The sequence below is a fragment of the Eumetopias jubatus genome, unplaced genomic scaffold (genome assembly GCF_037043125.1).
Source record: "Eumetopias jubatus isolate StellerSeaLion01/CBP00866 unplaced genomic scaffold, mEumJub1_p1.0 scaffold_12, whole genome shotgun sequence".
Lineage (NCBI taxonomy): Eukaryota > Metazoa > Chordata > Mammalia > Carnivora > Otariidae > Eumetopias > Eumetopias jubatus.
Window position 1 is genome coordinate 106407771 of NW_028274818.1, and position 270075 is coordinate 106677845.

Below are 270075 nucleotides of genomic sequence, written 5' to 3' on the forward strand. Positions count from 1 at the left end.
TACTGCATGAAGTGCACTAACTTAACTAAGCACCTTGAATCTAGTTGAACCATTGTAACAGTTCTGTAATATTCAATTGCATATATAATATGTTTGCTTCTTTCCCTATTGGTGGACAATATAAGGGAGTCCAAAAGAAATCCAGCCCCAAAGGAATCTCTTTTTGGGGTGGCAAAAAGTGTTTTAAAATCAGATAGTGGTGATGGTGGCCCAACTCTGAGTAACAGTCATTTGTACATTTGAGAATTTTAGAATGAGTTTTGTGGTATATAGATTATAAGTTATAATCTATCTCAGTAAAGCTGTTATAAAAAACAAAGGTAGAGAGCAATGAAAGGTGACATGTGAAAAATAAATCCTGGTTGTCCCAAATACAACAGGTTGTGTGACCTGAGGCAAACTGTTTATTTGAAAGCTCTCTTTGCCTCTATGTTCTCAATTGTAAAATGGGATAATTACAGCACCTAGCCTGTAAATTTGTAATAAGGATTGAATGAGTTAATATTTGTGAAAGCACTTAGAACAGGGTGAGTGAGTGGAGTTGACACAGTTCGCAATGAATGTTAGCAATTATAATTTTATTATTATCACTATCATAAAAGCTTCTGCAACTTAAGCTGTGTTGTTTTCAATGTTCATGATAAGACATGCGGACATACACACATATATGTATCCTTGGGCACATATAGAAGTGTGGCTCAGTCGGGGGCGCCTGGGTGGCTCAGTCATTAAGCGTCTGCCTTCAGCTCAGGTCATGATCTCAGGGTCCTGGGATCGAGCCCCACATCGGGCTCCCCGCTCAGTGAGAAGCCTGCTTCTCCCTCTCCCACTCCCCCTGCTTGTGTTCCCTCTCTCGCTGTATCTCTCTCTGTCAAATAAATAAATACAATCTTAAAAAAAATAAATAAATAAGAAGTGTGGCTCAGTCGGTAAAGCGTCTGCCTTCGGCTCATGTCAAGATCCCAGGATCCTGGGATCAAGTCTGGCATCAGGCTCCCAGATTAAATAAAATCTTAAAAAAAAAAGGAGAAGTTATAAAAATAAATAAATAAAATCTGCAGGATGGGCCAGGGAAGAGATGATGTTGCCCGTCAAGTCCAAAGGCTGTCTGCTGGCAGAATCCTTCTTGCTTGGAGGAAGTCAGTCTTTTGGTTCTAGAAAGGCCTTTGACTGATTGGATGAGGTGCACTCAGGTTGTGAAGGGCCATCCACTTTACACAAAATCCACTGACTTAAATGTTAATCTCATCAAAAATCTCCTCACAGAGACATCCAAAATAATGTTTAATCAAATATCTGGCCATGGCCCAGCCAAGTTGACACACTAAATTAAACATCACAGGTCCATCCCTTATCAACCTGGCACCCATATGCATCCTATTATCCCATACATAGTCTCCAAACAGACAGTGAGAAGGTCATACTTCTGTACATGATACAACTATCCTGACCAAAACCAAAAGGGCACTATGCCTTTCCTCAGAAGAGGACAAAAACTCCTTGGGTGATGTTCACTCTTGTCGGATACCTTATAACTTAAAAACTATGACATAAACTTAACAGTACTTAAATAATATGATATAAAGTCAATGCATCTTATGTCACATGATAAGGGGATAGGAGAATGAAGAAAATAAAGATATTCGGTAGATGGATAATATGCATGCATACACTTACACATACACAGTCATAACAAAATAAGGAACAAATACAGTTACAGTTCTCGTTACTGTAATTGGTCATAAGGTTGTAACTGGTATTTATAACTAACTACCTTCTCCCACTACCCATTCCATATTCCTTTGTCCTCAGCAAGCATCTCATCTGGCCATAGTTCTTTACTTGATGGGGTAATACAAACCTCCTTTCTTTTTTTTTTTTTTTTAAAGATTTTATTTATTTGAGAGAGAGTGAGAGACAGAAGGCATGAAAGGGGTAGGGTCAGAGGGAGAAGCAGACTCCCCACTAAGTGGGGAGCCTGATGAGGGACTCGATCCCGGGACTCCAGGATCATGACCTGAGCCGAAGGCTGTGGCTTAACCAACTGAGCCACCCAGGCGCCCCACAAACCTCCTTTCTTGAAGAGTCTGGGCCATTAGGAGTCCTGCCTAGATTGGGTTGTTGTAGTTTTCCATTGACTTCAATCATAGGACATGATAACACTACGAGTCACCCTAAGGGACCTCCTGTATTCCAGATTCTTTCTTACTTCCATTGTGGAAGTAAGTCCATTTTCTCCTTGGTAGTCAAGATCAATCACCCCAGCCAGGATAGCAACTCCTTTCCTTTGCCTGTTGGTTTAGAGTCATGAGGAGCCGAAGGTGACTCTAGTATAGTCTTAACTTTTAGTACAGTTGAGTCATTGTTGTATCTGCTGGTAGAAGAAATAAGACTTTTTGGAACTCCTCTCAGATCTAAGATCTCTAAGCCAGTGGAGCATAGGATCACAGGAACAGGAAGCAAAAATGCTAGAGAGTCACTTGGGGGTAATACTGAGTAGCGCCACTCCCATTTCAACTCCTTGATTTGCAGACCCTTGGATCCTGGAAGAGGGAGAAACAGCACCATATATTTATTGGACATTGACTCAGAACATAAACAGCTCTCTGGAGAACCTTACCCCCATCCTGCAAGGTGTGGTCACCTAACTGACACTGTAACTGGGTCTTCAAATGGCCATTCCATCAAGTCAGTTGCTTCAAGAAGGTAGGAAACAGGGCGCCTGGGTGGCTCAGTTGGTTAAGCGACTGCCTTCGGCTCAGGTCATGATCCTGGAGTCCCGGGATCGAGTCCCATATCGGGCTCCCTGCTCAGCGGGGAGCCTGCTTCTCCCTCTGACCCTCTTCCCTCTTGTGCTCTCTGTCTCTCATTCTCTCTCTCTCTCAAATAAATAAAATCTTTAAAAAAAAAAAAAGAAGGTAGGAAACAGGGGCACCTGGGTGGCTCAGTTGGTTAAGCGACTGCCTTCGGCTCAGGTCATGATCTCAGGGTCCTGGGATCAAGCCCCGCATCGGGCTCCCTGCTCAGCGGGAAGCCTGCTTCTCCCTCTGACCCTCCCCCTGCTTGTGTTCCCTCTGTCGCTGTCTCTCTCTTTTTGTCAATTAAATAAATAAATAAATAAATAAATAAATAAAATCTTTAAAAAAAAAAAGAAGGTAGGAAGCATGGTAAGACAAGAGACTTCCATGAGCATGGATCAACTGCCATACTACATTTGCAGGAAAATGGGTTCTTTTATCAGAAGCAACGCTGTGTGGAAGAATACCAAGAAGTGGATAAGACATTTGGTAAGTCCACAAAGGGTAGTTTTGGCAGAATAATTGCACACAGAGAAGGAAAATCTGTACCCACAGTATCTATTTTAGTAAAAACAGCACACTGCTCCTTCCACGAGAGAAGTGGTCTAATGTAATCGACCTGCCTCCATGTAGCTGGCTGATCCCTCCAGTGAATGATGCCATACTGAGGGTTCAGTGTTGGTCTCTGGGGCTGGCAGATTGGGCAGTCAGCAGTGGCTATAGCGAGGACAGTCTTGGTGAGTGGAAGTCCATGATGCTGAGCCCATTTATGTCTCCATCCCTGCCACCATGGCCACTTTACTCATGAGCCTACTGGGTGATGACAGGAGTGGCTAAGGAAAGAGCCTGACTAGTTAGTATCCATGACTTGATTATGAAATTCTCTACTAAGATCACTCTTTGGTGAGCATTCACATAGGCTACACATATCTTCACATTTTTCACCCATCTAAGAGAGATCTATCCATACCCCTTCCCCAAACTTCCTTGTCACCAATTTTGCAGTCATATTCCTTCCAAGTCCTTGACAATCCAGCCAAAACATTGGCCACATTCCATGAATCTATATAATCACATATCTGGCCATTTCTCCTTCCAAGCAAAATGAACAATCAGATATATTGCCTGGAAGTTCTGTCACTGGGAGGATTTCCCTTCACCATTGTCCTTCAGGGATATCTCAGGAAAGGACTGTCATGCTGCAGCTGTCCACTTTCTAATGGTGACTGCCTACTGTGCAGAACCATCTGAAAACAAGACCCACATCTTCCCTGTCTCTGTACAAGCTCTGATCACAGAGAACTCCCCATGAATCCACACATGCAGGCTTGGAAAGAGAAGGTATTGTAGCAGGAGTGGGGACCATAGGCATTTGAGCCATTTCTTCATGTAATCTGTGCACTCAGGGACTGCCTGCACATGATCTCACACGTACCACTTCCATGATGGATGTGCTTCTGCACGCACCCAACTTTATGGCTTAGTGGATCAGATAACACCCAGTACATGATAAGCAGCTCAGGTTGTAGGGTAATTTGTGGCCAGTAGTTAAGCACTCAGTCTCTACTAAAGCCCAGTACCAGGCCAAAAGCTATTTCTTAAAAAAGGAAAGTAGTTATCTGAAGATGAAACCAGGATGGCCAGTTGTGTCTTGGTCTGGGTCAGCCCTTCCATTGCATTTAGAACAAAATTGAGACTCCCTGCATGGCCTACAGGGCCTTTCAAGAGCTCCTCCAGCCTTCAGTGCCAGTCTCTGCTCTATGGGATCCAGTCTATGGGATCACACTAATGAATGAACAGAAAAGTAAGACCCATGACTTAAGCATTCATGAGAGAGGGTCAGAGCAGAGGTGGAAATCGTTCTTGAGGTTTTAGCCTCTAGGGCATGGACAGAGTCATACAAGAAGTAGGACAGAAATCCCAATGACTTGACAATTGTTGACCTTTGGCTGCATAGATGGCACCCTTACCCGCCTTCTCCAACTATACTGCATGTACATTATCAATTTTCCCTCACACTGAAGCAAAAACAAACTCTCTAAAGAGATAGAACCTTCTTCATGGCAAGGACGAGAGTTCTCAAAGTTGAATAGAAGAATGCAATGGTGATATTTTGTAGGTCTCTATTGCCACATCATGCCACAGACTCTCAGTGCTTTCTTTGTGGCTAGAGTCACAAACATCTTTCAGTCTAGTCCAAATTAGAGAGCCAACTCCAGAAACCCTGGAACAAAAGTGTTGGTATTCCAGAGCAGGGCTTCCTCTTTTGGTCAGTGTATGTGTGTATCTGTGTGTATTTGTGCACCTGTGTATGTGTGTGCACAAATTTCCAACCCAGTCTCTCCTCTACCTACCCTAGTACCAAGCCCCCTAATGTGAAGCCTTCCCATCCATATCCACATGGACTTCAAAGTCAATTCTCTCAACTGCGGGTGGGGGGGGATATCAGGAACGTCAGAGGAAGCCACCATTAGCTACCCTTATTAATCATCATGTTACATATTATGGTTACCCAACAGAAGATAAGTGCTATAAACCTTAACGGTATAGGGGAACCTGGGTGGCTCAGTCGTTAAGCGTCTGCCTTCAGCTCAGGTCATGATCCCAGGGTCCTGGGATCGAGCCCTGCATCAGGCTCCCTGCTCAGTGCAGAGCCTGCTTCTCCCTCTCCCACTCCCCCTGCTTGTGTTCCCTCTCTCGCTGTGTCTCTGTCAAATAAATAAATAAAATCTTAAAAAAAAAAACAACAGGGCACCTGGGTGGCTCAGATGGTTGGACGTCTGCCTTCGGCTCAGGTCATGATCCCGGGGTCCTGGGATCGAGTCCCGCATCAGGCTCCCTGCTCCTTGGGAGCCTGCTTCTCCCTCTGCCTCTCTCTCTCTCTCTCTCTCTCTCTCTCTGTGTGTCTCTCATGAATAAATAAATAAAATATTTTAAAAAATAAAAAATAAAAAATAAAAAAAACAAACCTTAACCATATAAAGTTAATGTTATTTCCATATGTTTGGAAGTAGTAAGATGATAAGAGGTAGAAACTTGATTTTTTTATCTAGTGGGTAATTAAGAGATACCGTCTCAGTTGGATGGATAAACAAAGGGTTATTTAAGAATATTACACAAGGTAGGGCACCTGGGTGGCTCAGATGGTTAAGCATCTGCCTTGGGGGGGGGGAGCGGAGCAAGATGGCGGAGGAGTAGGAGACCTGGATTTTGTCTGGTCTCAGGAATTCAGCTGAATAGGGATCAAACCATTCTGAACACCTACGAACTCAACAGGAGATCAAAGAGGAGAGTAGCAACAACTCTCTGAACAGAAAAGCGACCACTTTCTGGAAGGTAGGACGTGCGGAGAAGTGAATCTGAGGCGATATTCGGGAGGATAGACGGCGGGGGAGGGGGCCTCCGTCGGCCGCTTCTGGCAAGTGCTAGAGCCGCGGAGCACAAAATCGGACCTTTTAGAAGTCGGCTCCGCGGAGGGACGTCGCTCCAGTGGCTAAGCGGGGGGTGGAACCCTCGCGGGACAGTGGGGTCTCAGGACCCTTGGGGTCACAGAAAGACTGGGGGAGCCTGAGTGCAGCAGAGCTCCCAGGTATGGGAGCGGGGAAGCCGGCTGCAGAGACGGAGCCGAGGCGCGGGCTCTCAGCTCGGGGTGGCTATAACCTGTGATCCGTGGCCCAGTCGGGCCACTGCTCCTCCAGCAGGGACCCAACAAGCGGCAGAGCTGGGGAGACTCCCCTTCCTCCCCCAGGAGGAGCAGCGCGGGAGCACACTGCAGGGATCTGCTGGGTTTGGAGGCTCCACATGGGGTCGGGTGCCAGAGATAGAAACGATCAGTCACAGGCTGGGTGAGCACGGAGTGCAGCCGGAGACTGGGGACATGGGAGTGACTGGCTGCTTTTCTCTGGGGGCGCACTGAGGAGCGGAGCCCCGAGTTCTTGCTTCCTCTGGGGCGGAGATTGGGAGGCCGCCATTTTCACTGTCGTCCTCCAAAGCCCTACAGGAAAGCTTGCAGGGAACAAAAGATCCTGAGAGCAAACCCGAGCAGATTGCTTAGCCCGGACCGACAAGGGTGGGGCAATTCTGCCTCCACAAAGACATTTGGGAACCATGGCAACAGGCCCCTCCCCCAGAAGATCAGCACAAACAGCCAGCAAGCCAAGACCAAGTTTACCGATCAAGGAGAACGGGAGAACTCCAGCGCTAGGGGAATACTGCACATAGAATTCATGGCTCTTTTTACCATGATTCATTAGTTTTTCAAAGTTAATTTTTTAACTGTTTTTTTTTAATTTCTCTTTTTCCCTTTTTCAACCAACATCTTATCAATCCCTTTTTTAAAAAAACATTTTTTATTTTTCATTTTTAGTCATATTTTATCCCTTCATAGTAGTTACCCTTATTTTTGACATATATATATAAGTTGTTCTCGCTTTAAAATTTTGAGATACAGTTTCTTCTAACAGATCAAAACATACCCTAAATCACTAGTGTATGGCTTTGTTCTAGTCTCCTGCCTGATCACATTCTCTCCCTTTTTTTTAAAAATCTTCTTCTTTCTTTTTTCAAACAACTTCTTATCGTATCAATTCCTTTTATAAAATCTTTTATAATTTTCATCTTTACAGTCATCTTCCATCCCTTCATTGTATCAACCCTTATTTTGTACATATATGTCTTTCTTCCTTTAAAATTTTAGGAGGCACTTTTTTCTAACAGACCAAAATACGCCCAAAATCTAGTCTGTGGCACTGATCTAGGCACTAGCCTGATCATATTTGATCATATTTGGGTTTTTTTTGTATTGTTCTGTTTTTGTTTTTAACGTTTTTCGTTTTTTTTCTTTCTTTCTTTTCTCTTTTTTCTTTCTTTCCCTTTCTTTTCCCCTGGTTTCAGGTCTTTTTTAATTGTATAGAGTATATTTGCTGGGGACGTTGTTAACCTGTTAGCATTTTGTTCTCATTCATCTATTCTCCTCTGGACAAAATAACAAGACGAAAAAAATCACCTCAGCAAAAAGAACAAGAGATAGTACCGTCAGCCAGGGACCTACTCAATACGGACATTAGTACGATGTCGGACCTAGAGTTCAGAATCATGACTTTAAAGATACTAGCTGGACTTGAAAAAAGCGTGGAAATTATTAGAGAAACCCTTTCTGGAGAAATAAAAGAACTAAAATCTAACCAAGTCGAAATCAAAAAGGCTATTGATGAGGTGCAATCAAAAATGGGGGCACTAACTGCTAGGATAAATGAGGCAGAAGAGAGAATCAGCGATATAGAAGACCAAATGATGGGAAAAAAAGAGGCTGAGAAAAAGAGAGAGAAACAACTACAGGATCACGAGGGCAGAATTCGAGAGATAAGCGATACGATAAGACAAAACAACATTAGAATAATTGGGATCCCAGAAGAAGAAGAGAGAGAGAGAGGGGCAGAAGGTATATTGGAGCAAATAATAGCAGAGAACTTCCCTAATGTGAGGAAGGAAACAGGCATCAAAATCCAGGAGGCACAGAGAACCCCTCTCAAAATCAATAAAAATAGGTCAACACCCCAACATCTAATAGTAAAACTTACGAGTCTCAGAGACAAAGAGAAAATCCTGAAAGCAGCTCAGGAGAAGAGATATGTAACCTACAATGGTAGAAACATTAGATTGGCAACAGACCTATCCACAGAGACCTGGCAGGCCAGAAAGGACTGGCATGATATCTTCAGAGCACTAAACAAGAAAAATATGCAGCCAAGAATACTATATCCAGCTAGGCTCTCATTGAAAATTGAAGGAGAGATAAAAAACTTCCAGGACAAACAAAAACTAAAGGAATTTCCAAACACGAAACCAGCCCTCCGAGAAATATTGAAAGGGGTCCTCTAAGCAAAGAGAGAGACTAAAAGCAGCACAGATCAGAAAGGAACAGAGACAATATACAGTAACAGTCACCTTACAGGCAATACAATGGCACTAAATTCATACCTTTCAATAGTTACCCTGAATGTAAATGGGCTAAATGCCCCAGTCAAAAGACACAGGCTATCAGATTGGATTAAAAAACAAGACCCATCCATATGCTGTCTGCAAGAGACTCATTTTAGACCCAAAGACACCCCCAGATTGAAAGTGAGGGGGTGGAAAACAATTTACCATGCTAATGGACACCAAAAGAAAGCTGGGGTGGCAATCCTTATATCAGAGAAATTAGATTTTAAACCAAAGACTGTAGTAAGAGATGAGGAAGGACACTATATCCTAATTAAAGGGTCTATCCAACAAGAAGATCTAACAATTGTAAATATCTATGCCCTGAACATGGGAGCAGCCAATTATATAAGGCAATTAATAACAAAAGCGAAGAAACACATTGACAGCAATACAATAATAGTGGGGGACTTTAACACCCCCCTGACTGAAATGGACAGATCATCTAAGCAAAAGATCAACAAGGAAATAAAGACTTTAAATGACACACTGGACCAAATGGACTTCACAGACATATTCAGAACATTCCATCCCAAAGCAACGGAATACACATTCTTCTCTAGTGCCCATGGAACATTCTCCAGAATTGATCACATCCTAGGTCACAAATCAGGTCTCAACGGGTACCAAAAGATTGGGATCATTCCCTGCATATTTTCAGACCACAATGCTTTGAAACTAGAACTCAATCACAAGAGGAAAGTTGGAAAGAACTCAAATGCATGGAGGCTAAAGAGCATCCTACTAAGGAATGAATGGGTCAACCAGGAAATTAAAGAAGAATTAAAAAAATTCATGGAAACCAATGAAAATGAAAACACAACTGTTCAAAATCTTTGGGATACAGCAAAGGCAGTCCTGAGAGGAAAGTATATAGCAATACAAGCCTTTCTCAAGAAACAAGAAAGGTCTCAAATACACAACCTAACCCTACACCTAAAGGAGCTGGAGAAAGAACAGCAAATAAAGACCAAACCCAGCAGGAGAAGAGAAATAATAAAGATCAGAGCAGAAATCAATGAAATAGAAACCAAAAGAACAGTAGAACAGATCAACAAAACTAAGAGCTGGTTCTCTGAAAGAATTAACAAGATTGATAAACCCCTGGCCAGACTTATCAAAAAGAAAAGAGAAATGACCCAAATCAACAAAATCATGAATGAAAGAGGAGAGATCACAACCAACACCAAAGAAATACAAACAATTATAAGAACATATTATGAGCAACTCTATGCCAGCAAATTAGATAACCTGGAAGAAATGGGTGCATTCCTAGAGATGTATCAACTACCAAAAGTGAACCAGGAAGAAATAGAAAACCTGAACAGACCTATAACCACTAAGGAAATTGAAGCAGTCATCAAAAATCTCCCAACAAACAAAAGCCCAGGGCCAGACGGCTTCCCAGGGGAATTCTATCAGACATTTAAAGAAGAATTAATACCTATTCTCCTGAAACTGTTCCAAAAAATAGAAATGGAAGGAAAACTTCCAAACTCATTTTAGGAGGCCACCATTACCTTGATCCCAAAACCAGACAAAGACCCCATCAAAAAGGAGAACTACAGACCAATATCCTTGATGAACATGGATGCAAAAATTCTCACCAAAATACTAGCCAATAGGGTCCAACAGTACATTAAAAGGATTATTCACCATGACCAAGTGGGATTTATCCCTGGGCTGCAACGCTGGTTCAACATCCGCAAATCAATCAACGTGATACAATACATTAACAAAAGAAAGAACAAGAATCATATGATCCTCTCAATAGATGCAGAAAAAGCATTTGACAAAGTACAGCATCCTTTCTTGATCAAAACTCTTCAGAGTATAGGGATAGAGGGTACATACCTCAGTATCATAAAAGCCATCTATGAACAACCTACAGCGAATATCATTCTCAATGGGGAAAAGCTGAGAGCTTTTCCCCTAAGGTCAGGAATACGACAGGGATGTCCACTATCACCACTGCTATTCAACATAGTATTAGAGGTCCTAGCCAAAGCAATCAGACAACAAAAAGAAATCAAAGGCATCCAAATCGACAAAGAGGAAGTCAAACTCTCACTCTTTGCAGATGATATGATACTGTATGTGGAAAACCCAAAAGACTCCACCCCAAAACTGCTAGAACTCATACAGGAATTCAGTAAAGTAGCAGGATATAAAATCAATGCACAGAAATCAGTGGCATTCCTATACACCAACAACAAGACAGAGGAGAGACAAATCAAGGAGTCGATCCCATTTACAATTGCACCCAAAACCATAAGATACCTAGGAATAAATTTAACCAAAGAGGCAAAGGATCTATACTCAGAAAACTATAAAATACTCATGAAAGAAATTGAAGACGACACAAAGAAATGGAAAAACGTTCCATGCTCATGGATTGGAAGAACAAACATTGTGAAGATGTCAATGCTACCTAGAGCTATCTACACATTCAATGCAATCCCCATCAAAATACTGTCAACTTTTTTCAAAGAAATGGAACAAAGAATCCTAAAATTTGTATGGAACCAGAAGAGACCCCGAATAGCCAGAGGAATATTGAAAAAGAAAAGCAAAGCTGGTGGCATCACAATTCCAGACTTCCAGCTCTATTACAAAGCTGTCATCATCAAGACAGTATGGTACTGGCACAAAAACAGACACATAGATCAATGGAACAGAATCGAGAGCCCAGAAATGGACCCTCAACTCTATGGTCAACTCATCTTTGACAAAGCAGGAAAGAATGTCCAATGGATAAAAGATAGTCTCTTCAACAAATGGTGTTGGGAAAATTGGACAGCCACATGCAGAAGAATGAAACTGGACCATTTCCTTACACCACACACAAAAATAGACTCCAAATGGGTTGAAAGACCTAAACGTGAGACAGGAGTCCATCAAAATCCTAAAGGAGAACACAGGCAGCAACCTCTTCGACCTCAGCCGCAGCAACTTCTTCCTAGAAACATCGCCAAAGGCAAGGGAAGCAAGGGCATAAATGAACTATTGGGATTTCCTCAAGATAAAAAGCTTTTGCACAGCAAAAGAAACAGTCCACAAAACCAAAAGACAACTGACAGAATGGGAAAAGGATGTGCAAAGGACATATCAGATAAAGGGCTAGTATCCAAAATCTATAAAGAACTTATCAAACTCAACACCCAAAGAACAAATAATCCAATCAAGAAATGGGCAGAAGACATGAACAGACATTTTTCCAAAGAAGACATCCAAATGGCCAACAGACACATGAAAAAGTGCTCCACATCGCTCGGCATCAGGGAAATCCAAATCAAAACCTCAGTGAGATACCACCTCACACCAGTCAAAATGGCTAAAATTAACAAGTCAGGGAACGACAGATGTTGGCGGGGATGCGGAGAAAGGGGAACCCTCCTACACTGTTGATGGGAATGCAAGCTGGTGCAGCCACTCTGGAAAACAGTATGGAGGTTCCTCAAACAGTTGAAAATAGAGCTACCATATGATCCAGCAATTGCACTACTGGGTATTTACCACAAAGATACAAATGTAGGGATCCGAAGGGGTACGTGCACCCCGATGTTTATAGCAGCAATGTCCACAATAGCCAAACTGTGGAAAGAGCCAAGATGTTCATCGACAGATGAATGGATAAAGAAGAGGTGGTATATATATACACAATGGAATATTATGCAGCCATCAAAAGGAACGAGATCTTGCCATTTCCAATGACGTGGATGGAACTGGAGGGTGTTATGCTGAGTGAAATAAGTCAATCGGAGAAAGACGTGTATCATATGATCTCACTGATATGAGGAATTCTTAATCTCAGGAAACAAACTGAGTGTTGCTGAGTGGTGGGGGGTGGGAGGGATGGGGTGGCTGGGTGATAGACATTGGGGAGGGTATGTGCTGTGGTGAGCGCTGTGATTTGTGCAAGACTGTTGAACCACAGATCTGTACTTCTGAAACAAATAATGCAAGATATGTTAAGAAGAAAGAAAAAGAAGAAGATAGCAGGAGGGGAAGAATGAAGGGGAGTAAGTCGGACGGGGAGACGAACCATGAGAGACGATGGACTCTGAAAAACAAACTGAGGGTTCTAGAGGGGAGGGGGGGTGGAGGGATGTGTTAGCCTGGTGATGGGTATTAAGGAGGGCACGTTCTGCATGGAGCACTGGGTGTTATGCACAAACAATGAATCATGGAACACTACATCAAGAACTAACGACGTAGTGTGTGGTGATTAACATAACAATAAAAAATTAAAAAAAAAAAGCATCTGCCTTCAGCTCAGGTCATGATCCCAGGGTACTGGGATCAAGTCCCACATCGGGCTCCCTGCTCCTTGGGAGCCTGCTTCTCCCTCTGCCTCTATCTCTCAGTCTCTCATGAATAAATAAATAAAATCTTAAAAAAAAAAAAAGAATATTACACAAGGTAACTAATAATGTGTTTAGTATGCAGTGTAGAGCTGTGGTTGTATATATTTTATCGTCTTCCCATCATCCATCTGATGTTAAGGAAATTGTACCAGTGTTGCATTCTCCAGTTTGTACAGTGTTCCTAATTCCTTTATTTCTACTACAGCTTTAGGCACCCTGTAGGTATCTGGTAATTATTAAGGAGAGAGTTTGGGAAATGGTCTCACACTGTGGAAGCTGGCTTTCAAGATCGCCCCCAGTGATCTCTGCTTCCTGATCTTCATACCTTTTTCATGTTCCCCCTCACACTGTACTAAGGTTGGTCTGTAAGATCATTAGCATACAGAGAATAGACGGTATGAAACTTTTAAGATTAGTTTAAAGGACACTGTGGCTTCCATCTTGCTCTCTCTCCCTCATCTCTGGCTCTGTGGGGGAAACAAGCTGCCATGTTGCACTTGGAGCAGATTCTTCATCCCCAGTAGATGGGAAGCTGCCATCTTGAGATGTCAGATGACTGCTGCCTGGGACAACTGCTTGACTGCAGCCCGATGGACTGAGCCAGAACCATGAAGCTACACTGCTCTGATTCCTGACCCTCAGAAACTGTGAGGGATGGGCGCCTGGGTGGCTTAGTTGGTTAAGCGACTGCCTTCGGCTCAGGTCATGATCCTGGAGTCCCAGGATCGAGTCCCACATCGGGCTCCCTGCTCAGCAGGGAGTCTGCTTCTCCCTCTGACCCTCTTCCCTCTCGTGCTCTCTCTCATTCTCTCTCTCTCAAATAAATAAATAAAACCTTTAAAAATAAATAAATAAATAAAAAGAAACTGTGAGGGAAAATATACGCTTTTGTGTGGCAGGTGGGCAATTCGTTACACAGCAATCATTAATATATACCCTAAACTAGATTTCAAGCATCTTACCAGGGTAAGGAATGCCCTAAGCCAACACCTCATAAAATTTCTGTTGACCTGGCTGGTTACCAAGCAAGAGTTGTGATGTCATCAGGATTAGAACCCTTTTTTTTTTAAGATTTTTTTTACTTATTTTTTAACAGAGAGAGACACAGCGAGAGAGGGAACACAAGCAGGGAGAGTGGGAGAGAGAGACACAAGCAGGGAGAGTGGGAGAGAGAGAAGCAGGTTTCCCGCCGAGCAGGGAGCCCGATGTGGGACTCGATCCCAGGACCCTGGGATCATGACCTGAGCCGAAGGCAGACACTTAACAACTGAGCCACCCAGGCGCCCTAGAACCCTAATTTATGGGGATCTTGCCAACCACTTGACAGGAAGCCCCAGAGCAAAGGGGACTTTTCAGATGAGCACGTCTATGTCTATTTTCCTCTTTCTCAAATAAAGTGAATAATCCAGGGATCTTCAAACCAAAATTGGTTCTTACATTCCTTATGTCCACTGATATATTTTAAATGGCAACTTCAAGTGGTTACTGCCAATTAGGGTGGGTTACTCCCATTTCAAACTTGGGACTTACCTCTTTCGGTTTGGGGGCCTCAACCCCAGAGCAATGTGCAAGAGATGTTTTTCGTTTTTAACAGTTTTTATATAGGGTTACAAAATTGACAGGTATAAGATATTAGCAAATCATTAATAATATTGATATGAATAGCTTTTTAAAAATTATTTATTTATTTGACAGAGAGAGACAGCGAGAGAGGGAACACAAGCAGGGGGAGTAGGAGAGGGAGAAGCAGGCTTCCCGTTGAGCAGGGAGCCTGATGCGGGACTTGATGCTGGGCTCGATCCCAGGACCCTGGGATCATGACCTGAGTCGAAGACAGATGCTTAACGACTGAGCCACCCAGTCGCCCCTGAAATGAATAGCTTTGTAAGTAAAAATCCCCATTTTATAAAGTAGGCTATAAAATATTTCAACTGAAAATATCGGGATGCATATTTGAAAAAGTGGATTATTACTTAATGCCTTTCAGTTTCCATCCAATGAGCCATGTAAGGTAGACCTAGAACAGGTTTAGGGTCGCAGTTTTTTAAGCTCCTTGAAACTTAACAGTGAAATACTGCTCTGTTCAAAATGTCTTTTAATATTCTTTTAGGAATTCTGCAGGAACACTTTTATGTTCATATTCTCATAACCCCCAATTCTTCACCCCTTAATGGTGGATTTTTATCTCCCAAGCTATTCAAATGCCATTTATAACAGAGGGGATGCTCAAAAGTATAAAAATGTAATTTGAAGCCATTTTAAAGTTATTATATAAGGAACATAAGTATGTTTTTCTGACTACATCCCCCTCCAAAACACACGAATGACAATAAAGTTCTATTTTACCATAAACCCCATAAATCCCTGTCCCTCTTCCTTCCCTAGTCACTGTTATCAATTTAGTGTACATTATTCCAATTTTTCTTCTATTCATTTACAGAGGTAAGTATGTACCACAATAAAACAGCATTGTTCTGAGGGGTTGTTTTTGCCTGAAAGAATGACCAAATACGTATTGCTCCGCAACCTGCATTTTGTTCTCCACTCCGAAATACGTCCCGGGGAACTTCCCACGTTAGTACAACAGTATTCCATACTTAAATCAGCCATTCCCCAAGCTGAAGGGGAATCAGGCGTCTCCAATATGTCAGTATCACGAACAACTTGAAAAACCACCTCTGTATCCAGTTTAACGTTTATAGGGACTTCTGCCACTACCAGCTGTGATTTTAACAGTCTTTAACCTGTATCTCAGCTCCTTTGTTAAGATTCTACTACCACCTAACCTTACGGGATCGCGCTGAGGATTAAACCCATTGACATATCTATGGCCAGCTCTTTGTAACTGCCACCCAGTAGCCTTATTTTCTTCGGTTAGGTCTGATCTTTTGGCCTTGGTTCCTGGGAGACTGGATTCTAGCAGCGGTGCGCTGAGCGTGATCTTCCGAATCAGAGCAACTCTGAGCCTGGTGGGAGTGTGTCTACCTCTGACATCCTTTATTCTCCTGCTGTAAAGTGAGATTTTCTGACGGTTGCGGCTTCTCTTTTCAATGGTTAACTCAGGTAACATCCTCCAACCCCCTACTCTTGGTCCATAAGCCCTTCCCTTTACTGGGATAGCCAACCTGGCCACTCGCCATCAGGCCTGGGGTCTGAGCCCTCCGCCCCTCGCTCCCGGGCCCCTGAGCTGTCTCCCAGCAACTCCGACCGCGCGCAGGCCACAGCCTAAGTGGACGGCCAGCCCACCACCTTCTAACTCGGAACGCACGCCTTTCTCCACAGAATCCGGAAGTAGCCCTTCGCGAAGCGGAAGACCCGCCCCGCTCGCGGGGGCGGGTCCTGCCGCAAGCTCCGCCCTTTCTCTCTCTCCCAGGTGGAGGAGCGAGTCGGTCCGGCGCAGGCGCCTTGGTGGGCTAGTCTTCGGCTGGTGGTGTGCGGTGTGTGGGTGCTGGTTCCCGCCACGTCCCGGGGGACCCCAACCTACGTCCCCGGCCTACTCTCGGCGGTCTTCGAGAAGGTGTAAAACTCCGACTGACCGTTAAGACCAATCTCGGTCTTTCTCCCCTTCCCAGAAGTAAGCAGTTTATCTGTGAGCGTCCTGATTTTTATATTGATTAGCACGCGCACACACACATATATTTATGTTGGGAATCAATATACAAAACCATATTGTAAGACGGTAAAACACACATTCCAAGTAATAATGTGAGGACATACGTGTGGGTACATATAACTATATATAAGTATACGTATATGTAAATACATAAAATATACCTTTACATATAAATACATGTGCTTATATGCGCATATTTACATGATTGTATTTATAGACACACAAACCCCAATAAATATATTTATTTATATACTGTCTCTGTAACTGCAGTCTATGTACATTTATTTATTTACTTTAAAGATTTTTTTTTTTAATTTTTAAGTAATCTCTACACCCACTGTGGGGCTCCAACTCACAATCCCGTGATCTAGAGCCACATGCTTCACCGACTGAGCCAGCCAGGTGCCTCCAATATATATAAATATATTTACATGTATATATACATTCATGTATACATATATATTTTTATGTTTATATATACATACATATATCCCCACAGAAAATACATATTATTTAGGATTTGTGTTTTTATTACCTTGCAGGATGCAACTTTACATACTGTTCTGCAACTTGCTTTTTTCTCTGGCTCCTTGAGAACCCTGCCCCTTAAAGTAGGTCCATTCTTCATTTTTTCCAGCTTTTTTCATGATGTGTCTCAAACCGCTTATCCAGAGCTGTTGGGGGAGTGGTTAGGAACCAGTAGGAAATATTTTGGGATCTCTGGCAAAGGAGGACTTTTTTTTTAAATATTTTTATTTATTTGAGAGAGAGAGAGCACATGAGACGGGGGGAGGGTCAGAGGGAGAAGACTCCCTGCGGACCAGGGAGCCCGATGTGGGACTCAATCCAGGGACTCCAGGATCATGACCTGAGCCAAAGGCAGTCGCTTAACCAACTGAGCCACCCAGGCGCCCGGCAAAGGAGGATTTGTACTGATGGGTTAACATAGTTACTTTTAACCTCCTGCCTCATTTTCCCAACTGTAAAATGGAATTTTTTTTTTAAGATTTTATTTATTTATTTGACAGAGAGGCACAGCCAGACAGGGAACACAAGCAGGGGAAGTGGCAGAGGGAGAAACAGGCTTCCTGCTGAGCAGGGAGCCCGATGCGGGGCTCGATCCAGCCCTGGGATCATGACCTGTGCCGAAGGTAGATGCTTAACGACTGAGCCATCCAGGCGCCCCTAAAATGGAATTATTAATGGTACCAAACTCCCAAGCTGGTTGTAGGTCCTCATGAATTAAGTTGTATAAATCACATAGAAGAGGTACTTACTTGGTCCTTTGTATTTTTCAGTAACTTTTTGTCCTTGTTAGTATTTTGCCTTGTTAGAGCTGATGTTTTCAACTTTGTCCATAGGAAGTTTGATTCTATCTGCCAGACATTAAAGGACATCACTCAGACCAGGGAAACTCTGAGCCCAAGGAATGGTCTCTGCTTTGGTCTTCCTTTTTTATCCAGCCTTACCTGGGATATTTTTTTGAGCTGAGGTAGCCCCGAGGCTCTCCAAACCCTGGCTCCCACATCAGCTGTTCCACCTGTGTTCCGCACTGCTTAATCCAGCCCCCATTTCACCTGGTTCTTTGCTACTCACCTTTCTCAGGTCTCCTTAACATCCCTCTCCCCTTGGGGCACCTGGGTGGCTCAGTTGTTAAGTGTCTACCTTGGGCTCAGGTCATGGTCCCAGGGTCCTGGGATCGAGCCCCACATCGGGCTCCCTGCTCAGCGGGAAGTCTGCTTCTCCCTCTCCCACTCCCCTGCTTGTGTTCCTCTCTCGCTGTGTCTCTCTCTGTCAAATAAATAAAATATTTAAAACAAACAAACAACATCCCTCTCCCCTTCTCACCTGATAGTGCAAGAACTCTTGATGTCTAATTGACTCATCATTTTTTTCTCTGACTTGTGTGCAAACTCAGAAAGAACACCCTGCAGTTAAATGTGTAAATGAATGCGTTTATTGCTCAGATGAGCACTTAAAACATTTTTAATGTCTGGAATGACTCCTCTTCATAAGTTCTTAACATGAAAGTGTAAGGTCACACTTGTGAAAAGGAACTTCACATTATTTAGTACCTACCTATTCTCAGTAGCTGCACAAAGTAGCTCCTCCTGGAGCAGACACATCAAATTTGCTGGCCAGGAATTCTAGAATGAATCTCTAAAATTTAACAGTGCTGAAATCTTTTTTATTATTGTTATCTTTTATAATTACCTCAAAGCATTTTCTTTGTTATGCTCACCAATGCATTAAGGGTGCCTTTCTGGAATCAAACATTTGCCTTCTCTAGGTTAGTTTAGATGAATAGAGTGAAAGCCAAAACAAAATCAGATCTTCGGCAAAACAAAATTTTTTTTAAAAGATTTTATTTATTTATTTGACAGAGTGACACAGCGAAAGCAGGAACGCAAGCAGGGGGAGTGGGAGAGGGAGAAGCAGACTTCCTGCTGAGCAGGGAGCCCGATGTGGGACTCGATCCCAGGACCCTGGGATCGTGACCTGAGCCGAAGGCAGACGCTTAACGGCTGAGCCACCCAGGCGCCCACAAAATTTTTATTAATAGCACTACACAAGGAATAGTAGGTAAACTCTTCTGGGAAAAATTAAAACATTTCATTTGAATCAAGTTCCATTTTACCATACTCTATCCCATCTTCTCCCTTTTGAGAATTAAGCGCTTTTCATCTTCTATTTGTCCAAATCTTGTTCTATTCATTTACATGCATAAACATGTTCCCATAGAAAGCATATAATATTTTGAATTTTAGTTTTTGGATTCTTAGTACATATTGTATGTATTGTTCTTTTTTTTTTTTTTTAAGATTTTACTTATTTGACAGAGAGAGACAGAGCGAGAGAGGGATCACAAGCAGGGGGAGTGGGAGAGGGAGAAGCAGGCTTCCCACCAAGCAGGGAGCCCGATGTGGGACTCGATCCCAGGACCCTGGGATCATGACCTGAGCCAAAGACAGATGCTTAACGACTGAGCCACCCAGGCGCCCCTGTATGTATAGTTCTAAAACTTGCTTTTTGAGTCAACGTTTGACCTCAAGAACTTTTTTATTCCTGCATTTTAAATGCTAACGTGCAGAGCTTCTATAACAGAGTTGGACACAGTTGAAGAATATTTTCAGATCTCCCAGTAAGGATGGATTTGTATCACCCACAATGCCCTCCTTCTGACTACCATTGTCAATGTCTCCACCCTGTTTATTTGCTTGGTGGAGCTTTCATGGTTTTGTTTTTAAGCCATACCCTTTTCAGTTTGGGGTACCTGTAAAATGGACATCTAAATCTTCCTTCCTCATAGTGTTTTTGAACATAATTAATGAGTTAGCTTGTGTAATTCATATAGATTGTATAGAAGACATACCTGGCATACAATATTTATCACAATAGCAGATACTATTAATATATTATTTTATGAGTGCTAATGTATTTAATATCTTATTACCCTGTAAGCAACTCTATCTAGGAGATTTCATCCCACTACAGACACTGATTAACAACATTTAGATCAGAGAAACCACTCTGGTAATAGCAAAACTTCTTTAATCCTCCTTTATTGAACTAAGCTGAGATATTTTTGAGAGAGAGTTGTGGATTTTCTACAACAGCTCCTTAAGATAATCTACACATTGGGCGCCTGGTTGGCTCAGATGGTTAAGCGTCTGCCTTTGGCTCAGGTCATGATCCCAGGGTCCTGGGATCGAGTCCCACATTGGGCTCCCTGCTCCTTGGGAGCCTGCTTCTCTCTCTCTCTCTCTCTCTCTCTCTCCCTCTGTCTCTCATGAATAAATAAATAAAATCTTTAAAAAAAAAGATAATCTACACATTGAGCTCTCTTCCCTCATTGTCTTTTATTTCAGTCTTTGCATATGCTGTCCTGTCTACCTAGAAAATCCCCCTGTCATGAGCCTCCATTTCCCAGTCTTACAGTAAATCTGTGCAGATACAGTAAATCTGTGCAGATACAGTTCAACGCTGAGGAATATATGTTCTGACACTAACTGTGAGATTATGAGCCAAGTAATTAACCTCTAATCTGTAAAATGGAAATACTAATTATACCTACTTCATAGTCTTGTTGTACAAGGTAAATGAGTTAACATATTTAAATCATATAGAAGAGATGCCTGGGGCAGAGGAACCTCTCAATGGTTCGCAAGTATTAATAACTGTTCCTAATGATAATTCTTCATCTTTGCTCCTAGGAGGCTGATCTTTCCTGCCACCACTGGCTGACATCAGCCAGGTCAGAGACTCTGACCCTGGTGGTAGCATCTCCTCATTGGTCTTTTGCCATTAGAATCTAGGCAGAAAGAGTTCTTCGGCAAGTGTATAATTTTGTATCTGCATTACTCATCAAGGTGAGTTAGACGTTATGCTTACCTTCTCTCTCGTTCTCCCTCCACCCCTGCACCTCTCCTTGAAACCTAAGAACAGAAATATTGGATAGGATATGGTAAAGTTAGTGCAACCCCAGGCGGAAACAAAAACGAGGCTGGGAAAGAAGAAATGTATTGTACTCACAGGTCCTGGGGGGGGGGGGGGCACCACATACCATGCAGGGCCACAGGGGAAGCACCAGGTCTTGGTCAGGTGGCAGAACACAGGAGTGAGAGGGGAGCATAAGCCAGAGCCTTTATTGGGGTTTCCATTCTGCTGAGAGTAAGCAGTTTAGGCCTGGCTCATTGGAATAATTCTGGCAGGCTTTGGGCTATAGGGGGTGTGTAGTTGGCTGGTACCTGGTCTTGGGATGATTTAGGGCGGAGGAAATATTGGCTTGTGTGTGATTGTTAGATAAGGAGGTGGCTGGGTCTGTATACTTGCGATTGGTTGGTTTGTACTGGTTGACCAAGCCCTTTGCTATCTCTAAGAATTGGCTAGCCCAGCCCTGGGAGGGAGAGTCTTGGCTGGCCAGAAAGCTTTTTAAGATGGCAAAACATCATAAGATATAGACAGTTTAAAAAACATGCTTAATAAATGCAAATCTGGTTCCTTCTGCCCAGAACATTCCCTTGCCCCAGCCCCACTTCACTTGACTTCCTATTACTTATCCCTCAGGTCTGTAATGAAATGTGACGTGTTGCATTTATATATAACATATTACCTCCCTCCCTTTGTTAGTTTGCTAGGGCTGCTGTAACAAATTACCACAGACTGGAAGCCTTAAACAAGAGAAATGAATCTTCTTACAGTTTTGGATGCTGAAAGTCCAAGGTCAGCATGTGAACAGGGTTGGTGCCTCTGAGGCTGTGAGGGAAGATCTGTTCCATGCCTCCCTCCTAGTTTCTAGTGATTTGCTGGCCATCACTGGTGTTCCCATGGCCTATAGAAGCATCACCCCAATCTCTGCCTTCATCTTCTTTTTTTTTTAAAGATTTTATTTATTTATTCGACAGAGAAAGACACAGCGAGAGAGGGAACACAAGCAGGGAGAGTGGGAGAGGGAGAAGCAGGCTTCCCGCGGAGCAGGTAGCCCGATGTGGGGCTCGATCCCAGGACCCTGGGATCATGACCTGAGCTGAAGGCAGACACTTAATGACTGAGCCATCCAGGCGCCCTCTGCCTTCATCTTCACATGGTGTTCACCCCGTATATGTGTCCAAATTCCCCCTTTTTAAAAGGACACACTCATTGGCTTAAGGCCCTCTTTAAGGACCTCATTTTTTTTTTAAACTTGTTTACTTCTATAAAGACCCTGTTGCCAAATAAGGTCCCATTCTCAGGTAGTGGAAGCTGGGACACCAACATATTTTGGGAGGACAAAATTCAGCCCAGAATGCTCCCCTCACAGCTCTCCCTTCACCCCCCTTTGTCAGTGCCCCCCACTCTGCACTTCCCCAGTGCTTGTAATCACCTCCCAGAGCCCTAAGTGCAATTTATTGTAGATGTTACTTTCTGAAGCCAATTCCACTTCTTTCCTCCCCAAATATGTCTCTGACTCCTCATTTTTCTTGGTATCATGCACACACTTGTATGCTCAAGGGACACACTCATTGGAAAATTGATGAGTGAATAAAAGCATGAACTATTGGTGGGGTTGGGGAGCGAGGATGGCCGGTGTGCATAGCTCTACTCCTAACTTAATGTTTATTGCCCAGAGAGCATTTACAACATTTTCACTAACTTCCAGAAGGAATCCTCTTGGGATTCATAACACTACACTCATAACTTCATTAAAAGGTATTATGTTTTTGGTTTATAAGCAATTTATTATGTTCCAGGAAGAATGCCTTTGTAATCAGTTTTATCACAGTCACAATCTAATTTGGGGACACATGATACTGGTTCAATATTGAGTTATAGCCCCAGCACTTGGCATGTCTCCCTTGGTTATATTTGATCACATTCTTCATTTAATTCCTGTAAGTTATTTCTGTTTGCTACTTATTATTTGCTATTTTGTTTCAGCTACTGCCGTGAGAATCACTGCTCATAACATGTTCTAAGTTGTTCCTGTTAATTCGTGGAGATCATTTGACTTATATACGTATCTTTTTTAATCAGCCAAACTTTTATATTCTAATCGGGTTTCTGTTGATTATATTGATTCTCTCTCTCATCTTATTTTTATTCTTGTGTTTCTACATTGGTGCAAAAAACAAGAACCATATGTAATCATTATGGTAATAACACACATTATGGTTTTGTTCCTGGATAGATGGAAGTTATTTTATTTACTTATTATTTTGCCAAGTTTTGGTTGCTCGACAGCAGGTATGGGTAGAGAGGGTTCCTAGGCAGTGTTGATGCCCCCGCATTCTGCTCCTCCAGGTGAAGAGACCCACACTGGCGCTGGTGGTCAAGGGGAACCAGCCAGATGAGATCAGCCGGATCGCACTGATTTCTAGGTTTTGCGTTCATACCACCCTTGGCCCCTTCTCAATCGGCTTCCCGATATCCTCCCCCCAGAGCTTGAGGCCAAAAGCTCTCTCAATTTTGCCCAGAACCTGGTTTTTAAGAATGGCCTGTCCACTCTCGTAGTCTACTATGACCTGCGGCTTTTTGTGGATTTTAGTCGCCAAGTCCTTCTGAGTCAACCCCTTGCTCTGCTGGCCCTGCTGGATCACCTTGCCCACCTTCAAGGTCACCCGGTGGTGGTGTAGCTCCTCAGTATCCCAGTCCAGCTTGGTCGTGGTCTTGCTGATCAAATGCTGTTTGTTCTGGCCAGCAGCCCATTTCTTGGAAGTTTCCACCTCTTCTCCTCATCCCCGAGCTGCTAAGATAGCCTGCTTGGATTTGGGGCCCTTCTTGCACAATCGTGTCCCAGTTGCTCTTGGCCATGGCAGTTGGACGGGTCCTGTTGTCCATCCAGCGACTCCGGGGCAGCTGCTGGAGACTGGGCCTCGTGTCCCGGGCTGCTTCCTGATAGAAGTTATTTTAAATCTAAGATGTTACATGGTCCTTTGTATGTTTCCCCTCCTTCATTTGAAAACTCATGCCATTATACATCACTGCTCTTTTCTCTGCTTTTGTCTTCTGACTTCCACGTCATCTCCTTATGTTCATGGGAAGGCTACAGTCCCCAACTCTGTTTTATTCATCCTTCTCTTCAACCAAAATGATCACTCTCAATTTCAACATCTGTATGGAAGACAAAACAATGCAATCACCTTGGTATATAGTTTTCACCATTTTTCCAAGAAAGGGGGGGAAATGGGATATCAGAATCACCAAGAGACTGGTGATTAGAGCTCCTCGAACTCTCTGAAGATCCCCAGTGACCCCATGTCTCATATTTTTCATGTGTAACACATATATTACGCTCAAACAAACAAAAAATCGGCATTAAAAATTCTTTTTTTTAAAGATTTTATTTATTTATTTGAGAGAGAGAGAATGAGAGATAGAGAGCTCGAGAGGGAAGAGGGTCAGAGGGAGAAGCAGACTCCCTGCTGAGCAGGGAGCCCGATATGGGACTCGATCCCGGTACTCCAGGATCATTGGCTGAGCCAAAGGCAGTCGCTTAACCAACTGAGCCACCCAGGCGCCCCATTAAAAAAATTCTTAAGAGTGATGTCAGCAAAAATGGTAGAGTAGGGATCTCCAGAGGCTGTCTATCCCTGTAACACTGAAAATCCTGGCAAAAACTGTCAGAATCAACTTTATCAAGACTCTGAAAGATAGTCAAAGGTTTACAGCCACTAAGCAAATGCTTAACCATGAGGAAGTTCACCAAAACAGGCTGGGATGCGGATTTGGCTCTTGAACTTAGCCTCACCCCATCCTTTCTCGGTGCAGCTGCAGTCTCGAAGGCATCCATCATTCCCGGTGTGCACATCTAGTCCAGAACTTCAGGAGACCTTGATCTGAAGGAATTCTGTCAGTCTGTTTTAACTTGCCTATGGGTCCCCTGAAGAACTGACACAAGAGACCTGCCTTTGTTCTTCCTAATCCAGAACTCTCTCAGGGTGGAAGGATGGCCATGGCTACCTGGAGGATGTTCCTGGCAAAGAATGAAAGCCAAATGGACAAGACTGCTGTCTGGGGCAAGAAATAACAGTTGAAATAAATAATAGACATGTTCTGGGGAGGAAAAGCTGGAGAGAAACTTTGGGGAAAAGGGCTTTGAGGGCGCCTGGGTGGCTCAGATGGTTAAGCGTCTGCCTTCAGCTCAGGTCATGATCCCAGGGTCCTGGGATCGAGTCCCACATCAGGCTCCCTGCTCCTTGGGAGCCTGCTTCTCCCTCTGCTTCTCTCTCTCTCTCTCTCTCTCTCTCTCTGTCTCTCATGAATAAATAAATAAAATCTTTAATAAAAAAAAAAAAAGAAAAAAAAAAAGAAAAGGGCTTTGAAAAACTCCCTCACATACTGGGGGACCTAGAAATCCGTGTGCATGGCCAGGGCAGGATGTATGTTCAGAAAAGACCTGGGAAAGATCATAGGCTTTCGCCGCTGGCTGGTCTTTAGACTCTGCATAAACAGAAAGTGAAGGCTAAGGCAGAGATGTAAACAGCCTGGCTAATTATTAAAGGAATGCCCCAACACAAAGCCAATCTGCAAAGAACTAGGGAGTCTTTTTCTTTTTCTTTTCTTTCCTTTTTTTTAAAACAATACTAAAAATATCCATCCAGTTTTTAACAAAAAAGTATGAATTGTGCAAAGACACAAGAAGTATGGCCCATTCCCAGGAGCAAAAAAATGAACAAAATAGGAGAAAATCTACACTCCTGTTTTACTATGTTTTTCCTTTACTCTCACATAATGACCACACTCACTTCTGACACTAGATGTGTGGAGTTTATTCCCACACCCAGCAATTCTGTGACACTACCTGGGTGTCCCACAATTTAACTCAATTCTGACACTATCAATAATGTTAGATCTTATAAGTTAAGGGCTCACTCTCATGAGACTGCCCCCCACCTCATTTTTTTTAAAGATTTAATTCATCCATTTGAGATAGTGTCTGAGAGAGAGAGAGAGAGAGAGCACAAACCAGGGGGCAGAGGGAGAGGGAGCCTGCTCCCCACTGAGCAGGGAGCCTGACAAAGGGGCAGATCCGAGGACCCCGGAATCATGACCTGAACCAAAGGCAGATGAGACTCTTTTTTTTAAGATTTTATTTATTTATTTGAGAGAGAGAGTGAGAGAGAGAGAGCACATGAGAGGGGGGAGGGTCAGAAGGAGAAGCAGACTCCCTGCTGAGCAGGGAGCCTGATGCGGGACTCAATCCAGGGACTCCAGGATCATGACCCGAGCCGAAGGCAGTCGCTTAACCAACTGAGCCACCCAGGCGCCTGGCAGATGAGGCTCTTAACTGACTGAGCCACCCAGGTGCTGACCCCCACTTCAGATACCAATGGCAATTAGTAGGTCCCCAGGTTACCCAAGACTTCTATCCAAATTGGCTACAAATCAGAGGTTCTCGTGACCCTCCCTGCCCCCAGATTCAATTATTTGTTAGAACAGCTCACAGAATTCAGGGAAACACTCACTTACACTTACCAATTTATTAAGGGATATGATAAGGGATACAGATGAACAGCCAGATGAAGAAATGCATAGAGTGAAGTCTGAGAAAGTGCAGAGCATAGGAGCTTCTGTCCCCATGGAGTTGGGGTGCATCACCCTCCTGGTACTTAAATGTGTTCACCAACCTGGAAGCTTTCTGAACCCCAAACTTTTGGGATTTTATGGAGGCTTCCTTACATAGGCATGATCAATTATTAACTTCACTTCCAGCCCCTTCCCAGGGTTCTAATCATGGGTTGGTTTTTCACATGGCCAGCTCCCATCCAGAAACTATCCAGAAGCCCACCCAGAGTCAAGTCATTAGAACAAAAGATGCTCCTACTGCTCTTATCACTTAGGAATTTACAAGGGTTTTAGGAGCCCTCTGCCAGGAATGGGGGTGGAAACTAAATATTTTTTTAAATAATAAATCAAAATATCTCAACCAGAAACTGTCCCTGAGAAAACACAGGCATTAAAGCAACTGTCTTACCTATGCTCCAAGAACTAAAGGAAACTATCAAAAAAAGCTGAAGAAAACCAGAAGGATGATGTCTTAACAAATAGGGAATATCAATAAAGAGACAGACTTTATAAAAAGGGGAGTAAATTTAAATTTTAGATCTTAAAAGTAGAATAGCTGAAATTAAAACATTTGCAGAGGGGTTCAGCAGCAGATTTGAGCAAACAAAAGAATCCACAAACGTGAAAATTGTTCTAATGAAATATTCCAATCTGAGAAGCAGAAAGAGAAAACAATGAAGAAAAATCAACAGAGACGAAGGGACCTGTGGAACACCATCAAGTGTACTAACATACCCATAATGAGAGTCCCAGAAGGAGAAAAGAGAGAGGAAAGGGGCAGGAAGACTATTAAAAAAAAAAAATTATTGAAAAATTTCCAAATCTGATAAAATACATGAATCTATATATTCAAGAAACTCAGTGAACTCAAGTAGAACGAACACATTGATACACAGCAGGACACAGGACAACAAGGACAAAAAGAATCTTGAGAACAGGGAGAGAAGCACCTTGTAACGTACAAAGGATCTTCAGCAAGATTAACAGTAGATTTCTCATCAGAAGCCAGGGAGGCAGTGGGCAATGGGGTGAATTATTTAAAGTGCTGAAAAATGGGGGCACCTGGGTGGCTGTCGTTGAGCATCTGCCTTCGGCTCGGGTCATGATCCCAGGGTCCTGGGATCGAGTCCCGCATCGGGCTCCCTGCTCGGCGGGAAGCCTGCCTCTCCCTCTCCCACTCCCCCTGCTTGTGTTCCCTCTCTTGCTGTTTCTGTCTCTGTCAAATGAATAAATAAAATCTTTAAAAAAAATAATAAAGTGCTGAAAAACAGAACGTGTCAACCAAGAATTCTATACCTGGCAAAACTATCCTTCAAGAATAAAGGAGAAATCGGGGCGCCTGGGTAGCTCAGTTAAGCGTCTGCCTTTGGCTCAGGTCATGATCCTCGGGTCCTGGGATCCAGCCACGCATCAGATTCCCTGCTCAGCAGAGAGTCTGCTTCTCCCTTTCTCTGCCCTTCCCCCCACTTGTGCTCTCTCACATAAATAAATAAAATATTTTTTAAAAAAGAATGAAGGCGAAATTAACACATTCCCAAAGAAACAAAAGCTGACAGAGACAGCTTGTTACTAGTAGAGCCTTCTGTACAAGAAATGCTAAAGGGAGTGGTACAGACTGAAATGAAAGGATACTAGATAGTAACTTGAAGCTATACAAAGAAATAAAGAACCCTGGTAAAGGTAACCACATAGGTAAATATATAAAAGCAATGATTATTGTTATTGTATGTAACTCATCCATTTTCCTATGTGATTTAAGATACAAATGCATAAAAAATATTTATAAAATCTATGTTAATGTGGGGCGCCTGGGTGGCTCAGTTGGTTAAGCGACTGCCTTCGGCTCAGGTCATGATCCCAGGCTCCTGGGATCGAGTCCCGCATCGGGCTCCCTGCTTAGCAGGGAGTCTGCTTCTCCCTCTGACCCTACCCCCTCTCATGCTCTCTCTATCTCATTCTCTCTCTCAAATAAATAAATAAAATCTTTAAAAAAAAAACCTATGTTAATGTGAAAACTATGTATACAGATATAATCTGTGACAGTAGCACTGTAAAGGGTAAAGGATGGCAATATATAGGAACAAATTTGTTGTATATTATTTTTTTTTAAAGATTTTATTTATTTATTTGAGAGAGAGAATGAGAGATAGAAAGCACGAGAAGGAAGAGAGTCAGAGGGAGAAGCAGACTCCCCGCCGAGCAGGGAGCCCGATGCGGGACTCGATCCCGGGACTCCAGGATCATGACCCGAGCCGAAGGCAGTCGCCCAACCAACTGAGCCACCCAGGTGCCCATGTTGTATATTATTAAAACTAAGTTGGTGTTATTTCAAACTGAGGTGTTACAAGTTTAAGATGTTCATTGTAGTCTTCAATGTAACCACTAAGAGCACAACTAAATATACATACATACATATATGTGTATATATATATACACACACATATATATAAAGAAATGAGAAAGGAATCAAAACAGGACACTGCAATCAAAAGAAGGCAGGAATGAAGGAATTGAGCAACAACAAAGATATGACGTCCAGAACATACATAGAAAACTGGCAGAAATTAGTTCTTCCTTACTTTAAATGTAATGGGTTGGGCGCCTGGGTGGCTCAGTTGGTTAAGTGACTGCCTTCGGCTCAGGTCATGATCCTGGAGTCCCGGGATCGAGTCCCATATTGGGCTCCCTGCTCAGCGGGGAGTCTGCTTCTCCCTCTGACCCTCTTTCCTCTTGTGCTCTCTGTCTCTCATTCTCTCTCTCTCAAATAAATAAATAACATCTTTAAAAAAATGTAATGGGTTAAACTCTCCAATTAAAAGACAGAAATCAGCAGAATGAAAAAAAAAAACAACCTAGGGGCGCCTGGGTGGCTCAGTCAGTTGGGCGTCCAGCTCTTGGTTTTGGCTCAGGTTATGATCTCATGGGGGATGAGATCAAGCCCTGAGTCAGGCTCTGTGCTCAGCAGGGAGTCTGTCTGAAGATTCTCTCCCCCTCCTCCTCCCCCAATTTGTGCCTACACGTGCTCATGCTCTCTCCCTCTCTCTGAAATAAAAATAAATAAATCTTTTAAAATAAAAATAAAAACCTCAAAAAAAAAAAAACAAAAAAAACCCCCACCCTCTATCACACACAAAGTTTGAAAGTAAAAAACAAAACAAAACAAAAAAAAACAATGGAAAAGGATATTTCATGCTAATAATAGCCAGAAGAGAGCTAATATCATATAAAGTAGACTTTATTCTTTTTTTAAGTTTATTTGTTTATTTGAGAGAGAGTGTGAGAGAGAGCACGAGAGTGGGGTGAGGGGCAGAGGGAGAAACAGACTCCCCACTAAGTGGGGAGCCTGATGTGGGGCCTGACCCTGGGACTCAGGGATCATGACCTAAGCTGAAGGCAGATGCTTAACCGACTGAGCAACCCAGGTGCCCCACAGAGTAGACTTTAAATCAAAATTGTTATAAGAGACAAAGAAGGATATTATTTATGATAAAAGGGTGAATTCATTGAGAAGATGTAATGATTATATACATACCTAACAGAGTCCCCAAATATACAAAGAAAAAGTTGACAGAAATGAATGGGGAAATAGGCAGTTCTATAATAATGGTTTGGAGACTTAAATACCTCACTTTTAATAATGAATAAAATAACTAGACAGAAGATCAGTGGGGAAATGAAGGAGGTAAACAACACTATAGGCCAGCATTCTCTGGGACAGATCATATATTAGGCCACAAAACAAGTCACAATAAATTTAAAAGAAATGGAATTACACAAAATATCTTCTCTGAGCACAATGGAATGAAACAAGAAATCTAGAAGGAAAACTAGAGAATTCATAAAGTGTGTAAATTAAACAATATTCTGTTTTTAAATATTTTTTAGAAGTTTATTTATTTATTTTTTAATAATCAGCTACATCCAACATGGGCCTTAAATTCATGGCCCCAAGCTGAAGAGTTTCATGCTTTTCCTACAGAGCCAGCCAGGTACTTTTTAAATATATATATATATATATATATATATTTTTTTTTTTTTTTGTAAACAAAACATTCTTTTTTTTTAAGATTTTATTTATTTGTCAGAAAGAGAGAGCACAAGCAGGGGGACTGGCAGGCAGAGGAAGCAGCAGGCTCCCTGCTGAACAAGGAGCCCACCGCAGGGCTCAATCCCAGCACCCTGAGATCATGACCTGAGCCAAAAGCAGACCCTTAACCCACTGAACCACACCAGCACCCCTAAATAATACATTCTTTTTTTTAAAGATTTTATTTATTTGAGAGAGAGAGAATGAGAGACAGCATGAGAGGGAGGGGTCAGAGGGAGAAGCAGACTCCCTGTTGAGCAGGGAGCCCGATGTGGGACTCGATGTTGGCCTCGATGTGGGACTCGATCCCGGGACTCCAGGATCATGACCTGAGCCAAAGGCAGTCGCTTAACCAACTGAGCCACCCAGGCGCCCCTGAATAATACATTCTTGAACAACAAATTGGTCATAGAAGAAATCACAAAATAAATTAGAAAATATTTTGAGATGAACAAAAACAAAAATAATCAAATCTTATGTGATGAAAACAGGAATTTAAAGCTATAATATATATATTTAAAAGAAAGTCTCAGATTAATAACTTACACTTTAAGGATCTAGAAAAAGAGCAAACTAAGTCCAAAGTTAGCAGAGGGAGGAAAAGACAAAGGTTAGAGTGAAAATAAATGAAATCATGAATAGAACAATAGGAAAAAATCAATAAAACCAAATTTGGTTATTCAAAAAGATTAATAAAATTGACAAAACTTTCATTAGATTGACTAAGAAAAAAAGAGAGAAGACTTAAATAAAATCATAAATGAAAATGGGGACCTTACTACTAATCTTACCAAAAAAAAGGGTTATGAGAACATACTATGAACAATTATACATCAATAAATTATATAATGTAGATGAAATGAACAAATTACTAGAAACATACAAACTCCCAAAACTGACTCCAAAAGAAATAGAAAATCTGAATTGAGTGTTTTTTATCATGAAAGTGTGTTGGATTTTGTCAAAGGCTTTTCCTACATTAATTGAGAGGATCATGTTCTATTAATGTGGTGTATAACAAATTAGAAGACTGAATCAATAATCCAAAACCTCCCCCCAAAAAAAGTCCAGGACAAGATGGCTTCACTGCTGAATTCTACAAAATATTTATGGAAGAATTATCACCAATACTTCTCAAACTCTTCCAAAAAATAGAAAAGGAGGAAGCACTTTCTATCTCACTCTATGATGCCAACATTATCTTGATACTAAAGCCAGACAAAACCATTGCAAGGAAACTGCAGACTAATATCCATTATGAAAATAAATGCAAAAATCCTCAACAAAATACTAGTAAACTGTATCCAGAAGCATGTTACAATGATTACCAATGGCATTTATCTCAAGAATGCAAGGGTGGGTCAACAAGCAGAAAATCACTCAGTGCAATACAACACATTAATAGAAGTAAGGGGGAAAATACCCCAACCTCCTGATCATCTTAATTCATATAGAAAAAACATGTGACAGGGGCGCCTGGGTGGCTCAGTCAGTTGAGCGGCTGCCTTTGGCTCAGGTCATGATCCCGGAGTCCTGGGATCGAGTCCCACATCGGGCTCCTTCCTCGGCGGGGAGCCTGCCTCTCCCTCTCCCTCTGCCTGCCACTCCACCTACTTGTGCTCTCCCTCTCTCTATCTCTGTCAAATAAATCAAAATCTTTAAAAAAAAAAGAAAAAATTTGACAAAATCTAACACTCTGTCATGATAAAAACATGCAACAGACTAGCAAAAGAAGGGAACTTCCTTAATATTATAAAGGGAATTTATTAAAAACCCACACCAAAAGCACAAACAACAAAAGAAAAAAAAAAACGTGTCTTCATTAAAATTAAAAACTTTTGTGGGGCGCCTGGGTGGCTCAGTCGGTTAAGCGACTGCCTTTGGCTCAGGTCATGATCCCAGGGTCCTGGGATCGAGCCCCGCATCGGGCTCCCAGCTCCGCAGGAAGCCTGCTTCTCCCTCTCCCACTCTCCTGCTTGTGTTCCTTCTCTCGCTTTGTCTCTCTCTGTCAAATAAATAAATAAAATCTTTAAAAAAATTAAAAACTTTTGTGCATTAAAGGACACTATCGAGAGTAAAACAACAACCCCCATGAGAGAAAATATTTCCCAATCAAATATCTGGTAAGAGTCTAGTAACCAGTATAAAGAAGTCTTTCAACTCAACAATAAAAAGGCAAATAACCCAATTTAAAAACTGGCAAACTAGTTGAATAGACATTTCTCCAAAGATTAATGGCTAATGAGCATGTGAAAAGATGCTCGACATCATCAGTCATTAGGGAAATGTAAAACCACAATGAGATATCACTTCATACTTACCAGGAAAAGGAAAAAAGAAATAACAGATGTGAACAAATTGGGACCCTCAAACATTGCAGGTGGGGATGCAAAATGGTGCAATCACTGTGGAAAATAGTATAGTGGTTTCTCAATAAGTTAAACATAGATTGACCATATGACCCGGCAATTCCACTCCTAGGCACATACTCCAAAGAAGTGAAAACAGGTATTCAAACTAAAACTTGTACATAAATGTTCATAGCTGCTCTGTTCATGATATCCAAAAGGTGGAAATAACCCAAATGTCCATCAGCAGGTGAATGGATAAATTAAATGTGGTATGTCCACACAGTGGAATATTATTCAGTCATAAAAGGGAATGAAGTACTGATATATCCTACAATGTGGATAAATCTTGAAAACATGCTATGTGAAAGAAGCCAGACGTAAGACATCTCATGGCATGTGATTCCTTCCATATAAAATACCTAGAATAGGTGAATCCATAGATACAGAAACCAGATTAATGGTTGCCAGGGGCTGGTGGGCAGAGCAAATAGGGAGTGTAGGTTTTTACCTTAGGGTAGTGGAAAAGTTCTGGAACTAGATAGTGCTGATGGTTGCAGAAGACTGTGAATGTACTTAATGCCACTAAATTGCACACTTTGAGGGGCACCTGGCTGGCTCAGTCAGTGGAGTGTGCTACTCTTGATCTCGGGGTTGTGAGTTCGAGACCCATGTTGGGTAGAGAGATTACTTAAAAAATCTTTAAAACAGTCAAAAATAAATTTTATGTTGTATTTTACCACACTTTAAAAAAAAAAGCAATGGGGGAAGCCTGGGTGGCTCAGTTGGTTAAGCAGCTGCCTTTGGCTCAGGTCATGATCCCGGGGGTCCTGGGATCCAGTCCCGCATCGGGCTCCCTGCTCAGCAGGAAGCCTTCTTCTCCCTCTGCCTGCCATTCCCCCTGCTTGTGCGCTCTCTCTGTGTCAAATAAATAAAATCTAAAAAATAAAAAATAAAAAAAGCAATGAGAAAAAAATTGTTAGATATGCTCTATAAATATAATAGTCTTCAATGGAAGGATCTCTAAGGAATTTCTGTGAAGTAAGTTATTAAATATAGAAACTCGAAATATGCTTAAAGAGTTTTGGGTTTTTATTTTTTATTTTTTTTAAAGATTTATTTATTTATTTTGAGAGAGTGAGAATGAGAGAGAGAGAGAGAGAGTACATGAGAGCGGGCAGGGTTAGAGGGAGAAGCAGGCCCCTCGCCGAGCAGGGAGCCTGATGCAGGACTCGATCCCGGGACTCCAGGATCATGACCTGAGCCGAAGGCAGCTGCTTAACCAACTGAGCCACCCAGGCGCCCCGAGTTTTGGGTTTTTAAAAAAGATTTATTTATTTGAGAGAGAGAGTGAGCAGGGGGAGGGGCAGAAGGAGGGAGAGAGAATCCTCAAGCAGACTCCCCACTGAATGTGGAGTCTGACGTGGGGTTCCATCCCAGCACCCTGAGATCATGACCTGGGCGGAAATGAAGAGCCGGACACTTAACTGACTGAACCACCCAGGGGCCCTCGAGTTTTTGTTGTTTTTTTTTTTTAATGTATGGTTCTACAGCTTGCTTTTATCACTTGATAATGTGCCTTAGAGCACTTTCCCCCAAGTAGATATAGAATAGTTTTTTCTCTGATGATTAGTATTCTACAGATCTTTATTATCCAATAGGCTAGTGGCTAGTGAGCAACCTCCTATGTGGCTCGTACCATGTGTTTAAATTATAATATTTGGGGTATATTGGATTAAATCAAGTATATTATTAAGATTAATCCCCCTTTAAAAAACCTTTTTTTAATGTGACTACTAGAAAATTTAGAAATACGTATGTGGCTCACATTATATTTTTATTGGTTAACATTACTAGAGACTGCTTATTCAGGACCCATAAGAGTTGGGTTGAAGACCAGAAAAGAATCAGGGATCCCAGACAGGGTGGGTCTGTATCATATGCAATGTATATTTGCCCCAACCCTCCTCCCTGATGTCCAGATTTTGTAATTCTTACCAGATTTCTCCACGCTCCTCATTCCAGTTGTGTATATTTCATAGTCTGTTTTAGACATTCTCCCATTTGTTTCTTTCAATATTATAAACAATTCTACAGCGAACATTCTCTAATCAGAATAACTTAGAGCTATGTGTGTGTCCAATACAGTAGCCCCATGTGGACATTTTAACTTAAATTAAACTTTGATTTGAAACCTAGTTCTTCAGGCATACCATGCCACATTCCAAGGAGTAAACAGTAGCATGTGACTAGTGCCTACTATGTTAGCACAGGACTTTTATCATCATTGCAGAAAGCTCTCCAGGACAGTGTTGGCTTAGAGCTTTAAGAAATGGATTCTGCCACTTAATAGCTGGTATGACCTTGCACAGGGTAGTTAACGTCTCTTTGCCTCTGTTAACTCAGCTTAAAATGGAAGTGCCCTATAGTACCTACCTCCTGAGGTAGTTGCAAGAACGTATGTGAATCTTCACAAGTAACGTCTGGCCCATAATAACCTGTAACTGTTAACAATCACTAATATATTCTTAAAAACTGTCGAGACTTGGGTCTGTCATCAGACATCGATTGTCATTCTTCAAAACAGAGAAACTCTGAGCCTCTTCCTTTGGCATCCTTTGCTGTGTTAACACAGCCCTAGGTTGAGAAATTTTTCTGATACAGTTCTGATCAAGTTTCCTTCAGATACTCACCAAGGTGAGTTATGTATCAAGTTCTCCTTTCCTCTCCTGACTTGCTCTCCCCATCTCTGTTTCTGTGTCTCTCCACTCTGAGTTGCCCCTACTAATTTAACCTTGCACGTTGCTCCTCAGTCTGCAGGGCTCAGTCTCAGTGAGTGAACTTCCCCATCCACTGATCTGCCCCCTCCCATTATATTTCTTCCTGCAAAATTGGCACTCATTGCTCAACTGCTTCATGTAAATATCCTAAAAGCTCACTGAAGGCAGGTACTAACACATCACTTCTCTCCCTGACTTTCAGAGTAGATGCTAGGTGGGTATTTGCTCAATGAATGTGGGAACTGTTTCAAGAGAAAGGAGCTATATGCAGTTGGAGAATATTAACGAATGGCTTTATTGCCCAGATGAATATTCAAACATCTTAGTATATGCCACAGGAGTCCTTTCAGGACTAACTGCATTGCATTTGTAACTTTATTTTAATCTTCATACTACAGGCATTTTTTTGAGTTCTGGAAAGAATTTCTTTGGGATCAGTTACAGTATACTTAAAACCTTTACAAACTGAAGTATAATCCTTCATTCAGAAAATCTTTAAAATAAATCTTTTTTAGGACCCTTGGTCATGAGTTTTGGGCCCTGTACATTTGTCAAGTTTGTTATTTATTCCTTAGTACTTTGTTTTAATTCTTGTGATTATTATTTTTCTAATTAGATATTGCTTGTATATGGATCTCAATTGGCTTTTTTATTGTGGTAAAATGTATACAAGATTTACCATTTTAACTATTTTCAAGTGTATAGTTCCATGGCATTAAGTAAATTCACATTCAATTGACTTTTTTATATTCATGTTTTAATCAGCCACTTACCTGAAAGCTCTTAATGGGTCTCATGTACTTTTGCTTTTTTTCAAATTGAGGCATACAGATGAAGATAAATTTTCTCCATTCTGATGGAAATATCTTGTGTTTTTTTTGGGGGGGGAGGGCAAACTTCCAGGACCATGTTTAATCATTGTTTAGGGTAGCATGCATTCATGTTCATGAATTGGACAGGTATGGATTTCCATTATAAATCTAGGAAGCGATATTTTTCCTTATAGTCTGAGACCAGCCAGTTAGACCTGATTAGACCTCTCAGAGTTTTTCCTTTGAAACCCCAGGCCTACTGAATCAAGTTACATGCTGAACTTTCTCCTTGCTATCAACTGTATTATCAGTGTTCATTTTTGCATATTTCCAAGGGCAACAGAGTTCTAAGGGTGACAGACTTTATTTGCTTCCAAATAGCATTTGCTCCTGAAATCCTGATATGCTTTTCCTATCCTTTATTTGCCTAGAAAAAAATTCTACTTAATCCTCAAAGATCCATTTCAAGTGTTACCACCTTCATTTTTTTTTAAGATTTTATTTATTTATTTGACAGAGAGACAGTGAGAGAGGGAACACAAGCAGGGGGAGCGGGAGAGGGAGAATCAGGCTTCCTGCAGAGCAGGGAGCCCGATGCGGGGCTCGATCCCAGGACCCTGGGATCATGACCTGAGCCGAAGGCAGTCGCTTAACCAACTAAGCCACCCAGGCGCCCCAAGCATCACCACCTTCATAAAACTTTTCCTTAATATCATCTACTGGGAGAGTTATTCCCAGTGCCTCCTAAGCTCTACCTTCTTGATTTGGAGCATTGTCATGATGTGGAATAACTAATTATGTATAACTCTCTATTCTAAACAAAATGGTTTCTGGAAAATAGATACAGTATCTCCAATGCATGGTTTATTCTGGGTTTTAAATTAATATTTTGGCAGTGCGCCTGGGTGGCTCAGTCGTTAAGCATCTGCCTTCGGCTCAGGTCATGATCCCAGGGTCCTGGGGTCGAGCCCCGCATCGGGCTCCCTGCTCCGCAGGAAGCCTGCTTCTTCCTCTCCCACTCCCCCTGCTTGTGTTCCTGCTCTCGCTATGTCTCTCTCTGTCAAATAAATAAATAAAATCTTTTAAAAAAATTAATATTTTGGCAATACATAAAGGAGTGACTTGGGATCTGTCACCTAAAAATGAACCAGGTCTAAGATTTGGTGACCCATAATCTCCAATTTCCTTCAGAGGAGACAGTGATCCTCAGAAAAATCAAATGTATCTTTTTTTAAAAGATTTTATTTATTTATTTGACACAAGGAGAGAGCGAGAGAGGGAACACAAGCAGGGCGAGAGTGGGAGAGGGAGAAGCAGGCTTCCCACTGAGCAGAGAGCTGGACATGGGGCTCGATCCCAGGACCCTGGGATCATGACCTGAGTTGAAGGCAGACGCCTAAAGACTGAGCCACCCAGGTGCCACAAATCAAATGTATCTTTCCTTGAAAACTTTTGAGCTTTAATGTCTAATGTTGGATCGGGAGGAAGGGGTGTTAATTATCCGTGAGGATAAAGTTGGCTTTGATAAATTAAACAAACCTTTCATTTCACGAGAGCCCAAAACAAGACCAAAAAACGCAACTAATAAATAAAAGCTGGAGCTGGACTTTATATCTAGTGTGTCTGTCCCCAAACAGCACTCTGTGATGACTATGTCTCAACCCAGGCTGCAGGGACAAGTCTATTGATGGTGTCATCTGAGTACTCTTACAGTGAAAGGTGGGTACTCTTTTTATTTTCTTTCTTTGTGTTCTTTTGTGGCACAACATGGTAGGTACTTCTCTCAAATATGCTTTATGACTAATCCATTTTTTTGGTGTTTATGCAATTTCTTCTTTGTTCACAGTGATTATGAGTAAAAGCTGTAAGCAGTAAAGGATCTGGTCTTGTTTGTTCTGAGGGGCTTAGAGCAAGGATTGACTGAGAGATTCTAAGTACTACTCCACTCTGTTGTGGGTGCAGAACTCTCAGGGACAGGGCGTGCAGTGGTGAAATTAACCTGGTGTGAGAGAAGTCCTTGCTAGTTATGCTCACAGTGGTTGATGGTCACCCTCCCTGACTCATCCAGTGTCTTCAGGGGCCAGAACTGGTGAATTAAATTGGCGTGCTTGGAGACCAATAGCCTTGCACCCTTTATAAGCGTAAGGTACAACATTAATATTCTCAGCCATTTCCCCCCCCACCCCCCTGCCAAGAGTTACTCTTTTGGCCAGAGAGGGCAGTTTAGGGGTTTCCATGTGGCTTTTTCTACTAGACTAACTCATACTCCGTAAGTCAGGGAACCAATGTGAGGGTTCTGTCAACCTGTAAGTATGACCATTTGGATATTACGCTTGGGAACTTGGGAAATGACCACTGTACGCCCACGGACCCAATGTATTTCTTGACCCCATAGGTTCTTACCCCCTTAGCAAAAAGGGAGCCTTTGGGGTGCTTTAGGTTCCCATCCGTCCTTATTGTCTCTATAAACCAACAGCCTGGAAATATCCAGGTATTCCTCTTTCCCAGTCTATGGTTACCCGAACAAATTAAATGGCCAGAGGTTTCTTTGGTGAAGTATTTGGAGAATCGCTATTGTGTACACGTCCATGGATCTGGCTTCTGTTTTACTGAATGGGTGTTTTGGATCTGAAAATTGGCTCAGGTGGTGAAATTGGAAAAGTGATTATGACTATATCAAATGATATATATATTTATCATATTTAGTATGTCTTTGTTGACTGCCCATCTATCGTGCCCCATGATCTGTTGGCCTCCATGGATCCCTGCAAGTCAGGGGCTCCTTCTACCAAGCTAACCCTGCCCAGGCCCACTCATGCCCGCCCACCTTGCTTCTGAGGGGTAAATGCTGCCACCCAGCCTCTGTCACTCTGGGATCCAAATGCCCCTCTGACCTACGGATGACAACCACCACTGAGTTCCTCAAAGCCGATGGTGCCCCACCCCCCATGACCTTGGGAAGCAGTGTCCTCCAGGCCTCTTCTGCTCATAGTAGAGTCAGTTCACTTCCCTGGGCCTGTTGAGCCCTTCTTCCACTATCTACCATGGAAGCCATGGTGTTGTCCTTATTTAATGTTGCTCATTTCTTTTTGTCAAATACCATCCATACAGTGTGTCAGAACCGGCCCACTCGGGGCCCTTGACGAAGTTTCGATCAAAATTGTGGGAGGGTGCCCCTATATCTATAAACTCTCCCTTATTACCCCTCCCCTCCCCTTGATCTAGCCCCTTGAGATCCATTTACAGACTTACTGAGAGTCCTGCTGGTATGTATCAGCCAGGTCCTACAGCTCCTTCAATGTATCGTTCCTCTCCTCCCTGAGTAGGGCTAACACTTGTCCATTCAGGCCCCATAATGAGACTTAACCTTAGCAACTGGTCTCACGGCCATGGGGGCTATGGGGGCAGGTCCTAAAGAATGCATTGTCTCACAGGGTTCTTGCCTCATTTGAGGCTTCTGCATTGTCTTCAGGTTGGGGGGCAGGGATGGGCCACTTCTGAAGGCCCAAAGGGTTCAGAGCAATCTTATCGCTAGTCTTGGGATTCCACCTCTTTTTTTTATCAGAGCCCTGACCTTGGTGATGGAGACTGACCTTGGCTGAGAGAAGTCAATCACTTCTAAAGTTCTGTTTCTTCAATGTGAAGCCCTGAGCCTGGTCCTCGGGATTGCCGGCCTATCCTCTGACTGCAGATGATCATTATGGCAGGGCACTAAAACGTCTCTCTGGTATTTATGCTTTGCTTTACATTGACGACTAACTGCCCGGACCCTATAATTTTCCTTCTTGAAAGCAGCAGTGGTCATCGGATTTCACAGGTCTTTCGGTGCCTATTTTCCCCGATGTTCACAAACACCAGAGAGATTGAATAAGCCAATGCATGCCCTTCTACCCGTTTCCCATCCCACTTTCCCCTAGGTGGGAGTCTTATGCAACGGCATGGAGATTAGTGCCTCCCATATCACCCGGAATCTTATCCTTAGACTCTGCTTCCTACGACCTTTCCTGGAACCCAGTCTGAAGCCAGGCGACTTAGAAGCGGGGCTTGAAACAGAATTCAGATTCCCGTGCTATATATGCACTGTGCTCTGGAGAGAAAGGGAAGGGAGGAAGAGGGCAGGGAAAGGAGTCAAGCCAGTATGTAATGGAGGACAAACTTCTCTCTGATCCCACTGGAGCTTTGGAGCATGCACTGCACCCCAAGGCTGGTCACAAGTTGAGGCAAGGCTTTTCTGAACCCCTTTGTCAGTGGGCCACTGGTGTAGGCTGTAAGGGAGTGGTAGGCATGGTTAACCTCCCCGTGAACCAGCTCCCCCTCTTCAACCAAGGACAGCTGTCAAGAGAAGGGGCAGCTGTGAGTTATTAGCAGCTAACACTCATAGCAGCTGCGGTGGGGGGGAATGGGTGCATCAGCCAGTAAAGGGGGGTCTGGTAGGGCATTTACAGCATCCACTACAGGCTTCCTAGGTGTCTGGAGGTTCTCGGAAAATCTAACTTATCACTCTTTTTTTTTTTTTAAGATTTTATTTCTTTATTCGACACACAGAGAGAGACAGCGAGAGAGGGAACACAAGCAGGGGGAGTGGGAGAGGGAGAAGCAGGCTTCCTGCTGAGCAGAGAGTCCGATGTGGGGCTCGATTCCAGGACCCTGGGATCATGACCTGAGGCGAAGGCAGCCGGTTAAAGACTGAGCCACCCAGGCGCCCTCTAATTTATCACTCTTAACACTTTTTGTTCTTTTTCTGGATTGGAAGGTGGGGCACCTGGGGTGAGTTTGCCTTCAGCATAAAGACAGTTTTGGTAAAGACAATGGGTTGAGTAATCTGTGTAGGTCACACAGTTTGTAAGAACAGAGGCAAAGTGAAATCTCCAAACAGCATTCCCTTTGGATTAAGCGCTGGTCTGGAAGAAAACCATTTTCTGGGGCAAGTTGGCTTACCATCTCAGCCAAAGACCCAGCTGTTTGAAGTCCTAATATCCTTTGTAACTTCTCCACTTACGTTGTCAGTTTACTATAAGTGGCACTGAAATTCTTTAGAGGAAAAAGCCCTCTGTTTGCTTTCAAGGCACAAAGAGGGGTGGAGGGGACTGAGTAATCCCGCCCCCAAGAGCCTGTTCTGGTGGAGAACTAAGGGATGGTTTAAACAAAACAAAACAAAACAAAACAAAACAAAACAAAACCCATCCTGGGGCGCCTGGGTGGCTCAGTCGTTAAGCATCTGCCTTCGGCCTCAGGTCATGATCCCAGGGTCCTGGGATCGAGTCCCGCATCAGGCTCCCTGCTCAGCGGGAAGCCTGCTTCTCCCTCTCCCACTCCCCCTGCTTGTGTTCCCTCTCTCGCCGTGTTTGTCAAATAAATAAAATCTTAAAAACAAAACCCCTCTTCCTACATAAGTTGCTTAGGTACTGTATTAAGAGGCGGACTGTGGGGGTACTTTGTGAATAGAATACTGAATGGAAAATGAAATTAGAAGGCAAACATCTAATGTGACTTTCAAGGGAAGCATTTTGAACTACCCCAAGACTCAGGTGAATATTAAGGATTTGGCTCTTTAATTCCTTCTCATTCTCTATTTAATCATCTCAAAGTCACTTGGGGGAAAGGCATGTAAATTACTGAGTCCATCCCTACAGCCCTTCTGATCTTGCAGATCACTTACTAGTGTTGAAAGAGCCACAAAGGTGTTATTCCATAACCATTCTTCATCAGGAAGTTGTGGTGTTAATCTCAAAAGTGAGCACTGAATCTTGGAGGTTTGGAATTCACCTTTTCCCTTTTGTTTGCCCAAAGTACTTCAATGTTGTGCTCCAAACACACAACTGATACTGTAATCAACAAGTGATTTCTTTCCATAACAGTAGTAAGTGCCACCATAAAAATATTGTGCAGTCTTGGAAGGGGGAGTAGTAAGAGTTTTTTTTAATTTTAATTTTTTTAAAGATTTTATTTATTTATTTGAAAGAATGAGAGAGAGAGAGAGAGCATGAGAGGGGAGACGGTCAGAGGGCGAAGCGGACTCCCCGCCGAGGAGGGAGCCCGATGCGGGACTCGACCTCGGGACTCCGAGATCATGACCGGAGCCGAAGGCAGTCGCTTAACCGACTGAGCCACCCACGCCCCCGAGTAGTAAGATTCTGATGGGGGATTCAAGCAGGGCTCCATGAAGAAGAGGCAGAGGTTGGGGCTTCTATAAGCAGATGTAGGAATGAGGTGTTTGTTAGGGAAAAAGTCTGTTATGGCTGGGGACACACACAAGAAGAAAGGTAAACTGAGGCTTCAGTGTCAGGTGAAGGAGTTTAGACTATTCTGTGGGCCAAAAAGAGGCTGAAGGCTCCGAGGGGAGCAACGTTCTACCTGTGTCATTGAAAGATCAAGGAAGATCAAGAAGGTTAAGAAGATCACAGAACAATAAGGGTGGAAAGGGAGTTGAGATTAGGCGGCGAGCATCAGAAGACTGAGGGAATGGGTGTGGCGAGGAGGTTGCCTCGGGGAGGGGCGGATGTGACTCGGTGTTAGGAATTATACCGCGGGAAGGGCTCAGGTCAGTGTAAGGAGAGTGCCTTGTCCTTAATCAAAGCAGAGAACCCATCAGAGAGAAACAGGGTCGTGGAGGAGGGGAGATGCAGCGATGAATTAAAACAGCTCTCGGCTCAGTCTCGCCGCGTAGACATCCAGTAAGTGGTCGGGGGTATGGATCGGGCACTGGGGAGCCAGAGCCGATCTAGTTGCCCCAAAGAGCGTGGAATGCTTGGATCTGAGGCGCAATCATGACGGGCTGGGCAGGGCCCCGTCCTCTTCGAGAGCCAGGTTTCAAACTCTCCCCTTCCTGTCGCACAGTCTATGAAGTCGGACTGCGAGCTGGCGCCCCGCTGGCTCCGGCGTCCTTAAGTGCTGGGTCGCTAGGCCGAGGGACGAGCGGCGCAGCGCGCAAGGGAGGCTCTCCGGGAGCCGTGTCCGTTTGGTCCACCGCGTCCCCGCGCAGGCCGGACGGGCGCAGCGAGGACCCGGCTCGAGGCCCGCGGCCGCCGCGCGCCCCATGGTCCGCTCCCGCCGACGGCTCGGGGGAAAGACCGCCCCGGCCCGCGCCGCGCGGCTCGGCTCCGCCAATCAGCGCGCCCCTTCCGCGGCGCCCCGGCGCTCCAGTGACGCGCGCGCCCGCCTGCGCCCGCGGCGCTTTGACGACGGCCCCTCCCGCGCTCGCCCGGCCCGTTAACTGCGCGCCGCGCCTCTTGTGCGACGGCCCCTGGGCGGCGGCGCGTGCGGGCGCGGCCCTGGCGCGCCCCCTGGCGGCCCGGCGGGGCGCTGCGGGCGCGGCGCTGACCCGGAGGCGGCGGCGGCGGTGCCCGGATGGAGGCACGTCATTGTCCCCCGCCGGGCGGCTGGGCTGTGTGCGGCGGCGGCGGCGGCGGCGGCCGAGGGGGATGGAGCGAGCGCCGAGCCGGGTCAGGTAAGCTCCCGCCTCCTTCCCGCCCGCCGCTGGCCGGCGTGGGGCCCGCGGAGCGCCCCGCTCGCCTCGGCCGCAGCTGGCCCGGCCGCCCCTGAGCCGGCGCGGCCCGCGGGGGACTGGCGCGGCCCCTCGCCCGCCGCCCCCTTCGCAGCCGCGGGCCGCCCGGGACCCCGCGGCGCCGGTGGCAGCACCGCTACTGCCGGCCGGGCCAGGCCGCTGGGGAGGGGGCGGTGGCCGGGGTGGTCGGGCGCCCAGAGAGCCGGGCTGCGCGGGGAGGCCAGACCCCCCTGGTTGCCATGGACACTGCCCTCCCACCCCCACCCGGCCCCAGCCCGCCCCCTCGGCCCCTGGGCCGGGCCCGGCGGGCCGCCCCGGGGCGGCCTGGCCCGCACGGGTCTGCCCGCGGTGGGCGTGTGCCGGCCGCCGGCCGCGGAGCCCGGCGTCCCCGGCCCGCCCGCCGCCCCCCGCCCCCCGCGTGGCTGCCACCTCCCGCCCCCAGCGGCCCTCGGAGCCCGGGGCTCGCCTCCCCACCCCCACCGCACCCCCTAGAGAGACAAACTTTCCCACCCCGGCGCCCCTCCGCGGCACGCCGGTATCCCTCGCGGGGCCGTCCACCTGGCTCCTCCGCGGAGTGTCCGAGTTCCCCACGCCGGCCGCCGGGGCGGAGCGGGCACCCTCGAGGGGGAGAGGAGGGGCCGGCCAGCCCCGGCGGCGCGTCCCCAAAAGCGTGTGCGCCTCGGTCCTGTTCTTTTTTCTTCGGGGCAGGAAGAGCCAACTTACCTGGAGGGGGTCGGGGGAGAGGGTGATCAGTTTCAGTTGTTTGAAATGAAATTTTGATGGGACAGAAGTTTTACAGTCTAGGACTTTAACCTTGTTATAATGAATGCAGTTGAGATTACTTTTGTTGAATAGCTTTTTTACATTAAGGGAGGCCTTAGAGTTTACTTGTTTATAGGAAAACATGTTGATTACTTAAAGTAAATACACTCAGATAACAGTAAAACGGGTTGAGAAACTATTCAGTTAACACCTCTTTTTGAAGGTAACAATAGTAATACGGGTTCTCATACGTTTTCGTGGCGTCTCAGAAAAGAGTGCTAAATTTTAAAGATAATTTCACTCTTTGGACTCATTCAAAGTGCACAGGGGATATGAATAATCAGTTTTACTTATTTGTTTTTATTTAAGGTCAGTTTCACTTTCTTTTCCTATCATTGAATCAAGTCTACACTGGTTTGTAAAGGTTTAAGGCTAGACGTTTTATTTACTTAAAAATAATTGAAATCAAGGCTGTTCTTTTTAAAGCTTGTGTGTTTTCCATGTAAATAGAAATGTTACAAGAACGTAGATTACATTGTTTATGAAGAAGCAGAGTGTATCAGTTTCTTTTCTACATGTATTGACATCATTACCTTTATGTGCAGTGCCACAATGTTTAAAACAGCTATATGCTTATTTTAAAATGAAAAAGAATATTGTGGTATTTGGTAGAAATATAAGGGACTGAAAATCTTAAGACTTCTGAATAAAAGATTGCACTTAAAGCAAACATTTGTGAAGTCGATTAGTCTCATTCCTCCACACACCTCCTGCCTTGATTCATGTACTCATTTTTTTCAAACACATTTTTGTAACTTTTTGTGTATCATTAGCAGATGCTGAGAGAAATTTTAACTTTTCATGGAAGTAGTTGCTTAAAAGCCCAGATATAACCATAACAATAATGTTTAGAAGCTTTACTAACAGTAAAGAACATGTAATTTATTAATCTTAGGTCCTGTACAACTTTGTTTGCCTTGTGGGAAGGGTATCTCTGTAAGCGGGTGCAATTTAGTTTGATTCTTGATGGTTTTAGGATAAGTATTCATTGGCTGAATATACAAATGAAGACAAATGGATGGTTTTGGTTTGTTTTCCCATAATTGTAATGCTATATGGTTATTGATCGAGTTGTATGCTTTCCTTAATTTTTTTTTCATTTAAGAGCCCCCCCCCCACCCCCCAAAGGCAATTGGAGCAAGTAAAATGGTTTTATTTGGTCATTTGTTAATGATTGTCCTGAAGGGATATTTATCCTGGGAAAATTGAGGTTTTTTGCTATTAAATGTTACTGTAAATGAAGCCCGATTAACCTTTCCTTGGCACTCTGTTTTGGCTTTCTTCTTCCTTCTGCTCCTTCTCTTCCTCCTCTTTTGTTTTCTTATTCTTGCTTACCTCCACTGTGTTTCATGCTGTAGACTTTATTTGGAAAACACAGCTCAAGCTTTCTTCCTGAATGAAATCCTGTATCTCAGATTCACTTAAAGTAGTTCAGTTTTTATTATTTTATTAAGATATAATCTAACATCAACTTTTTTTATTTCTGCATAAGATTCCAAAAAATTTTTAAGGTTGTGTCTTCGGGGCAGGGGGCTATAATCATGCCGTAATTTAAAATTACAAAATTGAAGCTTTTAAAAGAACCTTACTGTGAGCAGACTGTGGATCACAACATTTGTTGAAGTGGCATGAATGTTGGTATTTATTCTTTCTCTTGACTGTACTGAATATTTTTTAAAGCAAGTTTTAAAGGCTGTTCCTACTTCAAAGTAGGAATGAGATACTAAATACAAATGAGATACTGTATATAAATCACTCAGCACAAGCCAGTGCTAAAAGCAAACCCTGGTTACTTCCTATCTTCGGGATTCATTCATTTGTTGAGCACATGTGTGGCCAGCTTTCTGTGTGCCAGGTCCGGGCATATAAATACTAGTGTGATGGAGAGTAACAAGTGAATCCAGCCGTGGAGTAGGTGCTGGAGCGCTACCATAGAAATCGGCAGGGCGCTGTGGGAGCTTGCAGGAGGGGTTCAGACCCAGTCTTGGGGGAGGGTTGTTGTCAAGGAAAGTTCCCAGAGGAAATGAATTCTAAACTGACAAGTGGTAAGTGTTAACTGGCTGGAGGTGGAAGGCTGGAAGAGCGCGAGGTAAAAAAGAATAGCATGTGAATAGCCCAGAGAGTGCAGGTAGGAATGGAAGCTGGGGAGCATGGGGAGCGGTTCCTAGGCCAGGCTGTGTCAAGCCTGGGTGTTGAGATGTTGTCCCGGGGGCAGTCGGGGCAGGCCTGAGAGAAAGGTTATCTATAGAGGAGTGGCACACTCGATTTGGTTGTCAATGGGCAGTTTACATTCCTAAAGGGACCCCAGTGACTAGGTCAGTGTAGCCAGAAGGAACCCTTGCTGGGAATGTTGGGCCAGGTGCCTGGTTCCAGCTGCTGAGTAGTTTGGGTTGTAATTGCTCCATTTTTTATAGACCCTGTAGATTCTATCCAATCTCTCATATGTCCATTATGAAAATTAAGTAAATTAATCTGTGTTCAGTGATTAACACAGTGCCCCGCATATAGAAAATGCTTAATTAGTGGTAGCCCCAAGATTTAAAAATAGGATTCAGAGAGAAAATTATAATTACCCCTTTATAACATGTATTTGTGTTCAAGTTTGATGTCAGTAATGTCTTATGGTCTTCATTTAAAAAGTCATATATACCATAAAAAAAAGACACATAAAAAGTCACATATACCAAATAAATGAGCTGCTTCAGAAAAACTTTTCAAATGTAAGACTTCCTATTTTCTAAAAAAATAATATATTTCAAACAAGTCATTTTGGACTTTAAGCTCAAAATTAAAGCTAGATTTTTCTCTCCATGTAGTTGACACTTTTCCCTGATGCACTCTGTGAATTGAAAATTGAGTCAAATGTATTAGTGCATTTCATGTACTAGTTTTAAGCGATAGGGAGAAAAAAAATATATAGGTTCTTGGTAAATGTATAGAATTAGAACCTGAGGTCCCTGATTATAAACTGTAATATGAGACTTTTGGGGGCTTGGAATAGAATGACAAGATCCAATCAAATATTTCTTTGAAGGTTTTATAATTAAAAATTGTTGACATGTTCAGATGAGCACAACGCTAAAATGTTCCAAGGAAATGATTTCAAAGTTAAAAACTACTGCTGTTTTTCTATTACAGTGACTTATTTGACAGTAATTAAATATGAGTGGGATAATTTTCCAAGATCTAATGGTAGATTAAGTAGATTACTTTTCTCAATTTATAAAACAACTGCATGTGTTTTGTCTTTTGCAGAGTTGAACAATGACCATAGTTGACAAAGCTTCTGAATCTTCAGACCCATCAGCCTATCAGAATCAGCCTGGCAGCTCTGAGGCGGTCTCACCTGGAGACATGGATGCAGGTTCTGCCAGCTGGGGAGCTGTGTCTTCACTAAATGATGTTTCAAATCACACACTTTCTTTAGGACCAGTACCTGGTGCTGTAGTTTATTCAAGTTCATCTGTACCTGATAAATCAAAACCATCACCACAAAAGGATCAAGGTACTACTTTTTAAAGACAGAATCACTCCAAGAAACTCTTGTATAAATGCTGTGTGGTTGGCAGTTTTGGAGGGGGTCGTCTTTTGCGAGACCTCTTGCCACCCGAGTGGCCAGCAGTGACATTGTCTGACAGGCTTCATTTTCCTGTGCTGCTTGTTTATGATTAACATGTATCATAACAGGGTGGATTACTTTTAGTTATTATAATATTTGTAGTATCTTTTATTCTTAATTTATTGAAGGATAAACTTCATCTCGGTGAGATTTGAGGTGGGCATTTTGTTAACTTGTCAGTTACCTGTAGTTCCCTAAGTAGATGTTTGTCTTTGAAAATTTTGAAGTTTTTTTTTAAAGATTTTATTTATTTATTTGACAGAGACACAGCGAGAGAGGGAACAGAAGCAGGGGGAGTGGGAGAGGGAGAAGCAGGCTCCCTGATGAGCAGGGAGCCCGATGCGGGGCTCGATCCCAGGACCCTGGGATCATGACCCAAGCCGAAGGCAGACGTCTAATGACTGAGCCACCCAGGCGCCCTGAAGATGTTTTTAAAAAACGACTGCCTTTTGACAAATGGCTCTACCCAGCTGTGGGTTGTTTTTTTAGTTTTTGGGTTTGGGGCCAGTTAAAATTATCTGTGGTAATAAAGCTCTTTGAAAGACAGCAGATAATGTAAATGTTGCATTTGTTAAAACTGTAAATGTGGTTACATTTGTTAAAATTCATCGGGTTAAATGAGACATTGACACTTTAGTTGGTACTTCTGAAGCTTTTGGATTTGAAAGCTTTGAAATGCAAAGAAAATAGATTAGTTCCTACTCAGAATGTCATTTGGCTTAGAATAATTTGGTCCTTATATTGTTTTGCATCCTCATAGTAAATGTGATACTGTGATGTGGTGGGTAGTGTGATTTGCTGAAGGGTGTTTTGGGTGGGAGGAAAGTTTATATCACAAAATAAACAATTTAATTGAATGTTACACATAAGAGTTTAAAGACCTTCACCAGGGGCGCCTGGGTGGCTCAGTCGTTAAGCATCTGCCTTCGGCTCAGGTCATGATCCCAGGGTCCTGGAATCGAGCCCCGCATCGGGCTCCCTGCTCTGCGGGAAGCCTGCTTCTCCTTCTCCCACTCCCCCTGCTTGTGTTCCCTCTCTTGCTGTGTCTCTTTCTGTCAAATAAATAAATAAAATCTAAAAAAAAAATTAAAAAAATAAAGACCTTCACCAGCAAGACTTTCCCACAGGACTTCTTTTCACTGACTCCAACTTCCCGTTACTTGCTGGGGTTCCTTTCTCTCCCTCAGGCCTTAACTCACACTTAACTGACTGCCGTGCCCTTTTTGGAGCCCTTGTCCCATTCTCTGAAGACTCATTTCTTTTTTCCTAATTTTTGTTTCTGTTCCCGCTGAGCTGGAGCCTACCTTTGCATACTTAAACCCATTAATTTCTCTGGTAAAATAGAGAACCATCCATTAAGGCGTTCCCATCTCCAGCAGCACCAAGGAACTAGCAAACTTTTGAAAAGGTAGTCTTTTTTTTTTTTTTTTAAAGATTTTATTTATTTATTTGAGAGAGAGAGAATGAGAAATAGAGAGCATGAGAGGGAAGAGGGTCAGAGGGAGAGGCAGACTCCCTGCTGAGCAGGGAGCCCGATGCGGGACTCGATCCCGGGACTCCAGGGTCATGACCTGAGCCGAAGGCAGTCGCTTAACCAACTGAGCCACCCAGGCGCCCTGAAAAGGTAGTCTTCATGGATGATCGAACTTTCCTAAATAAGTTTCTGAGCTTTACCTGAGTTCTGTTAGCATAGTTATCATTAATAATCTGTTTATAAGTCTTGAAAATAGATAAACATCTTTTTAGGCAACATAGCGTATACTTATGATGTGGATAGTGGTGCCCAGCAGCCTGAGTTCAGAGCCAGGTTCCTTTCTGGTAAAATGAGGATGATGTCACTACCAACTCTTAGACTGAGACTGTCTGGCAGCTAAGAAGGACTCTAGAAGTACAGTGCTCATGAAGAGGACAGTGATGGTGGTGGTACTGCATAGAAGCTTCCACAGCAAATTTTTTTTTTTTAAGATTTTATTTATTTATTTGAGAGAGAGTGAATGAGAGAGACAGCACGAGAGGGAAGAGGGTCAGAGGGAGAAGCAGACCCCCTGCCGAGCAGGGAGCCCGTTGTGGGACTCGATCCAGGGACTCCAGGATCATGACCTGAGCCGAAGGCAGTCGCTTAACCAACTGAGCCACCCAGGCGCCCTTCCACAGCAAATGTTACAGAGAGTGGGCTCAGCCTGCGTTTTCTATAGATTGTGTTGAAAACTTTTTAAGTAGATATAAGAGTAGTTAGAGTGAACTCTCATGTAGTCATCAGTCAGCTTTATCAACTTATACCTTTACCATTTACTCCCCTCCCATCATTATAAAGCAAATCCAAGACTTTGTAGTTCATCTATAAATATTTTAGTTTGTATACTTAAAAAATTCTTTTCTAAAAATTTAAACATCTTTATATTAAAACTCTAGTCAACATTAAAATTTCTCTGTCGTTTTTTTAACAGCTGGTTTGTTGAAATCAACATCCAAACAAGGTCTGTACTTTGCATTTGGTGGATGTCTTTAAGTTTCTGTTAACACCCCCTTTGGTCATTGCAGTTTACTGATTGAAGAAACCAAATCTTTTCGATTTCCCACATTCTAGGATCTGTCTTTTAAAATGTCCCTTTCTTCCCTGTATTTCTGGTTAGCTGGTAAAAACCTAATCTTGATCGGATTTAGTTTGATGTGTTGCTATTTATTGAGCTTGAGAAACGTGCAAAGCCTTGTTTTTAAATATTTCTTGTTTATTTTTCTAGCCCTAGGTGATGGCATTGCTCCTCCACAAAAAGTTCTTTTCCCATCTGAGAAGATTTGTCTTAAGTGGCAACAGACTCATAGAGTTGGAGCTGGGCTCCAGAATTTGGGCAATACCTGTTTTGCCAATGCAGCGCTGCAGTGTTTGACTTACACACCACCTCTTGCCAATTACATGCTATCTCACGAACACTCCAAGACATGTAAGTGTTCTGGGTTCTGTTAACTTGTGTAGTGTTGTGCTATGCTAACCTACTTTCATTTTTTTCTCTGCAGTGGAAGTGAAGAATTCAGCCAAGAATTCTATGATCACTAGGAAATTGGTTTATTCTTTTAGAAACCATGGAGGAAGACTCTTAAGATTTGTTTTCAGGTTGCATAAAAATCATTTTGCACCTAATTTGACCTGTGAAGTTACTGAAAAAGAAACCTATTTTATCGGCATTTGGCATTTTTGAACCCCCTGCTGGCTTTCTATACACTTGCTAAAAAAATGTGACATAAATGTCTGCCACCAACAGCTTGGGGCCAAGCAGAGTTAAGAAATCCTGTCTGTCCTGGCTTCCATCCTGTATTGTAAGGCTTGATTCATTTGCAGGCTTATAAGCCTTAGTGGAGAGGAACCTCTTGTTGCGGCCTCCAGCCTCCTGAAAGTTCATACAGGACTTTCCTTTTAGTGTGTATGAACTCCCTTTTCAACCTAAAGGGCAGGGAATCAGTTAAAATATATCATGTCTTTAATAGGTGACAGCCAGCTCAGTGGTTGACTAGTGAAATTCAGAATTTAGAACAGTATCTAGTTTTTGAGGTTTGAGCTTTTAAATATATTGTAAATATCCTTCATCCTTATAAATGAAGTCTCCCTGTTCTTTGATCTACATTAATGCTGAGGGGTGTGTGTGTGTGTGTGTGTGTGTGTGTTTGGGTGCTGTTCATTAATTATGAGCAGGTGAAAACTCCTGAGGCTTCTTTTTGAATAGTTCTTTACTTAATGAAGAATTTAAACTGGTTATTTTGAAACTGTCCCATACCCCCCTCCCCCCCAAAGAGCAAAATAATGCTTGTGAAGAATTTGGAAAGTACAGAAAAATTTAAAGAAACCAAAGGAAAATCACCTAGAATCTCACTGTCCAGAGGTGTTTGGTATGCCAAGGGCTTTTAAATTACAGAATGAACGTTTTGTTTGCCCTCATTTCCCCCCTAAGTTCATAATTCATTCCCCACAGGCAGCTTTCCCTTTTCCCTTACTTTTGTGCTTAATGAAAGTAGAGTGTGGATAAAAACCCAGCACAGGCACCTGGGCCGTGAGAGGCGGGACCGACACAAAAATTCAGAAGCTCCAGGTGTCCAGAGTTAGGTGTCTATCTTCTATGCTATTGGTAGTTTCTATTTTTCCTTTATTTAGGTATATCAGGGCGTAATCATATATATAGATATACAGACATATATGTAAGTTAGGTACATCTCTTTACTATATGTATGACTGTATATATATAACAGGTATATTTCCCTTTATTTAGCTTTATTGAGGTATATAATAAATTGCACATACTTGAAATATATGTTTGATATATTTTGACATATGTATACTCCCATGAAACTACTTACCACAGTTAAGGTTATGAATATATTCACCACCACCAAAGCTTTCCAGTGCTCCTCTGAAATCACTCCCTTGTACCCCTTCCTACTCCTCATCCCCTTAACTGCAGGCAACCACTGATATACTTTCTGCCTACTATAGATTAGTTTGTATTTTTTTAGAATGTCATATAGTGGATTTATACAGGCATATATTCTTACATTGCCTGGCTGCTTTGACTTAGTGCAATTATTTTAAATTATTCCATGTTGTTGCATATATCAGTAGTTAGTTTTTATTGTTGAGTAGTATTCCCTTGTATGGATATACCACATTTTGTTTCTCCATCCACCCACCTATTCATCGACATTTGGGTTGTTTCTTATTTGGGGCCATCGCCGATTAAGCTAATGAACATTTTTATATACCTGTTTATAGACAGGTCTTTGTAAGGACATGTTTTCTTTTCTCTTGGGTAAATATTTAGGAGTGGAATGGCTTGGTCCTGTAATATGTGTGTGTTAACTTTAAGGTAAACTTCCAATCTGTTTCTCAAAGGGATTCTGGTATTTTACATTCCCAGCAGCAGTGACTGAAAGTTCCATTTGCTCCGTATCTCCCCGTAATGTTTGGTGTGGTCAGTCTTTCCAACTTCAGCCATTCTAATAGGTGTGTAGTATAGCAAGTTCTACCCTATTGTGGTTTGATTTGCACTTCCTTAATGAGTAATGATATTGAACATTTTTCCGTATGATTAATTGTCATCTGTATACTCTCTTGGCTAAAGTGCCTGTTCATATCTTTTGCTTGATTTAAAATCGGGTAGTGTTCGGGCGCCTGGGTGGCTCAGTTGGTTAAGCGACTGCCTTCAGCTCAGGTCATGATCCTGGAGTCCTGGGATCGAGTCCCGCATCGGGCTCCCTACTCAGCGGGGAGTCTGCTTCTCCCTCTGACCCTCTTCCCTCTCGTGCTCACTATCTCTCATTCTCTCTCAAATAAATAAATAAAATCTTTAAAAAAAAAATTGGGTAGTGTTCTTGTTGAGTTTTGAGAGTTTTTATATATTCTGGGTACAAGTCCTTTATCAGATATGTAGTTTGCAAATACTGTCTTACAGTCTGGAGAAGAATATTCTCTTCACATTGTCTTTTGAAGAACATGTTTTTAGTTTTGAAGAATTCCACGTCATTACTTTTTCTTTTTATCAATTGTGTTTTGTTATATTAAGAAATCTTTGCCTCACCAGAGGTCACAAAGATTTTCTCTGTATTCTTTTGGAAGTTTTATAGTTTTAGCTTTTCTATTGGTCAGTGATCCATTTTGAGATAATTTTTATTTGTGGTGTGAAGAATGGATTGAAGGTCAGGTTTTTCATTACGGATATCCGATTGTTCCAGCACTATTTGTTCAAAAGTTAGTCCTTTCTCCACTGCATTGTCTTTGCTTCTTTGTCAAAAACCAATTGACCATATCCATATGGCTCTATTTCTAGACTCTGTTCTGTTACACTGATCCACTGTCTATCTTGACACCATAACACAGTGTCTTGATTACTATATATTTAAGAGTTTTGAAATCAGGAAAGTCCTCCAGCGTTCTTGTCCTTTTTCAAAGTTGTTTTGGCCATTCTTGGTCCTTTGCATTTCCGAATGAATGTTGGACTCAATTTGTCAACTTCTACAAAAAAGTATCCTGGGATTTTTGTCCTGGGATTTTGATTGTTGAATCTATGAATTAATTTGGGATGAATTGACATCTACACAGTGTTGTTTTCTGTCCCCCAAAGTATACATCTCCATTTATTCAGGTTCTCTTTAATTTTTCTTAGTAGAATTGCTTAATTCTCAATGTACAAATATAATGTGCACATTTTTTATCAGATTTATCCCTAAGTATTTCATATTTTTGGAAGCTATCATAAATGATAATTTTGAATTTCAATTTCTAATTTTTTATTGCTAAACTATAAAAATGCAAGTAATTTTTGGATATTGATCTTGTATCCTGCAATCTTGGTAAATTTATTAATTCTGGTAGGTTGTTTTTTTTTTAAGATTTCTTAAGATTTTATATGGAGTCAGTCATGTGATCTGTGCATACGGACAGTTTTAATTCTTTGTTTCCAGTCTGCATATGCTGTCTATTTCTTGCTGTCATGCACTGGCCAGGACCTCCATTACAGTGTTGGATGGATGTGGTGGAAGTAGATGCCACAGCAGAGTCTCCTTCACCTTAGGGGGAAGGCATTTTAGTCTTTCACTTTTACGTACATTGTTGGCTGAGAGTTTTCATAGGTGCCTTTTACCCTGCCGAGTGTTAATTTGAATGCTAAGCCAAATTTGCATTCCAGAGATGAGCCCAACTTGGTTATGATGCATTACGATTTCCATGTATCATTGGATTTGCTAAGACTTTTTAAAATTTTATGTTGATAATGAATATTAGTTTATATTATCATGCCTTTTTCTGATTTTTGGCATCAGGGTTCATGGTGGCATCATGAAATATGTTGGGATTATTTTCTCCTGTTTCCTGGAAAACTTTTTGTAGAATTGGTATTATTTCTTAAATGTTTGGTAGATTTCACTGAAGCCATCTGGGCCTTGAAGTTTTCTCATGGGTAGGTTTTTAACCACATATTTAATTTCTTTAATAGATATAGGCCTCTTCGGGTTATCTATTTCTTCATCAGAGAGCATCGGTAGTTTGTGTCTCTCAAGGAATTCGTCTTCCGTGTCGAATGTACCAGCATAAAGTTGTTCATAATGTTGTTATCCTGGGGGTATAGCTCAGTGGTAGAGCATTTGACTGCATAATGTTCTGTTATCCCTTTTTATTCACCTTGTTATTGATCTCCTCAGAAAATCAGTTCTTGGTTTCATTGTTATTTTGTTTTCTGTTTCATTGCTATTTGTTATTCTTTTTATTACTCCTTTTCTTCTGCCTACTTTGGATTTAGTGTGCCCTATTCTAGTTTCTTAAAGGGGAAGCTTGGGTCATTTAATTTGAGATCTTCTTTTCCATTCTGTTTAATGCCATGAATTTCCCTTGAAGTGCTGCTTGACTTGTGTCCCAGACATTTTGGTATTTGACATATTCATTTTTATTCAGGTCCAAATACTTTCTAATTGCCCTTGGGATTATTTAGAGGTGTGTTGTTTAGTTGCCAAATGTGTTTTTTTTTAAAGATTTTATTTATTTGAGAGAGAGAATGAGAGAGAGAGAGCACATGAGAGGAGGGAGGGTCAGAGGGAGAAGCAGACTCCGCACTGAGCAGGGAGCCCGATGCGGGACCTGATCCTGGAACTCCAGGATCATGACCTGAGCCGAAGGCAGTCGCCTAACCAGCTGAGCCACCCAGGCACCCTAGTTGCCAAATGTTTTGAGGATTTTCCAGAAATTGTCCTGTTACTGATTTCGAATTTAATTCTCTTGGGGTCAGAGTATATTTTTTGTTTGAATCCTTTTAAACTTGAGACTTGTATTATGCACCAGAACATGGTCTAGTTTGGTAAATGTCCCATGTGTACTTAAGAAGGATGTGTGGTCTGCTCTGTTGTTTGGAGTTTCTGTAAATGCTGATGATGGTCAGTTACTTGGTAGGTAGTTCTGTAACTGACTACCCAGTTAGTTGTCATGTTGTTGAGGCTGTCTTCTGTGTCTTTACTGGTTTTCTGTCCGCTTGTCCTATCAAATTTTGAGAGAGGTCTGTTGAAATAAAATATATTTGTAATTTGTTTTTTCTTTCTGTTTTATCAGTTTTGCCTTGTGTTTTGAAGCTCTGTCATTTAAGATTATTATGACCTCCTGATGAAATGACCTATTCATAATTGATGAAATTACCCTCTTTATCCCAAATAATATGCTTTGTTCTGAAATCTGCTTTGATAAGGGGCCCTCCAGTTTTCTTATGATTAATGGTAGCATGGTATATCTTTTTCCATCTTTTTACTTTTAACCAATGGTGTCTATACTTAAAGTAGATTTCTTATATAGACAGCCCATAATGTAATTTTCTTTTTCTTTTTTCTTTTTTTTTAGTCTGTGTTTTATTTTGGGGTATAAGTCATTTGTATTTAATGAGACTGATTAATTGATCTGGTTGGGTTTAAACTTACCAGCTTGCTGTTTGTTTCCTCTTTGCCCCATTTGTTCCCTTTTTCATCTTTTTCCGCTTTCTTTTGTAGTGAATAATTTTATGATGGTTAATCTTTTTTGGCATATTTTCTGTAACTGTTTTTTTTTTTTAGTGGTGGCTTTAGGGTTTGGCATACGTCTTTAAATGATCACAGTTTGCCTTCAGGTAATAGTCCACTTGTGTAGGGTAAGGAGTTGGTGACCGTGTACTTTCATCTCCCCTCTCCTGGCATTTATTTGTGCCATTGTCATCATCTACCTGTGTTATAATCACACAATATGTTGTGTTATTTTTGCCTTAAACAAATTATAAAGGTTTTGCTTTAAGTAGTTAAGGTGTGTTTAGAAATCTGTATTTACCTATTCAGTTATCATTTCCACTGCTTTTAATTCCTTTATGTGGATTTAGATTTCCATGTGCTGCTTTTTCTTATGGCTAAAGGACTTCCCTTAACTCTGCTTGCTAGTGATGAACTCCGCTTTTTGTTTTGTTTTATTCTCAGTCTGAAATGTCCTTATTTTGCCTTTTTAAAAGTTAACCTTTTTGTATTGAGGTAATTGTAGATTCACATGCAGTTTTAAGAATGACACACAGACCTCCTGTGTTCCTTACCCAGTTTCCGCAGTGGTAACACTGTATTTCAGTATCTCAACCAGGGGGTTGACATGGGTACAGTCCCGATACAGAACATTTCTATCATTACAGAATCCCTCATGTTCCCCTTTTATAGCCACGTCCACTTTCTTTGTGCCCTGATGTCCTCCTTTAGCCACTGGCAACCACTAATCTCTTTTTCATTTCTATAATTTTGTCATTTCAAGAAAGTTATTTATATATATTGAGTTGTGCAGTATGTAATATTTTGGGATTGGCTTTTTCATTCAGCATAATTCTCTGCAGATTCAGTTAGGTTGTATGTACTAATAATTTGTGGGCTTTTTTTTTCTCATTGTTGAATAGTAGTCCATAGTATGGATGGGATGTACCATGACTTGTTTTAACCAGTCATCCACAGAAGGACATCTGGGTTTTGTCCACTTTGGGGATATCATTCTGAATACAGCTGCTGTAAGCATTACAGCATACAACATAGGTGTGAACGTGTCTTTATTTCTCTGAAGTGAATGTCCAGGATCGCAATCCCTGAGTCACAAGGTAGTTGCATGGTTGATTTTATAGAAACTGCCAGTTTTCGAGCGTGGCTGACCATTTTACAGCCTACCAGCAAAGTATGGGAGTTCTAGTTTCTCTGCATGTTTGCCAGGATTTGGCATTGTCACTGTTTTTCATTTTAGCCATACTGATAGGTGTATAATGATACCTTGTTGTGGTTTTAGTTTGCATTTCCGTAATGCCTAAAGGTCTTGAACATCTTTCCATGTGCTTATTTGCTGTCTGTACATCCTGTTTGGTGAAATACCTCTTTGCTGTCTTTTGCTCATTCTCTATTGCATTCTGTGTTTTTATACTGTTGAGTTTTAAGAGTTCTTTATATAGTTTAGATACTAGGCTTTGGTTGGATATGTAGGTTCCAAATAATTTCTCCCAGCCTGAGGCTTGTCTTTTTTTTTCCCCCCAAGATTTTATTTATTTATTTGAGAGAGAGAGTGTGTGTGTGCATGAGAGAGAGCACAAGCAGGGGAGCGGCAGAGGGAGATGCAGAAGCAGGCTTCCCACTGAGCAGGGAGCCTGAAGTGGGGCTGGATCCCAGGATGCTGGGATCATGACCTGAGTTGAAGGCAGACGCTTCAGTGACTGAGCCACCCAGGTGCCCCAAGGCTTGTCTTTCCATTCCCTTAACAAGGTCTTTCACAGAACAAAAGTTTTTAATTTTGGTGAAGTCTGACTTTTCCTTTTATGGATTGTGCTTTTGGTGTTAAGTTTAAGATCTTTGCCTAGCTCTTAATCCCGGAGATTTTCTCCTCAATTTTATTTCTAAAAGTTTTATAGTTTTACATTTTACATTAGGTCTGTGATCCATTTTAATTTTTGCATAGTGTGAAGTTTAGGTGAAGTCAATTTTTTGTCTATAAATGCCTTTTTGCTCCAGCACCATTTGTTGAAAAGGCTGTCTTTTCTCTATTGAATTGCTTTTACACCTTTGTAAAAAAATTATTTGGGCATACTTGTGTGCATCTATTTCTGGGTTTCTTACTCTCTTCTGTTGAGGTTTGTGTTTGACCCTCCACACAGTCTTGCTGTTATAGCTCTGTAATAAGTCTTGATATCAGATAGAATGATTCCAGCCACTTGTTCTCTTTCAAAATTGTTTGAGCTCTTCTTGTTTTTCTGTCTTTCCATATAAACTATAGAATAATAGTATCTGTATCTACAAAAAATCTTCCTGAGATTTTGTAGTTGTGTGAAACTTGAATTTCAGTTTGGGGAAGGAGTATTGATACCTTTACTTATGTTGACATTTTCAATCTATGAACGTGGTATGTCTCTCCATTTACTTAAATCTTCTTTATTTTTATCACTGTTGTGTAATGTCCAGGATGTTTTGTCTTGTTTTGTTAGATTAACACCTAATTTTTTTATTTTTTGAGGGGTTGTGAGTGGCATTATATTTTTAATTTTTATGTCCACATGTTTATTGCTGGTGTATAGAGATACATTTTATTTTCGTATGTTGATCTTATATCCTGTGACCTTGCCAAACTCACTAGTTCTAGGCATTTTTTTTTCGTAGACTCCTTGGATTTTTCTAGTAGACGGTCATGTTATATGCAAGTATGGCCAGGTTTACTTTTCCCTTACTGATTGATATGCTTTTTATTTCCTTATTTTACTGGCTAGAACTTTGAGGAGAGTGGACATCCTTGCCTCATTTCTGATATTAAGAAGAGAAGCATTTAGTTTGATATTAGTGGTAGGTTTTTTGGTATATGCTCTTTATTAAGTTAAAGGAGTTTCCTCTATTTCTTTTTTTCTGATTTCTGCTTTCTGTCATGAATGAGTGTTGATTTTTGTCAAATGCTTTTTCTATATCAAATTGATATGATCATGTGATATTTCTTCTTTAGCCTGTTAATATGGTGGATTATACTGATAGTTTCCAGTATTGAGTCATCTTTGTATCCCTGGAATAAATTCCATTTGGTCTTGATGTGTAATTATTATTTTTAAGTTTTTATTTTAATCTCCTTGTGCTCATCATAATAAGTGCATTCCTTAATCCCCATCACCTATTTCACCCATGCCCACTCACCTCCCCTCAGGTAACCATCAGTTTGTTATATGTAGTTAAAGAGTCTGTTTCTTGGTTTGTGTCTCTTTTTTCTCTCTGTTTAGTAGCTGAAATTACACATATGAGTGAAATCGTATGGTATTTGTCTTTATCTCACTGACGTTTTACACTTAGCATTATGCTTTCTAGGTCCATCAATGTCATTGCAAATGGCAAGATTTCATTCTTTTTTATGGCTGAATAATATTCCTGTGTGTGTGTGTGTGTACACACACACACACACCCCACATCTTTATCCATTCATCAACCAGTGGACACTTGGACTGCTTCCATATCTTGGGTATTATAAATAATGCTGCTACAAACATAGGGGTGCATGTATCCCTTTGAATTAGTGTTTTTGTATTCTTTGGGTATTACCCAGTAGTGCAGTTGTGGAATTGTAGGGTAGTTCTATTTTTAACTTTTTGAGGAACCTCCATAAGAGTGGCTGTGCTAGTTTGCATTCCTACAAATAGTGCAAGAGGGTTCCTTTTTCTCCACATCCTTGCCAACCCTGTTGTTTCTTGTGTTGTTGATTTTAGCCATTCTGACAGGTGTGAGGTGATATCTCATTGTAGTTTTGATTTGCATTTCCCTGATGATAAGTGATGATGAGCATCTTTTCATGTGTCTGTTAGCCATCTGTATGTCTTCTTTGGAGAAGTGTCTGTCTTCTGCCCATCTTTTAATTGGATTATTTGTTTTTTGGGTGTTGAGTTTCATAAGTTCTTTATAGGTTTTGGATTCTAGTCCTTTATTGGATGTGTCATTTGCAAATATCTTCTCTCATTCCATAGGTTGGCTTTTAGTTTTGTTGATTGTTTCCTTCACTGTGCAGAAGTTTTTTATTTTGGTGTAATCCCAATAGTTTATTTTTTGCTTTTGGTTCCCTTGCCTCAGGGGACCTATCTAGAGAGAAGTTGCCAGTGTTAGAGAAATTACTACCTGTGCTCTCTTCTAGGATTTTTATGGTTTCAGGACTCATATTTAGGTCTTTAATACATTTTGAATTTATAATTTTGTATGGTGTAAGAAAGTGGTCCAGTTTCATTCTTTTGCAAGTTGCAGTCGTGTTTTCCTAACACCCATTTATTGAAAAGACCCATCTTTTTCCCATTCTTTCCTGCTTTGTCAAAGATTAATTGACCATATAGTTGTGGGTTTGTTTCTGGGTTTTCTGTTCTGTCTTGTTGATCTGTGTGTCTGTTTTTGTACCGGTATCATACTGTTTTAATTACTACAGTTTGGTAATATAACTTGAAGTCTGGAATTGTGATGCCTCCAGCTTTGCTTTTTTTTTCAAGATTGCTTTGGCTATTCAATGTCTTTTGTGGTTCCATACAAATTTTAGGATTGTTTATTCTAATTCTGTGAAAAATGCTGTTGGTATTTTGATAGGGATTGCATTAAATGTGCAGATTGCTTTGGACAGTATAGACATTTTAACGTATTAGTTCTTCCAATCCATGAGCATGGAATGCCTTTCCATTTCCTTGTGTCCTCTTCAGTGTCTTTCATCAATGTTTTATAGTTTTAAGGGTACATGTCTTTTTTTAAGATTTTATTTATTTGACAGCAAGTGCACAGCAGGGGGAGCAGGAGAGGGAGAAGCAGGCTCCCCGCTGAGCAGGGAGCCCGATGCAGGGCTTGATCCCAGGACCCTGAGATCATGACCTTAGCTGAAGGCAGATGCTTAACCGACTGAGCCACCCAGGCGCCCCAGAGTACAGGTCTTTCATCTCTTTGGTTAGGTTTATTCCTAGCATCTTACTATTTTTGGTGCAACTGTAAATGGGTTTATTTTTTTTCAATTTCTCTTTCTTCTGTTTCATTATTCGTGTATAGAAATGCAGCATATTCCTATAGATTGATTTTGTGTTCTGCAACTTTATTGAATTCGTGTATCAGTTCTGGCAGTTTTTTGGTGGAGTCTTTGGGGTTTTCTATGTATAATATCATGTCATCTGCAAATAGTGAATGTTTTACTTCTTCCTTACTGGTTTGGATGCCTTTTATTTCTTTTTGTTGTCTGATTGCTGTGGCTAGCATTTCCAGTACTATGTTGAATGACAGTATTGAGAGTGGACATCCCTGTCTTGTTTCTGACTATAGAGGAAAAACTCTCAGTTTTTCCCCATTAAGGATGATATTAGCTGTGGGTTTTTCATATTTGGCTTTTGTTATGTTCTTTCTAACCCTACTTTGTCAAGGTGTTTATCATGAATGGATGTACTTTGTCAGATGCTTTTCCTGCATCTGTTGAAATGATCATGTGGTTCTTATCCTTTCTCCTATTGATGTGATGTATCACATTGATTGATTTGTGAATAGTGAACCACTCTTACAACCCAGGAATAAATCCCACTTGACTGTGGTGAATGAGTCTTTTGATGTATTGTTGGATTTGGTTTACTAGTATTTTGTTGAGGATTTTTGCATCTGTGTTCATCAGAGATATTGGCCTGTCATTCTCTTTTTTAGTGGTGTCTTTATCTGGTTTTGGTACCGGGGTAATGCTGGCCTCATGGAAGGAAAGCTTCCAACTGCATTCTTTCTCTATTTTTTTGGAATAGTTTGAAAAGAATAGGTGCTAACTCTTTTTTAAATGTTTGGTAGAATTTGCCTGTGAAGCCATCTGGTCCTGGACTTTTGTTTGTTGGGAGTTTTTCGATTGCTGATTCAATTTCTTTGCTGGTAATGAGTCTGTTCAAATTTTCTGTTTCTTCTTGATTCAGTTTTGGGAGGTGATATGTTTCTAGGAACGCATCTAATTCTTCTAAGTTGTCCATTTGTTGGTAAATAGTTTATTTTTAAATTTTTTTATTACTTTAAAAGATTTTATTTACTTATTTGACAGAGACACAGCGAGAGAGGGAACACAAGCAGGGGGAGTGGGAGAGGGAGAAGCAGGCTTCCCCCTGAGCAGGGAGCCCGATGTGGAACTCGATCCCAGGACCCTGGGATCATGACTCAAGCTGAAGGCAGACACTTAACCACTGAGCCACCCAGGTGCCCTGCCAAATAGTTTTTCATAATATTCTCTTATGATTGTTTATATTTTTGTGGTGTTTGTTGTTATTTTTCCTCTGTCATTTGTGATTTTATTGATTTGGGTCCTTCCTCTTTTTTTCTTGATAAGTCTGGCTAGAGGTATTGATTTTTTTTTTCCCCCCCAAAGAAACAGCTCCTGGTTTCATTGAACTGTTCTATTATTTTTTTGGTTTCTCTATAATTTATTTCTGCTCTAATGTTTATTATTTCCTTCCTTCTGCTGGTTTTAGGTTTTAGTGGTGGTTCTTTTTCTAGCTCCTGTAGGTGCAAGGGTAGGTTATTTATTTGAGATTTTTCTTCTTCTTGAAGTAGGTCTTTATTGCTATAATCTGCCCTCTTAGAACTGCTTTTGCTGTATCCCAGAGGTTTTGAACCATTGTGTTTTCATTTTCATTCATTTCTGTGTATTTTTAAATTTTTTGTTTTATTTCCTTGGTGACCTATTCATTTTTAGTAGCATGTCATTTAGCCCCCATGTATTTGTGGTCTTTTCAGATTTTTTCTTGTGGTTGACTTCTAGTTTCATAGCATCGTGGTCAGAAAAGATGCTTGGTATGACTTCAGTCTTTTTAAATTTGTTGAGGCTTATTTTGTGGGCTAATAATGTGATCTGTTCTGGAGAGTGTTCCATGTGTATTCTGCTGTTTTAGGATGGAATGTTCTGAATATATCTATTAAATCCACTTGGTCCAGTGTGTCATTCAAAGACACTGTTTACTTGTTGATGTCCTGTTTAAATGATCTGTTCATTGATCTAAGTGGGGTGTTAAAGTTTCCTTCTATTATTGTATTGTTATCAATTAATTCCTTTATGTTTGTTATTAACTGTTTTATATATCTGGGTGCTCCCATGTTGGGTGCATAAATATCCACAATTGCTATATCTTCTTATTGCACTGTCCCCTTCATTATTATATAGTGTGCTTCTTTGTCTCTTTTTTACAGTTCTTGTTTTAACATCTGTTTTGTCTGATAAATATTGCTACTCAGGCTTTCTTTTGACATCCATTTGCATGATAAATATTTCACCATCCCCTCACTTTTTTTTTTTAATATTTTTTATTTATTTATTTTTTAAAGATTTTATTTGTCAGAGAGCAAGAGCACAAACAGGGGGCAGGCAGAGCAGGTAGAGGGAGAAGCAGGCTCGCCCCAGGACCCCAGGATCATGACCTGAGCTGAAGGCAGATGCTTAACCGACTGAGCCACCCAGGCGTCCTCCATCCTCTCACTTTCAATCTGCAGGTGTCTTTAGGTCTAAAATGAGTCTTTTGTAGGCAGCATATAGATGGGTCTTGTTTTTTTTTTATCCATTCTGTCACCCTGTGTCTTTTGATTGAAGTGTTTAGTCTGTTTACATTCAAAGTAATTATTGATAGGTATGTATTGATTTTATTACTTGTTTTATTACTTGTTTTGTGGTTGTTTCTGAAGATTTTCCCTGCTTCTTTCTTTTTCTCTTTCATGGTTTGCTGGTTTTCTTTAGTGATAGATTTGAATTTCTTTTTCTTTATTCTTTGCATAATTATTAGTGGTTTTTTATTTGTGGTTACAATTAGGTTCGTATATAACATGTTCTACATAAAGCAGTCTATATTAAGTGGATGATGGTTTAAGTTTGAACCCGTTCTTACTCCTCCTCATGTTTTAGGTATATGGTGTCATGTTTTACATCCTTTTGTTTTGTTAATTCCTTGACTGATTTTTTTTTTAAGAAATATTCATTTTTACTGCTTTTGTGTTTCCTACCTCCATGTTGTCATTTTTGGTCTTTCTTTTCCACTCAAAAAGTCCTTTTCAAAATTTCTTGAAGGACTGGTTTAGTGGCCACAAACTCCTTTAGGTCTTGTTTGGGAAACTCTTTGTCTCCCCTCCTGTTCTGGATGATAGCCTTGCTGGATAGAGTATTCTCGGCTGCAGATTTTTCCCATTCAGCACTTTGACTATATTATGCCACTCCTTTCTGGCTTGAAAAATTTCTCCTGAAAAATCTGCTGATAGCCTTAAGGGGTTTCCTTTGTATGTAGCTGTCTTCTTTTGTCTTGCTGCTTTTAATATTTTTTCTTTATGACTATATTTTGCCATTTTAATTACAATATGTTTTGGTGTATATCTGCTTTTGTGGATTTTGTTGGGGGCTTCTTTGTGCCTCCTGGATCTCGTATGTGTTTACTTCCCCAGATTAGGGAAGTGTTCAGCTATTATTTCTTGAAATAAATTCTCTGCCCCCCTTTCTCTCTTCTTCTTCTTCTGGGATCCCTGTAATATGAATATTATGTTTGATGGAGTCACTGAGTTCCCGAAGTCTATTCTCGTTTTGCATAATTCTTTTTTCTCTCTTTTCTCTCTCTCGTTCACCTTGGTTACTTTCCATTACTCTGTCTTCCAGGCCATTAATTTGTTCTTCTGCTTCTTCCAGCCTGCTGTTCATTCCATAGAGTGTGTTTCCCATTTCATTTATTGAGTCCTTCATCTCTGCTATGTTATTCCTTATCTCTGTGTTAATGGTCTCACTGATGTCCTCCACTCTTTTCTCAAATCCATTGAGTATCCTTATGATCATTGTTTTAAATTCTCCATCAGCCATGTTACTTATAACTGTTTTGCTTAGATGTCTGGCCATGGCCTTCCTGTTCTTTCATATGAGACAAATTCCTCTGTCTTCTCATTTTTCTAAGTCTCTGTGCCTATTTCTGTGTTTTAAAGTCACTTATGGCTCCCAGTTCTAGAGGGTAATGGCTTTATGAAGAAGAGGTCCTGTAATGCCCTGCAGTGTAGTGTCTCCTGGTCCCCAAGGCCTGGCACTTCTGGGATGTCTCCAGTGTGTAATACGTGTGTTCTGCTGTTGTATTTTAGCTACTTTATTTTTCATCCAGTTGTTTGCAGAGGCTCTCTTTGCCAGTGTTGGGCAGTGTTGGTCCCTGGCTTGAATGTGGCGACTTTTAACTAGCTGTGCTCTTGTCTGCTAGTAAAATGAGACCTGTTACTGTGCCGCCCAGAACCAAGGCCTCGCAAAACACCATGGTAGGGAGATGGGTGTTGGCAGGTGTTTGGGGTCGGTCTTCTTGGGGAGGGACCTGCTGCACCAGGACTGAGGCAAGTGTGACTGAGAAGGGTGGTTCTTCCGAAGCACAGGAGAGCTTGGTGTAAGCAAGTTAGGTAGTGCTGGTGCTGCGCTGGTTCCCACAGTTGGCTCTTTGTTTATGTTGAGGGTGGGAGGGAGAAATGGCACAGGTCAGTTCCTTTGTTTCTCAGGTGGTCTCTCTGTGAACGCTGTTTCTCTGGGACACCGTTCAAGATGAGCAGCTGACTTCCTCACTGTGTGCCCCAGGCCCTCTCAGATGGCTGTTCCCATGTTTTGTGTTTGCAGGCTATTTGCTCTAACCTTTTCTCCAAGAGCAGCACCAATGTCTTCTGAGCTCTGCAAGAGCCCAGCCCTCTGACCTTTAAAACACCAGGCTTTAAGCCCCCCTGGTTGTAAGAACTCATGAAATTTGGACCCTTTTGCTTTCCAAGCCAATTGCTATGGGGATTCATCTTCCCTGTACGCTGGTCTGTGTGCTAGTTTCTCTCTCGCCCTTCTCTGTGACCGCAGCTCCCTACCCACTGTAGTTGCCACATTTTCTCTCCCAGTCTGCATCTCTGCACTTCCTGCCTTCTTCATTTGGCCTCTTTTCTACCTTCAGTTGTGGAGTTTGTTCTGCCAGTCCTCAAGTCAATTCTAGGATATTTAGGATGATTTGATAATTATCTTGTATTCATGGAACGAGGCAAGCCTAGGGTCCTCCTACTTGGCGCCATCTTTTCTTCTCTCCTCTGATGTGTAATTATATTTTGTTGAATTTTATTTGTAATATTTATTAAGGGTTTTTATATATCCATGAGAGATGTTGGTCTGTAATTTTCTGGTTTTATGCCATTTTTGTTTGGTATCAGGGTAATACTAGTTTTACAAAATGAATTTGGGATATATTAATACCTTTTCTGTATTTTTGAAGAGATTATATAGAATTGATGTAAATTCTTATTTAAACATTTAGTAGAACTTATCAGTGAAACTATCTTGGTCTGGAGATTTCTTTTTTGTGAGTTTTTAAATTACAAAATCAATTTTTGGTATCTGCAGGATCTGTATTGTTATCCTTGGTTTTGTTTCTAATATTGATAATTGCTATATGTTTCTCTTTCAGCACTTCTTTAGCTGTGTCTCCAAATTTTTGATATGTTGCCTTTTCATTTTCATTCAGTTCAGTGCATTTTTAAATTTCCCTTGAGACTTATTCTTTGATCCATGGATTATATAGAAGCATGTTACTTAGTTTCCAGGTTTTTACTGTTTTTCTTGTTATCTCTCTAATCTCTAATATGATTCCAGTGTGGCAAAAAACATACCTTTTATTATTTTAATTCTCTTAAAAATTTTTTGACATTTGTTTTTTGAGCCAGGATATGGTCTGTTTTGGTGTATGTTCCACGAACGCTTGAAATGAATTTGTATTCCGCTGTTGTGTGAAGTGTTCTATAAACTGGCCATATCTCATTGGCTGAGGATATTGCTGAGTTCTGTATTCTTGTTGATTTTCTAGTTGTTCATTTATTAACAGAAGAATGTTGAGGTTTCCAGCTGTAGTTGTGGATTTCTCTATGTCTGTTTTCAGTTCTATTAGAATTTAGTTCATGTATTTTGCAACTTTGTTGTTTGATACAAACACATTTAGTATTGCTATATATATATATATTTTTTTTTAAAGATTTTATTTATTTGACAGAGAAAGACAAAGCAAGAGAGGGAACACAAGCAGGGGGAGTGGGAGAGGGAGAAGCAGGCTTCCCGCCGAGCAGGGAGCCCGATGCAGGGCTCAATCCCAGGACCCTGGGGTCATGACCTGAGCCGAAGGCAGACATTTAACGACTGAGCCACCCAGGCGCCCAGGATTGCTATATATATATTGATGGATTTTTGATAATGTCCCTATGTCTGGTATCTTTCTTTGTTCTGAAATCCGCTTTGTCTGCTATATTAATATAGCCATTTTAACTTTCTTTGAACTAATGTTTGCATGACAGGTCTTTCCCATCCTTCTTCTTTCAGCCTGTCTATACTGTTTTATTTGCAGTGAGTTTCTTATAGATATCACATGGTTTAGTCAATCTGCATTGTTAATCTGGGTCTTTTAATTGGTGTATTTAGAACATTTACATTTAAGTTTATTGACAGATCAAGTCTTAAGTCATTTTTTTTTCTTAAAATTTTATTTACTTATAGAGAGTGCAAGCGGGGGGAGGGAGAGGGATGAGCAGACTCCATGCTGAGTGTAGAGCCTGACATGGAGCTCAGTCCCACGACCCCAAGATCACAACCTGAGCTAAAACTAAGAGTCTAACGCACAGTGACTGAGCCACTCAGGTGCCCCTTTCTTCCTTTTTGATGTTCTAGGGTTTCTTTTTTTTTAAAATCATTTCCTTTTTGTTGAGAGAACTTCCCTTAGTCATTCTTTTAGGGTATGTCTAGTCGTGACAGGTTTTCTTAGTTTTGCTTCATCTGAGAATGTCTTGATTTTGCCTTCATTCCTGAAGAGTGTTTCCACTGTGCATAGGATTCTGGGTTGACAGTCTTTCTTTCAGACCTTGAAAATTGTTTTGCCACTTCATCTGGCCTCCATAGTTTTTGATCTGCAATCTTCTGTCATTTTTCTTTTGTTTTTTTTCATACACTTTTATAGGTAAGGTATTGTTTTTCTTTCACTGCTTTCAAGATTTTTTTGTCTTTAGTTTTCAGAAGTTTAATTATGATGTGTTTTGGCATGGATTTCTTTTTTTCTTGATGGGGTTTGCTCAGCTCCTTGAATCTGTAGAGACTTCTTTCACCAAATTTGGGAAATTTTCAGCCTTCATTTCTTGTAATACTTTTTCAGCCCAGCTTAGTCTCTCACTTCCTTCTGGGAGTCTGATGACATGTATGCTAGTTGTTTTATTAGAGTCCTACAGGTCCCTGATGCCCTGTTCATTTTTCCCCGAGTCTGTTTTCTCTCTGTTCAGAGTATGTAATTTCTATTGTTCTGTCTTCATGTTTACTGCTTCTTTCTTCTGTAATCTCCATTCTTCTGTCTAGCTTATGCACTGAGCTTATTTTGATTATTGTGTTTTTCATTTCTAAAGTTTCCATTTGGTTCTTTTTATCTCCTATTTCTTTGTTGAGTCTCTATATTTTTCATTTGTTTCTAGTGTGTTCATAACTGTCTGTTGAGTCATTTTTATCATGGTTTCTTTAAATCCTTTGTTATATAATTCTAACATCTCTTGTCATCTCAATGTTGGCCTGTATTGTCTTTTTTCACCCAGTTGAGAAATTCTTGGTTCTTGTTATGATGAATGATTTTCACTTGAAACCTGGACATTTTTATGTTAGAAATTTTATGTGGATATTATCTGTTGATTGTTTCAGCTGACTTTCTGTGATACCAATTTGGCAAAGGAAGTAGTATTAGATTGAGGTAGAAGTCCAGCTTCCCTACTCAGTCTCCATTGACACTCATGGGATGGGGCAGGGGGTTGGGGCTCCTCATTCCTGCTCCCGACTGGGTCTCCACTGACACCAGGCTTTGTACTACCGGGTGATGGTGAAAGTCCTGATTCTGAAACTACCCCAGTGGAGAATTGGAGGGAGTCTTCTTTACAACCGGGGGGTGGGGTCGAACTCCAGGTTCCTGACTTGATCTTTGCTGTGGGATGGGGTGTGGTTTGTTATCACCCAGCGTGGATGAAAGTTCCAGCTCCTAATCCATATTCTCTAACACTGCTCCAGTGGGTGGCTTGGGATGCCTCATTACAGCCTGGCAAGTGGAAGTTTAGGCTGCCCACTTGACCTTTGTTGGCCTAGGGGTCAGGGGGTCATTGTTTTTCTGAGGCTTGTGGCCAGTGTAGAGAATTACTGTCTAGAGGTTTTCTGTCTTGCCAAGCTCCCTTTTCCTGGTCTTTTGGCTAAAGAGAGTGCAGACTTTCATTGAGGCTTTATTCTATTTGTTCTTGTTTCCAGGTTGCTGGCTTCTTCAGCTCTAGACTGTATGAGGCACAAAGAAAACCCAGGGAACTCACCACAGTGTCATTCCTTGGGTTCCAGAGTTGCTAGCTTGTCTTTTACTCTCTCTTTCACAGCCTTCTTATGTTTGCTTTTTATGTTTTGTGTCCAGGGCTTTTGTACTTTGTGGAAGGAATAGGGAAAGGAACTTTTACTCCATCTTCCCAGAAGTGAAAATCTCGTCTTTGTTTTCAAAAGATGCTTTCATGGGGTATAGAACTCTGTGTTGACATTTTTATTCTAACACCCAAAAGATGTTACTGCATTGTCTTGTGTTGTTTCTGACAAGAAATCTGTTGTCAGTTTTACCTTTGTTTCTGTGTACATGTTTTTATTACTAACTGCTTTTATGATGCTCTCTGTCACTGTTTTCAGCAGTCTGACTGAGTGGTTCTTCGTGTAGTTGTCTCTTGTTTTCTGTTTGGGATTTGTTGAGGTTCTTAGATCTGTCAGTGTACTGTTTCAAATTTGTGTGGCTTCTAGTCATTAAAAAAACTTATTTTTGTAAATGGAGCACCATTAACCTTTTCTGGTGTATCGTTCTGTGAACTTTAACACAGGTACAGGTTCATGCACACCACTACCGCTTCAGAACACAAAACTGTAGAATCACTCTAAAAATCTCCCTTGTGCTCTCTGTACGTAGTCATCATTTCCTGAGATATTTGTTCTCTCCCTTCAGACTCCCAATTCCATGTCTATTTAGGGACTAACTTGAAGGAGTCCCGCTGCTCACTGATAAGCTTATCTGTTTGTTGTTGTTGTTTTGAGTCTGTGTGTGTATGATTCATTATGGATGATTTCTGTTGCGAAGTCTTCAAGTTCACTGATCTTTTCTCCCCTCTGTCTAATCTGTTGTTAATCTCGCCTGGTGTGTTTTTCATCTTGAGATTCTACTTTTCACCTGTAAAATACATTTGGCTCTTTTTCCATGGCTCTCCCTAACATGCTCTTGTTCTTTTCTACCTCCTTGAACATGTGATTGATTATGTGTACAAGGTCTTTTTTAACGTCATTGTCTTTTGAGTCTATTATTTGTGCCATTTCTGGGTCTGTTTCTGTTTATTTTCTCCTTGTTATTGGTCATTCCTGCATCTTTGCATGTCTTGTGGTCTTTGATTAGAACTTTATGTTTTGGGGTGCTGGAGGGTTTTTTTTTTATTCCTATAAATATTTTTGAGCTTTATTCTGGGACACAGGTATGTCACTTGAAAATGGTTTGAACCTTTCAAAGCTTTTAAAGCTTTGTTAGGTTCTGAGCGGCCTTTAGTTTAAGGCAGAGTTTCTCAATCTCAGCACTATTGATGTTTAGAACCAGATAATGCTTTGTTGTGGGGGCTGGCCTGGGCTTCTTGTAGGATGTTTAGCGGCATTTGTGGCCTCTGCTCACAAGATACCAGTAGAACCAGTTAGTCATGAGCTAAGAATGGTTTTCACATTTTCTTAAAGTTGTAAAACGGAAGAAGGAAAGAAGAAGAATATGCAACAGAGACCCCTGTATATGGCCAACAAGACCAGAATATAATATGGAGAGGCTTTCAGCCTCTTGTGACTTTTTTTTTTTTTTTTTTTTTTTTACTGTTTGAGACGGATACTAGTATAAGAGAAATCTTACTTTTCCAGTATAAAGAGTAGTTAAGAGCACAGGCTTTGAATATGAAGAAAATTTTTAGTCCAGTATGTGTCTTCCACTTAATACTGTTTGACACTGGGCAAAATTTTAACTCTCTGAGCCTCAGTTTCTTCTCTTATAAAATTGAGCCAGTATATACTTATCACTTGGGTTTGTTAGAGAATTAAATGAAAATGAATGAAAGTATGTAGTTCAAGGTGTGACACACAGTAGCTATTGTTGTTACTTCACTTCAGGTTTGTGCCCCTTATTTAAAATATTCTGTGATGTCTGTATGAAGTCATATTTTGCTAATTTGGAGGATTATGGTCTTATCTTTCAGGTCATGCAGAAGGATTTTGTATGATGTGTACAATGCAAGCACATATCACTCAGGCACTCAGTAATCCTGGGGATGTTATTAAGCCGATGTTTGTCATTAATGAGATGCGGCGTAAGTATCATCTCTAGTAGTTTATGTTAGTGTTTATTAGGTAATTGGTCTTAATGGCCTAACTGGTAAAAGATAAGCTCCTGGTGTATTGTAGAAAACAAACATGTTTTATCATACGTGGGTATGGCTTTAATTGATAACAAATCTTTAGTAAAACATTTAGTATAGAAATATACTTTGAAACCACAAAAGATGACAATATAATAAGGTATTCAGTTTAATACAAGCAAATTAATTTTTTTTTTAAAGTAGGTTCCACGCCAGTGCGGAGCCCAACACGGGGCTCAAACTCAAAACTGTGAGATCAAGATCTGAGCTGAGATCAAGAGTAAGACATTAAACTGACTGAGCCACTCAGGCGCCCCACAGATTTAAAAATTTTAAAAACTCACTTTGTTAGGGGTGCCTGGGTGGCTCATTTGGTTAAACATCTGCCTTTGGCTCGGGTGGTGGTCTCGGAGTCCTGGGATCCAGCCCTGTGTCGGGCTCCCTGCTCAGTGGGGAGCCTGCTTCTCTCTCTGCCTGCCACTCCCCCTGCTTGTGCTTGCTCGCTCGCTCGCTCTCTCCTTCTCAAGTAAATAAATAAAATCTTTAAAAAAAAAAACTCACTTTGTTCATAAATTCATTGATAAGTTTTACAATGATTTTTTCCACTAGCTATTTGGATTACTATGCTGAGTTATACTATAATATTGTCCCACAGGTTTCTTTAAATAGTTTTGAATTGGTTTTAATTCAGTGAATGAGCATTAGGCTGTGTATAGCGTTAGGAATGATCAAACTAAAGTTAATTACACTCTTAAAGCAACATTTAAACTCATGACAGCAAACTTGTGGATAAATTTCACTTTCTCTGTTTAATTTTTAAATGACTTGAAAATTTTCTTTTGCATTACAATGACCCCAGTAAGGTACGTGAAATGCCTTAATGCACTTTCTATGTGGTTTTGTAATAAACTTTTACATCATCTTAATTAACTGAGTTAGAAGGGAAAAAATGCATGCAAATAAAAAAGAAACCCTAACTGTTAATCTGGAATCTAGCGGGGTAATTACAGGGGTGGATAATTATACAGTGACAATCTATAATCCTTTTGCCTAAAAAGCTGCCGAAGATTAAGAGGTGTTCTGTTGGCCCTCGGCAGTATTAACAGGCCAGAGGAGACAACGCAAACATTTTTTAAGCTGTGTTGGATCCTGGCAGAATTTTAGTCAGGGGAAATTTTGTTTGTTTTATTTTTTACATATAAGGAAAGATTAATTATTTTTAAAACTAGACTTTAAGAAAAGGTCATCGCTGTTTGTGTGCACATATATCCATGAGCTCACATAACCCCACACACGTGGCAGGATCATGAGATTGCCATTTTTATAGGCAGAACTGGCGGAATACGGGCAGTTTCGTATGACTCAAGCTAGTATGTATTTCTGTATATTCATGTATAGAAATTGCTCTATTCATGTTTTATTGTGACATTGTCTATGCTGTTTTTTGTTTGTTTTTAAAGATTTTTATTTGAGAGAGAATGAGAGAGAGCATGAGAAGGGGGAGGGTCAGAGGGAGAAGCAGACTCCCCGCTGAGCAGGGAGCCTGATGTGGGACTCGATCCCAGGACTCTGGGATCATGACCGGAGCTGAAGGCAGTCGCTTAACCAACTGAGCCACCCAGGTGCCCCGCTGTTGTTTTTTATTATGTCATTTTGTCTTGCAGCCATTTAGTCCGTTAGAAACAAGGCTGCAGAGATGCTGAGCACACAGTGTATTCTGTGGGGTTGTTGAGACAGAACCGAGATGGGTTCAGACATTTATGTTTGCTGTGGATTCTCTTAGGGAGATCTAGCACTGAATTTAAGATTGTGTGCGCTAACATCACCTTTCGAACAAACATAACGTTTTGAACAAATTTTTGAGACAATACAGCTAAAGTTGAATTTATTCAAGTACAGTTTTATTAACTTCCTGCAGACCTGGAGTCTCTGGGCTCTCAGGAGCTCTAGGCCATGTGCACTTGTAATGGTCTAAAGGGCGTGGTCCTCGCTGTTCTCAGGATAGTGTGTGTTAGTGCTACGTCCTCATAAAATAATTAGCAGGTGTATTCTAACTGACAGATGGTCATTAGATAGAATGTCGGGGGGGTACAGCCGGGGCGTATCCCATGTGATGATAAAGCTTTGTCTTTACTTAAACTTCACAGGTATAGCTAGGCACTTCCGCTTTGGAAACCAAGAAGATGCCCACGAATTCCTTCAATACACTGTTGATGCTATGCAAAAAGCATGCTTGAATGGCAGCAATAAGTGAGTACAGTAAAGCATTGGTCACTTCTTCCCTTCGCATCGCTGGCTTACTGGAGTTCACTTTTGCCTTTTACGATGAATGCCCAGAGCTCTGTGTTTGCTTCACTTTGACTTTGCACTGCCTCTACCTCAAGTGATTTCCATCATTTTAAAATGATTGAAAAATTTTAAGGGTGTGCTTACTATAACAATGTGGATTTAATTACAGATGTCAGGAATTGGGGATTGGTTTTGCCATTACTCAGTTTCTGAGTATCAGCATTGCCTTTGCAGATCTAAAACTAACCACTTTTTCTTTCTAGTTGTGCCCAGCATTTTTTCTGCTCCTCTCCAGCCTCTGAAATCTGTGTGTGTGTTCCCTGAATCTTTCTTAGTCTGGTCAGTTACCAGTTCCTGGAGTTTCTTCCTTAAAGTCTAAATGCAGACTCAAGGGGAAGATTTCGAGGAGAACTAGATACCAAATCCTAACCCACTTGCATTGCCTGAACACACCTGGTAGATCTCCTGTTCTGCTCCCACTGTCGCTGGCGCTGTCTTGCCTCTGCTTGCTTGGATGACGGACCCCAGAGCAGAGAAGAACGCTCTGCTCTCCCTGCCTTCGCCAGCCGGGCCACACACACCCTGTGTCACAGCCTCGCTGCTTGCTTCTGGGCCAAATTCCTGCCTCAGTGTCAGCTCTCTGTCACTACTCTCCTGCCTCTTTCTGCCTCTCCCCAGACCCTCGCTGTGGTCTGGTCCAGGCAAGATAATTCTCTGGCTGCCGTGCATACTGAGGTCCTTTTCTTTCGTGGCTTCCTGTTTGGATTCTTGTTCTTTTATAGATTTTTGTTATTTTATAGCTTTTAAAATTCGGTCACAGCATCTGTAATTATTGTAGAACTCTTGTCTCACATCCCTGTTTGTCTTTCAGATTAGACAGACACACGCAGGCTACCACCCTCGTTTGTCAGATATTTGGAGGATACCTGAGATCTAGAGGTAACGTTGTCCGCCGGGTTGATACAGAGGCGCATGCGCGCGGTTAAAGTGCAGGAGGAACGGGTCAGCAGTGGGGACTGTGTCTCCCTTACCCCCCCAAAGGCAGCCCCTGTCCCACTTTAGAGTATAGCCTTCCAGGACCTCCCTGCGCACGGGCAGACTGCGGTGCGTCAGATGGATCTCTTTCCTTCTTCTCTTAACGTGAGAAGCCTTTTTACATGTCAGTACATGTAGGTAATACGGTCTTTCACGGCTGAAGAAGAATTCCACTCATTTGAGTCCCCTAACAGTGGATATTGAGGTTGTTTCTAATTCTTCAGTGTTGTTATTACTATTAGTCATTCATGGCACTTTCTTATACAGTGCCTTTATGTTCATGTAAAAGTGTCTAAGTAGGATGAGTTCTTAGAATTTCTGCATTAAAGGGTACGTGTGTTTTAAATTCTGATACTCCAGATCATCCTTCCAGGAGGTTATACCAGTTTACATTCCAACCAACAACAAATGTGGGCTGCATTCATGACACTTTGGCTCACACTGTGTGTGGTATTAACATTTTTTTGCCCAATCTGAAAAATGTACTTTATTTTAATTTTTTATTTTCATATAATATTTTTGTGTTCTGTTATTTCAGTAGTTGATATTGCCATAAGGATTACACTTTGCTTATTCTTTGCGTTTCATTTTCATTTCAGTCAAGTGTTTAAATTGCAAAGGTGTCTCAGATACGTTCGATCCATATCTTGATATAACGTTGGAGATAAAGGTACGTTTGCTAATTGTGGTGGCGAGGTTAGAAAAAGACAGACTTTGTGTAACTTTATCTGTAGTTCATTTATAAACTTAGACTACACTTGCTAGAGACTACAAATTGAAACCGTTCATATGCCACAACTGTATTCAGAGGGGATAATAAGATTTGTAGCAGGGAGCGTACAGACTTTTTCTTGCCCTTTGACTTTTCACTTGATAGATTGTGATAAAACCAGAATTTGATGTCTGCATTAACCCAATTTAGATGATTGTCATTGTTTAGAAACTTTTATTTCTAGCATTTTCTAAGCTCCTATTTTTTGTTAAGCTTTTATTTTTCCAATTACAAATGTAATACATGTTTAGGATAGAAATGAACGTTGCAGATGTGTAGAGGGTCCCATTCCTCAGGATGAACCCTTAACAATTTGATATAAACTGGGGGCGCCTGGGTGGCTCAGTTGTTAAGCATCTGCCTTCAGCTCAGGTCATGATCCCAGGGTCCTGGGATCGAGCCCCACATCGGGCTCCCTGCTCGGCGGGAAGCCTGCTTCTCCCTCTCCCACTCCCCCCTGCTTGTGTTCCCTCTCTCGCTGTCTCTCTCTCTCTGTCAAATAAAATAAAATAAAATAAAATCTTAAAAAAAAACAAAACCATTTGATAAGAGACTGTTCCAGAACCCATTATTTATTGCTTATAAAAATGTGATTACACCTTAGGCCTATTTAGCCACTTGCCACTTTCCCGTAGTTCTGCTCGGTGGCTTCTCTGTGCGCCCGGACCTTGACAGTCATGTGGCGGCCCCCTGAGCATGAGCACCACCATGCACATGCCCCTTTCCTTGCTGATGGGTATTTGGTTTGTTTCCAGTTTTATGCTCTTTTTGAAAATGCTGCAGTGAGGAACTTTTTACAGGTCGTTCACTTTGATCTGCATGGTTTTTAAGAAGGGGACAATAATTGGATGGGTACACGTATAAAAGTCAACATCATAATAAAAGAGAAATTTCCTTCTACATAAAAATTCATATTGGCGTCTAGACCTTTGAGTCGTCTCTTCTTCCTTCGGTCAGGGGCAGTGAGAGGGCCCGTGGTGCTGACGCTGTCCTTCTCTTGCAGGCCGCTCAGAGTGTGAACAAGGCATTGGAGCAGTTTGTGAAGCCGGAGCAGCTCGACGGGGAAAACTCTTATAAGTGCAGCAAGTAAGAGGATGTGGCGGTGGGGTGGCTTGCGTCGGGGATGGGGGTGTCTCAGGAACACCCCCCTGTCCCCCACGAGACTCCTGTTAGCTTCTGTGCTGTGTGGGAGGACACAGGGTCTCCGTGCTCCCGGGGCCGGAGTGCTCAGCGTCTACAGGTTTACACTCTTGAGAGGCGCGCACCTCTGCCCTGGGGAGGCTCGGTGCTCCATGACTGGGCAGGTTTGCGGGGGACGGCCCTTGGTAGCTGCTGCGCCTTGTGTGGCCCAGGGGACACGTGTGGTGAGCAGCGTTTTCATGGACTCCTTGTTAGGAGAGGCGGTGATGGAGTGGGGCTCGCTTTCTCCCAGCGCAGTTAAGGCTCTTGCTCGCTCATCCGGTTCTCACCCAGGATTCAGGGTGGTATCTGCTGGAAACCTCTAGTACTGATGATTCATTGCTGTGTTTCCCTGTGAAGTCAAGAGAGCCTCTATTTGAAGAAAGTCCTGTTTCACATGTTTTAGTAAATTTACATTTTAGAATCAGGTACTGTGGGTGATCGTTACCAAATACTCATGTCTTGGGGGAAGAAAGCTCCCCATGACCACAGGCACTTTCCCTGTTCTAAGCTCCATGGATGGTCACTTTGTTTTGAATTGAGAGAAGTCTGTATTCACCTAATTTTAAAATTATCAGTGGCTATGTGGCTTCTCAGAAACTGTCCTAGCTTCCTTTTCTTCTTTCATGTTAATTGAGCAATCTCCCCCTGTCATAATTTTAGTGTTTTCACCGGTGGTTGAGAGGGGTGGTGTTTTTTAGCTAGTAGCTTTCCTTTAGGTTTGGTGGGAGAAATGTTTCAAGGAAATAACAAGGGAAAGACTAAAAAATACATAAATCTTAGTCCTTTGTTTCTTTTTATTTCGAGGTGTAAAAAGATGGTTCCAGCTTCAAAGAGGTTCACTATACACAGATCCTCTAATGTTCTTACACTTTCTCTGAAACGTTTTGCAAATTTTACTGGTGGAAAAATTGCTAAGGTATGTTGATAATATTAATAACCTTTTATGTTGTCTCTCTCAAGGCTTATGCGTCAGTAACTATCAAGGGTTATAAACAACCTAATTGAACAGTTTGTTACCTGATTTCCTAAGTTCTTCTAGTATTTATTGGGGGAAAATACGTCAGAGCGTTGAGCTAGTGGTAGTGTGTTATGTGTGTTCATGAGTATAGTTTCTCTCTTCTTTAGCTGGTTAGACTTTCTGATGATAAAACTGGTAACTGTGATCTGCACTTGGGCTTCATGGTCAGGGAAAGTGGGGAGATACAGGGAGAGCTGGTGTCGTTTGAAATCTGAAGAAGATGCGCCCCTGTTGGATCTCACACTCTTTTGTCAGGGTTGGTTTTCCTGTTTGTTGAGGTTTTCTGAGGGTAGCACACTGATTTTTCATACTTTCTTTCCACTTCCTGAAGACTGGAAGTATCAGAAATCAGTAGTATGCAAGAGATCCAAACAATCCCTTCCCAAAGTAGTAAAACTAAGTGAGGCCGAAGTCCAGAATTAGCATTCGATTGTGTCCTGTGGCCAACTCAGGTTCACATAACGTAGAGCCTTGTTTGCTTCAAGGAAATCAGGAATACAGTTGGGAGTGCACTAAGTATGTGTGAGTTTAGGGTGGCTCCAGGCTGATCGTGTCTTTTGTTTTTTTGTTTTGTTTTTTTTAAATGTTAGCTATTTTTTTTTTTTTTTATTATTTTTATTTATTTGACAGAGAGACAGAGAGACAGCGAGAGAGGGAACACAAGCAGGGGGAGTGGGTGGGGGGGAGAAGCAGGCCTCCCGCCGAGCAGGGAGCCCGATGAGGGGCTCGATCCCACAACCGCGGGATCATGACCTGAGCCAAAGGCAGACGCTTAACGACTGAGCCACCCAGGCACCCCTGATCGTGTCTTTTGAAATGTGGTTCAGTGTGTTAGGTTTCTGCTGGAACATCTGAGGGCACAAAGTCCTGCGCTTGGGTCTCCATGAGGATATGCGGAATGATCTGGGCCTTCAGAAGTGACGTTCCTTGATCCTCTTTGCATTTCTGTTTAGGATGTGAAATATCCTGAATACCTTGATATTCGACCGTACATGTCTCAACCGAACGGAGAACCGATTATCTATGTCCTGTACGCAGTGCTGGTACACACTGGCTTTAACTGCCATGCCGGCCATTACTTCTGCTACATCAAAGTAAGCTGTGCGGGTTTTGGTGACTGTTTTTGAAGTAGCCTCTAAGGTAGCACTGGCGCTCTTGGGGGGCAAGGTGGGACTTTACAGTGAAAATATGAAAGCCCATTTTTCTTACATTTCTCTTGATTGGTGTTCTCTCTTTGTCTAATTATATCTAATTTCTCTTTTGTTGGCTCTCTTTTGCAGGCTAGCAATGGCCTCTGGTATCAAATGAATGACTCCATCGTATCTACCAGTGATATTAGATCGGTACTCAGTCAACAAGCTTATGTTCTCTTTTATATCAGGTATCATCAGGAAAACAGATTTTCACATTTTCTGTTATGTCATTTCTCTTCATCTCATCAACATATTTAAATTCAGTATTCGGTTATTTCTGAAACAGCAGCTTAAGGATGCCAACAGAGTAAGGGAGGTAGTTTTTGGGCAGGGATTAGGAGTTGGATTTAGCTTCCAGCTCCTTGGCAAGTTGATAATGAAGCATGCAGAGAAAGCGCATGGTGATGGCAGAGGGTAGGCTGCTGGTGGCAGCACACGGTGGGGGCTGGGGGCAGAGGAGGCCTCAGGAAGGGGCCTCTGAGGACCTGGGTGTGGTCACCTCTCAACCACTGAGCACAGGCAGCTAGTCACCTTCCTGAGCCAGGCCTGGCTCGACACCTGCTCATTTGCCTCCCGTTGCTGCTGCATATTCCGACTCACTAATTCCATTTCTGGAAATGTGTGGTCTGAGCAAAAGTCTGATGTGTGCTCCAAGGTATTCATTTATAGTAGCTGAAAATTAAGAACATTCTAAAATTTCTGGGGCGCCTGGGTGGCTCAGTCGTTAAGCATCTGCCTTCGGCTCAGGTCATGATCTCAAGGTCCTGAGATCGAGCCCCGCATCGGGCTCCCTGCTCAGCAGAGAGCCTGCTTCCTCCTCTCCCTCTGCCCCTCCCCCCTGCTCGTGCACTCGCTCTCTCTCGCTCTCTCTCTCTCTCTCAAAATCTTAAAAAAAAAATCCTAAAATTTCCAATATTAGCAGAATGAGCATGTAAATTGTAGCATATCCATGTGTTGGACTATTACATAGCTGTTTTTAAAAATGATTTTTATGATGCCTTTTTTCCCCCCTAAACGATACAAGAAAGTGCTCTTGTATCATTGTATCCATATATCCTGTGTATATGGAGAAAAAGCAGTTTGAAATCTTTTACACTGGAATTGAAAAAAATAGTACAGGCTGAAGCCTGAAGGATATTCCAATAAATCTAAATAGTCGACGCCCCTCATGGGTGAGATGAGGCGCCGTGTTTGTGTTTCTAACTTCTAGATACGGACTTCCTATATAACGGCACGTACTTATAATTAGAGAAATATAAACAGAAAAGAAGAATTGCTTTCAGGTGGTGGCATCTCTGGGACGCAGAGCCACAAATGCCACTTGCATGGTTGTCTGTCTTGTCTCCCCGTGGGAGCAGCTGTGCCACTAGCCTTGACCCAAAGGGGATCCTCTGTGTACGTAGCTCTGTGCACTGCAGGTCCTCAGTCTATAATGACGCTCTTCAAAGGACGTGCCCTATGAAGCCCTAAGTGCTGTCCCTCTTTGTCCCTAGGTCCCACGATGTGAAAAATGGAGGTGAACTCACTCATCCCACTCACAGCCCCGGCCAGTCCTCGCCCCGACCCGTGATCAGCCAGCGCGTTGTCAACAACAAACAGGCTGCGTCAGGGTTTATCGGACCACAGCTCCCCTCTCACGTGATAAAGGTAACATTCCAGAGGTAGGATGCAATCTCTGTGCTAACTTGGGTATTGTTAAAGCCTCTGGGTCACACTGCAGTAGCCGCCGTGTCCTCATATGACTGCATTTCTTGTCAAGAGTTTATTCAAGCCATTAATTATAAAGTATTTCAAATATACAGAAGATCTCAGAGTATGAATGTAATGAACAAGAAGAAAGTCTGGGTATAGGTATATTTAAACACTAGAGGTTTTATTTTATTCTGTTTATTTATCAAGATTTTATTTATTTGAGAGAGTGAGCGAGAGATAGAGCACATGAGCAGAGCGAGAGGGAGAAGCAGGCTCTCTGCTGAGCAAGGAGCCCAGTGTGGGACTCAGTCCCAGGACTCCGGGATCATGACCTGAGCAGAAGATAGACGCTTAACTGACTGAGCGACCCAGGCGCCCCTAAAAGCTAGAGATTTTAGCTCTCACTTTGGACTTCCGTTCAGAGTGGACTAAATATTTGGGGATTCTTGATGAATACTAGAAACAAGAAAGTGACTCACAGAAAGCATATTTTCAGTGTGTCCATGTAGTCCTTTCAGTAGTGTGATGTGTCCTGTCTCCCATCCAGCGGGTCAGAGGCACCTCCTGCTGGCCTCTCCGGAAGAATTGGTGGGATGGCTGGGTCACGTGACACGCAGGGCTTCAGGAGGGAAGGCCGGACATCCGCTGGCCTTATGCAGTGGCTATGGACAACCTGTCTGTGTGTGGAAGCAGCGCCCCCCCGCCATACCATAGTGCTGTAACAGCCTTTCCACTCGAGTGTGATTTGTTTTGAATCAGCAGATGGTCTATTCTGTGCAGTTTTTTATGGACATTGGACAGTGTTTGGTTCCAGCTGGAGTCAGAAATCAAATGCCTCTGGGAGCTGGGCAGGGAATGGGCTCCTGCACTGGACCCTGCTTAATAGTGACATCAGGACCCTGGCCCGTTGGAGAGCATGTGCCCTGTGTGGAGGCGCGGCTAAGACTGATTTTTTTCAAGGTTTTTTGGTTTTCCTTCATGTGAAACCTTCTAGTGTTAAGATAGCAACTAATTCAGGTATTTAAGAAAACTGTGAAGGCCGTGCAGAACCCCTCTGTGAATGAGATCTCACCCACGGCCACCAGTTTGCCCCTCTAGGATAGAGCAGCAGAGGTGGAGTCTGGAGCAGAACAGTTCATGAGTAAGAATCAGAGGGGACATGGAGCGGGGGGAACGGTGCCCAGAGCAGCTCTGTGTCTGCCCGTGCCCCCCGTCTCCCTTGGCCAGTGGTCATTCCCCACAAGCTGGCACTTTCTTCCACCTGTAGAGCAGCGGGCTTCCAAGAAACCCAGCCAAGGAAAACATATGTGACTCTGTGCCCAAGGGGCCTGTTCTTTTCTTTCAGATAGGAGCAGAAAGAATTTGTTCTCGGACAGAAATAGTTGTTGATTACTTACCAGAAAACACGGGCCCATGAAAGGTTTATGGTGGTCAGGGACAGACGAGAGGAGGTGGTGTTTCTAGGTGTGGGAAACCTGATATTCCAAAAAAGAAAAAGATGAGCAAAGTGGGAAGCTCCCCCCCCCCCAGCCCCCAGCCAGAGTGGATTCTTTGTGACCGTTCTGGGGCTCTCACCAGCTGGGGTCTTCTTTCTTCCAGAACCCACCTCACTTAAATGGGACCGGGCCATTGAAAGAAGCACCAAGTAGTTCCATGTCAAGTCCTAGTGGAAATTCCAGTGTCAGCCGGGCCGGTTCTGTTAATGCTTCGACTTCTGTTCAAAACTGGTCCGTTAACAGGCCCTCAGTGATTCCAGAACATCCCAAGAAACAAAAAATCACGATCAGTATTCACAACAAGTTACCTGTCCGCCAAGGCCAGTCGCAGCCTAACCTTCACAGCGGTTCTTTGGAGAACCCAACCAAGCCCGTTCCCTCTTCCACTGTTACCAACTCTTCTGCAATACAGTCTACCTCGAGCGCACCTGCGACGGCGGGTCCCGGTCAAGTCACAAAGCAGACGGCCCCGAGCGAGTCCTGCCCCACGCCGGTGATGAACGGCAAGTCCAAGCTGAACTCCAGCGTCCTGGTGCCCTATGGCGCCGAGTCGTCCGAAGAGTCTGACGAGGAGGCGAAGGGCCTAGGCAAGGAGAACGGTCTCGGCACGACCGAGAGCTCGAACTCTTCTGTGCAGGATGCGGAAGATGACGAGTCCTCTCCGCTCGGGCTTCACGAGCCCCTAGCCCTAAACGGTGCTGACAGCACGGACGGCGACCTGAAGGAGAACGGTCTGTCTTGTGCTGGTGCCAGTTGCCAAGTCCCGCCCGCCCTACATGCAGAAAATCCCTTTTCTAAGGTGAACGGTCTGCCTGGAAAGGTGAGCATGTTGGGGTGGCCCTGGAGGGTGGGGGGGGCGGGCTGTGCTTGACTCTCACGTCCAGCCGCTCGCTGGCTGGAGATCAGGGGGTGCCCGGTGGCAGCAAGAAGTGAAACACTGTTTTTTATTGCAGTTGATGCCCGCTCCTCTGCCACCTCCCCTAGAAGACAAAACCTTAGAGACTTGCAAACTCGGCAACAAAGGGAAAGGCTCGACAGAAGAAACCAGGTGAGACAGCGCAGGAAAGGACACTGTGACTGTGTCCGTGCACACGCTGCTGCCTTAACACTGCGCATGTCTCATCGTGGGCCTTTTGAATCCTGGAATGATTTTGTGGCCCCCTTCCAAATCTGACACCTAGCCTTCCAGTGACAAACGTGAAGACTCCCAAGGTTGTAGGGCAGGGCTTCTCGGCTCCATCGAGTTGCAAATATTTTGTTCTGCTTCTTCTAGAATTCTGAAATTGCATTCATAGATAAGACAGTCTTCCTCTACATTGAATGCTTTGGTTTGCTTTTTTAAATCGGTACATTGCCCGAGTGTAATGTAATGGGAATGAAAGACCGGAACATACCACATGGTGGTGTTTCGTTTGCACACATCCAGGCGGCCCCACGAGTGCGCATCCCCCTGCGCAGGTTTGCTGTGAGCCTCGCCGCATGGGACGTGGCCTGGTGTCCAGAGCTCAGTCCCACGCACACACTTTACCATCAGGGGTGTGATGTCCTCATGGGGGACTACTTTTGGTGACATTCTGGTCCTCTCTGGATTTACACAGTAGTTGTGTTCCTGGAAAATGTCACGTCCATGAAAACTGCCAGTAATCTCCTGGCTGGGGTGTTGGCCCACGTGGACGTGGGACTTCACTTACTCCCTGCATGCCCCTGCCTGCTTGTGCTAGTGGGGCTCCCCCATCTCTGTAACAGCCCGGAATGCACCCCACATTTCAGAATGGTCCCTGGCAGGGGGCTGCCCTTCCTGAACAGTGCTCAGGAAGGTTTAATTACTAAAATGGAGTGGAGTCAATCTGTAGGCGAAGAACACTCCTTTCAGTTTACCTTCAAGAGGGGACGGCGTGAACCCTCCGTGGCTTCCTTCCCTAGTTCAGCTTAGTTTGTCCTCAAATGTCGTGTGCGTGAGGGTTACCGTAGACAGTTGTCTAGACTGAACCACACATGTATCATAACCCAGCGGGTGCTGCCCTTCCGTGCTGGCTCGAGAATCTCATGGCTGCGTCAGGGTGACTTGTCTGTACTGGTCTCATCTGTGCTCTCTACCCCCAGGTATTTTCCCACTAAAATGTGGGGCCCCTGGAGGGTTGCTGTTGTTTGCTGGCAGCTTTCATTAACCTCGAGCGTACCTTGGGAGCCCTGTAGCAGCCAAGGGCAGATAGAGTTCATGTCCTACAGGAAGGTTTTTTGAGGCCTCACTGCTTCCTCCAGTTTATAAGTTCCAAGGGGCTGTTGGCTTGTTTGGAGGAAGTGACTCTACCTGGGAAGCTCGGGAGAAACGCAGAGGAAAAGTTAGAGCCTCCGGTCACCATTTGACTTTTCTGAATCTTCACAGTTACTAAAAATTAGAAGTATATCTGAAAACAGAAGGAGCCTAGAACTGCAGGATTATTGTAGCAGAAAAACGGGATAGTAGATAAGCCTGATAGAGAATTTCATGTTTTTATTTAGTGAGGGAAAGAGACATTTGAAGTTTCCAAAAATGATAAGCCCCATATTGGCCAAACTCCAGCCAGATATGTTAAAGGCATAGGTTATTTAGTAAAGAATGTTTTCAAGTTTTTGTCCCTGTGATCCATAAAGCAATCAAGCCAAGGACTAATTTATTGATTTCTTTGTTTTGATGGGGCTGCAGCGTGCCTGGAACAGAGGAAGGTCCTGCAGAGGATCCCGGCGCAGAGCGGGAGGCCGGCAGTCCCTCCCCCGAGTCCCGTGAGAAACTGGAGACCCTAACGAGCCTTAGCAGCAAGTTAAAGAAGGCTTTGCCACCCTTAGACCCCAGCATCAAATCTACCAAAGAAGAAGTCTCAGAAAACATTTTAGCAAAACCCGAGGAGTCTTTGCCAAGTGCCGACACTCTTTACAGCAGTACTAAGAATCCCACGGGGGATGATCTCCCTAAACTGTGTGGCCCCGGGGATTTAACAGGTGACAAGAGCAGACTGCCCCAGGCCATATCGGGGGCGGTAATAGAGAGCCCACGGGCCTCAGCCGCAGTGGAGACAGCGGGGAGTTCGGGCCCAAGTCCCCCGGTATGTTCCGAGGGTGCCTGTGAGCACGAACTCTTAGTCTACATCAGTGGAGACACGTGCACGGACTTGAAGGACCCTCCTCGGAGCACAGGTGCAGCTGCGGAGGACTCGCCCTCTCCTCAAGTAGACAAGGTCACAGAAAATCATTCAGAAGGGGGCCCTGAGCAAAGTAACGGGGAGAAATGTGAAGAAAATAAGATGGGACAAAAAGTTCCAGATCATTCTCCAGTTAAGGAAAAAATCAGTATCCTCAGAAAAGTTGATCGAGGGCATTATCGCAACCGAAGGGATCGTTCCTCCAGCGGAGAGCGTGCGAGGGAGAGCAGGAGCAAAACCGGGGAGCACTACCACAAAAAGCGGCACTCGTCCGTGCGGGAGCGGGCCAAGCAGGACCGCCCCAGGACGGAGCACTGCAACGGGGGCGCACACCACCCCTGTCACGGCGAGAGGCTCAGCCCCGGCGAGCACCGCTCCCTGGGCAGGTACGGCCACCACCACTCCCGCGGCAGAGGCGGGGCGGACCAGGAGTGGAGCAGGTACCACCATTCCGAAGGCGAGCGCTCCTGGGGCCGGGACAAGTACTACCCGGACAGACTGCGGTGGGACAGGTGCAGGTACTACCACGACAGGTACGCCCCGTACACGGCCAGGGAGGCGCGCGAGTGGAAGCCCCTCCACGGCGCCCGTGAGTACGCCAAGGCGGGCCCGGCCGGCGGCCGGCCCTACAGGGACCACTGCAGAGGCAGGAAAGGCTACGAGCTGCTCGCCAAGGGGAGGGACCGACACCGCTTCGGCAGCCCCCGGGCGGGCCCGCCCCACGCCCTCCTCCCGTACCCCGAGAAGTACCCCCCTGAGAAGATTGCACTTGTAGCCGAAGACACCAGTTGTAACCTCGCCGATCGGTTTCACGAACACGAGAACGCCAAGTCCCGGAAACGGAGATTCGACAGCATGGAGAACAGCGACGGTCACGTCGAGAAGAAGGCCTGGAGGAGCTTCCAGAAGGATCCCTTGGAAGAGCCTAAAGTGAAGAAGCACAAAAAATCAAAGAAGAAAAAGAAATCCAAAGACAAACACCGAGGCCGCGATTCCAGGTGAGGAGGCGGCCGTGGGTGCGGCGTCGGGAGAGGTCTGGTTCCAGCTCCAGCCACGGGAGCCCGGGGCCTGGCCCCACGCACAGAGCTGGCTCCGGTGGTGGAGGCTGGCGTCCTGTGATCCGCTCTGCGGGCCTGAGCTTCCACCGCGGTAGATTTCCGGACCCCAGCTCCATGCTGATGCTCTTCGCGGTTTTATAAAGGGTCTGCAAACCTCCCCTTTTGAAACGATGATGCCGTTTTTGGTCCGTGATTTAGGATCTGTGGTTACTCGAGTAAGCGTGCCACAGTCTGTGCCTGAGAACTTGGGTCTTGGACTGCGTAACTGGTGTTCATACTGTCACTCGTCACATGTAGCTGTGTTTTCATACCTGTTCACGTTTTCTTGCGCCTCAGGGACCGCCCGGTGGGCAGGCACAGGGAGGCCACCGTCTGTCCCTTTGCTGTTGGCCTGCCGGCTGCCGGCGCACATCAAAAACGACCACTCGACCGCTCGTTGCCTCAGCCTTGTCTGTTTCTCTGGCTCCATTTCCCAGTTTAAAATCTAGTGGGGAAGTTTGTTTTTGTCTTTCTAAAAAGCTAAATTGGGCAGAGATTGTCTTGAAAATGACTTCTCCATGACGAGGTGCATGACATCTGACGTCTCTTGACATGGAAACCCTGGGGAAAGGTTACCAAAAGCTGTAGGGACACAGACATGGTTACAAAACCTCCTTCCCTCCTGTGTGTCTGAAGCTCCTGGTGAAAGCATTTTGTTCCTTGGCCACTCATTCCAGGAAAAGGTAGTGAAATTCTTTCTCCGGACCTGAGGCCAGCAGCCTTCGCTCCAGAGCAGAGCTCCAGGCAGCTGTGGGGGGGGGGGGGGGGCGGGGGGAGCCCAAGCAGGCGAACTCAGACCCTGGACCCCAACACTTCCTGCGGTGAGCCCGGCACGTTTGTGCCCAGGTGGTGTCTTCACTGCTGTGTGCGTGCTGAGCGTCTGCCATGGGGGTGAGAGCCGAGGACCAGGTCGCTCGGAGGCAAGTTTGGTTTGTTGGTGGTTTGAGTTCTGGCTTCTTCCTCTGCAGGCGTCAGCAGGACTCCGATCTGTCAGTAGCGTGCTCCGACGCTGATCTCCACAGACACAAAAAAAAGAAGAAGAAAAAGAAGAGGCACTCCAGGAGATCCGAGGACTTTGTTAAAGACTCAGAGCCACACCTGCCCAAGGCCGCCAGCCACGAGACTGTTGACCGTTTCCGGAGAACTGACGGCGCTTTCCCCCTCACCGACGGCCTGCCTCTGGAAGGTGTTGGGCCTTTCCGTGAGAAGAGAAAACACTTAAGGATGGGAAGCAGGGATGACAGGTGTCCTCTGTCTGAGTGTGGCCAGGGTAAGAGGAGATACTTGGAATTAAGAATATAGAAACGATTTCTTGTCAACACGGGGGAAGAAACCCTCAAATGGCTTAAAAGGGTTTGGCTCCAGCGGGAGCCAGTGCGCTCTGTCCGCTCCAGCCTCGGCCCCCAGGCGGAGCGCGGGCTCCCGTGGCATGGTGTGCAGCTGCGGGACTGACCCCTTAGCGTGTGCAGGGACCTCGGTGACCCGGACCTGGGCTCGGCGGAGCCTCGGTAGCGAGACCTCTGGAGTCTGGGGCTCTGGGCGTGTGTGTATGTCTCATGAAGAACCAGGGATTTTGTTCTTAAGCCATTTCTGATAGAAATATTTTCACCGTGTGTGCTTTCCCTCCTGAGTCTGCAAATCTCTAGCATTCGGAGTATAAGCTGAAACTCCGTTTGGGGTACGTCCGCTCTCGGCCCCTAGCAGAGCCGAGGCCTTGCAGCTGCCTGTATTGTGGGGTCCTGGCTCCCACTAAGCGAATCCCTCCAGGCTGTGGGGGGGGGGGAGGGGGCTTGGATTCTTCCCCACTTTGCACCACTGTCTTCCGATGTCGTTTCATAGCCCTTTCTGCTCTGACTGCACCTAAAGCAGCCCCTCTCTGCATGCAGCTTATGTCCGTGCCGCCCATCTCCGCAGGGCCTGCTGGTTCAGAGCGGCTTTGTGGGTTTTAAATGGCTGACAAAGTCCAAAGGAGAAGATGTCCTTGCACGTGGGACATGCCTGTGCCCGGAGCTGTGCTCGGGGCGAGCCCAGCCTGCTCAGTTACGTGGCGCCGTGCTGGCCCTGACCAGGCGCTGCTGAGAGCCCGGATGGCCCCAGAGCAGAGCAGGGTTGTCCTCTGGCCTTTTGTACGAGAAGCTTGCCTGGCCCTGCCCTAGATGCCTGAGGTGCACTTTCGTGACTTTGATGCGGCATCTTGGTTGCCCAGAGGCTTTTGTGTCGTGAACTTGGGTGAGACGTCGTGCGTGTCGGGGGCAGACCCGTCTGTCAGTGTGGCTGTGGACGGAGGAGGGACAGAAGGGCCCCGGGCGCTGGCATTAGAGAAGCAGACACCGTGAGGGAGGCACTGTCCCAGCGGGAGGGGCTGTGCAGTGTGACATGCCGTGGGGAGCCCAGGTGGCACGGGGCAGAGGACAAGAGTGGCCGTGGCCGGCAAGACAGTGATGCCGGGCTGTTGTCTGCTCTGGGTTTTTTAAATATCTAAATCTTCAGACTGGTTTCCCATGAGCATTTTGGGGATTTGGGGAAGGGCTTGGCTTGGTGAGGATCGAGTCCCTTCTGTCTGTGCTTGGTGCTTGAGAGGGAGGAGCGGGCGGCATCTGAGGGGACTCTGCTTTGTTGCCAGCATCTTCCCCTCCGACTGCGGGTCTTGGAAGGACCACCCTCAGAGGCTGCCGGCACACAGTGGAGGGCAGCTCCCCCACAGAGATGGCTCTGGAGGGAAAGGCTGAGTGTGAACCTCGCCAGTTGGCATCTGGGGGCCCAGACGTGCCTCTCTAGGGGCTGCAGTCAGGCTTTGTGTCGAGTGGTGGCCGTTTCTGTCCTGTCCGATTGCCCTCGATGGCCGGTGTGCAGCCAGCGCTTCCGCGGAGAGCGGACTGAGGAACCCGTGTGCCTGTCCCCTCCTGTCCTCAGGGACAGGGGCCACCTGCTTGGGCTTGCATGCCAAGCATCCGTGTCCTCTGGCCGAGGATGCCAGGCCCCTTTGCCTGCCTGCCACGTGTGCCCCTTGTCTGCTGCCTTGACCACTCGCCTCTCAGCCTCCTGTCCTCCGGCTGCATGGAACTCTCAGTTCAGTTTCTTTGGCCTGAGATCTGATCTGTCCTGCTGTTAAAATGCTGAGGAGTTTGATGGGCTGAGAGCGAACTGTTCCCGCGGGGTGTGGCTTTCCCCGCATCGCAGGCAGCACACGGAGTCTGGTTTGTAGTAAGACGCTTGGAGAGAGCGAGTGGCAGGGTCCACTCGCTCTCCGGGTGCGGGACGGATTTCAGGCCGCGAGCACCCGGCTGAGAACGGGTTCTAAGTGTAATCGCTCACTGCGCAGACACAGCTCCGGCACGAAACATTCTGCAAAACCATCACTAAAATCTCTTTTCTGATTCTTTGCTTTCTAGGTGATTGAAAACTTGGCCTCAAAACAAAAAATTCACTAGTTATGGTAAGCAGTTTTCCTGTGTGTATGTTTCATACTTGTTTGTAGGGGCACCGAGGGGACACAGACGGAGTTTGGGGCCTTGGGCTTAGAGGCGGTACTGGGGGAGCAGGTGCGGGAGGCTCCCCAGCGAGGGTAGCAGATTCTTCTGCCCCCCCCCCCCCCCCCCCCCGCTGTGCTTAGACCCCCTCTTCCTTGGGTCTGGCTCTGGGGCAGGGTGTCCCTTCCTTCAGCCGGCGCCACCCTGCTCCCTCCGTCCACCCCCCCTTCTCGGGAGAAAGTGAGGGAAAGCTGAAGGCACCAGGGCCAGGATGGAACCGAAGGAGCAGCTCCTTTCCTCCACCCAGACCTACCCGACTGGCCTCGGCGAGGAGCCCCTGGCGGCCCCATTCCCACACACGGCCCCGGGTCCCCGCGCTGGGGAAACAAGGGGTTCGCGGCGTCGGGCCAGGAGCCCCGCGTCCGCGTGCAGAGCCAGAGAGCACACCGACTTCTGACAGAAAGGACTTGGCGTTCCTGGAACGAGGTGTGGGTGCCTTAGGACAGATGCCGACTTTGACAGTGCCCAGTGAGTGACTACTGGCATTTGACCCGGTGGCCCCGGGAGCTAGTGCTTCCTGTTTGTGACCCGCATTTGCTGAGGTAGGCCAGTGTGCCATGTCGCTCTTGAAGGCACCCGGGTCCGGTGTGGGACTCGTAGGCAGCAGGGGGGATTTGAAATGGATTTCCCCGAATCATCTACGGCAGATTAACGTGCAGCTTAACTAACCTGCTTTCTCGGTGTCTTAAGGAAAAGACCTAAGCCTAAGCAAGCATTAGACTCAGATTGTGTAGCGCAAGGGAGTTGAAGGCTTGAGCCGGTTGGCAGCGGCGCGCGCCCAGCAGGTGGCTCCCTCTGCACGTGCGGCCCGAGCAGCCCCCTTCCCTCCCCGCCCTTCTGGAAGGCAAAATGACGAAGAGCTTGCCCCCAGGACCTGGTGTAACTGTGCCTACAGGAAGCCCAGGAATGAGTAGTCGGTGTTAGGGATGGCCAGCCCCCCCCCCGCCCCCCCCCGCCCCCCCCCCCGCCCCGCCCCGGGAGGTACTAACGCCTGCGCTTGCTGCCTTTTGTCTTTCAGATTCAGCGTGTTCGACAGAAGCCATCCCCAACCCAGCCTAAATTATCAATCTAGAAAATAACTTTGTTCAAATCTGCGTGGTGCTTCTTTAGTAAATCCTGTACAGATTTTACCATGGAGGACTTTTTTTTAGTTTTTACCTTTTCTTAATTACCCTTATTCCAAATGGACGAACACTTTCTACAACTGCTGACCATTGTAAAACACCGTGTACATAAATCCCACAGACAGTGACGCCCTGGACTGGAACATCTCAAATGCTGCTTAATCAGACTCAGGTGGACCGCTCGCATTCCATGGAAAGCTCCTCCAAGTTAGACATCCGGTGCCAGACCAGCCGGGAAACCATGGAATTATTAAAAGTACAAACTGACAGTGTGTATATTTAATTTAAAGACTTATTTAAAGATTCACGAGCTCTCAACTAGACTTGAGAGCAGTCTGTTTTCTGTAATGTCTGATACTAGAAACTAATTTGCTTCATATTTTAGTTGTATTCAAGATTTGAAAAGGTATTTTATAGACAAGTTCTGTTTTTGAACTTTGTGAAACTATTCCAATCAACTTACCAGTTATGATGAGTATTTACATTATGAATGTATAATCCAAACATTATTTGTAAAGCCTACAGTATGTTTTTATTACTTAACACTTTTTTATACAGTGTCTCTTGTCTTGACTATGATATTGGAGTCTGAGTTGTCAGCTTGGTCCCTTAAAGTTTCTAGTTACAGACAAAATCATACTGTGATTTTATTTTTAATATGGATATGCTATCAAACTGTGATACACTTATAATTCACTGGTCCTGCATCAGGAGATGGAGTGGGGAAAACTGTATTTAATACAGTTTGTATCTGAATAATCTGTATGGTTTATACAGTTTGTGTTGTTCAGAGATGTCTAAAGTTTGATCTTTGTTTTTTTAAAGATTAAAAAAGCACTTGCCCCACTGTAAATATACAGCATGTAAAATTTATATAGTATATAAATGGCAGCAAATTAAACATTTTGTGTCTTATTCTTTACTGCTGTTTCCCCCCTTTGCTTACCAGATCTTTCTCACCACCTTCTTCCTGCTGCCTTCACGGTCTTAGACTCCTCTGAAGCCCAAGCCCGGGATGAGGAAGGGACAGGGAGCAAGTTCCTGGACCCGACGATCTATTTTAAAGAACCAGGTCCTAGGTAGTCTTTGAACAATGCATTTTTTTATTTTGTGAACACAGTATTTGCCAGTTGATGGCCATACACCTTCCAATTTTGCTATTCATTTTACAACAAAATATCGATAGATAATATTTCTTCATGCAACTTGTGGAAATATATACATTGAATAACAAACACTCGAGAAATCTCTTTGTACATTATTTACATATTAACTATATTTACTGTAATTAGAAATGTCTAAGAAAAAATAAGAAAATGTGAAATCACAACGTGTGGTTTCAGGTCTACAACAGACCTAACTTCTCAGCAAAGCACATCTATGTAGATAATATGCATTTTAATTTTTTTAAAAATATGCATTGCTTTATATGAAGCACTAAATGCTGCTTCATCTATAAATAGCTCCTATTTTGATTCAGTTTGGTACCACATTAAACTGTTCAAAGTTGCTCCGTAATCCTGAAGACACTGTTGATTGCCTGGGTCCAGGGTGGTCCAATTCAACCTCAAGTGTTAACCGAGGCTGGGGGGCGGCGGGGGCGGTGGTCATCCGCCCGCCGCGCTCCCTCCACCGCCTCCTGCCCTTGGCCTCTGGAGGAAAGCTTGTCTTTGGCCAGAGTTGGGACTAAAATTCAAGCACTGCGCGCGGACGTGGGCGGCGGGGGGGAAGGAGGAGGAACACGGCCCTGTTGAGGTTTGGCCGCAGCCAGGCCCGCACAGCCCCGCTGCCCGGCTGGGCACCCCGGACTCGTATGCCGGTGTGTTAATACTGTCACAACAAAACCTGGAATTCGAGGACCTCCCCTAACACGGATGGCAGGTTCCCCAGAGTCTAAGCACGGCGGCCTCGGCCTCGGCCTCGGCCTCTGCCCCGGGTAGGCTCCTGGGGAAACAGCCGGCACGGGCCGCGCCTTCACAGGCGCCCAGAGGAGCCATTCCCACGGGGCTTTCCCTAAGCTCGTTCTCCCACCCCCACTGAGGCCAAAGCCCAGCGAGAGAGCCCTATCTCCCCGGGGCCTACCTGGGGCACACAAGGAGAGAGGCACGGTCTCCCCCGTGTGTGCTACGGCTGTGGCCGGCGCCGCTGGAGCGCCCTTGAGCAGTGCTGGGCCGCGGGCTCCAGGCGCCATCTGTTCATGGAAGACGGGAGGCCAGAGTTGCATATATACCAGCCGGGCACTTCGAGAATGCTGACGTGCCTTTCTCAAAAACTGAAGTTTCGAATTTGAGGTATCGGTACGGTAACAAAGCCTAAAAGCTTGGGAATGAAACAAAAATATCAGTCTGATGCAGGTCAGAGGGTCCTGGGCTCAGACCCCTTTTGCATCTAGCGCTTTAAAGCTACGTCAAGGTCAGTGGTGCCGAGGCCAGGGGCCCGCAGCCGGTCAGTTCCAGCACCAAGGCAACTCACAGGAACAGGTACTCGTACTGACAATCTTCACACGGGTGCTGACGGTCTCAGGTCCGCTTTCTGGGACTCTCACCCTGCGCGGGACAGTTGGTGACGCCAAAGGGCGCAGAGGCAGGGTGTGCCCACGCAGCGGGGCAGGGACCACGGCGTGGGCACGGGGCCCGTCCCGAAGACCCGGAGGCGGCGACCCAGCGCACCGCACCCCAACCGCGCCGCAGCCCCATCCTGCTGGGGGATCCATCCTCCCTCCGGCGCACGTCCTGAGCACCTACTATTAGACCAACAGCAACCCGACGGCCGCCTGATGGTGGATCTACTCAAGTTCCACCACCAGCGTGTACTGGGGGTTTTACACTATTTACAGGAAACCCTAAGTGCCCCGTGCCTCCATCCCACACCGTGCTCTCTCCCTGCTCCTGGCGAGAGAGTAAGTCTCTGAAAACATGAAATGAGATTCGCTCTAGTTACTTGTCTATCCGTTACATCAAGAGATCGGGTCAAATTATCACCAGGTCAGTAAAAGAAGCATTTGTTTTGCCGACAGGTTTTAAACAGCGAAGACTGGGCGGAAGCTGGTCGGAACCACGGTTCCGGTGAACCACATGGAACTGCCGGTGGGGGGGTCCGAACAGGCCAACAGCAGCCGTTTCACGGGGCTCAACACACAGACCGAGCCGGTGCCGGGACCGCGGTTACAAGAGAAACACCCAGAACCATCACTTCTAACGACCTGCCTTTTTAGAAAGCGATCTGAGCGGAAGAGGAGCCCCAGGGGGCCTGGCCAGGGACGCGCGGGACGAGGGCGCCCGCAGAGCAGCCCGCACCCCCGCCCCCGGCCCCCGGGCGGCGCCGCGCGTGTTGTGTGGACAGAATTTTTCTTCAGTGCACAGTATATACTTGTGTCCAGGAGTTATATTTATAGCTGCCATTCTAAAAATACTACTGCTAGAAAGTATCTTTCGTTATAATTTCAGAATATAAAAAGGCATATAAAAGCTATAATCCTATATATCTGAGAAAAAAAACTCTGAATAAAAAAGTGGTAGCTCTTCCTTCCTCGTCTGATACAAAACAGCGGCTTCTAGAACGGGGAACGCAGCCCCGGGTGAGCACGTGTGGCACGGCGGGCACGAGCTTCCAACTCAGAGCCGGGAGGAGGGCGTCGGCACGTCGGCTGCGCGGGGCCCTTGGCGACCCCAGAGCGGCGCTCCCGCCAAGCGGCCCGCGCGGGGCAGGCGCTGCCTCCTCCGGGGAGGCGGCGGGATGAGCGAGGCGGGGCCCAGGGTGTCAGGGGAGGCTCCCAGTCACTTTCTGCTGCGGGGTTTTGGTTTCTTTCACCTGTTGAGGCCGGGAGAGACCTATTTCTTATTGGCAATCCTCCTCTTCCTCGTGGCCAGCATGTCATAGAAAGGATCCCTGCTGATACTCGCTCTGGGGAGAAAGGAGAATTCTGAGGTCGGAGGACGCCCTGCAGCGCCAAGCGGAGGCCGGTCCTGCACGCAGAAGTGCGCATGCGCGCAGGCAGGAGCGGCGCACGTGCACGCGCTCCCGCCGTACACGCGCTCCCGCCGTACACGCTCCCGCGCAGGCACGCTCCCACACGCGCTCCCGCCGTACACGCTCCCGCGCAGGCACGCTCCCACACGCGCAGGCGTACACGCTCCCGCGCAGGCACGCTCCCACACGCGCAGGCGTACACGCTCCCGCGCAGGCACGCTCCCACACGCGCAGGCGTACACGCTCCCACGCGGGCACGCTCCCGCCGCACCGCGTGCACGGAAAGGACCGGGGCCGTCGGGGCTCTGAGCTGGGGCCGGGCGCGCACCTGATGGACTTCATCCACTCCTCCTTCTCCTCGGGGCTCGGGGCGGAGATCCGGTACACCACGTGGTTCCCCTCCACCACCCGGCCGTCCGCCTCGGTTTTACAGGCCTTGATGACCTGGCCCTTATGGCTCGGGTTATAAAGCTCGAAACAGTTCTGGTGGAGACAGACAGAGCGCCGTCACGGAGCGCTGCGGCCGCCGGAGGGCAGGGGCGGCAAGGAGGAGGCCAGCTTACCGGTTTCCGTGGGTCCTCCACCTCCCTGATGCTGAGGTTTTCCAGGGGGATGATCCCCCTGGGCTCCTTGTCCTACGAGAAAGAGCGCACGGCCAGCCTCGCTCAGGCCCGCGCCCCCCAAGGGGCCGTGCGCCCGGCCCGGCAGCCCGCCCCATACTTACTGTCGTGTACTCAAAGTAATAGAGGCAGTTGTCGGTGAGGATGAACCAGCGCCGCTTCCAGGTCTTCACCCGCCCTCCTAGAAGCAGAAGGAGCTCGTGAGTCGCAGCCCGCACGCGCTGGGGACCCGGGGCCCTCAAGGGCGGGCCCGGGACCGACAGAGATGACTGTATCTTCAGAAATGCCACCAGGAGCCAAACTGGGTCTTAAGCTCCCTTCTTCCTCGTGGAAACGTTGGCCATTCCGCCCAACGCTGAGCCAAGTCCCGGGCGAGCCGTGCGGCCTGGCGCCGGGCTGGCGACGAGCCGGCGTGGGGCGCTGCCGGGGCCCCACATGCACCCCCACCCGGGCAGCACCGGTGCCCCTGCCACGGCCACCTGGGCCACCGCTTTCCAAACGGCCTTTCTGGAAACGTTAGTCGTGATGAATGGGCTTAATTTCCCCACATGGAAATGACAACAGGATGAAGTCAGTGCGACTCCCCGGGGCCTGGCCGGGGCCTAATCCTGTTACCTCGGGGCTCTGGCTGGCCCTGGGATCCATCACCATCAATTACTCCTTGGTCCAGGGAATTACTCGATTGACTTAATCTCTTAACAAGATCGGGGACACACATGTAAACACACACACACACACACACACACACACACAGCCCATCTGTGTCTCCTTTCACTACAGAAAGGAAATCTTTTACCCCCAAATATTCAGCACAAACGGGCTTCAATTTCCAGCCCTTGCTTCTGACATGAAGTTTAAAAAAACACAATCTACAAGAAAAACATGCACATGGTAAGAGAATCAAGCAATCCGTGGGCACAAGCAAGCAGCCGTCCCTGCTGTCACTCCCCGAGGTGACATTTGAGGCGGAGCTCGCCCGCCTATCTCTACAACCTGTGAGCAGGCGAGTGCCGCCGGGGCTGAGGGGCCGTGGTGTGGGAGGAAAGGCCGCGTGGGTCACGTGCGGCCGGGGGTCACGGAGGGACAGGAAGGCACACGGGCCGGCTTCCCAGGTCAGCCTGGGGCTGAGGCAAGGCTGCCTCCAGCCTTGATGTTTGCAGAAATCCAGGCAGGGAAGACACCCTGCTTGGGGGGGGCGGGATGGGGTGGTCACGACCACCGGGATTCGGTGCCACTGGCCAGGTCCTTGGGAGACTGGGATCCCTCAGCCCTGCCTCACCGATCAGACGTCGGACCTCCTGTGGATGGCCTCAGGCAGGCCCAAACCGGCGGGAGAGGCTGCTGTGCGGGCACGCCGAGCACAGAGGAGGGGCCTCGGCTGTGCGGGCGGAAATGAAGGTCCAGCTATGTCTCCCCCTCTCCCTGACAGACACCCCCAGCTCCCCCCACCTCACTTCTGGTCCCCGTCCAAAGGGGCTGACCGTGTGCCTCCCCCAGTTCCTGCTGCCCCCTCCACGGCCCTCAGACCCCATGCCTGTCCCCCAGGGCCCTTGGGCCTAGAGCCACAGCCCCCACCCCGTGCCTGAGCCCCAGCGGGACCCTTGCTCCCCACAGCCCCGTGCAGCTTCCTCAGGGGTTCTCAGCGCTGCGCTGGAATCCTCTGCTCCCTCTGGACGGGGCCTCCTTGGTTCCTTCGAAGACCCAGCACAGGGCTGGGCACCAGGAGCCCTGCTCATTCCCTGATCTCCGCTGGAGCACCCCAGGGAAGCCCACCTTCACAGGGAGGGGACCCAGGAGACCCTCGTCCCAAAGTCCTCCGGTGATGAGACAGCACAGATTCTCTCCAGATCCATCCCCCCAGCCCAGTTCACTCCACCTCCCTCACACCACTTCTCTCTGGCTGCACTGGTGCTGGACAGGGCCGCCAGCCTCCCACCCCCATGCCCCCCCCCCGCCCCCGAGGCGTCCCTTGAAAAGGTAAGTTCATCCCGGCTCTCCATGCCTGAAGCTCCCAAAGGCTCGCACTCTGTCAGCCTAGGACCCCAACCCCTCAGCGGCCTCCAAGGTCTCCTCGTGGCTCCCCTCCCGGCCCCCTGCCTTTCCTTCCGGCCGCTGTGCTGCCCCGAGCTCCCACTCCCCTGCTAGCACCTCCCCTCCCCTCAGTCCCACAAGCAGGCTCTCAGAGAATGCCCCAGGAGCCCACACGCCGTCCATCTGTCCAGTGCCTGCCCTTCCGTCTGCACTCCTGCACTGGGCCACAAGGTGGCGGCCTGTGTGTCCTGCTCACCCCCAGGCCCCACGGCCTACCCTGCACCACCCGACACCAGGAGAAGCGGCTTAGCGGGAAGGCTTCTCAGCGTTTTGCCCCCCCCCCCCCCCCCCCGGCAAGCACCTGCCCCACTGCTCCTGAGCTCGGTGTCACGTCTTGGGGAGCCCAATCCCCGGCCCGGTGGTCATGGCCAAGGGCCTCCCAGCCCAGCCCCCTTACAGCTCAGTGGGGCAGGCCCAGCAGGGCGGGATGGGGGGAGCAGGGCTCGGAGCCACCGCAGGTCTCGCTGCAAGGGAACAGACAGGCTCTGCCTACGTGTGTTCCTGGCTGAACTTCAGGAGATGGGGTGGACACACGGACGGAAGAACACACACACAGCACTCACGCCTGGCTTCTCCGCTCCAAACTTGCTGCTAGTTCCGCGGCTGCTCCCGGGCACACCGTACCCACACACCCTACAACACATACTTTTTCTACAGGACAGCTCAACTCTGACCCATGTGCCCGTGTTTTTAACAGAACTGACCCCTTCTCAAAACTCAGCGGCTATAAGGCATTTCCTTGATCACGAAGAAACACTACAATGCTCCTAGTTCTTGCAAAGCATCCGGACCTTCTGAAAGTGCCATCTGGCCTCAGACCGTGTTTATGAGACACAAGGAGGGTCACATGGTGACCTCCGCTCCTGAGTGCGTGCACAGAACACACGTTCTCTCCTACGCTCGTGTTGTAGGCCTGGGGCCAAGCACTTCCGTGTCCAGGCCTGTGTCTGCCCCGTGCTGGATAAGGGCCCAGAGCTAACCCAGGCCAAGCTAACGCATCTCTGGCATCGGCTTCCAGCAGACTGACTGCCTACTCGGCCCTCGGAGCCCAACGCCAAGCAGCTGTCCCTAGAGGCCAGGCCAGCGTCAAGACTCCTGGGAGGCGGCCTGTGGGCAGGACTGTGTCCAGGCCCAGCAGCTGTGCAGAGCAGACCCACCCGCTGGGAAACCCGCTCTCGACACGGCCACAGCTCTGTGTGCACAGAGAGGGTACGGAGGCTGCATGGGCCCGAGGGAGGCGGCAGCGGGCTCGCTGGGGCTCTGGGGAGGAGGCTCCCGGGCAGTCACCCGGCTGGCCGCGGGCCTGAGGTCTGGGCGGCACCATCACCACTAGCTTTGTGACAGGTACCGAGAACGCCAGCACCGTGACTTCTCCTCACACGCGTGCATGTGGTGGTGGAATATGGAGGGAGCCGACCCCGAGCTGCAGGGGGCCCCTTGGGCACCCAACTCAGCACCGTGCCAGCTCTGTAGCTCCTCGGGGTGCTCTGAGCACTGCTTACGTGCGCACCCAGAGCACAGGTGGGAACACAAGCCCCGCTGTGCCTTTGTCTCCCTCGTTTGGTTCTTTCGAAGCAGATGCATCTCCCCCTGGTGCCAAGGCCACACCAGCTGCCAGGCAGGCTCGCACCGTCGCTGTCACACGAGGGGCCCTCCCTGGCGTGTCGGACACGTTCCCCCCTCTGCCCTGACCCCGGGGCCACAGGTTTGGGGTGACCTGAGCGATGCATCTCCAAGTCGATGGCTATGGTTCTGGGTTTCTAGACAAAGATCTATCTAGAACTCCCCCAAACCTCAGCACAGCCAGAGAGAAGCCAGAGCCAGACCCCAAATCGGAACGGCCGAGCCCTGGCACACGCCTTCACGCCAGCCTCTTACCCTCGCCTTGATTACGAACACAAAGTCGCGGGGATTCTCTCAGGCCCGGTGTCTCACAGTGTGTTCTACAGCGACCATGCCTGGTCGGTACATGCTGTCACATCTCACAGGCTCTCGTGTCACAGTAAGGCAGAAATCCGCGCCCCCCCCCCCGCCCCCAGAATAAAAACAAAACAAAAAACCACCCTACCAATTCCTAAAATTGCCCAGAAAATATCAACACTACTCTACTTCTTCGTCAATGGTTAGGAAGCCCTTTGAACATTCCCGGACTCTGTCCAGGGGTGGTGCAAACATGCGCTGTTTGGTTAGTATGAGAGGCAACCAGTGATGTACGGGGAGGGAGCAGGCGACCAGCAGTCTCGAGGCTGCTCAGGCCCTATAGACACGGATGGGCAGGCTCGGTCCCACACGGCATTCCCATGCGCTCCCAGCGCCTAAGGGCTGGCATTCCGGCCACGCCTTGCCCGGCCCGGGGGTATGAATGTCACATTCGCCGCACCCTGCATGAAGCTAACCCCAGCAAGTCCAAAGCCACAGGGGTCAGACGAATGGCAGCCACAGATCAGAGCTTCACACAGACCAACGGGGGAGAGAAACCGAGAGAGGAATGAGCAGCTGGGGAAGGGGCAGGAAGCCACTGGGTACGTACCTCCTAACGCAGAACAAGCAGGGACAGCCCGTCACAGAACAGAAAGGTGGGAGCCACAGGCAGAAGGAAAACAACAAGAAGGCACATTTAAACCACGCATCAAAAATCAGCCACACCAAACCAAGAGAAAGGCACGCAGGTTCTCGCAGTAAATGCACCTGCCTCTGGTACAGAAAACTGCCTTGGGTCTATCTGGACGCTAACTGAGCAGTTTTCTGGGACACTCGTGCAGCCCGGGTGTTATTCTCCGCCGTGGACACGGCCGGCAGGGCCTCATTCAGACGGGGCAGGGCTCAAAGCGGCAGCCATCGAGTCTGGGGCGTGCGGCCGGCTACGGTGGGCGGACTCGGCCCAACGGCCCTCGCTTCTAGCGGTTCCGCCTTTGGTCAGGGCCCTTGGCTGCCGAGGGCTGGGGGCTCCGAGCACGGGGCCCGCCCGCCAGCCGCCACTCACCCAGCTTCAGGAGCCAGCCCTCGCGGTCGGGGTTGAAGAATGTGTGCGTCAGGTCATTGCCATCGTCCTCGGGGATTTTGAACGGCTCGTTCTTGATGCTCTCGTACAAGTTCTACAAGGAGCACAGGGGACAGCGTGCTCAGGGACACAGCCAGGAGCGAAAGGGCTGGGCGGCAGCGCGTGTCCCTGAGGGCACCGGGCTCGGTGGGACCAGGGCTGCGAGGGACCCTGCAGGTGCCTGATGGTAAACATTGCCCAGCGCTGCTCCCGAGGCGTGAGGGCCAGCTCTGGGGCCCCGAGGGCGGGGAGCTCACCCGCAGCAGCTCCTCCGGGAGGTCCCCTCCCTCGTTGATGCCGCGGTTCATGGTGACGAAGCGCTCGGCCGTGGGCTTGTCCCGCACGTTGTGGTTGTGGAGGCTGGTGTTGAGCATGATGATGGCGAACGACAGCACGTAACAGGTGTCTGCAAGAGGGCAGACGGCGCAGGGGCCCTCAGCCGTGCGCCTGGCCAGAGGCGTCCCCCACCCCCGCCGGGCAGAGGCTGGCCGGCGCCGGGCCCCAGCGCCACCGACCTGTGGACTGGAAGACGCCAGGGTTGCACAAGCAGTAGCGGGACGCGAACGCCTCCATCATGCGGTCGATCTTCTGCGCCTCCCCCGGAAGTCGAAAACTCCACAAGAACTGCCTACAGAGAAAGGAACACCAGGGGACCATGGCGTTTCCAGGGCCCGGGGCGTAAGGACGGCTGGCTTTACCCGGACAAGGTGGGGACATCCACGAGGCTGGTGTTTGAGACCAAATGCAGTGGGAAGCAGGCCCACGCCTGGGCAGCACCGAGACTCAGCTGCGAAGTGGGAAGAATGCGCCCGACTGCCAAATACCGGGTGAGAAACACAATGCACACCCTGCCGTCCCACTGAGGCAAGCACGGGCTCGGTCTGCAAATGCCCAGGGGAGCCTCTCTGAAGCTCTGGGGAGACCACGGGCTCAGAGGCCGGTCGGCAGAACCGGCAGCCCCGTGGGGGTGCCTACCTCCGGCTCCCGCGGACAGCCGACACTTACCTTAAGGCTTGAACAAGGTTCAGATCAGCAAACTCATGGAGTTCGACAAAAGCTTGAAGAACTTTAATATTAAAGTCGTCCCTGGGAAAGAAAGCAAATGCGGTCCAAGGCCACTGCACAGAATTTCAATCATTTCAAAAGAAAGACCTTTCCTTTGTATAGCAAGTGTCTGTGGGTTTTGTCTTGCAGAACTAGAAGTTAAGATCTATTACACTGCACGTTCGTTTTCAGGCTTAGGACAAAGGAGACTCGGTAGGAGTTAGGAGTTTATCTCCCAGTTGGTGCCAGTCAGGGTACCGAGGCCATTGGAAGATTGCAGACGGCTGCATGGCTGGGCACGAGCCCCGCGGTAGCTCTGAGCGCCAGGCGCCCGCTCCCCCTCCGCTCTCCCAACCAGCGGCCGCGGGCAGCGTTCCCACTTCACAGGTGGGACTGCGGGCGCCTGGCGCCGGGTCACGAACCGGGGCAGTGCGGAAGAGCTTTTAAACCAAACTACATGCGAGAAGACAAAGGCCTCAACTTTTACGTAAATGCAGAGGAGGACATGCTTAACTGGAATTTCCCCAGGTCCCGGTCACAAGGGACAGTAAGGACAGCCTGAGCCAGCGAAACGCCGTGGTCATTACAGGTGCAGGCCACAACGCAAGGCGACGCCGGTCCCTCGGCCTTCCCGGGACCGCAGAGCAGACCAGGCCTCGCTAAAGACAAGGGTGCTGCCACCCTACAGGCCCGCCCTGCCAGCGCATGATCCATCAACCACGAGGAACGGACACGGCTCAGGGCCACCTGCAAAGGGACCCCCGCCCGTGGGGCTGCAAGGATGAACACGGCCTCGGGAAGGGGCTCAGGCACAGAGCACGTGTTGCGACGTTCCCCTCCTTTCTCTGGGGCGAGCTGCTGTCTTGAGGCCTTGGGGGTCCGTGCAGATGTGGGTGCTGGGGGGGCCGTCCCAGGAGGCAGTGAGCACCCGGCCCGTCTTGGGCAGGCAGCAGTGAAGACTGAGGAGTGGGCCCGACACCGTGCTGAGCACCCAAGCCGTGGCAGCAGCCGCAGGGTTAGAGACACGGGGGTCGGCATGAAAGGCAAGCGCCCACCGTCCCAGCCCCAGCGGTGCAGGCAGCCTGGCTGAGAGGGCTCGCCGAGCGCGGGATGCGGAGCTGGCTCCTTCTTCGGCTCAGGTGTACAGGCTGCAGGTGGCGTGAAGACCCCAAGGCGGGACCAGAGAAGGCAAGTGATCAGAGGGGCAGCTGCACCCCTACTCCCGCTGCCAGCCTGGCCCCCTGGAGGGTGGCCCCTGAGGCTCGGTCCTCGGTCCACACTTCCTCTCCAGCCACACTCACCTGTGATGCAAACAGTACCTGCGAGCCTGCCGCTCTGGGGTTCCTGGCTCCTGCCGGACCCCTCTCTGAACCGTCACACCTGGATGTCCCCCCCCAAGTCCCCACGGCTTTGAGCTGTGAATCAGACCACGTCCTTCCACAACTGGGAAGCCTCCCCCGCCCCAGCAATGGGCAGAGGGGCCCGTCATCACCATGAGAGCCTCTGCCACCCTCCCCGCCCCCGCTCCAGCCACACTGCCCCCAACACACTGACCCTCTTGCCTGTCCTCTCCCCCAATGCCTGCCTGCAGAGCACCCTCGTCCCCCTCACGTCCTTGCACAAATGTCACTTTCTCAATGACACAACCCTGACCAGCCTAGCCTAACTGCTAACCACAGTTCGCCCAACGCCCTTACGCGCTTCCACTTCTTTGCCCCAACACCTTCTAACATACGGGAGAAATGGTTTCCACATTTATTATGCTTATTACGTATTGCCTGTATCGGTCCAGCAGAGTATAGCTCCACAAGCGGATGAGTCCATCTTTTTTTTTTTTTTTTTTTTTGACAACACAACCCATGTGCCTCAAACAGAGCCTGGCACAGACTTGGAACTTGGTATTTTATGGAGCTCAAAACCTGCAGGCACGTGGTACTTGTCGACTGCAGGAGCCGCCAGGCTGCGTATTACACAAATGTCATCGTTCATCTTGCACCTGCCACACAACCACACAACGATGGCGGACTCAGACTCTGGCCCTCGTGGCACAGGCGATTCAATGAGGTGCTGCCACCCCTGGGCCACTGCTCAGGTTTTTTGTGGATTTTGTTGTTTTTTTGTTTTTTTGGGTTTTTTTAGTTTTGTTCAAACATAATTCACATTCCATAAAACTGTCCTATTTCAAGTGTACCATTCAATGGCTTGTAATATATTCGCAGACCTGTGCAACCGTCACCACAATCAAGTTTCTGAACACTTTCATTACCCCCTGCCAGCTGCAGGCAACCAGTCGGCCTTCTGTCTCCCTAAGTTCACCTAGCCCAAGCACTTTGCACAAATGGAGTCACACAACACGCGGCAGCATGCACCAGCACCCTGCTCCTTGTTGCCAATTAACAGTCCATTGTCTGGATGAACCACATCTTGACCATCCACCAGCTGAGGGACATCCGAGCTGATGGACATCGGAACTGCTTCCACCTCTTGGCTACCGAGAATCACGTGGCTACAACCATTTGTGTTTGTGCAGATGTACGTTTTTACTGCTCTTGGGTGAACACCTAGGAGAAGAATGACTGGGTCGTATTTTAAAGACCTGCCAACTACTTCCCACAGCCACGGCACCTCCCGTCCTACCAGCAGCACGTGAGGGCTCTGATTTTCCCACGTCCCGGGCAATGCTTATCTTTTTATTATTATTACAAACATCCTAGTGGGTGTGAAGTGGTAGATCGCTGTGGTTTTGATCTGCAGCTCCCTGATGGGGGGCTAAGGATGCTGAACATCCAGTTGTGTGCTTATGGTCCTATCATGTATTTATGGATCTTTTTTGGAGAAATGTCCATTCAGATGCTTGGTTCATTTTATAATTAAGCTGTCCTATTATTGAGTTGTAAGAGTTCTTCATACATTCTAGATAGAAGTCCTTCCTAGATTTATTTGTGACTTGTAAAAATTTCTCCTAGTCTGTGGATTGCCTCTTCACCTTCTTAATGATGTCCTTCTCAACACAAGTTTTCGATTTTGACGATGTCCCGTTTACCTACGTTTTTCTTTTGCTGTTTGTTTTTGGTGTCACATCTAAGAAACTCTTGCCTGATCCAAGGTCACAAAGATCTACCCCTATGTTTTCTTCTAAGTGTTTTATAGTTTTCCTTCTCACACGCAGGTATTTGACCCAGTTTAATTTTTGTGTACCCTGAGTGGTCCAATGGTATTCTTTTGCATGTGGATATCCAGGTGTCCCAGACCATTCGTTGAAAAGACTGTTCTTTCCCCCACTAAACTGTCCTGACACCTTCGTCGAAAATCACGTGACAATAAATGTAAGGGTTTATTTCTAGATTCTCCGTTCTACTCCATGATCTAGAAGTCTATCCTTACACCAACACCACACTATCTTGATTACTGTTTTTAGTCTGTCTTATATGTGAGTTCTGCAACTTTGTTCTTTTCCAAGATTGTGGCTATTTTGGGTCCCCTGATGTTCTACATTAATTTTAGGATGAGTCTGTCAACTTCTACAAAGAAGTTAGCTGGGACTTTGATAGGGAATGAGTTAAGTCTGTAGATCAAAGTTCCAATCCATGAACATGGGATATCTTTCCATTTACATAGGTCTTTTCATTTTTTTCAAAGTTCTGTAATTCAGAGTAAATATTTTGTACTTTTTATTAAATTTATTCCCAAGTATTTTATTCCTTTTAATGCTATTATAAAATGGAGTTTTTTTTAATATCTTTTCCAAGCTTGCTCATTGCTGCTGTTTAGAAGTACGACTGAATTTTACATGTTGATCTTGTATCCTGCAGCCTTACTGAACTTGTTTATTCTAATGCTTTTAGTGATTCTTCGGGATTTTCTATATACACAATTCTGTCTTCTGCAAAGTTTTATTTCTTCCTTTCCAAACTAGATGCTTTTAATTTCATTTTCTTGCCCTAGAACTGCCAGTACCATGTTGAAGAGAATTGGTGAGCGTCAACCTTATCTTGTTCTTGCTCTTAGAAGCAAGCATAAAGTCAACTTGTGGGTTGCACAGGTGCCCTGCATCATATTAAGGAAGTTCCCTTCTTTTCCTGGTTTGTTGAACACTTTTGTCTTGAAGCAGTGAATGCTGTCAAAAGCCTTTCCAACATCTACTGGGATGATCATGTGGGTTTTGCTCATTATTATACTGATACTGTATATTACTTTGACTTTTGTACACTGAACTAACCTTGTATTCGTGGGATAATGAATGCATGCATGGGGGTGAATGTATTGGTGTATAGTCATTTTTATACATTGCTAGATTTGATTTACTAATATTTAGTTGAGGATTTTTGCTTCAGTAGTCATAGGAGGTACTGCTCTGCAGGGTTGGTTGGTTTGTTTTAACTGTGACATCTCTGGTTCGGCACGGCGTCAGGTAGTACTGGCCACACAGAATGAGTCAGGAAGTGTTCTGCTTTCCACCTTTGATCAATTATTTTTAATAAAGAGCTAGAAACAGAAACCACCCCGGTTGAGCAACTGTTGGGCTCTTATTTAAAAACACTCTTGTTTGATCTTTGACTCAGGGGATGTGCTGCCTTAGATTCCTGCCCTAACCTCTGCTAAGAACAGCAAATGGACCCTTAGTTAGAGAAGGCTGGGAATGTAAATCTGTCCAGTGCTCTCCATTTAAAAAATTAGTAACTTCCCACCTTCACTCATATCCCCAAGCAAAAGGGGGAAGAAAACCACTGAGAAATCTGGTCTATTTCTGGGCAAAACATGAAAAGAAGATTAAGATGCTTTCTGAGGGGGCACCTGGGTGACTCAGTTCGTTGAACATCCAACTCAATTTCAGCTCAGATCATGATCTCAGGGTCATGAGATCAAGCCCTGTGTCAGGCTCTGTGCTCAGTGGAGAGTCTGCTTGAGATTCTCTCTCCCTCTCCCTCTGCCCCTACCCCCTTGCACATGCTCGCAAGTGCATACTCTCTCTCTCTCAAATAAATAATCTTTAGAAGAAGAAAAAAAAAAAAGACGCTTTTTGAGGTACAGAGAAGAGGCAGCACCAGTTTCCGTTCTGCCATGGTTCCCTGAGTAAAGGTTTCCAGAGATCACAGACCCTACCTGGCCCCAGACCACCCACACCTCTCTCCCCGCAAGGGCAGAGACAGCACGTGACTGCGCTAGGTCAACACAGTCGTGGGGAGCGGCACGTGCACCTTACGCCCATGTGTAACTGTGACAGACCCCGATGGGGAGGGCGGGCCCAGGTCGGGCTGCTGGTTCTCCTTCAACTTACCTTTCACCTAGATAGTCCCCAATTACGGTCTTATTTAGGCCTTCTCCTTTATACAGGAACTGGGCTACGTCTTCTGGGGAGTTCTGCAGCAGGTCATTTTCTATTAGAAACTGAATTCCCTGAAGAGGGACATAAGAAAGGAAGCTCTGGTTAGGCGGGTCGCCCAGACTCACTTTTCAGAGAGAAATACATCTAGAGTAATGATCTTACTGGCTGGGACATGGCAAATATACCAGGACAATCTGATTCTCACACCCCAGACTACATTTTTTTGCCCATCAGAGGAAAGCACATTCATTCCTCCTGGCAATTTAACAGGCTAAAAGACAAATAAACGGGTTACCGAGCAAACCATTACAAAGAAGGTACTAGAGATTATAAAAGCAGAGGTAATAACACCGAATTTCCCAAGCTCGGGAGAACGATCTGCTGTGTGTGCAAGAGGAACACGTCCTTTGGGGTTGGCCAACCCACGCCCTCCCCAAGCTCCCCTCTTTCCTTGCCATTCCTCGCTAAGTAATCATGTTCCCAGCTTCCCTTGCAACTAGGAATGACCTTGTGACCCCGATCTGGTCACAGAAAGAAGTCTGGAAGGAGGACCTGGGGAAGCTGCTGCTTTCTTGACCAAAAGGGACTCGTGAGCAGCTCCTTCTCCCTCCTTCCTGCCTGCAATGTAGATGTGACGACCGGCACCCTCACGGCCAGGGGATGAGGGAAAGGCCGGGCTGAACACAGGGCTGGGCTCCTGTCACTTGGGAGCCACTGGAGCCCCTGCAGCCACCCCTGCTGTGGGAGAACATAGTCCATCGTGCAAGCGGTGTTCATGAGGCCTTCTGTGAGCTGTAGCTGAACACGGTGACTCATCTCTGTGCCACCGAGCTGAAGCCAGTGAAAATCCACACCCACTTGAAGGCCCTCAAGGGCACAGGTGACAATGAAAGGCTGCAGAGGCACTGCCCTGGCCCGAAGTAGCCCTGCTCCTCTCCTGAGAAGCCCTAAGAATAGCGAAAATGTACCTCTTGACACAGCTTCTGAGCTGGTTTCCAAACACAGGTTGACAAAGCTGGTAAGGGAATTTCCGTCCTCTATTTGCCTCTCTTTCTACAAATTCAGAGATTTTCCAGCTACCTCTCTCTGTGCCCAGGACCTGGGCTCCCTCACACCACATGGTCCCTCTGAGAGTCTGCTTTTTTTCCAAACATGTGAATGTCCACAGCAGCCTTATTTAGAATTTCCCCCAAACTGGAAACCCAACAACATCCAAACAATAAGAGAAGCTCTAAATCCTATTCTGGTATGTTCCATACGATGGAACACTATGCAGCAACGAGAATGCACAACATGATGCACCTGACAGGTGTGACACGGAATAAAAGAACGACACGGAACGTACCTTATTTATATTTAAAGTTTTACAACAGGCAGCCCTACTCTACGGTGACGGGGCAGAATTTGTTCGCTAGGAGGAGACACCAGAAAGACACTCCTGATACCCTACCACCACCTCTTGCTCTGGGTTACACAAGGATTTTAATGTGTAAAAATTCATCACGCTGTGCATTCAAAGTTTGTGCACCATATGCTGTTCTTCAAAAAATAAAGCTTACCAAAAAATCAGTATGTCTGATGATCCTAAATCAACTCTCATCTATTTCTGGTGGGAACTCAAGTGAGTCCAGGCCCCCCTGGGATCATCTTCTACTAGGGACGACGTGCACATTCCTTAAGGAAGCACTCCAATCCCGAGTACGCCCCTGTCCAGCAAGGCCCCAGAAACCAGGCAAGGGAGAAGAGTGCCGGTGCCGTCCGCACCCAGCACCCAGGGCTCTGTGCGGGAGGGGAGCTCCGGGCAGCGGGGCCGACTTTACAGTCTGACCTAACATCCCTGGCAGAGAGGTCAGAGGCCAAAGCAGCCCTGGTCTGCCTCTGTGTCCCAAGGACTCACAGACTGGCTGTGGGTGGAACTGGGAGCTCCTGCTGCCCCCTCCCCAAACTGCAAGGGACAGGAGAGACAGTGTGTCCAAAGGAGCCCGAAGTCCTGGAGCCAAGGGCCCGGAGGAAGGAGGTGCTCCCTGGGGATGGGTGCCTGGCTGGCAGCTGGGGTGACATCCCTGGCCTGGTCTTTCGTGACCCCTTCGGCTGTGATACTGGTTGGTGGTTGGTGGTTGGCGGAGGATGGGGGGGGGAAGGGGGGAGGAATCGCAGCTGCAGGCTGTCTTGCGCTGTGGCCTCCTCCCGTCTCCTGCTGTGCACCGTGAGGGGTGGGGGCCGGGGCCGTGGCTTTGACAGAGTCTTGCATCCATCCCACAGGCCCGTGTTCTCTCCAGCCTCCCAGTGCTCTCCGGAGTCCCTAGGCCTGGCAATTTCCACACTCACAAGGTTCCAGGGACTCCCATCAGCCAACACCCTGCTGGGAACTGAACGGGCCTGGGGGTGAGGCCCTCCTGAGCTCTGGATACTCACAACCTGCTCTAAAATTCAAACACTCAGGAGCTCCTTGTGGAGGCTATGCAACAGCCTGATTAGCTGTCATTTCTTTAATCTTCCCCCCCCCCCCCCCCCCCCCCCCCGTGTCAGTCCTTGATTCTTTTTGAAAGAAAAGAATTTCTTCAGGCGAACTGTTTGAACAGTTACCTGAAGGGAGGAGTTATGTTTGAATGGGAGCCTGAGGGTTGTTCTTTGGGTTACAAATGAAGCAGTTAAGCAGATAGGAAGATGCCAAATGTTTTTCTGGATTTTCACGGACGTGAACTTAAAAAGCAGTTTGTTTAAAAAGGATACAACCAAGTCTTAAAATATGAATAGCCTGAAAAACCAGGATTTCAGAATAGCAAGTAGGCCCAGCCCAAGGTCATCTCTTCTGTGCTTCAAGGTTACAGAAGGCAGCCAGAGGAGCCCCAAGTCAAGTTCCAGCTCCCTTTGCAAAAGGTACCAGAGGGGCGCCTGGGTGGCTGAGTCGTGAAGCGTCTGCCTTCGGCTCGGGTCGTGATCCCAGGGTCCTGGGATCGAGCCCCGCATCGGGCTCCCTGCTCAGCGGGAAGCCTGCTTCTCCCTCTCCCACTCCCCCTGCTTGTGTTCCCTCTCTCGCTGTGTCTCTGTCAAATAAATAAATAAAATCTTTAAAAAAAAAAGGTACCTGAAAACACAGTGCCATGGGGGTGAGCCCAGGCCAGGGACCAGAGTCAATGAGAGCAGTTACAAAGGAGAAGCAAAGACGCAGAAGCAGAGGAAGAGGGCATGGAAGCCGCTGCCGTGCGTCCCGGTCCGTGTGACACGCAGGCCGAGAGCAGAGCGGTGGGCCCACAGGCCAGGGGACAGCAGGGATGGCTGGCAGCCACGGGGAGCTGGGAGGGAGGCCCGGAGCGCACTCCCCGCCAGAGCTTCGCGAAGGGACCCACCCTGCCCACACCTGCATCTCAGGCTTCTGGCCCCAGGGCCTACGAGACGACACGCCTCTGTTGTTTCAGGCCACCGAGTTTGTGGTCATTACAGCGGCCGGGATCCGAGTACACTAGGTAAATGCTAATAAATGTTCCAGTATTATTAGACAACGTCCATGTTTTAAAATACCATTTAGAAGCAATGCCTGGGTGGCTCAGTCGGTTAAGCGTCTGCCGTCGGCTATGGTCCCAGGGTCCTGGGATCGAGCCCCAAGTTGGGCTCCCTGCTCAGTGGGGACCCTGCTTTTCTCCCTCTGCCTTTTCCCCTCCCTGCCCCCGTGCTTGTGATCTCCCTCTCCCTCTCTCAAATAAATAAAATCTTTTTAAAAATATCATTTAGAAAACCAAACAGTAGAATCTACTGGAAGAGGGCACCATTCAACCCATTACACCTCGTGTTATCTTTTCCTAATTCCTTGTTTTCAACCTTGGTGCTCTGTTCCAGGTGTGTCTCAGTCAGAACACATCTGGACTTTATTGCTGTTTCTTCAAACTAATGTGAAGGTGCCTTTTAAGAGGTAACTGAGCCCAAATTTATGGTGATTATGGATTTGTTACCACTCATTTCCTGAGCCTTCACATATGCTGGGTATTTCTCATGTCTTTTCAGCCTTCTGTTGAATTAAGTTTTCTTCATTCAATTTTCCCTAGTAATTTAGAAATCCTATCTTATCCCTATTTTTAGTGGTTACTCTTAAGATTTTAACACTTAGGGATGCCTGGGTGCCTCAGTCGGTTAAGCGTCTGTCTTCGGCTCAGGTCATGATCCCAGGGTCCTGGGATCGAGTCCTACATCGGGCTCCCTGCTCAACGGGGAGTCTGCTTCTCCCTCTCCCTCTGCCCCTCCCCCTGCTTGTGCTCACTCGCTCTGACAAATCAATCTTTAAAAAACAAAATTTTAATATGTCAACTTACATTCATCCATGAACATCTTGAAAACCTTAGCCAACATTGACTTCCCCGCTTCCCTTGTCCCTTGCTACTTACACACAGCTGATCTTGAACAACGCAGGGGTTATGGGCTCCCATACCGCCCCCCCAGTCGAAAACCTGTATGTAACTTTTGACTCCGCCAAAATCTACTAGTAGCCTACTGTTGACCAGAAGCCTTACCCATGGCAGTCAATTAACACATTTTATATGTTATATACTGCATTCTTACAACAGCATCACAATATTATAGTAACATTCTTACGATAGTAAGCTGGAGAAAAAATGTTACTAAGAAAGTTGTAAGGAAGAGAAATACATTTCCAGTACTGTACTGTATGTACTAAAAAAAAAAAAAAAAAATTCCACCCTCCCAGCTCAAACCCAGTGCTGCTCAGGGGTCACCTGTATTGAGGTAATCTGGGACTTTGATTTTTAAAACATTCCTTCAACAATCAAGCTCTCATTTAGACTTAACCGTATGTTTAGGTGGTTTCTTCGTGTCTCTCCCATTTTATCCCGCACCCTGGATTCGTGTCCTGTTTATAGACACACTGTTCCACAATTTCTAGAGCTCATAGAACGTGTTAGCAGTTCCTTTTGTGAGTCCTTGCACATCTGAATGTCTTCACTTGCCTCCTCACATGGGTCTTGATACACAGAATGCTAGGTTCTATTATTTTTATTTTATTTGGTTTTCTGCGGGTCTACACCGGCCTCCCCAGAGAGCTCTAGGTTTTAAATCACGTTTCCTCCGACCCTGGAAAAGAGTTTCCCTGCTGTCTTTGATCCAGCGTTCCTGTTGTGATTCTGGTTTCTTCTTAGGTAATCTGGTCTTTCCTTCCTGGAAAGTCAGTGAATTTCTCTTTATCCGTAAGTTTTCTGGTATTTTACTTGATATTTCTACAGATCAGTGTCTGAAAAACTTTATCCTGCTTGGCATTTGGTGAGGCCCTTTGATTTTGGGTATTTTATCTTAATCTAGCTCTGAAATATTCCAGTATTCTTTGACATACATGCTCCACTCTGTCTTCTATTCTCTCCTCCTGGGACTTTTTTTTGTTCGATGACATCTGAGCCACCAGACCTGCCTCCCGTGGCTCTGCGCAGAGCAGTGGGGAACAGGAGCACCACGACCCGTCTTGCCCGTGTCCCTGTCCCAGCCCCGGGCTGTGGGTTTTCAGAGGGTGTCGGTTCTTCACTTCCACGGACCTTTTCCACAACTCTCCATTTTCTGCACCATGGATAAGCCAACACCCCACCATCTCTGATGAGATTTACAATATACAAAACATCCTACTTTTAATGTTTCCTCCTGTGTTAGTTCTGTTTGTGGTGTTTCACGTCTCTTTCATGGGGTCAAGCAGCTCATACATTTGGTGATTCCTGGTTGGGTGATGACCTTTGTATTTCAGATTCTCTGGTAGGCCCAACCGAATGCCGTCTGTTTCTGGAGCAGGTGACGCGGCCAGCTGGGGCGCTCAGAAGCTGGTCTCTGGGAGCGGGTGTTTCTCCTCCTCTTCCTTGGTGAGGCCAGTGGAGAAGACACCTGCGTCTCCCACCTGGGGGCACACAGCACCGCTCCGTGCAAGCTCAGCCAAGGGTGAACAATATGGAGGTCCCCTCCCTGGTCCCACACCTGCTGCCCAAGTGAGCCGAGCCCCTGATGTGGCTCTCCCGTCCCAGAGCAAATCTTTCCCGAGTGTGCTTCGGGCTACCGTTCATCTTTCATCTTTCAGGGTTTCCTCAATTTCTAGTCGACTGAGCAAACTCCTGCTTCTTACAGATTCGTATATTTTTAAAGGCATTTCTAGGAAACTGGGAATAAGAGAGCCTGTGAATATTTCCTGCTTCCTTGATCCAATCAACCTTTCCTCTTACTCATTTCTAACCCCAAGCGCTCCCTCTGTGTATCTAATGTACCTGCAAAAACAGAAGCTCCCGCTCAAAATGTCACCACTCTGTGACTTAACTTCCTGCTGGCCTGAAAGTCTCTGATTCGAGCCTGTTTCACAACGCCGTGTGTGAGATTACCCAGGGCTGTTTCGGACTGAACGTCTGAGTCTCCCAAAGATCCCTATCTTGAAGCTCTAGCCCCCAAAGTGATGTTCAGAAGTGGGGCCCTGGGAGGCAGGGTCAGACGAGGTCATATGGGCGGGGCTCTGATCTGAGGGAACCCCTGCCCTTTTAAGAAGAGACACCAGGGGGCGCTCTCCAGCTTCTTCTGGGCCGTTTGGGGACACAGTGAGGAGGCCGCCTGTCAGTGGGGAAGAGAGCTCTCACGGAACCCAGTCATGCTGGCAGCCTGACCTTGGACTTCCAGCCTCCAGAACGGTGAACGAGTAAATGTCTAGTGTTTGGGCCACCAGTCCACGGTATTTTGTTATGGTGGCCCAAGCGGACTCCGACGAGTGCTATAATCGTCTATAAGACAAGGGAAATCTCGTTATTTTTCCCCAGCAAAGGGCCACATGCAGACTAAATTTACCATAATTACAAATAAGTTGTTGGGTTGCACCAATAATTAATACCTTAAAAATCTCTCAGGTGGAGAGGCATCTAGGCAAAATGAGGCCTGCAGGGCAGCCGGCCACGGCCCAGGCAAAGCAGATAAAGCAGCTGCTTCCTTGGACTTGGAGGTGGAGACACCCCAGAGGGCTGGACTCCCAGGGCTGCCGACAAACCAACCCCAGGCTCCCACAAGAGTCCAGTGAAGTGCGGTGGTCACGGGCCCAAGTCTGAGGTGGATTCCTCGCTCCGGACACTGGGCACGTCTCAGAGGCTCTGTACCTCGTTCCCCCCGACTGCGCCGCAGGCATTAAAAGGGAACCCCCCCCCGTAAGGGTAAGTGTACTAATTACAGCGCTTCGTTAGCAGTTCCCGATGCGTGGCAAGTTCTCAGGAAGCGTGGGTCAGCCTGCCTGGCGGCACATCTCACGCCAGGTGTGCGCAGCACAAGAGGACGGGCTAGAGCCGAGCAGAGCGACAGCACCGCCGAAGCACCGGAGTGTCTGTGTGCGCCTCGTGCGGTGGACGTGGACTCATCCCCGGACTTGTTGGCGTGCTGTCCTGCACTGCACCTCAAAACATATGGTCCGGTTTTCAAAACAGCCACTCGTGAGGTATCTCTCGAGATGCTGCCAATGCTTATCAAATCTGCTGGTTAAGCCAACTCTGTAAGTTCAACTCCTCAAGAAAGGGAAAAAACAACAAAAAACGCTTCTAGCTCCAAACCTCAAGTCATTACCAAATTCACAAAATCATTCCCGGGGACAGCTGCATTCCACTTTGGGGCTGGTGGATGCCCCCTAAGCAGAAAATCGGGAAGCAACAGGAAACTTTTCATGGAGGTGGGAGTACTCCAGCTAAACAAAGACCCTCCTCCGGCGGCAGCCGTGGTGAGGCTGAGGAGAGTCCACATGTGCAAGCCATTTCTTTACATTTTGCAACTGTGCTTGCACCTAGAAATGCAAGTTTACAGATCTTAGACCTTGCACAGTGCAATTCTTGCAATCAACATTTACTGAATGAACAAATCATTAATTAGCACAGAGGCTCAATGCCAAAAATAAATAAATAAAATCCCAAGGAAGGTGTGTGATGTGAATGCCATCTAAAGATCACTGTGGAATGAAGTCAGCTCCGCAGTTAGAAGCCTCCGGGGACACGGCATTCCTCTCTGGGACCTCGAGCCCTGGTGGCTAACTCAGATCCGCTCTTCTGTCTCAAAACCTAACGGTCTTGCAGCTGAGCCATATTCCACAAAGCGTTTACAGGTTCTGCTAAGTCTTCTGGTTCAACCTCAAAGACAAGTAGCTGCACGTTGCAGCTTTCATTATTTTCGGGTGTTTTCCTAGAAAATCCAACTGGAGGAAAGACCTGGTATTGCCTTCAATCAGGAGAGCTCCCAGTCCTTCATGCAGACGTCTTCTCTCGAAAGTGAATGGGAGGAACAAAGTCCCCAGACTTGAACCATTTAACCCCCAGCAGACACCCAGGGTGCAGCCCTGCCCACCAGCTCCCCGGGCTGTGGGCCATGCCGCAGTGGGAGAACACACCGCTCGGCCTGGCCACGCCGAGGGCCTGTCCACGCCAGCCGCTGCCGGGGCCGGGGCGGGGGGGGGCCTCACCCGGAGCTTCACACGTAAAGAAAGGTCTTCGCGTCCAGGGATGAGGGCCACGGGCACTTGTGCTTCACCCCACTCACTGGCAGCAGCCCCTACATGATACAAACTTAACTTCCGCTCTCAGTACCTGTGAGGAGGTATGACCGACCACCTTTGTCCAAAATGAGAGAGCCAATCAAACCGGTGAACCCCACAGTCTCTTGCAGGCCAGAACACTGGAACGTTGGCTTACCTTTTTGGGATCCATGTTGAATTTCTTCCTCCCCATAGCTATCTGCTTGTTCCTCTGGGTAGTTTTGCTATGCATTTCAAAGAGTTAAGTCATTAGTGAACGTTTGCACCAACTGCAAGAGGGCAGGCGGTCTCCCCAGCGCTTGGGCCAGCACCTCCGTGCACAAAACCACCCAGGCTCCCCCGCCCCTCTGCCCCCCACCCCTGCAGTCCCAGCCCTCCACCCCTGCAGCCCCGCCCCTCTACCCTCCACGCCCCCGACCCCTGCAACCCCACCCCTCCACCCCCCACCACAGAGGCGGCCCGTGGCTGCCGGGGCTCTTTCCTACACTCGATTCCTTCTTCAGAAAAAGCTAATAATGACAAACAGCGATTTAAGGAAAGCACAGTTTCCTGCTGTACAGAGAGGCTACTTCTGCAGAGGTTAATTTGGAGGAGCTGTGCTTCCAGGGAAGGGAGCGGAGAGCCGCAGCCCCCAGAGCAGCCCCGACTCCTCCGCAAAGAGCAGGAAGGGGTGAGGGGTGGGGAGCAGAGGACCCAACAGCCCCACAAAGGCCGCCCCACTTTGTGATCCCAGCCACCCAGCCCCCGCTGTGGTCACACGTCAGCTGAGGCAGGGAGAGAAGAGGTGAGTAACTCAGCCGTGTGGCACCAACGGTTTACCTCTCCTCCACTGAAGTCAGATTGTCAATCTCAGTCATCACTTCAGCGATTTCATATTTCAGCCTCTGCCAAAAAAGAAGACAGACATTTGGCGGTGGGGCTCTTTACCATCCCCTCCTAGACTCGAGAAATTCTAGCCTCCCAGACACAAGCTTCCCTGAGGCCTCGTGTGGACGGAAAAACCAGTACTTTCCATCCAGTCCAAGCAGCCCCAACTCAGGAGAAAGCACAATCGTCATCTGTCCACCTGTCGCCAGAACAAGCTCGGAGGGGCCCACCGGGCAGATTCTAGAGTATGTGTATGTAAAACACAACAGCAAAGGGAAGCGGGGAGGCCTTCGCTCACTCACTGTGGCTGTTCAGCTCCTCCTCCCCAGCCTCCGGCCACCCTCCCTGCCTTCTTCACGGCCATGGTCTTCCTCTCCTCTTGGGAAGACCAGGGCAAAGGTGCCGAGGCCAGTGTCGGGTCCCGAGCCATCAGTCTGTGTGCGAGACGGAGCGGCAGGGACAGAGCCCAGGAGGTGACAGCAGAACGCACCTGGGGCTCGGATACGCCAAGAACCCCAGAAGGGACAGGCTCCCCTGTGCCTCCACACGGCTCCACCACTTACTGGCTGTGGGACCTCCGGCAACGCTCTTACCCTCTCTGGGCCTCAGTGCTCTCAACTCAAAGGTGAGGTCACTACAGCTACCTGAGCCTCCACGGGCACCACTGTTGCTAATGTCCAAACAGGACGACAAATCTTAAAATATATTCTTACTCTTCAACCAAAGCACCCACTCTGGGAAACAGTGATTTTTACACGAATGAAGGGTAACCTTACAAGAAAAAGTTCCACAGATTACCTTTCAAATACAAAGACACTTTTATTAAGACACTATTGTTTTGTTCACCAAGGAAGTTCAGACCTCAGATGCGGGCTCCTAGGAAGGAGGTGCTGTCTGAAGGCTTGGTCTTGCAGCAAGTGGCCAGTGAGGCCACATTCATTTTGACGTGACAAAGATTCGGGAGCTTCTCGAAGAAGAGCCACACATCTGACTAACTTTCCCACGGAAACCCCAAGTGCAAGCAGTGCTGGTCTCAATAATTTCCACCACGGTCTGACCCTGAGGTTGTGGTTTGGCGCCTCTGCTTCTCCTGGGGGGCCCCCTGGCGCGCCAGGCTCCGAGGACACAGCCGTGGCAAGTGCGGTGTTTGCCCATGTTTTATCATTCTGTTCCCACCAGCTAGTCGGCGCTCGGGGGTCCGCACGCCAGAAACGGGACGGCAGGTTCTGGGTGCTAAGGATTTTGGCAAACGAATAGGGCCTTCTTCCACTTGAGAGAGCCATCCACATTGTCGACAAGTGCCCTCACTGTGGACTCCAGCTCCGTGGCCGCACGGCCTGGTGAGCACAATCTGCTTTACCAACTAGGGTAACCCTTTCACTCCCTTCACGTGTTAGGATACAGACATATGAGATGCCCAGTTTTTACCTTTTCATGAATTATTTTAGTGATTATTTTGCCTAAAAGCAAAAACTAAGGGGAGTTTTTGGTTTTTTTTTTTTTTTTACCTCAATGTCATCAATAAGTTCCTTTTTTCTTCGACGAATGTCTAAAAGTTCTTCTCTCTCTTCTAATGAGAGGTCTTCGGGCACTGGAAGAAAAAAAAAAAAATCAAACAATTAAACTACCACCAGTCTGGAGCCCATGTTGGCAACGTCTAGTGAGGTTGAAGACGGCACATCAACACGTCAACGGGTCTGTAGGTAGGCATCTAGCCCCAAAAGAACCCTAGCAAGTAGACCCCATGTAATATATTCATAGCAGCCTTGTTTGTAATAGGAAAACCACCCAAATATCCTCTAATAATGAATAAATGGTGGTACATTTATAAAACAGAATCCCACGCAACAATAAAAAATGGCTGAACTCAGTCTATCAATACAGGTGAGCCGCTCAGAACAGAAAAGGTAAAGCAGACTGGAGACTGTATACGGCCGTTTGGGGAGGCTGAAAGTCAAGCACACGCTTTGGAGGTGAGACGTGCATGTATGTACAGAACATAAGCGCACTAAAGTTCTGGATAGCAGTTGCTCCGGAGAAGGCTGGATGGCAGGAAACACATTCCAGAACAACTCAGGGAAATGTCAGTGCAGTGGGGGGAGGGTAGCCAGTACGTGGGTAACTGAATTTTTGTATTATTATTATTGACAGAGAACTGTTAATAACATCCTCTTATTGACTAACCTCCCCCATTCCTACCACGTCTGTACTCTTTTCTTTGATTAATTGTGCTGCAACTAGTATTTCATTAAGCTTTTCAAAGAAGAAGCTTTTGATTTTTAATACTCCTCTATTGTGCATTTAATTCCTACTTCATTAATTTCTTTAAAGAAACAAAAGATGGAGAATCTGATCAAAAAGCAAGAGAGCACACAGATTCCAGAAATGAGGAGAATACGGTCATGGTGCAGGGGCAGACACACTGAGGGATGCACCAGAAGCCAAGCCAGTGAAGTCCCCCCAGACAGACAGAAGCTTGCTTTGTAACAGAGCTGACACCGCAGCTCAAAAAGACAGGGTGGACATGTCAATAAGTGACACGTGCTGTGTGATACATCGGTTATCCTTGTGCACAAATTGAGGCTGAATCCCTGTTTATCATACGTATTTTCAACCAACTTCAAGTGGAACAAAGGCTTAATTTAATACAAAGGCAACACCACAATTTTTAGAATAGGGGAGAACTTGTTTACAACTTCAGAGTAGGAAAGGATTTCTTAAACAAGATAGGAAAAAATGTAAATCACAAAAATATCAATAAATTCACCATTAAAATTAAGACCCTTTGGTCACCAAATTCCACACCATGAAGAGCTAAGCCAAACACCATCAAAGGGTTGGTATTCTGGATGGAATACAGAACTCTTACAAAGAAGGGGGAGAGAATTTAAAACCAAGGTTAGTAAATGGGCAAAAGACTTGAACAGACACAAAACTGAAAAGGAATCTATCAATGGCCATGTGAAAAGACAGTTCTTAATCGTCGGGGAAATGCAAATTCAAATCTCAGGGAGAGACCTCTACTAACATGGTGGTAAAGCTCACTGAATACATAGTAAGGCGATTTCTTAAAACTCAAAAACCCATGAGGACAAAGATAATGAGGGTGGGGAGAGCAACACGTTTTGAAGCTAGAAGACTGACTGGACCAGCAGTGACTCGCTTAACTAAGGTGAGCAAGAAGAATCTTATGCCAACAGGGTGGGGGCGGGGGTGTGGGGCAGACCAAGGCATAACCTGACTCCTTGGGCATCCAAGGGCTTGGGAACTGGTCAGGTCAGTCTGGGGGCGGGCTGAGAAGAGGAGTAAGCTCATGAGAGGACTGGATGAGGCTGTGTGAGAGCTATGGGACCCCTTCATCTCCTCCAGCTCCACAGAAGATTCTACACAGTCAGGGGGCCCAGGGGTCACCCCACACACGAGAGTGCACCACACCAAAGACCAGGGATGTGCGCCGGGCTGACACCCCGTCACCACCACCACCCATCTCCCCATGGGGCTCCCGGACTACTGGCAACCACCCTTTACCCACCTGCACCATCCTGGACTAGAGGTAGGAGGGGGTCTTCTCTGCAGAATCAGACCAGCTTTAGATGCAAAGAGACTGATTTGCGGGGTGGGGGGCTGTCCACCAGCAACCAGCACATCTAGATCACCCCACAGAGAAACCGGTCAACGAGGCCTCCTGACACACTCAAGAGTTCCCAGTAACCTCTAGCCTTGCACTCTCCTGAGATAAGCCTCTAACATGCCAAACAGATACCAGAACAGAAACAAAGAGGTCAACGTGGTTACACCTTGGGGAGCAAGACATGTGGGAAGCCAGGGACATGCTCGTCTCCCCCACTACAGCCCTGTGGAACCACTGCCTGATGCATACATACCTGAGAAATGTAAAAACCTGAAGAAAGACACGCATGTCACAATCACCCAACGGCGGGGGGGGGGGGGGGGCGGGGTGGAGTAAAGGGGAGAGAAAGAGAGAAAACAAGTCTGCTCAGAGTGGAAACCGGCATGGCCACTTTGGAAAACCATTTGGTTCCTATCGAAGATGTGCCTAAGCAATGGACCAGTGATTTTACTCCTAGGTGTATCTGTACTAAATTCTTGAGCGCTGCAACAGAAGATATGATAATGTCAAAGAAGCACACTTTGTAGAAGAAAACGGAGAGAAAGGATGGGAAGAGACGTTGTACATTCAGGCAAGAGACTCCCGAACCACGGTAAAAATAAATCACATGCAAGCACAAACAAGTGGATCATCTCAGGAAAAGAATACGGAGAGGGACGCTTTCTATCAATTTCAAAAACAAAAAAAATTAAACAATATGTTGTTTGGGTATACAAATATATACATAGTAACAATAAAGACAATCACTGGAATGATAAATAGGGAATTCACAATAATATTTACTTCTTAGGAGGAAAGAAAAGGGGTATACAGGATACTTTGAAAGGAGTAGTATGCTCTTTCGTGAACAAATACTCATCTTGCTATCAAATGAAAATTTAATTTTTAAATCTTCAATGAAAACATTTTTTAAAAGCCAGGCAGAGCTCCTGGCCCTTGAGTGGACGTGCAGACTACGTTCTTCCACAAAGTAGTTACAACTCTGAGAATTTAGATAAAGCAGAGAAAGATCTTTTTTCATACAGGACGACACCTAGTGTATTTCAGCTCAGAAAATTCAATGCGATTTAGTCATTAAAACCAACAGTCAAGGGCAAAAAAGGAAAAAAGCTGGCCAGATCCCCCTCCCTAAATAAGCCATAGAGATTTCTTTTTTTTTTTTTTTAAGATTGTATTTATTTATTTGACAGAGAGATAGCGAGAGCAGGAACACAAGCAGAGGGAGTGGGAGAGGGAGAAGCAGGCTTCCCCTGAGCAAGGAGCCGGATGCGGGGCTCGATCCCAGGACCCTGGGATCGTGACCTGAGCCGAAGGCAGATGCCTAACCATCTGAGCCACCCAGGTGCCCCAGCCACAGAGATTTCTTATTTTCAGTTTTCTTCTGCTGAGCTGTCCAGGTTGAGAGAGGAAAACAAGACTCTGCAAGGTGAGGGCTGTCATGCCATCACCAACAGACATTTTTGTTTCTTTTCAGAAAGAAACACCTCCGGCCCCTCCCTCCGACCCAGAAGATGAGGAGGGCTGGCTGACAGCACGGAGTGACGGCCGGGGAATGCATCTCCACACCAGGCTGACCTGATGCTAGACCCTCAAGCTTCTACCCATACCCTTTAAACTCTCCTTCACTGATGCACATCTTTTCCTGTCCCGTTAAGGCCCCAAGGAGTTAAACAAATCAAGTACTGACCGTTTACTTTACCAGGGCTTCTCAGATTTTGCCGGTCTAAAAGAAAGAAACATTTTGTAAGGTGGGATAAGGTGTAGAATAAGGTTCTTATTCTTATAGCTTCACACTGTCCCACTTAAGGGCTGAAATGATACTGTCTATACTTCTGCCAAAAAAAAAAAAAAATTGAGTGAACGAGAACAATCGTTAAGCCTATTTGATGGACACAGCGGTAGCCATCATCTATTTCATATTCTAAGGGTTTGAAATCTGTCATAGTAGAGAGTAAAAAAGAAAAGTTTCTAGTATTCGCTGGCCAGTAGTATCTCTTATGGTTGTATCTACTAGGGCATTTGGCTGAAGTATTAATAGGAAATCATGTGATGCTCCCTGGTGCATTACAAAGAATAAATAAGAGGAACAGAAATATGCGACAAAATACTAGAACGATCTCTGCCCAGGTTCTGTGGCTTCAATATCTCACTAACCTATTCCTTTTCTTGACACCCAGGATGTGCAGCGAACACCAACATTCAGCTGTGGCTCCAGCTGTTGGGGGAAAGTTCTAGCAGTATCTCTCTGCATCCTAAATAACTCTGCAGTCACATCATCTGCTGACCTGCAGGTGCTTTCACACATGCACGCACCACACTAAGAATGGGATAAGCGGTGTGCAGAGCAGGCATCCTTAATTATCAAGACCTTTTCTCGCAGCAACGCACCCAGGGAAGGCAGTATAGAGTGTGGATCCGCTACCTGACATCACCATCATTTTATCCTGTTGACACTGTTAGGTAGGATGAAAACAGGAAAGTCTCACGGTTGATTTTTTTTTCCCCCTCAGAAAGCTGGCCCTATTTAATTGAAAACCTAATACATGGATATGGTTTTATACACACACACACACACACACACTGCACACATAAAAGGACATATGATAAGACATTTTTCCTTCCAACCTCAATAAAACCCGTCTCCTAAAAAAAAAAAAAAAACCACACACACAAATTAGGGACGCCTGGGTGGCTCAGGTGGTTAAGCATCTGCCTTCGGCTCAGGTCATGATCCCACGGTCCTGGGATCGAGTCCTACATCGGGCTCCTTGCTCAGCGGGAAGTCAGCTTCTGCCGCTCCCCCTGCTTGTTCTGTCTCGCTCTCTGACAAATAAATAAAATCTTAAAAAAAAATTAATTGGAAATTACTGGTAAGATTCAGTGAAATCACTTCACAGTTGAATGCCCCTATCGTGAGCTTCCAAATGGAATCCCGACTTTCCAGAGACAGGCTTGAGCAAGGCCCTTCATCACCCGGGACTCAGTTCTTCACCCACAGAATGACAGGGAGGCTGGATGAGCTCAGCTGCTGGATTATCACGATTATCACTGCAAGTTCTAAAGCAGAATGAGTCTACTTTAGCCACAAAGGAGCAGGTCTGGTTTCAACAAATATAAGTATTTTCACGAAGGAAAAGCAATGGGGAAAGAAGTCAAAAATTCCCAATTTTAGTACAAAAATGATCCAGTGACATTTCCTCGGGAGCATCAGGAGCAAATTCAGGGGATTCAGGCTAGGTTCTGACCTCGCTCAAGCTCTAGCCTACACAGATGGAGATCAGCAAAACCATGGGTGGTGAGGTCTATGTTTTGGGTTCAGGACTGTATGAATTTAATTCAAGTACGTAAGTGAGATCTTCTGCTTCCAGCCCAGTTGGAGTAACAGGGACTAGACTTACATCCTGCCGAAAATGGCTATGCAAAGACTTAGACCCAATTCTATACCCTACAAAATATCTTCCAAAAACGAAGGGGTGGGGTGCTGGAGTGGCTCAGTCAGTTAAGTGTCCAGCTCTTGATTTCAACTCAGGTCATGATCTCATGGTTTTGAGATCAAGCCCAGAGCTGTACTTTGCACTGGGTGTGGAGCCTGCTTACGATTCTCTCTCTCCAGGGCACCTGGGTGGGCCAATTAGGCAGTCGGCTCTTGATTTCAGCTTGGGTCATGATCTCAGGATCCTGGGATTGAGTCCCATTGTCAGGCTCCGCACTCAGTGGGGAGTCCGCTTGAGATTCTCTCTCTCCCTCTGCCCCCTTCCCCCAATCACACTCTCTCTAAAAATAAATAATTTTTTAAAAGATTTTATTTATTTGACAGAGACACATCAAGAGAGGAAAAACAAGCAGGGGGAGAGGGAGAAGCAGCCCAATGCGGGGCTCGATCCCAGGACGTGAGCTGAAGGCAGACACTTAACGACTGAGCCACCCAGGCGCCCCAAAATAAATAAATTTTTAAAAAAAGATTCTCTCTCTCCCTCCGCCCCCCCCCCGCCTCCCTATTAAAAAAAAAAAAGAAGTGAAACAAAGACATTTTCAGACATACAAACTTCAAAGAATTCATCACTATGTGATCTGCGCCATAAGAAATGCAAAAGTCCTTCAGGCAGGGGGAAAAAAAAACTATAGCAGATGAAAATCTGAATTTCCATAAAAGAATACAGAGTACTATTAACAGTAACTATGTGAGTAAACATTGTTCCCTCATGATGTGAGTCTCTTTAAAAGATTTACTGTTACTGTTAAAAGCAAAAATAATGACAAAGGTGTTAGGTTAATAACATATGTCAAACAGCACAAGGCCTGGGAGGGGAGAAATCGAAGTATAGTGATTTAAGGTTCTCATCGTAGATGTAAAGTGGCATACTATCATTTGATGGTAGACTGATGAATTAAAGCTATAGAATATCTTAGAATCACCACGATTTAAAAACTATGAAAATAACCCACTGAAATAGAGTACACAGTGTTACATCAAGAAATTAAAAATCATTAATTTACCATATTTAATAACATCTAAGATCCCATCAAGTGTAAGATGAATCCTCCATTTCAGAGATGTTAAAATGTGGAAAATTTACAAACCAGAATCAGCGAAAAATGGAAGATTATCACACATTAAAATATAAGCAGATGGTATTCCAAAATTAAGTATTTTCTAATTTTGAAATTATATTAATAATCCAGTTATCTAACAGATTCCAATCTACTAAGAACAATATGTCAAATGTGATATCTAACAAATTGCCCATTGCACAAAAGTTTGGTAATAGTTGATGGGGCGCCTGGGTGGCTCAGTGGTTAAGCAGCTGCCTTCAGCTCAGGTCATGGTCCCAGGGTCCTGGGATCGAGCCCCACATCGGGCTCCCTGCTCTGTGGTAAGTCTGCTTCTCCCTCTCCCACTCCCCCTGCTTGTGTTCCCTCTCTTGCTCTCTATCAAATAAATAAAATCTTTAAAAAAATAAAAAATAAAAAGATAAGATAGAATTCAAATAATCACATGCAACTAACTCACAACCCCACATTTTTGGCTACCCAGTCCTAATTGAAAGTGATTATCACTTACCCTTAAATTTTATCTTGATTACTAATCAATACTAACTTTTTTGTTATAATTTGGGTTTTTTGTTGTTTTGGTTTTGGTTTTTAGAGTTTTGGTCCGCTCAGAGAAAAATCAGTTCCAAGGGGCACACGGAACACTGGCAGAGCAAGGGCTTGGCAACTGGTCCTGCTGACTCATTAAATAAGAATTCTGTACAAATTGTGGTTTAACCCACAGAGAAATAATACCTACCTTGTAACACTAAAAGAACAGATTAAGTTAGCACGAGTTCCTAGCTACTACTGAAGTGACGAGAATCATACAAAGAACAGAAACGAAGGCTATGGGCTCCCAGCTGAAATGCCACCACATGCATGGACCCAGACTAGAGATGTCCATCAACTGCCAGCCAACTCACAGAATGGTGGCACAAAATAAACCAGTGTCATTTTAAGCCATTTACTTTGGAATACTTTGTTATGTTACACAGCAATAAATGATTTACAATATAGATAAATGAAATTTACAATATACATAAATTTACAATATACATAAATGAAAAAAGGACCAAGTTTAAAAACATGGACTCAAAAAATTTCAACTAAATGTTCTCTACAAGAGGCACATGCAAAAGAGAATACCTAATGATTGAAGGTGAGAGGGTAGAGTGCTTTGCCAGACAAACCCTTACCAAAGTTAAGTTGCTCCCACTGCAGTAACATAGGAAATCAAAGACAGTCACTAGATAATGGCATATTGTTCATTTAATTACATGACTAATAAGACTAAATTTGTATGCCACTAACAAAATAGGCTCAAAATACATAAAGTAGAAATTGACATATACGTAAAAATGGCATTTTTCCCAAAAGTAAAAAAAGGAAAGATATAGATTTGACTAACACAATTCACAAGCTTGCACTAATGGACATACTGTATTTCAACAATTTTAAGATATACATTCTTTTTCACATTTTAACATCTTTGAAATCAGCCGTGGCATATACAGGTCACTGCCTTATCTGTGAATATGATTATTGTTAGAGGCATAATTGAACTCGACGTTTTTGTCACACACACAATTTGAGAACCATCTGATGAAGGGTTATTGCTTGGTTATTGCTTCAAACTTTTTATTGATACCTTCTGGTAAAATCACCAAAGTCACAGCATAAAAACTTACAGAATTTGAAAAATCCCAAAGATAACAAAGAAGTGCTCTTCTGAGAGATGCTGCGTCACCCATGCCTTCAGTGGCACAGAGGACAAGGCTATGTAGAAAAACACAAATACTCCCCACAGAGGGATTCTGAAAAGTGGGACTCTGTGAAGAAGTTCTGGAAGTACCCTGACCAACTTATTTTGGTCATATTTTACTTTTTATATGAATGCACAATGTAAAAGTCTATTAAAAATGTTTAAATAGGTTTTAAAGCACTCTTTCAAAAAATTCTAAGTGATAAGAAATCATGAAGTCTGGTTAAGTTGGCAGCTTTTTTATTCTTAGTGGCACATAAAATAATGATGCATCTTACAACTGATGGAGACAGAGATTCAATCAGATCCCCATACCCGACAGCTGGGTGATACACTCTTTTCGAGGGCATGTGGCACATTCATGCAAAGTGACAGCATACTGCATTTAAAAAGGTCAGTAAATCTCCTAGGGCTGGTATGGTGGATACAACCTCAGCAGGTACCTTACTATGAAGGAGAGATTATTAGCAAACTGAAAATTACACTCCCAGACTCTTAAATTTAGTTTGCTAAGGATGAATGAGGCTGTACCCAGATTCTCAGGAGCTCCTCCTCCCACCTTATTCCTGGCTGGCCAGCAAGGACGTGAATGCCGAGGATTTTTCTGGAACAGCATTCTTGTGCTCAGGCTCCAGCTCCCTGGGAGTTGAGAATTCAGCAGCTTCCTGATTCAGCCTCTGGGGGCTCATCACAGCTGGGGACATACCCAGAACCAATGATTCCAGGGGTCACCAGGGAGGCATTCCTTTGGTGACTGCATTCTGGAGACCCAGGCCAGACCCAGGCCAGAGCCCAGCGCTATGGCAAGTACCCAATTCTCTGGATTATGCCCTCCCTTCCTGCTCCAAATACTCAGCGTGCTTTAGGCTTCTTGCACAGAACTCTTTACTGAAAAAAAAAAAAAACTGGTATCATGAAGAGCACATTCTCTGACCACAGAATAATTCCATTAGAAAGAGTAACCAAACAGTGACTAGAAAAAAAAATTTTTGTTTGGAAATTGAGAAGCACCATTCTAGAGAACGCATTGGTCCAAGAAGATATAAAGTAAGTGACAAAACACTGAGGTGAAAATAATGAAGAAAATATCAGTGTCTGTGTGTTAGTAAACCATGGAGTCAAAACTGAAAATGCTTATTTTAGAAAAAAGTTAAGCTGAAAATAAGCTAAGCATTCACCTCCAGAGATTAGAAAAATCTCAAGTGTTTAAACCTAAAGGAGAAAATAATACAGAGAAGAAATTCATTCAAAAAGTGCCATGAAGCCACTTTGGCAGCTCTTCAAAAAAATAAAACACAAAGTTCACATACAACCCTACAGTCCCTCTCCTGGGTACTTACCAAGAGAACCGGGACACAGGTCCACACAAACTTGACTGTGGATGTTCACAGCAGCCATGGGCACCACAGCCACGAAGTAGAAACAACCCAAATGTCAGTCTCGAGATGAATAGATCAACACAGTGTGGCCCATCGACACAATGGAGTATTATTCAGCCACAAAAAGGAACGAAGCACTGATCCATGCTTGAAAACATTACGCCGAGTAAAAGCAGCCAGCCACAAAGGACTACACATTGTAGGACTTCATTTATCAGATGTGTCCAGAACAGGCCAAGAACAGACAAATGAATTTGTGGTGACAGAAATCGGAAGAACGGTTAATCTGAAAAGCAGAGGAAGGTACTGAACGAGGAAGGGCACAGAAGAGCCTTGTGTGGTATTGCAAACGTTCTAGATTCTGATCCAGGTGGTGGTTATACAAGTGTTGGCACACATATGTGTGTAAAACACCTTGACTTCTATGCACACTTAACATTTGAGCATTGTATTTATTGCCCCTAAAAGTCTACTTATGGATAAGTAATCCCTTTTATTTTAATTTTTTAAAAGATTTTATTTCAGAGAGAGTGTGTGTGTGTGAGAGAGAGCAGGGGGAGAAGCAGAGGGGGAGGGAGAGAGAACATCTCAAGCAGACTCCCCACTGAGCACGGAGCCTAATGCAGGGCTCGATCCCAGGACCCTGAGATCACGACCTGAGCTGAAATCAAGAACCCAAGAATTGGACGCTTAGCCAACTGAGCCACCCAGGCGCCCCAAGTAGTCTCTCTTAATTCTCAATAAAGAGAAGGAATGGGGCGCCTGGGTGGCTCAGTCCTTAAGCGTCTGCCTTCGGCTCGGGTCGTGATCTCAGGGTCCTGGGATCGAGCCCCACATCAGGCTCCCCGCTCAGCAGGGAGTCTGCTTCTCCCTCTCCCACTCCCCTGCTTGTGTTCCTGCTCTCTCTCTCTCTGTCAAATAAATAAATAAAATCTTTAAAAAAAAAAATAAAGAGAAGGAAGAATACATTTCCTGCAAAAGACACGAAAATGACACTGTATGAAGCTGCCGACGCTCATCCACCTAGGATGACCTAAGGACAAATCTGGCCTGAGGTACAAACAGGCCTCAGATGGTCTCACGGCCACATCCGCCTCACATCCTGTGGCTGTTATTTTTCCAAAGTCCCCTCCCACCTTAGATCTGCATATCTATCACTGAATGAGGCAGGTTAAGAATGTTTGCACAATACAAAGATAACATAAAATCAGCCATACACTGAGATTAGAGCAGTCTCAGCAAGTTTTTAAGTTAACTGCTCTGTCTTGCACTCATATGGTACTGCCCTCCCTGCCAGATCACCTCTGCCTCCATATATAAACCCCCTCCGACCACCAACATGCCAACCCAAGCTGTCACTGTTTGGTGACCCCCAAGGAAGGACGGCAGAGGTAAAGGACAATTTATTCTCTGACTCCATCCGGCAAAACTACACAGAAGCATCGACGACTTGGCCGGCTCTCTGGAATCTTTATCTGAATCCATGGCCTCCAGTTCATCTTCTATCGCAGTTCCTTACACGTGGTCTGCTGGCCTCCTCTGTCAGCAACCTGGAGGGGTCTGTCTAAAATAGGGTTCCGGGACGCCTGGGTGGCTCAGTCGGTTAAGCGGCTGCCTTTGGCCCAGGTCATGATCCCAGGGTCCTGGGATCAAGTCCCACATTGGGCTCCTTGCTCAGCAGGGAATCTGCTTCTCCCTCTCTCTCCCTCTGCTTGTACTCTGTCAAATAAATAAAATCTTTAAAAAAATAATAATAATAAAATAAAATAGGGTTCCAATCACATGCCTATCGGATCAGAACCTCTGGGTATGAGGCCTAGGGCTCCGCATATTAACAAGCTTCCCCAACGATTCTGTTGAACACTGGAATTTGAGAACCCCTGCTAAAAAGGTGGCTACAAACATGTCAGTCCTGAACTCAAATCATGAGCACAAGGTATTAAGTACAGAGGCAACCTGATATAGTCCTTAGGAGCCCGACTACCTGTCTCAAAGCTGGTCCCTGTCTCTTACCAGCTGCGACCACTACAGGCAACTTACCTAACCTCTCTGTGCCTCGGTTTCCTTGCCTATAAATAGGATAATATTTATCACTATGTAAAAAAAAAAAGCTAATCAAAATCGAATTCTCTTCTTGAATGTTATCTGAAATTTGCAAATACTGAATCTTAAATCAAATAAGCATTTACAGATCTTAAAAGATACACATTTTTACTCAATCGTGAAAAATAATGAACAATGAGACTTTGTCTCCTGCATAACTGAACGATAGAGCAAAATAAATATTTGGACATCAAGCCTGTTTAACTGTTGTTCTTTCCCCCCCCCACAGCCAGAAGGTTCAGGGCAGGGTAGAAGGTGGAAGGGGCAGTTTCACAAAGAGGCACGAATAAAAATCGCGTGAAGACAGCTTGGCACTTCTGCAGAGCTGAACACAGGCTTATAATACAACCCCACAATCACACTCCCAGGTATTCACCCAAATGAGCTGAAAACTTATGCCCACACAAAAACCTGCACACACGGGTTTACAGCAGCTTTAGTCATAGTTGCCAAAACCTAGAAGCAAACAAGATGTCCTTCAGCAGGTGAAGAGATAAATTGTGGCACAGCAGACAAGAGAAATGTTATTTGGCACGAAAAAGAGCTATCAAGCCAAAAGACATGGCAGAACCTGAATGCATGTTAGTAAGTGAAAAAAGCTTGTCTAAAAAGGCTGCATAGCCTGTGATTCCAACTACATGATGTTCTAGAAAAGGCAAAACCATGGAGTCAGTAAAAGGATCGACGGCTGCTAGGGGTTAGGGAGACAAGGGAAGGGATGAACCGGTGAGCACGGGGGATTTGTAGGATGGTAAATGTATTGTGTATGATACTGTCATGGTGGATACATGTCATTACGCGTTTGGCAAAACCTTACACAGAAGGAAGAGCAGAAGCCTATTGTAAACTATGGGCTTTGGGTAATGAGTATGTATCAATACTGGCTCGTCAATAGTTACAAATGTACCACACTAATGTATGATGCTCCTAACAGGGAAACCTGATATGGAGGGGAGCTTCTGGGAATTCCCTAGCACCTGAAAGATCTATTGCTTTCTTCTTATGTAACCTGAGGTATGCATACGGTCGGTAAGACTTCCCACAGTCATATCAAATTACCACTAACAATAAAAACTGATTCCATCCCAATGTGAGCCACTACTAACCTCTGCTCTGTGAAGCTCTGTGCCTCCTGCCGCTACAGACAAGAGCTGCCCATACTATTAGTGTAGAGAAAACAGCATTTTGTCTTGATTTTAAAAAAAAAAATTTTAAGTAACCTACACCTAACGTGGGGCTCAAACTCACAACTCCGAGATGAGAGTCACATGCTCTTCTGACTGAGCCAGCCAGGTGCCCCTTTATCTTTATTTTTTTTTTTTAAGATTTTATTTATTTACTTGAGAGAGAATGAAAGAGAGAGAGCACAAGAGGGGGGAGGGTCAGAGGGAGAAGCAGACTCCCTGCTGAGCAGGGAGCCTGACGCGGGACTCGATCCCGGGACTCCAGGATCATGACCTGAGCCAAAGGCAGTCGCTTAACCAACTGAGCCACCCAGGCGCCCCCTTTATCTTTATTTTGATCAGCTTTGGACAGAAGAGTGAATTTCTTTTAGGCGGGGGGGGGGGGGGGGGGGGACAAACAAACAAAAAATTTAAACCCATCATACACAAAACTAGAGTTGTTTTGCATGTGAAGAAAGTGGGATGGGACGCCCCCTCTTCCTTTGAGGGGGATTGTATCTGTTACTTCTCAAGTGTTTTGGAAAGAGTAATGATAGGGTTTTAGAGAACACCACTTTCAACGTGGGGCACCTGAGTCAACAAAGAAAATCCCAGAGGGATGCGCATGACCACAAAGTTCTCCGTGAACTCTAATGAGCCAAGAGCAGAAGATGCTTCACAGTTGAAAGGGGCACTCAACAGTCGAGAAGAGAACAAAGAATTCCCCTGAAACAAATGAGGCCAAACAGGACATGCTGGAAAAAGTCTTTTTTTTTAAATGACTGAAAACTTCCCAAATTTCCCAAAAAAAAAAAAAAAAAAAAAAACCCAAAAGCCTACAAATTCAAGAAGGTGAGCAAACTCCAAATAGCATAAGCCACTCAGGCATCCCAGGAGAAAACATTCTAAGTGAAGGAAAGCTGAATTTGTCACCAGCAGACCTGCCCTAAAAGAATGGCCAAAGTTCTCTAAACAGAAAGGAGATGATAAAAGAAGGAATCTTGGAATATAGAAAAGAAGGAAGAACAACAGGAAGAGTAAAAATGTGGGTAAGTACAGTTAACTTTCCTTCTCCAGTTTTCTAAATTATGGTTGAGACAAAAATTAGAATACTGTCTGATGTAGTATGTAGAAGAAATAGTTAAGCAATATAAAGGGAGGTAAGGTTTCTCTAGTTCATTTGAATTGGAAAAATGACGACACCAGTAAACTATAATTATATAAACATGCAATTACTGGGGCATCTGGGTGGCTCAGTCAGTTAAACGTCTGCCTTCGGCTCAGGTCATGATCCCAGGGTCCTGGGATCAAGCCCTGCATTGGGCTCCCTGCTCAGGGGGGGAGTCAGTTTCTCCCTCTCCCTCTGCCCCTCCCCTGGTTTATGTCCTCCCACTCTCTCTCAAATAAATAAATAAAATCTGAAATCTTGCCATTTGCAAAGACGTGGATGGAACTGGAGGGTATTATGCTGACCAAAATAAGTCAATCAGAGAAAGACACGTATCATATGACCTCACTGATATGAGGAATTCTTAATCTCAGGAAACAAACTGAGGGTTGCTGGCGTGGTGGGGGGTGGGAGGGATGGGGTGGCTGGGTGATAGACATTGGGGAGGGTATGTGCTATGGTGAGCGCTGTGAATTGTGTAAGACTGTTGAATCACAGACCTGTACCTCTGAAACAAATAATACATTATATGTTAAAAAAAAAAAAAAAAGATATTAGGAAAGGAAAAATGAAGGGGGGGAATCGGAGGGGGAGATGAACCATGAGGAACGATGGACTCTGAGAAACAGAGGGTTCTAGAGGGGAGGGGGGTGGGGGATGGGTTAGCCTGGTGATGGGTATTAGAGGGCACGTACTGAATGGAGCACTGGGTGTTATACGCAAACAATGAATCATGGAACACTGCATCAAAAACTAATGATGTAATGTATGGTGAGTAACATAATAAAATAAAAAAATAAAATTATATATTTATATATAGAGAGAGAGAGAGAGAGAGCGCTCATACACATACATGTACACACACACCTTCAGCATCCACAGAAAAAGCTGTACAAAGAGATACACTAAAAGACAATATGTCTATGTTGAACTGGAATTCTAAAAAAAGGTTCAAGTAACTCACAGGAAAAAATTCAGAGAAATGAAAAAAAGAAAACAGGAAGAAAGTGAAATGACAGCATAAGCCCTGATACATCAGTAATCACCTTAAACATAATAGGTCTGAATATATCAATTAAAAGACATGGATTGGCAGGTTTTTTAAAAATGACCAAACTATATGCTGGCTACAAGAAAGCCACTCCAAATATGACAATACATGTAGGTTAAAAGTAAAAGGATGGAAAAAGACCGATTGTGCAAACCTTAATCAAAAGAAAACAGAAGTGGCTATAAAGATCTTCCTTGACTTACGACGTGTTTACATCCCAATAAACCAACAGTAAGTTGAAATATCCTAAGTCGAAAGTGCATTTGATACACCTAACCTACCTTAAACGTGCTCAGAACACTTACATTAGCCTACAGTTGGTCAAAATCATCTAACACAAAGCCTATTTTGTAATAAGAGTGTTAAATATCTCAGGTTATGTATTGCACACTGTACCGAGAGTGAAAAACAGGATGGTTACATGGGTACAGAATGATTCTCAGTATTTTGGTTGTTTACTCTCGGGATCGCACGGCTGCCACTGCCCAGCACCATAACAGAATATCATACTACATATCACTAGCCTGGGAAAAGATCAAAATTCAAAATTTTGAAGTATGCTTTCTACTGAATGTGTAATCACTTTCACATTATCACAAAGTAAGAAAGCACGTCCGACCATCGAAAGTTAGGGATCATCTGCGTCAGTAACAGACATCGTAAACTTCAGAGCAAAGAAAATATCCGGAGACAGAGACAGAGACGTACTGATAGAAGGGTCAGTCCAAGGTTAGCCTGGTTCGTGGGGAAGGGGCACTAAATGCAATCATGCAGTCAGGGGAGATCTGACACAGAGAAGGCAATGGGTGACAGAAGCAAGATGCCAGGCTGCTGGCTTTGCAGATGGAGAAAGAGCAGGAGCTGGAGTTGGAAGAAAGCAAGAAAAAAGATTTTCCCCTACAGCTTCCAAAGGGGGCCCAGTCCTGCTGACACCTTTATTCAGCTCAGCGAACTGATTTCAGACTTCTGACCTCCAGAAGCGTACGAGAATAAAGATTGGTTGCCTTAAGCCACAGAGACTGTTAGATCAGCTATAGGAAACAAATACAGATTTCGGTACCTGCAAGCAGGGCACTGTAGCCACAGAAGCCTCAAAATGCAGAAGGAACTTTTGAAGTGAATGATCAAAAAGGCCCGGACTGCCTAAAACAGAGGGCTGGCAGAAATGCGGGTGTTAACAGATTCTGCTGTGGAGGACTCAGGAGGAAGAGAGGCAGTCTGCATCATCGTCGAACACACCATTGGTAGAAAAAAGGACAGCAAACATACGACAGTAGTGAGGGCTCAGTGAGAAAGGAGGCACCAGTGTTTGGAATCCATTACAGACGGGTGCAAAGTGCAGCTGAACGGATCCTGCAACTGCGTGGAAAAGCAGAGCTTGTAAGCAATGCACTTGGATACTGAATGGAGGTGATTTCCAAACCAACTGCTAGGGGTACGGCCCGGTTTCTTCTTGCTGCTTACAGTAAAATGCAAGCGGGAAGAGAGAAACTGAGGAAAACACTGGGAGGCAAAAAGGAACCAGAACCTGGGATTTGGGGAAGGAGCTCTAAAAGGAAAGCCCAGGGCGTGGCCAGCTAACGTCTCGCTGGTGCTCTCAGAAGAAATCAAAGGACAGAAGATTCCTTTGCCCACGGCAGGCTCACAGATCCTTTTGACCATCTCAGCAGAAGCCAGGAACAGAGAAGGGATTACACAGAACGATCCACGGAGGACCCTGGCCTCTACTGGAGCAAATAAATCCCTGTGACACACAACAGGAGACCTACAGGTTTTATACCCTAGAAAAACTGCCACCTTGGAGTGAAAGAGGAGAGAGAATGAGAGAAAGCCGTCAGACTCCCCCAGTTGGGCAGACAGGAGCACAGGCTGCTCGAACCACTCTATGCTAACAGGCACCGCCCTCAAGAGAAGGGTAAGAGGACATGGAGCGCAGAGCCCTGGGGCTGCAGGGTGGGGCCTCAAGCCACAGAGGAGGACCCGGGGAAGCCCGCGGAGCTTGGCCGAGGTGGAGTTTGAAACCGCTGGAAACCAGTGACTTTCACTCCTTCCTTCCTTCTTCCTCTCTTTTTTTCCTTCTCTCCCTCTTGCTCATTTTTCTCCGTTTTGGAATGGGTGTATCTGTAACCGCTATCCTATGCCCGTCCAGCACTGTATTTGGAGAACAGGTAAGCTGGTGTTTAACTTTACAGATCCACAGATAGAAATTCCGCCTCAGGATGGATCATACCCCAAGTCTGACAAGCACCTGGTTGAGATGATGAGATTTGGGACTTTTGAGCTGATGATATTTAGATGAGACTTTCAACTTTGATTTGATGCTGTAATGGGTTGAGACTTCAAGGGATGTCAGGTGTGGGATGAATGTATTTTGCATGTGGGACAGATGTGAATCTTTGGTAGGATGAATAATGCCCCCTCCCCCACATCCAGAACCTAATCTAATCTAAATTAAACTAACACAAACAGTAAGATAAGACCATATCCTGGTGCATAAAACAAACCTCAAATTTAAAAGAACTGAAATCACAGTGTATTCTCTAATCACCATGGAATTAAATCAGAAATCAGTAACAGAAAGATAACAGGAAAGTCTCCCAATACCAGGAAACTGAATACACTTCTAATTAATCCATGGAATAAACAGGAAATCCCAAGGGAAATTAAAAAAAAATACATTGAACTCAGTGAAAATGAAAATCTAACACATGAGAATTTGTGGGGCATCACTAAAGCAGCGCTGAGAGGGAAATTTATAGCACAAAAATATTTACATTAGGAAAGAGAAAAGGAATCAAATGACTAATCTAAGTTCCCATCTCAAAAACCAAAAAAGAGCAAAATATACCTAAAGCAAGCAGAAAGAAATAATAAAGAACGGAAGTCAATAAAATTGAAAACAGAAAACAACAGGTTTAATGTAATTCCTGTCAAAATCCCAGCTAGATGGGGCGCCCGGGTGGCTCAGTCAGTTAAGCGTCTGCCTTCGGCTCAGGTCATGATCCCAGGGTCTTGGGACCGAGTCCCACATTGGGCTCCCTGCTCAGCGGGGAGTCTGCTTCTCCCTCTCCCTCTGCTGCTCCCCGTACTCGTGCTCTCTCTCTAATAATAATCTTTTTTTAAAAATCCCAGCAAGGGCGCCTAGGTGGCTCAGTCGTTAAGCATCTGCCTTGGGCTCAGGTCATGATCTTGGTCCTGGGATCGAGCCCCACATCGGGCTCCCTGCTCCGCGGGAAGCCTGCTTCTCCCTCTCTCGCTCCCCCTGCTTGTGTTCCCTCTCTCGCTGTGTTCCTGTCAAATAAATAAATAAAATCTTTAAAAAAAAAAAAATCCCAGCAAGATTTTCTGTAGATACATATAGTGAAGATTATTCTAAAACTTACATGCCAAGTTGAAGAAATCAGAATAGCTAGAACAATTTTGAAAAAGATTAAATTGGAGTAACACTCAGAGAGACCTCCAAAGAGCCACATGTGCAGCCAACTGATTTCTGACAAAGGTACATTTCTGACAAAGGTGCAATTCCATAGAGGATGATGGGCTTATAACAAACGGGGCTGAAGTAACTGGATCTTCATGGGCAAAATAATGAACCGTGACCTAACCTTCACACTTTATATAAAAATTAACTCAAAATGGATTACAGATTTAAATGGCAAATGTATGGCACCTGGGTGGCTCAGTTGGTTAAGCCCCTGCCTTCGGCTCAGGTCATGATCCTGGAGTCCCGGTATCGAGTCCCGCATCGGGCTCCCTGCTCAGCGGGGAGTCTGCTTCTCCCTCTGACCCTCCCCCCATCTCATGTGCTTTCTCTCTCTCTCATTCTCTCTCTCAAATAAATAAAAATCTTAAAAAAAAATAAATGACAAATGTAAAAATATAAAACTTTCTGAAGGAAATCTAAGAAAATCTTTAAGGAACTAGAGCTCAGTAAAGAGTTCTCAGACATGAGACCAAGAGCTCTAACCATACGAGAGAGTCAATAAACCAAACCTCATCAAAACTAAAAAACCTTTGCTCTGCAGAAGACACTGTGATGACAAGGGAGGGTACAAACTGGGAGAAGTATCTGTAAGCCCCATGTCCTATAAAGGACTCACATCTACAACGGATCAAGGACTCTCAAAACTCAATGGTAAAAGGCAAACAAGCCAATTAGAAAATGGGCAAAGCATAAGAAGAAACACTGCATCGAAGATGACCTACAGATGGCAAATAAGCACATGAAAAGATGTTCAGCATCACTAGTCATTAGAAAAATGCAAATCGAGACCACAATGAGCTATTATTACACATCTATTACAATAGCTAACAGAACAGGAAGAGAGAATCTGTGGGGAACCTGGATTTCTCACAGATTGCTAATGGGGATACAGAATGGTTAAAAACTCTCTGGAAAATTGCTGGCAGTTTCTTACAAAACTAAGTGCACACCTACCAAATGACCCAGCAATATCACTCCTGGACATGTATCCCAGAGAAACTTAAAAATGTTTTCCACATGAACACCTACATGCAAATGTTCCTAACAGTTTTACTTATAATATCCCCAAACTGGAAACAACCCAGGAGTCGTACGACAGGGGAGTGAATAAACACACCGTGGTCCGTCCACACCTTGGGATATTACTTTGCAATAAAAGTGAATGAACTACTGACACCGGGTCTTACGGGCATTATGCTGAGTGAAGGGGAAAAAAAAAGCCCAGCCTCATAAGGTTACAGACTGTATGATTCCACTGACTTAACACTCTTGAAATGACAGAACGATAGAGATGGCAAACAGAGTAGTCGTCACCTGGCGTTCCAGACGCTCTGGGAGGGCGGACGGCAGGTGCGACAGACAGTAAGTGGGCCAGCAGAACAGAGATGGAGATCTCTGTGGTGACGGAACAGTTCCCCGTCTTGATGGCAGTATTGGTTACATGAATCTAGGGGAGTGGTAAGATGACACACAACTATACACACACATTGCATCAGTGTCAGTGTCCTGATTTTGATACTATATTCAATTACACAAGAAGTAACCAACGAGAGGAAATGGATCAGATGGGCAAGTAAGACCTTTCTGTACAACTTTCTTTGCAACTTTCTGTGAATCTGTAATTCAAAACTTAGTTTCTGAAAGGCATTCATATCACCTAAGGGAAAAACTAGGTGTCTTTTATACCGTGATGACCAGAAAGAACGAACTGGGACACTCTGATCTCCAGTCACACGGGTCCTCTGAGCCACCCCGGGGAGAGGGAGCAAGCAGAGGGAGAAGCCGCCGGCTCAAGAGCAGAGAACTGTGGTCCCTCCTGCCAGGGGGCTCATCACGGCCTCCACGGGGGATGGGACCAGGCAGGGTACAAATGAAACACCAGCCAAACTTTCAGGGACAAGAAATGTCATTTCTTGGTCCATCTACACTAAGTGAGTAACAGCAAATGTACCACCAAATGGGAACAAGGAGATAACGCCCAACCACTGCCTCTGTGCCACACACGGCAAGCGCCTTGCTTTCCTCAGCGACATCCCTGTCATGACAACCTCCACTGACTGGAGGATTCACGCAACATTGTAAAATCCAGGGAGACAGCAGCCCAGGCAAAGGGTCCTATGACGTGCCTACTCTTAACTTGAGCCAATTCGTTATGTCACACTGTATTTCACTATAATAAGGAAATGTTCCACATTTCCAGTAATGGTTCTCTTTTACTGGACAACACAGCTAATATGAGAAAAGAACTTTTTTTTTTTTTAAAGATTTTATTTATTTATTTGATAGAGCGAGAGAGCACAAGCAGGGGGAACAGTAGAGGGAGAGGGAGAAGCAGGTTCCCTGCCAAGCAGGGAGCCCAGTGCGGAGCTTGATCCCAGGACCCTGGGATCATGACCTGATGAGCCGAAGGCAGATGCTTAACCATCTGAGCCACCCAGGCGCCCCGAGAAAAGAACATTTTTTAAAACTTCCTCAGGGGGCACCTGGGTGGCTCAGTCAGTGAAGTGTCAGACTCTTGATCTCAGCTCGGGTCTTGATCAAGCCCCGCCTCTGGTTCCTTGCTCAGCAAGGAGTCTGCTTAAGACTCTTTCTCCCTCTCCCTTTGCCTTTCCTCCCCTTTCCCTCTCTAAAATAAATAAATAGGGGCGCCTGGGTGGCTTAGTTGGTTAAGCAACTGCCTTCGGCTCAGGTCATGATCCTGCAGTACCGGGATCCAGTCCCTCATTGGGCTCCCTGCTTAGCAGGGAGTCTGCTTCTCCCCCTGACCCTCACCCCTCCCTCTCATTCTCTCTCCATCATTCTCTCTCTCTCAAAAATAAATAAAATTTAAAAAAAAATTTAAATAAATAAGGGGCAATGGGTGGCTCAGTCAGTTAAGTGTCTGCCTTCGGCTCAGGTCGTGATCCCAGAGTCCTGGGATCAAGCTCCGCACTGGGCTCCCTGCTCAGCGGGGAAGCCTGCTTCTCCCTCTGCTTGTGCTCGTTCCCACTCTCTCTCTCTAATAAATAAATAAAATATTTTAAAAAATAAATCAATCTTTAAAAAAGTTAAGAAAAAGCAGCTACAACCCCACCACATGGAGCTAAGCACAGTTAACATTTCAGATTCAGCCCTCCAGAGTATAGTCACATATGCAAAATCAGACAGAAAGAACAGAGTACAAAAACACTTGAATGGGATGGGACTAAGGATGGTCTCTGATGCTTCAGGTGCGGGGGGGGGGTTGTACCAATGTGCCTCGGTCCCATTTAGTGCCACTTGTTTTCTTATCATTAGCAGCTCACTCTTATCTTGACCATACAAACCAGCACTTCATAAAACACCATTCTAGGGACGCCTGGGTGGCTCAGTCGGTTAAGCATCTGCCTTCGGCTCCGGTCATGATCCCAGGGTCCTGGGATCGAGTCCCACATTGGGCTCCCTCCTCCGTGGGGAGCCTGCTTCTCCCTCTGCCTCTGCCTCTCATGAATAAATAAAATCTTTAAAAAAACAAAAACAAAAAAAACCCATTCTATCCTTAAAAAAAACAAAAAAACACACAACTCTGTAGAGGTATTGTAATCAATAAAAACAAAATAAAAGTCTCAAATATCACAGGACTGAGATATGGCTTTTATTTCAAAACTAAGTTTGGTAGATCAAAATTTAATCTCAATCTTTTTTTTTTTTTTTTGACAGAGAGAGCACAAACGGGGGGAGCAGGAGAGGCAGTGGGAGAGGGAGAAGCAGGCTCCCTGCTCAGCAGGGAGCCCGACGTGGGGCTCGATCCCAGGACCCCGGAACCATGACCTGAGCTGAAGGCAGACGTTAACCATCTAAGCCACCCAGGCGCCCCTTTCTTAGTTTATTTTAAATCAAAACTCATTCCCAAAGGGAAAAGACTGCACTCATTAATGCAAAAATTAATCCCAACAGCGAGATCGAACAAAGAAACAATGACCAGCTTTCATGCATCCACTTATTTTTAAATGCCGATTTCCAAGTCCTCCATGCTTAGTTTACAAAAACCAAAGTGTGTTCATATTGTTTTGCAGAACTGTAGTTTTAGCCTTAACGGGGAGTGACAGTACTGCGTCAGGTAAAGGTGGGCAACTTTCACCACATACAAGCCTGTGTCCTTAACCTTTCATTCCTCTTCCAAAACCTTGCCCCCATGCCACAGTCTCTCTCTTTGATCTTCAACTTTTCTCTTTCCCACCAGCTTCTTTCCAGCAATCTGTAAACATGTTCAAATCTGTCCCTTCCCATCCACTCTGTGTGTCAGTTCTGAAGGAATATGCGGGCAATCTTTTTTTTTTTTTATATAAACTGTTAGGAATAGTCTGTACTTGCACTCTGTCTTAAATACAGAGAAGATCTGAACACATTAATAAGCTTAAGTCTATACTTACTGAAGTATAGACTAAAATGTATTAAGGTGCTAAAAACAAGAACAGTGTGGTATGTACTGGTGCAAAAATATGTTAAAAGATCAGTGGAACAGAATATAGAGCCTAAAAACAGAACCACATATAAAAAATATTTAAAAGAACAGCCTCCTCAACAAAGAGTGGTGGGACAACTGGATATCCACATACAAAAGAATGAAGTTGAACCCCTACCTCACACCATATATAAAAATTAACTCTGGGGTACCTGGGTGGCACAGTCAGTTGAGCATCCGACTCTCGGTTCCAGCGTAGGTCATGATCTCAAGGTCATGAGATTCAGCCCTACACAGAGCTCTGTGCTAGCACGGAGTCTGCTTGGGATTCTCTCTTCCTCTCCCTCTGCTCCCGCCCACTCATGCGTGAGCTCTTGCACATGCGCTTTCTCTAATAAATAAATAAATCTTTAAAAAAAATTAACTCCAAATGCATCAATGAGTTAAATGTAAGAGCTAAAGCCATAAAACTCTAGAAGAAAACACAGGGGTTCATCTCTATGACCTTGGATTTGGCAATGCATTCCTAGATAGGACACCCAAAGCACAAACAGAAGAAAAAAACTGGTAAGTTAGACTCCATCAAAATTAAAAACTTTTGCAAAAAGAACATTATCAAGAAAGTGAAAAGATGACCTATAGAAGGAGAGAAAATGCTTGCAAATCATATATCTGATAAGGGTCTAGTATCCAGAATACATAAAGAACTCTTACAACTCCACAGCAAACAACCAGATTAAAAAATTTAAAGCACCTCAACGTTTTTCCAAAGATACGCAAATACCCAACAAACACATGAAAAGATGCTCAACATCATTAGTCATTAGGAAATCCAAATCAAAACCACGATTAGATTGTACTTCATACCAACCAGGATGGCTATGGTAATTTTTTAACGAAAGATACTAACAAGCGTTGGCAAGATGTGGAGAAACTAGAACCTTCATACACTGCTGGTAGGAATGTGAACTGGTTCCATTGCCCTGGAAAATGGTTTAGCAATCTCAAAAAGTTCAACACAATTACCAAAGAACCCAGGAATTCTATTAGGTATGTACCCAAAAGAACTGAAAACAGGTATTCAAATAAATATTTGTACGCAAATGTTCATAGGAGCACTAATTTACAATAGACAAAAGGTAGACACAAATATCCATCAATGGATGAGCAGGTTGTGGTGTGTGCACACAATGGAATACCATTTAGAAAAAAAAAAGAAAAAAAAAAAAACTAATACCTACTACCACATATACGAACCTTGAAAACATGATGCGAAGTGAAAGCAGCCAGATGCAAAAGACCACATATTGTATGTTCCCACTGATGCTAAGTATCCGGAAAAGGCAAATGTCTAGGCAGAAAGCAGAATAGTGTTGGTTGGGCCTGGTGCAAAGACTGACTATAACCTAATGTAATGATGGATCTTCCTGGGGTGTGGAAAGATTCTAAAATTGGGTGATGACTGTCTGTAAATTTACTACAAGTCACTGAACTAGACACTTTACTGAACTAGACACTATTTTTTTTAACTATACATTTTAAATGGGTGAATTTTGGGGCGCCTGGCTGGCTCAATCAGAGGAACATGCGACTCTTGATCTCAGGGTTGTGAGTTGAAGCCCCATGTTGGGTGTAGAGATTACTTAAAATTAAAAAAAAATAAATGGGTGAATTTTATGGAGATATAAACTGTGTCTCAACAAAGCTGTTAGAAAAAAAATATGGTTTTTGATGAGTCTTTCTGTGTTGGGATCGTAACATCCGGAATCCTTGGTTCCCTACTCTGCCACCACGTGCCTGTTTGTCATTTGCACTTTCTGTGCAGTCCAACAGAAGTAGAAAATCTAGAACACGCAGCACACAATGGCAGGCCCCAAAACAAATTCTAAACCAATGGTTAGCCTATTGTATTTTGAATTAAATGCCTAATGTTAATAAAGTCTGAATTACAAGCTAAATCAAGACAATACAGTATTGGGATGCCTGGGTGGCTCAGTCGGTTAAGCATCTGCCTTCAGCTCAGGTCATGATCCCAGGGTCCTGGGATCAAGTCCCACATCGGGCTCCTTGCTCAGCAGGGAGCCTGCTTCTCCCTCTCCTTCTGCCTGCCGCTCCCCCTGCTTGTGCTCTCTTTCTCTCTGACAAATAAATAAAACCTTTAAAAAATACAAAAGACAATACAGTATTACTTACATCGTATTGTCCAACGAGATGTGCACATATTCGCTATCACATATCCAGTGAAATGTTCACAGAAATTGCTCTGGGTACAAAGATCAAACTATGGGATAAACATTGTCCACACAGGGCCTATGTTACTATGAAGCTTGCAAAAAATTAAAGGTGGAGAAAGTTTATGCTGAAAATGTTATTTTTTTTTTAAGAAGGGGGGTGAGCACTTGGGTGGCTCAGTGGGTTAAGCATCCGACTCTTGGTTTCGGCTCAGTTCGTGATCTCAGGGTCATGAGATCGAGCCCTGCGTTGGGCTTCACACTCAACCCAGAGTCTGCTTCTGATTCTCCCTCGTCTCCCTCTGCCCTTCCCACTCATGCGCACACTCACTCGCTATCTTTTTAAAATAAATAAATAAAATAAAAGGGGGAGGGGGAAGGTCATTTTGATTCTAAACAAAGAAAACCCAATTTGAAATGTTCATTACGGGTGGCCCAGAGGAACATCGACCTGTGTCACTAGCCCGGAAAGCCCTATCTCAGGCAAAGAGGGTATACTTTAAAAAGGCGATGTGTCTGTGCTTGGCTTCTGCTTCAAGCTGGAACAGGACAGGCCTCCATCTAAAGACCCAGAGCTCCTCCCACACCCACCGTACACCCACACCTACAGACAACACTCCCCGGTACCCTCGCTTGGAAAGCAACACGGGTACGTCCTTACTCCTTGCCAGGAAGCATGAACCACAGCTCAGTCTTTAGCAGACTGGCTACAGCTGTACAACATCTGGCATTCTGCTTCCCATTCACAAACATCTGAAAGGTAGAATGCTTGAGGAATTTCACAGTAAATGGGGGTGGGGGAGTAGGAGAGCGCTATTTTAGGGCAAAGCAGGGTGGAATCCATGTGGTTTCTTTCTATTTCACAGTCCAGGAAGGACGGTGGGGTCAGCAGTCTGGGCTGGAAACCCCACCAGAGAGTCCTGCAGCTACTCCAAGGCTGAGGTCCTAGGAAACTTCCAGTTTTCTCCTGAAATTTCAGGCTGAGTTGTCAGGCTTTGTAATGCAACTCCAAGCTCGGATTCGCAGTCAGGATCTCCGGGTAAAGCAACAGGACATCTCAAAGGTTACAAGAACATGTCAGGTCCTGGACTGAAGCTGCACAAGGAAGGCTGGGTGTTTGAGAGTCCCCCAGCCTGGCCGACCTGGCATGTGGGTGTGCTCTCACTCTTCCCAAAACCCAGGGACTGACAGGAGAGGCTTTAAAATCAATCAATAAATCATAAACTTCCTAGAAAACGGAAATCGTTACAAAAACAAGCGCAGATAGGAACAGAGCAAAGGAGAAATCAAGTCCAAGGAGAAACACATGCAGTATTACTACTGCAAAGTCAGCAACTTAAAGGAGTCCTAAAGCCTTGAGTCGGTGTATATACTATGTGCGAATGGTTTAAAAATAAAAAGTCAAATAGGACAGAAAGGTTCATAATGAAAAACATATGACCATCTCAATAGATGGGAAAACAGCATTTGATAAAATTCAACAGCCTTTCCTGATTAAAAAAAAAAAAAAAAAATCCAGTAAACGACGAATAGAAGCTTTCTTAACCTAAGTGAAGGATTTCTTGCAGAAACCACCGACAAGCATCAGACTTGGAAGTATTCCCACTGAAAATGGGACCAAAATGAGGATGCCCCTTATCACGGGTGCTGTTCAGGGCAAGAGGCTTGGCGCGTTTTCCAAATCTGGGTCGGGGCTCTGGTTAGGAAACCAAAGGGAAGCATTTACATCAACTATGCTTGTCATAATTCGCATGTTTGTATTCATCTGCCCAAATGGGCTGTCAAGTTCTTCGTCTATCTTCCAAGTCAGTAAGACCTCCTAAAACTTCATTGAAAACATCCCAGAAAATGTTGTGACGATTTCTCAAGCGGAATATTCTACAGTGAATGAAAACAAGTAACCTTAGCGGACCTCAGCTGAAGCAAGGTCCACCAGTCCTAACTTTCTGGAGAATGCATTAAGAGCCCCTGATCCTTGCTCTGGGTCTGTTTCTTTCATCACGAACGCGTGGTAGGTAGATGAGATTTCCATGACCACCAGGTAACTGCTCGGGTTCGTTCTGACTCAGGTTCTCCTATATGAAAACTTTGTTAATAATGAATGTGAAAGTGTGAAGCTTTCTCTCATTTTATATCCCAATATAAATTCTTAACTCTGCTAACCACCCGAGACTCACAAGAAGAATGGTCTAAGAAACTGCGTTTTCTCGATTCTCTAGTCCTTCTCATCATCTCAACCACAGCTGATCACCTTCTTCCGGCACGTGAGAAAGGCACGTGAGGGGACAAGACCCCATGGTGTGGCACATTCATAAGGGAAAAGAGCGTGTCCCCGGCTTGGAGAGACATTTCCTGGTTTATATACATTTGCTTTAAAGTCATACTTTGCCATATCCACGGGACAGAGGAACATTCTCAACATGCCCTCGAGCCAGGCTCTGCTCAAAATACTTAGCTCCAAATATGGAGTATTTTGGAGGGAGGGCAGGGGTTGGAAAGACGTCTTTGTAAGAAAAGAATCAAGTTCTCAAGTTCGTGTGGGAGGGTAAGATTCAGGGGTCAGGCCACACTGAAAGAGCGAAGCTGGTAGCAAAGAGGCTCCCCTCAAATGACCTTAAAGAACAGTTTTAAAGCCAGCAGAGGAGGCGGGAGAACTTCATATCTGCATCCAAACCATGCTCAACTTTAACATTTAGCTTCTGGAAACTCGGACTGTTCCCCTCTGACAAGTGCCCTCCCACCATCCAGATCCACAACAGGATTCCCTCATGCTTGAGAACCCTCTATTTCTGAGAATGTGAAACCTGCCCTTTTCTCTATAGGAGATTTCCTCCTTCCACTGTCTTATCTTCTTTTCCTTCGTTCCTGTGGTGGGGAAAAAGTACCTAATTTTGTTAGATATCTTCACCAGTAACCGGGGACTTACTGGGGACACAGTGACAGCACCGTGCCAAACGAGCCTCTTCATTCTGAAGGCTCCCGGAGCACACACAGACAGGATACAGAGGGCCACTGTCTGCACACACAGCAACCGCATGTCCTCAGAGCAGAGAGGAACAGATGCTTAACAGCTGTCCAGCAACAGAGTAGAAGAGAGGAACAGAAGGTAAAGCTGGAATCAGCCAAGCCAAGTGTTGGGAAACCCAAGGAGAAAATACACAGTCATTCCAGTTTGCCAGGGCACCAGCCTACCCTGACTGGCTTGCTTCTCCCAGTCACTACAATCGACAGCCAAATAAATAAATTTAAACACGTTCCAAAAAAGGATAAAACATTTCTGCTTCTCCTTTTAAAATACAGTGTTGCCAAGGGAACTCCACCCTCGTAAGCCTCGTGCAAGTTATTTCATCTCTCTCATCTGTACCGTGGGGCTCACCACACCAATATCTCAAGGTTTCTTATAAGAATTACAAGTGAGCAAAGTGCCTCGTGCAGCACTGGGCACCTAGTAGAGGACGAGTAAATGTACCGTCGCTGCTCTTACTGTTTCGGTAAGTGATTACTCTTAACATCCTCACCCAGAAACTTACAAGTACATGGAGTTTCTCCTCTTCAAGTGGAGCTTCAGGCACCAAAAGCTAAAAATACCCATTCTCGTAGGGGGGAAAGAAGGAACTTTTTTGGAGTCTTTCTGGATCCAAGGAGAGCATCCAACGACTAACGCAACACCCCAAAGAGACAGAACTGGTCACAAACAAAAACTTGGAACCCCAATTCCCATTCTCTATGAGGCGCCAGACTGAAGGAAAGCCCTGTGTCTTAAAGGACCAACGTTATGACAGGAAGTCAGCTCCTCACCGTGCCATGTGCACAACACAAACTGTGTCGGAGCCCAAGTGTTCCCGGGACACAAGGCGTGAGCTCGGGCCACGCAGCACTGCACAGCCGCTCAACGCCCACGGACGCGAGTGAAGTGGGCCGGGAACCAGGTCGTAAGTACATAGGATCCTGTCTGTGTTTGGAAAAATACATACATTCACTCACAGGAAAGCCGAGTTTCGAAAAACCAAAATGTGAGAATGGTAGAATTCTAGGTGACTTACTCTATTAGTCATTTTCTGAAAAATTTTAGAAGCCTGTACTCTCACGATCCGAAAAAAAAAAAATCAATAATGCTATTTCCATCTTGAACTAAGCAACGACTCTGGGGCCAGGCAAGTGAGCACGTGGCACGCTTGGCACTCTTGCAAGCTTCCTGCAAGGGTTTTCCACATTCCCCTTCGGGCGCCCAGGGCTGCACTGGGGTCCTCTCGGCCTCTTCCCCTCCCGAATGTACCAACCACACCCTGGACTTTCTTTCATTTACCAAACACTGCCGAACACCTGCCGGGTCGCAGGCTCCGTGCCCTGCAATGCACAGGGAAGGAAACCAGAAGGCCCTGCCCAGCTTCAGCTTTCTGTCCAGTAAAATGGAAAGACCACATTCCCACATACGTGCTATTATTGTTACAAAACGCCCAGAAGTTCTGGGTGGGAAAAGAGAGGATAAGAGAAAATGCAGATTGAGGGTCTGCGAAGGCTAAGGAGGCAGCATTCACACGGAGACCCAGAGGCTGAAAGGGAGTCAGCAGGCCAAGAGCAGGACCAGGGCGAACGAAGGGTATTCCGGGCAAGGGGAACTGTGTGAGTGCAAAGACACGGAGGTCTGCAGGATGTAAGAAACCCGCTCACAGCCCGTGCGCCATCGTGACCAGGTTTCTCAGGGAGATGAGGCCAGCTCGGTCTCCCCAGGAGCCTCACCACCTGTGGACCTCCGCAAGCCCAGAAGCTGGACGTACATGCTCATGTGCCTGGACCAGCAGATCCATCTCCCAGGTCCTCATACACATCAACCACACTCGAGACATTCCTGTCCCAGATCAGCATGCCCATTTATCAATTTACAATAAGAAACACAACTGCCAAGCAAACACGAGTCTGGGAGCATCCACTCAGTGCATTCTCTCAGTGCTAATGGATCAATTCACAGAGATAAATATAAGCCTGTCACGGGTAAGACTAGAAATTAACATGACCATCTCATTAGCTCCCAAGTGGGACGCCCATTAATAATTGGAAAATTGCCGTGGAATTAAACCCAGAGGGAAGAGCTCGAACGACAGTTTAAGGGCACCCGGATCCTGGCCTGATACCCCCATCTCCACGGATGGCAGCTAAGCGGCAGCCACGGGCAACCTAAACCACACCGCTCACGTGGCCTGGCTGTGCCTGTGGTCCCGACTGCCCAGCTTCCTTTGGCTGCAGTCAGTTCCCTGGCTCCCCAGACTTCCCGTAGGTTCTGTAACTTCGAGGCCTCGATGCTCACAGCAAGGGCTGGGTTTCAGCACAGCTTGTGCCCAAGACCAGAAGCCCCTGGGGACCCAGGGAGCCTGCTAGGCAGGCGTGCTTAGGGAAGAATGGCAGAGAATGTTAAGTACCTACTAATGGAGGAGCTATAACTCTAGGGTCCTTGGTTCTCACAGCACGTGGCTGAACTGACCCTTGGGATTTAGGGAATCCTTGGAGTTCTACAGGACAATTCCTAGGTCGAGAAGAGTCATCCTGAAACAGACAGTGGACTTCCTAATTATCAGTAATGAGAGGGCCTATGTGGTTTGTTGAAAAATAAACAAATAAATAAGGAATGTGGCCCAAGCTGATGAGGAAGGCCATCCCGTCGTCAACAGTTCCTCCCCACTGACTCAGCGAAAAGACCGAGAGCCTCAGATGCATCACTCAAGCATCTCTCATCCCATCCTAAAGAGGTTTCCAACCACTGCTCCCACCAAATCGGCAGCCACACTGAATGCTCGCTCCCTGACTACATCATGCTTTTCTGCCACGTGCGTCCCCTCCCCTGTGGACAACCGCTCACCCTTTACAGCTCAACACCACTTGTCCCATGCTGTCTGCCATGATCCCGGTCAGAACTGTGTCTTCCTAAGGATGTCCAGTGTCGCCGGCACATCTGCTTTGCCGCCCCGCGCCCATGTCTCACTAGTCATCTCTGCACACCCTCCCCACCAAGCTGCTGGAGAGCCCGAGTCTTGTGTTGCTCCGTAGTTCTCAGACACCTACCGCAGGTTCTTTGTCATACATGGCAGCCACTGCAGAGGTGCTACCGAACGAAAAATAAAATGCCACGTGTCAGTCAAGTAACACAACAGCTGATAGCTAATTTATGTAGCTTCTTCATCTCTGGAAATCCAGTACAGCAATCAGGGAGCCTGAGCCCCTGGGCCCCATTCAGGCATGAAGCTTCCTGTTTTGTTCTCTTTACCACTCTACACCACCAAATAATAAAGTCTCCCATTAAGGAAAACCAGTAGAGGTCAGAATATACAAATCTACCGCTGTTTAAAGAAATTCTTAAGTGTTTGTATAGATAGGATTAGCTGCTGCTTAAAAATCAAACCTGCCTAGGCAGTTGAGGACCGCACAAGTGAATATTCCTCCAACAACTAAGAGCTTCAGGAAACCTGACTTTCTGGTACTTTTGGGGGTGGCGGGGCGGGGGGTGGTTAGACCAACAGGCCACTTTAACTGTCTTTTTCAACTTCCTACTCTAGGATTACATCCTAAGCATGAATCCTAAGCTTTGAAATCTTAACCAACCATGCCACACAGACACAAACCGGGATTTAGAAATTCTGGAGATTATATTAATAGCAAATAACCATTTCGTATGATTAATTTGCAGCCCCCATTCTTCTGACAGTGTACTTACATCCACCTGCTACTGGGCATGGTTTCAAAGAGATTCCTGAAACTTCTGAATTTCCCAACTACTGTTCTAAAAAAGAAGTCTCTTTTCTCTTTAACACCAACAAATAAGGCTTCTTATGAAAGACAACTTAATCAAAACAGTCGCCTCAAGGTCAGTGGTCAATAAGCCTGGACCAGCTTCTGACTATTTGGGCGGGGGGGAGGCGGGGATGACATGTCTCTTCACTCAATGGCTCAGAGAAGGCTTGGTGAGAAGTGGCTCAGCAAATTCCTGATCCCAGGAGCCACGTGCCAGGCGGGAGCTGAGTGGCCAGCACCCTTGGGTGCACTACAGTGAGTGCTGCCTCCACAACCCATGGGAGCGGAGGCTGGAACCACGTGGCCCACTAGGGACTGTAGACACGGACGCAGCCAGATTCCACGGCGCACAGCTGCCTGGCACAGTCTGAGCTCCAGCCTGTGTTCAGAGGACAGCTAGCATCCCCACTAACGAGGCTCTGGAAACCAACGGGCTCGTTGATGCATTACTGAGAAGCAACACCTACATCTCATCCATCATGTTCTCTGGTTTCTACCAAAAACATAGTTTTTATTCCCCAAGAGCTCCTGCCAATTAGAAAGTTCCATTTATACGTCTATGCAGTAATTTGACTACTTACTTTCTTCCTGTAAAAAGTCTCAAAACTCAGCCACCTTCCAGGGATGGCAAGAATGGCAAACCCAAGAGAGAAGGTGAGACTCAGCTCCACTCTTGAGAGTGTGCATCATGTTGCTAGAACATGAGGCTGCAAATCAGTCTGGCTGAGATGTTAAGCCACGAGTACAGAGTCATCTGGGGGGCAAAGACACCAAGGTTTTCACTCATTCTAACATTCTGATGGAAGAAAATACATTTTAAACATCTGAGACAAACTTCATCAAATCTCCTCAGTGATTGGTTATCATTCAAACCTAGGAAAATGTCTACTGAACCTGCTCCAACCAGAGTAAGAATGAGCTATTCATATTTTAAGACTTGGTTGTATCCTTTTTAAACGAATTGCTTTTTAAGTTCACGTGAAAATCCGGAAAAACATTTGGCATCTTCCTATCTGTTTAACTGCTTCATTTGTAACCCAAAGAACAACGCTCAGGCTCCCATTCAAACATAACTCCTCCCTGCAGGTAACTGTTCAAACAATTCCACTGAAGAAATTCTTTTCTTCTCTTTCAAAATCTTCTTTTTCCAAAAAGACTGAAGGACTGGCACAGGTGGGGGGGTGGGCGGGTGGAAAGATTAAAGAAATGACTGCTAATCAACAAGATGAAGTTCAGTAAAGACTAAGGAAAGTAATGTGCTCAATAAGGAAACAGAACTGAAAGTAGAACGTGAAACACTGACCGTGGGTAAGCGTGCTGAGTAGGCAAGAGTGCTTCGAGAAGAAAGCCCCTCGGTGAGGGCACCTGGGTGGCTCAGTCGGTTAAGCGACTGCCTTCGGCTCAGGTCATGATCCTGGAGTCCCGGGATTGAGTCCCGCATCGGGCCCTCTACCCTCCCCCCTCTCATGTGCGCGCTCTCTCTCTCTCATTCTCTCTCTCAAATAAATAAATAAAATCTTTGAAAAAAAAATAAATAAAGGTGGGGAGGGGCAGCTCTTCCTTCCCATTCTCCTCTGGGGCTTCGGCCTGTCATCAACCACCTATCACCACAATGCCATCTTCAGCTCCATCCCCCCCCTCCCTGCTGCCCTTTTTCCTTTAGCAAACACATATGCTCCTAGTTTAACCACCATCTCTAGTCAATGGCTTCCGAATCTGATTTTGCCCTATTATCTCTCCCCAAGATGTAAGCTCCAGGTCTACATCTCCACATGGAGGGCTCACTAGAATCTCAAAATGAACATTTTCACAAAACAGAACTCACCGGCCAACGCAATTGAGACAAGAGACTAAAATCGTAGGAACAAAACCTGGAAAGGAGGAGATAAAGTTATCACTTGCCAAGGAAATGACCGTTATCAGTGGAAAACCCAAGAGTACCAACTGAAAATCTATGTTCCTAAAAACAGAACAATTTGGTAAGCTAGTGAGATATAAAATTAATGTACAAAAACCAATACCTTTCATAAATTCAAATAACCAGTTAGATAATCAACGGAAAAGAGTATCTTAATGACAAGAGCAGTAAGACATCAGATACCCAGAAACAGATTTTTTTTTTTGAGATTTTATTTATTCCACAGAGAGAGCACAAGCAGGAGGAATGGCAGAGGGAGAGGGAGAAGCAGGCCCCCTGCTGAGCAGGGAGCCCTATGTTGTGACTCCATCCCAGGACCCTGGGATCATGACCTGAGCCAAAGGCAAATGCTTAACTGACAGCCACCCAGGCACCCCCAGAAACAGAGTTAAAGTAAGTGCACAAAACGTATGGAACTGGAAGGAAAATGTGAGCATGCTCTTGAATGACATAATAAGTTTGAACAAATGAAAAGGCATACCATGTTCTTGGATAGAAAGATGCAATATCAGAAAGAGGTCATTCTCCCCAAGGTCATCTGTAAATTTAATGCAATCTCAATGCAGCACCTGTTTTATTTTCTGTTGGTAGACTAGCAGATTCTAAGGGTCATAAATTAAAACAAGCAGATAAGAATAAACAGGAAAATTCTGAAAAGGAAGAAAAATGAGGGGTAAAAGACTAATCCTGATTATCAAAAATACCATCTGCCGGGGCGCGCCTGGGTGGTGAAGTCGTTTAAGTGTCCAACTCTTGGTTCGGCTCAGGTCATGATCTCACAGTCCTGAGATCGAGCCCAATGTCGGGCTCCCCACTGGGCGTGGGGCCTGTTTAAGATTCTCTCTCCCCGGGGCACCTGGGTGGCTCAGTCATTAAGCATCTGCCTTCAGCTCAGGTCATGTTCCCAGGATCCTGGGATCAGGCCCCGCATCGGGCTCCCTGCTCAACAGAAAGCCTGCTTCTCCCTCTCCCACTCCCCCCTGCTTGTGTTCCTTCTCTCACTGTGTCTCTCTCTGTCAAATAAGTAAATAAAATCTTCAAAAACAAAAACAAAAAAAATACTCTCTCCCCTTCTGCCTCTGCCCCTTCCCCGACCCCCAAAAAAATTTTAATATTTTTTAAAAATAAAGTATCATCGGGGCGCCTGGGTGGCTCAGTTGGTTAAGCCACTGCCTTCGGCTCAGGTCATGATCCTGGAGTCCCGGGATCCAGTCCCGCATCGGGCTCCCTGCTCGGCAGGGAGTCTGCTTCTCCCTCTGACCCTCTTCCCTCTCGTGCTCTCTATCTCTCATTCTCTCTCTCAAATAAATAAATAAAATCTTTAAAAAAAAAATAAGGTATCATCTCCTCATAAAGAAAACAGAGAGTCACTGGTCTAACAACAGACAGACTTCTTAATAAATGGTGTTGAGACAACATAGCATTTTGAGACAAAACATAAAGTTGCATCTATACTTGACACCGTATACCAGGATCAACTCCAAATCTCCAGAGATTAACTATAAAATAAAACAGACAACATGGGCAAATTCCTTTACAATCTTGGAATGGAGCAGTCCTTCCTAAGTATGACTCCACATTCAGACATCACCAAAGAAAAAAATGAATATATTTGACTGCACAAAAAAGCAAGGTCTTCTTCATGGCAAAACAAAATGAAAACACCAAGCCAGGGCGCCTGGGTGGCTCAGTTGGTTAAGCGACTGCCTTCGGCTCAGGTCATGATCCTGGAGTCCCGGGATCCAGTCCCGCATCGGGCTCCCTGCTCAGTGGGGAGTCTGCTTCTCCCTCTGACCCTCTTCCCTCTCGTGCTCTCTCTCATTCTCTCTCAAATAAATAAATAAAATCTTAAAAAAAAAAACAAAACACCAAGCCAACGAAAAGGCATAAGCAGTCACAAGAGAAATGGCAAGTCAGGAAATAACATTTGCAATCCATGGGAACTAATTACTCTAACACAGACCTTCTAGAAGCTGAAAAGACCAGTAGCCCACTGATAAATGGCCACATGATGAGAAAAGCAAACGAGAGCCCGAGAGGCTACGTCTGACCCATCTGGCCGTCAGAAGTCCAGAAGCTGGCCGTCATCCCCTGTCCTCGAGGCTGTGGGCAACCAGCAGTCTCCCGAGTTGCTGGTGGGAGGTAAAAATAGTAATAAAGGGGTGTGCAGCCAAGTCTGGTAATGTCTACCAACATTTCAAATTCATTTTCCTTTTGGCTCAGAAATCCCACTACCAAAAACTCCTCTCTCAGATAAATTTGCAAGAAAGTGGCATAATTCACAAGGCCATTCACTGCAATTTAGTATCAAAAGATCAGAACAAACCAAATGTCTGTCCATCAATAAGGTGCTGGTTAAACACACCGGCACATCCACACAATAGAATATTATGTAGCTGTTTTTTAAAAATGAGAGGAAAAAAAAATTGGGACTAAGGCCATGATTACAAGGTACAGGGAAAAAAGAGAAAAAAAGAAAATTTAAAAAGAGAGCGCTCTAGGTACCAATAAGGAAGGAAGGACTTCCAGAAAATTAAATGAAAAAGGCAAGGCGTAAGAGAAAGCACGAGTAAGAATTGACATCTATTTTAAGTAACCTCTACCCACAACGTGGGGCTCGAACTCATGACCCTGAGGCCGAGACTCACATGTTCTACCGACAGAACCAGCCAGGTACCCCTATTTTTTTTTATTATAATTGCATAAATAAACGTTGTACAGAAAACAAACACATCTCCAAGAAGCAGGATGGGGGAGAGAATAGGCTCATGTCTGTTCACACAAGGGCAATAAACCACCTTTTCTGCAAAGGAAGGAGGGGAATGTAGCATGGCCACTTTCCTACATGTGAATAAAGGCACCCAGGGCCCAGGCCTGTTCGTGTCCAATGAACGCAGCCCAAAGGGGGTGACCTCAAGAACAGAGCAAGAAGGGGCACCTGGGTGGCTCAGTTGGTTAAGCGACTGCCTTCGGCTCAGGTCATGATCCTGGAGTCTCTGGATCGAGTCGAAATCAGGCTCCCTGCTCGGCAGGGAGCCTGCTTCTCCCTCTGACCCTCCCCCCTCTCATGTGCTCTCTCTCTCTCTCATTCTCTGTCTCAAATAAATAAAATCTTAAAAAAAAAAAAAAACACAAAACAGAGCAAGGAGCTTTGATCAACAGAAACTCTCAGTCACCCTAAACCACCACCATGCCTACTTCCTTCCGCCTCCTTCCCGACCCTACTGCTCCAAGAGGCTAGGATTCCGGCCACCACGCTGTGATTCCAGACAGGACCCTGGGTACCAATCCAGCCTCTAAGCTGCCGAGACAACGGGGTTCCTGTGAGGGGGACCTGTGTCCATGCAGGCTCCACTCTTCCTGTCCCTGAGCCCTCCCATAGTAGCTGGGCTCAAGAGATGCAAGCCTAGCCCACTGCTAACATTAGGGGCTCCAAGACTGCCTCTCCTCCCCCAAAAGCACCAAGCCAGGAACTCTCCGCCACCAGTCTGGCCTGAGGAATTAATAGAACGAGAGTGGAGAGTGGGGTCTGCACCTACAGACAGGAGAAAGCAAGCTGTTCTTGAGATGCAAAATGAGCCCGGGGGCGGGCGCCTGGGTGGCTCAGTTGGTTAAGCGACTGCCTTCGGCTCAGGTCATGATCCTGGAGTCCCGGGATCCAGTCCCGCATCGGGCTCCCTGCTCAGTGGGGAGTCTGCTTCTCCCTCTAACCCTCTTCCCTCTCGTGCTCTCTATCTCTCATTCTCTCTCTCTCTCAAATAAATAAATAAAATCTTAAAAAAAAAAAAAAAAATGAGCCCGGGGGCCTGGGCCCGTGTGGCTAAGGAGCCAGCTTTGAAAGGGTAGCATCTGGCCAAGCAGGGGCTGGCTCTGAGGTCTGACCACTAGTAGCCACCAGTGACCACGGAGCTGAGGAAGGAACAGGCTCCAGCATCCAGCAGCTCAGGGCCTTCCAGCGCACTGGCCAGGCTCCAGCAGTGCGTCCTCTCGTCACCGGTCTGTGCGCTTGAACCTCCAGCAAGCTGGACTGGGTTAGGATCCCTCTTTTCCACTCCACCTTCTCCTCTCCCCCTGGCAGGGGCGGGCATTCTGGAGATCCATGGGGAGGCTGAAGTGGGGATACATTTAGTTTGCGATCAGTGGGATATATTTACGTGGCTTTCAGCCACTTCTGAGTACAATTATAGCCAGCCATCCCAAATGCACAAATGACCTCCGGGAAGTCTCCTTCTGCCCCTGTACCTACTTACCCGATGATGTGATACAGCTGGATGTGGCCAGGGGTGGTGGTCCCATATGAACAGGCCTTCCAGTGCCCAGCACCAGAAAGGAGGGTGATGGAGGACAAATGAGGTTTGAACAGAGTCAGAAGGTTGTCTGTGACAAATTTTTCCCATCATCAGATATGTAAATTTTCAAATAGAGGATGTGATTCTCACCAAAGTCTTACCAAAATGGAAATTCTCTGTCAGGAACCTACTACTTGATGATGCAACATATAATAAATACACCGTATTTTTTTTGCCTTCAGTGTTAATTGTGAGAAGTTTATGAGAATTCCTACGCTTATAGATTTTAAAGCTACAGTCCCAAACTAACAAGTCTGTGTTGAAGCTTCATGCTTTATGAGCCCAATAAATCAGATGCATCTCATCCTGATGACATCTGGTAGTTCCAGACTTTACAGATGAAAGGACACACAAAACTGCCACCCAAGCAACAAAACAACCTGAAGAAACCCAATTTTCATGTGATAGAATTCCCCAACTGACTCATTTACAAGTCATGATTAAAATGTGTAACCCAGGGGGCACCTGGGTGGCTCAGATGGTTGGGCGTCTGCCTTCGGCTCAGGTCATGATGCCAGGGTCCTGGGATCGAGACCCGCATCGGGCTCCCTGCAGGGAGTCAGCTTCTCCCTCTCCCTCTACTGTTCCCCCTGCTTGTACTCTCTCGCTCTGTCAAATAAATAAATAAAAAATAAAAAATAAAATAAAATAAAATGTGTAACCCAGGGGCACTGGGGTGGCTCGGTCACTTAAGCGTCTGCCTTCAGCTTGAGTCATGATCCCAGGGTCCTGGGATGGAGCCCCGAGTAGGGCTCCCTGCCTGGTGGGGAGTCTGCTTCTGCCTCTCCCTCATGCTCTAATAAATCTTAAAAAAAAAAAAAAAGTTTTAAAATGTGTAACCCAAATGCAACATAGAGGTAATTTTTAAATGCATTCCAATGACCTTATATGCATATTATTTCCAGATAATTCTATTTTTCAGAATGTTTTATCATTCAAAAATTCAAACATGATGGGAAGTATCCAGGCTAAAATATCTTGATTTATAAGAACTGTATTATTTGGTCACTCAGTTGACTAAAATATCTCAGATACACCTGGTCTTCATCCATGGTTCCTAAAAATGCCATTTCACCTTAGGTGAAATGAGTGTCATTATTAATCTTGTTATTAATGACTCTCAGACCTCATCCAAGGGCGCAGGCTGGTTGCCAGGAGGACCATGTGACCAGAGGGTTAGAACTTTCCAGTCCCCACTCCTTATCACCTCCAAGGAGAGGGGTGAAGGTTGAAACAGCCAATGGCCAATGACGTAGTCAATCATGACCATGTAATGGAGTCCCCATAAAACCCAAGAGGACAGCTTCTTGGTCCTTTTCAGAGAGCTTCCACACTTGGGGAATCAGAATGCTTCCACGTGCCATCAAGCCACACCCCAAGCTCCACAAGCACGGAAGCTCCTTGGCTGGGGACCTCACCCTAAGTATCCCTTCATCTGGCTGATTCCTATCCTTTATCATGTCCTTTAATAAGCTGGTGAACCTGAAGTGTTTCCCAGAGTTCTGTGAGCCACTCTAGCAAATTAGTCAAACCTAAGGAGGGGGTGGTCAGAACCTCTAAGCCGCAGCCGGTGGGTGAGAAGCACAGGTGAGAGCCTGGGGCTTCCTGATGGCCTCTGAAGTGGGGGGTGAGGAGCAGTCGTGTAGAACCAAACCCTTAACCTAGGGGATGCGATGCTGTCTCCTGGTGGACAGTGTCAGAACGGAGTTCAATTCCCAGACACCCTGCTGGTGTCCGAAAATCACTTGGTGTGCGGGATGCCCATCCCACGTTGTAACTGGGTCTAGGAACTCAAAAAACTGGCAAAATCCAAAACCAGAAAAAGAAGACAGGGGAAAGCTTCAAAATGTTTAAAAAAAAAAGTTTTTATTACAAGGAAACTTAAAACTGATGACAAATTTTTCTTAAGATATATTTATTCATTTGAGAGAGAGTGTATGTGTGTGCGAGTGAGCGGCAAGGGGGACAGAGGGAGAGAGAATCCTGAATGAAGCAGGCTCCCCACTGAGGGCAGATTCCCATCTCCAGGCTCAATCCCAGGACCCCGAGGTCATGACCTGAGCCAAAACCAAGAGCCGGCCGCTTAACCAACTGAGCCACCCAGGTGCCCCTAATGACTGAAATCTTAAAGAAACTTTCCTAAATGATCAATAATTTAAAAAAATTTTTTTCATTCAACCATCCTAGAGGAAAGACTGGATTATCTTTCTATTCTCTTTAGAGCAAAGTATGTTCCAAAAGTACCGTGATGGGAAGAGATGATCAATTAGCCAGAGTAGGCAACCCAAAACATAGGGGGAGAGTACTATAAAGTTGTGCCAAGAATAGAAAGGGACTGTAGGATTTTACTGGGTTTTGACTTCTTTGTGGTTTTATGAGGTTTTTAAAACTTATAAGCTGTTATGACTCTTTTCATCCTAATTTTCACTTTGCTAGCCAATTTTGTATTATTTTTCTCAAAGAGGGCATTCCAAATTGTACAGTTTCAAGCCCCAGGAAATCTGGCTCCTCCCAGCTGACCACAGGTTCCCCACCGGGCAATCCAGCGCTTTCTCCACTTCCTTTTCTTTAGCCTGCCTCATCCTTGGAAGGTTCACGTTTGGGATAAGGGACAGGGGGAGTGGCCGCCATGCCAGAACCACCCCCCTTACCTCCCTCCTGGCACACCGCCACCCATCCCAAACCTTTCCACCTCAAAGACCTTCCTGAACATTTCTCCAAAAATACTTCAAAACAGTACGGGGATGAGTCACAGAGGACCCAAATTTCTAAACAAATACACTTTGCAAAATGGACCATCTCCTACCAACCCCTCCCCAAAAAGGCATCTGCTTCTTAAAGATCTTCCAAAATGTGGGCCCAAGATTTTAGTTAGGTAACTGTCCTCTAAATAAATTTTAAAAGCCAATGAAGAAGGGCACCTGGGTGGCTCAGTCGGTTGGGTATCTGCCTTCGGCTCAGGTCGTGATCCCAGGATTCTGGGATCGAGCCCTGCATTGGGCTCTCTGCTCTGCGGGGAGCCTGTTTCTCCCTCTGCCTGCCACTCCCCCTGCTTGTGCTCGCTGTCAGATAAATTAAAAAAAAAAAAAAAAAAAAAGCCAAAGAACATATGACCAGACCATGGTACTTTTACCCGACATGACCTTATCCCATGATCAAATTTATAGGTTTTTCTCCTTCTCATGATGTGGAAGGTGAACACACCACTTTAAGTTTTTTAGTGGTTACCTTTACTTTATTATTTTTTAAAAAGATTTTATCGAGGGCGCCTGGGTGGCTCAGTTGGTTAAGCGACTGCCTTCGGCTCAGGTCATGATCCTGGAGTCCCGGGATCGAGTCCCACATTGGGCTCCCTGCTCAGCAGGGAGTCTGCTTCTCCCTCTGACCCTCTTCCCTCTCCCCTCTCGTGCTATCTCTCATTCTCTCTCTCTCAAATAAATAAATAAATCTTTAAAAAAAAAAAAAAGGTTTTATCTATTTGCCAGAGAGAGAAAACACAAGCAGGGGGGAGGGGCAGAGGGAGAAGCAGACTCCCCAATGAGCAGGGAGCCCGATGGGGGACTCGATTCTGGGAGTCCAGGATCATGACCTGAGCCGAAGGCAGACGCTTAACCAACTGAACCACCCAGTCATCCCCCCTTTAACACACACACACACACACACACACACTACCTGCATTATTCTTATTGTCAATGTCGAAAATAAAACAGGATATCCCTGCTTTGTAAGATGAAAAGGCTTTTACTCTCCCCCCCAACTTCCTCCACCTCCCCCACCACCCACTTCTCAGCTTCATCCATGTAACCTGAGCCCAGATTTATTATTCATGGCAGTGTTATTGGATAACTGGGTGTTTTTTTTAATTTTCACTACATACTTTCCCTTTTGAGAATCATTTACATTTGAATTTTTATCTACAACCGAATTCATAACTATTTAGACTTACATTTACATTTGAACAATTTCAGTGCAACACTGGTTATTTTGTATCACAAGTTTTCCCTTCCTGAGTCATTCTCAGTAATCTTTGAGTGGATCAGAATGTATCTTTGAAAAAGTTTTATGCAAGAAAAATTCACTGATTTCTATCAGGAAGATTTCAAGTTATAGGTAGCAGGGGGGAAAAAAAGGGCAAGCTCAAATGGCCTTCCAACAATAAAGAGTCAGGGCTCAATGAAGTCCAAAGGCAGGGCGAGCTCCCACCAAAGGCAACGTGCTGATCCGACGTCTCTGTACCGTCAGAAAACATCGTTCTGTTGCCCTCACACATTAACACCACTAAGCGTGATGGTTTCATTTCTGGTTACAACCATTCACATCCGAACTCTATGCCTTGGCTCCACAGTCTTCCGGCAATGTTGCAGGAGAGCCTAAAACCATCCTGCAGTTTCCTTCTTTGTAAGTACGCTTCCCCTCTTCTGTTTGTAGGTCACTATATTCTTGAAATTTAAAAATGGCACCAGCAAACACTTGCCCTTTTCCCCTCATTTCACCTAATGCAAAATGATGAGCCTGTTCACCACACAGATACAGCTGGTGTCCTTTTCCAGCTCAGAGAGACGTTTTTCCATTGTCTCTCTGACTACTGTTTCCATGATTTGTTTTCAGTAGCTTCTTCAGGAGCAATGCTTACTTAGATGACAGCACTAACTTAACCTTCTACAGTGTAAACGTTGCTCTTCGTGGATCCTAATGGGAGTTTTTTTGTTTTTTTTTTTTAAAGATTTTATTTATTTGACAAAGAGACACAGTGAGAGAGGGAACACAAGCAGGGGGATTGGGAGAGGGAGAAGCGGGCTCCCCGCCGAGCAGGGAGCCCGATGCGGGGCTCGATCCCAGGACCCTGGGATCATGACCTGAGCCGAAGGCAGACGCCCAACGACTGAGCCACCCAGGCGCCCCCCAATGGGAGTTTTAAAATTCTGCAAATGGGGTGCCTAGGTGGCTCAGTCAGTTAAGCATCTGACTCTCGATTTCAGCTCAGGTACTGATCTCAGGTCGAGCCCCGCATCAGGTTCCACGCTGAGCGTGGAGTCTGCTTGAGATTCTGTCTCTCCCTCTGTCCCTTGCCCCCACACTCTATCCCTATATAAATAAAATTTGTTTAAAAAAATAAAAATAGGCTTCGGTCTCGGAGCGGCCTTCGGCAGTCTCTTCTGCAAATGGGCTCCGTGGCCTAGTGTCCCCGTCCCTGCCATGTGTGATCGTGTGCCGAGGCCCACGAGGGGCTGTCGCCGAGGTTCCCACCAGCCCGCAAGCGACAGCATGGCAGCCATCCCCTCCAGGGGCTCGCTCTTGGCCACCCACGACTATTACCGGCACCGCCTGGGCTCCACTTCCAGTAACAGCTCCTGCGGAAGTGCGGAGTAGGCTGGGGAAGCCATCCCTCACCACCCAGGTCTCCCCAAGGCCGACCCGGGTCACTGGTGGGCAAGCTTCTTCTTCCGGAAGCCCACTCTCCTGTTCATGGCTACGGTGTTGGAGTCTCCAGAACGCTCGGAATCTCCCCAGGCCTCCCCCGGCACGATCACCTGCGACTTGGCTCTGGAAGCCATGAGGAAGCAGCCTGGTGGCCAGCCTGGCAAAGCCAACACAGGGCCGCCATCCTGAGTGGCCACTGCCAGGCTTCAGGAGGCGCTAGGCTCATCAGAGCCCCTCCCCTCCCCTTCTCTCCCTTCCCCATAGACTAGGCAGGCTGCCGCAAGCAGAAACAATTGGGTTCTTTTATATCAAAATAGCAAAACACCCAAAAGGAAGTTGAGAGGATCCCACTCTTTACTCTCCAGGCCACATGCAAGCCTTCCTCACACCCTGGAACCGTGTGCCTTGCACCAAGTGGAAAATAAACTCCAAGCAGCCAGAAAAAAAAAAAAAAAAAATAGATAAATAAAAATAGAACACTTTCCATACATTTAAAATAAAGTAAAAATAAAATTTCCATGAGTGCATTTAGTACCATTACAGTTTCTTCCTCTCCAGTCATGCATCTTGCTTCATCTGCCTCCCAACCAGCTAGTTTTCGGTTTGGTCAGCTGCCTTATCTCATGTGTCAATCACTGATGTCAGAGTCTGTCTTGAGTTTTTTTTTTTTTTTTTAAGATTTTATTTATTTATTTGAGAGAGAGAGAGCATGAGAGATAGAGAGCACGAGAGGGAAAAGGGTCAGAGGCAGAAGCAGACTCCCCGCCTAGCAGGGAGTCCCACATCCAGCCCGATGTGGGACTGGATCCAGGGACTCCAGGATCATGACCTGAGCCGAAGGCAGCAGCTTAACCAACTGAGCCACCCAGGCGCCCCGAGTCTGTCTTGAGTTTTATCAAAAACTGCACAAAGCAGATTCGACCTGAAATTTACTCTAGTTTCTGTAATTAACCTTTCTCAAAATTATATTTTCCTCTGCCTCAAAAATTATATTCCTGCCCCCGCCCCCATACCACACCACTTATTTTATTTTGGCGATGGGTTGTTTGGGTTTTTTTTTTCTTTTTTTAAACAATGATACCCAGGCCCAATTTCCCCCCAGAACAGGATGGCTGGTTCTCCACAGGACGCTGTTGAGTTTGGTGGTTTGTCCAGCTCTAAGCTTGTAAGGGAGAGGGCTGAGACATTATAAATGCATTACCATTCGTGGTGGGAACTTCATCTCTGCAAGTCTGCTTCTCTGTGAGGCAACCGGTTGGTTCTGGAATCTCATTTCTGTACAAGATTCTCCGTCTGGCAAGGCTTCTGCTCCAGACAGATGGGGTGCTGCCCACTGCGCCAGGGAGGATGGCTGCAGAGCCAGGGAGAAGCCCTGCCGAATCCGAGCACGTGCAGGCCACACGTGTCCTCAGGCCGCCCAGTTCTGCTGCCCCCAGATCCTGTTGCTGCTGCAGCGGAGCAAACCCACCCCCGCTCCCTGCGGCCACCTGGCACCAGCAGGCCTTACCCACCCCCTGCTCCCTGAAACCCACTGAGCCCACAGCAGGTCCTCTTCCTTAACATTGCTCACCACCCTGCCCTCAGGAGATGGTGATGAGTCAGTCCCATTCAGTGTTCCCAGATTTCTTCGGCTCCCGTCACCTGCACCGTCACCTGCATCGGGACCGCGATTGGCGGGAGGAGCAGGGGGAGGAGCCCTGGGGCTCCAGCCGCATTTTCCCTGCAGGCCTCCGACAATCCCCTGTCACTGTTCTATTTCAGGATTCCCGTTCTTCAGTGGTCAGCCGTTCTTTCTATAAAAAATGTTGCATTAAAGTTTTCTCCCTCACGTTGAGTTTTTTTTTTTTTTCTTCTTCTGTCTGGAGGTTCTTGTGGTTTGTGCATGTTTAAAAATGTGATGTAGCTGGTTGTATGGCTTCCTCTAGTGCGGCAGAAGGTTCCTTTTCTCACTAGATTCCTTCCTGAACAGGAAAGGCCATTATGTTCTCTATCCCATGAACAAAGCCTGGCCAATGGCAGGCTTCACTCCAGGATGAGAAATCAGCGAAATCGCCTGTAGGCTGAAAAGCCTCCGTAAGACAGAAGGAAAAAAAGCTTTACTTGGGGTGCAGGCACACACCCGGGGAGCCCCAATTCTCCCCAGAGACCACCAACTCTGTAAAGAAATATTCACCTGAGGGTAAAATGCTATCAACCGCCTGCTTCCAAAGAAGGGAGAGGAGGCCAGTGGGAGAGAACACTGGGGCACAGCAGCCCCCACGGCCCCCACAAGTGCGAATTCCCCGCATCTGCAGCGCGGTCCACCCTCACCCACCCTTGGAGCCGCCGTCCCAAGCAGAGCCCGCCCCGCTGACTCCACACCCTCATTCTGCCCTGTCTGCAGACAGGCTTCCAATTCCTCGTTTCTTCTCTTAAGTCCATCCAACTCTCCTCTACTGACGGTCACCTCCCAATGTCCGCTGGCATCCCCCATGACTCCCTGTCCTATTGTCTGCTGGGCTTTCAGGGGGCATGGGGGACTGAGGACAGTGTGCTCTCCTATGTCCACGACTGGGGTCACTACTGGCAAAGCCTCACCGAACCCGAGAAGTAGATCCTTCAGGCTTCTGTTAACAGTTTTCAGTACAGCTCCCTGAGAAATTCAGTTTCTTGAACCTACAGACTGATCTTCGGAGGGTAAAAATTGTCTGCAGAGCAACGGTTCTGCTTTGGAAGCAACTACGCGCGATTATAAACTCAGGGCTTAGCACACAAAGACGCAGATCGGCCCTTCTACAAATAACAAGGTTGAAAATCAACTTAAATCTTCTCGGATTCGGCAGGGCTTCTCCCTGGCTCTGCAGGAAGAGAACACATGCACACCTAAAAACCCTCAAGACGACATTCAAGCCACAGATTCGACCACGTGACAGGTAAGCACCATCTCTCCAACCACTCCCAACAGGAAAACAGATCCAAGTCTCAGGGCCACTCACAAGGCAGTACAGGTACTTTATCCTGAAACATGTTATAACACGGGCAGACCTGGAAAACAGAATCAAGCTACAACATGGATGAACCTACTAAGTGAAAGAAGCCAGACACAAAAAGCCACACACTATACGATTCCATTTACATGGTATGTTCGGAGCAGGCACATCCACAGACACACAAAGTAGATTCCTGGTTGCCAGGGGCCCAGGAAAATGACTGCTAACGGGGGACAGGGTTTCCTTCTGAGGTGATAAAAATGTTCTATGGGTGCCAGGCTGGCTCAGTCAGTAGAGCATATGACTCTTGATCTCAGGGTTGTGAGTTCAAGTCCCATGCTGGGTTGGAGATTACTTAAAAATCTTGAAAAATTCTGGGGCACCTGGGTGGCTCAGATGGTTAAGCCTCCGACTCTTGGTTCGGCTCAGGTCATGATCTCAGGGTCCTGGGATCGAGCCCCTCTCCCTCGCCCTCTGCTCCTCCCCATCCTTGGGTGGGTGGGGGTGTGTGCACACACGCTCGTGCACACTCTCTCTCAAATAAACCTTTTTTTAAAAAAGTTCTAAAATTAGGTAGTGGTGGCGGCTGTACAACTTTGTGAATATACTAAACCTTGACACTTTAAAAGGATGACTACTATGTTAGGTGAATCACAGTTCAATTTTTAACAAAAGATTAGGTACTTTATCACTAAATCAGGTCCCAAGGGTCACGATCCCTGACTCCTGTAATACCTCTGTTGGATCAAACATTACTTCAAGAACGTAAGGGCCTCTGATACTATGCAGAGCAGCAAACGAAATCATTTCTAAATCTAAGAAGCTACCAGGCTACTCTCAAAAAACTAAAACAAACAAAAAAAAAACCACACAAACAAAACAAAACAAAAAAACCCTTTGAGTAAAAATGGAGGAGGAGAGAGAGGAGCAGTGTAGGAAGCTTCTTGAATGGTTACCAAAAAATGTGTCTTTCAGTGGGAGGAAAAAAGAGTAATTTGTGAGAACCCAGGAGACTGAGCCCACCTAGTGTAAAACAGGCAAGGATTCCTAAAAATGTGGTTCATGCTGGTACTGATAGAGCAACGACTTGAGGGAGAGAACAGTTTTCTTAAATTGGTTCAGTAGTCCTTGCTGATTACATCCACTCAAGTGGCACTGGTTTATTTTTTCCTACAAAGTTTCAGCAGCCTTAGGACACTGAACAATATTTTTGTGCTGAATAATAAATCAGTTTATTGTGGATGCCCAGAACCACAGAAATGTAAAAGAGACAGTCTAAAAATAGAGCGTGACATTTCAAGGAAACCTGTTCACAAAAATTGAATCTCAAAAGAACAAGTCGGAGGACTGCTACAGGGCTGCCTGATTTCTTCACAGGCGGCCCCGGTCTCAAACAGCCCCCAAACAGGATGTCTGGCTACAATTAGAAGCAATCTAAGAAATCTGACCTCCTTTGCATAAAAAAAGAAAAACAAAATGTTGGAGACACACAAGTATGTGAAAATCACTGGTCTTATGATAATTACATTTATCACAAAAGCTATTTTGAAACATATAATCCACCTTCAGCAACAGGGTGATGATATGTACTTGGTCCTCACAGGACAGAGCTGATCAAAGATGCAAAGCTTTTAGAGCAATGACATCAAGGCAGACCTGCAAATTTGAAATTTAATGTGACCAAACTGCTGATTCTGCACTTACCTGCTCTCTGGTAAATGCACACATAGGAGACGACTGAAGGGACCTAAGGAGGCAGAGCTAGGCTCCCGTCTAGGGACTACTACCACCTCTCCACCAGCCAGAGTGGTGTTGTGATGAGTCCCTGTCCCGTGTGACACGAGGGGGGCGGGAGGGAGGGTTTGGTCTGTGGGTTCTCACAGCTCCTGTTTTCTGCCTCCCACTGAAAACAAGACTCAGCCCCGAATATATATTCTCTGGTTACACGGTTGTATACGTAATATGATTAAGAGGGAAGAATTAAAACGCCTACTGGACTAGTCACAAACAAAATGAGTACTTCAGGGTGGAATCCAAACCAGCCGTCTGAAAGGGAGACTCCTAGATCCTGTCGCGGGTTCTTGAATACTTTTATAGAGTGTCACTTTCTTTCCCACCCTGCCCTTTTCCTTTACTGAATTTTCATACAATGAGTTTGCTATGACCATCACCGGATATACTAACAACAAAAAAAAAGTTACAGCTGGATCCTGTATTGGTCTCAGCTGCAGCTAAAGTTAAAAATGTTTAAGGCCTATAGGAAAAGGGGGGGAGGGAGGGAGGAGGGAGGGGGAGGGAAGGGGGATGGAGAGGGAGGGAGAGGGAGGGAGAGGGAGGAAGGAGCGGGGACTCATTCCTGAGAGATTTCAGGTTTGTTCTTCATCCAAGGACCTGGCAGCAAAACCTGCTCTTTTGTATTATGTAAATAAAGTTTGTCTTACTAAATTTTCCAATTCTGAAACTTGTTTCTTTATAAAGCCATGGCCACATATTAAAATGAAATTCTTAATCACCTCCATATGAGGGTAGGTCTAACAAAGCACCGTGTATGTTTCTTCCAAGTTCACCCACGCACATATTCCATTGATATCTGAGCCACTTAGTAACTACTTTTGGTTACGGGTCTAATCCACATTTACCAAAGAACAAGAAAAATGAATGTGACTTTGACCTTGAATCGAATAGACGATTTTAACATATTTATAATTTCAAGAAATGATATTCAAGAAACCAAAGCACCTCTCTCTTCTGTTTACACATGTAACCTAGATTATAGGATATAGGATACAAATGATAAGAGGCAATCGGTCTGGACACTTCAAACAAAGTCACCATCACCCCCCAAAAGACAATTGTTTTAAAGAGGAGACATAACTAAATACAAGGTGTAAACCCTGACTGGAGCCTAGATAAAAACAGATAAAGACATTTGGGGGAAAGCAGAATTGGGTCTGTGGACGGGTATCAGAGAATTACTGTTCGTCTTCTTCAGCATGGCAGGGCCGTGGTTATGGGGAGAATGTCCTTAGCAGATGAATGCTGACTATTTATAGGGATAAAGTGTTATGACGTACGTAACTTTTTTTTTTTTTGAAAGATTTTATTTATTTGACAGAAAGAGACACAGCGAGAGAGGGAACACAAGCAGGGGGAGTGGGAGAGGGAGAAGCAGGCTTCCCGCTGAGCAGGGAGCCCGATGTGGGGCTCGATCACAGGACCCTGGGATCATGACCTGAGCCGAAGGCAGACACTTAACGACTGAGCCACCCAGGCACCCCTGACATATGTAACTTAACTTTCAAATGATCTGCACCCCACCCGCCGAAAAAAATTACAGTTTATATGTGTGTAGAGATAAAGCAAATGTGGCAACATTTTAGCAACTGGTGAATTAAGGTGACATATGGGTATTCTTTCAACTTTGCAGTAGGTTTGAAAATTTTCGAAATACAAAGCTGAGGGAGGAAAGATAGAATCATTGTATTGGCAATTAATTCCTAAACCTGAGTACAGCAGCCCCTCCAGTTCCGTCCGCTTAGTACATCAAGGTGGGCAAGGGGCTTCCCATGTCGATGACCACGTTCTAAAGGCCTGCTAATTGCTTGGGATTTCTGACAGATTCTTCACTCAATAATTCCACTTGGGTTTTTTCAGGTCAGTTTTACATACCGGAAGAGGGAAGCTTAAGGAGATTATGCACACAAGCTCATGGCTGGAAGGACTAGAGCTGCATATATTTACTTAAAAAATATGTCAACAACAATCAGTTCTACCAGTTAAACAAACTTAAGTGTACACAGAGACACAAGTTCCCAGAATCAAGCATTTTACATTACAGCTGTTTTCCGCCCTGAATATCCTTCAGTGGCTGAGCTGACATAGCAAACAGAAATTCTGCAATCTTAATTCCCTTAATCAATGAGACCACAAGGGGAAGGGGGCCCTCCAGTCCCACAGGACCGAGATTATCCGGGAAGGAATGGCTTCATGATTCATCCCAACAGAGTCAGCCACAGAGAGGTATGGCTGGGAACAAGGAAGGCTTGCCCAGCACAGCCAAGATCCTACGGCTCCAGACTCTGACAAATGGAAAGTAACGGTCTCTGGATGGAGGGAGGGAGGGACGGATATTAGCAAAAAAAAAAAAGTTTCAGTAAAACATGCAGAAATAGGGCGCCTGGGTGGCGACTGCCTTCGGCTCAGGTCATTATCCTGGAGTCCCGGGATCGAGTCCTGCCTCGGGCTCCCGGCTCAGCAGGGAGTCTGCTTCTCCCTCTGACCCTACCCCCTCTCATGTGCTCTCTCTCATTCTCGTTCTCTCAAATAAATAAAATCTTTAAAAAAAAAAAAAAAAGAAAAGAAAAACATGCAGAAATAGTCTTGTAAAATTAAGGGTTTATGGGGCGCCCGGGTGGCTCAGATGGTTAAGTGTCTGCCTTCGGCTCAGGTCATGATCCCAGGGTCCTGGGATCGAGCCCCACATCAGGCTCCTGGCTCAGCGGGGAGCCTGCTTCTCCCTCTCCCCCTGCTCATGCTCTCTATCTCTGTGTCTCAAATGAATAAATAAAATCTTAAAAAAAAAAAATTAAGGGTTTATACTAAAAGCCAGATTCCCCTCTTGAGCATTTGGGGAAGAGGTTCAGGTTAGTATTACCACCCAGGCTTGGCCATTAATCTCTTGAACCAGTGAAAGTCATTAACTTAACTCTTTAAGGAAAAAGGCTCTCCTGTCAAATCTGTTCCTCAAATTCCCAGTCAACAATCGATGTTTCTTGGGGCAGCTGGGTGGCTCAGTTGGTTAAGTGACTGCCTTCAGCTCAGGTCATGATCCCGGAGTCCTGGGATCGAGTCCCACATCGGGCTCCCGGCTCGGCGGGGAGCCTGCTTCTCCCTCTGACCCTTTCCCCTCTCGTGCTGTTTCTCTCTCAAATAAATAAATAAAATCTTAAAAAAAAAAAACAATCGATGTTTCTTAATTGCAAAAACTGTGAAGATAAAACCATGGAAGCCAAGCTAATATGATTGGTGAACTCCTAAGATGGTGTCCCCGAGGGGACACGCCGGCCACAGGCTCAGCCATGACTCCAGGACTCAGAACTCCCAGGCAAGCCTGACCACATCTGCAGGTAGCTGGAAGGACTAGCGTAGCAGGCTTCAACCTCAAGAGTGAAACTGATTTTCACCCTACCCCAAACCTTCACAGATAAAATGGAAGAGGGAGATAAAGTTTCTAATGCAGAAGCAGCCTGGACACTTCTGCAATAGACAGTCTTTAACATCTTGACATGCAGGATAGTCTGTTCTTTGCCAGGATCTTCATACTTGATGGGAAAGACAAAAAGAGAAGGCTCCAGGCTCCTCTTCCGCAGCATAAAAAAGAGGGAGGAAGTCCTGGGAGGTAGGAGACACTTTAATCCTGAAACCTAATGTCTAAGCACTAACAGCAGCAGAACCCAGGGGAAGTAGCTCAGCTTATGTTCTTTCCAGATTAAAAAAAAAAATTAGTCATGTTCTGCATGTCCAGCGAAATTACTGGGCATCTGCGAGGCAGAACCGCCACAGGGGTGCCGAGCAAGCGTGGGAGACACACGCACTGGGCTGCCTCTGTCCACCAAGGAGGAGGGTCTGTGGAGGAAGAGTCAGAGCACCTGGAGACTGATGCGACCACAGGAAGGAGGGGAGAAGGCATCTGACTTTCTTTCGGAAAAATAAAAATGCCCCGGTAACCATTTGACTAGTATACAGCTTGGCCCACTATTTTAAACGAAAATGCGAATTTAGAAACATGTTACTTTGGGATGCACAACAGACGCTCTGCAAGTCCCGAGAACATGCCACATTTTGGAAGAACACTTATCCAATATTAAGATTCCTTCTGCATGGGCAATGAAAGACACCATTTTATTCTCAGGATGCTCTGCGCTCTCAGAAGTGCGGTCATATACTGGGAAAGTCTGCAACCACTTGTCCCTCCCACACTTGGGAAATACAGCCTCACCGTGTGAACAGGCCAAATGCTTCAAAGTCACTAAAATCCTCCAATTTTCCCATACTCTAACACAAACAAAAATGAATTCATTTGTCTCAATTGAAAAAAATTTTAATTTAATTACTAAAACTTGGAAAAGGACATTCTTGATCATTTGATTTCCTCTCTGCTAAGAACTAAAAAGGAAGTCCTGTCTTCTAACGGAATAGTAAATGGCCAATGTCTGCCACTTTTGATTGCTGCGTGTTTCAAAATGTTCGTGTTAAAATAAATGTAATCATAAGGAACTGCCAAATGAAACTACGAACGGATTTGTAAGCATATGAAAATATATTTTGTCTTATTAAAGCATTCATCTCAAAAAGAAAATATAACCTCGCTCAGTCCTTAAAGTGATCAATACATATGCTTGATGAATACCCATGGAAGAATGAGGGAACGAGATCCTTGCTGAGCGGATGACATGATGGACCTGCCTCTGCTACAGCAAGGGTCTGGCAAGATGCCTGCGCTCCTTACAGAACATCTCTCAACCATGTAAACAAGAAGGGCATTTATCGTCCCTCGTGACAGGAAGTGTGGACACAGGGAGGCTCCGGGTGGGTGACATTCAGCAACGCAACCACATCCTCAAGGATCCAGCTGGTCGTCCTCCACATACGGATGGATATGAGGGACATCACAAATGTAAGCTGGCCACCCGACCAGGCCAACAAAGCCCATCCAAAGACAAGGAACTGTTTTTTATTTTTCTGAGAACAAAGAAACCTTTCCAAGAAGACCCCCCGCACACCGCCCTTCACAGCTCACTGGCCAGACCTGGGTGACACTCTCCTCCTCTGATCAATCAATGATAAAGAAAAAGGGATTTCCTTCCCTGGCTTATACCTTCTAAGATTCATTCTCTAGTGGTGATAAACTCCCCTTCCCTAGGAGTAGATACCTGAACAGACCAGGGTTCTTTACAGGGAAGAAAGCGAGGATGGATCTGCGAAGGGGACCGACAGTGCCCCAGAGTCAAGTATGCCCATACCCACAGCCACCAACTGGACAGCAGCGGGCAACACAGAAATGGGCCGTTTGATCATTCCTTCCCCTGCCCCTCAAAAATATCTAGATCTTATTTTATGGCTTAAAATCCAGGGCTGCTATTGAAAAGTTACATTTTATAGAAAGGAAAGAAATATTTAATAATTTTTTTAAAAATCTATCAACCACCCTAACTCTTAAATCAATTATAGAAAACAGCTAAATAGTTACTGCTTTAATGAACCCTCCTATTATCAAATTGTGGTTTTAAGGAACCTCGAGAATGTAAAATAATAAATGCAACCCAGATGTTCACTAAAAAATGAAAACAAGACTGTTTTTACTTCATAGCAACCAGTAGGTCAACCCATTTCCTCCTTCAGAGAATTCTCAGAGGACCACAAACTCCACTCGAAGACCATGTGTTTCATATGTATCTGTCCACAGAAAAAGGAAACTCTGCTGTCCAAAATAAACGGAGAATATTATATGTTCCCATGAAAGTGAATTAGAAAATTGCAGTAAGGCTGGGTTTACACGCTGCCAAACATCTGGATGAAAACTGGAAAAAATCACTAATTACCTAGATATTGGGAAATACTTTTCAATCATCATCAAAATGTCCAGTTTTATAGCCAACTTCTGTTTTTATTTATTAATTACAGAAATAAGTTTTTCAAAAAGAAGAGTACAGTATTAAAAATAACCCTGAGAATTAAAGATGGAACTTATTTTCCACTATTTGAACAGTGCTCCTGGTGACTTACTGAAAACTAAGCTCAAAGAGTAAATTTGCTCTGTGAAAGCAAATTACCAAATCTTCTTAGACAACTAAACTGACTCAGGTGAGTCTAATATTTACGTAATAGTCTATTTATCCAAAATAAATGCTTGCAGAATTGTCTCCAGCCACATTATAAAACCCTGCAGAATCGGATGTCTATTCTATCGTGTCAGTTGGGGAGCTGACTACAAGATGTTGGTAAGTTTAACTTCAAAAATCAGGATGGAGAGCCATGTATCTTCTACTCTCATTTAAGTGATTTACTCTTCTCCCACAGCTCCAAAAGTGATTCTATTTTAAGCAGCTTTTCGGCTACTTTGACAAAACCTATCTTTTTGACGTCACACGTTTCAATGGTCCCACCTCGCTGCAAACTGATACACCTGCTTCCTAAAGGATCTGCCAGTAACTTTTTAAAACTAATCCGTCTCTCCTAAAGTTATTCACGCTAAAAGCGTGACCGTGCCAACAGCAACACTGTGCTAACTCACCTGGTATGAATTACTGTTGGCCCTCTATCAAAATGATTTACCTAACAAACGTTTCAAGGCAAAACACACGCCTTTCCCCACCCCTCCCCCTGCCGAGCCCCACCCCAGCAGCCTTCCCGCTATTCTCATCATGGGGGCAAACTTCCACCCATGGGCACGGGGCAGGGTTTTCCTAAAGCAAGCAAACATCTTTCCAGGTCCCTCCTCAGCCTGCTCCCTACCTTTCCCCCAATCCAGTAGACACTTTCCTAGCCTCATTTCAGTGCAATCTCAAGAGCATCCAGTGCAGCTGACCACCCTCTCTTCTGAAAACAGGGCTCCTCCCTTAACTTCTGCACGAACCCCACAACCTCCGAGGAGTCCTGGACGTCACTGGCTACCCTTTCCCGGTCTCCTTTACTGGGCTGTCCCCAGCCCCGGGACTTCCCCCTCTCGACTCTCTCCCCTACGTGATCTCATTCATCCAGTCCCATGAACTTCCCAACGCTTATCTCCCGCCCAGTCAGCTCTCTACGCCTTCGACTCTTCCAGCTGCCTGCCTTCCTACCATCCCCACCAGGATGTCTCACTAACTGGTCCAATTCTAAATACCAAAACTGAACTCCTGAGATGATGCTTCCAGTAAAAGCTGACTAGTTTGTGACGGACCAACCCATCTGCCAAGAACAATGAAGAGAGCTGAACAAATTACAAGAAACAACTGTGTGAAGGTATCAGGGAGCTACCAATACAGGGCGGACTCAGGAGGCCAGGATCCCAGAGGCAAGTGCAGAGAGGTGAGCCTACCTTGAGACATTTGCCAATTCACTGCAGAAACCGAGAGGCCAAAAAGCTAAGCAGAAACAAGTGGTAGAGAATCTGAGTAGGCTAGCAGAGCCTCCAGCAGTCTTCGGGGACCAGGGGAGAGTTCAGGGGCTGCCAGATAGAAGGAGCCTAGTAAACATCCCAGGCCTTCAGCTGGGACCACCAGAGACCTACCCCAGGAGGGGACAAACCAGAAGCAGACCAATGCTCACAACTCCAAAGTGGTGTTTCCCCAACCTTTACTACCTGCCAGAAGCCTCCCTTGAGGAGAATTGCCCGAGTCTCAAATTATCTCTACAATTTTCCATACTCATTGTCTACAGGTTAATTAACAGGTATGTCTAGAGTCAGGACCCCATGACTGAAAACCAAGGGTAGAACAGACAACAGAATACACTCTACAAGCTATCCAAATATTGACATTATCAGACATGGACGTTATAATAACCAAGATTAATAGAACAAGGAAATTAGTTTACAAGATGAAAAGTTTCAGCAGAAAATTGGAATCTAAGAAAAGAATCAAAGCTGAAGAAGGCAGTAACTGAAATTCAGAACTCAAGAGATGGGTCCATTGCAGGGTCAAAGACAAAGAAAGGATGAGTTTACCGCAATATGGGTCAGAAGGAAATATTCAGAGGGAAGCATGGACAGATAATGAGGATGAAGAACGCACAGAAGAGTCTGAGACACAGGACATGACGACAAGGTGGAGTCCCAGAAGGAGAGCCAGGGAATGCAGCCAAAGGAGCAAATGAAGAGATAATGAGCAGCAATTCTCCAAACCTAATGTGAGATTAAGTCTTGTCACGGCACCACCAAAAAGCAGAACCACCACTGCCAATCCCGACAAGGGCAGATTCAAGGAAAACCACATCTGGACACATCACGGTAACAGCTGAAAAGGAAAGGCAAGAAGAATCTTAAAAGCGGCCAAAGCCCAGGGGCGGCGGACGACGACGACATTACCTTCCAAAGACGACGACACAAACAGCGGACTTCTCAACAGACTCAATGGAAGCCATAGGCAATGAAATGACGGGTCAAAACACTGGAAGAAATTAACTCGATAATCTACAGCCATACACCCGGTGAAACTATCCTTCAAAAGTGAGGGCAAAGTAATGACATTTTTGACCAAAAAAAAAAAAAAAAAAAATCCTCCAAATGGCTTTCTCCTAGCCCCGCCTCCCCAGGCTTCTGGTTCTCAGGCAGCATCACCACCTTGTCACCCAAGCTGAACCTGGAAGTCCTGATTCCTGCACCTCTAGCCTCCCAGCTGTCGGCACATCCATCTGATTCTCCAAAACGCACCTCCATCACTGGTGAAGCCACACATCGTTCCTTACTTGGGAGACAGGCCAACGTTTGGGAAGTCTGATGAGTGCCCAGAGTTGAGGAGCATGCTCCCAATGAGAAAACAATCTGTCGGCAGGTACGGAAACCAAAAGCCTGCCCACACCCGTACGTGCGATTCCTCTAGAAAAACTCCCCCAAGTCTGCAAAAGCAGACAAGCCGAGGAGTTCACCCAGGTATATAACAACAATGTAAAGTCCACATCAAAGTCCAACACGGGACAAGCTAAATAACAAAACGTGATAGCAGTTCCATGAAATAAATAGGGTCTACCTATGGTAATGTGGATAATCTCAAATGCAACCTGCAGAACACACCAGACAGTATGATGCCATTTTTATAATTTTAAACAAACCAAGAAGGCTCTTTACCTTGTTTGTAGGCACACATATCTATGCTTAAGTCTAAAAACCGTACCACAGACCCGAGCAAATTCATATGTGCCCTTAGGAAATACACGAGGGGAGTAGGACCAGGAATCAGTCAACAAGTGACCCCAACTTTGACATTTGTTAACAAATATTCCCTGGAGGCCTACTAGGAGCTGTGTTCCAGGTCTTGGAGTACGGTCATGGGTAAAGGCAGACAATATTCCCGCTTTCATGGAACTTCCCGTCTAAGAGAGAAGAGACAATGTACAGATATGGAATAGGTACAGGGTGTAAGTGTTAGGAGGCAGGGTGACATTGGGGGGCTGTTTTAGACGGGCTGAAGAAAGCAGACCCGCGGACAGAAAGCTGGATGAAGCCAGCAAGCACGCGGCGGACAGACACTCGGGGTCCGCCGGGCACGTTCACGGAAGAGCAAGGAGACCAGCGTGGTAGCGAAGGTGGGAGGAAACGTCAGAGAGACAGCGGGGGATGAGAGCAGGGCCAAGGACAGCCCCCAGGCAAGAATGGTTTTTACGTTTTTAAAGGGTTATTTAAAAAAAATAAATAAGAAACATCTGTGGCGGGGATGTGGCATACAAAGCCAAAACTACTTACTACCTGGCCCGCTTACAAAGAAAGCTCGCAGCCCCGTGTACTAGAGCGCAGGGAATCTGCCCTGATGGGCCCTGGGGGCCACGGTCCGGTCTGTAGAGCGTTCTAGGCTGAGGACAGTGCAGACTCAGAGAGGGCGACAGGATCTGCTCTGAAGGGATCACTGACAAGGACAGGAGGGAAAGCATCAGAAGGTTAAGACAAAAGAAGCGAAAGACGCACCAAAATTTTCACCAGAGCAACAATGTTGCCATATGCAGAGATGCAGATTTACCCGTAAAGCTTGATTTTTTTTTTTTTTACAAAAGACCTAAAACAATGTCACAAAATATTAGCAGCTATTCTATTAACTGAGCAATGGGAAAATGAGTGTCTTTGTTTTCTGTGTCTTTATATAGATCTGTCATATATATATCTTTCCTGTCACTGCTGCCCCGGCTGCCCAATCCCCCATGCTCTTGAGAGTCTCACGTGACCACCTGCAATGCTCCCACTCCCGCAGTGGGGTCCCCAAGTCCTCCCTCCCCTCCTGCGATCCATCCTACACTCAGTGGCCAGGAACACTCTTCTTAGAAGGGCAGAGGGTACAATGCTGAAGAATGTGGCCTCTGGAGCCAGAATACCTGGACTCGAATCCCTGCCCCACCCCCTCACCAGCTGTGACATGTGACGCAAGTCGCTCAGCTTCATCTGCAAATGGTGACAAAGTTACATGTCTGAGAGGGTAACTACCAACAGTAAGTTAAGATACAGAAAGCACACAGTACAGGACCCCAAGCACAGAGAACATTACATAAACACTAGCTAAAAGTACTGAAACATAAGTCAAATGTCATTGCCCTGTTTAAAATCCTTCGTTGGCTTCGCGTGCTTAGAACAAAATGTGAATTCCTTACCTACTGAAGCTGCTCCTTCCAGCCCGCTGCTTGTCCCGCTCTCCCTTTAGGCTGCACCTGACAGAGAACTTCCTCCCCAAAGGCTTCCCCAGGCTACAGGCTTCCCCTGCCTCTCTCCCACTCCCCCTCAAACCTAGACGATTTCCTTTAACACAGCATAATCTGCAATTATTTTATGTGTCTGTTTACCTTTCCTGTCCGTCTCCCATCTAAACAAAAGCTCTGGGAATTCAGGAAATTCATATGCCTTATTCACCACTATTCACCCTTGTGCAAAGCACAGGACCTGGCAATTGGTAGGGGCGTTATATTTGTTGCATCCATGTTTGAGAATATGCTCTAAGCATACTCTAAAACACCTATTGTGTCACTTTTTTAAAAAAGATTTATTTATGAGAAGGGGGGGAGAATTCTGAAGCAGACTCCCCTCAGAGCCCCGGGCGGAGGTAGATCCCAGGATCCTGAGATCACGACCAGAGCAGAAATCCAGAGTCAGCCAACCCACTGACCAAGCCACCCAGATGCCCCTAAACATGGACTGAAAATATAAGTAACTTATTTTATAACTTTCTACATTTAAATTGTTGTTTGTTTTACTATATAAAAACGCTCTCAGGACGCCTGCATGGCTCAGTTGGTTAAGCATCTGACACTTGTTTTCGGCTCAGGTCATGATCTCAGGGCTGTGAGATCCAGCCCCAGTCAGGCTCATTGCGGGGTGTGGAGCCTGCTTAAGATTCTTTCTTCCTCTCCCAAGAAACAAACACACAAACAAAAAACCAACAACAAAAAACAATTCTCAAAAAGGGTATTTTCTTACCAGTGTACTATTTTTCTATGAAACTGTTTTCCAGTTTGGAAAGAAGTGGAAATAAACCTTTTTGGATTTCAAAAAAATAAAAAGACACAGAGCAACCGCTCCTTTGCACTTAAATTCCCCACATCCTCAGTTCCCACCACCCTCCCCAAACAGGTGAATGTAATTCTTGGCTTCTTATTTAGCCTTCCAGAGAACTTTCACACAAACACAGGCACTTCCTTTAAAAAAAAAAAAAAAAGATGGGGGGGCGCCTGGGTAACTCAGTTGTTAAGCGTCTGCCTTCGGCTCAGGTCATGATCCCAGGGTCCTGGGATTGAGCCCCACGTCGGGCTCCCTGCTCCGCGGGAAGCCTGCTTCTCCCTCTCCCCCTCCCCCTGCTTGTGTTCCCTCTCCCGCTGTGTCTCTCTCTGTCAAATAAATAAAATCTTTAAAAAATAAAAAATAGGGGCGCCTGGGTGGTTCAGTCGTTAAGCATCTGCCTTCGGCTCAGGTCATGATCCCAGGGTCCTGGGATCGAGCCCCACATCGGGCTCCCTGCTCAGCGGGAAGCCTGCTTCTTCCTCTCCCACTCCCCCTGTTTGTATTCCTTCTCTCGCTGTGTCTCTATTAAATAAATAAAAAAATATATATATATAAAATAAAAGAAAGGGTAGCATACAATGTACATTTTCCTACACTTTACCTTTGTAACTTAGTAAGATATTTTGGAGATCTTTCTACATCAATTCATAAGTGCAGGGGCACCCGGGTGGCTCCGTTGGGTAAGCATCTCACTCTTGATTTTGGCTCAGGTCATGATCTCAGGGTCCTGAGATCAAGCTCCGCAGGCTCCCGCATCAGGCTCTGTGCTAGGCTAGGTATGGAGCCTGTTTAAGATTCTCTCGCTCCCTCTGCCACTTCTACCACTCCCCCGCATGCTTTCTTGAGTGGGCGCATACTGTCTCCCCCATCTCTAAAAAAAAATAAAAATAAATCATAAAGTGCTTGTTCCTTCCTTTCTACAACTTCATTCACCATCTGGGTATAAGATTCATCTGATGAGGCTCCTGCAGGTGGACACTCGGGTTATTTCTCATCTTTTACTATCACAAACAATGCAGTGAATTATCGTGGACCTATAGTATCTCCGACATGCACAAATACACCTGCAGATTAAATTCCTAAAGCCGTTATCACTGGCTCAAAGGATTTACACGCTCGCAATTGTTTACAAAGCTGCCACGGCCCAGGGCCATGGTATCCATCGGGATCCACCCAGAGAAACAGAAGGCCCTCTAAGGAGCTAAAATGGAAGCAATCTGATACAAGGAGTTGGTTGCACACATGTTGGAAAAGCTGGAAAGTCAAACAGGAAGTGGCAAGACAACCCAGAGACCGGCAAGAGCAAGAAGCTACTACCATCTCTAAGGTGGAGGGCCAAATGGCGGCGGTATTTCCAAGGCTCAGGGGGCTCCATCAACGGGCAGGAGCTGGAGCCACAAGGAGACAAGGCAACTGCCAGGGATGGTCTGAGGGAAAACAAGAGGAGAAGAGAACCCGATTTCCCCTTCCTCCAGTCACAATCTCCCCCAACCCCACCAGCGGCTCCCATCGGCCAAACCTAGCCCCAGGACAGCTGACCCAAAGCTCTGGGAAATGTTGCCTGCAGGGGTGAGTCCCTTGGCCGGCAGGGGAAGGGCAAGCAATGGAGCTGAGCCAACAGGATATAGGCTGGCGCTGAAACGAATTTACCCTCCTATCACCAACATGATGGTTTCAAATGTGGGGGTGGGGGGTGGTCCCTGCTTGCCTCAAAGGTGAAAGGTGGGCTCTCAACCTGGTCTTAATTTGTATCTATTTCATTAGGAGTAAAGCAGAGCACCTTTTCACATGAAGCACACGCTTAATCCTCATCTACACTGACTGGGGGCAGGGAGGGGAAAACCAGTAAAGTTATTCACTTCATCTGCCACAGATGGTCCATTCGGGAACATCAATCAGGCAGATTCCCAAACTGAGCATTAAGATGGTGGCAATGAGCCAAACTAGCCAGTCACCTGCCAAGTAGAGACAAATCCCAAGAACTGTTCTAGAAAAACTGAGTGGCAACAAAGCCCCAAAGGAATTAAAAATACCTTAACTACACTCTGCACACATTATAAGTAACAATGTGTTCTTGTAATCTTGTACCCCCCTCCCCCCGTTCCTCCTTAGAACTGCCTTCCTACCATTCACATCACCATCCTCTCCCCTTATCTTGCATTGAAAGAACAAATAATACCCTGGACAAAAATTTAAATTATAAAAATAGCAAGTCAGAATCATTTTTGAAGTCTTTTAACCCTACTCACACATTAGCAAAAAAGAGCTCTTAAATGATCTTCCGTGCCTGTCTACCCTTTGAATAGATTTACCCTATCTTGTAAACAAGCTGCGGCTGACTTCCCCATGTACAGTTCAAAGTTCTATCCTATACTCTAAAAATATACACAAAAAAGTTTTTTACTGTTGGCTGGCAAATGACTGGCAACTGAAATTATTCTTTCAAAGGGCTGAACTTTATTTTTTTTTAAAGATTTTATTTATTTATTTGACAGAGAGAGCAAGAGAGCACAAGCAAGGGGAGCAGTAGCAGAGGGAGAAGCAGGCTTCCCAGGGAGCAAGGAGCCTGATGCGGGGCTCGATCCCACCTGAGCCAAAGGCAGACGCTTAACCGTCTGAGCCACCTAGGCGCCCCTGAACTTTATTTTTTTTAAATGCGAATTTTAAAAGCAAAGGATTTTCTTTTAAAAAATCTAAATCGCAGTAATAACTGTAAAGAACTTTAAAGAGGGGGGCGCCTGGGTGGCTCAGTTGGTTAAGCGGCTGCCTTCAGCACAGGTCATGATCCTGGAGCCCCGGGATCGAGTCCCGCATCGGGCTCCCTGCTCGGTGGGGAGTCTGCTTCTCCCTCTGACCTTCCCCCCCCTCATATATTCTCTCTCAAATAAATAAACAAAATCTTAAAAAAAAAAAAGAACTTTAAAGAGGTATGTTAACTTCAAGACCTCCAAAAAGTTAAATATAAGCACATCAAGTGAATACAATAATCACTATATAATGACTCTGATTTCAAAACTCTAAGGCTCTCATTTATCCAAAAATATACTTATTCTAAGATTGCCAAATTTATTTTGAAGTGTCTTCTACAATACAAGGAAGATAATAAACCTTATCGATAAAAGTTAAAAGTTGTTTTCCAGCACCTACCATGCTGCCGGGCATTTTGGTAGACAAATAACTGCTCATTGTTGATTGTTCTAGCCAGAAGATTAAAAACAATCACACCCCTTTCCCAATACAGGGTACTTTGTTTTATATATGGTTTTTTTAAATTCAAATTTGAAAGTAATACACATCATACCAGAAACTTGGAAAATATACAAAGAAAACAAAATATCCATATCACCAGTTTTTACATTGTTTCGACCATGATACATAAAGCAACTGCTTGTTTTTAATGGTTGTAACTTTTTATCAATAAACGTCCCATAATTTAGCTCACCTTTCTCCTATTAGGCATTGCTATTTCCAATTTTCTACCATTACAAATAGTGTAATGCACATCTTTTGGCACGAGATTTTTTTTTTTCTAAATATCTCTCGTGGGAATACAGTCTTGAAATTAAGAGCCCAAAGAAAGTTTTAAGACTTTTGATACTTAATAACATCCTTTGTTATAGTTCTCAAGATCTATAAACTGCTGGGCCACATTGACTTCCTTTTCTAATCTTTATATCTGCTTTTACCTTCAGGCAGGCTACGTTTCTGTATTGAGTCAGAAACACCTTCCAAACAAAATCGCCAACCCAGCAATGTCAAAGGTTTAAATATTACGGTTGTTTACTTTTTGAGAAGGAAAAACTGCCACATGCCTGTTGTTAACCCAAATCGCAACAGGCAGGAAGCGGGGTATCTACGGAGAATCCACTGCTTAGAGTCTTCAGACAGCCAGCCTGGCTGTAGGAGGGCTTGCAACTGGGCTCCTTCTCTCCACAGCACTTTCTTTCATAAACAACACACCCACTCGGTGCCACAGTGCTACCCCTAGCTTTAACTGTGAGAACTGAATTCGCCAAATGCCACGGTGCGTGCCAACTTCCCACCATCGCAGCCGCATCGCTTCTTGGGGCACAAACATCCCCCCCTGGGCAGCACTTTACAGTCTAGAAGGCACCTTGATTAACCACTTCAACCTGAAAGCGCTCGATACTGCGGATTCTTACAGGCAGCTGCTCCAGCAGCCTGTAATTAAGATTTTTTTTCCCCCAAAAAACGCTCCCTCATTATACCAGGGGTTCTGAAGATTCGGTCTGTCAGCAGAAAGGAGATCTATAGCAAAAGTAGAGAAAACCTCAACTTCGGGTGTCCCTATAAGAGAGGGGTATTAACCCTTCGCTTTCCAAGGCAACGACCCCCTCCATACACACGCGTTATGCTGCTGTAGAGACATAATTCGCAGCATGACACAACAGTAATTTGCATGCCACTAAGTAATCTACAACAAATGCAAATCTTCCTGCAAGGGGGAACTGAACGTCAGGCAGGCAGCCCGGTTTTCTGGTCTCACCTCAGTGCGGGCTGCCCCTCCCGACTCCGACCCTCGGCTGCTCGGACTTATTTTTTTGGCTTACCCTGTAACGTTCCCTATTTCATAAAATGCGTGTGCTCTGGCTGCCCCCTCCTCGTGGAAGCCTCCCCACTGACTGGCCACTTCTGACCTAAAGCCCGAAACACTGGAACGGTTTTCAACCCTGTCGCCCCACCCGACCCTCTTGGACCCGGAGGATCCCCAATTGGAAACTTTCCCCTCCCCATTTCCCGGGGATACCCCCCTTCCCACCACCTGAGAAAAGACGCCGGCCTCCTGCGGTCGGGCTCCGGAGGGCGTGGACGCCCTTGGCGACGAGAGGCAGGGAAGGTCGCCCGCAAGGTCCCCCGCCCCGGCAGGGCGACCCCCGAGCCCTGCTCCGGGTCCCCAGGCCTCCCCGGCCTCAGGCGACCCCGGCCTCGCCCCGGACCCCCGCTCCGGCTCGGCGGCGACCCCGTCGGCCCCCACCCCTGGGCCCCCGGCCGGCGCGGGTCGCCGGCAGGCACCGCCGCTGCCCGGACCCCCGACCCCGGGCCCCGGTCCGGCCGCCCCGCTCCCGTCCGGCGCGCCCGCGACCCCCGCCCCAGGCCGCCAGCCGGGCGGGCCACACCTCCGACACTCACCGCCGCCGCCCTCGCCGCCACCGCCGCCGCCGTCTTCGTCCATGTCGAGGCCGCTCCCGCTGCCGGCGAGCCCGGGACCGCGGGCGGTGGGCGCCGCGGGTGCGGAGCGCGCGGGCGGCCGGGCGGCTCCAGCAGCGCGCGCGCCGGGTCGCGGCCCGGGCCTCCTCCGGCCAGGCGGGGCGCTCGCCGCTCGGCGCGCCGTCACGTGACGCTCAGACCCCGCCCTCGGTCGCGGTGGGCGGGGCCCGGAGCCGCGCGGGCCCCGCCCGCGGGAACGCGCGCGGCCCCGCCCAGACGGCGGGGCTCGGGCCCGGAGGGGCTAAGAGGCGACCCTGCGGGCCAGCGGCACGACGACCCCTGCCCTGCTCCACCCGCCTTCGCTGGGCCTGGAGACGCTCGTGGGGTCCCGGGCGCGGGATGCCACTTCTACAGACCCGCGACGCCGAGGGTCCTCCTCGCACGTGCGCTCGGGAGAAAAAGCTCAGGAAACGCACGCCTTCAAAAGTCGGGCCGTCCCCCTTCGGCCCCGAGGCATTTCCGAGCAATCCCAGCCTTTCAGCTTTCTGGTAGACAATGGAGGCGCTCCTTTGCTGGCCACGAGCGCACTTTAAAAATTAACAAAGTGTCAGCCTGGGCCCGAACCTCAAACCCGCACACCTGGGGCCCACCCTCTGCGGGCTCTGCAGGGGCTGGCCGGGCGGCTGGCCTCAGATGCTCTCGCAGTGTCTCGCCAGTCTCCGCTGGAGAGCTGCCAACTGCCCTGAATTTATGATGCAGAAGGAGCTCTGAATTCGATTTCCCGTGGGCACAGCCAGGGTCCTAAGCGCAGGCCTCGTGGGCACAAGGCCTCGGCTTGCCCTGCTCCAGATCTCTGAATCTCCTTCCTAGCTGGGCGTCTTTGCTTCCAGTAACTCCCCCCGAAAGCCCTGAATGTGGCCCCTCCCCAGCCTTTCCGTTCATCTAGCTTGAACTAAATTGCATTAAAGAAAAGTAAACACTGTAATGGAGGAGATAATTCATCTCTAATATAATATTCCAGCAACTGTTTTATATTTACAAAGGGCCTGTTTAGTGGAAGGATCCTTCCGCTGTCATTTATCCAAGCGGACAGTTTTCACCTTTTCGTTCAAGGTTGTGGGATGATCCCAGGGTTCGGTCCCCTAATAACCTCGAGAATTAAACACCCAGCATTCCTGCGCTTCTCAAGTGACAGAGCACACTTCTGGGAGCAGAGAAGATATTTGGAAGCTTATGTAACAAATAGGCAACAGAAAAGGGGTCTGGGTGTCAGGCGATGGAGGTTTGAGTCCCAGCCCACAGATGTGGCTTCCTGATCTTGTCCCTGTCGGCTTGGTTATCTTCGCATGGTTACTGAGAAAAATGACAGCACACGTTGAACTTGATAATGTGATATGTGGAGCTCTGAACTCAAAGATACTATCAATTATAAAAGCCTTTAAATGTCAAATTCCTATCAGAGGAAAGCATGGCCCAGCTATTTGTAAGCAGAATGTAATATTATCCTCACAGCTGACCCTGGACCTCCATTTTGACAAAGCCTGCAAAAATGCTGGGGGAATGAATACAGGCTTAGGGTGTCATTTTGTTCTTGAAGAGAGAACTTAGAAGACTTCAAAACCTTCACTACTCAAAGAAATTACTATCTAATGGGAAAATTTGATGGGGGGGGGCAGGCAGAGCTGTTCTCCAGTACGTCTTAAATCCCACCAAGATAGGATTTATCTGCTCACATGCAGGTTGCCCCTACATATAGGAACATTAAGTATCCTAGTTACCCATTAAGATAAGCAATCATTTTATGTCCGGCATGTGTGTGGTTTACTCAGAAGTTGAAAGCTTTAAAAATGAATTTGTAAGGAAGACAATTCGTGCAACAGACATCGCTCCAAGATAACGAGTGTTAAACCCAAAACCCCATTGCAATCACTCAGTTAGACAATAAATAGTTAGGCACCTGCTGTACCCCAGGCACTGTCCCAGGTGCTGGGAATACAGTGAAAAAGATCAAGTCAGTACCTGTCCTCAGGAGACTTAAGGCCTCGAAGGATTACAGCCATTAAGCAAAAAAAATTATAGAGATAATTTTGTAATTGGATTTTGATGTTCCTACCCTATTTCCAGACTTTCTCACAGTGTTTGCTGTTTCCTGTGGATTGGCTTTGGAGCCTTGAAACTCCTTCAGACTGAGACAGTAGTCTGTATTCTGTCTTCGCTATCCACCGCAGGGTCTGGCCGTTCCAGAGAAGGGGAGAAAGCAACGGCATGTGTGACGGCTGCTGAATGAACGGGGCACTCAAAAGCAGGAGACATCTTGAACACATGTTGAAACCCATTTATCATCCCTCTGACCATTGCAGAAATAGTTTAAGAAATCGAGAATGTGCACATTGCGGAGAGGTCAGAGGACTTCTCCTTTGTACATTCATCCCCATCCTCCAAGTGGAAGTCTGTGAAATTGGACTGAAACGTCCTCTCCCGGCACTAAGGCAAGAGCCAAAACCCTGCCAAGGCCGGTGTCCTCCTGCTCAGCCAGAAAGAGGCTGCCCAAGCCTCCTGAGCTACAGCTGCTTCCAGAGCCTGCCCAGAGCCTTTCCGGTCTCCTCTGACAGCGGTCAAGAAAAGCAGAGATGGCAGTGACCGTCGCAGATGGGAACCTCGCTAATCCATTACATCTGCTCAGGGGTCTGGTCCAGTCCAGGGAAGGCACGGTGCACATAGGGGCCAGCTCACTGTCAGCTCGTGGTCACGAAAGGAAAATGATGTTTTCCGAAATCTAATTTCATCTCGGAAAGAAAACATCTCGTTCGAATAGAGATGATCTTGTGCAGATTAGCATTCTCCACTCTGCCCAGGAAAACAACAGGGGTCCAAGTGTCAAGTCACATCCTCATTAAATTTTCAAAAGCCCAGACATCACGTCCTCCGCGAGCCTCCGCCTCCCTTCCCAGGTTCTAAAGCAGTCGACCCTGGTCTTGTCCTCTCCCCTGGAATCCACGCAATGGACAGAGCTTCTCTGGCCTCACCTTACCGAGGGCTGCTTCATTCCTTTTAGACTGATCAGCAACTTGCATTTCTGCTTGAAAAGGCAGTCAGGTTTTGTGTTCATGGTAAACTGGGAAAAAATAATTTGGCCACTGCTTCAAGCTATTTGTCTTTGGGAAGGAAGGCATTCTACCCATTCAAAGGTGACATCAGTGTGAAGAGTTATTACATGCAAGGTGCCTTCAATAGTAATAAAAAAAACTGGATTATTTTTATCTAGCTCATCATTTTTATAGTACATCCCTGACTTACCAAAAACAAAAACAAAAACTTTTTTTTTCATTGAAAAAGGTCCCCCTTCAGAAGTTGGTCAGAGTCTGCAGTGTGCAGCTTAAACTCATCAGGGAAATCCATCCTGGGGTGCAGAGTGTACTAACGGACAAGCAATTAAAAGGAAAAGGGTGAAAATGACAAACATAAGGACACAGAACAGCTGTCTTTGATCATGGTCCTCTGAACAGAAAGTGAGCTCTTAGCCCACAGCCAAGTGATAGAACTACACCCATCACTGAGTTCTGTGTGACCCAGAGGGCATAACTGTGCCTGAGCAAATGGGATTCTGCACTTTGACTTCTAGGGCCATGAGTTCTGGTCATCTGTTGCCTTTGTGAAGAAGCCACATAAACCCAGTAAGGTCATTAGGTCCCAGCTATGATGCATCATACAGCCCACCACCTCTGGTAACTGGATAATGCCATCTCTAAGGTCAGACAGCCTGGGCACTTCCATTTCTTGTCTTTGTGACCTTGAGCAAGTTGCTTTGCCGCTCTGTGCCCTGGTTTCTGCGTCTGAAATGCAGCAAATGTCAACTGATGCTTGCCATCAACTCAGTTTCCCTACTCACTCCTGCACAAGCCAGGCAGAATCCATGTGACAAGACAGGGAGGCAAAGCTGAATCTCAGTCAGGACTCCCACTGTCACTGTCACCTTCTAACTGCTGTCTTTTTCCTCCACGTCTGCCTTCTGGAATGTTCCTTGCCACACTCCATGCCCTCTGCTTGTGAATTGTCCCACGCTTCACACATGAACAGTCCTCCAAAGAACTCGGTTCTTTTTTTTTTTAATTTTTTTTTAAAGATTTTATTTATTTATTTATTTGAGAGCGCGAGAATGAGAGAGAGAGGGCACATGAGAGGGGGGAGGGTCAGAGGGAGAAGCAGACTCCCCGCTGAGCAGGGAGCCCGATGTGGGACTCGATCCCAGGACTCCAGGATCATGACCTGAGCCGAAGGCAGTCGCTCAACCAAGTGAGCCACCCAGGCGCCTAAGAACTCAGTTCTTATGGCCACAGTCCCATATGTGCAGTTGCATAGAGGAATCTGGGGACTCTGCGGCCCTCCTCTGATGTCACTTTATTCACTCAACAACCTGTTTCTTGGCACCTCCACCAAGCAGGCCCTGGGGATGCAACAGGAGCCAGCAGTCAACGACTTTTGATGATGGGCCTGTCAGACCCCAGCACCCAGGGTGACTATAACAGCCTCTGAAACCTTCACTACACCCCCTTGCAGCTGGCAAAGCTCTTTTTCTCAGGAAAAAAAAGGCAAGGGAGGGGGGTATCTCGTGTGCACACCCCACTCAAATATTCTCCCTCAATAACAGATTAATCATATAAGTTTAATTTTTAGAGGTCTGCTGTTTGATCGATACACTTTTAGCATTTAATAAGTGTTATTAAGGAAGGTTTCATATACACAAACATACTCTTTTATTCATTGGAATAAAAACATGACTTGATTGTACATCTTCCCATCATGGCACCCAACAATACAAAGTTCAATCTCTCTCCCCTCCTTTAACAACATACAGAACAGATTCCAAACACCCTGATCACTTTCACTGTTAAAAATAATGTAGCTTAGACAGGCTTCTGATTCCAGAAAGATGGAATAGAAGTCCTTTTCCCTGTTCCTTCCGCTAAGTACAAGTCCATGGACATTGTATATGAACTAAACACAAAGAGGACAGAGGGACTAGGTATCTTGGGACCCAAGGAATGGACATGATGGTGAGTTCCTTGGGTTTTCTTTTGGCCTCAGAGATCCCAGACTTGATGCTGGAGAAGCCAGAAACCCAGAAACCCCAACTGATGCAGAAAAGAAAGAAGGAAAGACAGGAAAGAAGGGAAGGAAGGGAAAGACGGGTCAGTTGAGCGTCTGCCTTCAGCTCGGGTCATGATCCCAAGGTCCTGGGATCCAGCCCCACACTGGGCTCCCCGCTCGATGGGGAGTCTGCTTCTCCCTCCCCCTGCTCTGCTCGTGTGCATGCTCTCTTTCTCAAATAAATAAAATCTTAAAAAAAATTAATAAAACCCTACAAAAATCCTATAGCTGACAGCACACTTAGCTTTGAAAGACTGGTACTTTTCCCCTAAGATTGGGAACAAAGCCAGGATCCCACTCTCACCACTGCCACTCAACATAGCACTGGAAGTTCTAGCCCACACAATAAAGCAAGAAAAGAAAACAAAAAAAGACATCAAGATGACAAAGGAAAAAAATTAAAGTGTTTCTGTTCACAGATGACAGGATTGTCTAAGTAGAAAATTCCAAGGAATCTATTAAAAAAAAAATCTCCTAGAACCTATGAGTAAATTCAGGAAGGTCACAGAATCGACATAAAAATCAACTGTATTTCTATATACCAGCAATGAATGCATTTTTTTTTAGAAGACAGAATCTCGCCTTTTTTTAATATTTTATTTATTTATTTGACACAGAGAGAGACACAGCGAGAGAGGGAACACAAGCAGGGGGAGTGGGAGAGGGAGAAGCAGGCTTCCTGCGGAGCAGGGAGCCCCATGCAGGGCTCGATCCCAGGACCCTGGGATCATGACCTGAGCCGAAGGCAGATGCTTAACGACTGAGCCACCCAGGCGCCCCAGAATGAATGCATTGAAGGGCCCTCACCACACTGCCCGCAATGAATCCCTGTACCTCTAACTGCTCCCTGGAGGACCCCAAATGCACAATGGTTACCTAGGGATGGGGTAGTGTTGCCTGGGAAGGGGCACAAAGGATCTGTGGAAGTTTTAGCCTTAAAAATTCCTACAAAAGGTAGTAGTGCTTGAGAGAGGAGCAAGAGGGGCGTGTAGGTGGTCTGGCTTTGAATCTGTGTTTCTACGTATCAGGTTCTTGTGTTTGGAATTTTGGACGAATGCTGCCATTTGGAGTTCCTGTTTGTTTTTTTGGTTTTGTTTTTTTTTTTAAAGATTTTATTTTATTTATTTGAGAGAGAATGAGAGAGAGAGAGAGAGAGAGAGCATGAGAGGGGGTTGGGTCAGAGGGAGAAGCAGACTCCCTGCTGAGCAGGGAGCCCGATGCGGGACTCGATCCCGGGACTCCAGGATCATGACCTGTTTGTGCACTGAGGTGAACAGCATTCCCCCCACCCCCAAAAGTCATGTCCATCTAGAATCTCAGATCGTAACCAAATTTGGAAGTAGGGTCTTTGCAGACGTAATTCATTAAGATGAGGTCATACTGGAGTCAGTGGGCCCTAAATCCAGGGACTGGTGTCCTTATAAGAAAGTGAGGGCACACACACACAGAGAAGATGGCCCATGGGCCACAGAGGCAGAGATGGGGTGGGGTGCAGCGACCAGCTAAGGAAAGCCAAAGGCTGCTGGGAGCCACCGAAAGCTAGGAGAGAGGCACCTTTTGGCACTGCTGACTCCTTGATCTCGGACTTCTGGCTCCAGAACTGCAAGGGAATACGTTTCTGTTGTTTTGAAGCCACCCAGTTCACGAGAATTTGGGACTGCAGCCCCAGGAAACTCATAGCATCTGGATCTGCCTTTTCGGTGGTCTTGAGGAGGTGGAATCTTCCCTGGACGCCCAGAGAAGGGCAGTCTCCCCCATCCTCAGGCAGTCTGCGAGGCTCCCTCCCAAGGAGAACGAATTCCAGAATCTGTTTGGGAACTGAAGAGCCATCTGCTACCCAAGGAAAGAGGGACACGCCCTCGGGTGCGCGTGCTGCATGCGTGCGTGTGTGTGTGTGTGTGTGTGTGTGTGTGTGTGTGTGTGAAAGAGGAGCTGGGAAGCCAGCACACAGGAATCACATTCTTGTCCCGCTGCAGAATGCACTGCCCCAGGCGCCCTCTCCTCTGGCGCTGGCTTATTCAGCAGAAAGCTGCAGGGCCCCCCTGGCTGAGGGCTGAGTCACAGCCTCCCCAACCCTCCTCCACTGCTTACAAGTTCAAAGGAGAGAAGAATTACAAGAAACAAGGCCCCTTCGCAGGGAGACACCCTGCCAGAGCAGGTGAGTCAGGGTGAGAGTGTCCTTGTTTCTTAAAAGGCTTTTAATTCTCTTGGCTTCTCTGGAGTGGAGGCAAATTCCTCCCTCATTCTTCACTTTTCTGCATCCTTTTCTCTCTGGTGCCTCCCATCAACAACACCAACATCCTCCTAAGCACCATCCCTGAATAAGGACAACAGTATAATGGGGACTACTATTAAGCACCTGCCGTGGGCGACCTCAGCACCAGGTGCCCTCATACCTGCCCTGGAGCCCTCCCAGCTGCCTGACCAGGTAGATCTTGTCGGCCCTCCTCAGAGACAAGGGAGCTGAGTCTCAGAGACACAAGTTAACTTGTCTGAGACCACACATGGAGAGCATGGAGGAGCTAGAAGTCGTCCTGCCTCTGTCCCCTGTTCTGTCAGGACACAAAAGAAAGGGCAACACATTCCAGTTACTCCTAGACTTGCACACGCACAGGAGTCCCCAGCCTGTTGCCCACACACGACCTGGTGTCCTCACCTATCCATGTATCCACGCCCCCTGCCCGGCCCCTGACTCCTTTTTTTCCTGTCTTCTGTCACATCTTGGTTCAGCCCCTACCACATGGCATGGGTGCCAACTGAGGCACCTGACTTCACATGAAGGATTGCATTTTTTCAATGACTCTGGCCCAAGGGTTTCGGTTGGGAGTGGCTGTTGAATGGGTACGGGATTCCTTCTGAGGTGGGGGGATGCACGGGCTTTGGAACTAGCTACTATGCTGGGAATGTGCCAAATGCCACCAAATTGTTCACTTTAAAATGATCCATTTTATGTGATGTGAGTTTCACCTCAATAAATTGAAAAGGTTTGGGGGGGCGCCTGGGGGGCTCAGTTGGTTAAATGGGCAACTCTTGATTTTGGCTCAGGTCATGATCTCAGGGTCATGAGATCAAGCCCCCTCTCAGGTTCCACGCTCAGCAGGGAGTCTGTTTGAGAGTCTCTCCCTCTCCCTCTGCCCCTCCCCACTGAGATCTCTCTCTCTTTCTCTCTAAAATAAAATAAGTAAATCTTTTAAAAAAATAATAAATTAAAAAGGTCTGGGAAGTGCCCAGCAAAAAAACTCAATAGCTGATTATTTTTAATACTGTCACAGCCTAAAAGCGCATCATGCCTCCTTCCTTGCTGGAAGCACGCACGCTCTCAGCAGATGTTTTGGGCAGCAGGAAGCAAGTCCCTGAGACCCCTGTGGGTGTCGGCAGGCCGTCAGGTGAGCCACACTGGGTCAGAGTTTCGCTTGCACTGTCTTCCCTCCCATTTCGGTGTCCCCATGCTTACACATCCTGTTCATACTAAAGGTGAGACTTGAAGGGAAGGCTCGCAGAAAGGTGACTCAGTGAAATGGATTCTCAGTGCACCTGCCCCTCAAAATCTATGACTTCTCCTTGTGGCACTTCTAGAAAACCAATGACAGACAGACCTGCCCACCCATGTCCTAGAGCACCCTCCCCAGGGAGCATGATGAGACAGCTTCCTAATTGCTGGGTGGCCTCTGAATGCTGTGACCCTCTGAGACATGTCACCTGGCAGGTTCTCCAAGAGGCACTGCTTGTCCCACAAGCTGCAAGAGGCCACAGCAAGACCAGCCTGGCCACAGATGAGAATGAGCAACCTTCTTTTTTTGTGTGTGAACTTTTTTTTTTCCTTCAATGAAACAGCTCCTGGTTTCGTTGACCTGTTCTATTGGTTTTTTAGTCTCTATTTCATTTATTTCTGCTGTAATCCTTATTAGTTCCTTTCTTCTACTGGCTTCGGGCTTTGCTCTTCTCTTTCTAAGTCCTTTAGGTGTAAGGTTAGGTTGTTTGAGATTTTTCTTCCTTCTTGTGGTAAGCCTGTATTGCTATAATCGTCTCTCTTAGAACAGACTTTACTGCATCCCAAAGATTTTGGACTATTGTGTTTTGATTTTCATTTGTCTCTATGTGTTGTTGTTTTTGTTTTGTTTTGTTTTCCTCTTGAATTTCTTGACCCAGCTGCAAGCCTTCTTGACTAGGAGAGAAGGAAACCAAGAGCAAAAAGCAGCCGCACGTTCCCAACAGAGGTGCTCAGACAAATCCTCAAACACACACGTTCACAGTAGCACAACAATAACCAGAGGTAGAAACATCCCCAGTGGCCATCACCGGAGGATTAGATAAGCAAACAGTGGCAGATCCATCCCGTGGAATATTACTCAGCCACAAAAAGGAATGAAGCGCTGACAGCTGCTATGATCTGGATGACCCCCCAAAACATTATGCCCTGTGAAAGAAGCCAGACACAAAAGACCCCATGTTGCATGATTCCAACTAGATGAACTATCTAGACTAAGTAAATTCATAGAGACAGAAAGCAAATTGGTGGTTGCCAGGGATCCGGGAGAGGGGCATGGGGGAACAGGGCATGACTGCTTAATGGGTAGGAGGTTCCCCTTGGGGTGATGAAAATGTTCTGGAACTAGTTAGAGGGAATGGTTGTGCAACATTGCAACTGTGGTAAATGCCACTGAACTATACACTTCAAAATGGTTAATTAAAAAAATTATATATTTCTTTTAAAGATTTATTTTTTAAGATTTTACTTATTTATTTGAGAGGGAGCACAAGCAGGGGGAGAGGCAGAGGGAGAGAGAAAGGGAGAAGCAGACTCTCTGCTGAGCAGGGAGCTCGACATGGGGCTCGATCCCAGGACCCCAGGATCATGATCTGAGCTGAAGGCAGACGCTTAACCAACTGAGACACCCAGGCGCCACTATTTATTTATTTTAGAGAGAGAAAGAGAGAGCATGTGAGCAGAGGGAGGGGCAGAGGGAGCGAGAGAATCCTCAAGCAGAGTCCCTGCTGAATGGGGAGCCTGACACAGGGCTCGATCCCAGGACCCTGAGATCATGACCTGAGCCAAAATCAAAAGTCGGCCGCTTAACCAACTGAGCCACCCCATATATATATTTGTGTGTGTGTGTGGTAAAATATACCATATCATGATAATGACTGTTTTTTTTTTTTTTTAAGATTTTATTTATTTATTTGACAGAGAGAGACACAGCGAGAGAGGGAACACAAGCAGGGGGAGTGGGAGAGGGAGAAGCAGGCTTCCCGCGGAGCAGGGAGCCCGATGCGGGGCTCGATCCCAGGACCTGGAATCATGACCTGAGCCGAAGGCAGACGCTCAACGACTGAGCCACCCAGGCGCCCCTGATAATGACTGTCTTAACCATTCACATCGCTGTGCAAACATCACCACCATCCTTCTCCAGAACCCCCATCATTTGGCGGGGAGGGGAAGGGACAGCTGCAGCCTTCAGGGGCCATGAGGTGCTGGTGGGAGAAAATGCTGTCCTGGACCTCAGACGCTGGCTTCATGAACAAATCTCAAGTTCAAGTGCCTGAGAAAAGTGCCTCTCTGTAGATTCCTCCCTGAGTGTTGGAAAGCAGACAGCTCATTCCTGCTAATGGAAAGGCCAGCATCAACTTCCTGGGTTTTGTGAATGGGGTGAAACCCCAGGAGAGAAAGCTCCCACACAGCATCTCTAATTGCACCCCATCCATTTGTTTTCTGAGTGTAACTTCAGGTTAATTATTTATGACGGGCCTCCAAATGAAGTGTTAGTAAGAGACTGGCTTCCTCTTCTAATTGCCAGGTTTCTGAGAAGGAGCTCCAGCCTGGAGAGATTTCGTGATTAGGATGAGAGGAAATCTAAGAAAGTGAAGTGTGCATTGGCTGGGCCCAAAAGAACAGCCGGTGCACTGAGAATGAAAAGGAAAAAAAATGAATTATTAATAACCAGAAGATGGAAAGAGAGAGAACAGAGAAAAGATGATTTCCCTGGGAGTCCTTCCAACGCCTGGCCCTTCCCTGAATCTCCCACAACCAGAAGCCAAGGGGAGCTGCCCACTGAGTCATCCGCCAGACGCCAATGGTTGCTTGTTGGGTCTGAAGATGAAACAGCATGAACCTGCCTTCTGGTAGGAAATCCTAGAACCAGGAAAGGGTTCTAGGGTCGTGGGGGCTTGGCCATGAGATCCAATAGAACTCTGGCTCCCCAGAAGATGGCACGTAGGACACATTCTATTTAACTTGGAGCCACTTTTCTCCTATAAGTCTATCTTTCGATGTTCTTGCAGTTGCTTCTTCCTTGGGCAACAAATACCCAGCCCTTGGATCATTCACACCCCACAAGGTCAAGATGGAAGAAAAAAATACATAGAAAGGAAAAAGGAAGCAGCTTTCAAATAGTCCTGTTCTGCTATGTACAGTAGATTTCATAGGGGAAGAAATTACAATCATAGTTGCTACAATACAATTTAAATTTTACCTGTTTATTGACATATCACCCTTGTCCTCAACCATCGATGACAACTATGAACTGACTTCTGTTTGTTTGTTTGTTTTTTTAAAGATTTTATTTATTTATTTGACAGAGAGAGATAGCGAAAGCAGGAACACAAGCAGGGGGAGTGGGAGAGGGAGAAGCTGGCTTCCCGCCGAGCAGGGAGCCCGATGTGGGGCTCGATCCCAGGACCCTGGGATCATGACCTGAGCCGAAGGCAGACGCTTAATGACTGAGCCACCCAGGCGCCCCATGAACTGACTTCTTTATCAGCTTAACTTCCAAGTATTCTTCCTTGGAGGCAAGAAGCGGCTTTAGTAGGACACAAAGAGAAGTTCTTGGTGAGGACAGTTTGTAGCTCAGTCGTCAGCGGGTTTGCTCATTTCCATCCCTCCTCCCCCACCCCCGGGAGGCTCTGAGCTCCTGTGAATTCTGGGGCATTTTACTTCTTCACTCACACTCCATGCACCTCAGTAAGAGTTATTCATTAAGGTGTAGAGCTTAATAAGAGGCACATTTAATTATAGATGCTGCATTCGCCTGTCCAGGAGGATTGAAAACAAAATGTCACCTCGGAAACCCAAGACAAGGAGTAATGAAAAGGCTCAGACAGGCAAGCCCCCAGATGTTGGAAAGATGGACCGATGGTGAAGCAGGGCTGTGTGGGGTAACTGAAACTCTCTCAGGGTTATTCACCTAAGAGCCCGCCCAACAAGGCCCCTGGTGAGGCTACCGCTGTGGTACGCAGGACCAGGTTGGAAAATGTTGCTCTTGCTTTTCCTCTGCTGGGAACATACCGCCCCCATTTCCTTCCCTGATCAACTCAACACCCTCAAAGTGCAGTTCTGACCTCCCCTACTCCAGGGAGCCTTCTCTGAACCCCCAATCCCTAAAGAAATGGATTTCTGCCCCAGGGAAAGGAGGCTGCTGTCCAACAATGGGATTGTCCAGCCTGTAGTGCTGTAAGCATTCAAGCAGAGACAAGAGAAGATAGTCTGAACTATGTTTCTCCCAAAGCCCCTTCCAGCTTTTGTGTGAATTTTCAAGCTAACAGAATTGAAGGTCATTACCCAAATCACAATGGCTACTCTTCAGCCAACATTCCATTCTGGGAATTGTGCAGGGAAATAGCACTGAAAGTTATCAAAACTAATCATGGACGAGAAACCACTGTGGCCAAGGATCAGAGAGCCCCCCACCCAACTCCAAGGTATGGTCTCCACATGAAGATGGGGGAAACATATCCTCATGCCTTGCTGGTGGGAAGGTAAATGGTGCAGCCATCATGGAAAACAGTTTGGTATTTCCTCAAAACACTGCATGTAGAATTATCCTATGATCCAACAATTCCATGCCTAGGTATATGGTATGCCCAAAAGAATTGAACACAGGTATTGAAACAACTACTTGTAGTTTAAGATTTATTTATTTATTTATTTATTCATGAGAGACAGAGAGAGAGAGAGAGAGAGAGAGGCAGAGGGAGAAGCAGGCTCCCCAGTGAGCAGGGAGCCCGATGCAGGACTCGATCCCAGGACCCTGGGATCATGACCTGAGCCGAAGGCAGACGCTTAACCATCTGAGCCACCCAGGCACCCGAAACAACTTCTTGTAAACAGATGTTCATAATAGCATTATTCATAATTGCAAAAGGATGGAAACCGCCCAAATGCCTATCAATGAATTAATGGATAAACAAATTGTGATATATGTATAATATATGTATGTTAACTTGTTATATATTATATATATTATTATTAACAATTATATTAACAATTATATCTTGTTAATATATAACAATATATTAGCAATTATAATACTATAAATAAATAAATATAATAAAAATAATGTAACATTATATGTTGTTATATATTATATGTAAATATGTAATAATAGGTGCAACATACTATATGATGTTATTGTATTATATGTGTTAATGTGTAATATGTGCAACACACTATAATATTATACATTATATGTGTTAATATGTAATAATATGTGCAACATATTATATAATGTTACTATATATTATATGTGTTAATATATAATAATATATACAATGGAACATTTCTCAGCCATAAAAGGGAATGAAGGGCGCCTGGGTGGCTCAGTTGGTTAAGCGACTGCCTTCGACTTGGGTCATGATCCTGGAGTCCCGGGATCGAGTCCCGCATCGGGCTCCCTGCTCGGCGAGGAGCCTGCTTCTCCCTCTGACCCTCTCCCCTCTCATGTACTCTCTCTCTCTCATTCTCGCTCTCTCAAATGAATAAATCTTTAAAAAAAAAAAAAAAGGAATGAAATACTGATACAAGCTACATGGATGAGCCTTGAAAATATGATGCTGAGTGAAAGAAGCCAGACATGAAAGGTCACCTACTGTGTGATTCCATTTATACAGAACGGCTAGAATAGGCAAAACCCCAGAGACAGGCACAGATGCTGGAGGGAGGGAGGGATGGGGAGTGGCCACTAAAGGGGAAAGGGTTTCCTTTTGGGGGAATGAAACTCTTGGGACCTAGAACTTTGAATCTCAAAACTTTAAGTTTTGAGCTACAGCCAAAACATAATGACAAATCAAGATACTATGACAACAAAACAAGCAGTAACAAGTGTTGATGAGGATAAAGAGAAAAGAGAGCCCTCGTGCACTGTTGCCGGTAACATAAATTGGTGCAGCCATTATGGAGGTTCCTCAAAATATTAAAACTATGATCCAGCAATCCCACTTCTGGGTATTTATTCAAAGAAAACAAAGGCACTAAATTTTTTTTTAAAGATTTTGTATTTATTTATTTGAGAGAGAGAAAGGAGGGGGAGGCGCAGAGGGAGAGGGACAAGCAGACTCCATGCTGAGTGTGACATGGGGCTTGATCACACGCCGCTGAGATCATGACTTAAGCCAAAATCAAGCATGGGACGCCCAGGGCGCCTGGGTGGCTCAGTCGTTAAGCGTCTTCCTTCAGCTCAGGTCATGATCCCGGGGTCCTGGGATCGAGCCCCACATCAGGCTCCCCGCTCCGTGGGAAGCCCGCTTCTCCCTCTCCCACTCCCCCTGCTTGTGTTCCCTCTTTTGCTGTGTCTCTCTCTGTCAAATAAATAAATAAAAATCTTAAAAAAAAAAAAAAGAATGGGACGCCCAGCTGACTGAGCCACCCAGGTGCCCCAAAAACACTAATTTGAAAAGATATGTGCAACCCCTGTTCATTGAATGAATGGATAAAGAAAATTATACATATATATTTATATATATATATATGTAAATAATACAACACACACACAATGGAGTATTATTGTTCAGCCATAAAAAAGAATGAAATCTTGCCATTTGCCACAAAATGTATGGACCTTGAGGGCATTATGCTAAGCGAAGTAAGCCAACCAAGACAAAAACGGTATGATCTCACTTACATGTGGAATCTGAAAACAAACAAAACAAAACAAAACCAATGAGCTCATAGATTCAGAGAAAGGGCTGGTCATTGCCAGAGGTGGAGTAGGGGAGTGCGTGAATGGATGAAGGGGTTCAAAAGGTACAGACTTTCAGCTCTAAAATAAATAAGTCATGGGGATGGAACATAGAGCATGGCAACTGTAATTAATAGTATTGCATATTTAAAAGTTAATAAGAAAATAAATCTTAAAAGTTCTCATCACAAGAAAAAAAATTTTGTAACTACATATGGTGATGGATATTAAGTAGACTTGGGACGATCACTTCACAATGTATACAAATATTGAATTATGTTGTATACTTGAAACTGATACAATTTGGGGGGGTTTGGTTGCTTTTTTTGAGAGAGAGAATGCACATGTGGGAGTGAGGGTTGGGTGGAAGAGGGGTAGAGGGAGAGAGAGAGAGAATTTTAAGCAGGCTCCACACTCAACGCAGAGCCCGACGGGGGGCTCGATCCCACGACCCTGAGATCATGACCTGAGCCAAAATCAAGAGTTGGACGCTTACCCAAATGAGCCACCCAGGCGCCCTGAAACTGATACAAGGTTATATGTCAATTATACCTCAAAAAAATAATAATAAAAGCAGGATAACAAATTCATACAGACAGAAAGTAGAATGATGGTTTCCAGGAACTGGGGAGTCAGTGTTTCATGGGGACAGAGCTTCAGTTTGGGAAGATGAAAACCTTCTGGAGACAGGCGGTGGTGAACGTACCCAATGCCACTTAACTATACACTTTAAAAATGGTTAACATGATAAATTTTATGTTATGTGTATTTTAACACAGTAAAAGATCAGGATTAAAAAAAATACATATATGATACGATCCTAACCACATAAGAAGAAAAAAGTCATATATAAAGTAATACCAACAAAACAGACCAAAATACTCATATTGGTTGCCCTTTGGTAAGAGGTCCGTAGATGACTTTAATTTTCCTGGGTCTGTTTTTCTGTATTTTCTATATATCCAGTTATATGGACATGTATTGTAATGTCCAGGAAAAAAACATTCAATTTTTAAATGCAGCCTAATCAGATTAAGGAAAAATTGAAGTTTCCACCCTAGCTTTTCTCCATAGTTAGAGCAGACACACATTAATGAATAGAACACACCCAGCATTACCCTCTGCGTTCTTTTCAGAGATGAAAAATTTTACAAAAACACATTTTTTTTACAAAAAAAATTTACAAAACAATTTTAAAACCCAACATTTAAGAAACAAATTATTGAAAATAAAGTCTCGGGGTGCCTGGGTGGCTCAGTTGGTTAAGCGACTGCCTTCGGCTCAGGTCATGATCCTGGAGTCCCGGGATCGAGTCCCACATCGGGCTCCCTGCTCGGCAGGGAGTCTGCTTCTCCCTCTGACCCTCTTCCCTCTTGTGCTCTCTATCTCTCATTCTCTCTCTCTTTCTCAAATAAATAAATAAAGTCTTTTCAAAAGAAAAGAAAAGAAAAGAAAGTCTCTGTGTGTTCATAGTATCTTGATTTGTCATTATGTTTTGGCTGTAGCTCACTCCTATGCTCTTTTATTCCCATGAACTGAGAAGATACAGCCATGGTGCAGCTAAACTTTTGCCTTTGCTAATAACTTAGTTTATGAATGTTATAAATATAACTGATTTTTAAGAGAGAAAGCACATTCTTGGCAAAAACCAAACATCTCTTAAGATGGGCTTAATTAAAGCAAAATACTCTCTAAATAGAATACCTCACCAGAACTCATGAAAATTTTAGAAGTCAAACTTGACAAAGTGGGTTTAAAAACATGAGAATATTTAAAGCAAAACATTCTTCTTTATAAGTGTCCCAAAATATGTCAAGAGTGCATGAAAAGTGAGGACTGCAGAACAAAGACTCTGTGTTTGAAATTTTAATATGCACATTAAAAAGACCAAGAAATACGACTGTAATCTGAGCAAGATTAGACAAAACCAGGAAGGTGATAAAATAACAGAAGGAAGTGCCTTTCAACATAAGAATTTTAGGCTTTATACCAGAGACTTTAGCTCTAAAATATGACAGTGGCAAGGAGCCATAATCAAAGCAAAACTTCATGGTTCAAAGACAAAAGACATTTTTAAAAGTTATTTCCATTTTCCCACTTTGAAAAGGCCTTTTCATTGCAGTTTACTACAAAACTCTACTACATTTTCCAAAGTAATCTTGGCCACATACTGTGTAAGCAACAAAGAACAAAGTCCTCCTGATCTAAAGTTCCGAAAACAGCTACTACTAGAGGTAGCACGTAATGGAGTCTGGTCTTCCACGATCAGTTAAAACAACCTCTGAAGAGCAATAACCTCTTAAATGTATTTGCCAAGGGGCACCTGGCTGGCTCAGTCGGTACAGCGTGCCACCCTTGATCTCAGGGTTGTGAGTTCAAGCCCCACGCTGGGTATGGAACCTACTTAAAAAATAAGAAAAGATAAGATGTGGGTGCCTGGCTTTTAGTTGGAAGAGCATGCAACTCTTGATCTCAGGGTCATAAGTTTAGCCCCATGGTGGGGGTAGAGAGAAAGGAAGGAAGGAAGGAAGGAAGGAAGGAAGGTAGGAAGGAAGGAAGGAAGGAAGGAAGGAAGGAAGGAAGGAAGGAAATGCCAAAAAGAAAGCACCCCATTACTGACACTTAAAGGATGAAGGGTGAATTTTGAGGAAAGGTTGGGTTGGCAATAAGGACCGTGAATTCCTAGGTCTGCTCACCCAAGCTTCACTCACCCAGCATCCCAGGCCAAGGCCTTGTTCTGGGTTGTAGACTCCCCTAAGAACAGCTGCGTGCTTGAAAATCATATAGGACTAAATTATATTTAATTTTCCTATAGGCGATTAAGTTCCTAACTCAAGAATCTATCATTTTTTTACCTTTCTATCTGGAATTCTCAGGGCCTGAAAAGGTTTTGTTTTTTTTTTTTAAGATTTTATTTATTTGACAGAGAGAGACACAGCGAGAGAGGGAACACAAGCAGGGGGAGTGGGAGAGGGAGAAGCGGGCTTCCCCGTGGAGCAGGGAGCCTGATGCGGGACTCGATTCCAGGACCCTGGGATCATGACCTGAGCTGAAGGCAGACGCTTAACAACTGAGCCACCTAGGCGCCCCAGGGCCTGAAAAGGTTTTAAGGTAACTTTTAATGGCTGGGTAGACTCAGAGTACTTATATGTTTCCCAAGCAGAGAACCTACTTTCTGTTTCCAAAAATATCAAATGCTCTGAGCATTATCACATCCTTTATCTTTTTTTTCCCCCAGGTACGGTTGGAGCAGCCTGGAATAAAGTAAGGTAAAATACCTCCTTCTTAGGAGTTGTGTTTCCCTTAATTATGGGTCTTCTAATGTTGTGACTAATCTCTGCAGACTTTCATTATAGATGACTAGAAGTCATTACTTGGGTAAGGACTGGGTGAGGTGACTGGGCCTCGGTTGTGTTTAGAAAGGGAAGGAAGGCTTGGAGGGTTGAGATGAGAGGCAGAAAGACATGCTTGGAATCTGATGCAGGGAAAACATAAGGGCCGCAGCTCAGGTGGTGGAAGTGAAGGTGGACAGGGAGAAGCAGCCAGATTCAGATATACTCAGCAGGTCGAACTGGCAAGACAGAATTGTTATCATTGTTCCAGTTACTACGGCTGTGTAACAAACAGCCCCAAGCCTACAGGTATAAAACCCCCATTTTATTACGTTGATGGATTCGGGGGGTGAGGCATGAACACTGAGCACAGCAAGGATGCCTTAACCCTGTGCCATGAGGTCGGGGCTTCACCTGGGAAGACCCAAAGGCTGGGAGGGGTGGGGGGGATACTGGATGGTGGGGGCTAGAATCATGTGGAGGCACCTTCACTCACATATTTGGCAACCGACGCCGGTTTCCAGCTGGGACCTCAGCTGGGGCGGTCAGCTAGAATGCCTGTGTGTGGCCTCCCCCCCACAGCATGTCAGCTGCATGTACCATCTCTGGCACGACCACACACAGCTCCAAGCACCGGTGTTCAGCGGACAAGGCAGGAGCTGCACAGCCTTTTATGACCTAGCCTTGCAAGGCATGGAGGGACATTCATGTCACATTGGTTACAAGTGAGTCATAAGTTTGCCCGCTTCCAGGGTCAAGGGGATGGGTTTCCACTTCTTCTCTTGATGGGGTGACAAGGTTCTAGAAAAGCATGTGGGACAGGAGATACCATCTTTGCCAAATACAATCTGCCCCAATCATCAGCCATCCTGCCCAGGTGCATTAGCCAGTGAATGAAAATCCGACCCAGGTGGTCTGACTCTGAAGCCCATTTTCTCCATCTGTAAGTGATTTCTGGGGGTGGGCTTTGGGCAAGGAGATGTCAAGGGTCGTACGTCGGAGGGTAAGGGGGGGGATGAGGGAGAAGCAGGCTTTGGTGGTGGCAGCTTGAGGTGAGGCCAGTGCGGGAACCCTGAGGAGCTGCCAGGACAGAGACACGTGTCTGGAGCAGTGGGGCCCTGAGAGCCAGAATGGGAGCTGGCGAGCTGGGAAGAGGGTGTGCGGGAGGAGAGGGAGGAGGGGCCGAGCTGGGAGGTGCGGACAACACCAGCCTGTTGCCTGACGACCCAACAGGAATGCAGACCACCAGTGCAGAGCCACGAGTCCGACCAAAACATCTGTCATCTGAAAACCTCATGCTAAGCGAAAGAAGCCAGACACAAAAGGCCACATAGTGTAGGATTCCACTTATCTCTGAAATGTCCAGAGTTGGCAAATCCATAGAGATAAAAAGCAGGGTCTGTTGGGGGGGGGAGGTAGGGAATGGGTATAGGGGTTCCTTTTCGGGTGATGAAAATGCTCTGGAACTAGACACACTGGTTGCCCAGCATTGTGAATGTACCAAATGCCATGGATGGTAAATTTTATATTGTGTGTATTTTACTACCGAGAAAACCCCTATCATCGTATACCCATAAAAGGGAAAATTGACAAATTGGACCTAATTAAAATTTAAAACATTTGCTCTGCAAAAGACTCTCATAACAGCATGGAAAGACACATCGCAGACAGAGAAGTCATTTGCAGTCCCATTGCCGACAGAGGACTCACATCTAGAATATATAAAGAGCTTGGAAAACATGACAGTGAAACGCAAGGGGGCCACTTCTTTCCAATGGGAGAGAGTAGAGGAGAAATGCCTGTCCGTGGCTTTCTTTAGCAAGAAGTCTGTGTGATTATCTGGTGTTTTTGTGTGTCCCAGAGTAGAGCCCAGAAAAGCAGACAACCATCCCTGCCTTCAGGGGACACAGTTTTCCATGATGTGAGAGACAGAAAGGCATTATTCACAGGAGCCCAAAAAGTGGAAGAAACCCATGTGTCCATCACGGAAGAATGGATAAACCAAAGGTGGTCCATCCACATAATAGAACATTACTCATCCTTAAAAGCTAAGGAAATTCTGGCATCTGCTACAACATGGATGAACCTTGAAGACATGATGCTGAGCGACATAAGCCAGTCACAAAAAGACAAATACTTGGCAATTCTACCTCTAGGAGATCCCTGGAGTCCCAGAGACAGGAAGAGACAGGAAGGAGGTGGTGGGTGTGTGGGGCTGGAGGAGGAGGAGGGGAAGGGAATGTTTGATGGGGACAGAGTCTCAGTTTTGTTTATAGGCTGGAAAGTCCTGGAGATGGATGGTCTTGATGGTAGCATAGTGTAGGTTCTGTGTTTTAACCATTTCAAAATGGCTAAAATGGTAACTTTTATGTTAGGGATATTTCACCATGGTATAAAACAAAACCAACAAAGGCTGTGGGAAAAGGAATCTTGTGAGCAAGATTACTATTTAATGGGAGGAGCCAGGGCCCCCATTCATACTTCTCTTGTTCTCTATTGATAAGAGGATTTCGTAACTGCTCTGCAGAGATGAAATGGTGTTACAGCAGGGGGAAGAGAGACAATTTGTGCAAAGAAAAATATATTTCTTTAAATAATTTATTTATTTATTTGAGAGGGAGAGAATGAGAGAGAGAGCACGAGAGGGAAGAGGGTCAGAGGGAGAAGTAGACTCCCCACTGAGCAGGGAGCCCGATGCGGGACTCGATCCCAGGACTCCAGGATCATGACCTGAGCCGAAGGCAGTCGCTTAACCAACTGAGCCACCCAGGCGCCCCAAAGAAAAATATTTTTAGGTTACTTTTTTTATCAAGTTATTTTATGTTTTTAAGTTTATATCCTTCTGTTACCCAGAATAAAGGAAGATGAGTATTCTAGATATTTAAGAGCTATGCCTTACATTGCTGAAACATTTCCCCAAATTTTTCCATTAGAAATGTGTATAGGGACGCCTGGGTGACTCAGTCGGTTAACTGTCTGCCTTCGGCTCAGGTCATGATCCCAGGGTCCTGGAATCAAGTTCCGAATTGGGCTCCCTGCTCAGCGGGAAGCCTGCTTCTTCTCCCTCTGCCTGCCACTCCCCCTGCTTGTGCTTGCTTTCTCTGTCTCTGATAGATAGATAGATAGATAAATAGATAAAAGAAATGTGTGTAAACTGGGGTGCCTGGGTGATTTAGTCAGTTAAGCCTCGGACTCTTGACTTTGGCTCAGGTCTGATCTCAGGGTCATGAGATCGAAACCTGCATCGGGCTCCTCGCTCAGCATGGAGTCTGCTTAAGACACTTTCTCCCTCTCCCTCTGCCCCTCCCCCCTGCTCTCTTTCTCCCTCTAAAATAAATAAATAATCTTCCAAAAAAAAAAGTGTGTAAACTGGGAAATCATACCACTGACCTACCTTGACAAATATGCTATAAAGTACCTAATCTTTTTTTAATTTTTTTTAATTAAAGAAGGTGACGAGGAGCAAAGAAGGAGGGGTGAAGGAGTGAGCGGTGTGGGCTGGGCTGGGGTATGGGAGAGGAGCTCTCAAAGACAGAGCCCGGGACAAAGGCTCTGGGGCTGCCGTGTGCCAGCTTCTGGAAGGGCGCGGAGGCCGGTGGGGCGGCAGTCAGTGAGACAGGAGAGGAGGAAGAACTGAGCACAATTGACATAGCGCCTGGAACGCACTGTTGGGACTTGGACTTTTAATCTGGTCATAAGGAGAGGCAGGAACTTTTGTGCAAATCATCAGATCCGTTTCCACAAAACAGCAAAGCCAAGGTCCCAAAGCTCTGTTCTCAGGGCTGATTGTAGCTTGACACCTGGAGTTCTTTTTTTGTCTGAAGCTTAATTTACACCAGGGTGGGGGGCTCCTAAGGAAAAATCTGGGGGAGAGGCTAAGAAGACATCCTACGTAAAAACGTAAGAGGCCATTGGTCCACATTACTAATTTCTCAGTCAAAAGCAGGAGCTCAGTTAAAATTGACAGCTGCCTTGGCTTCTAGATTCTGAAAAACCATATGCCTCAGGATGATAAACGCCAAACATAAATGAAACGTAGAATACCATGGGAACTTTCCTGCCTTTCAAGTTGATGCTTTCATTGCGGTTCTAAAGTCTTGTGTGTATAACTGGACAATTGTGCAGATGTTTGAAAGCATGAGACAGGTCCCTACCAGTCAATGTGTAAAGATGTCCACCATACATTGTAAAGTGAAACAAAAACAAGTTTTAAACAGTTCCCATGCCATTCCATTTGGTTAAAATAAAAAGTATTTATACGAGTATGTCTATAGTGTATGCATAAGAAAAAACCCTCTGATAGTTAATACAGTCAGACCTTTACTAGGATGACAGAGAAAACTTTCATATTCTGTATTATATATTTCTGAAGTGCTGGGATTTTAAAATAATGAGCATGTATTACCTCTGTAATCAGAAAAAGCAAAAAGATATTTTCAATGGAATATCTATAATACATAAATATCTCTCCAAATTCAACAGTAAAAACAATCTACATGATAAAAAAGGGGGGGCACCTGGGTGGCTCAGTCAGTAAAGTCTCTGACTCTTGATTTCAACTCTGGTCATGATCTCCTGGTCCTGGGATTGAGCCCCGATTTGGGCTCCAGGCTCAGTGGGGAGTCTGCTTGAGGATTCTTTCTCCCTCTCCCTCTGCCCCTCCTCCTGCTCTCTCTCTCTCTCTCTCTCTCTCGAAAAAAAATAAATCTTTAAAAACAAACAAAAAATCTAATTTAAAAATGGACAAAAGGCATGCACAGATATTTCCCCAAAAAGGATATACAGAGAGCAAATAAGTACACAAAAAGATGTTTTTTAACAATTTTTTAAAACATTTTATTTTTAAGAAGGGCGCCTGGGTGGTTCCGTCGGTTAAGCATCTGCCTTCTGCTCAGGTCATGATCTCTGGGTCGCAGGATCGAGCCCCGCATCGGGCTCCCTGCTCAGCGAGGAGTCTGCTTCTCCTTCTGCCCTTCACTCTACTTGTGCTCTCTCTCTCCCTCACCCTCTCTAGCTCTCTCTCTGAAATAATAAAAATCTTAAAAGAAAAGAAAAGAAAAAGACAACACGAGGGACCCTTGCAGTGATGGAACAATTCTATGTCTTAATTGTGATGGTGTGTACATGAATCTACATATGTGATAAAGTTGCATTGAGCGCGCCTGGGTGGCTCAGATGGTTAAGCGTCTGCCTTCAGCTCAGGTCATGATCCCAGGGTCCTGGGATCGAGTCCCGCATCAGGCTCCCTGCTCCTTGGGAGCCTGCTTCTCCCTCTGCCTCTCTCTCTCTCTCTTTCTCTCTCTCTGTCTTTCATGAATAAATAAATAAAATCTTTTTTTTAAGATTTTATTTATTTATTTGAGAGAGAGAATGAGAGAGAGAGAGAGAGAGCATGAGAGGGAAAAGGTTCCGAGGGAGAAGCAGACTCCCTGCCGAGCAGGGAGCCCGATGCGGGACTCGATCCCGGGACTCCAGGATCATGACCTGAGCCGAAGGCAGTCGCCTAACCAACTGAGCCACCCAGACGCCCTAAATAAATAAAATCTTTAAAAAAAAAAGTTGCATTGAACTACACACATGTGCATGCACACACACACATGAGTTAAACTGGTGAAATCTGAATCAGCTCTGTAGATTATATCAATGTCAATTCCTTGGTTATTGTAATATATTATACATACATGTAGTATACATGTTATATATATACATATGTAATATATGTTATATATAATAATATATATGGTACCATAACTATGCAAGATGTTTCCCTTGGACCCAACTGGATGAAGGGCATAGGGGACCTCCCTATACATTTTTTTATAACTTCCTGTTATAATCTATACTTATTTTTTTTTCAGTTCAAAAAAAAATCACATGGGGGCAGATATAAAGTCTGTCTGAACAAAACTTACTTTCATCAAAAATTTTAAGATATGGGGCTCCTGGATGGCTCGATCTTTAAGCGTCTGCCTTCAGCTCAGGTCGTGATCCCAAAGTCCTGGGATCAAGCCCTGCATTGGGCTCCCTGCTCAGCAGGAAGCCTGCTTCTCCCTCTCCCACTCCCCCTGCTTGTGTTCCCTCTCTCGCTGTGTCTCTCTCTGTCAAATAAATAAATAAAATCTTAAAAACAAATTTTTTTTAAGTATTTCTTCCAGGGCGCCTGGGTGGCTCAGATGGTTAAGCATCTGCCTTCGGCTCAGGTCATGATCCCAGGGTCCTGGGATTGAGTCCTGCATCGGGCTCCCTGCTCACTGGGGAGCCTGCTTCTCCCTCTGCCTCTCTCTCTCTCTGTCTCTCATGAATAAATAAAATCTTTTAAAAAAAAAGTATTTCTTCCATTTTCATTTAACATATATTTTGTGGTGATGGGTTCTTTGGGACTTTAATGAATTATTTTAAACATATCTTTCAACTTGGTATGTTGAAAAAAGTTCCATCCAATCTGATAGATTTTTACTGGCTAACTCAGGACATCTGTATATACAACTGTTTCACAAAGTTTTATCTACAAACCACCTTGGTGCATGAAAAGATGTAGATTCTACCCAGCCTTTCTAAATTGGGCTATCTTGGTCATCTGCATGGCTATTACGTATTTCCAGTGACTTTTAAGACCAGTCTAGCTTGAGAACCAGTGGTATACACAGTTTATGCAACTGAAATCAGAGAACAATCCAAAAAAAACAAATATTCCGCATGGCTGAGAATAAAATACTAGGGAGTTGACTGAGTAACAATGACCTTATTCTCTGATGTTAAAAAAAAGCACAACGTTTTCCAAATGTCAAATATAAAAATGAATCCTAGGAGATTAAAAGTCCCCGAAGGATATTAATTGACAAGCTCCAGATCTAGGAACGCCAGTGAAATTCATGTGCATTCACTGAATATCATGTCTGACAACTGTTCTGCCACATAAATAAGACAATGCTGCAAGACCACGGATTCTGGCTGGCATCTACCATCACAGCATGGTCCCGAGAGCCAGTTGGGCCCATCAGGCTGGCCGGCAAGAACCCGAATGTACATCGACTTACCGAATGGGTAAACAAATTGTGGTATGTCCACTAATATGTCCGAGGAATATTATTCAGTAATAAAAAAGAATGGAGTGCTGATACATATTACGATGTAGATGAACCTCGAAAACATGATAAATGAAAGAAGCCAATCACAAAAGGTCACATATTCCATGATTCCATGTATATGAAATATCCAGAATAAGCGACCCCATGGGGAATGGAGAGCAACTGCTTAATGGGTATAAGTTTCCTTTTGGGGTGATGAAAATGTTTTGGAAATAGATAGAGGTGGCGTTTGCACAACATTGTGGATGTTCTAAATTACACCTGAATTGTTTACTTTAAAATAGTTAATTTGTGTTATGTAAATTTCACCTCAATAAAAAATTTTAACTAACAATGTATGGAAATATAATTTGGTAAGCAAATTAATCTGAGTATCATGATCAGTTGAAAAGATACTTTGTGGGCAGGAGAAAAAAAAAATTTGTTAAGGAAGGCATATGCTTGTGTCTCAATCTTCCCAAACTGAAATTAAACACATGCCTTTAGCCCTAAACAATTCCATCAGACACTAAAGCTCAGTTTAAATTATTATCTTCCAAGTTCATTTTATTTGAAATGCAAAATGTAAATAGTAACAGATTGATTGAACTGAGAGTTTATTAAAAGTTGAGTTCTGTTTGCTAAGGTAGCTGGTCAAATCAGGAAAGTGGAGGGACCCAAACTCTAGCAAGCAGAAAGCATGGATACTTAATAACTTGGCCAAAGGGGACGCCTGGGTGGCTCAGTCGGTTAAGCATCTGACTTCGGCTCAGGTCACGATCTCGGGGTCCTGGGATGGAGCCCCAGTTTGGGCTCCTTGCTCAGCAGGGAGTCTGCCTCTGCCCCCTCCCCCTGCTTGTGCTCTCTCTCTCTCTCTAATGAATAAATAAAAGATCTTAAAAAAACAAAAAAAGCAACACAAGTGCCATGTTAAGTAGTTTTCAGGTCTCCCAGCATACCTCAAAGTTACTGTCCAAATAAATTCAGTAAACCTTCTTTAAGCCCATCTGTGAGCTGTCCCTGATCTTCAACACCACAGTTGGCCATGGCTTGGAAAGGATGGAGGTGGGCCCCCCACCCAGGCAGCCTAATGTGAGAACCCACATACTTAGACCAATAGGTACTCGGATGTTGTTAGTTGACCAGCTACACAAACTTTTTATTTTCACCTTTTAAGTCTTTCTAAACAGAACGTACGCATTGCACATACTTCCCCTCGTGGAATTTTGTCTTTAACCACCAATACTGATGATCATGCCAATAACCAGATCTGAACTTCAGCCATAAAACAAACCTTCCTGGTGCCCTCATTGTACATATACAGTATTTAGGACACATCTGCACTTAGAATTGGCAAATATGAGGCCAAAAATTAGTTGTTGTTGTTGTTGTTTTAACTAAGCTCTACGCCCAACATGGGGCTTGAACTCAAGACCTGGAGATCAAGAGTCGCATGCTCCACTGACTGAGCCAGCCAGGCGCCCTAGTTTTTAGCCTTAATTTTAACCATACTGCCAGCTAGAAAGTTAAAAAAAAAAAAAAGTAATCTTAACATTATTAGACCTAGCTATTCTTTTAAACTATCATTAAGTAGTATTTAAATGAATTTAAGCTTTCAAGTAGACAATGACTCTACTTCCAATTGTATCCACCATTTGCTGGGGGTCTACCATGTGCAAGCACAGGACAAAGTCCTTTGCATGCTTTAGTACACAAGATCCTCATAATACGCCTAACAACGTAGACATTAACGCCTTTTATAAAGAAGGCAGGGGCGCCTGGGTGGCTCAGTTGGCTGAGCGTCCAACTCTTGGTTTCGGCTCAGGTCATGATCTCAGGGTTATGAGATCTGAGCCCCACATCAGGCTCCACACTCACCACGGAGTCTGCTTGGGATTCTCTCCTTCTCCCTCGACCCCTCTCCCCACTCGAGCATGCTCTCTCCCTCTCTCTGTTTCTAAAATAAATAAATAAAATCTTAAAAAAAGAAGAAGAAGGTAGCTGAGGGTCAAAGGTTACATGCCTTACCGAGGTCACACAGCAGCAGTCTGTGGTGGAGGTGGGATTCAAATCCTGGTCTGAATGTCTGATGGACTCCCAAATCTTCCTACTGAGCCCCCTGCCCAAGGAGCTTGCTACAGGCTAATGGTGTGTATGTGTATGTGTTTGTCTGTGTGTTGCAAAATATCCAAAACATATAATTTATCATTTTAACCAGTTTTAAGTGTCCAGTTAAGGGGCATTAAGCACATTCACACTGGTGTGCGACCATCACCAATCCCCATCTCCAGAACTTTCTCATCTTCTCAAACTGCAGCTCTGTCCCCATTAAACACTGACCTCCATCCCTTTCCCCAGCCCCTGGCGCCCACCTTCTACTTTCTGTTCTAGGACTTTGACTACTCTAGGTCCCTTACTGAAGTAGAATCATACAATATTGGTCCTTTTGTGTCTGGCTTATTTCACTTAGCCTAATTTTTTTTCAAGGCTGTTTTAAGTTAAAAAGCAACTTCAAACACTTCCCAAATGGAAATATTCTGTTTACCTACAACCTTGGAAGGCAAAGCCTGCTTCTGGGCCTGTGGCTCCCAGGGTTGAGGGGGGCTGAGACTTGTACCCCCACAGCTGCGGAGAGAGCTTCAGGACCTACTGATTCCCAAACATGCAGAAACCAATTAAACCCACTGAGATAAACCAGGGATGCCCAGGGGTGACCCAAAGGAAGTTAGCACCCACCCTCCCTCCTTCCCTCTCTTTCTTTCTTTCTTTCTTCCTTCCTTCCTTTCTTTTTTTCTTTCTGCTTAGGCTAAACAGGATTTATTTTCATTTGTAAGAGAACCCTCTTTTTTTTTTTTTAAAGATTTTATTTATTTATTTCAGAGAGAGAGAGAATGAGAGACAGAGAGCACGAGGGGGAAGGGGGTCAGAGGGAGAAGCAGACTCCCCGCCGAGCAGGGAGCCCGATGTGGGACTCGATCCCGGGACTCCAGGATCATGACCTGAGCCGAAGGCAGTCGCTTAACCGACTGAGCCACCCAGGCGCCCTGTAAGAGAACCCTCTTGCAAGAGGTTATTCAATTCTCCTAAAAATGGTGGCATTCTTTTAACTATTCTTTTAGAAATAGCAGTTACATAAATGGAATATTGGATTCAACCTAAAAATGTGGGCTCTACCTTGTTAACTTTATAATCCTGCATACGATCATGAGAAAAGATTAGGATATTCTTCACATTTCCAAGCAAAATCCAATGCAATGCGCTTGTTCTTACCAAACCCCTAAAAACAGCCATTGCAGAGTAAACCAGAAGAGCATTACATCACCCCAGTGAAGTTGTAGGTTTCAACACATGCACCAACAAATCTACATGGCCAGCTTCTGCATTCCACCTATGGTACCAAACAGCATTTTGTTTTATTTGTTTTAAAGATTTTACTTTTTTAAGTAATTGCTACACCCAACATGGGGCTCAAACTCAAACCCCAAGATCGAGTCTCATGCTCTACCTACTGAGCCAGCCAGGCACTTCCCCCACCCCCTGCCAACAACATTTTTAACACTGATGTATAAACTCCCTAATAAGATAAAGCAAAGACAAATGGGTTCATCTGACAGATACACCATCACTTACAGTCTTCAAACATTATAGCAGTTTAAATTTCATCATTTGACAATCCATTCATGGAAGAATCTGCAGACAACTCATTTTATTTTTCTTTATTTTTAAAGATTTTATTTATTTATTTATTTTTATTTTTTAAAAAGATTTTATTTATTTATTTGACAGAGAGAGACACAGTGAGAGAGCCAACACAGGCAGGGGGAGCAGGAGAGGGAGAAGCAGGCTTCCCGCTGAGCGGGGAGCCCAATGTGGGGCTCGATCCCAGGACTCTGGGATCATGACCTGAGCCAAAGGCAGACGCTTAACAACTGAGCCACCCAGGTGCCCCTAGATTTTATTTATTTAAGACCGAGAGAGAGAGAGAGAGAGAGAGAGAGAGAGAGAGCACATGAACAGGGGGAGGGGCAGAAGCAGACTCCCCGCTAAGCAGGGAACCCAACGTGGGGCTCGATACCAGAACCCTGGGATCATGACCTGAGCCTAAGGCAGACGCTTAAACCACTGAGCCACCCAGGCACATCCAGACAATTCATTTTAACAGACAAATTAAAGAACACATTTAAGCAGACACGCCTGTCCTAAATCGTTACTCAGGTAAGAATTTCACAAACATTACTTATGCTAGTGGCCACAGTGGAGCCAAAAAGGATTGTCTCTTCTCCACGCCCCTCCCCCCGCCCTGCTGTGAGAACCACCAGTGGTGTGCTGGAACTTGGGACTCTTTCCAAGGCCACGTGCTGGTGGCCTGCAGACGTCAGCCCTCGCATCCCCCTGTGCTTGTGGACTGGTTTGGTGATCACCTGGGTGGCAGGATTCCTTCTGATAGCTTTATGGGATGGATCGATGAGGATAACCTCAAAGAATCTGTACGTGTAATCTTCACCACACCAGTAAGAATTCAAGACTGTCAGAGCCCCATGGTGGCGTCCAGCTCATTCCTCTGGAACAGACTGTAGGCTTTGGGCAAACTTGAGCTGGTTAGCACCATGATGGACAGGTTTGCACCCTTAGGAACTGGGCGGCCACCCTTTCGCACAAGGATCTGGTATATGACATAACCTTGCTTGCCCTTGTACCCCAGTCTGCACGCTTTATCAGGCCAGGTTGCATGGGGGGGGCGGCCTGTGGAGGGCAGAGATCTGGTAGTCCTGCCAGCACTGTCCCCCAAGAAGAAAGTGCATAATATCGATTGCTTCTTCCTCCATAGCTCCTGGACGTACTTGTAAGCACCCATCTTGGCTTACCTTTGCGCTGATGACTGCCTTCAGATAGAAAGGAAAGAGCTTTTCTCCCCAGCAGACTACTGCTTTGATTTAAATTTTTGGCGATGTATTTTTGGGTCAGGTATATACTGTTTATCACTGAGGAAGGTAAGCTTCCTAGTTTGAAACAAAAGAAATCTCGGTTCCAGTAAGGACTTCACTATCCACAGATGTCCGCAGCAATCCTCGGCTCTTCTTTCTTGCTCTCACCCCAGAGAGGTTCACTGAACAGAAGAAATGCCTGCATTTCCCCAGATTCAAGCTATTTAATGAGAGGCTATTTTTGCTAATCTTTTGGATTAGTTTTTCTAACTGCCAGAGAAACGGCGCCTTAAAAAGGAAATGTTTCTGCCCTAGAACTTATATTCACTCAGTTTAAAATAGTCATGATCAGTTAAAAAAAATAATGCCATGCAAGTACCCAAAAGATTTACCTCAAAACTGGTCCAGCTGGCTAAAAATAACCTCTAAACAAATAACAAAACCTGGGCGAGACCCTAAGGAAGAAACCAGAGCCAATGGATCCTGCAGAAGTGAGGACCTCTGGGCTTAAGGATAGACCAGCTCTTGGCTTAGTTTGATCCGGTGCAAGAATCAAAAGCGGATGCAGGATACCAAAAACTAAGGCAACGAAAGCAAAAATAGACTACATCACGCTAAAAATGTTCTGCACAGCAAAGGAAACGACCAGCAAAATGAAAAGGCCACCTATGGAATGGGGAAAAAAATATTTGCTAGCCATCCCTCTGATAAGAGGTGGTTAATATCTAAAAGCTACAAAGAACTCACACAACTCCATGGGCAAACAAACAAATCCAATTTAAAACTGGGCAGAAGAAACTGCAGAGACATTTTTCCAAAGGAGACAGACAGACAGGTGGCCCACAGGTCCATGAAAAGGTGCTCAACATCACTCATCATCAGGGAAATGCAAACCAGGGACACCTTGGCTGGCTCAGGCGTAAGAGCATGCGACTCTTGATCTCGAGGTCATGAGTTCAAGCCCCACGTGGGGTGTAGAGGTGATGTAAATAAAATAAAGTTAAAAAAAAATGCAAAGCAAAACCACAATGAGATCTCACCTCACATTTATTAGAACGGCTGTCATCCAAAGACAAGAGATATCAACAACAAGCCTTTGCAAGGAAGCGGGTAAAAGGGAACATTCCTGCTCCGTTTGTGGGAATATAAATTGGTGCAGCCACTAAGAAAAACAGTATGGAAATTCCTCAACAGACTAAAATAGAACCACCATATGATCGGCACTCCCACTGCTGGGTATACATCCAAAGGAAATGAAAACAGGATATTGAAGAGATAGCTACACTCCTGTGCTCATTGCAGCATCATTCACAATTGCCAAGATGTGAAAGCAACCTTAAAGTCCATCAGCAGACGCAAGGATAAAGATGAGAGGTGCATATACATACATACAATGGAGGATTCTTCAGCCATGAAAGAGGGAAATCCTGTCATTTGTGACAACATGGATGGTGCTTGAAGGCATTATGCTGAGTGAAATAAGCCAGACAGAGAAAGACAAATATTGTGTGGCATCACTTATATGTGGAATCTAAAAAAAAAAAAAAAAAAAAAAAAGTCAAACTCATAGAAACAGAAAAGTAGAAAAGTGGTTGGCAGAGGCTGGGTTGGGGGTGGGGGCGGGAATAGTGAGATGTTAGTAAAATGGTACAAGCTTTCAGCTATAAGATAAACAAGGTCTAGGAATCTAATGTGGATGTGAAAGTAGATGTTCTACTTTCTTAGCGAATTTCAATTATACAACACAGTGCTAGCAACTACATATGGTGATGGATGTCCTAATGAACTAGATAGGAGGAAATCCTTTCATTATATACATATATACATATACATATACACACACATATATATCAAATTATCATGATGTATACCTTATTTTTTTAAAGACTTTATTTATTCATTTGCATTTGATAGCTAGAGAGGGAGCATGAGCAGGGGAGAGAGGGAGAAGCAGACTCCCCACTGAGCAGGGAGCCTGATGCGGGGGCCGATCCCAGGACCCTGGGATCATGACCTGAGCCAAAGGCAGACGCTTAACTGACTGAGCCACCCAGGTGCCCCTATACTTTAAATATCTTACAATTTTGGGGCGCCTGGGTGGCTCAGTCATTAAGCGTCTGCTTTCGGCTCAGGTCATGATCCCGGGGTCCTGGGATCAAGCCCCGCATTGGGCTCCCTGCTCGGCAGGAGGCCTGCTTCTCCCTCTCCCACTCCCCTGCTTGTGTTCCCTCTCTCGCTATGTCTCTCTCTGTCAAGTAAATAAAATCTTTTTTTTTTTAAAGATTTTATTTATTTGAGAGAGAGAGAATGAGAGAGAGACAGCACATCAGAGGGGGGAGGGTCAGAGGGAGAAGCAGATTCCCTGCTGAGCAGGGAGCCCGATGCGGGACTCCATCCAGGGACTCCAGGATCATGATGTGAGCTGAAGGCAGTCGCTTAACCAACTGAGCCACCGAGGTGCCCCCAAGTAAATAAAATATTAAAATATATATATATATATCTTACAATTTTGTCAGTTATACCTCATAAAGCTGAGGGCATGGAAGTTGATGTGAATTTATTCCTATAGTTGCAAAAATGCAACAGAGCTTTTCAAAGCCTTGTGTAGAAAAGTACTAAAATACATAAATGCTAATGTCAAGAAATCTCCCCTGAGCAAAGTTTTTTGGTTGGAGGGAGGGGGTAGGAAATGGGGTGATAGTAGTTGGGATAATTCTTTTTTTTTTAAGATTTTATTTATTTATTTGAGAGAGAGAGAGAATGAGAGATAGAGAGCACGAGAGGGAAGAGGGTCAGAGGGAGAAGCAGACTCCCCGCTGAGCAGGGAGCCCGATGCAGAACTCGATCCCGGGACTCCAGGATCATGACCTGAGCCGAAGGCAGTTGCTTAACCAACTGAGCCACCCAGGTGCCCAGTTGGGATAATTCTTAGTGTGCAGGACTGATGTGGGCATTACAGGATGTTTAGCTTCTCTGGCTCTCATCCCCTCAATGCCAATGGCACTTCCCAAGTCACAGAATCAACCAACCAACACCCACATTTCCAAATGCCCCCTATGGGTCAGTCTAGCTACCCCCCACTCTGCGCTAAGAACCACTGAGTGTGGCATGTCTGTCTGTAACTTAGGCTTCCCTAGCTCCCATCCCATTATTCCCTTCATTCTTCCCCTTTAACTGGCTCTAGCATAGAATTACTGGTTTCACTTAAACTGCTTTATTGAGATACAATTTATACTTATGCACCATACAATCCATCCATTTAAAGTATACAATTTGGGGTGCCTGGCTGGCTCAGTTGGAAGAGCATGTGACTTTTGATCTCGGGGTTGTGAGTTCAAGCCCCACGTTGGGCATAGAGATTACTAAAAAATAAATAAAAATTAGAGTACAATTCAATGACTTTTGTATAGTCAGAGTCGTGCAACCATTGCCACAAGCAAATTTAAAACATTTTTATTACCCCAAAAAGAGAGTGACATCCATATATGGACACCAGGCCAAGTTAGTTTCCTTCCCTTCTCTAAGCTTGAGGGCCAAGACAACATTGTAAAGTTCATAATAGAGAAAAGGTAGTCATGTCTGTATGTGTGGCTATGTTTTCTCTGTGATCTCCCCATGGGCCTCTGTAGCAGCAAGGTAGGAGGTGATTATCTTGGCACTTTGGGGGCATACTCTCTAAGAAGTGTACCAACCAGTGCTTCAGGCACCCTTCCCTCTGACAGCAGAGGGTCAGGACATCCCAGGTCTGCAGACATCCCTACAAGCAAACACCCATTGCACTCTGAGGGTATCTTTGTCATCCTGGCTGTTATAACAAAACACCACAGACCAGAGGCTTGAACAGCAGACATTCCTTTCTTACTGTTCTGGAGGCTCCAAATACAAGATCGAGGTGCCAGGAGGTTCGTTCTTGGTGAGGGCCATCTTGCTGGCATGTAGATGGCCACCTACTTGCTATGTCCTCACATGGCAGAGAAATAGAGTGCACTCTGGTCTCTTCCTCTTCTCATAAAGACACTAATCCATTTTTCTTGTCTGATTGATGAGGCTAGGACTTCTAGGACTATGTTGCACAACAGTGGTGAGAGTGGACATCACTGACATGTTCCTGACCTTAGGGGGAAAGTTCTCAGTTTTTCCCCATTGAGCATGATATTCCCTGTGAGCTTCTCGTAGATGGCTTCTATTTATAATATTGAGGTATGGTCCTTCTATCCCTACACTGTGAAGAGTTTTAATCAAGAAAGATGCCTTATTGACAACAAAAAGAAATAAAGGGCATCCGAACTGGCAAAGAAGTTAAACTCTTACTCTTCACAGATGACATGATACTCTATGTGGAAAACCCAAAAGACTCCACCCCCAAATTGCTAGAACTCATACAGGAATTCAGCAAAGTGCCAGGATATAAAATCAAGGCACAGAAATCAGTTGCATTTCTATACACTAGCAATGAGACAGAAGAAAGAGAAATTAAGGAGTTGATCCCATTTTTTTTAAGATTTTATTTATTTATTTGACAGAGAGAGAGACAGTGAAAGAAGGATCACAAGCAGGGGGAGAGGGAGAGGGAAAAGCAAGCTCCTCAATGAGCAGGGAGCCTGATGCGGGGCTCAATCCCAGGACCCTGGGATCATGACCTGAGCCGAAGGCAGACACTTAACTGTCTGAGCCACGCAGGTGCCCCATGGAGTTGATCCCATTTATAATTGCACTGAAAACCATAAAATACCTAGGAATAAACCTAACCAATGAGACAAAGGATTTAGTTTATAGAAAACTATAAAACACTCATGAGGGCGCCTGGGTGGCTCAGTTGGTTGGGCGGCTGCTTTCGGCTCAGGTCATGATCCCGGAGTCCTGGGATCGAGTCCCACATCGGCTCCCAGCTCGGTGGGGAGCCTGCTTCTCCCTCTGACCCTTTCCCCTCTCATGCTGTTTCTCTCAAATAAATAAATAATCTTAAAAAAAAAACACTCATGAAAGAAATTGAGGAAGACACAAAGGAATGGAATAACATTCCATGCTCATGGATTGGAAGAACAAATATTGTTAAAATGTCTATGCTACCCAGAGCAATCTATACATTCAGTGCAATCCCTATCAAAATACCATCAACTTTTTTCACAGAGCTGGAACAAATAGTCCTAAAATTTGTATGGAACCAGAAAAGACCCCGAATAGCCAAACAGATGTTGAAAAAGAAAACCAAAGCTGGTGGAATCACAATTCCAGACTTCAAGCTCTATTACAAGCCGAAATCAACAAGACAGTATGGTACTAGCACAAAAACAGACCCATAGATCAATGGAACAGAACAGAAAACCCAGAAATGGACCCTCAACTCTATGGTCAACTAATCTTTGACAAAGCAGGAAAGAATATCCAATGGGAAAAAGGACAGTCTCTTCAACAAACGGTGTTGGGAAAACTGGACAGCCACATGCAGAAGAATGAAATTGGACTATTTCCTTATACCACACACAAAAATAGACTCAAAATTGATGAAAGACCTACATGTGAGACAGGAATCCATCAAAATCTTCGAGGAGAACACAGGCAGCCTCTTCGACCTCAGCCACAGCTACTTTTTTTTTTAAAGATTTTATTTATTTATTTGAGAGAGAGAGTACGAGAGATAGAGAGCACGAGAGGGAAGAAGGTCAGAGGGAGAAGCAGACTCCCCGCCGAGCAGGGAGCCCGATGCGGGACTCGATCCCGGGACTCCAGGATCATGACCTGAGCCGAAGGCAGTCGCCTAACCAACTGAGCCACCCAGGCACCCACAGCTACTTCTTCCTAGGCACATCATCAAAGGCAAGGGAAGCAAGGGCAAAAATGAACTATTGGGACTTCAGCAAGATAAAAAGCTTTTGCACAGCAAAAAAAAAAAAAAAAACACAGTCCACAAGACCAAAAGACAACCAACAGAATTGGAGAAGATATTTGCAAATGTCTTATCAGATAAAGGGCTAGTATCCAAAAATCTATAAAGAACTTATCAAACTCAACACCCAAAAAACAAATAATCCAATCAAGAAATGGGCAGAAGACATGAACAGACATTTCTCCAAAGAAGGCATCCAAATGGCCAACAGACACGTGAAAAAATGTTCCGCATCACGAGCGCCTGGGTGGCTCAGTTGGTTAAGCAACTGCCTTCGGCTCGGGTCAGGATCCTGGAGTCCGAGGATGGAGTCCCATATCGGGCTCCTTGCTCAGCAGGAAGTCTGCTTCTCCCTCTGACCCTCCCCCCTCATGTGCTCTCTCTCTCTCACTCTCTCTCTCAAATAAATAAAACCTTTAAAAAAAAAAGAAAAAATGTTGGGCGCCTGGGTGGCTCAGATGGTTGGGCGTCTGCCTTCGGCTCAGGTCGTGGTCCCAGGGTCCTGGGATCGAGTCCCGCATCAGGCTCCCTGCTCCTTGGGAGCCTGCTTCTCCCTCTGCTTCTCTCTCTCTCTCTCTCTCTCTCCCTCTCTCTCATGAATAAATAAATAAAATCTTTAAAAAAAAAAATAAATAAAAAAAAAGAAAAAATGTTCCGCATCACTCGGCATCAGGGAAATACAAATCAAAACCACAATGAGATACCACCTCACACCGGTCAGAATGGCTAAAATTAACAAGTCAAGAAACAACAGATGTTGACAAGGATGAAGAGAAAGGGGAATGCTACTACACTGTTGGTGGGAATGCAAGCTGGTACAGTCACTCTGGAAAACAGTATGGAGGTTCCTCAAAAAGTTGAAAATAGAGCTACCCTACAACCCAAGAATTGCACTACTAGGGATTTACCCTGAAGCTACAAATGTAGTGATCCAAAGGGGCACCCACACCCCAATGTTTATAGCAGCAATGTCCACAATAGCCAAACTATGGAAAGAGCCCAGATGTCCATCAACAGATGACTGGATAAAGATGATACACACACAGTGGAATACTACTCAACCATCAAAAAAAATGAAACCTTGCCATTTGCAACAACGTGGATGGAACTAGAGGGTATTATGCTAAGTGAAATAAGTCAGTCAGGGGAAGACAATTATCCTAGGAGCTCACTCATATGTGGAATTTAAGAAACAAAACAGAGGAGCATACGGGAAGGGAGGGAAAAATAGAACAAGACGAAATCAGAGAGGGAGACAAACCATAAGATTCTTTTTTTTTTAAAGATTTATTTATTTATTTATTTGAGAGAGAGAGAGAATGAGAGAGAGAGAGAGAGCACATGAGAGGAGGGAGGGTCAGAGGGGGAAGCAAACCCCCCGCTGAGCAGGGAGCCCAATGCGGGACTCGATCCCGGGACTCCAGGATCCTGACCTGAGCTGAAGGCAGTTGCTTAACCAACTGAGCCACCCAGGCGCCCCGAACCATAAGACTCTTAATCATAGAAAACAAACTGAGGGTTGCTGGAGGGGAGGGGGGTGGGGGGATGGGGTAACTGAGTGACAGGCATGAAGGAGGGCACGGGATGTAATGAGCACTGGGTATTATATAAGACTGATGAATCACTGACCTCTACCTCTGAAACCAATAATACACCTATATGTTAACTAATTGAATTGAAAAAAGAAAAGAAATAAGTGAACAGTTCAGGGACACTAAGTACCTGACATCGTGAGAGATCTCAACACGGAAAGGCAATTAATGACGGGCTTGGGTGTCACTTTCCTCCCCAACCCGTGGATGTTCCAGACTATCTCGGGTCCTGCTCACTATGTATCCTCGCACGCTGACACACAGTCACGATGAAATAAGGACATCCGATTCTTACTGCAAATCCCGGAAACCCCAAATTACTATTGCCAAACATTTCGAGCCATGGCCTGCCTACTTCAGTCAGCCATATGTTGGGTCAACAAGCCAAATTCTGTTGTCTGCTCTAATCGTCTAGAGGATGTGAGTGTTTCCCTAATGAGCCGACCTCACAGTTTTTATGAGCCGCACAGAGCCCAGAACAGGGGTCAAGGGGATGGAGGGCATGATTACTAATAGCTGACCATATCTTAGGAAGCGTAAACACCCAGGATCATCTGAATCTAGCCAATCTCACCTCTTTTGCTGCCGTTTTTTTTTTTTTTTTTTTTAAAGATTTTATTTATTTGAGGGGCGCCTGGGTGGTTCAGTTGGTTAAGCGACTGCCTTCAGCTCAGGTCATGATCCCAGGGTCCTGGGATCGAGCCCTGCATCGGGCTCCCTGCTCTGCGGGAAGCCTGCTTCTCCCTCTGCCCCTCCCCCTGCTTGTGTTCCCTCTCTCGCTGTCTCTCTCTCTCTCTGTCAATTAAATAAATAAAATCTTTAAAAAAAAAGATTTTATTTATTTGAGAAGAGAGAGCTCTAGCCAGGGGAGGGGCACGCAGATACCCTGCTCAGTGGGGAGCCCGATCCCAGGACCCTAAGATCATGACCTGGGCCTAAAGCACTGAGCCACCCAGGCACCCCCTAGCCACACTTTACATACTTGGTTGTCAAGGGACATTTCTATCACTGCAGGAAGTTCTGACAGTGCTGTGCATGATCTGACAGGTGGGGAATTCAGTACCTCGCAAATCAGAAACACAACAGTAGTAGAGCCGAGAGGTCTCACATTTATTACTGAACCAACCTACTGGTGCAGAGGCATAGTCAGAGAGAAAAATCATTTCCATGTTAAGACAAGTCTATGGCCAGGTAGGATGTTTACAGAATGATAGAACACATGATCTTCATGCAGCTTAATTAAATATGTATGCCAATTAGGTGTGTCATCTCATGACGTGTGATGCCTTACAGACCCAGCTTGGTTCTTCTCCAGTGCCTCCTTTTGGAGTTGTACCTGATCTTTTTTTTTTTTTTTAAGATTTTATTTATTTATTCGAGAGAGAGAGAGAATGAAAGATAGAGAGCACGAGAGGGAAGAGGGTCAGAGGGAGAAGCAGACTCCCCGCTGAGCAGGGAGCCCGATGTGGAACTCATCCCGGGACTCCAGGATCATGACCTGAGCCGAAGGCAGTCGCTTAACCAACTGAGCCACCCAGGCTCCCATACCTGATCTTATTACCAGTTTTCATCCGAATCCACTGGGGAATGGGACGATTCTGCTTTTGTTTCTTGGCCAGGAATCGCTTGATTCTGAAAGTCTTGTGAGAAGACATGGCGAGAAGCATCCAGCCACGCAGAGCAGGATGGTGGCGAAAAAGAGCTCTTTTGCTGCCGTTTTGAAGAGCATGCCATGTTTTTGGACTGAAGAAAGGAGACTTACAATAAGCGTGCTGACATTCTGTCGTAAAGTAAGACAGAGAAGGCATTCCTTCCCAGACCATCTCCTGGGGATGGCTCGGGACTGGCAAGAAAGCATTCACTTCCTGCCCACGAGTGTGACACGCATTAGGTCACATGGGGAGTAAGTTCCAAATTCTATTTTTGGAGGCGACAAGGGGGAGGCCAAGCTGGAAGCTGGAAGGAGCTCAAGGATTCCTTGGTAAAACCCCCAGGTCTAGGGGGACAACAGCCTCCAAGACCTGCCTGGATTCCTCACGCTGTCCTCTCTCATGGTTTGAGTCCCCAAGTGGCTCTAGAAGGGGGGCCATACAGGATGTTCTCATGAATCATCAACTCCCGTGACCAGAGCCAAGGTCAGGATTTCAACCTGTGCGTGTTTTTCCTTTGGAGTGTACTACACCACGGTGCACCCTCCTTCCCTAACATCACCGGCTGGGGTGACAAGTCTCATGGAAGCTGACAGTTTTCAAAAGGTGCAGGGTTGAAAGAGACTTTAAAACCAGTTGCCACTGGGCCACAAAATGCTTAGAGTTTAACTGAGAGGGCCCAACGGCTCTACATTTTAAAATATATTTTTAAATCTACAGAACCCTATAAAGATGAAGAGAGGATGCCAGTCTCTGTCATAGACCTTGCACATACCTGGCACTGTGCTAAACTTTCATGTCTTTCTTCCAGAGAGAGAGAAGGACGCCTGGCTGGCTCAGTGAGTAGAGCACGTGACTCTTGATCTCGGGGTCGTGAAGGGCTTCCCTGTGATGGTTAATTTTACGTGTCGACTTGGCCAGGCTAAGGATGCCCAGAGAGCTGGTAAGACATTATTTCTGGTGTGTCAGGTGAGGGTGTTTCTGAGAGATTAGCATTTGAATTGGTAGACTCCTAAAGATCTGCCCAAACCAATGTGGGCAAGCAGCCATGGGCCTGAATAAAACAAAAAGGCAGAGGAAGGGCAGATTCCCTCTTCTTGAGCTGGGACATGCATCTTCTCTTGTCGTCAGTCACTGGAGCTCCTGCTTCTGGTCTTGGGGTGTCTTGTCACCTGCTCTTCCGCTTCTCCAACTTGTAGAGAGCATATCGTGGCCCGCGTCAGCCTCCAAAATGGCAGAAACCAACGCCCATCATCAATCTCTATTTTTTTTTTAAGATTTTATTTATTTATTTATTTGAAAGAGCGAGAATGAGAGATGGAGAGAGAGAGCACATGAAAGGGGGGAGGGTCAGAGGGAGAAGCAGACTCCCTCCTGAGCAGGGAGCCCGATGCGGGACTCGATCCCGGGACTCCAGGATCATGACCTGAGCCGAAGGCAGTCGCCCAACCAACTGAGCCACCCAGGCGCCCCATCATCAATCTCTATTATGTCTTCTATACACTATTGCTTCCTTTTCTCTCTAGAACCCTAATACACTCATGAATACGATACAAAGTGAGAGACTAAACAATCCCTTCTTGTCGAGCAAAGCTTACAGAAAATCATGTGCAAACTTGTGATACCCTTTCCCCCCACTTCAAGAGAATAGTGTTTTTGTCTTAGTTTGATGGGAGGGGGGGCCAGGGGTGGTTAAAATTAAAGTCACACACTCTAATATGTTAAAGGTCCTCATATCCAGAAGAAGCAAAATGGTCACAAGTATGTCTGTGACATACCTTGTGCCCGATAGAACTTTCCATGAGAGAAATGTTCTTTCTCTGCATTTTCACTGCCATGGCTGTTAGCTGCAGGTAAGTACAAAGCACTTGAAAGGTGGCTGGTATGAGTGAGGAACTGGATTTTTAAAAAATTTATTTTAATTAAAATTTAAGTAGTCACATGCGGTAGGAGCTACTGTATTGGGTAGTACCGTATAATTTTCATAACTTTAGATTCATTCAGGTTGTTTTTTGGTTTTTGGTGTTTTTTTTTTTTTTTTAAGATTTTATTTATTTATTTGACAGAGAGAGACACAGCGAGAGAGGGAACACAAGCAGGGAGAGTGGGAGAGGGAGAAGCAGGCTTCCCGCGGAGCAGAGAGCCTGATGCGGGGCTCGATCCCAAGACCCTGGGATCATGACCTGAGCCGAAGGCAGACGCCTGACGACTGAGCCACCCAGGCGCCCCTGGTGTGTTTTGTTTTGTTTTTTAATCTTAAAAAAGTCTGAGGCTTGGGCACCTGGGTGGCTCAGTTGGTTAAGCATCTGCCTTCGGCTCAGGTCATGATCCCAGGGTCCTGGAATCGCCCCACATCAGGCTCCCTGCTCAGCGGGGAGCCTGCTTCTTCCTCTGCCACTCCTCCTGCTTGTGCTCTCCTGCTCTCTCATTCTTTCAAATACATACATACATACATAATCTTAAAAAAGAAAAGAAAGTCTGAGGCTGACATGGCCGATACAACCTGTGGTTAGAAAAGATTCAAGGCAAAGTGGGGGAGATCTGGCTTTCATCCTTGGAGACCTCCCCAATACCAGTTAGCAGTGTCATGCTCTCTAGCCAAAACCTGGGTTCTTTGATGGGTCCTTTCTCATTTTCACAATCAGAAAGTCAAATAGCAAATATCAGTATTTTTTAACAGCAAAGACCTTCCCACTTCCCCATTCACACCTCCTTGTACCTTGCTTCTTTCGCTCATTACTTAATGAGGAACCAGTATGAACTGCTTGGCTCTGAGAGGACAGCCGGCTTGGTCTTATCTTTTTTTAAGTAAAGTTATCTCTACGCCCAACGTGGGGTTTGAACTCACGACTCCGAGATCAAGAGTCCCATGCTCTACTGACGGAGCCAGCCAGGCGACCCTGGGGCTTGGTTTTACTTTCTGCTCTGTCTCCAACACCTAAGAGGATGCCTTACACAGTAGGCGCCCAGTGAATATTTCCTGGATGTTGAATGACTATCTTGAAGGGACGTGACCAGGAAAAAAGAAAAAACGTGTCCAGCAAACTGTTTAAATCGTAATTCTGCAAGTTAGTAGCTATGTTATCTCGCCTTTGTGTCTTCTTCAGTCCTGAAATGAGAACCAGTGTTTCAGGATCGTTCTGAGGATTTGAGAGCATTACATTAGTAGTCACTGCCTCACCCCTAGGCAGGGGTGGGGCTCAATGAATGGCTATCAGCTATCGAAATGGTCAACTGCCTGATGGCTGCTGAAAAGGTCTTTGGAGTTAGGACATGATGGTTAGTTTTTTTTTAAATGAAACATCCTCATTCTGAAGCATCTTAAAAGAACAGCCAATCTGGCGAACCATGTGCATAAAAATAGGAGCTCTGTAACAGGAAGATGAGTTTTATTATAAAAAAACCATGCCAGGTTTTGTGACCTTGCAAAATGTATGTAAGCAGCTCTGAATAACTATATTCTGAATCAAGCAGGAGAAAGGGAGCGACATCCTAGCAATTCTTCCCCAAGAGAGTAAAACGGAAACATCTAACAAAGGAAGCCCGGAGTTTATTCAAATAAACTGCTTTATTTTAGTAAGTCCTAAGTGGTACTCAGAACATTTCCAAGAAATTAAATAGCTTATCTGCTATTTATATGTGCTCTATTATCACAATTTGTCATTTAAGAAAATTCCCTGACAGATCTTTTACAAAAAGGCACTGGAAGGAGCAGTATACAGAACAATAGTACTTCCCAATATTTTTTTTCAAGATTTTAATTATTTATTTGACAGAGAGAGGCACAGCTAGAGAGGGAACACAAGCAGGCGGAGTGGGAGAAGGAGAAGCAGGCTTCCGGCCGAACAGGGAGCCCGATGCGGGGCTCGATCCCAGGACCCTGGGATCATGACCTGAGCCGAAGGCAGACGCTTAACGACTGAGCCACCCAGGTGTCCCAGTACTTCCCAATATTTTAACGGATCCGATGTTTTAAAAGCATTTCACCAAGAGCCACAAAAAGAAATCTAAAGTTGTGATTTCTCCAGTGAAAACCCGACTCGTTCCTGTGGCAAATTTCCCCGTCAGGGTCTCCAAGAGGCTCTCACACATGGGTCAAGCTCAGGACGAGCCCACTGTGGCCCAAGCTGAGTCACCACGGACCCATGACCCAACCAATCTGAAGGGACCCACTGGGGCTCGGCTGCCTGGGAGGCTGTGTGCATCCCTGGGCAGAAGTGAATTCTCTGACAAGCTCCCTCAGAACAAAACCACTGCTCTACTGGATACTGTGAGAAAATGTGGCTTCAGAGGCGCCTAAGTGGCTCAGTTGGTTAAGCGTCTGACTCTTGATCTCAGCTCAGGTCTTGATCTCAGGGTTGTGAGTTCAAGCCCCTGTGAAGTTCCATACTGGGTGTGAAGCCTACTTAAAAAAAAAGAAAATGTGGTTTCATACTAAAAGTCACTGTCCAAAATAAAAAGTAAAAATAAACCCATCAAGTTAATGTTTCCAACACATTTATCTTTTTGTTTTAAAGCACCATCTATGGGTGTTGAGTTCAAGAGTTAAATCTTGTTGTAAGGTTTGATAAATCACGCTCGCTTAGCTTAACAAACCACACCGAACTGAATTAAGTCCAGCATTTTTATGTTAGTTTTTGGAGTTCAAATTCGGATAAACAAAACAAACAGAAGAAAGAAAAAAAAAAACCCAAACCAAGGTCTTCCCTGAAGGGACAGCCCCTAAGTGAACATGTGGCTCCCTCTTGTGGCAAAAGTGAGCCTCACATGACAGGCAGATGGTGAACGGCGGCGGGGGGGGGGGGGGTCGGCTTTGCTTCACACCCCATTCATTCCCCCCAAATTAGGCAGCTCCATTAAAATGACCCTGGTTCACTAAATACACATTATCAGAGCAGGAGTATCCCATCCACTGGGGCTTGCTCCACTCATTCACCTTCGGGGGGATGAGAATGTACCCCTGAAATGTGCCCAGATTAATAAAGGCCACGTAATAAAGGAACAACTTGGGACGCCTGAGTGGCTCAGTCAGTTAAGTGTCTGCCTTCAGCTCAGGTCATGATCCCAGGGTCCTGGGATTGAGTCCCGCATCGGGCTTGCCACTGAGTGGGGAGCCAGCTTCTCCCTCAGCTGCTCCCCCTGCTTGTGTGCTCACTCTGACAAATGAATAAACTCTTAAAAAATAGGGGCGCCTGGGTGGCTCAGTTGGTTGGGCGACTGCCTTCGGCTCAGGTCATGATCCTGGAGTCCTGGGATCAAGTCCCGCATCGGGCTCCCTGCTCAGCGAGGAGCCTGCTTCTCCCTCTAACCCTCCCCCCTCTCATGTACTCTCTCTTTCTCGCTCTCAAATAAATACATCTTTTAAAAAATAAATAAATAAAATCTTAAAAAAAATACAATCTTTTAAAATAGGGGCGCCTGGGTGGCTCGGTCGGTTAAGCATCTGCCTTTGGCTCGGGTCATGATCCCAGGGTCCTGGGATTGAGCCCCGCATTGGGCTCCCTGCTCAGGGGGAAGCCTGCTTCTCCCTCTCCCACTCCCTCTGCTTGTGTTCCCTCTTTCTCTCTGTCAAATAAACAAAATCCTTTTAAATAAAAATAAAAGTAAATACTGTTAATACTGTAATACTGTTGGAATTTCTGTTAAAATCAGCGTCTCCTCTTTTTCCTATGTGAGGGATTCTCTAACGAGAACATCGTAATCAAACACCACACTTTGGTTCCAGGAGAATATCGTGTAGTGGGGTTGAACGTAATCTGTATTCTGGGACTCTTTAATTCCCTTAATTTGTCACATGGTCTCCGAAAAGGGTCCTCGGAGATTGGAACCAACCTTTTTAACACATCATTTAATATGGTGAATATTACATCAAAAAAATGACTTTGTTTTTGTCAGCTTCTTGTAGGTTAGCCATGAGTTTGTCCTTTGACCGTGAAAGTGGCAAAATACTAGCACTTCACTCTCAGACTTGACCTTGATTGCTTCACTACTCAGTGCCCTAGGTTTTAGTGTGTTGGGAGGAGGAACGGTGACCCAGATAAAGGATGAAAATGTCCAGTTCATTCCAGATGAGAACCGTTCAGGCCGAGAAATCTGCCCCGGGGGGTAAGACACCCCAGAGCTTAAATCCTGCAGAGGCCTCCTCCTTTCTCAGTGGGAATTAAGTATTTTGATATGGCTATTAGCATGACCAAAAAGTCCTGGGTTTTCTTTTCTTTTTTTTTAAGATTTTTTTTATTTTTTTATTTTTAAGATTTTATTTAGTTATTTGAGAGAGAGAGAGCACATGAGACGGGGGAGGGTCAGAGGGTGAAGCAGACTCCCCGCCGAGCAGGGAGCCCGATGCGGGGCTCGATCCACAAACTCCAGGATCATGACCTGAGCCAAAGGCAGCCGCCCAACCAACTGAGCCACCCAGGCGCCCTTTATTCATTTTAGACAGAGACAGAGAGAGCGAGAGAGAGAGAGAGAGAGAGAATGAGCAGGGAGAGAGGCAGAGGGAGAGGGAGAAGCAGGCTCCCCGCTGAGCCAGGAGCCCGATGTGGGGCTCCATCCCAGGACCCTGGGATCATGATCTGAGCCGAAGGCAGACGCTTAACCATCTGAGCCACCCAGGCGCCCCCCTGGGTTTTCTTTTAAAACCTGTTCATTGGTACCCCTGTAAATAAAAACTTTTTAAAAAATTAAAAATAAATAAAATCACGTATTTGCCAAACCTTGGTTTTACACGGCAGAGTGGGAAATGTGAACATGAATCTACCAGTGAAGCCCGCCTGCCCCCTCAACTGGGTGCAGGGACGCGGAATCAGCCCACTCCTCTGAGGCACAAGGCTGGGGAAGGGGGGCGTGCCCCCACTGCTGCGTTCTCAGTTTCTGGATGAACTCAGACACGTGTCTGCTGGCACTTGCCACTTAGAGAACAAAGCACCTGTAGTGAAAATAAGACAACACCCCTCCTTTCCCAGATGACTCTCCCTACAAAAAGCAGGTGTTTCTGAACAGGTGTGAGTCCTTACTTATCAAGTCTCGGAGCGGGAGCGGTGATGACCAGAAACAGTGCTGTATCCTAGCTACGGCATCCCTCGGATGTCCTACAAAAAGCAGACTTTTCAGGGCATCTGAGAACTCAGCTGCCAAGAGGCAGCTGAACAACAGTGATGGTTAATTTTACATCAACTTGACTGGGCTAAGGGACGCCCAGATGCCTGGTAAGGCATTATCTCTGGGTGTGTCTCTAAGAGCATTTCTGGAATAGAACTGGTAGAGTAAGGATGGCCCTTGCAAATCTGGGTGGGCATCATCCAACCAGCGTGGGGCCTGAACGGAAGGAGGCAGTTAAGGGGAAATTTTGCTTGCTCTTCACTTGAGCTGAGACCTCCAGCTTCTGCCCTCAGACATTGTGCTCCTGGTTCTTGGGCTTTTAGACTTCAACCAGGAGCACCATCAGCTTCTATAATTGTCAGGCCTTGCCCGCAGGCTTTCCCGGTTCTCCAGCATGCAGATGGAAGATGGCAGATGGTGGGACTTCTCAGCCTCCACTACCGCGTGAGCCAATTCCTCTAAGGACTATCCTTGTCTATCTGTATCTCTACATCCTATTGGTTCTGTTTCTCTACACAGCAACTCATGTCAAAGGAGCAGAGACATGCTTCCTCCAAGTCTTCTTACTAATCAGCAGTGGTAGAGTGCTGGCAGACTTCAGTATAACAGGAGAGAAGCTTCCAGAATTAGAAAACAGAGCCTAATAAAATCTTTAAAAAGGGGGGGGCGCCTGGGTGGCTCAGTCATTGGGCATCTGCCTTCTGCTCGGGTCATGGTCTCAGGGTCCTGGGATCGAGCCCCGCGTCGGGCTCCCTGCTCCACAGGAGGCCTTCTTCTCCCTCTCCCCCAGGTTGTGTTTCCTCTCTCGCTGCATCTCTGTCAGATGAATAAATAAAATCTTAAAAAAAAAAATTTTTTTTAAAAAGGAGGTTGGGGACACCTGGGTGGCTCAGACAGTTAAACGTCTGCCTTTGGCTCAGGTCATGATCCCAGGGTCCTGGGATCGAGTCCCGCATCAGGCTCCTTGCTCAGCAGGGAGCCTGCTTCTCCCTCTGCTTGTAAGCTTGCTCGCTCTCTCTCTCACCCTCTGACAAAATCAAGAAAAGAGAAAGAAAAGGAAAGGAAAGGAAAGGAAAGGGAAAAGGAAAAGGAAAAAGAGAGAGAGAGAGAGAGAGAAAGAAAGAAAGAAAGAAAGAAAGAAAGAAAGAAAGAAAAGAGAGAAAAGAGAGAAGAGAGAAAAGAGAAAAGAGAGAAAGAGAAAGAAAGAGAAAGAAAAAGAAAGAGAGAAAGAAAGAGAGAAAGAGAGAAAGAGAGAGAGAGAGAGAAAGAGAGAAAGAGAGAAAGAAAGAAAGAGAGAGAGAGAGAGAGAAAGAAAGAAAGAAAGAAAGAAAGAAAGAAAGAAAGAAAGAAAGAAAAAAGAAAAGAAAAGAAAAGAAAAGAAAAGAAAAGAAAAGAAAAGAAAAGAAAAGAAAAGAAAAGAAAAGAAAGAAAGAAAACAGAGCCTAGGGGGTGCCTGAATGGCACTGTTGGTTAAGCGTCCGTTTGATTTCTGCTCAGGTCATGATATTAGGGTGCTGGGATCAGAGCCCCACATCTGGCTCTGTGCTCAGCGGGGAGGGTGGGTGGGGTCTGCTTCTCCCTCTCCCTCTGCTCCTCCCCCTGACTCTCTAAATAAATCAATGGATCTTAAAAAAAAAAAAAAAGGAAAGAAAACAGAGCCTATTCCCCAATCTTCAAACAAATCACTCATTTTCTGAGAGCAGAAATAATAGGCAGGAGACGGAAAACAGGATAAATCCACTGCCTTAAAAAAAAAAACCCAACAACAAAAAACCAAAAACAAAAAGCTGAAAGCGTGAATTGGTTAACTGGAGATTATTATATTCCCCCGTCAATACCGTGGTGGTGAGGCACAGCTGCCCTAGAAAAACTCCTTATATTGTTATGTAACTAAACACTTTGAAAAATTAACTGTAAAGAGCTACTCAAGACACCAGCAGAGCAAAACTGCAGCAAAGCCCACTCTTGCTCCCGTAAATAACGGAGCTGTTTGCCAGAAGAAAACACAGCACTCAAGGACTCCTCAGACCCCACGGGCGCATGCTATAAAGATGGCAATGTGTGGGTCGGATGCATCGGGGCCGCCACACACCCTCCCAACTCAACCCAAACGCTTCCCTTAAAACCTGTGCCTCAATAAAGCAAGATCATCTGTTCCAAGAAGAGGAAAAGTGTATCCTGTGAAGATGGCCTCTCCTAAATGGCAAGCCCCTTTGCAAACAGTCTTTCCTAGGCAAATTTCGGTCAATCTGATGTAGAGCTCAAAGAAGTTTGCAGAGTTTGAAGCACAAATGCCTCTTTCGTTGACCTGATTGATCAAGTTTTGATAAAAATAAAATTGGAAAAAAGATAACATTTTAGAAGCAAAGAGGAGCCAAGTAGAAGCAACCATCCTATTAAATTCTAGTTCTCTAACTTCAAATACCTACACTGAATCTATCACTCGGATGGGGTGTGTTTCAAAGTTTCCACCACTAGCCAGGGCTGAAGAGCACAATTTCTCGCTCTGAGCTCATCTAGATTGTTTAGGAGACCCCTGAATTCTCTCTTTGGAAGGTTTAAAAAGGAGAATTTTTAAATTATCTATGGGAGAATATAGGGAGAATTCTATAGTATATTTCTTTTTCTATGGAAAACTACAGTAGTCTGTTTGAATACAGTGATTCACAGCAAGCTCCAAATAAACATGCCTTATCTACAAAACCAGTAGTCCTACAGTAAGGATCTATTTAAATGCAAGTTTCTTAATTTCTTATTCATTATTGGCTTGCAACTTCATAATCACTCAACACCTCACTGTTCATTCCAATGTTAAAAATTATGATTTCCATATGTGAATAACCAAGTCCAAGATATTGTACTATGGGAAGTGCTTCTAAATTTAAAATGATTGTGTTCAATCCTTAAGAGCAGAATCCACAAAGGCAAAAAACAAACAAAACCATAAAAACTTAACTTCTAAAGCAAACTTCCCTCGGTTTTCATTGCCAAAATGATACAACCTAAAAATTTTCAAATGACTGGGCGCCTGGGTGGCTCAGTTGGTTAAGCGACTGCCTTCGGCTCAGGTCATGATCCTGGAGTCCGGGATCGAGTCCCACATCAGGCTTCCTGCTCAGCGGGGAGTCTGCTTCTCCCTCTGACCCTCTTCCCTCTCGTGCTATCATTCTCTCTAATAAATAAAATCTTTAAAAAAATTTTTTCAAATGACTTATTCCTTTTAGGATACACGCACTCCTATGTTTCTAGCATTATTTACAATAGCCAAGATATGGAAGCACCCCAAGTGTCCATCGATTAATGAATGGATAAAGATGTGGTGTGTGTATAATGGAATATTAGTCATAAAAAAGAATGAAATCTTGCCATTTGCAGTGACTTGGATGGAGCTAGAGAGTATCATGCTAAGCAAAATTTCAGTCAGAGAAAGACAGCATACGATTTCACTCATATGTGAAATTTAAGAAACAAAACAAGCATGGGGCGGGGGGAGACAAACCAAGAAATGGTTCTTAATTACAGAGAACTGATGGTGACCAGAGGTGAGGGAGGAGGGGGTGGGTTAAATAGGTGATGGAGATTAAGGACTGCACTTGTCGTGAGGAGCACCAGGTGACCTACAGAAGTGCTGAATCACTAGACTGTACACCTGAAATTAACATTACACTGTATGTTAACTGGAATTAAAATGAAAACTTAAAAGACTTATCCCTTTTATAACTCAATCATGGAAACAATTTATCTGAAAGAATATCGTATTTCTATACTAATTGCCTCAGAAAAATGTTTATAGAAGGCCTTATTTTGTAAAGTCATGAAACTTTATACAGTGCATTTATCACCACCTCTCCACCCTAGAACTTCCCACAGGAGAGGCCTGTCTTCGAACAGGAACTGGACACAGCGCCAAAGGGAAAATTTTCAGCCAAATATATGTGTATTTAAATTTTTTTTTTTTTAAGATTTTATTTATTTGACAGAGAGAGAGAGCACAAGCACAGGGAGAGGGAGAGCAGGGAGCCCGATCCGGAGCTTGATCCCAGGACCCTGGGGTCATGACCTGAGGCAAAGGCAGAGGCTTAACTGACAGAGCCACCCAGGCACCCCATGTATTAAAAAATTAAAGAAGTTGTTATAGTGAACATTCCCCCAAAGTGGCATCCAGAAAAAACACAACTTATTCTAATATAACCACATGAAGACATTCCAAATTTATTTAGCATCGGATACTCAATAGAGAATTCCATCTTTGTTCTTTGCAACTGGTTGAAAATTTCTATTCTTGCAATTTACAAAACAAAGGAAATAAAACAGTCGATGGGTCACAGAAAGTTCTATCCCAAAGGAGTAGACTTAGTGTAAAACAAAAAAGGGCGGGGAGGGGCCTGACAAGAAAATGGTTCCCATTTTAAAACAATTCCGTGTTCTCACCTCACCATCCCTCGGTGACCCCAAACAGGGTTCTTACTGCCCAACCAGGACGGCGTCCTTCACGGTGGCGGTGATCACCAGAGGATCACAACACGTTCTCACTATGTCCTGGGAGGAAAGTGAGAGCAGAGAGTTCCGACCTGGCTTCGCATGTTGTCTTTCAAGCTCTGCTTCCGGTCTTCTAAGTCGGCAGCCTACTTGGACCAGTGCTAAAAGACTTCAATATGAGGAAGACAGCACTGATAAAACACAAGGTGAACTGAGACTGCACATGTAAAAGAAGACATTTATTATGCTAAATAACATGTTTTATTTTTCATTTTCCCCAAACACTAAAATAGCACACGGCATAGCAAGTTAGCACACAAACGGAGAGAGGCAACCAGTAACTCCGAAACTGGTTAAGTCTTACTTTGGGACTCCTGAAAAACTCACACTCTAAAGGGACCTTTACCAGAGTTCTCAACCACCAGACGGGTTACCTCAGAAAAAATGTTAGTGTAAGAGATACCTCCGCTCCTGGAAACTGGAAACTTTCTACCGGGGCAGTACAAGGTCTGTCTCCCCCTAATGGAGCTACCGCAGATGGTCTCAAGGTCATTTCTATTTCAGGCGACACTGCCAGGGCTCCTAGTTTAAGGATTATACTAAAAGGACACTGAATATTGCAACTTTCACCGTAGGGCCTCCATTTAAACTGCATTTCAAGGGGAAGGAAAGGGATTTGAGAAAAATAAAACTTTGCTGCATACCCAAATTATTCTACAGAATGCAGAAATGGTGGCAGGGCCAAGAGCAGGTAGGGAAGGGCTGATATGAACAAACGGCCACTTCCACCCGATGATCAGTCTGAGGAGACAGTATCTCGGACGGTAGCCCTTTAGAATGAGCGTTGAAGATAAAGAATGTTATTACATCTTTACGTTGTAACCTGACATTTATATAGGATCTATGAATGTTCTCCTTGAAATGGTATCCCAATACTGAATGTCTTTCAAGCACGGGTTAAAACATGTTCAAAACTCTCCTGTCACATCAACCAACTTCCCATGAGTTTAAATTCCACTTAAAGTTTGTCTGATCATACAAACTGAAGCAGGAACTTCACGGCTGCCCCGTGCACATCCAGACTCAGTGTGAAAGAAATCATTCTAAGACAACTTTTAAAATTAATCTCACTATTTTTATTGTTCGGCTTGTACCTTAACTATGGCGTAATGGATTTGCTACTTCAAAAGCTGGTAGAGCCAGTAACCCCAGTATTATTTGCAGATCGTTTGAGGTACTTTTTATACTTGAAAGCATTTTCTTGTATTCTACCGTTTGCTCTGAAAACAGGGGCTCTGGGTGGCCAAGGAAAACACATTTTGTCTCATCATTCAGGAAAACTTTGGGGCATGCGTGCAGCAGTGTAGACAGGACGAAATGCAGGCCAGACAGTTCCAACTCAAAGCCTAGCCCCTCTAAAAGAGCACTTGGCGGTTCCTCCTCAGAGATCCCCATTTCTGATCGCTTCTGAGAGCACGGTAGTCCTGACGCCCAAGGCTCTCCTGGGCGGCACCATCCTCCATGGCTGTCGGTGGCCCTGGGCCCTCCTCCCAGCCAGTGCCTCACCAGAGCATCCCCCACTCCGCAGGACACCCCAGCAAAACTCTCTTCTGCAAGAGCACAGAACACATGCACAGTCTTGCTCTGACCCACCACGGAAGCTGAATTTCTTCTTAATGATTCTTTCAGACACAGAAGCACTTTGTTGCTGCTGTGAAGCAAGAGGCTGGCCTCGCTCTGAGCATTTTTCATTTCCATTGATAACTCCTCCTTTTGTGAATTTCCATCCACATCAACCGCAGGTATTTGCATACAGGAGGAGGAAGGTGTATCTGTCGGGCAAAGGCTCTCCCCCTGTGCTCTTTCAAGTCCATACAGCAGCCTGTCTGAGTCCTCTCCCGCCCCCTTCACCTTCCTGAGGCAGGTGCCCAGGGCTCCCACTCTGTCCCTCATGCTGTGTGTTCTCTGATGTGGTGAGCCTGCCGACACGCCTCTGTCAGTCAGCGGAAGGCCTTCAATGGATCTCAATATGAACCTGGAAGAGATAATCCAATTAAAAGTATTATTATGAAGACAGAGTCTTAAAAGAGCCTACATACACCAGGTACTACCTAACAAATATGAAGATCTCTTTAACAGTCTCTGGTACCAAGGATTCCCATAATTTGATAGAAAACAGGATGACAACCTACCAATTAGAGATCACAACAAAAAGAACATACTTTAAAAAAACACACAGTACTTTATTAATGCAGTGTTTCCTTAAAAAATACTTAAAAATTTTTAAAAAATACATCCTTAGGTTTTGTACTTTTCACAACTATTTAGTTATTTCTGTGGGTTCAATAAAAATCTGTCCTCTCTTTAATCAGGACATAACTGGATGACTCTATTATGCAAACCAAGGCTCTGACATGTCCTATTTGAGAATGATTCTCAATGACTCAAGCAGGACAAGCCACTTTTAAGGAATCAAGGTCAATTTTATTTACAGATCTAATGTCCACAAAGCCCTCCCAAGAAAAACCAGCATGGAGGGATCCTGGCATACAACATTGCAGCCTCAAGGTGGTAAGGAAGATCACTGGCTGGCAGGTCAGGAACCTTAGCAAATTTTGGAGCCTTGATAAGAGAAGAATTCACCCGAATTTATAGGTACTACAAGTAAAAACATGATGGAGAAAGTTTCTTGGGCTTACCTCCCCACTCTCAGACTCGCCCAGTCCGAGATTCTGCGTGAAAACTTCAGGACAGAAGTTGATTTGTGACCTCAGCAGTTGTTCAAGAGCAAACTCAAGGTGACTCATATGGTTAACACTCTTGCTGCACCTGCAACCCTAATGGGACCAGCCTTTTTCTGTGACCCAAGAATCATCTTTCTTTGCCATAGTTACGCCCCCAATGGGGAAGATATGTCAGGAAAGGCTGTGAAAGGGCCTTGAGACGGGCAAACAATAAGCTGACTGGGCGTGCTGTCCAGTGCGTCCTTGTGTTACCTAAGTTTATGGGGCCCTGCACCTGTCTGAGCTGCTGTACGAATGCGAGTTGTGAAAAATGTGAGAGGAAGGCAAAATATTTTTTAAAGATTTTATTTATTTATTTGAGAGAGAGAATGAGAGAGAGAGAGCATGAGAGGAGGGAAGGCAAAATATTTTTAATTTATGCTTCTTTTTGTGTATTTTTTTTAAGATTTTATTTATTTGACAGAAAGAGAGATCACAAGTAGGCAGACAGGCAGGCAGAGGAGAAGCAGACTCCCCACAGAGCAGGGAGCTCGACTTGGGGCTCGATCCCAGGACCCTGCGAAGGGTCTTGAGGACTTGAGCCGAAGGCAGACGCTTAACCGACTGAGCCACCCAGGTGCTCCCAAGGCAAAAGATTTCTTATCCAAAGAAATTAAAAATTTTGTTCAGAGGAATGCAATTATTACCCTGTGGATACTGACCATTTCTTACATCCATTTGTACCTCACTTCGGTGTTCCTGGTTACATGTGCATGTTTTGTCTAAATTCTCTTTTAAGCTGCTTATAGCATCTCACTAACTCCTTCATTAATTGAGGAATTTAAAAAAATGTTGACCCATGGTCCTTTAAAAAACAACCATAACCCCAGAGCATTAATACATGGAAAATAAATACATAAACTGTATTTAGAAATTTTTCTAAAAGGCCAGCCTAAAGAAGAACAATCTAACGAAAACACACAACTCTGCTGGGAGAAAGGAGGGATGGAAACGTGGGACGTGAGGCAGAAGCAGCCTGGGAGCGGACAGCCCATCTCCCACAGTAAGACGAAGATGAAGCCTAAGAGTGAAGAGTCAGGAAGCAACAAGCGTGCGATACAGAGAGAAATACGCACAAGGAGAACCAGCTGTAGCTGAGAGGCTTGGCTATGGGGACAGAGAAACGGGGCAGGAAGCTGCAGTTTCTCTAACCAGGGGACCTAGCTAAGGTAAGTGTGTTACGTTTTTAAAAAATGTAAAGAGAGTACACTGGGAAGAAAATAAACAAGAATTACTGGAGGCTGAAGTAGAAGCAAAAAGAGCAAAGGGAGGGGGTGTGAAGCCAACCAGGGCTAACAAGAGGCACTGGTCACGGTGTAAGGAGCGTGGCCTCCATCAGCAGGCGATGCAGAGCCACTGAGGGACGTTCGGCCGGGAGACGTTGGCTGGATCTGCATTTCCGATTAATTCCTTGGCTGCAGTGTGGTGGCTAGACTGGAAAGGAATCACAGTAGACCAATTAGGAGGCTATTGAATAGCACAGGGAAACAGTTGAGGCTGTGGGTGAAGAGGAGAGAGAAGATATTTTTCCACTTGGTGGCGGACGGATGTAGAAAGAGGACCACAGGTTTCTCTGGCTTTCACTTCTGGGTAATGAAGGCATCACGAACAGAGAATGGAGAGGGAACAGCAGGTCGGGAGGGACGTCAAACAGCTCAGATGGGAGACGGGAACACACAGAGTTTGACTGTGGGAACGGGCAAGCATTTGGATTATTAATAAAGCTGTTAGCTCAAGAGTGATGTCAGAGCTGGGACCTAGATTCTGAAGTCGCCGGCTTTGGGGAGGTGGACAAAAAAGAGAAAACGGTAAGGTACAGAAGGCCAGGATCTCCAAGATCTAGCGAGGGCCCCAAAGCCACAGAGGAGGAAGATTCAAAGCACCTCAAGAAACTCCGTGTCACAGATGCCAAGAGCATCGAGCGCTTCAAAAAAGAGGGCGGTTATGGGGCAACTGGGTGGCTCAGTCATTAAGCGTCTGCCTTAGGCTCAGGTCATAATCCCAGGGTCCTGGGATTGAACCCCACATCAGGCGCTCTGCTCAGCGGGAAGCCTGCTTCTCCCTCTTCCACTTCCCCTGCTTGTATTCCCTCTCTTGATGTCTCTCTGTCAAATGAATAAATAAAAAATAAAATAAAAAAGAAACTAAAATAAGATAAAAAATAATAAAATAAAATAAAAAATTCTTAAGAAAAACACATCATTTAATAGGAACCAACTCTCAGGAAAATTAGTTTCTTTTTTTTTTTTTAAAGATTTTATTTATTTATTTATTAGAGAGCAAGCGAGAGAGAAACAGCATGAGAGGGGAGAGAGTCAGAGGGAGAAGCAGGCTCCCCACTGAGCCGGGAGCCCGATGTGGGACTCGATCCCAGGACTCCGGGATCATGACCTGAGCCGAAGGCAGTCGCCCAATCAACTGAGCCACAAAAATTAGTTTCTAACTACTTTTAGCATGTCCTTGTACAAGGACTTGGTGCTGTTCAGAAAATACTTCAGCTAAGGTACCACTAATATAATCATATATTTAGTAATGTTAGAACATGTTGTTTACTGAAGATCTAGTTCTTTAGTAAATTCAGTAATAAAACTACATATTTAATCTCTTCACAAAAATACTTCGGATCAGTGAAAACATTGGCTCTGACCCCTCAACTAGCCAACAAATTGTTTTTTTTGGCCAACAAAAACTTCTGATACTACACACACACATTACTTATATTTTGAGAGCCAGAAATAATTTTTTTTAAGATTTTATTTATTTATTTGACACAGAGAGAGAGAGAGAGCACAAGTAGGCAGAGCAGCAGGGAGAGGGAGAAGCAGGCTCTCAGCTGAGCAGAGAGCCTGATGTGGGGCTCGATCCCAGAACCCTGGGATCATGACCTGAGCCGAAGGCAGTCGCTTAACCAACTGAGCCACCCAGGCGCCCTCAGAAATAATTTTCAAATAATTTCTAAACAAGCAAAATATTTTATTTTTTTTTAAAGATTTTATTTATTTTTTGACAGAGAGAGACATAGTGAGAGAGGGAACACAAGCAGGGGGAGTGGGAGAGGGAGAAGCAGACTCCCTGCTGAGCAGGGAGCCCGATGCGGGACTCAATCCCAGGACCCTGAGATCATGACCTGAGCCGAAAGCAAACGCTTAACGACCGAGCCACCCAGGCGCCCCAAAATATTTTTTTAAAGATTTTATTTATTTGACAGAGAGAGTCATAGCGAGAGAGGGAACACAAGCAGGGGAGAAGCAGGCTCCCCGCTGAGCAAGGAGCCAGATGCGGGACTCAATCTCAGAACCCTGGGATCATGACCTGAGCCAAAGGCAGATGCTTAACACTGAGCCACTCAGGCACCCCACAAGCAAAATATTTTTTATTGAAGTACAGTTGACACACTATATATTAGTTTCAAGTGTACACGAAAGTGATTCAACCACCTTATCCATTATGCTCTGCTCCCCACAAGTACAGCTACCATCTGTCACCATACAACGCTACAATACCACTGACTATATTCTCCATGCTGTATCTTCCACGCCCATGACTTACTCATTCCATAACTGAAAGCCTGTACCTTCCACTCCCCTTCACCCATTTTTCCCATTCTCCCACCACCCACCTTGGGGGGACCCATCAGTTTGTTATCTGTATTTATGGGTCTGTTTCTTTTTTGGTTTGTTCATTTGTTTTATCTTTTAGATTCCACGTATAAGTGAAATCATATGGTATTTGTCTTTGTGAAATATTTTTATAACTTATTCTCACTCTACTACATATATTGGTATATCACATTGTACCCAATAAAATACGCATAATTACATAATTAACTGTCCTTAGCCCTAGAAATCTCATCCCCACACCCACCCCCATGTTAAGTCTACAAAATGATAAGCAGCATAAACTCTGGCAAACAAACTTATCCACCAACACGGAGACCATCAGAGTAAAGGAAGGAGTCTATTCTGAAGTTCAAGACAGTTTGATTCAGAAAAAAATAAAGTGCAGTACTGGGAGTAAGTTCCTGAATGTACTCCCTCATCCGGTAACAAAGGTTGAGAGTTGAACCACAAAACCAGAGGGGTGATGTGTAAGAGAAACAAGATTATCTGGGTCTGTCCATGATCTTCAGGGCAGACAGGAGAAATCCTCCACAAAAATCCCTGCCTGCGGGAGGCAGCTGACCTGCTGCATAACAATAGGCCTGACCCAATTTGACAGCGGCTGTCCTCCTGGGCTGTCGCCTTACCTTCTTTAACCTGAGCTATTAATGGCCTCAGGGACCTGACAGTCTGGATACCACCTCTCTGTAAACTAAAAATAACCTGTCCTCTATGCTTCTGAAAGCCAGCTGGCAAGGCTATTCCCAAAGGGGGCTGGGAAGAAGACACAGCTCAAGGAGCAGGGTTGGGACAACAATGGGCTTAGAGTGGGGTCCTGCCTCACAACGGCTCCCAAACACGCTCCAGGCCCATCCCCGCCTCGCCTGGCTTCCAGAGCTTCCAGAGCTTCCAGATGTGAACTTAACATTGCTGTGCTCATGACTAAAACAATCAGACTAAGGAGGTGGCCAAAACACATTCCTCAAATTGCTACCTGGGGCACCTGGCGGGTGCAGTCCATAGAGCATGCAACTCTTGATCTCGGGGTCATGAGTTCAAGCCCCATGTTGGGTGTAGAGATTACTTAAGGAAATACCAAATAAAATTTTTAAAAATAATAAGACTTTAAAAAAAAAAAAGGCGCTACCCAGCTCAAAGGATGAGAAACAGGAACAACTCAGTCATGTCCACATGAAGCTGAATCATAACCACAGGGAACACTAAGAGTGCTTAGTTCCTGTTACTAAGCATTCAGCACATCCAAATCAAACCTGCCCCCAAACAAAGCCAGTCATGCAGCTCTTGCTAGCCACCACCCTGTTTCCTCTTTCTTCCACCTGCCTGCCAAAGGTGCGCTGAGACGTGGGCTGTGTCACAGCTCGGGGACCTCTGGCAATCCTCTGTCCTGAGCGTGCTGTGAGGACTCTGCGTGAAAGCGCCCAGCAACTTCTCTGACCGGCATTCCAAAAACAGCAGCTATCATCATCATCCAAGAGTGTTTTAGGGAACAACAAAATGGGGCTGGGGGGCGGTTCTATGAAGCAGAAGACGCAGGAGTGACCACTGGATGGCAACATGGAAGTGGCCTCAACACGGGCCGTGTGTTTCGTGGAGGGGTAGAAGCCGAGGCCCAGGCTGCAGTGGCCGACCAGTGAATGGGGAGCATTTTAACTTTTAAAATTATTTACAAATGGGAGAGAAATGAAATCATGTCCACACAAACCCTATACGTGAATGTTCATAGCAGCATTACTCACTCATAATAGCCAAAAAGTGAGAACAGCCTGAATGTCCAACTGATGGATATGAGAGACAAAAAAGGCTACGGAAGTGTCACAGATTGGAGGAGACATGGCAACTAAATGCAGTGTGGGGTCCTGGAACAGGAAAAGAACACAGTGGGAAAAACTGGTAAAATCCCAATGTGTTGGACTGATGTTCATCTCTGAGTTTTTCACTGTGCTATGACACAGTTAGCCTCCAACAGTAGAAGGTGGGTAAAGGGTCTCTGGGAGCCCTCCGCATATTTTTGCAACTTTTCTCTAAGTCAAATCATTTCAAAGTAAAAAGTAAAAAAACAAACCAAAAAAGGGATCCATTCTGGCTCGGAGTTTTTTGTTTTTTTGAATACCCCAGTGTGGGATGAGGAGATGAAGATGGTGTAGGCTTGAGGAAGTAAGATAAACCTGATTAGCAAAGAGTTGATCCTTACTGAAAAGGAGTGATGGGGGGGAGGGGTGTGTGGGTGTGTGTGGGGTGTGTGTGTGTGGGGTGTGTGTGTGTGTGTGTGTGTGTGTAGGGTTCATTATACTACTCTATTTTTGTGTACATTTGAATATTCCAATAAAGCTTTTTTAAAAAATAATCCTTTAAGGGGCGCCTGGCTGTCTCAGTCGTTTAAGAGTCTGCCTTCGGCTCAGGTCATGATCCCAGGGTCCTGGGATCGAGTCCCACATCGGGCTCCCTGCTCAGCAGGAAGCCTGCTTCTCCCTCCCCCGCTCCTCCTGCTTGTGTCCCCTCTCTTGCTGTGTCTCTCTGTCAAATAAATACATAAAATCTTAAAAAAAAATCCTTTAAAAAAGTAAATCACATTAAGTCCCATCTCAGTGAAATATCTCCCACTTCACTCAGAGTACAAGCCAAAGTCCTTACAACGTAGGAGCCACCATCCCATGTTCCCTGGTCCCCCAGTTTGTTACTGTGATCATAGAACAGAATTAAGAACACTCGGAAGGGTACCTGGCTGGCTCAGAGCATGTAACTTTTTTTTTAATCAAGGATTTATTTATTTAGGAGAGGGGGAGAGAGAACACGTGTGTGTGCCCATGAATGGGGGAGGGGAGAAGGAGAATCTTAAGCAGATGCTGCCCTTTTCCATGTGAAAGCAATTCATTTTTATTGGCCCTTAGAAAACTATCAGAAGGTGCTACAGTCTGAATGTCCCCCCAAATTCATATGCTGAAACTCTAACCTAAAGATGGTGGTATTAGGAGGTGAAGCCTCAGGGAACTGTGTAGGTCATAAGAGTAGAGCCTTCATGAATGGGATTATTGTTCTTACAAAGTGGCCCCACAGAGACCCCTAGCCCCTCCAACTATGAGAGGACAAGCAAGAAGGCATCGGCCAGGAATCAGGACTCTCACGAGGGCTTGGCCATGGGGGTGCCTTGATCTTGGACTTTCCAGCCTCCGCAACTGTGAGAAATAAATGTTTGTTGATTATAAGCCGCCCTGTCTGTGGAGGTAAAGAACCACTGGTCCTGCTCCAAAGATTGTTTGAGAAGCAACGCATAGGCTCTCTCCAAGTTAGGGCTACTCCCCCCAGGTACCAACAAACACGTTTTTTTTAAAGATATTATTTATTTGTTTATTTGAGAGAGAGCAAGAGTGAGACAGCACAAGAGTGGGAGCAACAGAGGAAGAGGGAGAAGCAGGCTCCTCGCTGAGCAGGGAGCCCGACGCCGGGCTTGATCCCAGGACTCCAGGATCCTGACCTGAGCCAAAGGCAGGTCAGGACTGAGCCACCCAGGTTTGCCCGGACAAACACATTTATGAAAAAATGGTTTTTAACCTTTTCTTCACTTTCCCCCCTCCAAGATTTTATTTATATATTTGACAGAGAGAGAGAGAGAGAGAGAACATGCACACACAAGCAAGGGGAGAGGGAGAAGCAGGCTCCCTACAGAGCAGGGAGCTCAACGCAGGGCTCGATCCCAGGACAGAAAGATCATGACCTGAGCGAAGGCAGATACCTAACAAACTGAGCCACCCAGGCACCCCACTTTTCTTCACCTTATATATGGTTGGTATCTTTTAACATTAGTACATATAGATCTAACACACTTTGTATCTGCTTGACCGATTATAAGACTTTGTGCAAGACTTAAAAAAAAGCCTGACTCAAGGATACAGGTGTTCACTGCACTATTCTTTCAAATTTTACATAGGTTGAAAATTTTTCAAAAGTTTATGAAAAACAAACCATGATGAAAGCATTCACTTGAATGGAAAGATTCCATAGTGTTTTTATGTTCCCTGCATGTTCGGTACTTAGCATCTCAAAGTATGCAGTTGTTCCTCATCTCAGAAGCCAGAACAAATTCCTAACTGGGCTGACGCTTTTGACTTGACTCATTAAGATTTCATAAAGCTCATAAGCTTTTACAACATTTTCTTTTTTTTTAAGATTTTATTTATTTATTCATGAGAGACAGAGAGAGAAAGAGAGAGAGAGAGACAGAGGGAAAAGCAGGCTCCCAAGGAGCAGGGAGTCTGATGCGGGACTTGATCCCAGGACCCTGGGATTATGACCTGAGCTGAAGGCAGATGCTTAACCATCTGAGCCATCCAGGCACCCTACAACATTTTCTTAATAATTTCTAATTTCCCCCCATCAAGCAACAGAATAAAACTCATTTCAAGCTGCACTTGACCCTGCAACTAGGATCTTAGAATCTACTACTTTTTTAAATTGTTCAGACATAAGATCATGCAATCTGAGTCAAAGCCAAGGTCCCTTCAATGCTCCTAAACCTCTCAGTCTGAATCTCCTGCCACCTTCTTCACGGACCAGCCTCCTGCTGTTCCGGAACATATCAAGCCTGCACCAGCTGTAGGGCCTTCTCTGCACAAAACAAGATACTCTTCTAACCCAGACATCTCCCCATCCCCAAGGCTAAAGCCCTTACCACTGACTTCAAGGTTTTGTTCAAATGCCACCTAATCAATGAAGCCCACCTGCTCTATTAAGAACGGCAACCAGCTCTCCCACCCTAACTACACTCCTGAACTCTTTTACCTGACTGGAATGAACGAATATAGATTTTCAAGTGACAGGAGAACATGGAAAGACAGGCAGTTGTGGATTTAGAAAGTCTATCACAAAGGAGACTACGACAGAGCAGTCAGAAGCAGGGGAGAGGGGTGGCATAGAGGGAGGAGCCAAAGGAAGCTTCCCGGGCCTGGTCAGCACAGGGCAGCGTGGCCCATGCCACAGAAGACAAGGACATTGCTCAGTTCTCAGTACAATCTATCATCTTGCTTTTACTAATTTTTTTAAAGATTTTATTTATTTATTTGCCAGAGAGAAGGCACAGGGGAGAGAGAGAGCATGAGAGTAAAAGCAAGGGAAAGCAGCAAGCAGAGGGAGAAGCAGGCTCCCCGCTGAACAGGGAGCCTGATGGGGGACTCGATCCCAGGCCCCTGGGATCACGACCTCAGCCGAGAGCAGACACTTAACCAACTGAGCCACCCAGACATCCCACTAATTTTAATTTAGTATTTCATACAGATTCTCATTTTTCTACTTGTATTTCAGATTCTGTATAAGTAGGATACTAATGACTCTAGCAGATTAAGGCTTGCTTGCAAACTATTTTTTTCAAAATTTTTAAAATTTATTTTTTTAAGCTTGCAAACAATATTTTAAAATCATAAAGCTCCTAGGTTTACAAAGCCCTTTTGCATCTATTTTCTCATTTAATCATCTTGCATATTAAAGGTCTACAAACAAATGACGTGGGGGTCCTAAGTAAACATGTGGGCCACAGCATCCCTTATTCCAGCACCCCCCATGGAGAGGCCAAGGACACGGTGTGTTGAGTAAAAAAGCAGCGACCTGCAGCCATCCTCTTGCTCAGATTCTATTTCCCAGGGCACTTCCCTTTACAAGAGGCCAGAGTAATTAAACCCTTAAATCAGGTTAATTTAACTAGTGATTTTCCACAAATGAACAGAAACTCTAAACCTGCAGGGGTATTTAAAGTAGCAGCTTAACTATCACAGTAAAGAAGAGAGATACCCGGCACCCACCCTCTCCCCGCCTCAAGCACGTGAAGTGACTGCTGCTATCCTGGATCAAGCCTGAGATCCAATCTAAAACCCTCACACAGTTCTTAGCCCCCAACGAACCTGGTGACCACTTTGTGCCTCCCCCACTCCCATCTCACCACTGACCTGACCGAACAAGCCCACATGCTACTCCTACAGCTCAGCTCTCAGGCTTCCCTACAGCTGTGCTGCACCTGGACTGTTACTCCATGTCAAGTACACCATGTCACCCATCACGGGCTTTTGGGGTTGGTGCGCGCTGAGCCCGTCTGACTCCCCAAACCACTCAAAGTAAAGCTAATCTCCCTCCTCCTAAATGCATCTACCTTCAAGCATTGTGGTGCAAATTCCTTGTTATGAAAGTTGTACTTGAATAACATTTCCTGAGATTCCCAACCACAAACAACTATGAGATTTGGAAACCCTAAGCATCACATTAGAAATGGAGTCCTACGTTCCTTATTGCTTATGGAACAAGCAAGCCTTCAGTACTCTTGCAATGAAGAGAACAAAAGTGCAAGATCATATGGATAATGGTGATCATGCAAGTCCTCTCTGAAATCAGAATTGAAGTGTGAGACTGAACCAAAGGAAGAACAGCTTGTGCAAATGCCCAGGGACAGATATGCAGAGGAGAGTAGTAAGGAAACTGTGAAAAAGAACAGTAAACAAGAAGCCAGTTAGAGAGGTAGGCAAAAGCCAGATCTGCGGATCAAACTATGTGAACTGCATTCTGTATGCAATGAGCACCAGTTTTGTTCTGTTGTTTTGTGGGAAATGACACCTATGGTTAAAAAAAAAAAAAAAAAAAAGACTTCTCTACTGCCCCGTGGAAAATAGATGGTCCAGGTGATTATGGTAGTTTGGACAAGAGGGTAGTCATACATAGTTAAGTGGACATATGACAAAGGTGATTTTTTTTAATGATACAAAACATGGTAACTTTTTTTCAAAACATAATTTTTTTTAAAGATTTTATTTATTTACTTGAGAGAGAGAGAATGAGAGAGAGCACGAGAGGGAAGAGGGTCAGAGGGAGAAGCAGACTCCCTGCCGAGCAGGGAGACCGATGCGGGACTCGATCCCGGGACTCCAGGATCATGACCTGAGCCGAAGGCAGTCGCTTAACCAACTGAGCCACCCAGGCGCCCCAAAACATGATAATTTTTAACATTATGTACTAGGTCTTCTCTTACAATAGTTCTTGTAATTCTACATGTGACTGCAAAGCATTAACGCAATTCTAGACAAAAGGTTCCCAAGTAGGCGCTCGGCGGCCGGGGTGGGGGGGGTGTCAAATGCAGACTTGTTTTGTTTTGGCCACAAAGTTTACTTTCTTAAAACCTGAGTTGATTTGGTATCTAAAAATCAGTATTTCCAATTTCTCTTGAAAATCACTAGATCTGGCAAACAACCGTTGGCTAGTGGAAACTGGCTAGAGCACAGGCTTTCTGGTTTCCCCCAGTCCCCCACACCCAGCACCCTTGACTCCTTCATACCACCTACTGGAAAGATAATTCAGTTTTCCACTCTTCCAGTCTGGTACCTTCACTTAGGGTGCCAAAGCCCTTATTCACATAAAAGTATCCCAATTTGAGGGGTGCCTGGGTGGCTCAGTCATTAGACGTCTGCCTTCGGCTCAGGTCATGGTCCCAGGGTCCTGGGATCAAGCCCCGCATCGGGCTCCTTGCCTGGCGGGAGGCCTGCTTCTCGCTCTCCCGCTCCCCCTGCTTGTGTTCCCTCTCTCGCTGTGTCTCTCTCTTGTCAAATACATAAAATCTTAAAAAAAAAAAAAAAAAGGCAGGTTCATCTCATCTCACCTTAACACATTTTTGATCAAGAACTGGTTTTAAATAGCCTGCCGTCACCAGTAATAGGAACCAAAACCTAAGGATCCAGACACAGACACAATTCCATTCTGATACAACCAAACCAGAGGGGACAAAAATGACAACACCTGCATGGTCTCAACAGGCCTGGTCCTAGCACTCAGGCTTCCTCATTTTGCACACCAGGGAGCAACACAAGTACGGTCAGACCGGAAGCTCAGCGAGGGCAGGAATCTGTCCCTCCTCCATCAAAGCCTGTGCCAGGCACTCCAAGATGTGTAAACGGAATCCAATAGGAGCTCCGCATTTGACCATCTCTGATACACTTACAAAGGAAAATTCTCAATCTGACGACTTTTCATCCCACTAGAAAAAGGCATCTGTAATTCAAGGGGTGAAGGAATGTCATTTACAGCAAAGGTGATCTCCAAGGTGCTGGGTGTGTCTACTTTCTCACATCTGAATATAGTTTAAACTCTGAAACCTTTTGCGTCTCTGCCTCCTCCACTTTATTTTCCCTCATCTCCAGCCTCACCCCACTCCCACTCCGACTAGGATAAGATACATCCATCAAAACACTAACCCATTTTAAGTTTCAGAAATAATTTGTTGAAAAGCTTTGTAAAGTTTGGGAACTAGCAAAGTCAATCACAAACCCACCTCGCAAACCCAACCGTATAATAATTTTCTGGGCCAAATTTCCTCTTCAGGGCTTTTCCACCGGTGCCAGCATCCACCATCCCCGCGGACCCCACGCCCCAGCTGTAGGCCCTCAGCCGGGGCAAGCCGCTCCACCCCGCCCCTAGCCTCGTTTGCAGAACGGGAACAACAATAACCTCAGCGGGTTTTCCTCCCGTGGGGCTGCAGGAGAAATGCACAGTGCATACACTTAGCACCCAGCTTGGCAGCTCCTGTTAGCATTCTCGCCGTCCCCGGGCGGGATGGGCCGGACCGCGCTGGGCGGACAGGCGCTTGGGGAGGGTCGAGGGAGAGGGGCCGGGCGGGCGCGGCTCACTCACCTGCAGGCGGACGTTGAGCATCATGGAAGCCACGATGTAGAGGTAGGGGAAGTTGATGCGCAGCCGCCAGGCCAGGTCGAAAAAGATGAGCAGCGTGCGCGTCAGCCCCTTGCAGAAGACCCCATAGGAGCGGGCGGCGGCCGAGCGCGAAAGGCGGACAGCCAGGCCCGACAGAGCCGCCGCCATATAGACCGGCGCCCGCCGCCCGCCCGCCGCGCACCGACCGGCCGCGGACCCGGGCCGCCCGGCGCTCCGAAGCCCGCCCGCCCTCTCGGCGCCGCGTCGCCCCCGGGCCTCCGCCCCGGCCGCTGGGCCGCGCTCGGCGCGCTGAGGGAGCGAGGGAGGCGGCGGCGAGGTTGGGGGCGGGCGGGCGGGCGGGCGGCGGGGAGGGGAGTCCGCGCGTCACACTCGGGGAAGCGCCTCCGCGAGCTGCCGCCTGGTCCAAGCCGGGCCGCGCGGCCTGACGTCACAATGCCCGCGCCGCGCCTGCGCACCTCTGTCCCGCCCCCTACCCCGCCCCTTGTCACCTTCCGCAGGTGAGACGCGCATGCGTGGGCGAGGCGGGGCGGGATGCTCCGGCAGAGCGGCGGATGCGTTATCTCGGTCTGCCCCCTAATGGTAAGCCAGAAATTAAAACAAACGAGGAGGTGAGCCGTGAATTTGAATTAGATTGTACAATGCCAATGTCCTTAATGATGGGGAACTGTACATTTAAAAATTGTTAAAATAGACAGCTCTTTCTGCCCAGGGGTCCTGTCATCGTGCTTTAATAAAACTATCTTTTTGCACCTAAATAAATAAATCAATCAAAATAAAAACGGTGAAAATAGCAAGTTTTATGTTATGTATATCTAACCACAATTATAAAAAGCAAACAAAGGGAGGCTTCCTGGGGTGGAGGGGCAGAACATGCTACCCATGTAGTTGGTTTCAGGACCCCAGCCATTGTTGTTCAGTATTGACTGATATAAAATTTAATCTTTAATAACTGGTATTAATTGACTTGCTAATGAAATAAGCAAAAATATGGAAACTTCCAAAACTTCTAGTATTCTGGGTTTCGGGTTTTTTTTTCTTTTTGACAATGAGTTTTTACATTCCTACTTCAGCATATAGGTTTCTATCAAAGATTTGCATGGTGTGAAGGTAGATATGTTATTTCTAGTCTCAGACAAAGCATTTCATGTCATTACTTCCGCCCACCGGTGAAAGTCTGGGAATTTGGTACAAGTGAGAAAAAAAGAGTTTCATTGACGAAATTAAAAGCAAATTTTAAGTCCTTTAAAAAAGCAACATGTGAAAATAGATTTAAATGTAAAAATTCTTTGCCCTAAAATGGGTTTGCAGTAATAATCATTATTGCGTTAGAAGTCATTTAAGGGGCACCTCGTGGTGCAGTCGGTTGGGCATCTGACTCTTGGTTTCCCTTCGGTCCTGGTCTCCGGTTGTGACCTCTGGGTTGTGAGATCCAGTCCTGCGAACTCCCCGCTGAGTGCCAAGTCAGCTGGGGTTTCTCTCCCTCTCCCTCTACCCCTCCTGCTCGTGCTCTCTCTCTCTAAAATAAATAAATACATCTTTAAAAAAAAAAAAGTCAGGGGCGTCTGGGTGGCTCAGTTGGTTAAGCGACTGCCTTTGGCTCAGGTCATGATCCTGGAGTCCCGGGATCGAGTCCCACATCGGGCTCCCTGCTCGGCAGGGAGTCTGCTTCTCCCTCTGACCCTCTTCCCTCTCGTGCTCTCTATCTCTCATTCTCTCTCTCTCAAATAAATAAATAAAATCTTTAAAAAAAATAAATAAATAAAAAATAAAATAAAAAAATTAAAAAAAAGTCATTTAGGAGCACCTGGGTGGCTCAGTTGGCTAAGCGTCTGCCTTCTGCTCAGGTCATGGTTCCCGGGTCCTGGGATGGAGTCCCATGTTGGGCTCCTTGCTTAGAGGGGAGCCTGCTTCTCCCTCTGACTGCTCCTCTCCCTGCTTGTGCTCTCTCTCTCTCTCTCTCTCTGACAAATAGAGAATATCTTTATTAAAACTAAAATCTTTATTTAAAAAATTAGAAATAAATAAAATAAAATTCTTTACCCTGAAAGAAATTCACATTCAAAATCATTAAAAATTTTTTTTCATTTTACTCATCTATAATCCACAGATTATAAATAACAGAGGACACTTCCAGTATTGTCATTATGACTATTATTTAGCATTATCATTTTTCTTTGAATATCTACTGTGTAAGAAGAATTGTACTTTTTGGCGGGGGTGGGGGTGACGCTTAGTCAGCTCAGTTGGTGGAGCATGGGACTCTTGATTTCAGGGTTGTGAGTTCAAGCCCCACCTTGGATGTGGAGATTACTTAAAAAATTTTTTTAAATCTTGGGGAAAAAAAGGAAGAATTGTACCTTTTGATGCTCATAATACTGTATTTACTATCCATTGTGTTTCAGGCCAAGACCATTTTAAATAGTTATTTCAGGGTTTTTAGCTTTTGGATCGTCTTGTTATTAAAATAATATTTTTCAAAGTATGTGCACTAATCTTTAGTTCCCCTTATTTTTGCAGCATTAGACTGCCACATTTATTGCTGCCATAAAAAGCTCACTTCCCTTTTTTTGTAAGCTATTTTTTTCTCTTGGCACTAAGTGGATGCTATCTTTGAGGATGCAGAACACATGCTCCTGAATTATCGTCATTCAAGCTATCCTTCCCAAAAAGCAAAATGAGCACTTCTTTATACAGTATTTAGAAAAATAATTTAAAGATTTTTAAAGGCTAGAGTGTTCAGTGGAAAATTTGCCAAAGACACAAAATCAATCTGACAATGTGTGAACAGGTTTCAAGATCAGCTGAATTTGTTCTTAGGCCTGTAAAGATTTTCACTGGTGGAGATTTGGCAGTGCTGTTTATTAGAAGTATGTTGAAAGACCAGATGGGCTGCAGGGATGTGAGATACACATATATATATATATCTCCTCCCTGGTTACTCATTTCTTTTTCTCTAAATGCCATTGAGGCAATGAGGCATTTTTAACAAGCCATTCAGTTGCCATAAACAATGGCAAACAACATCACCACAAAACTACACCGAGCAAGGTAAAAAGCCTTATGTAATTAGACATAATGGAAGGTCAAAGAGAACACGAACGAAAGAATGCTAACGAGATTTGAGGTTTAATATATATCAAGGTTAACTAGTTCCGAGTTGTAGAGCAGGTTGGTAAATTAGTCTAGCCTCCTGACTTAACATTTAACTCAACCCCAATTTTCTAGGATCTCTGGGAAGACATTCTGCTAATTATAATTTGAGAACCAGGCAAAATTAATTATAAGTCAGTGTGAATAGTATTTTTATAGAGGTACGTAAGGGTTATAGGAGAAGGTAGGAGAAAAGACGCCGAGGCAAATGGGAAAATGACTTTATGAAGGCTTGATCAAGAGGATCCAGGTGATTTGCCTACAACCTTCCTTCCTGCAGTTAGAGCAGCAACTCAGGTGAAACAAATAGTTGTCTTTTTTTCTTTCCAGCTTCCCCTGATGAGAAAAGAGCAGGGAAACAGGGTTTCAAATTCACCATCTTCTTTTAGCCCCGTGACCTGCTTCTGTAAAATAAGGATAAGGACACCCATCCTACAGGGTATTTGTGAGAAATAAATGAGAGCAAGTATGCACAGCATATGGCACTGTCCTAGGCAGATAGAGGGCACCCAGAAAGTCATAGTTATTTCCATGCTCAGGGCCCTTGAGTCCTTAGAATACAAGTTTAGTGACTCCATTAATAATCATTTTAATTAGAGTCACCTGGCTGGTTCAGATGGCGGAGCATGCGACTCTCAACCTCGGGTTGTGAGTTCAAGCCCACGTTGCGGGTAGAGCTTCCTTAAAAAGAAAAAAGAGATTCCAATTTTGAGGCTCTCGATGTAATAAAAAGTAAATGAAAAAATATAAGGTTACCAAAAATATACATATATAGTTACCAAAAAAAAATCATTATAATTAATAATATTTAACTATGGATCACAAGAAACCTGAAGAATGAGACACCTTGATTATGTTGCTGGAAGAGAAGATGGACACAAATGATCCAAAATGTTGGTCAGAAATAATTTATATTCCTTTGCTCATTTCCATGGAAACCTGGAAGTGTGGGGTGGATTTAAGCATGAGCGTTTAGGGCACCTGGGTGGCTCAGTCGTTAGGCGTTTGCCTTCGGCTCGGGTCCTGGTCCCAGGGTCCTGGGATCAAGTCCCACATCGGGCTCCCTGCTCGGTGGGAAGCCTGCTTCTCCCTCTCCCACTCCCCCTGCTTGTGTTCCTGCTCTCGCTGTCTCTCTCTCTGTCAAATAAATAAATAAAATCTTTAAAAAATAAATAAATAAAAATAAACATGAGCATTTAGTTGCCATTGTAAGATAATTAAAGTTTCCAGTCTCTCACTGAAGGGCTCTTTCCAGGCAGTCACATTATTTCACCAGATTAAGGTCAATGTGAATCAATGACACAGTGCTAGTATGGAGTCATTCTTTTTTTTTGTTTGTTTGAAAGATTTTATTTATTTATTTGACAGAGAGGGAGGGAACATAAGCAGGGGGGTGGGAGAGGGAAAAGCAGGTTTCCGGCGGAGCAGGGAGCGTGATGTGGGGCTCGATCCCAGCACCCTGAGATCATGACCTGAACCAAAGGCAGACGCTTAACGACTGAGCCACCCAGGCGCCCCAGTATGGAGTCATTCTTAAGTGAAGAAAAATAAGGACAAAAGTATGCACAGATATGTGTGTGTGCATACATATATATTTATATATAAAAATAAACACACATGACTACTTGCATACATATACATATATGGGTGTATATACATATTTATACATATATACACATATGTGGGGCTGTTTTGTTTATTCTTTACATGAAAGGATAAACCGTATATTTGTTTTAAAGTACTTTTAAAAATCGGGGTGTCTGGGTGGCTCAGTCGGTTAAGTGTCTGACTCTTGATTTTGGCTCAGTTCATGAACTCGGGGTCGTGAGATGGAGCACCATGTCGAGCTCAGCACAGAGTCTGCTTGAGATTCTCTCTCTCTCTCTCTCTCTCTCTCTCTCCCCCACTCTACCCTACCCCCTGCTTGTGCTCTCCGTCTCTCTCTCTCAATAAATAAAAAATTTTTAAAAATTTTAATCCCTAAAACTCGAAAGCAAAATGAAACAGATGAAACTGTATATCCAGTTGGTGGCATAACACAGAAAGGAACCAGTACAAGAAACATTACAGCTATAAATTGGCTGTACAAAAAAAATTAAAAACTGCTATAAACTCCTAAATCATTTTCAATAATCGTATTGTTGATTGTGCCATTGATATTGTTATTCTGAACTGCTTTGTGTTTCCAGAATGGCTAAAATTAACAACTCAGGAAACAACAGATGTTGGTGAGGATTCGGAGAAAGGGGAACCGTTCCTCTTACACTGTTGATGGGAATACAAATGGTGCAACCACTCTGGAAAATAGTATGGAGTTTCCTCAAAAAGTTAAAAGAGCTACCCTCTGACCCAGCAATTGCACTACTAGGTTTTTATCCAAAGGATACAGACAGTGATTTGAAGGGGCACATGTACCCCAATGTTTATAGCAGCAATATCCACAATAGCCAAACTATGGAAAGAGCCCAGATGTCCATCAACATAGATGAATGGATGAAGAAGATGTGGTATATATATACAATGGAATAACACTCAGCCATCAAAAAGAATGATATCTTGCCATTTGCAATGACATGGATGGAACTAGAGGGTATTATGCTAAGCAAATAAGTCAGTCAGAGGAAGACATACCATATGATTTCACTCAGACATGCAATTTAAGAAACAAAACATGAAAATAGGGGAAGGGAAGGAAAAATAAAATAAGACAAAATCAGAGAGGGAGGCAAACCATAAAAGACTCTTAACTCTAGGAAACGAACTGAGGGTTGCTGGAAGGGAGGTGGGGGGGAAGGAATAATTGGGTGGTGGGCATCAAGGAGATATAATGAGTACTGGGTGTTATATGCAACTGATGAATCACTAAATTCTACCTCTGAAACTAATAAAAAAATCAATACGAAACTGCTGTGTTTGTATTGTAATGAGTACTTATGTTAGTGTTAACTGAGAACAAGGATTTTTTGCATGGGAAAAAGGAGTTGCCCCTATAAGTTTGATGAGTTTAAATAAAAAGACTATAGTCCTGAATTTGAATTGGAGGTATGGCATAAACTCAGATGTCTTTATCTTAAAAATATGAGCGTGGGGTGCCTGGGTGGCTCAGTTGTTTGAGCGTCCAACTCTTGGTTTTGGCTCAGGTCATGATCTCAGGGTCTTGAGATGGAGCCCCACAGTGGGCTCTCTCTCCCTCTCCCTCTGCCCCTCTCACACCTCTCTTTATATATATAAAATGAAAAAATAAATCATTTTTTTAAAGGTTTTATTTATTTGACAGGGAAAGAGAGAGACAGCCAGAGAGGGAACACAAGCAGGGGGAGTGGGAGAGGGAGAAGCAGGCTTCCTGCTGAGCAGAGAGTCCAATGCGGGGCTCGATCCCAGGACTCCGGGATCATGACCTGAGCCGAAAGCAGATGCTTACCTGACTGAGTCACCCAGAAGCCCCCCAAAATAAATATTTTAAAAAGTATGAGTGTGGGGGCAACTGTGTGGCTCAGTCATTAAGCATCTGCCTTCAGCTCAGGTCATGATCCCAGGGTCCTGGGATCGAGCCCCGCATCAGGCTCCTTGCTCCGCGGGAAGCCTGCTTCTCCCTCTCTCACTCCCCTTGCTTGTGTTCCCCGTCTCACTGTGTCTCTCTCTGTTAAAAAATAAATAAAATCTTTAAAAAATAAAAAATATTAAAAAAATATTTTAAAAAATAAAAAAATAAAAATAAAAAATATGAGTGTGTATGTGTTTCCTAGCTCTACTTACTGAAAAAGCCAAGGAATAGTGAGTGACCAACCTAGTAGCAATGAGCACCTCTAGTCCCCAGGTTGGAGTCTCCAAATATGTTTTCCCTTTAAAAGGCAGATACCCAATTTGGGGCAGACAGTGTACTTAGAAGATGAGCCTAGAACTTCCTGTCACACCAGACAGCAAGGAAGTTTTCATAGACCACTAGGGTTTTGTCAGAGTCAGGAGCCAACTTAAAGAGGTTCCCACTGGCCAAAAATGGAACAATCTGAACGCTGACACGGGTAGTAACTACAATGGTATGAAACATATTAAGTATAGGCAATCCCTCAGTTCATTATGGTACTTATATTAGTTTCCTCGAGCTACCCTCATAAATTAACACAAACCAGCTTAAAACAACAAATGTATTCTCTCACAATTCTGGAGGCTACAAGTCCAAAATCAAGGTGTTGAGGCACCTGGCTGGCTCAGTCGGTAGTGTATGTGACTCTTGATCTTGGGGTTGTGAGTTCGAGCCCCATGTGTGGCATAGAGTTAACTTCAAATATAAAAAATAATAATTAAGGGCGCCTGGGTGGCTCAGTTGGTTAAGCAACTGCCTTCGGCTCAGGTCATGATCCTGGAGTCTCGGGATCGAGTCCCGCATCGGGCTCCCTGCTCAACAGGGAGTCTGCGTCTCCCTCTGACCCTCTTCCCTCTCATGCTCTCTCTATCTCATTCTCTCTCTCAAATAAATAAATAAAATCTTTAAAAAAACAATAAAATAAAAAAAAATAATAATTAAAAGACAAAAAAAAAAAAGACAAAATCAAGGTGCTGTCATGGCCATATTCCCTCTGAAGGTGCTGGGGAAGAATTCTTCCTTGACTTCTCCAGCTTCTAGTTGTTGCCAGCCAGGCTTGGCACCCCTTGATTTATAGCTGTCTCGCTCCAACCTCTGCCTCTTTCTTCACATGGCTGCCTTCTGTGTGTGTGTATCTGTGTGTCCTCTGCATGTAAGGACACCAGTCATTGGATTTGGGGTTACTCTGTTCCAACGTACTTCGTCTAACTACACGTGCAAAGACCATTATTTCCAAACAAGGTCACATTCTGAGGTTCCAGGTGGATAGGAATTCTAAGACTATTCAACCTAATTCAGTACTTCATAACAAAACAAAACAAAGAAACAATCTCGCTGGTTACCTTTGGAAAATGCTTGGAAACAAACTCATTCTGGTAAATCAGTAAATAAAGGGAAAGAATGGAGCATTTCTCTGACTTCACCTGTGTAAACTGCACTTCAGGGTCAGTACTCAAGGGTATGTTTCTCTTTATAGATGGGTTCAGCTAATACATGAAACAGGGATCCTAGAATCAGAGTCTCCCCATTTTATAGCCCTTAATAATAATGAATCTAAACACTAACCATTGATGAGTGTTAACGACACAAAAAGAAACCACCAGACATGTGATTCCCGAGGAAATACATTGAAAAAAAATTGAATCTGAATCTATCAAGACTTGAGATCTAATTACCAGAGGAACATATTAAATGTCTACAGTGATGCAGCCAACAAAATCAAGATTGTGACATTTTAAAAAATGATACTTAAAAATGAATTAAAGGAAACCTTTCCAATCTCAAAAAGGTAGAGAGATTTATCTACCAAATCCAGTGTATGGTCTTTATTGAAAAAGTCAACTGTAAAAAAAGGGGGGGGAGGGTGTTGGGAAAATTTGATAATCTCAAGGAGTCATCATTTTTTAAGGTTGATAGTGGAATTATGGTTAAGTTTATAAGAAGTTTATCTTTTAGAAATACATAGTGAAATATTTACAGATGTCACATGTAATGTATGGAATTTGCTTCCAAATAATGAGGGTGGGGGAGCATGGTTGTAGATGACCCAAAATGACTCAAAAATTGATCATTGGTAAATCAGATGTTGTATATATGGAGATGCACTCTACTATTCTGTCTGCTTTTGCATACATTTGAAATTTTCCATTAAAAGAAGCTTAAAATTATTTTTGAGATAATCAGAAATTTGGCCATGAATTAGGTATTTCCAATATTAAAGAATTATTGTGGTAGGTATGCCAAATGCCTTTATAGGCATTTTATTAAGTCTTTCTCTTAGAGATGCAACTTGAAGTAATTATGAACAAAATCTTATGATGAAGGGAATTCACTTTCAAGTACTCCAGTGTGGGTATGCCTCCTGGGTGGCTCAGTTGGTTAAGAGTCTGCCTTCGGCTTAGGTCATGATGCCAGGGTCCTGGGATCAAGCCCCGCATCAGGGCTCCCTGCTCAGCAGGAAGCCTGCTTCTCTTTCTCCCTCTGCAATTCCCCCTGCTTGTGCTCTCTGGCTCTATCTCTCTGTCAAATAAATAAATAAAATCTTTAAAAAAAAAAAGAGTTAAAAATAAAAACTAACGACAATAAATATGTTTCTGTTAAGCTGCAAAATATCAGAAGTTTTCAAGTAGCTTTCATTGTTACCAATATCAATTAATATTACTAATGTTCATGACACATAGCCGATGGACACGAAATATTTTTTGAGTGAAAGATCACTCCAAGGATGCATCAGAATCAAATGCGGGACATTCAAAAAGTCATGGGTCATGTAGGTAAACCCAGATTATTCTTCTTGATGCTAACTTGTGAAATAAATCGCAAAATGTATTTAGTGTCTGTGAAATGTGTATATGGTGTAACAAAAAGCTAAGCGTAATGCAAATTGCAAATTACTTTGTAGGAATCCATATGATGGTTCTCTATAGTCTCATTTCAAATTTTTATTTTTGACCAAAGTGAGTGTCCCTGTGATGCCTTTTTTATGAATGTTGCTTGAAGACAAAAGAAGTGAACATGGGATAGCCTCTTAGTGTTTCTCTCTGCGTGCTGACTTAGTACTCTCCCACCGTAGCCCTGGGAGTGTGTGTCTGCAGGTCTCCCCCAGATCCGCAGGATAATGTGGAAGTGGCTGCCGTCATTCCTTGTGACCCTGCTCACTGTCTCTTGTTTGAAGCATTGAAGTTTGGGAGTGATTTACTACCTAAAATAGATAACGGATACATTAAGGACCAAGGTTTACTTTTTTATTTTTATTTTTTAAAGATTTTATTTATTTATTTGAGAGAGAGAGAGAGAGAGAGAGAATGACAGATAGAGAGCACAAGAGGGAAGAGGGTCAGAGGGAGAAGCAGACTCCCCGCTGAGCAGGGAGCCCGATGTGGGACTCAATCCCGGGACTCCAGGATCATGACCTGAGCCAAAGGCAGTTGCTTAACCAACTGAGCCACCCAGGTGCCCATGGACCAAGGTTTAAAAAAGATGCCAGAATCCCTCCATGGGCTGGATTAAAAGGGATCGGATCTTTCAGGAACGAAGTTTTGTGCAAGGACTCTAATTTTGGGGCACCTGGGTGGCTCAGTCGTTAAGCGTCTGCCTTTGGCTCAGGGCATGATCCCAGGGTCCTGGGATCGAGTCCCTCTCCCACTCCCCCAGCTTGTGTTCCCCCTCTCGCTGTCTCTCTCTGTCAAATAAATAAAATAAAATCTTAAAAAAAAAAAAAAGACTAATTTTTATGCTGGCCAAAGGCAAGGGGATGTTGGAAAGGGTAGTGAAAGGGGAAGTGAAAAATGTCAGCTACAGGCTTGTGCCTGTGGAAATGGGGGCTGAGGATGGTGTCTGTCTTCCTGCCTGTCCTTTCTTGCTTATCGTATTATTGTTATTTTAAACCTTTGCCATCTCTTTCTTCCTTCTGTTCCTCATTATTCCATATCAGATGAGTTGGTGCCGGTTCTACTTCTGTTTGATCCACAGGTTGCTGAACTCAAGAGGAGACTGAAGGCAGAGGGCTCTCCCCAGAGGGAGCCTTTGCGGTACCTGGACCTGATTCTGCGTTTCTGTCCCAGAGATGGGTGAGTGTGTTCTTGGTTGAGTATAAGATTGTGATGGTTGTATTACGGTGGGTGGGAGCATCTGAAAATACTTCACGTGTGGAAAGATGTCTGCGTGTGAGTGCCCGGCAGCCAGATGGCACCTGGTGGATGTGGCAGGACCTGACCATTGTCCTCTAGGATCCACTCTTCTCTTCCTTCGGGGTAATCGACTTTTTAGTAGGTCCTGTATCTCCCAGCCTGCACTGCAGCTTGGTGTGGTCACGTGACTAAGTTCTGGGCTGGGGCGTAAGAACGAGGAAGCGTCCCAGGATCATCTTGAAGAGACCCTGTGCGCGCCCTCCACTCCATCTCCTCCATGCTTCTCCATCCTGTGCTTGGAACCCATCGTGCTGGTGAGGGCTCCTTCTGGGTACATGAAGAAGGAGCTGGACCCTGAGGCTTCACAGATAAGAGGAACATACCAGCCTGAATTACTCATTCTGGAGTTTTGCATTACCGGTGAAATAAACTTGGATCTCCATGGGGCGCCTGGGTGGCTCAGTCGTCAAGCGTCTGCCTTCAGCTCGGGTCATGGTCCCAGGGTCCTGGGATCGAGCCCCGCATCGAGCCCCGCATCGGGCTCCCTGCTCAGCAAGGAAGCTTGCTTCTCCCTCTCCCACTCCCCCTGCTTGTGTTCCCTCTTTCACTGTGTCTCTCTCTGTCAAATAAATAAATAAAATCTCTATAAAAAAAAAAGAAATAAACTTGGATCTCCTTGTTGTCACTTTAGGTCTCTGTGATTCGCCCTGAAACGAATCCTAATGAATACAGTGGATACATTTTCATTTTTGCTGACCTCCCACAACTTCTTTTAGGAAGACTTCCTCCACCCCATTTCTTGTGGTCGCGGTGGGCTGTGAGTCGCTGGGTGGGCTCTCTTTTCCCCAACAGGCCACACCCCGCCCGCCAGGGATGGAAGCCTGAGTGGAGAGATACCTGCAAACAGGTGAGTCTGTTATTGTGACGTCAGCGCCCCAGAAAGAAGATCCTAGAGGGCCCCGGATTGGCCCTGGATCTTGTCCTTTCTGAGCCCCGGTGAATCAACTTTTCCTTAGATTCTGTGACCTCACTAGTGTTTCTCCCCATGAACATTTTTGTTTTTTCTCAACCCAGAGTAGCTTTCCGTTGCCTTCAACCCAAGAACCATAGCGGATGAGGTCTCCCCACCTTTCCTTTGCCTTCCCATTTTTCCACCTTTGCTCATGCCAGTATCCCCACCCTGATACCTCTTAGTCACCATTGTCCCCTTATAAGTCGTCCCATCACTTAGTAAAAACAACAATAATCATTTGATTATCATCTCTCGCCACCATGGGGGTTGAGTGGGCTCCCACTACATGGTTCTCATTTGGGGTCTCTATGTGTTTGCCGTCAGGCAGATAGAGCCACTGTCGTCTTAAAGGCTTCCTGCATTTTCCAACATAGCCATTCCTTGATGCTAACTGGGTGTACGACAACTCAATTCTGACACTAACTACCTGGAGTTAGCATCAGACTCCACAGGTTTAAGGCCTCAGTCCCACAACATGGCCCCTTCTTCAGACGCCAGCCCCAAGTCCTGGGGACTGTTCGTAATTCTGACAGCCTATACATTCGGGGTTCAGGTTTGACCACTGTTCAGGTTGATAGTTCACTAAAATGACTCACCGAACTCATGAAACCACTATACTTACCGTTACCAGCTTATTATAAAGGATACAAATTAACAACCAGATGAAGAGCCCCATAGGATACAATGGGGTACTATTCAGCCTTAACAAAAAAAAGAGAAAGAGGGGCATCTGGGTGGCTCAGTTGGTTAAGCATCTGCCTTCGGCTCAGGTCATGATCTCAGGGTACCGGGATCAAGCCTCATGTCCAGCTCTCTGCTCAGCGGGAGCCTGCTTCTCCCTCACACTACCCCTATGCTCTCTCTCAAATAAATAAATAAAATCCTAAAAATAATAATAATAAAATTAATTAATTAAAAATAAAAATAACTGATTCAGCTACTGGAAGACTTTTAAGTATCCTTACAACAACATGAGTATGGGAATCTACTTTTCGAATAGTAAATTTTACAGAGTTTAAACACAGTTCAAGTATTTTTTTAAGATTTTATTCATTCATTTGACATATATGTATATAGAGAGAGAGAGAGTGAGAGAGAGAGCACAAGTAGGAGGAGCGGCAGGCAGAAGGAGAGGGAGAAGCAGACTCCCCGCTGAGCAAGGAGCCATGCAGGGCTCGATCCCAGGACTCAATCCCAGGACCCTGGGATCATGACCTGAGCTGAAGGCAGACGCTTAACCGACTGAGCCACCCAGACGCCCCCAAATACTTCTGATGAACTGTTAGCATCTGAATCTAAATGTGACATAAGTGTAAAATACACTAGATTTCAAAGACGAGTACCAAAAAAAGGATGTAAAATACTCAATAATTTTTTATATTAATCACATGTTGAAATAATTTTTAATCCTATTCAGTCAAATAAAGCATGTAATTAAAATTAATTGCATATTCCAAACTCATCAAGTTATATACATTAAATATGTAGCTTTTCATATGTCAATCATACCTCCATAAAATGGTTTAAAAAAATCAATTGCATTTGTTTCCTTTTGCTTTTTTTTTACAAGAGAACAAATCTACACCTTTATTTTTTTTTTAAGATTTATTTATTTGAGAAAGCTAGAATGAGAGAGAGAGAGTACATGAGAGGGGGGAGGGTTAGAGGGAGAGGCTCCCGCTGAGCAGGGAGCCCGATGCGGGACTCGATCCCAGGACTCCAGGATCATGACCTGAGCCGAAGGCGGTTGCTTAACCAACTGAGCCACCCAGGCGCCCCTCTACACATTTATTTATTTACTTTTCAATAAGTTTAAATCCTTGAAGGGCCCAGCGTCACACTGATTCTGTGGCTGATGGCTTCAGCAGGAAGGTTGCTTTGGAATTTGGCACAAACCATGCCACTGACATCATGAGTGTGAGTTACTTTTCCCCAGATTACTCTGGTTTTATTCAGCTTGCCACCAGGAATCACTGTGCTGTTCTTTGCTTTGTACACATAAGCACGGGTTAGAATTCAGTTTCATCTGGAGCATAAACACCTTCAATTTTAAGAAGAACTGCGTGTTCCCTCTGGTTCCACAGACCCCACTTATAGCCAGCAAAAATGGCCGTGGACCACAGCCTTCCAGCCGCGTTTGTTTTAGGAGTCCTGTTCCAGCAGGTCTCCACAAGATCCAAGGTGGTGGAAAAAGAAAGGCCTCCTTCTGTTCTTTCTTTCTTTATTTATTTTTTTAAAAGATTGTATTTATTTATTTGACAGAGAGAGCGAAAGAGCACAAGCAGGGGGAGAGGAAGAAGCAGGCCCCCTTCCGAGCAGGGAGCCCGATGCGGGACTCGATCCCAGGACCCTGGGATCATGACCTGAGCCGAAGGCAGACGCCTAACCATCTGAGCCACCTAGGCGCCCCTTCTGTTCTTTTTAATGTTGCTTCTAGAATATTCTTTTTCTTTTTTTTTAAGATTTTATTTATTTATCTGTGAGAGAGAGAGCGCACAAACAGAGGGGAGGAGTAGAGAGAGAAGCCGACTTCCCACTGAGCAGGGACCCCAGCGTGGGACTTGATCCCAGGACCCCAGGATCATGACCTGAGCCGAAGGCAGACGCTTAACCGACTGAACCACCCAGGTGCCCCCCACCCCAGAACATTCTTATGTGGTTTGCATTGAATTTCTGTTGGACATTCCTAGGCAGATCAGCTGGTGTGACACGCCACTCCTAGGAACCTTAACAGACAAAGGAACAAGTACCTGGGTTTCTGCTTAGGTTATGACCTCAGGATCCTGAGATCAAGCCCCATGTCAGGCTCAGCCCTCAGCACAGAGTCTGCTTGAGATTCTCTCTCCCTCTCCCCCCACCCGTGTCTCTCCCCCACCCACTCTTTCTCTCTCTCTCAAATAAATAAACAAAATCTTTAAAAAATAAAATAAAATAGTCAATATGCCAAAATGGCACATTTTGGGGGCAGCCTGCCTTTGGCCCCTAAAGCTTTTTTGCTCCCTTCAAACAATGTGCACCTATTACCAGCTTAAAACAGGAATAAAAATTAAACTCACTCTAAGAAATTTCAAAAAGGTAATCAAACAGATCTAAAGGGTGTGTGTGTACTTTGCCATCTTGATGAAAAGAAGCAAAGCCCAGAATATGATTCATGTTCCCTCAGTTATGAGCACTCATTGGCCCAAGGAAAATGGACAGCGTGTCTTAATCATGTTAGCCTTGCTGCTATCTTATGCCAGAAGTGTGGCCCAGGGAAGGAACCCTAGGGTAGGAGCCCAGGAATGCCCCAGCTTTGCCACCAGTGGGCCCTGTGGATCTGCTAAAGTCACCAAGCCTTTTTGCTCATCACACAATGAGATGAAGCTTGTGCTCTCAGTGTTGTGTTCCACAAGTCCAGCAAAGCCTGGAAACATGAAAAGAAACAAGCTGTACTAATTCATTACTTTGTTTTTGGAATTTTTTGTAAATAAAGACATACATGCACACTGTTAAAATAATTACTATAGCCCCACTAATACTAAAGACCATGGTCCCCTGACCAACCTCTCCTCGGGTCTCCTCACCCCCACGTCTGCTTCCAAGGGTCAATCATTTTTTTGTTTTTTAAGATTTATTTCTTTATTTCAGAGAGAGAGAGTGCATGGGGGCTGGGGGAAGCAGAGGGAGAGGGAGAGATAGTCTTTTTTTTTTTTTTAAAGATTTTATTTATTTATTTGTTAGAGAGAGTGTGGGTGAGAGAGAGTGAGCCAGAGCACAGGCAGGGGGAGCTGCAGGCAGAGGGAGAAGCAGGCTCCCCGCCGAGCAAGGAGCCCAATGCGGGACTCGATCCCAGGACGCTGGGATCACGACCTGAGTCGAAGGCAGCCGCCCAACCGACGGAGCCACCCAGGCGTCCCGAGAGATAGTCTTTTAGGCATTCCATGCTGAGTGTGGAGCCTGGCTTGGGGCTCGATCTCACAACCCTGAGATCATGACCTGAGCCAAAACCAAGAGTCAGATGCTTAACCAACTGTGCCACCCAGACACCCCAGGGCAACCACTTTCTTTTTAAAAAATTGTAAAATTGGGGCATCTGGCTGGCTCAGTCGGTAGAACACACAACTCTTGACTTGAGTTCAAGCCCCACATTGGGCTTGGAGCCTACTTAAAAAAAAGTGGGTGTGGGGGGGAATCATGTTGTTTGTATTCTTTTGTGCCAGACTTCTTCCCCTCAGTAAAATGCTTGGGATTCATTCATTTTGTGCAGGTCAGAAACTTGTTCCTTTTCACCACCGAGTGGTAATCCATTGTAAGATAGATCATATTTTATTGATTTCCTGTGGATGGACACCTAGGGTTTTAAGATTTTATTTATTTATTTGACAGAGAGAGACACAGCGAGAGAGGGAACACAAGCAGGGGGAGTGGGAGAGGGAGAAGCAGGCTTCTCCCTGCAGGAGGCAGAGCAGGGAGCCTGATGCGGGGCTGATCCCAGGACCCTGGGATCATGACCTGAGGCGAAGGCGGACACCTAACGACTGAGCCACCCAGGCGCCCCTGAGATTTTACATCTTGATGGCGTTTTGCATCACAACTGTATATATTTGTCAAAACTCAGTGAATGGTAAACTTAAGATTTGTATATTTTATTGTCTGCAATTTTACTTAAGGGGAAAAAAAAGGATAATTCATTATATGCATGCTGAAGTGTTTAGGGATGTACTGTCCTGATTTCTGCAACTTCTTCTGAAATGCAGCCACAAATTTGATGAATAGTTAAATGGGTAAATAGATATGTGATTAAGCAAGCATAGGAAAATGCTAATTGTAGCATTTAGATGGATATATGAATGTTGACTGTATATTCCTTTCTACTTTTCTGCGCCAAAATTTTTTATCATAAAATGTGGCAGAAAAGCAAAGAGAAAAAGAGTATAGGAGAGAAGTGTAACCATTCCCATTTATTACATCCTTGCTCTGTTACCAGAGCTGAACCGCTCAAAAACAGCACGGGTTTGTCTTTCACTATCCCTGGCTCTCCACACTGGGGGAAGTAGGGAGAAGTGGGCAGGGAAACAGACAGTGTGTGGTTTATGGCCACAACGTTTCCCTGCTCCGCAGTGGGCTGGTCATAAAATAGTCACCATCCCCAGGGTGGGGGTGGGGGGGCCCCCCCTCTCCCCTCTGCCGTGTTGGATCTCTGGTTTCTGCCTTGCCGCTTCTTTTGGTTTATTTCCTCTTAGTGGAGGAATACATGTTCCAGAAGCTTCCTGGGATATGGTGTGTGGGAGATAAAACTTTTTTGAGAACTGACTTGTCTGAAAATGTTCTCATTTTACCCACCCACTTGATCAATAGTTAGGCTGTGAGTGGAAGTCTCGATGGAAAATCGTCTTCGTTCAGCATCTGGAAGGCATATTGCTCCATTGCTGCAACTGTTGGGAAATCTGACCCATTCTATTTCCTGTTTCCTTATGCCTTGTGTTTTCTCTTTGGAAACTTGTAGAATCTTATCTGTTCCCATTGTTCTCAAGTTTTCGCGGTGATGAACTCAAGGGTGTGTCTATTTTCATTCACTGGGCTGGCACTTTCTGTCTCTAAATTCGAGTCCTTCAGGTCTGGGAAATTTCCCTGAATATTTCGTGGATATTTTCCTCCTTTGCTTTGTCTTTGTTCTTTGTTTTCTATGACAGGATATTATTAGGATGGTTGGACCTCCTGAGCTAGTTCCCAAATGTCCCCGCCGTTTCCTACTTTCTGTCTCTCCGTGTCTTTTGGCTCCTGAGAGATTTTCTCAACTTGGTGTTACAAACTTTCTGTTGAGTTTTCCCTGCTAGTTTGTTTTTCAGGTTTTATTTATATCTTTATTTTTTAATTTTGGGTTTTGGGTTTTTAAGTCATCTGAATGTTCCTTTTTTTTTTCTTAAACAGCACTTCCTTCTTACTCATGGGTGAATTGGCTTTTTTTTTTTTAATCTGAAGCTATTGATAGCCTTAAAGAAAAGTTAATTCCTGTCCTGTTTTTATTTTCCCAAATTTATTTATTTTGATTTCTAGCTCCCACTCTGGAAGTTTTCCTCAAATATCTTTTTTTAAATATATATCTTATTTATTTATTTGATAGAGAGAGCACACAAGCAGAGAGGGAGAGGGAGAAGCAGGCTCTCCATGGAGCAGGGAGCTCGATGCAGGGCTCAATCCCAGGACCCCTGAATCGGGGTCCAAGCTGAGGCAGACGCTCAATCAACTGAGCCACCCCGGCGCCCCTCTTCAAATATCTTTTAATCCTCCTGGGCAGGAAGGTTGCTCAGAGAAGAGCCCTCCACTCTCCACCCCCCCAACTCTGAAGTAAACTGCCTGCAGGAGCCATGAAGGAGGGTGTTAGAGATTCAGCGCAGGCTACCAAATCCCTTTTTGTTTTGTTTTCCAGGCCCTGTGCCTGGACTCACCCTGCCTCACTTACACCCCCCACACACACCCAACCCCATCCAAATACGCTCAGTTTATACTCTCTGCAGAGGAGCCTAGTCTTTTGTAGGGGAAGAGAAGGTGGCCACCGTGCCTAGTGCAAGATGGGAGGCAGTGGAGACTGTCCACCTCTGCTTCTCAACTTTCAGGCCATTTCCCCCATCCTACCCTCCCTCCACCCCAGTTCCTAGCACTTTGATGATCCTCTGGTGTAAACCTGATGTCCGTCAATTTTCCCACTGCTAGTCTAAGTGACTAAATCAGTTATAACCAGTCTGTCCCCTCATCCCTACTTCTGACATCTCTTTTCTTCTCCGACACTGTTTTAGGAATATGTCTTTTTTCTTTAAATCTCTTTTCTGAAGTTCTAGTGGGGTTTGGGGTCAAAATTAAATTAGATTCTTGTAATTAATCCATCATATTAATCTGGAAATGAATAAGATATGTTCATTTGCTTATGTAAGCATCTCCCCAACTAGAAAGTAGGTTTCCTGATGGCAGGGATCTGTTTTGCTTATTTCACAACAGAATGACTGATTGACCTTGAATGAAGGACCTCCGTAGGAGATATGATTGTGTTAACCTTAAAAATGAAATGGCCAGGGGGCACCTGGCTGGCTCAGTTGGTAGATTATGTGATTCTTGAGCTCAGGGTTGTGAGTTTGAACCCCACACTGGGTGTGGAGATTACTTAAAAACGAAATATTTTAAAACACACACACTCACAATAAAACTGCCAGTTATTTTACCAGTAAAAATGGATTTATTTGGGAATAGCAGAGAATTGCAATTGAGGACACATAGGCTACAGCAAACCACAGGACTGTCCAATAAATGAAGGAGAGGAACGTTATTTTATGGAGAAGAAGGAGGAAGTTGGAAGGGGTTGTTTTGAATAAAAGTCCATTGGAGAGGGGCGCCTGGGTGGCTCAGTTGGTTAAGCAACTGCCTTCGGCT

At 45.3% G+C, this 270075-nt stretch overlaps 5 protein-coding genes, 2 long non-coding RNA genes, 1 other non-coding gene and 3 pseudogenes across 14 annotated transcripts; 3 read left to right on the forward strand and 8 right to left on the reverse strand.

Moving 5' to 3' along the window:
• Window positions 1-17525: 17525 nt before the first annotated feature.
• LOC114197454 (uncharacterized) lies at window positions 17526-21520 on the reverse strand. Of its 2 annotated transcripts, none has more exons than XR_015766516.1 (4): window positions 21325-21520; window positions 21153-21196; window positions 18038-18136; window positions 17526-17945 (listed from the first exon to the last, which is right to left on the reverse strand). It is a non-coding gene; the product is annotated as an uncharacterized LOC114197454 (long non-coding RNA). The 2 variants fall into 2 exon arrangements; XR_003606904.2 differs by having other exon boundaries at window positions 21294-21520.
• A 2106-nt stretch (window positions 21521-23626) lies between these two features.
• LOC114197431 (endothelial differentiation-related factor 1 pseudogene) lies at window positions 23627-24050 on the reverse strand (annotated as a pseudogene).
• A 20139-nt stretch (window positions 24051-44189) lies between these two features.
• Window positions 44190-93218, forward strand: USP42 (ubiquitin specific peptidase 42). 2 transcript variants are annotated; one of them, XM_028088486.2, is made up of 19 exons: window positions 44190-44278; window positions 48413-48662; window positions 51224-51253; window positions 51518-51718; window positions 72552-72662; window positions 74858-74960; window positions 75871-75938; window positions 76634-76704; window positions 77810-77892; window positions 78793-78904; window positions 79960-80100; window positions 80287-80387; window positions 81693-81846; window positions 83491-84207; window positions 84341-84435; window positions 86074-87564; window positions 88632-88933; window positions 91056-91099; window positions 92212-93218. In XM_028088486.2, exons 2-18 carry the CDS (start codon window positions 48422-48424, stop codon window positions 91061-91063), a joined length of 4029 nt encoding a protein of 1342 aa, XP_027944287.1. In that variant the 5' UTR covers window positions 44190-44278; window positions 48413-48421; the 3' UTR covers window positions 91064-91099; window positions 92212-93218. The 2 variants fall into 2 exon arrangements, with proteins under 2 accessions (XP_027944287.1, XP_027944288.1); XM_028088487.2 differs by lacking the exon at window positions 51224-51253.
• Window positions 77354-84176, reverse strand: LOC114197468 (uncharacterized). 2 transcript variants are annotated; one of them, XR_003606907.2, is made up of 3 exons: window positions 83498-84176; window positions 83289-83366; window positions 77354-78337 (listed from the first exon to the last, which is right to left on the reverse strand). It is a non-coding gene; the product is annotated as an uncharacterized LOC114197468 (long non-coding RNA). The 2 variants fall into 2 exon arrangements; XR_003606906.2 differs by having other exon boundaries at window positions 82371-83366.
• Window positions 93219-93397: 179 nt separating the features above from the next.
• Window positions 93398-184658, reverse strand: CYTH3 (cytohesin 3). 2 transcript variants are annotated; one of them, XM_028088491.2, is made up of 14 exons: window positions 184552-184658; window positions 119307-119389; window positions 117751-117815; window positions 117089-117155; window positions 108360-108478; window positions 103043-103123; window positions 102553-102665; window positions 102295-102443; window positions 101981-102092; window positions 97011-97087; window positions 96850-96921; window positions 96615-96769; window positions 96128-96220; window positions 93398-94636 (listed from the first exon to the last, which is right to left on the reverse strand). In XM_028088491.2, the coding sequence occupies exons 1-13, from the start codon at window positions 184592-184594 to the stop codon at window positions 96148-96150; spliced, it is 1209 nt and encodes a 402-aa protein (XP_027944292.2). In that variant the 5' UTR covers window positions 184595-184658; the 3' UTR covers window positions 93398-94636; window positions 96128-96147. The 2 variants fall into 2 exon arrangements, with proteins under 2 accessions (XP_027944292.2, XP_087872848.1); XM_088016722.1 differs by having other exon boundaries at window positions 93398-96220.
• On the forward strand, window positions 163042-163420 carry LOC114197466 (pancreatic progenitor cell differentiation and proliferation factor pseudogene; annotated as a pseudogene).
• A 29213-nt stretch (window positions 184659-213871) lies between the features above and the next one.
• LOC114197465 (large ribosomal subunit protein eL15 pseudogene) lies at window positions 213872-236721 on the reverse strand (annotated as a pseudogene). Its single transcript, XR_015766414.1, has 2 exons — window positions 235652-236721; window positions 213872-216522 (listed from the first exon to the last, which is right to left on the reverse strand). The product of XR_015766414.1 is annotated as a large ribosomal subunit protein eL15 pseudogene (transcript).
• On the forward strand, window positions 218272-218344 carry TRNAK-UUU (transfer RNA lysine (anticodon UUU)). Its single transcript has one exon. It is a non-coding gene; the product is annotated as a tRNA-Lys (tRNA).
• Window positions 223731-224156, reverse strand: LOC114197467 (large ribosomal subunit protein eL39-like). Its single transcript, XM_088016728.1, has 2 exons — window positions 224019-224156; window positions 223731-223806 (listed from the first exon to the last, which is right to left on the reverse strand). The coding sequence occupies exons 1-2, from the start codon at window positions 224135-224137 to the stop codon at window positions 223758-223760; spliced, it is 168 nt and encodes a 55-aa protein (XP_087872854.1). The 5' UTR covers window positions 224138-224156; the 3' UTR covers window positions 223731-223757.
• A 91-nt stretch (window positions 236722-236812) lies between the features above and the next one.
• FAM220A (family with sequence similarity 220 member A) lies at window positions 236813-237652 on the reverse strand. The gene has a single exon (XM_088016727.1). The coding sequence runs from the start codon at window positions 237650-237652 to the stop codon at window positions 236855-236857; it is 798 nt and encodes a 265-aa protein (XP_087872853.1). The 3' UTR covers window positions 236813-236854.
• On the reverse strand, window positions 237636-251098 carry SMIM10L3 (small integral membrane protein 10 like 3). Of its 2 annotated transcripts, none has more exons than XM_088016729.1 (2): window positions 250758-251029; window positions 237636-237734 (listed from the first exon to the last, which is right to left on the reverse strand). In XM_088016729.1, exons 1-2 carry the CDS (start codon window positions 250941-250943, stop codon window positions 237714-237716), a joined length of 207 nt encoding a protein of 68 aa, XP_087872855.1. In that variant the 5' UTR covers window positions 250944-251029; the 3' UTR covers window positions 237636-237713. The 2 variants fall into 2 exon arrangements, with proteins under 2 accessions (XP_087872855.1, XP_087872856.1); XM_088016730.1 differs by lacking the exon at window positions 237636-237734 and adding an exon at window positions 239818-239916 and having other exon boundaries at window positions 250758-251098.
• Window positions 251099-270075: the final 18977 nt, after the last annotated feature.

Excerpts from the sequence above, each read along its gene's own strand:
- USP42 (XM_028088486.2), top strand. The coding sequence starts at position 48,422 with ATGACCATAGTTGACAAAGCTTCTGAATCTTCAGACCCATCAGCCTAT. Across the intron at positions 77,893-78,792 it reads AACTCTTATAAGTGCAGCAA|GTGTAAAAAGATGGTTCCAG; the intron begins GTAAGAGGATGT and ends TTTTATTTCGAG. Across the intron at positions 84,208-84,340 it reads TGAACGGTCTGCCTGGAAAG|TTGATGCCCGCTCCTCTGCC; the intron begins GTGAGCATGTTG and ends TTTTTATTGCAG.
- CYTH3 (XM_028088491.2), bottom strand. The coding sequence starts at position 184,594 with ATGGACGAAGACGGCGGCGGCGGTGGCGGCGAGGGCGGCGGCG. Across the intron at positions 117,816-119,306 it reads AACTTATTGATGACATTGAG|AGGCTGAAATATGAAATCGC; the intron begins GTAAAAAAAAAA and ends CTTTTTTGGCAG. Across the intron at positions 102,666-103,042 it reads AACCTTGTTCAAGCCTTAAG|GCAGTTCTTGTGGAGTTTTC; the intron begins GTAAGTGTCGGC and ends CTTTCTCTGTAG.
- FAM220A (XM_088016727.1), bottom strand. The coding sequence starts at position 237,652 with ATGAGGGACAGAGTGGGAGCCCTGGGCACCTGCCTCAGGAAGGTGAAG.
- LOC114197467 (XM_088016728.1), bottom strand. The coding sequence starts at position 224,137 with ATGCTTCTCGCCATGTCTTCTCACAAGACTTTCAGAATCAAGCGATTC. Across the intron at positions 223,807-224,018 it reads AAAACTGGTAATAAGATCAG|GTACAACTCCAAAAGGAGGC; the intron begins GTATGGGAGCCT and ends AAAAAAGATCAG.
- SMIM10L3 (XM_088016730.1), bottom strand. The coding sequence starts at position 250,943 with ATGGCGGCGGCTCTGTCGGGCCTGGCTGTCCGCCTTTCGCGCTCGGCC. Across the intron at positions 239,917-250,757 it reads TGCTCAACGTCCGCCTGCAG|TCTAGCCACCACACTGCAGC; the intron begins GTGAGTGAGCCG and ends ATTCCTTTCCAG.